The sequence below is a fragment of the Schistocerca serialis genome, chromosome 4, assembly GCF_023864345.2.
Source record: "Schistocerca serialis cubense isolate TAMUIC-IGC-003099 chromosome 4, iqSchSeri2.2, whole genome shotgun sequence".
Taxonomy (NCBI): Eukaryota; Metazoa; Arthropoda; class Insecta; order Orthoptera; family Acrididae; genus Schistocerca; species Schistocerca serialis.
The window spans coordinates 897,080,195-897,368,552 of NC_064641.1; the positions used below are offsets into that span (position 1 = coordinate 897,080,195).

A 288,358-nucleotide genomic window follows, 5' to 3' on the forward strand; every position below is an offset into this window, starting at 1 on the left:
AAAAACAAAGATGATGTAACTTACCAAGCGAAAGCGTTGGCATGTTGATAGACACACAAACAAATATAAACACACACACAAAATTCAAGCTTTCGCAACCAACGGTTGCTTCGTCAGGAAAGAGGGAAGGAGAGGGAAAGACGAAAGGATGTGGGTTTTAAGGGAGAGGGTAAGGAGTCATTCCAATCCCGGGAGTGGAAAGACTTACCTTAGGGGGAAAAAAGGACAGGTATACACTCGCACACACACATATCCATCTGCACATGTACAGACACAAGCAGACATTTGTAAAGGCAAAGAGTTTGGGCAGAGATGTCAGTCGAGGTGGAAGTACAGAGGCAAAGATATTGTTGAATGACAGGTGAGGTATGAACGGCAGCAACTTGAAATTAGCGGAGGTAGAGGCCTGGTGGGTAACACGAAGAGAGGAGATACTGAAGGGCAAGTTCCCATCTCCGTAGTCAGCAGTAAACAAAACACACACACACACACACACCACACACACACACACACACACACACACACACACACACACACACACACACACAGAGAGAGAGAGAGAGAGAGAGAGAGAGAGAGAGAGAGAGAGAGAGAGACTGCAGACGTTGCACTTGCATGAGTGTGTGTGTGCTTGTGTGTATGTGTGTCTACTGCTGACAAACGCCTTAATGGCCGAAAGCCATGATTGTGTGAATCTTTTTATTGTGTCTGTCGTGACTCAGCAACTCCGCTATATGGTGAGTAGCAGCTTTCCTTCTGTCAATTATTTCTCATCTTGCTATACCTCGTTCTCCATTCTCAGCTATGCCAGCTTAATAAATAAGACTATGGCTGTGAAATAATAATATTCAAGTGCCTAAACAATCTACATCACTGTCTGTGAAACAAGGTTACATTGTATCAGTTTTCATTCATGTCAGTGTGCAGTTTGTATCAGAGAAGAAGCTGATAATGGGGAGGACAATGCTATTTCTTTTTTTACTAATGTCACCATCAGCACTGGGTTATGTGGCAGAACTATATTTGTGACTAAGACTGTTCTTGCTGCTCATCATCTCTGAATTAACATAAGATTCACTACAGCTTAATACTATAGTCACATATGCTGGTAAGTATAAACTGTATATTTATTGTAGATCACTTGTGAATAATTTTATTTACCAACAGACAAAATACATGTTGTAGCCATATGGAAAAAAAACAGTTTAAGGCTCAAGTAACAAACATCATAAAATCAGAATTGATATAATAAATTATATAAACTCAGTTCTTACAACATTGTTATTACTGACAATTAAAAAAAATCAGTTTTCATTCTTTCTGTTTTAAATGTTACATTGTACTGTTAGTGTTCTGATTGTACTCCTAAACATATAAATTACATACATTCTAATATAAATATACAACCAAAGGAAATTTACTTGTGTTGCATGTATATATGCAGGAGTAGTAGTCATTAACTGCGACTGTTTCAGTGTCTTGCTCTCTTTTGAAGAGATCACATTTGATGATAAAGTTGCTCATGCTGGAACTGAAACAGAATTTGATTTTATGTACATTTCTGTATTTTTAACTTGTGGATAAATAAAACTTTAAAAGTGAAAACACTACAGCAAATGAAAGTAACAGTATCAGTAACAAATATGATAAGAGACTCTTATTAGAAGATAAAACCTGTGATAAACCAACAGACATATGAAATGGATGTTAATTATTGCAGTAATGTTTGAAACCATGAATTCCTTGTCATATACTAAGTACAAATTTTGAAAGTGGAAACAAAAAAATATGAGACACTAAGGAAATTATGCACTCTTACTGAACCAACAGACATATAAAATGACTATTAAGTATCACAGTAATGTTTGACACTTAATTTTTTGTGAACTGCAAAGTACAATAGATTAGGAAGTAAGGAAATAAAACATTGTTAATGATGAGTGCTGACAGGAGACGTTTCTCAATGATTCTGATCAATTAGCCTGCAAGCTAACTTGTCAGCTAATTTAACACTTTCAAATAGAGCACAGAGTAAACATAATGGGGACAGATATGTTTCTGCTGTACACTCATAGAATGTTGTAATAAATCATAGTTTGTCTTACACTGAGTAGTGTGTTTGCAGATCCTCAAGCTGATAATTTGATAAATTAATTCATTTTTGCAATTAGTTGAGCAGATTAATTCTTAGTGAGACATTTCATGTACAGGGTAAGTCAAAAAGTACTGTACAACTTTCGAATTAAACAGAAATTTATTGAGATACCTTACAGAATTGGTAGATGAGTAATTTTGTAACAAACAACCTAAAGCTCCACTTAAAAGGGTCAAGTGTCGTATTGGTTGAATGCGGCTACCATTTGGGATGTGGCAAGCATCCCACTGGTAATCAATTTCTTCCCATTCTCACTGCAGCAAATAGGACATAACTTGTGCAGCGGCATTGTAGATTTGATTTTTCAGGTTGAACCTTAAAGAGCAAACCTAACAGGTTTACTGGCTATGTGAATTTTGAATTTAATTTGAAAGCTTAACATACACATTTTGTCTTCCATCTATCATCCAGTGACAAGTACTGTTGCTTTGAGAAGTGTGTGCATACATCCACGTAACAATATTTTATCATTCATTATGGGTAGTACAGAGCTCCATATCTGTATAGCACACAGATGTTAGCATGTGTATGTGTACAAGCTAAAGTTCTTAGCTTGTTTTGTAGTGAATAATTCATGTCTCACTCATTATGAGTAGTACGGAGCTCTTTATAGCACATGGGTATTAGCGGGTGTAGTGAGTAACTCATGTCTCAGTAAAAAGGGTGAAATTTTACCTACCACTCCTAGAAAGCTTTTTGTTGCCCTCCCAATCTCTGCAATATTCTTTTCAGACCCTATGCTCCTTCTGCACCCATCTCCCTACCCTATGGCTCCTACCCCTGAGACCATCCCCGCTTCAAGACTTGCCCCCCGGTGCACCCTCCTACCATGACCTATACCAGCCCTGTACCTGGCAAAACATATACTGTCAAAGGGAGAGCCACCTGTGATGTGACACATTATATACCAACTGTTATGTGAACACTGCTTAACATCGGCATGACTACCACCAAATTATCAATTACAATGAATGGGTTAGACAGAGGGCGTATACTGGAAACATGCAATATCCTGTTGTAGTGCATGCTCTAAAACACGAGAATTGTGAGCTCAGTGCCTGTTTCATCACATATGTCATCTGGATTCTTATCCCAGAAAGCAGTTGCTCAGAACTCCACAGGTGGTAACTAGTACGACAACATGTCCTGGCCCTAATTTACATTCATTTCTTCTGTCTCAGCATTTATTCATGGTAACTATCTTTTCCTCACTCCATTTCAGTGTTCCCCATCTTTCATTGTCTTACTCGTCTATTTTTCATGCCCTCCTCCCATCTCTGTTAGATACAGTGCACTTAGCTTTTCACTCTTATTAACTCCTGCACTGTGTTTAAGCGCAGTGATCCCTGTGTTGCATATTACCCTGTCTTCCACCTTCAAGCTCTCAGGTTTTCAAATCTCATCTGATGCAGTCCCCAACAATCAGCCTTACCCTCCCATCCCGTTTGGTAAATCTCCCCTGACTCTCGGTTCCGGGTAAGTTTGCCGAAATCTACCCCTATTCCTAGACCTCTCCAGTCCTTTTTCTTCATCCTTCTTCCTTCCTCTTCTACCCTTCTGTCTGAAGAAGAAGCCGGAGGCTCCAAAAACTTGTCTAACTTTCTTTTATGAGTGTGTTCTGCCACCACTTGGTGTGTAGATTTTTTATCTAGTGTATATTTTTTGGAATATATTTTGCAACACCATGTTTTACAACATTTTAACTAATATTATGTCAACAAAAATTCTAGGACTGAACTAAAAACAATATCAGTAAAAGTAACTACTTGCCTGCAGCTGATAGATGGATCACACATAGATACACATAACATCTCAGGAAATTGCACTGGTTTATGGTCGGGCTGTCAATTGATACCAAAAACAGGCAATAACATTCAAAGAGAATTGTTGAGACCATTTATGTCTCTTGGTATCCATGACTTTGCTTTGAAAGATATGCATTTTGTTACTGATCAAGGTGCCAACATAACTGCTACACTGCATGATTATTCATGACTAAATTGTTCCTGCCATATGATAAATACAGTGGGACAAAATGCTTTTAATGCAGAGTATATATGGATCAGTTGTCCACAAGTTTGTGGTCTCCTGACTGCAGTGGAAAAACTCATTACTTATGCAAAGAAAAGTGTTCTTCTTAATGCTCTCAATACATCACTGGAACAATCTGACTACTTGCTGGAATATGCAGCCAACAGTGATAGAATTGGTAGAAAGCTTTATATTCTACTTTGTGTGAAAAGCTCTCTGAGAAGATAGAAATGCTCGAATTGAAGAAATTGACACCACGCTGCTGAAAGAATTAATTTCTCTTCTCACACTATGTATGTTATTCTGTTACTGTAATTCTTATAAGTTATCATTTATTTTATAGCTTTTAAAATGTGAAGGTTTTTGTAGCCCTTCAAAGAAGCTTCCAAGAAATTAGAACTGGAGAAGTCACCTACACGGCACCTTCTGTTTCCATGGAAGGTGACACTATTACAGCATTTGAGTCAGCACCTCTGAAATAGGTCTTTACATAAATGCCCCCAGTTACATTTGAGGAAACGTTAATTGTCCAGAGGTTCCCTGAGGTAGCAATTTTCTCTGGCCACCATTTCATCATTTAAAAATGATAGCTGATGATAGTAGGCATGAAGTCATAGCAAAGGTAAGATGTAGAATCCACTTATTGCTATGTTAATAGCTCCACAGTGGCCAGCTCAAAAGGGAATTATGCCTCTCAGTCGAAACTGAGGTTTGTCAAAGAATCAAGTATAAGCCTCATAGGTCCGGAGTTGACATTCATTTGCTTAAAGAATAGCTGGATATATGAGAACATTTTACCAGCTCGGCTCATCAAATATGTGAAAAACCTTGACAGATCCCTGAAACTGAATGAAATGGTTCAAATACCATCAACAACAATACATTTGGTTTTACTTTCAATCAACTTTCATATTCAGAATAGAGCTCATATTGATGTGGATTTGAAAAGTGATGTACTAAAGAGCTTTTGTACTTTTCCAATCGGAAAAAAAAGGGGGGCCGGGGGGGGGGGGGGGGGGTGGCCCGGGGAGGGGGGGGGTCGCATATATGACAATCAGATAAAGAATTTAACATAGACATGTGGGGCCCCAAATGTTGGGAAATACCAAAAAGTTGATAACAAATGTTGAACATGTGATGTCAGTAAATAATGTACCAGGGCCAATGAGCTATATGGGCTCTGCAACGAATTTGTGATGTCACACTAGTCTGCTTGTCTGTCGCACTCTGTGAATGCTCAGCTCCATGCAGGACCCACAGGAAACCAATATTTAATTGTAAAGGTACCCACTAAAGGTCTTAATTTTGCTGTTTCAGTATCAAGAACTTGCAAGCTTTTAAACATGCAGTCAAGTATTGTGGTTGCTGGCACTTTTAAGACTGGCAGTATCACATTCTGTGATTTATGCACTATGGCCTACCTTTCTCATGGGCCTCGATGTCATACCTCGTCACATGTGCAGCGGTTGTGCTTGTTGATCCTACCCTCACCATAGGGGGCAGTGCTGCACATTGCTCCAAATTAAGTATTCTCATCAGTGTGGCTCCAGGCCTACGTGCACAACTAAGGCCCCTGAGGCTCTGGGTTCGAATCTTTGCATGTGGCAGGAAGTACTTATTTATTTGGTTAGACAGTTATTTGTTTATTTTAAAGTAATATTTATTATTTCATTTACCATCTCTTGGCCCCCACTGGTTTATTGCAAAGTACTGTACGACAAAAAATTAGCATATTGCATGACGAGTGAGTGAGTACAAGCTTATGAATTGTTCTGAAACAACACCTTCGTATGAAGGCTTACAAGTTGCAATCACTGCAGCAGTTGCATCTGGGGGACCACAAAAGAAGGTATGAAGTTTGAATTTCAGTTCTCCAGGATATGGCACAGGGCACAGTTTATGAATGGCTCATCTTTTCAGATGAATTGACATTTCATGTATCACATAAAGTAAACCTCCATAGCGTAAGAATTTGGGTGTCACAACATTACGGCATCATCATTGAACATAAATGAGACTTGCTGAAACTAAATGTGTTCTGTACCATTTTTGTTCACAAAGTTTATGGACCTTTCTTTTTCACAGGGAAACTGTGATAGGAATGTCATACATGGACATGCTGCAAAGCTGATTGCTTTCTTGACTTCTTGAAGATTGCAATGATATTGTTTATATGCATGATGGCACCCTGCCTCATTTTCACCTTGAGGTGTGGAGTTATTTTAACAATACCATCACACAACATTGGATTGGAAGAGGTGAACAACAAGACCATGTTCATTGCTTTTGGTCTCCCAGGTCATCAGGCCTCACACCTTCTAATTTTTTTCTGTGGGGACATGCAAAAGACAGAGTCTTTGTCCCACTTATGGCAGCTACTCTTCAAGAGCTGAGAAATCAAATTGTTGAAACTGTCAGTTCAATAAACCGGTACCTTTTGAGTCATCTGTGGAATGAAATGGACTACTGCTTCAATGTTTCTCAAGCAATGCATGGTGCTCATGGTATAGTGTCTGTGTGAATATAAAACTTCGAACCTTCCTCTATTCAGTGACACATGCAAAGTGTTTCTGCAGTGTGTCCACCTTGTGTTCCTCACACCACGATGTAGTTCACCCACTGTGGTGGGCTACAGCAGGTTGAGACATCCAAGCTGCCAAGGGATAAATGGGGGCTGTGTTTAATGCGATGGAACGGCTGGAGAACTCCGCTGGCTCAGATTGCGGTGCGCCAGGTCTTTCTGCACTACTCTGATATGGCGCAAACCAAGAAAAAATGTCCAGTAAATATGGACTCTAAATGCATGCCTTAAGAGCAATGAGCACTTGTTCACCTTTACTACTGTGAAACACATCTCTTCTACTGAAAAGGTGATGATAGCTCTTAACAGAAGCATTTCGGAGACAATGTTTACTAGACAATTTTTTGTTTTGTTTTGGTCCATAGCACCTCCTCCCAAAATATGGAAAACAAAGAACTTGCAAACAGAAGAAATTTGCTTCACAGTATCAAAGATAAAGGTATACATATTAGAGCACATGTTTACTGAACTTTATTACTTCAAATGATCATTTCTGTCTTACTGTTGAATTTGACCATTCCTCCTGGGACACTGTGCATAAAACGTCCTATTTGTTGTGATTGGCTCTTGTTTTCTGGTAATTATCTTAGCCACAGCTGCCTAACATTCACTGATACAAGTTTCAATGAGCAAATATTCATTATTTGTTAACATTAGATCTAATATATTTTTGCCAAGAGTGGGCTTCCGATATACCCATTCCAAGTGGTTTTCAGAGGAGTCTATTGCATTTCCTCACTTGTTACAGGTGTATCTATGCACAAACATGTATCAACTACAGGAAAGTGGTTGCTATTCTCTAATAGTTCTTTGCAGATACCTTAATTAATAATTATAATGTTGTTTATACAGGTAAGTTGAAGCAGAGGACAGCTGTCATACTACCTCACTGACTCACCAGGATCTACATACAAATCACATTCACAGTAATTGTGTACCTAAGAGTTACAATCCTTAGCACACTGGAAGAGATGCAACATTCATAAAAGTATAGATTCTGTGATCTACTCTGATGCTCCGTATTATGCCAAGGCGATATATCTGGCTAAAGGAGATGCAAGAAATTCAGCTCAGCTTCTTGTTTTAAAATAGCAGGGGGATGAGATATGAGGGGTTTTTGAGATGGTAAGTAACTGAGTGATTGATAAGAGCGCCTGTAGGGTGATACTAAGATACAGAATGTCCTTCCAGTCATTCAATTAGAAAGCTAAGATACAGAATGTCCTTCTAGTTATTCAATTAGAAAGTGGTCACCCATATGTTATTGAGAATGGCACAATGTGTTCTAACATACAATGGCCTCATTCAGTATTAGATTTCACCAACGTTTGATGATTGTGAAGATATGTTGCAGTACGTGACTTTTTAACAGATTCAGTTTCGTTATTCACTTGGAGAAAATGCCTGTGTTCAACTGGGTTTTGGTCACTGTCTTTGATTGTAATTGTGGAACTGAAGACAGATTTTAAGACTTAATATCTTCATAAGTTTGTTGCCTTGACATGGAGGGAGGGCGGGTGGGGCAGAGAATGGGGGCTCAGTGTTACTGTTCAACATAAACTTTCTGTTTGTTTCATGTAGATGTGTAAGATGAGGGATAAAAAAAGTAATTTAAATAAAATGTTACTTGCTTTTCATTTTAACCACACTCCTTGCAGTTACAGATGACCAACATGCATGATTCAAGCACTTATCATCATTACTATCTTTGTTAACACTGCTCTCAGTGGCATCTGTAATTCCAATTTCTCCAAACTGGAACAAAAGGTTCTTGAACCCTGCAGTAGTTTGTGTTTGACAGCGAAGGTGCTTATTTATACCATTCCCACAACAATTTCATTTTGGTTGACTGCTGAATGACTGAATAATGAGAGTAAACCAAAGCTTTCATCAATCAGTTTTTTAACAGGCTTCCATGGCTTAGCAATTATCATCTTCAATAACATAAAAACAGCACACTTAATTAAGATTAACAGTTCACAACATTACAAAAAAGGACATTTAAAATATTTCCTTCATGCAGCTTCATGCATTCACAGATTTTACAAGATGCATAAATAAGGATGCACTGTGTTGTTAGTGTTAAAACGTGTAGTATCACAAATATGGCTCTGCGAACTATGGGACTTAACATCTGAAGTCATCAGTCCCCTAGAACTTAGAACTACTTAAACCTGACTAATCTAAGGACATCACACGCATGCATGCTAAAGGCAGGATTCGAACCTCTGTCCATAGTAGTCGTGCGGTTCTGGACTGAAGTGCCTAGAACCGCTTGGCCACTGCGGCCAGCAAAACATGTAGTACCAGATGTACCACTTTGGCTACAGTAAAGTGATAATAAAAAATTCGGGGAAATTGACATCATGTTGCACAAAGCTTGGTAAAGGTAAGTGCACTACAAGAAAATAGGTGGTAACTTATAGTCAGCCTAGAAAAGTATCATTAAGATATTAAAGAAGACTATATATGTTGTTTACATTGTTGTATGTTCATTAGTGTCCATGAAGAATTGTGTATGTGTTGCAGTTGAGGAAAAGCAACTTTCTCATGAGAACACTGTCAGTTTACATTATAGTACAGAGCTATATCGTAGATAAAGCATGAGGGATGTGCTGCTGGCTATATTTACTAGTGGTGGAAATTACCACCAATTAGATTTACACCAGAAAGAGAGACAAAAACTGCTTTTGGTAAGCAAAGTCCCCACTTATAACATATGTTGCTGGACACAGAAGTTATGGTGGCATGGAGGAACCACCTGGTGAGCTGTAAATTGAGGTAGATTGACTATTAAGCAAGTTAAGTTTCAGACCAGCTGTGACTTCCACAGTTTTAGCCTTGCTTACTCACTATGGCACCTTGTGTTGTGGGGCAACATACTCAGTTTGCACTTTGGGGAGTACTCTTGGTGTACACAATTCATGAATTATTCATCTATACCTCCCAACTCACAACTTCCTAAATAGATCTCAATTGTGAAATGCTTTTATGTTGATGTCAATGCACTTAAAGCAATATGAAAATAGGGAACTCATTTTTGAAGTGGACAATAGCTGGTCATACAGACTGAGGCTTGCGCTGGACTTCAGTGTAGATAGTTTAATTTATTGGTGAATTGATAGATTATGTTTCATATAGTCTTTATTTATAACCCAATGACAGAAACCTGAGGAAATGATAGCCCACATGTTTAATTTATTTTTAGACTATGTTTCTTTATTTTAAAGACAGTGTTATGTTTATGGATAAAAAGTGCTAATTACTGAATGTAGCCAGACTTGCTAGTTACTGAAGTAAATCAGTCTTTCTAAAACTATTCCTCAGCTGTGCCTGTTTCCATTGCTACTAAAGTATTTACAGATGATTGTTTCATTTGAATGTAAGCTTTCCCAGATGGTGGAGAGATGCAATATGCCTACAACACCAATTCCAATTAAAAATATGGTGGAATGTTTAAGATACTGGACTCAATTATGGGGATTGGGGTTCAAATAATCATCAGTATTTAGATTTCCCTCTATTGCCTGTAGTAAATAACAGGACAATACTTTGTGATTGGCCATGGTCTTCTCCAGCCTTGTCCAGTCAGAACTTGTGCCCCCAGTTATGATGCCTTATTATAGAGGAATAAATTGAACAAAGAATAAGATGTCCAGCATGCTGAAGGCCAACAGTTCGATAGACACATAAAACAATGAGAGAGAATGAGTTACTACAGACTTCAGAATTCAATGCACTGTTGCTCCATTGTGGTTGTTGTTGTGGTCTTCAGTCCTGAGACTGGTTTGATGCAGCTCTCCACGCTACTCTATCCTGCGCAAGCTTCTTCATCTCCCAGTACCTACTGCAACCTACATCCTTCTGAATCTGCTTAGTGTATTCATCTCTTGGTCTCTCTATATGATTTTTACCCTCTACCCTGCCCTCCAATAGTAAATTTGCGATCCCTTGATGCCTCAGAACATGTCCTAGCAACCGATCACTTCTTATAGTCAAGTTGTGCCACAAACTCCTCTTCTCCCCAATCCTATTCAGTACCTCCTCATTCGTTACGTGATCTACCCATCTAATCTTCAGCATTCTTCTGTAGCACCAAATTTCAAAAGCTTCTATTCTCTTCTTGTCCAAACTATTTATCATCCATGTTTCACTTCCATACATGGCTACATTCCATACATATACTTTCAGAAACGACTTCCTGACACTTAAATCTATACTCGATGTTAACAAATTTCTCTTCTTCAGAAGCAGTTTCCTTGCCATTGCCAGTCTACATTTATATCCTCTCTACTTCGACCATCATCAGTTATTTTGCTCCCCAAATAGCAAAACTCCTTTACTGCTTTAAGTGTCTCATTTTCTAATCTAATTCCCTCAGCATCACCCGACTTAATTTGACTACATTCCATTACTCTCGTTTTGCTTTTGTTGATGTTCATCTTATATCCTCCTTTCAAGACACTGTCCATTCTGTTCAACTGCTCTTCCAAATCCTTTGCTGTCTCTGACAGAATTATGTCATTGGTGAACCTCAGAGTTTTTATTTCTTCTCCATGGATTTTAAGACCTACTCCGAACTTTTCTTTTGTTTCCTTTACTGCTTGCTCAATATACAGATTGAATAACATCGGGGAGAGGCTACAACCCTGTCTCACTCCCTTCCCAACCACTGCTTCCCTTTCATGCCTCTCGACTCTTATAGCTGCCATCTGGTTTCTGTACAAATTGTAAATAGCCTTTCGCTCCCTGTATTTTAACCCTGCCAACTTCAGAATTTGAAAGAGAGTATTCCAGTCAACCTTGTCAAAAGCTTTCTCTAAGTCTACAAATGCTAGAAATGTAGGTTTGCCTTTTCTTAATCTAGTTTCTAAAATAAGTCGTAGGGTCAGTACTGCCTCACGTGTCCCCATATTTCTACGGAATCCAAACTGATCTTCCACAAGGTCAGCTTCTACCAGTTTTTCCATTCGTCTGTAAAGAATTCGCGTTAGTATTTTGCAGCCGTGACTTATTAAACTGATTGTTCGGTAATTTTCATATCTGTCAATGCCTGCTTTCTTTGCAATTAGAATTATTATATTCTTCTTGAAGTCTGAGGGTATTTCGCCTGTCTCATACATTTTGTTCACCAGATGGTAGAGTTTTGTCAGGACTGGCTCTCCCAAGGCCGTCAGTAGTTCTAATGGAATGTTGTCTACTCCTGGGGCCTTGTTTCGACTCAGGTTTTCAGTGCTCTGTCAAACTCTTCACACAGTATCATATTTCCCATGTCGTCTTCATCTACATCCTCTTCCATTTCCATAATATTGTCCTCAAGTACATCGCCCTTGTATAGACCCTCTATATACTCTTTCCACCTTTCTGCTTTCCCTTCTTTGCTTAGAACTGGGTTTCCATCTGAGCTCTTGATATTCATACAAGTGGTTCTCTTTTCTCCAAAGGTCTCTTTAATTTTCCTGTTGGCAGTATCTATCTTACCTCTAGTGAGATATGCCTCTATATCCTTACATTTGTCCTCTAGCCATTTTGCACTTCCTGTCGATCTCATTTTTGAGACTTTTGTATTCCTTTTTGCCTGCTTCATTTACTGCATTTTTATATTTTCTCCTTTCGTCAATTAAATTCAGTATTTCTTCTGTCACCCAAGGATTTCTATTAGCCCTCGTCTTTTTACCTACTTGATCCTCTGCTGCCTTCACTACTTCATCCCTCAAAGCTACCCATTCTTCTTCTACTGTATTTCTTTCCCCCATTCTTGTCAGTTGTTCCCTTATGTTCTCCCTGAAACTCTGTACAACCTCTGGTTTATTCAGTTTATCCAGGTCCCATCTCCTTAAATTCCCATCTTTCTGCAGTTTCTTCAGTTTTAATCTACAGTTCATAACCAATTTTACCATTGTGGTAGAGACAGAGAATTACCACTTATCCTTCCTTGACATTCTCATTATGAAGAAATATACAATGTTAAACATTATGATTACCATTTACAAGTGTCAGTATTTTTATTTATTTTGATTGCAGCTTTGATCATTTGTCATTTTCAAACTGGTGTAACTACCAATTTTGTGTGTACACTACTTCGTAATTTTTGTGTGAATTTTGTGATTTATTCGGCCACTAGAGGCCATCAGGCCTGCTAATATGACAGCAGCTGTGTGCACAGCCTGCCGGCTGCACCCCTATGGGAACTAATGTCTATTCAGACATGTTGCTTTGCTGCCCACTTGTGTGTTGCTGATTGTATTTTACTTTGTCTTCCATGTGTATGTACTGTTTGAGCAGTAAATTAACAGTGTTCTTGGGGTGGAATGGATACCATATATAGGTTACATATAAAGATTTTGGAAAGGACAATGTGTTCTATGGAGTTACAGTATACATCCAGTTGCATGAAAATGATGACTAATAAAAACTGAAATTACAACAAATATTATTCTGACTTAAAAATGTGATAGTTATAATGTTGAACAATAACATGAAGCCTGTGGTCTTGTCCATCATCAAATCACTATGTCTACCCACACAGAAATGAGGAACCAAAAACACTTGTAGCAATACCTGCACAAGCATTTAAGTCACCATATTAGCCCAGCTTACATGAGCTGGAAAAAGCATGGAAGCAAGATGCAGCATACCAGCTGTATTCTCTAAGTGAGTCATTACTAAGATGCTAGAGCACTAATGACAGATAGGGTAGATGAAGAGTTCTGATGTGGACAAACAAACTTCAACTATGATTCATCCATTCAGGTAACAAGTGAATTCTCACAGAAGTTGAAATTTACTTTGCTTATTTACTCAAGGGGATTGCAGAAGTATGTGGCCATAATACCAGCTTCAACAGTAATTATGGAATAAGCTGCAGCAACACCACTGGCCTATTTGTGGGCAGAATGCAGATGAACACTGAATACATTTTAGCAATAGTTACTACTTGCATCACTGAAAAGTATATTGTGCAGACTCCAGCCCAAATCACTGGTTAGGTTGTTTTAATATGTTTGAGAGTGGCTGGCTCATCCTTTTATATTCAGTGATCAAACCAGCTATGATTATCTGAGGAAGTTTTAAAATTTTGACAGTTTGTCCATGTAGACAGTCAAACAATGGAAACTTCAGGTAGGAATACCAACACTGTAGGAAAAAGACAGATTTCCACTTACCATAAAGAGGGCACATTAAGTTACAGACAGACACAATTAAAAGACACTTACACAAAGCATTTGGCCACAGCCTTCATCAGCAAAAGAGAGACATACACCATTCATACACACACAAGCAAGCACACCTCGCACATGACCGCCAACTCCGGCAGCTTGGACCAGAATGATTCCACCCTGAGCTGCCAGAGTTGGCAGGCATGTGTATATGAGGTGTGCTTGCTTGTGTGTATGAATGGTGTGTGCTCCTCATTTGTTGACGAATGCTGTGGCCAAATGCTTTGTGTAAGCATCTTTAAATTGTGCCTGTCGGCAACTTGATGTGTCTTGTTTATGGTAAGTGGAATGTGTCTTTTCCTACATAATACACACACACACACACACACACACACACACACACACTGACAGAAAAAATGCAACACCAAAAAATAATTAATGTAGAGTAGTGCCTTTTCAGGAATACATTGGTCTAGGTAATGTGTTTAAGTGATTAACATTTATAAGATCACAGGTTAATGTAAATGTGAGATAAGTCATTATTTTAAATGCTGGTATATTAATAACCAGTGTAACTGCCAGAATGTTGAATGCATGTATGCAGAGGTGCATGCATTGTGTTGTACAGGTGCTGGATGCCAGTTTGTGAGATGAAGTTCCATGACTATTGCACTTGGTCAGTTAAAACAGGGAAGGGTTATGCTGGTTGTGGATGACACTGGAATTGTTGTCGGATGATGTCTCATACATGCTCATTTGGAGACGGACCTTGTGGTCGAGCAGGCAAAAGCAACATAATGACACTGTAGAGCATGTTGGGTTACAACAGCAGTATGTGGGTGAGTATTATACAGTTGGAAAACACCCCCTGGTATACTGCTCACGAATGGTGGCACCGTCAGGTCAACCTACCAGACTGACATACAAATTTGCAGTTGAGGTGTGTGGGATAGCCAAGAGAGTGCTCCTGCTGTCGTACAAAATCACACCCCATTCAGGTTTAGGTTCAGTGGATCTAGTACACAAAAACCAAGATTTCATCAGAAAACATAATAGACCACCTCCTCGGTCTCCAGTGAACTCTCACTTGACAACGTTGAAGTCGCAAATGGTGGTCGTGTGGGGTCAGTGGAATGCAAGCTACAGGGAGTTTTGTTGGCAGCTGTCCTTGAAGTAACTGATTTGTAACAATTTGTTGCGTGACAGTGGTAATAATAATGGCATGCGAGGAGGGCCTCCCGTCGGGTAGACCGCTCGCCTGGTACAAGTCTCTAGATTTGACGCCACTTTGGCGATTTGCGCGTTGATGGGGATGAAGTGATGATATTTGGACAACACAACACCCAGTTCCTGAGCGGAGAAAATCTCCGACCCAGCCGGGAATCGAACCCGGGCCCTTAGAATTGACAGTCCGTCGTGCTGACCACTCAGCTACCGGGGGCGGACCGTGACAGTGGTGCCAACTGCAGCTGCAGTACAGTATGCCAGAGCCATGTGCCAGACACAGTGGTCTTCCATCTCCGCAGAACTGTGTTTCTGAAGCACAGTCTTCTTGCGACTGTACATTCCTGTGACCACCACTGTCAGCTATTATGTACAGTGGCTACGTTACTGACAGGTTTTTCTGCAGCACTGCAGAAGGAATGTCCGGCTTCTCGCAGTCCTATTACATGACCTTGTTCATACACAGTGAGATGCAGATATTGGGGTGTTTGTCATCTTGAAGGCATTCTTGACTAACATCAACTCACCATCTCCAATCTCAAAGGTAAGTAATGCTCATGACCACTACAGTGTGTATTTAAACCAAACTTGATTTTCATCCTAATAGTGGTGCTACTAGCTCCACTCTTATGCATCTGGTGCAAAATTTGAGTAGATATCATCTTTCAGACGTAGAAGCACACCTACAATTATTGAATTATATGAAATAAAATTGTCATAACTTCTGAATGGTTCAAATTGCACCATTGGCCATGGGGCATGGTGGGAATTATATGCACTGTAGGTTTGGTTTAGCAGCAAAGCCCACTTTCATTTGGATGGGTTTATCGATAAGCAAAATTGGTGCATCTGTGGGACTGAGAATCTGCATTTCATGATTGAGAAGTCTCTTCACCCTCAACAGGTGTGCGGTGTGAAATGTCCAGTCCTGGAATAATCGGTGCAATATTCCTTGGTGACATGGTGACTACCCAGTGGTAGGTGAAGGTTCTGGAAGATGATTTCATACCTGTTATCCAAAGTGACCCTGATTTTGACAAGATGTGTTATTGCAAGATGGAGCTCGTCCCCATCGAAGCATGAGAGTGTTTAATGCCCTGGAAGAGCACTTTGGGGACGATATTCTGGCTCTGGAGTACACAGAGGCCACTGGCATGAGTTGCCATATTCTCCGCATCTGAAATCGTGAGACTCCTTTTTGTGGGTTATATTAAAGACAAGTTGTAAAGCAATAGTGCCAAAACCATTGCTAGCTGAAACCAGCCATTCAGGAGGTTATCGACAGCATTGATGTTCCAACATTTCAGCGGGTCATGCAGAATTTAGCTATTCATCTGCACCACATCATCACCAATGATGGCAGACATACTGAACATGCCATAACCTAAATCCAAACATCTGTAATGATGTTTAGATGTTGAATAAAGTGTGAGCACGCTGTAGTTTGTAAGTAATTTACATTTTTTTTCATATAGTTCAATAATTGTCACCCTGTATTTTCATTTATGTCACTCAATTCCTTCTTGGTTTTGTGATTTTTTTCCATGTATGTTTGTAATTTTCATGTTTTATGAGGGATCAGCTAGCCACATCTACCAGGAAATAACATTCAGTACTTTTTTCCCAGCTAACTGTCTTTTTATAATGGCACTTTATGTGATGACTGTTTATGTAAGTGTGAGGAAAGGACAGGAATCTGCATGCTTCTATGCATGATTTTTTACTATCTATTTTCATATATTGATAAGCAAATACTGTATGTGCTGTCATTGTTGGACTGTCTTTTAAGTCTCTAGCATGTGTTCATGGGTCATTTTCCCAGGCATTATGACGCAAGTTTTTAATGTTGTGATGTCTCTATATGGAACTGCATCATCTGTGGTTGACGATTGAGTGGGAAGTTATGCTACAGTTATCAATGTATTGAGGGGTTCGGAGAGTATGTTTTGAATTTGTTCAGTGAAAATAGTGGTTCACTCTGTGATTGTAAATTGTACTAACCACTGCAAAGAATGGAAATAGATGGGAGTTAAGTTTCTTACAATTCCTAAGAACAATGAAGTGGAACAAATGGCTTACAAATGTGCTGATTCATTTCAGTTACTAGTGCTTATTTGGGCACAATATTTGTTGCTTCAGATTTTGAAAAAAGGATTTCAGAAATCAGGGTGCACCTGCCCCAGGAAATCCAGGACAAACCCCAGAGCTTTTTAGAATATGGGAATCTTCATTGTTTTAGTTTTCAGTTAAATTATTATAATGTTGACTGGTAAGAACTGATACTCTAACAAAGAATATTACTATTTCCCACTATTACAGAATAATACTGCAGCAATAAAACAAACAAGAGAAAAAAATAAATAAAACTTAAAGCTGCAAAGGAAATGTGTCAGTTACAACAACAAAACACATTGTCAACAGCAAAATGTGTCAAAGGCTTTAGTACAAAGAGTATGTAATACTCCGTAACAATAAACTGCTTCCATTGAGCATGATCTCACAAGTACTTACATTAGGCTCATTTGAGCAGTTGCCAGTGGGTTCATGCGCATGTGCAGTTGAGCTGCATATGAGCTGTACCTTCTCCAGCTTCTGTCTACTTGAAGCGTGGTAGTTAGATGCAATGGCAGTAGCAACAAGTAGCCAGATGCTACCCGCAAAAATTTTTCTGGTGCGCCCAAGCTACCAGATTTCTACTTGTGCAGAGCAGTCTGGGTTGTAGAGGGAAGGCAATAGTCTCTACGTGACCCATGTTTACGTTTAGTGATTTTGATGTTTTCTTTTTGTTTACAGCTCTCACACCAAATGAAAACAAATGTATTTGTGTGGCCAGGAGCTATCATATGAATTAAAACACATTCAGATAATTACAGGCAGCTAATATATGTTATGAGTTTCAGTTTTGTGATCTTATTTTATTTCCACATTTTAGGCAGTCAAGCATTAATCACTTTGCAGAACAATGAAGTCATTTTTGTCAGTTTGCTAAAGAAATTTGGCTTTTATTAATCTCTTCTGCTGAGGCAGTCAATTTATTTGAAACAAAGTGTTTCATTCCACACTATTGGCTAGTTTCAATTGTTTTCTGAATTTCATGTGCACATTTTCATCATCTGGCACATGTGGCATTATGCCATAATAAAGAACCAAATATAAGTTAATACAGTACTGGTACCCCAAGAAAGTTTACTCTGCGAAAGTCACACTGAAAAGCTTAGTATTAGGTTGTGGCCTACTTCATTATGAATCTGGACATATGAGTGTCCAGTTTAAACCAAATTATGCATTGTAGTATGGTTTTCGAAATTCCGTCTCTCTCAGAGTATCCTCTGTTACCCTGTTCCCTTTATGACATATGTAAGATATCTTAATGCTTCATACGTATGAATATACAGGCTTCCCATGTCAACCTAGATGCACACGTGCAGAATGTTTGTTTTCTGTCACTCTAGCAATTGCTGAAACAAACCTATTGCTAACAGGTTGTGGGAAAATATTGCTAACAGCTGTTTTGAAAAGCATTGCTTTCTAAGTAAATTTCTTCTTATGCAAGATGAATTACATTATGAATTATACAAAACCTTTATCATTCAAGGGATTGATAAGTTTTACAGTTCTGAGAGAAAGTATACTGCCATTTAACATGGTTTTTCTGTGTATTTTTAACCAAGAAATATGGGATTTTTTGTTGTCTGTGTATACACCCTGAGAAAAAACTGTTGAATCTCCTTCTGAAACACAAGCTGAAGCCTGATGATGTTCCAGCTCTATGTTCCTCATCCTCCAGAATTGATTTTGAGGACTTATTATGAGCCTGTGGTGTCTCTGGCACAGAGTGCCTTATCTTCATCTCTGATCTCTTTGAACTGCTTTGTTCTATGTCTCACTTGGCACACAACCTGTGTACTGCCATGTTTTGTTCTTCTTGCTTCATGTCTAATAAATGAATTTACGATATTTAAAGTGTGTTGTTACTGATCAGCATCACGTGATAACCACAAGTGCAATAATCATAGAAAAATTTGGGCACAAAAATGAAATTACCTTAAAGAGATAGAAGAGGTTTATTTGTAAATATATTATCAACTAATGACGAAACTACTAGCAGAGAAAACGTTAAGTATAAAAATAAGCAATGCTGTAAATGCAACCATGTGCAATTGTGGCAAAAATTAGAAATTCTGGAAATATGAATAAAACAACTTAGGCAGAAGTATACAGATTTAGAGAATCTACTCACCCAATTTAACACTGAATTTCTTAAAATAAAACATTTTAAAAAATGTTTGAGGGTTCATTTTATGACTGTCAACAACAAGTGGTGAGGATAGTTTAATAAACTATCAGCTGGAGGCTGTGGCTTTAAAACTGTTATTTGTCTGAATAAAGGTAAATTTGTTTACATAACTAATAAATAAGTTTAAGTAATAATACAGTATAACATGAATCATCTTACTTGTGTTTACAGTTATGTATGACTTAAATATATGTGTGAGGTGTGCCCATAAGCTTCTATGCGGTAAGGTGAAGTGAGAGGGTCTGTGGCAACATCGCCATTCAAGTACATCTACATGTGATATCTATTATGTATTCTGGTAAATGTGAAGTGAATAGTAGATCATTTGATAATCTTGAAAATCTGAACAGCTTAATCTTTCCTTTATATGTATGCTTATTTATTTTATAATTTTTTTTATTTTTCACTGAATTTATTATGTGTTCTGCAGTTCATTGAATGTGTTTTTCATTAAAGCTTCAGTTATTAAATTTCACTTTCATCCCATTACTAACCAATAGTAGTTGCTGTATCTTTCCTTTTCTCATCTTGCGATGTTATTTCCTACCTAAAGTTTTATTTACCAGAATCCTTTAGAATATTGTCTTTTTCGTTGCTGAAATTTGCTAAGTTAATCTGTCCCTGTCTGTCATTCTTATTTTTCATGTTATGACAAGAAACTGTATCTGATACCATCTTAAAAAGGGGAATTCAGAATTTAAGTCACATGGAAATCTGGTGATCTTCATGAGTGCAATACTTGGATGGATAGTGGCCTTGGTACATAAATTACACTAAAGTTATTAACTGAGAGGTTTATATAAGTTAATCTAAGAGGTATGGTGTTATAGAATTGCAAACTCATGATAGGAATAACTGTACAGCAGAGTTCTTTTCTCCAGAATAAAGATCAATCATATTAGACAACAGCCCGCGACTCCCATCTAATTGAAAAGTAAGGAGTACGAAAAAAGGAGAGTTTCAGATAAAAAGCACTGATTAAAAATAGGTTTGTGGTATTGGTCTGAAAATGTACAAAATTGCAATTCTGTATAAAAACTCAAAGATTAAAAAAATCTATTACTATAACACAAAAAGACAAAAAACAAAAACAGTTAAAAACAGATCATAATCACTTTCCTTGTATTGATTTAATGACAATATAAGTGATTCCTGACTGATAATAATAAAAAAGCAGCCACTGTTAATTACTCTATGGGTTCAAAACCAGTCATTAGCAGTTCTGAAGAGACAGGACCATCTTCAGGCAACAGAAGATATTTTACGTGATGTCTTTTACATTGTGCTGACAGTGGAACATCAGCAGTTTTCTAGTGTCAAAGTGTCATTTAAAGGCTGTACCATAGAAAATTATGGGTCATCTCTGAAGGACTGATGTCCTGATCAAAATCAGATGAAATAAAAATGAAAATGAACATTATTTCATTGAAATTGGGAAAAATGCTTGACATACAGCACTGGACGTGCCTCGAGTTGTCGAGGCCTGTGTAATGCTCAGCTCTTGAGTGTATTTCTAAAAGTGCTGTGAAAAGTGCTTGCTTTTCTTTATCTTTCTGAGCAATATCGAAAATTTTGATACCATACTTTTCAAATTCATGTGATGAGTCCCCACTGCAAGTTACTGTGGCTGTGTCACAAGTCACAGTGCTGAAGTTAGGCTTTGAACACAATAAGAAACATGTCAACCAAAACATATGCTTTATTTGAAGAAGAACTTGTCAGTTTGAAAACAGTAAGGGGTCTATTTTGAATACATAAGAGTAATTAATAGTGACTAGTTGTTATTTTTATTTTTAATAAGTAGTCAGTTGTCTTTTCATTCACCCAAAATCTCATGACATAAAAAAACAAAAACAGAAGAAAAGACTAAGGTCAGAATTCTTTCACAGACAAAAATCAAATGCTTTTAAAAACCAGTTAAAACAAAACAGAACGGCACTGTGGTTGAACTACTGTGCAAAAAAATCTTGAAAGTGCAAAAATGAAAAAAGGGTGACTGTCACCCATTTTGCCTAACCTTCTGGAGCCGGAGCTGGAGCTGGAACTTCTGCAGTTGGAGCTGGAGCAGCTTCAGGAACAGGGGTATCTGTAGCAGGAGCAGGGGTATCTGCAGCAGGCGCAGGGGTATCTGCAGCAGGCGCAGGGGTATCCGCAGCAGGCGCAGGGGTATCCGCAGCAGGAGCAGGGGTATCTGCGGCAGGCGCCGGTGCACCCTCCGCAGGAGGAGGAGCCGGAGGTGCAACACCCTCTGCACCAGCAGGCGCAGCAGCAGGGGCTTCGGCACCTTCTGCGGTGGCAGGCACAGCTGCGGGAGCTGGGGTATCCCCGGCAGGGGCATCTGCGGCAGGAGCTGGGGTATCGGCGGCAGGGGCGGGGGTATCAGTGGCGGGAGCGGGGGTATCTGCGGGAGGTGCGGGGGTATCCACAGTGGGAGCCTGTTCGCCCTCTGTGGGAGCGGTGCCTGCAGGTGGCTGCTCGCCGGCAGCAGCTGTACTTTCGGCTGGAGGCTGACCTTCGGCTGGAGCTGGTGGTGCAGCAGCCTCTGCTGGAGGAGCTCCGCCCTCAGCAGGAGGAGCCTGTCCCTCTGCTGGAGGTGCCTGTCCCTCTGCTGGAGGTGCTCCTTCTCCTGCCGCCACGTCTGGAAGTGGCGGTGCCTCTGTGGACACTGGAGTCTGTGGTACAGTCTCACCCTGAAAAACAAAAAATTAAAAACTGACAATGGAGAAAACGGAAAATATATTTTACAGGTTGCAGAACTGTGTTGGGAAATTGGACTGTTAAGTCAGTAGCGACAGTTATGTTGGTCAGTTTATAGCTCATTTCACAGCTCACCATTATAGGCAACTGAAAGATATGGACTATGGTGAAAAATGTAGATTGGGTTCATAATATGTACTTTTCATTCCAATTGATCCATAGTGGGGAGATCCTCTGGGATGTGGAACATGTCAGAAATTAAGGAAGCACAATGGATATTTACAAGCTAAGAACAGATATGCTAATGTATCTTCCACAGATCGATCCCAAATGAAATTACTCTTGCGGATGTGGAACCAGTCAAAAAAATTCTTAAGCACATTTACATTCAAAAGGGTATAGGTGCAAATGATAATTGGAAATAGGTGCATATGAAAATTCTTATGTTATTGTACCACTGCATCATTAAACAAAAAATATAAAAAAACCATTTTACGATCCTTGTTTACAATGACCACTTTACTGCACAAAATTTGTATAGATGTCAGATTGTACGCAATATTCACATTATGTGGTATTATTAATAACATACATGCATTGATAGATTCTGCTCAGAAATTCATCTATGTAATAGAAGGAGTTGGCTACCAATAAACACTTTAGATTCTCCTCAAACTGAACTTTATCGTTAGTTAAACTTTTTATGGCTGCTGGCATGTTATTGAAAATGTGTGTTGCTGAATAGTGGATACTTTTCTGAACCAAAGTATGTGATCTTAAACCTTTGTGGACGTTATTATTTCTAGTATTGATTCCATGAATTGACCTGTTGGTTTAAAAAACAAAAAGATGTAGTTTTAATGACAAATTGCGTTAAGGAATAGGCAATAGTTAGCATCTCCAGTTTCTTAAACAGCCCTCTGCATGACATTCTTGAGCTCACACTGTGAGTAATTCCTATTGCACATTTTAGGGCTTGAGAAACCTTATCTTGGCTTGATGATTTACCCCAGAAAGTAATCCTGTATGATATTATTGAATGAAACCAAAGTCAAAGGGAACACCTGCGAGGCAGCCTGTCCCTTGGTGGAATGACGACTGTCGTACCGCCATCAGAGACAGGCGGGCGGCTTTGAGGAGATTCCGTCGGTGCCCCACTGCTGCGCATCTGACAACTTTCCGGATAGCACGGGCGCGGGCGAGGAAAATCGTTCAGGAGAGTAAACGGAGGTCTTGGCGTGAGTTCCTGAACTCCATCAATAGGTCCACATCTTCAAGCAAAGTATGGGAAGCCATTAGGAGGATCTCAAGGCGATACTCTCGACCGCCACTAGCCGCTATACGTGAGCGGGGGTGTCTCCTAACATCTCCGAGAGACATCGCCCGGGCGTTGGCAGAATCTTTTCAAACTATTACGGCCGATTCTAGCCAGGACCCCGAATTTCTGCGCTATCGGGGTACACAGGAGAGGGCTGGTTTTGATTTCCGTTCACAGAACACTGAGGAATACAACCAGCCTTTCTCTTTGTGGGAGTTGGACTCTGCACTGTCCATATCTCGGGATACCGCACCTGGTCCAGACCTGATATCGTATAGCATGCTGCAGCAGTTGGATCTGCGGTCAAAGGAAGTCCTCCTTCAACTTTTTAATGAAATTTGGAAGACAGGCGACTTTCCTAGCTCGTGGAAAGAATCGATTTTAATTCCGCTTTTAAAACCAGGGAAGGATCGGACCGAACCCAGTAGCTACCGTAGCATTAGTCTCACGAGCTGCGTCGGAAAGACATTTGAGCGTATGGTCAATAGGCGCCTGGTGTGGGTTCTCGAATCTAGATCCTTACTTACCCGCTGCCAGTGTGGATTCAGGAGGTATCATTCCACCCTAGATAACCTGATCCTACTCGAAACAGCGATACAAGCTGCTTTCCTACGTAAGCAACACCTTATCGGGGTTTTCTTCGACCTGGAGAAGGCGTACGATACTACCTGGAGGCATACCATTTTGCGGCAGCTTTATGAGTGGGGTTTCCGTGGGCGTTTACCCACACTCATCCGATCCTTTCTGTCGGACAGGTATTTTAAGTATAAGGTTGGGAATGTCCTGTCTGACCGTTTTAAGCAGGAGAACGGTGTCCCTCAAGGAAGTGTCCTCAGTGTGACAGCTTTCGCAATTGCCATCAATAGTATTGCGTCCACAGTACGACGGCCCGTGCAGTGCTCCTTGTTTGTGGACGATTTCTCCATTTTCTGTGCGTCTTCCTCCGTCACAGCTGCTACACGCCAATTACAGCTGACACTCGTGCGATTGGAGGAATGGTCTAAGACCACGGGCTTTAAATTCTCTTTGGAGAAGACCATTTGTGTAGATTTTAACCGTTCCCGTTCTCTTTTTAATCTCCCTGTTTTAAAACTAGGAGACACTGTTCTCCCCTTTATGGAGAAAGTGAAATATCTCGGGCTTATTTTTGATGAGAAGCTCACATGGTTGCCACACTTAAAGGATCTAAAGGTCCGCTGTTTCAAGGCTTTAAACGTCCTTAAATGCGTCAGTCATAGATCCTGGGGCGCTGACAGGGCACGTCTGCTCCAACTTTATAAGGCCTTTGTGCGACCTCGACTGGAATACGGATGTCAAGCTTATGGCTCTGCAAGACCTTCCTACCTCAAAATGTTGGATGTGATTCACCATGAGGGTATTAGGCTTTCAACGGGGGCTTATCGCACGAGTCCGGTTGCTAGTCTGTGTGTCGAGGCGGGAGAGCCTCCGCTGTCCATTCGGCGTCTTCTCCTCGTGGTACGGCACGCGTACAGGACCAAGTCCACTCCTCTTTCATTGGCGTCCGACACTTTTTCCCAGCCGGCACTGGGACGTCTCTTCCGCCACCGTCCGGCGGCAACAAAGCCGTTTGGCATCCGTGCAAAGGAGAGTCTCGAGTCGGTACACCTGGAGGGCATTAAGGTCCTCCACCAGGAATAGAGTAGGGGATCTCCCTGGCGACTACAAAGGCCAAGATTACTTCTTGATCTGGCTGCTTACAGGAAGTATTGTACCCCGGACCACCTTTTTAAAATTAAACTTACTGAGATTTTAGAACGCCATTCCGATTTTACTACTGTTTACACGGATGGTTCTAAACAGGGGGATTTTATGGGCTGCTCTGCTGTGTTTCCCGATACTGTCCATCGGATAGGGCTCCCAGAGCAGTTTTCAGTTTACTATGCAGAACTGTTTGCCATTCTGCAAGCATTAGAGCATATGCGCCGACATCGTGGCACGAAATTCATCATCTGCTCCGATTCCCAAAGTGCTCTACACGCTCTTGAACAGATGTACCCAGCAGATCGGATGGTGCAAGAGGTGCAGGACGCACTCCTGCTCTTGCAACAGCAGGGTAAGGATGTGATTTTCTGCTGGGTTCCAGGGCACATAGGGATTCCTGGAAATGAACTTGCAGATGCGGCTGCCAAGGAGGCTTGCTCCATCACACCTCCTGCTCGCTGTTCCGTCCCCCTGCAGGCCATTACGTCTTTCGTGACTCGGAAGGTCATGCGTTGGTGGGAGGCTCAGTGGCTGGACGTGAGGGATAATAAGTTGCGAGCGGTGAAGGATTCTGTCCGACCGTGGCTTACCTCCTTCCGACAACGACGAGCTGAGGAAGTAGCCCTTACACGGCTTAGAATAGGACATTGTCCATTGACACATGGTTTTCTGTTACGTCGTGAGGAGCCACCAACGTGTCAGACATGTGGGACACAGCTGTCGACACGACATATTTTAACTGAGTGTGTTTTATATGCGGGTTTGAGGGAAGATTTAAGTTTCCCACCAGACCTGCCCTCTATTTTAACTAATAATGAGGCGAGTGTGGCTAGAGTTTTACGTTTTTGTGTGATGTCTGGACTTCTTCCCAAAATATTGGGATTGAAGTCTTAATGTGCTGTCCAGTGGTTTGGTCACCCATTATTTTTAAGTGGTCACTCAGCCACCGTTACTTCCTTTTCCCTGTTTGTACTGCTCTTTTATTTTTAGTTTTATCTCCCTGTTTTGATGTGCTGTGTCCAATCTTGCAATTTGAACAATACCACTTCTCTCACGATTCGGCTCTGAATTGAACTTTTGGGAACGGGCGCTGATAACCTCGCTGTTGTGCGCCCTAAAAACACTAATCATCATCATCATCATCACTTGAATGAAAGTAAGCATAGTACAACAGCTTTTTTATTTTTATACCACCTATGTCTGATGACATTCGCACGGCAAATAGAGATTTGTTTAGCCACTTCAGCAGTTCTGTGGTAAGCTCCTCCCAGTTAAGTATATTATTGAATTGTAATCCCAAAATTTAACACTATAATCTTCTTTATGTGCTTGTCATCATATTTTAGACATATACTGGCATGAAACCATCCACAAGTTCTGAACTGCATATAGTATATCTTTTCAAGATTTAGTGTAGCTGTACAGCATGTTCTGACACAACTACATCTGAATTTATTGTTGCTGCAATTTAAGTATGAAGCCTGCACATAATGACTAGTTTGTTAGATGAATAAAATTTTGTGAAGTTTTATGAATGTTATCAAAACTCCACAGATTGAAATTGTCCAAGGCATTGGAACCAGATCTCAAGAGGGTCTTAGCCAAATTTGGAAGCAAGCCAGACCTCACTTGCTTCATGAAACTACATACACAAAGAAACGGATGATGGTGATACATGTAGCTAAGGGTTAGTCCCTAAGAAACCAAAAACTGTTATGTGAGATACACAGAGCTAAACTGGCTGTGGCACAATCATTGGTAGGGCTCCATGGCAGACAGGTCCCAGCAGATGAACCAAAGTTTGTCCCACAACTCTCATGTCTCATTCTGCCCACCTTTATCAGTCATATGTGACTCTGACCCAAGAAGATTTACGTTTGGTCAATAGACACAAAAAGGAAGCACTCCAAACTGCATCACAAACAGTGTGGGGAGCAGAGCCGCAAATTTTCACACAAATTGCATTACACTCTGCAGCAGAAAACTGACTGACATTGACTAACTATAACTGGATGACCCTTTGCTGTCACATGCTCAGCATGCAAATAGTTCATGTGGCTGCCATTCCTTGAGATTCAAAACAGTTGGAGATTGGTAAAACTTGTGTAAGCAGTGCTGTTCTGAGTTTTAGTGCTTGATGTATCTCATCCAAATCTTCAGTCCTTCATCCAAATCTTCAGACCTGGCAGGCTGGTGGCCCTGTTGCTACATCCTGTGATGTCTATGTCTTGACCTGGGTTGAAGCATAAAAGTGCACTAGAAGGAGCAGACTGAGCAATTCAGACAGTGTGCACACTCACACCAGAAAACATGACCCCTCAACAAAAAATGGTCCACCATGACATACCACAACCAGCTCACACACAAAATTAGTAACATCTTCAAAAACTATAAGGAAAACAGCACACTACAAAATAAAATAAAAAGTACTGTGACAGATGAGAAAGAGAAATACAGAAACTCAAGAATAGATGAACTAACATGTATTAGCTGCAGCTCTAAATAAATTGGAATGACTGCAAAAATTTCAACACAAGGTATAAAGAACATATAAGGGCATTGAAGAGTGATTGTACCCTCTCCACATATGCTGAACATCTAATAAAGGAAAACTACCATCACACTGGAGTGAAAAAAGACATGGCAATCTTTTGCCATAATAACAAAATAAATGGAATGCTTACACTACACAAAGAGTATCTTATACAGAAGGCCAAAAATAAAAATGAAAATATTCTCAATGTCCAAAAGAGCAACAATAGAAGACCAGTATTTAAATTAAGTTTCCCATAAAAATGTACTTTAAAAAATTTACTCATGCGCACACAGTGACTCATCACCCGCCATTCCTCCATCCCCAAGATCCAACTCCACTCTCCCATGATCTGTTAGCCAGTTCCCATGAGCTGTAACTCAGTTCTGGAACAGTGCAAGCATGTGCAGTTTTCTGGATTGTAGGTTAGGGCAAATAAATATTTACTGGAAGAAAGCTGTACCATTTAGATTTATCATTTATAGAACAGTAAATGGGTGCATGAACGGGACACAAAAATGAATGTAAGTAAAAAACACAAACATATAATTGTAAATAGAATATGTAGATCCAAACAAACTATCAAAGAGTCACTACAAATCTCATATCAAAATATGTATAATTAAGTAATTTTATAACAGTATTATGAAAAGGATGGTTGCTGCTCACGATATAGTGGAGATGCTGAGTCACAGATAGGCACAACAAAAAGACTGTCACAAAATAAACTTTCAGCCAACAAGGCCTTTGTCAAAAAGAGACAAAACACACACACACACACACACACACGGCCTTGTTGGCTAAAAGTTTATTTGGTGATAGCCTTTTTGTTGGGCCTATCTGTGACTCAGCATCTCTGCTATATGGTGAGTAGCAACTATCCTTTTCATAATATTGTTACATTCTATGCTGGAGTTTGATTTGAGTAATTTTACTTGTATTACAGAGCACTGAAAATGCATAATATGAATAAGTGAAACATGTCTGGCACTCCACAATTAATTTCAAGTGCAAAAGATGGAATTTTCCTTATCAATAAAACATAATTGGAAGTTATTATTAGCAACTGTGGAAAACGGCTGCAAACATTAACAATAAAATTAGTTGTGCCAACGCTTGAAAACCAAGGAATAAAATGTACCTGCATGAATTTGTTGATGCTTCCATATGATTACAGCTAGTGAGTGGAAAGTTCAGGATTGAGAAGCTAGTTAGGCAAGGGGAATACCATTTTGTTGTTTTCTGTAGAATTGAGTGAATATTGATCTTACCTGAACCACCTTCAACTTAAAGATGATATTGTTTTGTTTTCTTCAGATCCAAGAAAACATCAGCAAAGAATGGTAAAACTGAACAGAGCAAGTACAGCAGCAGGCCTGAAGATTAATTACAGTAAGACAAAATAATGTACTACATAATCAGTATTCCACTACGAAAATAGTAAAGATAAATTATGAAATTATAGAAACAGTTGATGAATGTATGAACTTAGGACAACTGAAAACAAGTGGATAAACACTTGAAGAAATAATTAGGAGGGTAAAAGTTGCTAGCAGTCCATTTGGGAAACTAAATGCTGTACTCAGAAGTAAATTTCCAACTTCTCATAAAAAGGAAGTCTGTAACTAGTATATATTATGAATGCTAACATTTATTATACAAACATTTCCAGAACTGAGAATTGCTTAGTGAGCAGTGGAAAGATGTGAGTCGAGCATAACAAGAAGGGACAGAAAAACAAACAAAACGATCACAGAAAAGACAGGAGTTCATTTTTTTGATAGTGACTTTTACAAGTATGAAATGAAGATGGATTGGGCATACGGAGAGGCAAAATGATGGAAAACTGGACTAGGGATATTCTGCACTGGATTCTCCAAGACAAGAAAAGACCTAGAGGATGATCCAATTGAAGATCAAAGAAACAGTCTGGACAAATATGGATCCAAAAACCTGAAGATCATTGTTACGAAGAAGACTGTAAGAGGTGTATAACCAGGAGTGGATAGTAAATGGCTGCTACTGCTGCTACTGATGATGATGATGATGATGATGATGATGATGACAGATAAAAATCAAGACAACCACTTGGATGTTTTTTGGGCATGTAGATTCAGCATCAAGATGATAGACTGACATTAAGAAATCAACAGATGTATGCAGCTAGAACAAAATACAAAGGGAAACGAAATTAAAATTTTATCCCTGTCTCCACAATGAGGAATGAACTATTGGTTCTGAGAATGAGGAAAGTGTCATATATTTTTATATGTGCCTCTTGGCAGTACTGTTATTTTACCTCCTGAAGGTAAGTATTGGCCAGAAATTCTGCCTCATAATTTTATGGTTTCTCAAGTGTATTTTCCGTATATCATATATCCTTGCTGACCAGGTACTCGAGACAGCTCAGTCAGTAGGGCACTTGCCCATGAAGGCAAAGGTCCTGGGTTCATCCCAGACTGGCAAACAGTTTTAATTTACATTTGTGATCCAGAATGAATTTTCACTTTGGAGTATGTATTGAAATGAAACTTCGTGGCAGATTAAAACTGTGTGCTGGACCAGGATTTGAACCTGGGACCTCGACCTTTTTTGAGTCCTGGTCTAGCATACAGTTTTAATATGCTGCTGAGTTATATCTGTGCTCTTTAGAAACATTTGGCACAAGTATCCTCATTCAAAGCAGTCATTTCTCCCTAATTTCATTCTATATTTACTTGATGAAAGTTACATTTTTGACAATACTTGTGCACTTTTGAGCATTGTGTGTATTGTGTAAATCTCTCAGTGACTTCTTTTCAGGAATACATTTCCCCTTTATTACAGTGTAGGTACTTGAGATTTGTACACATTGTAACTGTCATATTGTGTTCTGTATAGTTCTCGATTTCAACAGTAGTGCATACCATTGACATTTCTCGTACATTTTCACTGTTTATGACATTGTTTCACTAGTCTGTCAGTGAACATAACTCAACAAACATTCAAGATATGATGTAAGTTTTATGTCCAGTTTTTCTTTTGTTATTTACATGACAATATTCTTGGGTGTCACAACCTGAAATCATTCTTATGTAATAGATCCTGAGTTAAAGCAATAGCACTGAGGCTAAATTAAAGTTATCTGTTTAGTATTGAGATAAATGTTGCACTGGGCTGCCACACTGTGAATGCTGTTCTCAATGTGAAATGAGTTAGTTGCTCTTTGTAAGCTGCTGCAAATTGCTCTGATTGCTGTCAAGCAATTTGAAGCAGCTCCAAATGGGTGTGTCAGGCAATCTGTCGAGAGTTGTGTCATAGAGGTATCCTAGGTGCTTCAAGTACTATCATCTCTGATGGATACAGTCTCTTCTGCAGGAAGTACAGGATCTGTCACTGCTCTCAGCTGTGAGTGGCATGTGAATGGTAGGTCTAGACTCACCTACAGGGAAGGCAGTCACAAGGGCGAGCTTTGGATATTACATTACTCTCACTAACCGACAAATTTTAATTGCTGTCTTTCATTGTAACTGACCCAGTGAGAGACACTTCAGGTGTTGAGAAGCCTGATGTGTCTCTTGCCAGGGTTCATCAGCAGTTCAAATGAATGGTGAATTGTGGTACCTATTAGGAAATGACATTGAGGCATGTGAAGGGTCACCTGGTTCACACTGTTGCCAGCATATTGAAGAGACTATTTCAGCTGCCATTATGGTTCAATGTACAACCAACTCCACATTGTGGTACACTCACAATGTGCAAATTGTTCTCAGAACTTATTGGGGTGCTCTGGTTATGTGAACCAGACACTTCGTAGTTTCTGTAACAAGCTAGACTGCAGCATCCTGGTCGTATCCCATCTCTTAGGGTTGAGATTTGTCATGACGACCTAATCAGGCCAGAGGCGCATGTCACATGCTGCTACCTAGATGGTGGACTCCATGTGGGATGGACAATAGTGTTTAGGTGACTGTTCATCAAGTCCAGTTATAATGAGAGCTGCAGAAGACCCCAAAGTATTAGTGGAAGACTCAATGAAATGACCTCAACAGATGCAATGATTAAAATTCTAGTGCCCAAATTCTGAGGCATTTGCAACAAAGTCCAGATTTTGAAGCAGCTGTAAAAAGCAGTGTAGCTCATATAATGCTAGGTATGGAAATCTGGCTAAAGCCCAAAATAGACAGCAGTGATTTTTTGGGGTAAATTTGAGGGTGTTTTGAAAGGACAGGTTAATGGGAAATGGTGTTGGTATGTTTAGTTCTTACAACAAGAAATTCAAATCCACTGAGATACTACAAAACAGGGCTAAGGGCATATTACACTATCATATTTCTTTGACAAAGAAATATGATCAAATATTCATCAAATTTCTTTGAAAAAGATCTCTGATGCGATGCTAGAGAAGGGATATTACACTGTCATCATATTTTTCATCAGATTTCAAGATGGCAGACAACTACTTGTTATTATGCACTGCAGTCGCTAATACCACAATCGCACTATGTGTATCTGGAAGAACAGTGGGGGAAAAAGAGGAAACTGCATTCAGAAAAATTTGTTGCAGTAGCTGCTAGTGGAGGACATCGAGTCTTATATATAAATTACTTATGAATGGATGAGAGTGTATTTCAGTATTTGCTCAGTAAAGTGGATTCTCATATTACAAAATAGAATAGTCTCTTGAGAAATGCTATATGTGCAGAAGACAGGCAAAATATGACACTGGGATTTCTTGATACAGGAGAGAGCTACTCTAATTTACAACATAGCACTGGAATATCACATTGCACATTAACCAAAATAATTCCAGAAATGTGTGAAGCTATTTATAAAGCACTGAAGGTAAATAAATGTTTAGTACACTATAAGGGCAATAAGAACTATTCTTATTTTTGAATAATTTAATAAATGGATTTAGTGTTCCAATAACTACAAAAATGATAAAAAGTATGAAACAGATAAACTTGTGGCGTCCAGAGCTCAAAAATAAACAAAATAGACTGGAAAGAAAAGAAAGATTTTTTTTTATTTTATTGTATGACCATATCATCTATTCCAGCTTATTGAAAAGATGCCTGGGTGTTTCCAGATGTAGAGGTGGATGGCTGTAGCTGGGATTTTGGACATGAAATTGCCTCAGCATATTCCACTTGCCCATCAGCACACAATCAATAGCTTCCTAGTCACAGCAAGTTTATATATAAAGCACCAACTTTGAAACAATGTTACAAACATGCTACAGAGACATCAAATACCTGTAGTGACACCAGTAGTCCAAGCAGTTACATTTCACATTGCAGCGAACAGAAAATGAACAACTTTTATGATCAAATCTATGGTGAGGCCCTAGATTTGATCATATTTATTTGACAACAGGTGAGATTTGACGAAGTTCCCTATTACACCATCAAATATTTGACATATCAACTTTGACAAAGAAATATTATAGAGTAATACAGGCCTAACCAGGCACAATGAAATTATACAAAGAAATGGAGCATTAAGGATCACAGATTTGTTTGCCACTTGGGACTGCATCATACTCATGCTGGATAAATTGAACTGGTACATGCCTGTAAATAGATACAAGCTATCCCATTAAGCTTCCGTAGGAAGTTTCAAGAACTAGCTTTAAGTGAAGCTAGGAATATACTACAACCCCCTACATATTGTTCCTGTAGGGATTGTAAGGATAAGCTTAGACTAATAACAGCACACACAGAGGCATTAATAATTTATTCTTCCCACATTCTGTACACAGATGGAATGAGAAGAAGTCCAAATGACTGGTGCAGTGCAAAGTACCCTCTGCCATGCACTTCAAAGTGGTTTGAAGAGTATAGCAGTAAATGTAGGGTCACAGAAATAATCCACAATAATTTCATCCAATCTAATTGACATCCATTGTTCCAGAATGCTAGCACAGCTTCTGAGGTCAACCATAATGAGGTAGCTCAAACATAAAGACTTTTCACAGATGATTCCATTATCTATAATGAAGTACTATCTGATAAAAGGTGCAGAATTATCCAGTCAGATCTTGAAAAAATCTGAAGGGTGGTGGAAAGATTGGCAGCTTGCCTTAGAGAAACATAAAACTGTGCACTTCACAAAATGCAGGAAAGTAGTTTTCTATGACTACAACATCAATGAGTCACAACTGGAATCGGTCAACTCACGGAAATAACTTGGTGCAACAGTTTCTGTTGACATTAATTGGAATGATTGCATTGGTTCAGTCATAGATAAGGCAGATGCTAGACTTTGGTTCATGGACAGGAGGAGGAGGAGATCAGTGTTTAACATCCCATCGACAACGAGGTCATTAGAGACGGAGCACCAGCTCAGATTAGGGAAGGATTGGGAAGGAAACCAGCCATGCCCTTTCAACAGATCCAGCCTGGCATTTGCCTGAAATCATTTAGGGAAATCATGGACAACCTAAATCAAATGGCCGGAGACAGGTTTGGACCATCATCCTCCCAAATGTGAGTCCAGTGTGCTATCCACCGCTCCACCTTGCTCAGTATATGAACAGGATACAAGGAGGATGCAGATAATTTACAAATGACTTGTGTGTTCCATCTCAGAATGTTGCTGAAGTGTGTGGGGTCCCTTGCCAAGTAGAACTAAGAACAGCAGTATGCATGATCACATGTATGTCTGACTCTTGAGAGAGCAGTTCAGAAATGCTGAAAAATCATAAACTGCTTCAAGATGTATATCAATTATCCCACGAAAATCTGCTTACAGAGTTTTAAGAACCAGCTTTAAAAGAATAGAGATATTTTTATGCACTCTTCGTAATGCTTTTAGAAGATGCACAAAGATAATATTATACTAACTGCATCATACAAAGAAGCATTTTGTAGTCATTTTTCCTGTCCTCAATACATTATTGGAATGAGAAACTCTAAAATGGGGTAAAATGCTAAGCATTCTCTGCCATGCAGTTTACAGTGGTTTGTAGAGAATGTATGTAGATGGAGATGTATTTACATTTAACCTAAGACACTGCAAGGACATAACTAGTAGCTGTGCCAAAAGTGTACAGAGAAAGGTGCAAACTTCAGAATATAATTTTCCAAAGTTGATAATTTGGATTACTCTCTCTTACAAAGTAATTTGTAAATGTTCATTTTCTGTCAATAAAATGTTTTTTAAATATTTTTTAGTTTTGCATGTTTATCAAAATATCCGCCTCCCCTTCCCCTTGCCACCCACATCTGTCTTTTGGTTGCCCCACATAAAGTGATGGGTTGACTGAACTGTTACAGTTTTTTTACCTTTATATCCAAGTAGAAAGTTTTGTTGAATGAAGCTGGTGGAACACACAGTGGGTACCCCCACTATTGCAATTGTGCCTTCACCATTAAATATGCTATTTTTATTGTTTGCTGAACACGAACTTGTGATGCCAGTCATTTGTCTAAGCATCTGTAACATGTATGTATATGTGGATAGATTAAATAGAAGTGAACCACCCAGCTGCATAGAAAGGAAAATAAACTGCGCACTCTCGGACAAAAGACCATATTTACAATTAAATCTCTCTCTCTCTCTCTCTCTCTCTCTCTCTCCCTCCCTCTCTCCCTCCCTCCCTCCCTCTCTCTCTCTCTCTCTCTCTCCCTCTCTCTCTGCATTGTGTGTGTGTATGTGTGTGAGAGTGTGTGTATGTGTGTGTTCATTCATTCATTCATTCTTAAGCTGCATAAGTTCTCACTCCTTCTACACCCTTGGTCACTGCTTGGCACCTCTTCTGTTTGGTGATTAGTGATGCATCCTCATTACATTCTATCCGGAATTTTCCATTAGTCTTCTACATCGTTATTGAAAATCAAAGAAATGCCAAAGTATGTCCCTGAAAGCAGTCTTTATCCCTCAGCTAGTTTTTGTCAGGAATAAATAAATCACAATTATTTGTGTGTTCTATTAATAATTATTACCTGTCACTATGATGTGGAACAAGTTAATTTTACAGTTGTAATACACTTTCTCAATGAAAAAAATGAGACAAGATGCAAATTTATTCATTTTTCAAATTACTGTTTGGATGACGTGCACAAACTTCTGTTTCCATAAGGCTGCCAGATCCCTGTATTTGAGCATTTTCTCATTAAAAATGGTGATTATTATTACTATTATTTTAATTTACAGTAACTCCCACCCCCGATTTTTTAAAGAATTTAACTCTCATGTATAAAATGTCACATCTTCTGAACTGTGTGTCCTGCAATTATATAATTTTGCAGGTACATTTTGTGGTGTACAGGGTGTTCAGAAATTTCTGTTACAAAATTATTGGACTTGTAGAGGGGAGTGATCTACGATGGTTTCGGTTCAGATGTTTAACTCCTCCACTTCTGCTTGAGGAACTAAATTAAGCATGACACAGTACAATTATTTGGTATCAGTTCGAAAGGAACCATAATGAAACATCCGTTTACCTATGAAGCACATTTCTACATCTACCTCTACATCTACATCTATACCCTGCAAACCACCATAAGGTGCATGGCAGAAGGTACATCCCTTTGTACTATTTATTAGGGTTTCTTCCTGTTCCATTCATGTATGGAGTGCAGGAAAAATGGTTGTTTTGAATGCAGTAACTATTCTAATGTTATCTAATCTGATCCTCAAAATCCTGTGTGAGCGATACATAGGGGGTTGTGGACACTAGCTGCTTCTTAGGACTCGTCTTTGATGCCCGGCTCACATGGGTTCCCATATTACTCAGCTGAAGCAAAAGTGCTGGCAGCACCTCAACGCCATCCGCTGCCTGAGCCACACGCCTTGGGGTGCAGATCGCTGCACGCTGTTGAGATTGTACAGAGCCCTTGTGCAGTCCAGGCTTGATTATGGGAGCCTGGCCTATGGGTCTGCATCCCCCTCAGTGTTGACATTGTTGGACCCCATACACCACTGTGGGGTTTGGCTTGCAACTGGCACCTTTCGTACGAGCTCCGTGGATAGTCTACTGGTGGAGGCCGGGGTTCCCCCGCTGCGGATTCGCCGCCATCGACTGCTCGCCAACTATGCTGTCCACGTGCATTGCTCGCCGGGCCATCCCAATCATTGCCTGCTTTTCCCTGCCATGGTCCTCCATCTGCCCGAATGGCGACCTAGGCCTGGGCTTTCCATTGCTGTCCGCATCCAGTCCCTGTTGTCGGAACTGGGATCTTTCCCTCTTCTGCCTCCCTTCCGGGTCCGTGCACCTACGCCTCCCTGGTGTCTGCCCCGGCCGTCCATCCGTCTGGACTTGGCATGGGGACCCAAGGACTCGGTTCCGCCTGTGGCCCTCCGTCGCCGTTTTCTTGCGCTCCTCACCTCATTTTTGGGCTGTGAGATTGTCTACATTGATGGTTCCCTGGTTGATGGTCGTAATGCCTACGCTTTTGCTCACGCTGCCCATGTTGAACAGTGCTCCTTGCCGGCTGGCTGCAGTACTTTTACTGCAGAGCTGGTGGCCATCTTGCGCGCTCTTAGACATATGCGTTCCTGCTCAGGTACGTCCATCGTCATCTGCAGTGACTCCCTGAGCAGCCTCCAGGCTATCGACCGCTGCTATACCTCTTTTCCTCTGGTATAATCTATTCAGGAGTCTGTTTCTGCCATTACCTGCTCTGGTCATTCGGTGGTCTTTGTTTGGATGCCAGGTCACGTTGGCATCCCGGGGAACGAACGTGTCGACAGGCTGGCCAAAGGGGCGATCGCCGCCCCAGCTTTGGAGATCGGCCTCCCGGCTCGTGATCTGCAGTTGGTGTTGCGCCGTAAGGAGCTTGGGATGTGGAATGGTGAGTGGCGTGGCTTGACATCCCTGAATAAACTGTGAGCTGTTAAGGAGTTGACTGATGTATGGCGGTCCTCCCTGCGGGCTTCTCGCAGGGACTCTGTCGTCCTGTGTTGGCTCTGCATCGGCCATATCTACCTGATGCACAGCCATCTTTTGCGTCAGGAGGATCCCCCCCTGTGTCGGTGTGGGCCCCAGCTGATGGTCACCCACATTTTGTTGGATTGTCCCCAACTGTACATCCTCCGGCAGTCTTTTAATCTCCTGGGCACTTTGCCTTTGGTTTTATGCGACGATGCCTCCATGGCTGACGACGTTTTAAATTTTATCCGTGGTAGTCCTTTTTATGGTTCCATTTAGGGAGGTCCTGCACCTTTCCCTTTCTGTGTCTCTTGTCCTCAAGTCTCTCATAATTGGTTGCAGATTTTGGTGTGTAGTCGGATGGTTGGCTCTTTCCCTTTTTTTTTGTTCTCGTGGTCAGTCAACCAGTCTCTGGCCATCTTCTTTTCTTCTGTTTCTTTCTGACTGGTGTTCATCTGTACTCTTCTTGTCTGTAGTGTTCGTTGCCGCCTTTGTGTTCTTTCAGTGCCTGGGGGGGAGTCTCCTTCCCCCTGGGGTTTTACCTGCTCTGCAAATTTTCGTCTCGCATGTTTTTGGAATGGGGGACTGATGACCTTAGTTGTTTAGTCCCCCTTAAACATCCCAACAACCACCACCACATAGGGGGTTGTCGTATATTCCTAGAATAATAATTTAAAGCTGGTTCTTGAAACTTTGTTAATAGACTTTCTCAGTATAGTATATGTCTGTCTTCAAGAGTCTTCCAGTTCAGTTCTTCAATATCTCTGTGACACTATTCCAGAAATTAACAAAAAAACCACTCATGCTGCCTTCTGTGTATACGTTCAATACCCCTGTTAGTCCTATCTGGTATAGATCTCACACCCTTGAGCAATATTCTAAGATGGGTTGCATGAGTGATTTGTAAGCAATCTCCTTTGTATACTGATTGCACTTCCCCCATATTCTACAAATAAGTGGAAGTCTACCACTTGCTTTACCCATGACTGAACTTATGTGATCATTCTATTTCATATCCTTACGAAGTGTTACACCCAGCTGTTTGTATGAGTTGGCTGATTTCAGCAGTGACTCATTGATATTATAGTCATAGGATAGTACATTTTTTCATTTTGTGAAGTGCAAAATTTTACGTTTCTGAACACTTACAGCAAGTTGCCAATCTCTGCAGCACGTTGAAATCTTATCAAGACCTGACTGAATATTTATGCAGCATCTTTCAGATAGTACTTCATTATAGTTAACTACATCATCTGCAAGAAGCCTGATTTTACTATTAATATTGTCTGCAAGGTCCTTAATATGCAACATGAACAGAAAGGGTCACAACACACTTCCCTGGAGCACACCTGAAGTTACTTCTACACCTGACTATGATTCTCCATCCAAGATAATGTGCTGTCCCTTCCCTACCAAAAGGCCCTCAATCCAATCTCAAATTTCACTTGATATCCCATATGATCGTACTTTTGATAATAAGTGTAGGTGTGACACAGAGTCAAATACTTTTTGGAAATTAGAAACACTACCTCTACCTGACTGCATTGATCCAGAGCTTTCAATATATCATGTGAGAAAAGTGCAAGTTGGGTTTTACATGATTGATGTTTTTAGAATCCATGCTGATTGGCACTGAGGAGGTCATGCTGTTCAAGATACCTCATTATGTTTGATGCCAGAATATGTTCTAAGATTCTACAACAAATTGATGTCAGTGATTTTGGATGGTACTGTAGACGGATGTGACATGTATCTTTTTCTAAGAACTGGGCATGGTTTTTTTGTTCAAGGGATCTAAGATAGATTATAGTTAGAAGAGGGGCTAACCCAACCATAAATTCAGTATAGAATCTGACAGATTCCATCAGGTCCTGGAGCTTTGTTCAGTTTTAATGATTTCAGCTGCTTACTAACACGAATAACACATGTTCTTATTTCGTTCATTTTTTCAATGGTATGAGGATTAAATTGGGGCAATTCTCCTAGGTTTTCCTTTGTAAAGGAAAATGGAGTTAAGCATTTTAGCTTTTGCTTTGCTACCCTCAATTTCAGTTCCTGTCTCATTAGCTAGGGACTGGACACTAATTTTGATGCCACCAATGATCTTCTCATATGAACAGAATTTCTTTGAATTCTGTGGAAGATCACTTGACAATATTCTGCTACAGTAGTCACTAAAGGCATCACACATTGCTCTCTTGACTGCCAAATGTAGTTCATTCAGCATCTACCTGTGCTTTGTTTTGCACCTATTATGCAGTAATCACTGTTTCCTTAGAAGTTTGTTTACAGTGACTGTATACCATGGAGGTTCCCTCCCATTATAAATTGTTCTACTGGGTACATATCTACTCTATGCACAGTCTAATATTCTTCTAAACTTGAGCCAGAGTTCCTCTACATGCCCCTGCCCTGTGCTGAAAGTTTCATGTTCTTCATGGAAATATAATATTACTTATTTTTTATCTAGTTTACTGAACACAAATATCCTTCTGCTTGTTTTAATTGTCCTTTGTACTTTGGTAATCGTTGTTGCCACAACTGCGTTGTGGTCACCAATACCAGTTTTGATGTGGAAATCCTCAAAGAAGTCAAGTCTATTTGTTTGTATTGACACTTAAACATTATGTATTTACATTATTCCAAAACAATAAAGAACCCAGCATACTGTATGTACAGAATGGTAATGATGCACTACAACAGCAGTTTGATGTGATGACCACCAATGTTGTTATAGATATTGTGCACCTCATCCTCTCTACCATATTGCATACCGGTACAAGCAACTGTGAGACTTTTCTCTTTCCCACAGCAGATGTGGATGCATTACACATCTGAAATGAAACTCTTGTAGAATAGAAATGGTACATTTCTGGACATGGGTTCCTATTCAAAATATTATGTACTCACTCCCCTTCACAAGTCCTAGAACTTTGAAAGGGAATTTCTGAACATCCTTTGTGTGAATACAGTCTGCAAAATGTGTTGTAAATTCAGTTAGTAGTAAAGAAGTAATAAATAGAGAAGTAATAAATTAATAAAACATCATTCCCAGTGTTGCAGTTCCATTGCATGAACAGTGAAAATATGGTAAGTGATAAACCTTTTCCTTTCATCATTTTGTGGAAAGTGTCAATGAGAAAAGGTTTTGTAAAGCTTTGAAGTTAGTCATAAAGTTTGCTGGAATTTGCTAAGTGCTTTCATTTTCAAGGACTGGATGAATATACTTGTGGCCTCTCTAATTTGTGCACCATGATTTAACAATATGAATTAGGATATATTGACACTCACCACATAGAAGAGGCACTGAGTATCATACAGGCACATTTAAAAGTAGCCTGTTGAATACCCAAGAGCTTACTTTTAGATTTGCTTATCACCCTCTCATGACATCCTCTATGTGGTGTGTGGCATCCTATCCTAATTGATATTGATGTTGCAAAATTATATTACATATTAAAAGTTTGTGAAACTTGAAGTATTCTAGTGCCTTATTCGCTTGCTTTAAATACAGAGAACTATAAAACTGTGCACTTCACAAAATGCAGAAAAGTAGTTTTCTGACTAGAACATCAATGAGTCATAATTGGAATCGGTCAAACCACAGAAATAACTTGGTGCAACGGTTTCTGTTGCCTTGAATTGAAATGGTTGCATTGGTTCAGTCATAGATAAGGCAGATGGGAGACTTTGGTTCATGGAGAGGATACTGGGGAGATGAAGGGAATTTACAAATGACTTGTGTGTCCCATCTTAGAACGTTGCTCAAGTGTGTGAGGTCCCTTACCAGATAGGACTATGAAGAGTAGTATGAATGCTCACAAGTATGTTATACTCTTGAGAGAGCAGTTCAGAAATGCTGAAAAATCATAGTTGGAAGCTGCTTCGAGATGTATGTTAATTATCCTGTGAAGGTCTGCTTACAGTTTCAAGAACCAGCTTTAAAAGAATAGAGATATTTTATGCACTCTTCGTAATGCTTTTAGAAGATGCACAAAAATTATATTATACTAGCTGCATCATACAAAGAAGCATTTTGGAGACATTTTTCCTGTCCTCAATACATTAATGGAATGAGAAGAAACTCTCAAATATGGTAAAATGCCAAGTACCCTCTGCCATGCACTTCACAGTGGTTTACAAAGAATGTATGTAGATGTAGATGTATTTATATGTGACCTAAGACACTGCATGGATGTAACTGGTGGCTGTGCCAAAAGTATGTACAGAGAAAGGTGCAAACTTCAGAATACAATTTTCCAAAGTTGATAATTTGGGTTACTCTCTCTTACAAGGTAAAAAAGCAGCATATAGGTTCCTTGTAGGTATGAGAATTACTGTACAAGCCAGATCATTCAAGAATGATGCAGTAAGCATAGTTATCACACAAGATTCAATAAGCCATAAAAATCTGCTGTTGCCAACTAATGTCTAGTTATGGGAATGGCATGAGCTACTGCTGTGTCAGCCTCTTGAGACTCCTTCTGTAAAGAAGTATTCAGAATACATACAGAGGAAGAACTAGTCAGCAGGAGACGACACCTGTGGAGCATGAGGGAGTCAACACTTACCTTAGTAAGGCTGATTGGTCACAGAGCAATGAATCCAGTGAGAACAAAGGGGGTAGGAAGGATGGTTAGGTTGGACACTAACAACTTGCCTGGGCACATATTCTGGGATATGTGACTTTAAGTCAGGTTTCCTGTGCTGCACAGCATATGGTTCCTAGTTCATTTCTCTATTGGGGGTTCTGGATGCCAACGCCTCTTGCGATGTTATGCCATAGGGCTGGTCAGTATTCCCAGTTAATGGGACAGTACTGTGAACGTACAAGTAGTGCACTCCATGTAGCTACATCCAGGACCACTGTAGGAGTTGATGAGCAACTAAATCCTGGCCAGATAGTATAGGGAGGCTCGTTATTTGATTGGAGTGTATAGCTGATAAGTGGGTCCTGTTAACTAATGAGTAAATTTCAGCTCCCAACTAATACGGTCCACCAGGTTATCTACAGTTCTATCATAGTAGGTGATGAAGAAATGGCTGAGGTGTCATTTGATGAAATGCAGCAGATGAAGCATGACACTGTCTACTATAATATACACTGACAGGAAAAAAATTGCAACACCAAGAAGGATTTGTGCAACATAAACAAAAGTTGGCAGGCATGTTTCTACATCTGACAAATAATTCCCATTCAGATTTCAAGTCAGTCACAGAAGAGTGGCACTAGTAGTACCACTATGAGGATGCAAATTAGGTTTACTTCAAATACATGGTGCAATGTTTGTGATCATTATTTACCTTTGATATTGTGCTTTGGAAGTGTACCAGGGGTGGCAATCCATAAAAGACATTCAGCACAATATGGGGACATAGTTTGTCACAACAAAGTGTTTTCCAGTGGACTGAAGAGTTAAAAAGGGGTTGAATGAGCATAAAGTATGAAGAAACAGTGAGGCATCCAGCTGTAGCCACAACTGATGCCAATATTGAACAAGTTCATCCCTTAATGCTGAAAGCAGGGGAGTGATTGTTGATGGTTGTCAAATGTCAGGCAGAGTAGTCACAGTTCAGCATATAAAATCATGCATAATTGGCTCAACTTTCACAAAGTCAGTGTGAGATGGGTTTCGAAACAACCTGATGAAGAGCACAAGCATAACTGCATGAAAATCTGTCAGCACCTACCAGTCCATCAAGCTAATGAAAGTGAAATGTTCCTGAAATGAATCATCACTGGAGATGGTCCACTTAAAGATGCTTTAAGAGGCTATTGATTCAAATCTGATCAGCAGCTGAAGGAAGTGGCTTGCTGTGGAACCAAAACCATTTCTTTCAGAGGCTATTGGAAAGCTTGTGCAGTGGTGGGCCAAGTGTAGTGAAAAGCTGGGTGATTGTGTTGAAAAATGATATCAATAATACTCTGTACTGTTCACTTACCCTTGTGTGTTAGGTTTCCCTACATATGCATCTACATCCATACTCTGCAAACACCAGTGAAGTGCAAGTATAGGGTACTTCCCAGTGTGCCAGTTATTAGAGCTGCTTTTTGTACTATTCATGTATGGAGCCCTAGGAGGATGACTACTTGAATCCATCTGGGCCCATGTAATTAATCTAATCTTGTCCTCATGATCCTTATTGGAACAATAGATAAGCAGTTGTAGTATATTCCTATATTCATCATACCAAAAACTGGCCTTTGAAACATCACAAGGAGTTACTGTGAGATAATGTTTTCTGTCTTCAAATATCTGTCAGGTAAGTTTCTTCAGTATCTCCGTGACACTCTCCAGGAGTCAAACAAAAATGTAAGAAATGATGCTATCCATTTTTGTATGCAATATCCCCTGTTAGTTCTATTTGGTATGGGTCATACACACTTGAACAATGTTCTAGGTTGAATCAACAAATGTCTTGTGAGAAATCTCTTTTGTAGACTGATTGTATTTCCTTGTTTCCCTAGTAATCTGCCAATAAACTGAAGTTTGCCACCTATTTTATTACAGCTGAGCATGTATAATCATTCCATTTCACATCCCTACATTTGCTACACCAAGGTATTTGTGTGAGTTGATGGATTCCTGTATTGTGAAATGTTGATATTGTAGTCATTTTTTAAGGCCACAATTTTACGTTCCTGAATGGCACCTCTCTGAAATTTTGTCAAGATCCTAGCAATGTAATTGTGGAGCTCTTTTAGATAGTGCTTTGTTATGAATAAGGGGTGCATCATTTGCAAAATGTCTGAGGCTACTGCTAACATTGTCTGCAAGATCAGTAATATACAACATGAACAGCAAGGATCTACATCTACATCTACATCTACATCTACATGGTTACATGGTTACTCTGCAATTCACACTTAACTGCATGGCAGAGTGTTCATCGAACCATTTTCATACTACTTCTCTACCATTCCACTCTTGAAAGACACGTGGGAAAAAGGAACTCCTAAATCTTTCTGTTCGAGCTCTGATTTCTCTAACTTTATTATGATGATTATTTCTCCCTATGTAGGTGGGCGTCAACAAAATATTTACACATTTGGAAGAGAAAGTTGGTGATTTGAAATTTCGTAAATAGAATTTGCCGCATAGAAAACTGCCATTGTTTCAGTGACTACCACTCCAACTCACGTATCATATCAGTGACACTCTCACCCCTATTGTGAGATAACACAAAATGAGCTGCCCTTCTTTGCACTTTTTCAATGTCCTCTGTCAATCCCCCCTGGTGGGGATCCCATACCATGCAGCAGTATTCCATCAGAGGATGGACAAGTCTAATGTAGGCTGTCTCTTTAGTGGGTTTGTCGCATCTTCTAAGTGTTCTGCCAACAAAGCGCAGTCCTTGTTTTGCCTTCCTTACAATATTATCTACGTTGTCTTTCCAATTTAAGTTGCTCGTAATTGTAATTCCTAGGTATTTACTCAAATTGACTACCTTTAGATTTGTGCAATTTATCGTATACCCAAAATTTATCGGATTTCTTTTAGTACCCATGTGGATGACCTTGCACTTTTCCTTGTTTAGTGCTAATTGCCATTTTTTTGCACCATACAGAAATTTGCTCTAGACCATTTTGTAATTGGAATTGGAATTGACCATCTGATGATTTTACTAGATGGTAAATTACAGCATCATCTGCAAACAATCTAAGGGGGCTGCTCAGATTATCACCTAGATCATTTATATAAATCAGGAACAGCAGAGGGCCTATGACACTACCTTGCAGAATGACAGATATCACTTCTGTTCTACTTGATGATTTACCATCCATCACTACGAACTGTGACCTCTCTGAGAGGAAATCATGAATCCAGTCACACAACTGAGACGATACTCCATATGCATGCAATTTGATTAATAATCACTTGTGAGGAATGGTATCAAAAGCCTTCTGGAAATTTAGGAATATGGAATCAATCTGAGATCCCTTGTCTATAGCACTCATTACTTCATGGGAATAAAGAGCTAGCTGCCTTGCACAAGAACAATATTTTCTGAATCCATGTTGGTTATGTATCAATAAGTCATTTTCTTCAAGGTGATTCATAATGTTCGAGTACAGTATATGCTCCAAAATCCTACTGCAAATTGAGGTCAGTGATATGGGTCTGTAATTCAATGGTTACTCCTATTTCCTTTCTTGAATATTGGTGTGACCTGTGCTATTTTCCAGTCTTTAGGAACAGACCTTTCATCAAGTGAGCGGTTGTATATAATTACTAAGAAAGGCACTATTATGTCTGCATACTCCAAGAGGAATCTGATTGGTATACCATCTGGACAGGAAGACTTGCCTTTCTTAAGTGATCTGAGTTGTTTTGCAACACCTAAGATATCTACTTTTATGTCACTCATGCTAACAGATGCTCTGGTTTTGAATTCTGGAATATTTACTTCATCTTCTTTCATGAAGGAATTATGGAAAACTGTATTTAGTAACTTCGCTTTAGTGTCACCATCATTGGTAACATTTCCATCACTATCACGCAGTGATGGTATTGACTGTTTTTTGCCACTTGTGTACCTTACATACGACCAGAATCTCTTTGGGTTTTCTACCATATTTTGAGACAATATTTCATTGTGGAAACTATTAAAAGCATCTCACATTGATGTCCACACTAAATTCTGAGCTTCCATGAAACTTAGTCAGTCTTGGGGATTTTGCATTCTTCTGAATTTGGCACGTTTTTTTTTGTTGCATCTGCAACAGTGTTCTGATGTGTTTTGTGTACCATGGTGGATCAGTCCCTTCTCTTATTAACATAGGCAGTATGAATCTACCTATTGCTGTCAATACTGTATCTTTGAATTTGAGTCATATCTGGTCTACACTTACATAATTAGCTTGGGAGGAATGGAGACTCTCTATTCGGAAGGCATAAAGCAAATTTTTATGTTCTGTTTTAAATAGATATATTTTGTATTTATTTTTATTGGTTTTGGTTGATATGGTTTTGAGCCTCGCTACAATGACCTTGTGTTCACTAATACCTGTATCTGTCATGACGCTCTCTATTAGATCAGGATTATTTGTGGCTAAGAAGTCAAGTGTGTTTTCGCAACCATTTACAATTTGTGTGGGCTCATGAACTAACTGTTCAAAGTAATTCTCAGAGAAAGCATTTAGTACAATTTCAGAAGATGTTTTCTGTCTACCACTGGCTTTGAACATGTATTTTCGCCAACAAATCAAGGGTAGATTGAAGTCCTCACCAATTATAACTGTATGAGTGGGGTACGTATTTGTAATGAGATTCAAGTTTTTCTTGAAGCGTTCAGCTATTATAGCATCTGAGTCGGGGGGTCGGTAGAAGGAGCCAATTATTATTTTGCTTCAGCTGTTGTGTATAACCTCTACCCATAGTAATTCACAGGAACTATCTATTTCAACTTCACTACAAGATAAATTACTACCAGCAGACACAAACACACCACCACCTACTTTATTTAATCTATCCTTTCTGAACATGGTTTGCATCTCTGTAAAAATTTTGGCAGAATTTATCTCTGGCTTTAGCCAGCTTTCTGTTCCTGTAACAATTTCAGCTACAGTGCTTTCTATCAGTGCTTGAAGCTCTGATACTTTTCCAGCACAGCTACGACAATTTACAACTACAGCACTTCCCTGGGGCACATCCAAAGTTACTTCTGCATTTGTCTGTGACTCTTCAGTGAAAGTAACATGCTGTTTCTACCCTACTAAGAAACCATTAATCTATCCAAAAATTTCAGCTGATACGTCACATGATTGTACTTTCATTAGTAAGTGGAAGTGTGGTACTGAGCCCGACGTTTTTTGGAAATCAAGAAATGCTACATCTACTCGATCCATAACTTCCTGGATGTGATGTGTGAATAATGTGAACTGGTTTTCACATGATTCATGATTTTGGAATCCATGCTGGTTGGCTTGGAGGAAATGGTTCTGTTCAAGATACATGATTATCTTTGAGCTCAGATTATGTTATAAGATCCTACAAAAAATGGATGTGTGGGGTATTGGATGGTAGGTTTGTGGGTCACTCCAGCTGTCCTTCTTGTAAATGGATGTGACTGCGCTTTTTTCCAACTGCTGGACATGGTATTTTGTCTGAGGGATTATGGCAGTTTATGATTAAGAGATGGGCTAACTTAGCTTTGAATTTGGTACAGACTCTAGCAGGAATTTCACTGGGCCCTAGAACTTTTTTCACATTTAGCTATTTAACCTGTTTCTCATCAGTGCCACTAATAATTATACAACTCTTCTTTGCTGTGGTGCAGTACCCCTGTATTTTCTTTAGGAAAAGGGCATTTAAAAATGGAGGTAAGCATTTCTCCTTTTGTTTTGCTAATCTCAGTTTCTGTTCCTGTCTTGTCCATGAGTGACTGGACACTCACTAGCTTTGGTGTTGTGTGTTTTATGAGAGATCCTTTGATAATATTCTTCCAAGGCAGTCATTGAAGACTTCATGCCTTGTCATCTTGACACCCAAATGTATTTTATTTAACATTTGCCTATTGATAGCCCTATGATTTGTTTTACTCTTATCATGCAGTAGTATCTGTTTCTTTAGATATTTCTTCATATTGGTTGTATACGAAGGAGGGCCCCTCTCACTGTTCTTCTATATGCTCCTTTCCTGAGCTACAGGTTTTGAGATTTTTACTTGAGATACAATATTACAGCCTCTTTATCTAGTTAACTGAGCAAATAAATCTTGTGAAAATACACACTTCAAAATAAGTTTTGCATCACCCTGGTTCCCAGAGCTCCTGAAGATAGCCGTTGACTGTGGATATTGTATGACAGACACAGTACATTTGACTGTTCACAGATGTCACTAAACCCACCCAAAGATGAGCAGCACCTATTAGACAGAGGGGGTCTGACAGCCGATTAGTTCCAGTCATTCCACCAGGAGGTACACGGCTTGTGCTGTCTGACTAGATGGTCAATACCATGGTTCGATAGTGTTCGCATTGTTACTTTGTTCCAGGAAGGGCTCTCAAGAAGGGAAGTGTCCAGGCATCTCGGAATGAACCAAAGTGATGTTGTTCAGACATGGAGGAGATATAGAGAGATAGGAACTGTCAATGACATTCCTCGCTTTGGCCACCCAGGGGCTACTACTGGAGTGAATGACTGCTACCTACGGATTATGGCTCAGAGGAACCCTGACAGCAATGCCACCATGTCGAATAATACTTTTTGTGCAGCCACAGGATGTCATGTTACGACTCAAACTGTGTGAATAGGCTGCATGATGTTAATGATTCTTTTATGATACTGGCACTGAGGTAAAAAGCACTTGACTCACATTTGGGAGGAGTGGGATTCACAGCCCTCTCTGGCGCTGTAGATTAGGTTTTTCATGGCTTCTCCAAATATAATTTGCTTTGAAAAGTGATATGGGCACCTTTCTTCCTCATCTGTGTTGAACTGGAGACTCCACAGTATATTTAATGACCTTATTATTAATGAGATATTGAACTTTAATACTCCATACTTCATTTCCCTTTATATTCTCTTTCCGTAGCTTACATCGTTAGCTGTCATCAGCATTTTTAAGTAGGCTCCTATTTTATTACTTATACTCTTAATCTTTACATTCCAGATTCAAAGGCATCTTTTCAAAATTATCTTCTTCTATTACCTGATACACTGCATCTTCAGTCATGCAGTTGATTGATGTTTCACGCCCCACCTTTTCACCAGTTTGTGATGAATAGCTTAATTCAGCTAAAATGGAGTGATGGATCTTTCTTGCCAATGGGATACAGTTCAGACTCTGCGTGGTATCCTCATATGGACAATGAAACATATGGGATGGAATGGTACTCACAGAAAGTACTCTACAGTTTCTTGCAAGCATATTCTTCTAGTAGTTATTGTTCACAGAGGCCAACTGTAAATTCAACTAGACAACACAACTCCCTATCACCCCTAAAATGTGTCACAGTGGTTGAATAAGTACTCAGGCATGAGGGTTGTTGGATGAATCTAGACCTTAGTTCTGCTGACAAGGGAGGGGTCGAGCATACAATATCAAAACTTATTATAATTTTTTATCACTCATAATTAATATCACATAAAATCTACATGGCAGATTTGAAATGTAGAAATTCATGAGAATTGTTGTTTATTGGTGGAGTGCATTTAAGGAAGAGATGGATACCTGTAGCTTCCAGTGTGAGCATCATGCATGTGATGGAGGAAATGCATCAGTTATGCTATCCTAGTTGGTTTACTTATGTCAAGAAAATGCATCAAAAATGTCAAATTGAAGAGCTGGAAGCTTTTATTAGAAACACAAGGAATAAAATCTTTATGTGTGAAAGTAATATAGAATTATTTCAGGTAAATAACAGTGCAATTATTTAGCTCTAGCATAATTGGATGTCAGTGCATTTTACAGAACTTGCATGTGATAGCTGCTTGTACCCACTAATGTATAACTTGATTCATTCCACAGACCTGAAGCTTCTCATTTATGGTGGAATATAGAGGGAAAATGTGTGGATGAATGAACAAAGATGCAAAATAATTTGTCAGTGGAGGTGTCTAATATGGAATGGTGAATCAAATTACTCACTGACTCAGTTTCATGGACACCTGTGGACTTGACAAATACCAGATGAGTGTTGTTCAGTTGAGAACATCATTATTAGTGTGTAATTTATGACAGGAGATGGTGGTTTATGTGTGGTTTGTCATTAGCCAGAAGTTTAGTGACAAAGCTTATCTGTATATTCAATAAGTGTGCTATTCGTACCTTGACAACAACTTAGAACTATATTTTAAGAGAACATGAAATATGGGTAATAATGGAATGAGCTGATGAAATTGGAAAATATGAATTCAAATGACACATCAGGAGTGCTAATCTCACCCCTCTTGAGTATCTTTGATATGGCTCATGAAGCCAGTCAAATATCACGCTATATATAGTTATATAAATTTTTCCTTTATTGGGGGAAACCTACAGACTTCTATTGCTTCTAAAAAAACATTTTCATAGAAGGAAAGCTGCATTATAACAGCAAATAACCCATCTGTGTCATACTGAAGCCATAACAGCTTTAACTAAAGAATTTCCTACACCTGTTTGACATTAATGGCGATGTGGTGTCAATTTATTTATGACTAAAATTCAGAGCTAATTATACATACATAGTTGCAGTTCATCTACTGGTTTACTCAGTTCATTCAATTTTTGAGGAGCATACAAATTCTTAATTCATACACGCAAAAACAGAAATGAATGGCATTGCATTTCTGTTTTTGTTGGAGGTACACTTACATATGTGTAATTCAACATTTTCAAAATAAACTAAACAAAATGGAATTTTGCTGGAACAAAAAACAAGATCCACTGCAAAATCCTTACATGCAGATGATAATTGTGTTATTGTTGACAATTGACTAGAGGGAGACAATGGAACAAAAATTCATAAAACTGTTAAACAATACAAATTTCAACATTCATTAAGCTGTTTTTTGTAAAGTGCTTGTTCACTGTCTCTGAAAATGTTGGTCAAAGTCAAATGTGTGAACGATCCATGGCAATGTCTGTCGTTACTAATTTCAAGGAGACATGCTTTTGGAAATAATGTTGTGGGGAACAAATTATTAAGCTACTCATTGCTTGCCATCGAAGTGTGACTGCATTTGAAAGTATAATGACCTATTACTGGTAAAGAACTTACACTTGAACCAGCAATCTTTCCTTTCATAGTAAGTGGAATACTGCATATAATATTTTTCATTCCCTCTTTGTCATTTTGTCTATTTACCTCTTGATATAGAGAATTTTTTTCCCTTGGGCCACTGTTGTGGATGTCAAATCTCGATGTCTACAATGAAGAAGTCAGCATTGGTCATTGCCACAACCAGTAAGGAATGCATTTGAAGAATGTACACACTCATACACATAGTGGAACTCAAAATGTGACCTCTGTTTGTCAACAACTCTTCTTAAACTGACCTATACTAACAAAGCCAGTGCAAAGAAATTTTGTCTGGCAAAATCTATCATTAATATCGACATGTGAAGCTGCACATATGGTAGTGAGTCTCAAAGGGAAGCACCAAACTGTCAAACTGACTATTGGAAATTCTTGTCTCTTTAGTACAATGAAGGAATCCTATCATCCTTTCTGTACAAGTAAAAGGTGTAAGAAATAAAATTGTTTGTTAACAATGATTGGGTAGTACTAAGCACCTTTTTACTGGCTTGACAATATATTAACCCATGCATGGAATATCTGTTTGAAGAGTTATGTAATTCAACTAGTGAAGGTAATGACTCATCAAATAGTTGAAGTGCTGAGTCATTGAAAGGCACATAGGCTGGACTGAGAACTTCACTAACTTTCAGATAAACCTCTTTTTGGGATAGAGCACACATGTATACACACAAACACATACAAACACCTGTATGACTACATTGTTGTGCCAGCTAAAACCACTGCAGAAAATGCAGTTCTACAGTGAGAGGTCATGTTGAATGGAGTGCACAAGGGAACAAAGGATGTAGGGAGTGGGAAGGAGGACTGTGGACGAGTGTCTGAGGGAAAGGCAGCAGGTGCATGGTGTAGGAATATTGCATGGCCGCTAGTACTATTGAGTTCATAGAGTGAAGTTAGGGTCCCAAGTCAGGGATAGAGGGGGGTGTGGGGCAGGGTGCTAACAGATCCTGTAGTCCTTGCGGCCTTGATCTCCACTAGGCCCCGGCACCACAACCATCTCCACCGTTGCCCTAGGACACTAACTTCCCTAATACAGCATGATGCGCAAACTCAGAGGGTCCCTTGCCTTGTTACATTCCTACTCCACACACCCTGTGCCTCTCCATCATGCTTTCAGATCCTATGCACTTGCTACCTCTTCCTCCCAGTTGTCAGACATTCTTCTACAATCCTCCTTCCTGCTTCCTGCTTCCCACTGCTCATTGCACCTGACTCAGCCTCTCACCCCAGTAGAGCTGTTGAACAGGACTTCTGGTACAGTGTATTCAGCCACCACAAAGTAGCTGTGTGTATCTGTGTGCACTTATAGGTTTGTTTGAAAACTAAGAAAATTCTCAGTCTCATTGATGGGCCTTTCAACAGCTCAGTGCCTCTACTATTTGCTGAGTTCTCATCCTTACTCCTTAAATTATTCCTTTACCATATTTACTTGATAAAATGTAAATGTCATGTGACTAGGGCCTCCCATTGGGTAGACCGTTTGCTGGGTGCAAGTCTTTCTATTTGATGCCACTTCAGTGAATTGGGCGTTGAATTTACTTGATGATTTATATTGATTTTACAGAGCATTGAAGAACAGTATCCTGATTTGATGCAAACTTTTCAGTTTAAGTAAATGGATAGTATTTTTATTTGTGCCATAGTTTATCATACTGTTCTCATAGACTGGATGTAAGAAATCAGTACAGTTACAAAGTGTAAGTATAGTTACACTTTTTCAGTGCTGTCACCCTATCATATGCATTCAATCTTACAGTTATTAACTGTAGCGTGTACACAAGGTTTTTTTTCAGATTGAGAAACTCTCCATCCATTCTAGATAACAAAAGCTACAGGACCTGGGAATGCCAGTATAAGATGTGAGGAAATGTCCTCTACAGGTGAGGGTATAAAAATCCTAGTGATTAACTGCGGATGCATAACAAAGTTCCAGAATTAGAAGTGCTCCAAAACAACAGTGGACCTCATGTAATACTAGATTCAGAAATCTGGTTAAAACACAAAATACATTTTTGTTAAAATTTAAATGTACATCAAAAGGACAGGCTAATGTTGTTGTATTTGTCCGAAAAGAGAAGAAAATCAAATGAACCTAAATAAAAATTGAAACTTCTTGTAAGATTGTTTGGGCAAGAGTCAGTATCAGTGGTGGCTGTAAACTTATGATCGTATCATTCTATTGACAAACAGACTTGCCTCCAGATGTAACTGAAAATTTTAGAGGAAAACCTAACCTCTTTGAGGATGTCCGCTCTGAAACTCATATCAGTGATTAAGAGGCAGTTGTAACAATAATGAGTACCAAAATACAAAGACCAACTAAAACACAGAGAAGGATTTATATGTTCAGAAACTAAATGAAGAGGCAGTAGTGTCCTATATCTAAAAGGAATTCAAAACATTTGGCCCTGGAGAGGAACATGTAGTACAACTGTGGCTCAGACTTAAAAGAACAGCTGACCATGCTTTTGCTAGATATGTACCTTTTCGAACAGATCATGATAGGAAGGGCTGTCCATTTCATGCAGTCACTGCAAAGAAACTTCTAAAAATAGAGACTACTACACAGCAGGTGAAAAGCAAAGTATAGGGCTATAGATAGAGTAATGCTGAATGAAATGCATGCAAGAGGGCAACTTGTAAGTCTTCAATACAATTTATTGAGAGATCTCTCTTGAAACACAAAGAAATTCTGATCACATGGGGCAGTCGTTAGTGGTACCAAAGTAAGTGCCCACATACTAGTGAACAAAACAGGAACCAAAATAGAGGGTAGCAAAGCAAAAGCAGAAATGTTGAATTCCATTTTCATGCATTTCTTTACTAAGAAAAAGCCAGGAGTAGTGCCTCATTGTAATTCTCGCACCTCTGCAATGATGAATGATATAGCTATAAGTGTCAGTGATGTTGGGAAACATGTGAATTTGCTAAAATTGAGCAAAGCTCTAGGACCTTATCTATATCAGATTCTGTATAGAACTTCCAGCTGAGTTAGCCCCTCCTTTAACCATTATATGCCATATGTCATTCAAACAAGAAACTTTGCCCAGTTGTTGGAAGAAAGCATATTTCACACTCATCTAAGGGAAGTGTGGCAGTAGTGACCCACAACTCTACTGTCCAGTATGCTTGACATCCTTTTGTTGTAGAATTCTGAAACACATTCAGTGCTTAAACACTATGAGGTATCTTGAACTGAGTGAATATGTCTAAGGCAATCGACATGGATTCTGTAAATATTGATCATCCACAACCAACTGACACTTTTCTTAATTGACATTCTGAGAGCCATGGATCAAGACAATCACTCAGATGAAGTATTAGTTTTGAAAAGTATTTGACTCAGTACCACATCAATACTTATTAACAAAAATACAACCATAAATGTTCAGAAATGAAAAATTGTGCAGTTCACAAAACAGAAAAACATTGTATTCTATGACTACAATATCAACAATTCACAATTCAAACTGATCAACTAACACAAATGCCTGGGTGTAACAATTTGTTGGATATGAAATGGAATGACCACACAGGCTCAGTTGTAGGTAAAGCAGGTTCGTGGTAGAAGACTAGAGAAATTCATTAGTACAGGCTCAGTTGTAGCTGAAACAGGTTTGTGGTAGAAGACTAGATAAATTCAATCAGTCTACAAAAGAGATTGGTCACAAAACACTCATGTGACCTATCATAGAATGTGTAAAAAGAAGGGCAGCATGAATAGTCATGGTTTTGATGAACCTGGAGAGAATATCACGAAGCTGATGAATAAACTGAACTGGCATATGCTTCAAGATAGACATGTACTATCCCAAGATAGCCTACTTACAAAGTTTCATGGACCAGCTTTAAATGATAAACCTAGGAGTATACTACAGCTCCCTAGTACCACGTCCATAGTGATCATGAGGACAGAATTAAAATAATTACAGCTCATACAGAGCCACTTAAGTAATTGTTCTTCCCAAGTTCAATTCATGAATGGAGCAGGCAGAAGCCCCAGTAACAAGTATTTGGGAAGCACCTACCTTAACATGTACTTTGCAGTGGTTTGAAGAGAATGAATGTAGTGTGGATATAGATGAGACCTTTTGGTGGCTCTATATTTATAGCTTTAGTGCTGGTTAAATAGTTTTTGTATACATGTTGTGATTTTCTCTTTGCATAATATTTCAACATCCTCGGTAGTCATCTTCATCAGGTGTCCAGTGCAGGTCCATTGCTTGCTGTGCAGATTTCATTGCTTGCTGTGCAGACTCCTTTGTGGCACACCACTTCAGCATTGTTTTCCAGCACTATTAAGCAATAAAACAGCCAACAGATAAATTCAAATTCAAATGATGGTTTCTGTTGTATTTGAATTTATGTCGACTGTTTCTCTTATTTAATGGTGTTGGAGAAGACCATTCACAGTTTAATTGGGGTGCAACAGCAAGCAACAAAATCTGCACTTGACACCTGAGGAAGACAAGGGAAGTTGTCAAAATAACACATAACCCCAAAACCTTGTAAACTATCAGTTTGATTGAGAAAGCATGAAGAATCACACTTTAGTGTTGTCATGTTTAGAAAATGGTCAAGTTTAATAATCAGCATATATTTTAGTATTCACAATTAGATTTATGTATTCAAATTCATGTTGTGTTCATTTCTTGTAATTACTTGCTAGCTCCTAATGTTTATCGACTGTTACAAGACAACTAGAAATCTTACTAAATGTCACAATAATGGGTAAGTCAACTTAGTTTCATTTCTGGTTAACACGTATATAATTTGTGTCCAGTTTGAGAGGGTGCGAAGAAATAGATGCATTTTATTTTGTGTGATGATATATGCAATTTGTGTGATTCTTTTTAATGAAGTGAAACAAATTATTATAAAATTCTTATGGACAAGAATGTATTGATTTGAAGATTATTAGAGACAGACATAAACTGGAAGTGAGTTTCTGGGTAGGGCATGCAATGAAAGCTAAAACTGATTGTCTCATAGGAGTTAAATTACAAAATAAGTAGTAGAAGATGGTCATTGATGAATATAATTCATGTGTCTGTGTCCTGCAGAAATGAAACTTTCAGTGATGCATGAATGAATACATATGAACCCACGTACACGCACACATGTTGTGTGTGTGTGTGTGTGTGTGTGTGTGTGTGTGTGTGTGTGTGTGTGTGTGTGTGTGTGTGTGTGTGCAGTGACAAAATATTTTCAAAGTAAGTAAAGGTATGCTATGTTTTGTTATATTTGTAATGTATTATTATTACGACTTTTTGTGTAAAGTTGAATACTATTACAATATTTAAATTAACTATATGTAGACTATGGGATTCTTGGAATTTCTGTAGGAAGTTTCCAGGTCCTTGATCTGGGAGAAAGAAGGATGAATATATTTTAATGCAATGGTACCCAATCTTTTTTAGATGACTACCCCTGAGTGAAATCAGGTGTTATCCAATACCCTAAACATTGTTTATGGCCTACTTAAGCATTAGAATGTAACAAAAGTATCCTATTTTTAAAGTGACAAGTTAATTCAAACAACTGAAACCTACATGTTTTCTACATTTTTCAGTAAACCAAAAAATAATGAATCAATGGGATGTCTACTGCATCTGATTATTTGTTACAATACTTTTTTATATTTGGTTTGGTGTCTACCACTGCACTTCGAAAGTCATGTACCAAATTTGTTCAGTTCTTCACATTTTTCTTGCTGCTGCAGTAAAAAGTCTACTTTAAAATTTGCAAATTACAGTGAATGGAATCAGTAATCATAAGAGCTCTTCAGTAATAACAGCTACTAACAACAAAACATCAGTTTTGTTGTTTGAAAAATCTGTTAAAAAATTTGCTGCCTTTATAAAGTTTAAGAAACTATAATTTCACTGAAAATACACTCCTGGAAATGGAAAAAAGAACACATTGACACCGGTGTGTCAGACCCACCATACTTGCTCCGGACACTGCGAGAGGGCTGTACAAGCAATGATCACACGCACGGCACAGCGGACACACCAGGAACCGCGGTGTTGGCCGTCGAATGGCGCTAGCTGCGCAGCATTTGTGCACCGCCGCCGTCAGTGTCAGCCAGTTTGCCGTGGCATACGGAGCTCCATCGCAGTCTTTAACACTGGTAGCATGCCGCGACAGCGTGGACGTGAACCGTATGTGCAGTTGACGGACTTTGATCGAGGGCGTATAGTGGGCGTGCGGGAGGCCGGGTGGACGTACCGCCGAATGGCTCAACACGTGGGGCGTGAGGTCTCCACAGTACATCAATGTTGTCGCCAGTGGTCGGCGGAAGGTGCACGTGCCCGTTGACCTGGAACCGGACCGCAGCGACGCACGGATGCACGCCAAGACCGTAGGATCCTACGCAGTGCCGTAGGGGACCGCACTGCCACTTCCCAGCAAATTAGGGACACTGTTGCTCCTGGGGTATCGGCGAGGACCATTCGCAACCGTCTCCATGAAGCTGGGCTACGGTCCCGCACACCGTTAGGCCGTCTTCCGCTCACGCCCCAACATCGTGCAGCCCGCCTCCAGTGGTGTCGCGACAGGCGTGAATGGAGGGACGAATGGAGACGTGTCGTCTTCAGCGATGAGAGTCGCTTCTGCCTTGGTGCCAATCATGGTCGTATGCGTGTTTGGCGCCGTGCATGTGAGTGCCACAATCAGGACTGCATACGACTGAGGCACACGGGGCCAACACCCGGCATCATGGTGTGGAGAGCGATCTCCTACACTGGCCGTACACCACTGGTGATCGTCGAGGGGACACTGAATAGTGCACGGTACATCCAAACCGTCATCGAACCCATCGTTCTACCATTCCTAGACCGGCAAGGGAACTTGCTGTTCCAACAGGACAATGCACGTCCGCATGTATCCCGTGCCACCCAACGTGCTCTAGAAGGTGTAAGTCAACTACCCTGGCCAGCAAGATCTTCGGATCTGTCCCCCATTGAGCATGTTTGGGACTGGATGAAGTGTCGTCTCACGCGGTCTGCACATCCAGCACGAACGCTGGTCCAACTGAGGCGCCAGGTGGAAATGGCATGGCAAGCCGTTCCACAGGACTACATCCAGCATCTCTACGATCGTCTCCATGGGAGAATAGCAGCCTGCATTGCTGCGAAAGGTGGATATACACTGTACTAGTGCCGACATTGTGCATGCTCTGTTGCCAGTGTCTATGTGCCTGTGGTTCTGTCAGTGTGATCATGTGATGTATCTGACCTCAGGAATGTGTCAATAAAGTTTCCCCTTCCTGGGACAATGAATTCACGGTGTTCTTATTTCAATTTCCAGGAGTGTACTTTATCCACTGAAAATGGCCTTACAATGCACATCAGTTTTCAAAATCTTAAAAAAAACTTACTGTTAGAAGCTATTGCTGTGACAGGTCATTACTTCCACTGAGTGCTGTTGGTAAACTAAATGAAGTTTCAAAATGAACTTTTTAAAAGTGTATGACATTGAATGTTAAAAGTCAGATCATTTTGTCTCATGACAGTGAGGCATGATATTTTAACACGGAGGCCATTCAAAATATAAGGATGGCTCATTGAATAATGGAGAGATGCATGTTGCAAGTTAGTGGGAGAGACAGGAAATGGATTAGGGCACATCTACAATGAGATATAACTGTGATAGTCACTTAAAAAAATGGAAATTGGTTGGACAATATTCAGGAAGATGGATAGTAGATGGCCAAAGGAAGTTCTTTTCTGAATTCCAGGAAATACAAAATGACTGAGAGTAGAAGGTAGGTTGACATCATTGGAAAATGTGCCAGAGCAACACTAATTTGTATTGGTTATCACTGTTAGCATTCAACCACAATTCTTAAACATATATTTTAACAACGCGTTTCAAGAGACAATGAAACACGTTGTTAAAATATATGTTTAAGAATCGCGGTTGAATTCTAACAGTGATAACCAGTATAACGACAAATGCTACCTCGACTCCATAATGGATTATACTAATTTGTATTGCTGTAGACAGCAGTGGATGGAGGTATTTAGAGGAGACTTTTATCCAGAAATGCATGTCAGATAGCTGATGCTGCTGTTGGTGATGTGATATGTCATATATTAATCTACCAAAATTTTGATAATAGAGATTATTTTTAACAAATTAATTTAGAGTGGCCACTAAATCTTTATTGAACCCATTTTATTTTTAACCCTCACAAATTTTCATTTTACGCCTCATGGGGTAATCAATACCAAATTGTGAACCACTGTTTTACTGGAACATATATGAACCCCTTGTGTTTTACTATGCCACTGAATTGTTTGCCTCTAATGCAGACAAACTTTAAGAAACTTAATGCAGCAAGTTTGAAAGTAGGCTTGAAAATAAGCTCTGATAAGATTACAATCATGTACATTGATCACACACACACAAAAATATTGTTAACAGCAAAGTTGTAAAATCAATTTGGTATTTAGGGCAGTTGAAGACAATGACTGGATGAACAACAAATGAAATAAACCGAAGAATAAACAGAAGAATAAAAGTGGCCCAGAGTGCTATTAATAACCTAAGTAGTGTTTTGAAAATTAAGCTTCGGTTGTGTGTGAGAGAGAAAGCTTATAGTCAGAGCATAATATCAATTATCACTTCCTGTAGTCGTATACAGACTTTTAAGGTAAAAACCATTTGAAAACCAAGTGATACTCCAGCAAGGAATGAGAAGATGCATGTTAGAAATTACTACGGGAGGAGAAGAAATTGTACAGGAAACGGACTGGAGTAGGTAACAGGCAGTACTGTCATGTCTCAAAGAGGAACATGAAAAGTTTAACTCTGTGCAGGAGCATCTAGAAATGCTGTGACTAGCATTTAGAAGAGTAGTTGGCCATGTACTGGATTAATTGGTTCACCAAACAAGATGTTAGTCATGCCTTTAAAAGAGCACACTGATCACTTTGAAGTATTTAATAACTGTTGTAGCAGATAGTCAAATGTCCCTTCAAGACTGATGTAACTTATGGCAGTGAAATGGTGTTTATGTGGCAGTCAGCAGTTTAGAACCAGCGTAGCAAGGTCAGTCAACATGACAGGCTGGCAGAAAGGAGCTATCATATTTGGATGTGCCCATTTCCACTTTGCAAATGCATCTGCCAATGCATCGGTTATCAACATGAACTGTCGAAGTCTCAAAAAATGATGCATCACTTGCAGCAATGTAATACAGTTTAAGAACAGTGGACTTAAAAAGATCCTAACTGAATGGGACAGTTGTCAGGGAATGGCATGCCACTGCCATTTGATGTCAGCTCACAATGGCACATAAAGCTGCATGTCTCAGTTGGCAAAAAAATGCAAGAACTGCACAGTAACTGACTATGAGGCAACCCCATTCTGTTGTCTCATTTCAAATGATCCAAAGTACTGAGTGCACTGAAGGCTCAGTGAAATGTGTAACTCACAATGTGTGTGTATGTTTGTGCATGGGGGGAGGGGTGGGGGTTCTTTAGGCTGGATGTAGTTGTGTGATGTTGTTCATGCTGTGACTAGGCTGCACTCCTACACATCACTGTGAACTTGAATCATGATGTTTATTTCAACATCCTTGATGATCTGTTATTGCACCTTCTTCTAACTCTTCATGGTGAGTATGTTGTGGATACTTGCATTTTCCAAGATGACATCAGACATGTTCACACAGTTGCACATGTACATTCCAGGTTGGATGAACACTCAGATACTCTATTGCAGTTCAACTGGCCTGCTAAATTATTCAGTCTTGTCTTGGACTGTTTGGAGCAGTGGGTGAAACTTAGCAACCAACATCACTGTAATTTGGAAACTTTATGGGATCTAATCATCACTGAGTGGCTTCAGCCAGATATGGCATACCAGAAAAACTTGTGCACATTCTTTTTTTTCCTTGCAAACTGAGGCTTTTATAAGTGCTAGAAGTAAAAAGTTCCTTTACAAAGAAAAATGTAGGATACTACCCTAGTTTAACCTCAGACCACAAGAAAAATGAATGATGTAGATATTAGCTTCAACTGTGTAGAGAAACAGCGGAAATTATTAAAAATTGAATAAAAACCCAGGGAATCCTTATTAGAGTCTATACAGAATTTATGGCTGAGTTTGCCTCTCTTTTAACCATACTATGCTGTCTGTCTTTCAGACAGACAACTCTGCACAGTTTTGGAGGAAAGCTCATTTCACACCTGTCTACAAGAAGGGTGGCAGAAGTGACACTGCCAACCAATATCTTTGACATTAATTCATTTTAGTATCTTAGAACTTATTCAGAGCTTAAACATTACAAGCTATGTTGGACAAAATGAATTGTCCATGCCAACCAACATGAATTCTTCAAACATCCGGCATTCAATAACTAATTTGTGCTTTTCTCACATGGCGTCTTGAGGCCAGGGATCCAAAGTCAGTAAGCTACAGCATTCACTGACTCAGTACCACACCAACACTTATTAACAAAAGTACAATCATGTAGATTATGAAACAAAATTTGCGACAAGATTCAGGATTTCTTGGTAGAGAGCACACAGAATGTTATCTTGGAGAGCCATTCACAGAACCTGATGCAACTTCAGATAAGCAGGGGGGGGGGGGGGTACTGGTGGAACCCTTGATGCTCATTTTGTATATTAATATCCCCGCAGATTATATTTATAGGGACTACCATAGACTTTTTGCATGTGATGCAGTTATCTGTATTGAAATATTGCATGAAAAAAAACTGCACAGATATTAAAGTAGCTGTTGATAAAATTTCAAAGAGATGTGAAGATAGGCAACATGTTTTAAACATTCAGAATTTTTTCACATAACAGTGGGGATATGAAATGGAATGATCACATATATCCAGTCATAGGAAAAGCAGGTAGCAGACTTTGGATCATTGCTATTAATCTGGGCAAATGTAATGAGTCTACAAAGAACAGTGTTTACAGTCATACAACCCATCACAGAATTATGCTCAAGTGAGTGGGACACCCACTGAACATAAACAAAGAAGGGGAGCACAAATGGACACAGGTTTTTTTGCTCCATGGGAGAGTGTCACAGAGGTATTAAAAAGACCTAATCTGGCAGAGCCTTGTATAAGACACCAACTGCCCGGTGAAAACCAACTAACAAAGTTTCAAACAACAGTATTAAGTGAGTAGTCCAGGAATATACTGCAATATACTATTTGTACCACCCCCTGTATCAACCACCCTAAGACTAACCATGTTGTGCAAACAAGCATTCAGGAATTCTTCCTGGACTTTGGCTGTGACTAGAACGTGAAGAAACTTTAATACATAGCACAATGGGAAATACCTTCCATCATGCACTTTACGGTGATTTTCAGTGCATAGATGTAGAGTGGAAGATGAAATTACGACTTTGAAGAAATTGTGCTGAGTTCTGAGAAACAATAGAAGAGCAAGACCACTACATAATGGAAGATGAGTTGATTACAATAGAAAACTTGCAGGAGCAGCTTGGACATTTATAGCTGAACTGTAATGCATGGTAAAGGATATCTGTTATCTCTGTCCAGTAGTAGATATCAAATGGCTGATGGTGGCAGTGCTGGTGGTGATGAGATGCACAGAGCAACTTGAACAAGCCACTGTAAGAAACAAAGAAACTCCAAGAAATGCTCATGAACATAAAAAATAGTAGCATTACATTTCCTGTTTAAATGAATTTGTTGTGTGTATATAAATGGGCAGCCTCTGTTTTATGTTTTTCTTTTTTATATCTTGTCCAAAGCAAAAAAATATAATTACATGCAATATTTAAAATTCCCCATGTAATCATATTGTTCAATGTTGAATATGAAAGTAGCTGAAAATGGCCATCATGTGACCAATTTTAAGAAAAAACTGATATCCAACAAACAGAAAGATTTTGGACTGCTATGACAGTCTTTTCAAACATTACTATTGTGGATTGTAATGTTAGTGGATTGCAGTGTTAGTGGATTGTAATGTTAGTACATAATGATTGTAACAACACCTACCTGGATAGCTGAGAGCATTAAAAGGCCCACTTTTGGGACATAAGGAGGTGCTTGGTCCACAGATTGAATTTGCCATGTAGATTAATGGTGGGGCCAGGTGTGCCAGCCAGCCTGGATGTGGTTTTTATGATTTTCCACATACCATATCCCTCCTTGGAATGGGACAGGGGAAGTGTGGCTACTAGCTTTACAATACCTTTGGGAGCAGCAAACCAGTTGTAAGGCTATATATCGGTATGGTTGGTTCTCACAACACTGGAGAAGTACCATACTAGTTCTGACCCATTCTTGGCTGGACAAGGGGCACATAAAGGAAAGGTAGTATTGTAACAGCTTATATATAGTGATCCACAAACCTAGTGTTGCAATAAATCAGCAATTTTTTTACTGTTGTAAAAATTAGCACATATGCATTTCATTCAGTAAAATGTGGAATTGTTAGAAAAGAAGAACTGTTAAGACATAACAGACATGGTGACAGCAGACTGCTCTTGTAGCAGTTATTTTTGTCTAGTTATCTGAGGTTCCCATTGACACATTCAGATTACAAAGTTAAGTTGTATACATATTGGATATGAAAAAGATAACTAATTGGGGTGCAACAACCAAGTGATGTAAATACAGGAACTGATTGTACACATATACATATAGAATATGAAATTCGTAACTGACTGAGTGTAACAACCAAGCAGTTGAAATGCAGGAAGTGTTTGGTAACTAAATATATTAATTCCATTCTATATTCACAGTAGCTACCATTTATTTTATCTTTAACATTTTTGGATCATGTCCTATAAAAATAATAGTTTCTGCATGAGTGCAAGTGTGATTTCCACAGTGAGTCATAAATATGCTTTAAAACAAAGGCATCACCAGAGAATCACACAGACAGACATATGCTCAAATGGGATAGTTGGATCAGTTTTCACAGTAGTGTGCATATGTGTGCATGCGTTTGAAAGGAAGGGGGTGCACATACATGAATATGTACATATTGCATTTCTCTATTTCTAATCATTATCAAATGAACAACATTACATATACTATTTTCTGGAAAGGAGTTATCCACAAGAAGGAAATAAATGGGAAGGTAAACAGTTCTTGTTTAATTACACTTATTATGGATTGTACATCAATCTATAATCACATATGGTACACAGTATTGTTACATAACACAAAGGAATACGTGGTACATATACATAAATTTTCACTGATGTTTACACACATATGTAGTTCTCTTGCTATGTAATCTGGAAGGTTGTCTAATTGGACAACAGGGAGACACACAAGATGCTATGAACACTCTTGCAGTCTTTCTTGTTACATCACAAATATTGTAGAAACCCTCCCTTTGTCTACAATATCTATTATGGACGATTTTACACTCATGCACAATCAATTTTGAATTTTCAATGGATTCCTTATGAAAATCAATATTGTCTTCTCTGTTATGAAAATTACACCATCAAAGCACTTCACTATGACATAACAAATAAATTCATGCTGAGCAATGTATATTACATTTGGTATGATGAACTGGTGTACCTTTTTAACACAAGATACTTCATACAAAATTAATAGAAGTTGAAATGCTTAAGATCTTTCAGCTATTAAACCCTTTTTAGGAAGTATGAAGTAACTGTGCCATATGTGGGGACACACAACTTGAAGCATGAGTAAGAAACGTAAGTTTAAGCTTCCACCTCTTCTTCCTTTACCTTGTCTCCCTTTTTGGACCAATCTGGTTTTTTCTGCAAAAAATGAAAGAAAATAAATATTACAATATGCATCTCAACTTTGAGGATCAGATAGTATGACATATGACATTTACTTAATCTTACTGACTTACAGACCATTACATTGCAACACAGTAAGAATCTTTCAGCGTCACTGAAAATGTCTAATATTATCATCACAAGCACCTTCAAATAAAAATATACATTTTCTGGTAAAAAAAAGAGTAATAAAAGTCTTAATATGCAGGATATTTTCTGAGTTTAAAAAACAAATTTGTAGATGACTTTAAAGGGTTATTCACATGTATACAGAAAACTGGACAGCAGTATACAGAAGCACATTGTATGATTATAAAGAGTTAGACAACCATCTTTTCCCATGCTGTTAGGCGCTCAGACAGTTACCTATGGGGTCCTTGTATGTGTTTATATCCTCCCCTCTGTAATTCCGCTATAATAGGCACACATAAAAACAAAGGATGAGCTTGTTTTTTGCTACTGGAAGAGGGAAAATAATTTTTAAAACTGGTTATTAACTGGCACTTTTTGATTCTAGTTAATGTGAAACAGCATATAACCTGATCATACTATGAATCAACTCACACAACAAGTTAATATCTGGGTTGTTTATAAAGAAAATATACATGCACGTTTAAGGTAAACATTGAGTGTAACAACAATTGACAACTAGCTATTTGCAATTCTCATACTCCTTTGTTGCATGAAAAACAATTTGATGGCAGGTTTTCAGGGTAAAGTAACCACCATAAAATAGTTCAAACCAAATGCAGTATTTACTGTTCTTCTGATTCAAGGACTACAAAAATTTTGTGACATTATTGTATGAGTATTGTGTGTTTCTACAAATTAATTTATTATCTGAAGCTCTTAAATGTAAAACAGAAATGTTCTAGAGTTAACTTGGACCTTCGAGTCACAGTAATCATAGACAGTGCAAAGTGAATGAGTTGAAACTGGCTTCATAGAAATGTTTTTAGGGGGAAGTGATATTAACAACCATTTAAAATATTCTGATTAAGAATCGAGAGATGATATAATTTTTTGTGGACTAAGTTGTTGATGATTCAACAGCTGTTTGTAGGGGCTCATAGAGGGAAATTAAGAGATAGAAAGATATATTTTATAGGTTATCAATACTCTGGAGAGTTTCTGCATAAATGCTACATTTTATTTACCAGCAAGTAGCATGTTAAGATTTTTATTTTTGCTTTACTCTCTGGCAGTAAGCTTCCACTAAAGATTTAACTGTTGTTAATAAAAGTTTCTCCAATCTGTTAAAGAAGCAGTTAAATAATTAATAATGCTGTTCTTAAAGTAATAACAAACTCACACTTAATAATAAGTTGTGTAACCCTCAATAAAATCACACTTTGAAAATATTTATTTTCTCAAGATTAATGTATGAGAGAGACACTGTCGCATGCCAAGCCATTTTCTCACCTCCTTTAATGGTTATAACTGCAGGTCCTTTTGTGAATTGGTAGAAAATCAGAAGTGTTCCTAAGTATTGTAATGAATAAAAGGCTGTATGCTGGGGAGTTATTTCCTATTGTACTGAGAGGAGCATGTGCAATATGGAAGTATATGTTAGGACCAAAATAAAAGTGAATTTGATCCCACAAAAATTGAAAATCAAAATTTAGTGCTCAAAAATACGTATTAAAATGCATTCAGTATGTTAAAACTACGAACTACTGAACATTTTTTCACTAAGATGGATGAGCTACAACACAAAATTTGGAAAAAAGAGATACAGGCAGACGTTTCACCAGAAAAAACTCACAGGACATCACAAGTACAGAAAAAAATTAACACAAAAATGTTTTGAAAATCTTCTTCACAATAATAAAAGGACAAAATATCAAAACTTGTGATGATGGCAAAAACCACAGTTGACAGTTAAGTACACCATTCCTGGAAACATGTCATCAACTACACAAAGGAAAAAAATATTACCAAAAAACATTGCAAAGCGTAAAAAAGAATTTATCATGGCATATGTGTAAAAAGTCCACTATTTTAAAATTCAGGGTAGTAGTTATTTTGAAGCAGAAATGCTTAAAATTTCTATAACAATTTATTGCATTTAAAAATCTTTAGATAACATAGGTCCCAATGTTCTGAGCTTAAAGTGAACTTATGTACAAAACTTCAAAAAGAATCAGCTTTAGAGTTTATCTCAGATACAGTTGTTCATATTTGGGAACATCACAAAACATAAATTACATTTACTGGATGTCACTGAATGAGGATATGAAATGTGTTATTTGTATATATCCCTAAACTTATTTCTTCGTCTGCCACTCTGCCTTCTCGGATTTCTTGGGCTGTGAATGCAAGAAAATAATTGAAATGTGAGGTTATCAAGTAACCTGCTATTTTTAATAATTACTTTTACTTTTGTGACTTTGAGAAAGCTTAAATTCTCTATCAGTATCTTATGTATGATGCAGTTTCATTTAAAGAGAAATAGAAGAGATTGAAACTGTTGAAAAAAATTCAGAGGAATAAGAAAGAATCAGATATCCTGGAAAATAATGTATATGTATAAAATGTCATTACATAATGAATTGCGATATCTTTGTTACCTCCTTGTCCTCTTCCTCAAGGGTGAATTCTTTCTTTTTGACAACTTTGAGCTGGTTTCTGAAGTTGAATTCTGCAGCCTTCTTCTGCAGCTTGGCAAACTTGTTTTCATATTTGGACACCTTCTTGAGTGTTGGCTTCATGCTGCGTTGTAAGAGATTAGTAATCAGTAATGACTTACATTATTTCTGTGTAAATCATATACAAAAAACTACAGGGTTACAGAGAAGTCAGACTAAGCTAGCAATTGTCTAAGATTTTCATATCACTGACAGTTACTTTTCAGAATATAAGTTACTTATATAGTGATATATTCATTCATTTTTATCTGTGCTGTGGATCCAACTGTGAATTTGAACCTTTAGGAAAGTGGACCAAGTCATGGTCTAGAGCAGTCGTCCATAACCTTTTCTTTATTTATGGCACTTTATGTAATGTAGTAAGTCCCGTGGTACAATGACATGCAAGTTGCCAACACTGTGAGGGGATTACTATATAAATCAGTGGCATACAAGAGCCTCTGTCTAGCATGTGCACAGATTGTCTTCTCCATTCAGACTCGCAGACGCAACACAGTCCAGTTGTGGCGTAGTTTGAGCCTGATTTTTTAGTTATGTAAATGCAATCATTGTCCAGGTAATGTGATAATTTTTCAGTATGGATAAGTTTTTGATTAAAACAACCACTGGTATAGAGTAACAAAGGAACTATTTCTACAGAATGTATTAATTGTTGACTATACATTAACTTACTACAATTAGTTAAAAAGCCATTCATTTGAAGAAAGAACGTCTTTTCCATTTCTGATATTCATCTACTGTTGTTAGACTAATATTTATGAGAGTACAGTGGTAATGGATGCCAGACAAACTGTTACAATAGAGGCCAAACCTATTTACAATGACTATTGTTGTATATCATGCTATTAACACAGGCATTTTTTCGTTTTTGAATCTAGGATAAGATAGTAAGATATCTGATTACTGTTATTTTATGATGAAATAGTAAGATATAGATTACTGTTCTTTAAAATTTCTGATCCACAATTACTTGTCTTTAAAAAGCTGCTAGACACAAAAGATCTTTTGACTACAGTATAAAGACCACACTGAACCCTACATTCAGCATTAAAACAGATTTCTTTAAAATGTATTTATGTGATCATAATAAACAGGGTAACTGCTTAACATGACCTTAAAGCACCAGTACTGTTAAGAGGCATACTGATTGGATTCACTGAAAGGAAGTACTAAAGTGGCAGGAAAAATGTAATAGCAAAATGATAAATTAATATTTATTGCTATGGTTCTGGCAACATTGCACTGAGAACATAACATCTCTGAAGTGAGATGTATATTTTCTGAGAGATAGCTTGGAATGAGGAAAGTGTGAAAAATGTGTAACAAAGAAGGTACTGACAGATTTTTAGCTTGTGCCAGGCTTAAATCTGAGTACTAAGAAAAATGAATGCAATGAGAACTATTTCTTTCATTTAAAAAAATCTGTAGGTGACTGAATAACAAAAAATTTGTTTTTTCTCCAAAAATTATGTTATTGATTCTGATATTAATGCTCCAGGTGGAGAAAAGCATTATGTCTAGTTAGGATTAGACAAAATACTCTGTTTTAACTAATGTCAGGCTAATTCCAGTAAACAACCAATAAAAAATAGTAAGTGACAGGCAAGTTTGTTGCTCAAAGTCGTATGTTACTGCAATGGTACCATGGTGATCCTAGAGGAAAAATCATTAGAGGGACAAATAAAGTGAGAATCAGAACAGGCAAGGAAGATATTTGATGTATGTCTTTCAGAAATCATTGAAAATGCAGTGATGCTTTCACTCTGATAATAATTCTGTTTTGATAAAAAGAGGAACATAATGCTTTCACTACTAAGGGATAAATGGTCTACGGAATGTTGCCTTTTTTTGCCAATCCTGTCTAACCATCAGAGAATGTTATAGTAGAACACATTAGTAATGTTAAAGCTCCAAATTTCACATCTTATGGCTGTGTTCTAAATCATGAACAAAATTTTTTCATTAGGTATGGGTGACAGTCTCTCACCAGCTCTAAGAGAACAATAATGATATTGGAAGGTATTTCCATGAGTGTAGTCTAAGAGAAATACATGACAGATATACTACAATAGATGTACTCTGTATCAATTCAAAGATGTTAAGTAAGTACTAAAATTTAAGCAAAAATGTAATAAATGAATAAAATTCAATAAGAAAGAGGAATGTGAAGGAGAATGGTTAATGATGATGATATATAGCCACAAATAACTGAATTTTAAGTGCAGTGACAAATCTAATTATTTCTTTCTCAAAAGCTTTGGCACTAATGTGTAAAACATACAGATTTTAATGACAAATATTAATACTATGTACCATTTATTACTACCATGTACTATCAAGTCTATGTCATTCACCAATTACCACTGGATAGACAGTGTCAAAAATTGCAAAACTGATATTTTACAATATGAATAATGTGTAACAATCTCTCAGTCACTGTACTGATCTGGGAATCTTGAAAACCAGAATCTTACTGTGACATAAGCTTAAATTCTCCAGCTAGTAATGTCTCTACATCATGCTACGATGACTTTGTGTAAGGATTTATTTGAAACAAATTACCAAATTATTAGTATTGCATGTCAGTATTCAATACTATAAATATTAATAAATAAGGTCTTTGTAATACATCTTCAGTTATACTTACAATTTTCCTCGGAGATCATTTACTTGGCTGTTCAGATCGGAAATCTGTCAAAAAGTGCATAAAACTTATTATTAAACAAATAATTTGGTAAATGTATATTTTTATTGTGTCTAAATGTTGATACTGAATGTTGAGCAATTCTAATTTAATCCATCTGTAGTTACTGTATTTTTGTAATTTTGATAAATATGACTCTACATATTTTTCATAATCTGAGAAAAAATATATATATTTTAATAAAATTTCCAAAGAATTATTGTTTTTGATTTATCTGATTTCATAAGTACAAACAAAATTTACAAGAAATACATTTATAAAATCATCATGCAGAAGAAGCTGTGCATGCAAGCATATGTGTAGTTATACATACTCATGCAAGTTGTATGTAACATAAACAATAAGAATGGAAACAAATATTAATAGTCTGTATAAGAGATTGTGAGACACAGATTCATGGAAAGAATATAAGCAGATAAGACATTTGACTTTTAAAAAATAATTGTGCACTTGTTTATAGTCAACTAAAGCATATTGCAGGTGTTAATAATTGTACAAGAAAGCAAGCTACATGTTGCAGATTGCGTTATTTTGAAATGCGCAGCAACATTAACATTTCTATTCTGTTATATTTTTATATTTCATTTCCTTTCCAGTATCTCACTTTATAATATATTCTGTGGTATCTTAACTGAAAATTTCACTGCTATGTAAAATAAAACAAAGTATGTTCTTACAGTAGATTTCGAAATTCAATCAAAAATTTCACTAATAGCCACTGAGGTCAGAAAACATCAGGAATGATCATAAATGCAAATATAAACTTCAAATGCCTAGCAATGTAGAGTATTAAACAAGTTTAATATAAAAATTCAAGTAAGATAAAAATAGACAAAAATCCAAATATTGTTTGCAAAGTTTCATGTCTCTGCATTTACCATGACATCTTTCGGCTAACAGAATCATTTACATAAGAGGACTGAGTGTAAATAACTGAGTATGGTAAAATAATGAATACTTAGCCCTTTCCTTCATTGGTGAAGTGACAATTGATTCATCATGCCCACTGAGTATAATGCACAATGTGTGTTGAATATTCATTATTTCATCTGCTGCTAAAGTTCAGAAGCTGACACCTCATAACAGTAACACTATCTATATCTCTGTAATTATCAGCAGTTAAAGTTAGAGATAAAACCATTAGGACCTTGTTAACAGTTCTATATTATAGCTAAAATACATTTCTTTCAGTTACTGTGATTTTCAACGACATCTTATAATATACTTTGACAGGTTTGTAGCTGTTTTCTCACCATGTTTGTGGCTATGTTGTCCTATTACAGGTAGGTTTGTTTATATTGAGCAACACACTTTCAGTCCTGCTAGATCTATGACATCATCTACCAATTATTGATGCATGATGCAGGTTCCGCTTCTTAAGGGAAAGTTGATGGCTGGCCAAGATGTAACTGGGAATTTTTTATGCAATAAATATGGACCTCTATTTCAATCTAGGCCATAACAAGAATTTTGTAATTCCATGTTTGTTATCCTTTTCTGGTAAACTTCACTTTAAGATTTGTGTAGGTCTTTGGCAGAGAGCACAACCCCATATTTTCTACCCAAATACTTGTTGAAGAAGGTTGAAAATCACACTAACCTGTACAGATTAGAACTGCAGCTTGTATAATATGTATTTGCATTTTACAGGTCACATTGTAAAAGTAAATCACACTTTCTACGCAGATTAGGTCTGTAGCCTTTCTAACGTGGAACCAAAATCATTTTTTCTGGTCATGTTCAGCTTTCACCATATGTTGCATACCTTTCAGAAAACATAAAACTTGTTACTGCTGTTCAAAGATTTTCTGCAAGTCTACAATGTGCATAGTTTCCTAGACTTGACATGTGTGTTTATACGTGAAAAAATTCAAGTAGTTGTGAAACCTCTGCTTGATGTTAACATCTGAAATTTATATTAACTAATATGATGTTTTACAATACCAAACTGCACTCAAAATTGGTTGAAATACTGGTAATTTTTGAAAACTGAGCTAAATACTTTACTTATGTTCCACTGCAGGCAATTTCTGTTTTTGTCTGCCTGGAGTTTTCGACTGACAAATGCCAGTAAAAAAATCTAAGAAGTGAAGCACACTGATAGCTATCATGGAAAGCCATTCTCATAAAATGCTGATTGTCTAACAATTGCAACTGAAGAACTGAGAAGCAGGGAGGAGGAGGGTACTGTGACCAAGATTTTATACTCTTAAACAGAGTGAAAAGATTAACTACTGAAATAAAAAATTATGATGTTGAGCCTATATATTTGGTTATTTACATCAGATCCTTCATTAAGACAAAGAGATAGACAGAGAGAAGAAAAATTAAAAACAATATCTCATATAGTCATCTAACTCTTCTTTTGAATCACATATATCTGTTGGAAAAAAGTTTGGAGCGATATTTGCACTATCTGAACAACCTTCTTTTACTTTTCATATTGTTGCATCATATATACATCACTTTCTGTTTTGGCTTAAACTGTACATTTTTGAATACATTTCTGAGCAGTGCAACAACCATTCATACACACATAAAAAAAAAAAAAAAAACCTTTTGCATCACCTCTGTTCTGAGAGATCCAAAACCTGTACAGAAAACAGGAATAAAGATCAACATAAACATCATTTTTGCCCTTTTTATTGCTCATGAAGTCAACACATTGCATGTTGTAACACCATACAGCAAGACCTTCAGTCGTGGTGGTCCAGATTGCTGTGCACAACAGTACGTCTAACACCCAGTAGCACAACCTCTTGCATTGATGCATGCCAGTATTCGTCATGGCATATTGTCGACAAGATGAATGCCTTGCCAATATACTGCCGATATGGTTGCACTATTGGTCGGAGGATGGCGTTCACATATCGTACAGCCATTACATTGCCTTCCATGGCCACCAGCAGCGTACATTGGTCCCACATACTGCCACCCTAAAACATCAGGAAACTCTACCTTGCTGCACTCGCTGGACAGTGTGTCTAAAGTGTTCAGCCTGACTGGGTTGCCTCCAAACATGTCTCCAACAATTGTCTGGTTGAAGGCATATCACTCATCAGTGAAGATATCACGATGCCAATCCTGAGCGGTCCATTTGGCATGTTGTTGGGCCCATCTGTACCGCACTGCATGGTATTGTGGTTGCAAAGATGGATCTCGCCATGGACATTGGGAGTGAAGGTGTGCATCATGCAGCCTATTGCACACAGTTTGAGTCTTAACATGATGTCTTGTGGCTGCATGAAAAGCATTATCCAACATGGTGGCATTACTGTCAGGGTTCATCCAAGCCATAACTGTAGGTAGCGGTCATCCACTGCAGTAGTAGCCCTTGGGCAGCCTGAGCGAGGCATGTCATCAACAGCTCCTGTCTCTCTGTATCTCCTCCATGGCCAATACACTGCTGTGGTTCACTCTGAGATGCCTGGATATTTCCCTTGTTGAGAGCCCTTCCTGACACAAAGCAACAATGACGACATGGTTGAAATGCAGTATTGACCGTCTAGGCATGGTTGAACTACAGACAACATGAGCCATGTACCTCCTTCCTGGTGGAATGAGTGGAACTGATCGGCTGTCAGACCCCCTCCATCTAATGGGCGCTGCTCATGCATAGTTGTTTACGTCTTTGGGTGGGTTTAGTGATGTCTGTGAACAGTCAAAGGGACTGTGTCTGTGATACAATATCCACAGTAAATGTCTATCTTCAGGAGTTCCGGGAACCAGGGTGATGCAAAACCTTTTTTTGATATATGTATATCCACAGAGTGCATACTATGAACACATGTTTAGAACAGAAAAATCAGAAGGGTATCTGTAATTTATATACACTGCTGGTTGTAAGCAAAATACAGCATAATGAAAAGGGGGTATATGATTTTTGTTGACAGTAAATCAACAAAATATATGCTGTTCTGACAGGTAGTTTTACGATACAAGTGATATGCATTTGATTGCTTTCCATGATTCTATTTAGTACTTTAATCTCCTCTTGTGTGAAAAATAACATACATGAAAAATAAACTATGCACATTGCAAACTTTCTTAATAATAAAAAAAAAAATCTAGAAAGAGTAAGAAATTAAAAATGACTATCATGCTGAGGTGCAAAATCCTGCATCTCTTTGCTATTAACACCTTGTTCATCAGTGTATACTTGCCAGTTGTCAACTAATCACTAAAAGCCTCTAACTACTCAAAAATCTGAGGGTGTGTCATGTACTTTTGTCCTGTAACTGATGGAGATGTATGTGATGAAGAGTTGAGCACTTTACGTAGTACATTCCAGTTGATGATAAATCACCATTGTAAACCAATTGAAAAATCAGGTTACAAAGCATATTTTCAGAGAAATGTGAAGACCTTGTTTGGACATAATGACGCTTGAAGCAGGTAATAGAAACACAAGATGAGAAAAAAAGAGATCTGTTAATCTGTATGCAGTATTTTTATGAAAACTTGTCACTCAGAAAGAGAGATAGCGACCAGCATGCCAGAATAGCAACCTGTATGGAATAGAATATGTAGAGTATGGCTGTTTTGGGATGAAAAATCAACCTGATTTACTGACACATTAACCAGTAATCTATCCTATAAAGCAGTGAAGCATGCTCTGTCCTTAAGTAGTCTCAACCTTCCTCCTATATAATCTATGCAATTAATCACATGAACCTCGCTATGCATCACTAGAACAAGCCTCTTTCCTTTGGTTTGCCTTGTGTGATTGCATTCTGTTGGGAAACAACATAACCTATTTGGGAAAAAGTCACCATTGTCACTGTTGCCATGAAATACTGGAAAAGACCAAGTGCCAATTTCACCATGCTTGATTTTCAGTTTGGCATCATGAATCCACGCGCTACAATATGTTACTGCAAAGGAACTCACATGGAGATCAAAATCTTACATAAATAGTGCTGATACTTAAAATGTTGTTGGAAAATCACATTAGAAAGGATTACTTTACTCTATGTTCTCACAGGGAAAAGCTTTTTTACCAGTGATAGTAATTTTGGAGACATAGAGTGTGCACTGAAGCTACAACAATGGTTGCATAGTGTCAATGATATTATGAATGTCATGAAAGTAAGTCATGAAAAGAATGTTTTGGTTGTCCACAGAGTCAAAGAGAGAGAATTTGTTAGAACACAAATGCTGAAAAAAAACCTGCAAATCTGACACAGAGCAATGCATTATAAACTGGCTGAAAACTTGAGAAATTGGAATGAGGAAGCACAAACCTCTAAGCAATTTTATAAAAAGAGGCTTTGACCAGGAAACTGCTGCTCAAATAAGCATTCAAGAAAAGGAAAACCTTCTTCTTACCCATTGAAACTGGGTGAACACATAATTCTACTGTGGTCAGAGGAAAATAGATTTGTAAAGAAAAACTTCAAGACTTGAAGTCCCTTGTGCCTTTGATCCCGAAAGATGCAAGACAGATGTGTTGGTCTTTTCGAAGTGCTACTAATGTGGAAGGTGACATGCACAATTTCAATGGACAAGATGACTTCAAAACAGGATGAAAATATTGACAAAAAATTGTAATTTTTTGTTTGTATAAGTTTCATTATCTTTCATTTTACTGTGTTTATACAGTAGACCCTATTGTGATGTACAGTTAGTAACAATTACTTCCATTTTGAATGTAAGGGATGCTATCTTTTGGCTTTTGCAGAATTTCCATGACATGTCTTTAATGTTACTTGCGGTGTTGCAAATTGTTTTTTGTTTCATAACAATCAATAAAAGTTAAATACATGCTACAGTAACTGCAGTTTTGTTACCTTCAGCAAATTTGTCAACAATGGTGAGCTTACAAGACATAATTTGCTGTTTATTTATGCTTCACTTGCTATAAACTGGCCTCATCGAGTTGTTTCAGGCTATGAAAGGCACATAGGTTACTAATGCTTCATTGTTATAATAACCCCATTGTATTGTTCAGTTAAGCATATGAGACCAAATGACTGCGAACTCTTTTAGTCTACTGAAGCATAACAAAATCTCATTATCAGCAATGAATGTCAGTAGGCTAATGACAATTTTTTATTTTTTTCATGTTGTTTATAATTTAATTACATTGATGTTCCACTACTAAGTGAAACAATAATAACCTTTCTTTGGTACTAAAAATTGGGGAAATTCAACAATTCATTTTTAAGGGAATCGAAACTTTGGGCTCCATTATATCACTCATCACATTTTGGTACTTGGTCTAGTGGTGCATAACACAGTCCATAGTATGCTCATAAACTCTTCAACACTCTCCATATTATACTAAGTATGCTCTGAACAGTCACTCAGTAATTCTAAGATTGATTCTACTGGTATGGATTTTTACTTTTATTTGCATAGCATATTCACTTTTGTTGTGAGCTTATTAGAGCCGGTTTTGTTTATGTTAGTGAGTAGGGGGAAGGGGAATGAGTGTTAACAACAGAAATTTTTGGCTTCACAATACCGTTTCATCCCTTGTGTGAGTAGTAAACCTAGGAAGGTTATAGAGTAACTGCATGTAATTAATTAAGGGCCACTAATTATGGCACTGTATGGAGATGGAAGTGTTTCAAGTAAGTCAGCCACGACAGAAGCTCTTCAGATTAGCCTGTGCACCTTACGCACTGTACATCTATATCAAAACTGGTATACAACACTGTTACTCTGTTTAGCCACTTCATAGTTACTAGTTAATAAAGATCTACCACCATTTTACAGTTGCCTCTGTAAGTAATATTCACCAAATCACACCTTTTTATTGTTATACAGTAAATTATGAATGATACAGAAGCAACAACAAAGGTATTGGAATGGTCAATGTAATTTAAAAACTTAAAGGACATATATATGTTCTGGCTTTGACATCAAATAATTAGTATTATCTCATTTTGACAGGACTTTGCACCACAGATAGATGTAAACACTATCACTACAGCTGGATGAATAATAATGTAAGGGGAATTGAAAAAAAAAGCGATGATCTGCAGAAAACAATACGACATGGGAGACTGTATCAATGTAGTAACTTTTCATTCAGTAATATAGGTGATATAATAAGGTTCATAGTATTATTTGCTTCTCTGAAAGTGTTAAGACAAGTCTGATGTTATTTTTATGGTCAGACATTATTTTTAAGATGTAAAAGTAAATATAAATTCTAATAACAATATGAATTATTGTCTACATAAATATTGTTACTCACCACGTAGAAGATATATTGAGTGGCAGACAGGCACATTTAAAAGTTGGATGTTGCTAAGCTGTTGGTCAAAGTCCTTTGTCAGATGTAGAAACACATGTCTGACGAAGGACTTTGATAGCATAATAATATACAATAGTATACTTTTAAATGGACCTTTCTGCCACTCAGTCCCTCCTTTATGTGGTGCATAGCAATCTATCCAAATTCAAATTTTTTAAAATTCCATCCTCAGTTTTCCGTTGTTATACAGAATTTCTGTATTTTATATAAATTAGAAGCTCTGGAATTTAGTAAATAATGCATTGGAAATTTATAACATTTTCTTATGAAGCCAATTTTAATGATTCATATAATCTGAATGATATATTATGGAAATTTTAATGAGTTCCATTTATTAAAATTGATGGTGCTTTTTTTTGTCCAAAACAAAGTATCATAGAAGTGTGAGCCGACGGCTAGTGTCAAAATATATATAAAGTTTTCTTAGATAAAGCACAAAATAAAAACATTTTCAGTGTTTTGGCTATTATTACAGCAATCTCCTTCAGTTAACTAATGACATTAAGGTGAAATAACTAAAGAAGAAGACAGCAGTCACTCCACTGGAGAAGTGTTACTATTCACTGTGTCATTATGCCAAAGAAAACTTTATACAAACACTAATAGCATAATTTGAGTGCTACATTCATATGATTTTTAATAAAGAGAATAAGCTTATGTCCAGACTGCAGTTGATTATTTTCTCTGTTTTATATTTTATTGGAAAGAGACTAATGTATGATTTTGTATTCGTAGTGTCAGTAAACTTTATCTTTAGTGCAGAAAATATTGATTTCTAGCCGAGCTACTCATTTCCTGTTTTAATTGTGCATTTAGAGGAAATTAAGTTACAGTAGTATTTGCACTAAAATTCTTCATGTGAATTAGTTATTAGCAAAAGAATATTGTTCAGTCCTTTTATGTGTGGCAGCCAAATGCAGCATCACATTACATAAATACTATCTGGCATGGCATTAAGTGTGACAGCTAAATACAGCATCTCACTACACAGATATTTTTGGACACTGGCGTAGCCAATTTCTGATGACGAGATACTATTCCATATTTTTATAGAGGCTTGAAAAGAAGTCATTCACTATTGAAACAGGTCTTGAAATGTGTTTGAATAAACAGGAAATGGCATAGACACATAAGAAACTGGACTGAATGCAGCAGTACATTTACCAGGTGTCTGGAAATCAAATGGATATTAAATCACATTATAGTTCATCTAACATTTCTGAAATCTGAATAAATTTTTGTGTGTATATAGACTATCAAACAGGATTTTAAAAATTTGTCAATTCGCCACCAATGAGGAATGCATGGGGATGTGTCCATATGTTGACATTATGGTCCAAAGAAAACAAAGTTTGTTGTCCCCCTGCCCTCCATTCCCCATAACCTGATACATTATGCTATATATGAGAGAGGACACCATAATGCACAGGAACTTACACACACGAATTGAACTCACAGCATGGAGTTCATGTATTTGATGTTGAACTAGTATGAGAATGGGCAACATGTGTTTGGAAACAGTCTGTGGTCCAATGGGGCTCTATTTCGTTGGTTTTATAAAGAGATACATCAGCCACTGCAGGTCCAAACAGACTCCTAAGATAATGGTAAAAAAGGAACAAACCATTCCAAAATGAGCATCTTGTGTGAAATGACAGCCTTTATAGCAATCTGCCAACATCTGGTACATGACATCATGAATGCTAGTTGTTGTCTTCAGAAGGAAAATGGTTTGCGTAATCCCTCTTATTTAACTGGGAAAACTTTAATGAAGAACCACACTGTGCTGCAAGACCACATGCCTCCCAAATGTGTCTCATTGGATGCAAAGTTCATAGGATGTTTGTTGGTGCAATGATTACATTAAGAGGACAGGGGTTGGGTAAAAGTAAATGTGTACTGGAAAAATTGTGCAAACTGCATGGAGGAGTGGATGCGAGATGTTTTTTGAATTGTTCTAAATGAATTCTTGCAAGAAGCTGTGGATTGCATCTTGGGTATTTGAAAAAGTTGGTGGACACTGCTGCCTACATTGAATTCCATGTAACACAACCTATTTTCATATTTCTATTAACATCACTGTGGTAAGTTTTAATACTAGTTAATTTCCAGACAAACAGTGTCATTTATTGACATATTAGTTTGCAGAAGACAAAAGTGTGTAAAAGATATGAGGTAGCCAACTACAAATATACTGTGTGTTTCATTCTTGTAATTTCTACTATTTTGTGAAAGCTAGACTGAAATTTTCTTCAAAATTATTCTGTATTTCTTAAGTTTCATTATCTGAGACTAAATAAAAAAACTTCAATCCTGTGGTCCCTACATATCAGCAATACTTTCACACTGCTCTGTCACATGAGTTCCAAACCCTTTGGAAAACTTCTCCTTTCTGCTGTCACCAGTATGGGATACATATTTTCTCACATTCTTTTACTTTAAAAAAATATCCATTCTACTCTATTCTTAATCTCACTTTATTATCATCATAATGGATGTTTTTTAAATTCCTAAAAATGACATTTGATACATGTACAAAATTCTATATTAATTTGAATATATTTCTAATTGCACCTCAAATTCACTGATAAACAAAAGAAAGAATTAGCCTACATGATTCGTCAGCTATTCATGTAGTCTTAACTATTTATCCTGCCTTTCTTATGCAAGAACTCTTCAAAACCATATCAGATGCCTTCTTTTTCAAATAATACCAGAACAAGTTTCATTATATAAAGTGTGAACATGATTAATAAACATTAATTTTTGTTTTTCATTGGGTGTTTATTTAAGCCTGTTAGTTGTCTTTAGTATTAATGTGCAGTCTATAAGGAATCTCCTAACTGCTCTTCATCTGTTGGCATAATTTGACACTGCATTCAGCTGCAATTTAACAATGATTACACTATGTGCTCTAGTGAATAACTAATGTAATTTTAATTAATCCTACCCTTTTTATGTTTGACTTATTTAATTAATTCTGCTTTATAAAGTGATTTTGGCTTCACTGATCAGTCCAATTATTTGCATGAATCTGTAGAATGTGAAAATTCATGCATTATGGTCAAACGGCTTCTGTGATTGGAACAACAGTAACAACAGTAGCAATAAATATAACAACAACAACAAATGAAAAAGGAAACTGTTTCTAAGGCTTTGTTTCACTTCACTCTTCAAGAAGTATTCAACATCCCAATTTTCTAAGGGGATTTCTTTTTATTCCTTTTCTAAAAATACATGTACAAGCTTTGCCATCATACCTCATAATCTTTACTTCGAATTTCACGTTCCAAATCCCATTTCTGACCTTCGCACAGATAAACACGATCATAATACTCCTTCACGATAGCCTTGAGTTGTGCTAGAAAATCAAATTAGCAATTACAGTTTAACAGGTGTTACTTCTGTGTGACGCTTATAGTGGGAGGGCTAAGAGGCTACAGGATGAAAAGTACATTTCATATATCCTAGAATACTCTTCAGACTCTGTAAATAATTTTGGAAACAGGAAACAGACACTCATTGGTGTGCATGGCCAGAAGCCTCTCATGTATGTCCAAAAACTCCAGACTTCATATTTTTGTATAATATAGTGTTTTGTAATAATGTAATTGTAGAATGTGTATACTGTGCTAAAAATTTTACACTTTGATAACGACACTGGTCTACACAGTATGACCGAAACATATGCTCCAGTGAATAAAATAAATTTTAGAAAATAAAAATGACAAATAAATAATAATTAAAAGCTGCCCATGTATTGTGGCAGTCAACATAAACTTGAAACACGACCTTGTTAAAGTGTATTGCATAAGGAACGATCACATAAAAATGAGGTATGCCTCATCATGTTTTATATGATCTTTCCTCATGATGACCACTTAAACAAAAGCTTATTATGATTAAGCAAACAAATCATATTAAAAAAACAGACTTACCAATTTCATGTTTGTTATGTATTGTTATTTTCAAATTATCAGAATTCTGTAACTGAAATACAGCTTGAACATCTGGGAGATAAAGCTCTGAACATTAAAAGAAAACAATGGAAATTCCACTTAACCTTCATGTAAAGAACTCTGAATGAGAGTAACAATTACTGTGATGTATTAAACTCCACAGCATGGAAGCATCAGTAATTTCCTTGCACATGTTCAAAGCTTTACCTCTTATCCACACAGTGCAATTAGGTTCTGTAACATATTCATATGCTACAGGAAAACCCATTTTGTTATCAAATTAATTGCAGTTGTGACTAAATTTAAAAAAAAAAACTTCTTATTTTAGATTTGCAAACGTAAAATAAATCGTGCAGTATTGAAAATCAATTAAAAGTTATGAATATATAAACAGAAATAGAGGAAATTCGTTAACTTGTCAGAAGAATATAAAATAAAATATGAGTCTGGAAGAAGAAATAAGCTGAAAACTAATTTTGAATAAAAACTTTGGGCTTGAATTACCTCCTTATCTTTGAAATTTAATAATATTTCAAGATCGTACGCATCACTTGCAAGTTTCATTAGTCTGTCGTAGTACATTTTGCAAACGCTCACGAGTTCAGCTAAAAGCAAACAAAAACACACACAGATTTATAAGGTGTCTACAAAGCGAAGGGCCACTGTTACTGGACTATCGCATATGGAACCAGAATTGCATAATGTTTTGTAATGTAACTGATTTCAGTGAGAACTTTTACTTACAGCAAAGACAAGAGTATACAACTCCTAGAGATCTGAGAATCATCTTTCATGATTCTTTTTCTGTTTGTCTAGAAATTATAAATGTCTTCTTAACATTGTAATTCTGCAAATTTTATCTCCACCACTCTCAACATACAAATGAATGTTTAATGAAAATGTTCAATATTTCTGCACCAATGTTACTCACAAAAGAGTGCCCAGGTGTTCTCGAGTGTTTGACATGGTTATGCTGGAGCTGCTACTGGCAGTACATGACCACACAAAACTGATTGCCCTTGAAGTGAACGACACGTCATTGCAAGATCCATTCCTTAAAAAGACATCCTGAATGTGACTATGCTTTCAGTATGTTTAGATAGCTCATCCAAGTCCTCATGGCAAAGAGCAGGCCCATAATTACTGCTCTGATCTAGTGCATGGGGGTAGGGGTGCCGTATGGCTTATGCATCCACAGAATGTGTACAGTAGGGTCATCTGGCAAGTAGCCTGTACTACCTGTGCCTGCCTAAGGGAAGACATTATTTTAAATTTTAAACCATGAATTTCTTTTGCCATTTAACTTTTCTTCTATAGCCAGAACATGCAATAACAGATAATGTATCTTGACCAAAAAAATTTCCATCAGGAGGAACACAATCTACAATTCTCTTTTCCATAAGCAATAGTCTCAGATTCTCATACACATTAGGTCAATTCTATAGATGGGACACACAGAACATTGCACTAATCTACAAGGATAATTTAACAAATAGAAGAATAAAAATAGATCTCTCTTTTACACTCATTTATCTTTTGCCTTCCTGTTGTTGCTGCTGTATTGCCTTGAGTTTTTTTATCTTTATTGCCAGACTTGAATAGTTGCATGTCTCCTGTGTAATGGCATTTGTTAAGTTATAAATCACAGGTGCATGGGTACATCATCCAGTGCCAAACAGCAATGCTCAATTTTCAGGTTCTTTTGTTATGTTAGTTTTTGAAAAGTATGACATACATTAAAAGTGTGTATCAATGGACATTGTTACATCTGAACATCTAGCAAATGGCATACAAGATTTATTTAAAGAAATGCTGACATTTTCAGTGTATTACACATACGTTAAGCCAATAAATGATGCTAATCAGTGACTACAATCTGAAACATGGTACCATGTGTTGTAATAACATTTCATATGACTTATCAGTTTTGAGGAAAAGCTGCTGACAAAAAATGTGTAAAAATATGCAAATAACTACATGTTTATGTTAATTTGTGCCCCAACTCAGTACAACTGAGATGATCTGAAATTGTCTTTTACATTACTAAATGATAAAAACATTAATGTCATTCACATTAAACTGAAGAACAGAAAAAGTTGAGCAAGTGAGCATTGCTAAAATTTTATGAAACATGATCTCAACAAAAAACCTCAAATTGGATGTTGCACTACAATAAGTATCATCTTTTGACCATATTTATAAAAATATTTATTTCATGTAAGAAAGAGAACAGAGTTGAATAGATATGCCAGATATTGTCAACAATAAAATGAATGCTAGCACAGGCATTCTTGCAGGGGAGCAGTGGCTGTTAGAAATTAAAATTGTAGCTAATGCACACGTCATATATAACTTTTCATTAGAAGTGACATGTGACTGCTCTACTGTTTTAATAAAATGAGTGTTTGAGAGCTTCACTATGTATAAACGTGAATGTTGTTTGTTATTTGTAAATGAAGGCAACAGCATCAACAACATTTGAATGGTTTTATTGAGTCATTAGATACTTCACAGAGTTTCCAAATGTGTCAAGTTTGTAACTCTTACATGACATGTAAAAGAGAGAGAGAGAGAGCAGGTTCTCTTTGCAGTGGAGTATACATAGCAGGACATTTACTACTATGGAATACATACAAAATGTATATCTACAGGTGGTATTACACCATTAAATAGCTGAATTACACAGGTAACATATATTACACAAAATATGGGAAAGTTCACTGGAACATGGATAAATCTGCACAAATCCAAAGCATGTAATTTAAAGGCACTTGTATGATCACATATATCTGAAATAAATAAAATTCCAGTTCACTACATTAGAAAAGCATTATTCACAATAGGTACAGGTAAACATGTCAGGGCTAGGATGATGTCACATAGATGACTAAGGGGATTTTTGTTTCTGAATCAAACTGCATATCATGGGGGCAATCACTACTTTGGTTAAACAGATGATCTAGAATTCTACATATTTGCTCAAACAACATGGAAATTGTAATTAATTAATATACAAGCAACCCAAAGGGTCATAAACAACAGTAAAATAAGGAGAAACACAGCATTTGGATATTAACTACCATTTCTAATCTCCAGGGTCTTTTACAGGATGGTTATCACTATACTCACCAGTTGCAGTAATGCACTTATGAAGTAAACAAGCACACAGTATATGGGTCAACAATCCATTATGAAACCAAACTACAGGTAAAGCAGTTACAACAGAATAATGTCACTTAAAATTTTCAAATGCCTCAATGACTGATTATAATCCTTAGTTTAGACTTTGAAACATTATGTTACTGCAACTTATTCATACTTCCACCAGACATAGCCACTTATACAAAATCTGAAGGAAACTAATGTTTTCACAGTGCATGTTTTTTCAGTCTTTGATGCTCAGAATTTAAATGGTATAATTTTTTATCTAGTCCATAACTTTTTACTGAATTCATAACTACACAGGTAAGTACAGTAGACTTTCTGTACCTAAGAAGGCCCAATGTTTCACTTTCATGTTGTTTACATTAATAACTCTACAAAAAAGCTTTTCTAATGCCGTGGAATACCAAAAAGAGTGTACACACTTTGAATGAAACTTTTTTTACTTCTACAAGTAAATATGGTCTTCGTTATTAATAATAGTTTATAGTCAGACAATGAAACAGAACTTAGGTAGAAGTTTCTATAGTGCATAATAACATTTCACCAACAATGAAACATACTTTTCAATGCAGTAAAGAGACACAAAATTGTAGTTCAAGACCAGATTTGTTTTATATGTGTTTGTCAGAATACTTATTTTCACTTTTGCAAATGAACTATAATGAAATTGAGAACTGCTTTACCAAATTTCATACTTAGAAAGCATGTGAGCAGGAGTGAATAGAGAAAGAAACCATAGCCTAGTGATATTGAAATGGAAATAGAGCACTCAGAAATATCGTTTATGAATGCATAATTTATGCATGAAAGTAAAACCAGACCATTCTTTTACTTCCATGGAACATGAACTACATTAACAGGTGAAATAGTAAACTATGCATGGATACTGGACAATTATAAAAGAGTAGACACTACTGGAAAGTGAATTAACATGCATTGTTCCTTTAGAGTATGTTCAGAATACAAAATCTTATATTTCTTCCTAAATCTTCACTGATATGTAACACCGCATGTAAATATTGAACATTTAACAACTGGTAATTTTTTTAGTGTGCTAACACATTATAGTTTTTATGTACACCTCTATTCCAAACAGGTCTGAGGGACAGTTAAGTAAAAATGTCTCAAAAGTGATATTAGAGTAAAAGAAAAATGATATATGTTTTGGTATGTGTGACATGTCAGTCACTCATAAAAAAATAACTATTCTAAAGGCTGACTCTATTTGAATAGTGAATAATTCAAAATATTTAAAAGCCTGGAACATGTAGTGATAATATCAACAAAAAATTAAAATAATGAATAATACACTATAAATGTGAAACTACACATTACTGATCAAAACAAAGTGTGTAACTAGCAGCCATTACTATGTTAAAACTTAAGAATAATCTGCAATAAATAAGCATTTATAAAATAGTTTATTTAACATTAGCTGCAACTATGTCATTAAGCAAATCTGTCAGTAATGCTCACTAATGCCTAAGCATTTTAACAGCTGTACTGATACTATAAATCTTGCCTACAGCTGAATACTGTGGGACCAAAAGACAAAATTTTTTGAAGTGTCTCACTTTTAATATCTGCTTCTCCTAGTAGTTTGTAATAATCACATATTATATTGCAACCAGATTACTACAACCAATGCAGACTGTAGATAGGACTAACTCTGTTTGTTGCTAACGTCAGAGAGAAGCAGAAATCAGGCAATATGACTTGATGAAGACTCAAAAACAAGGCATTTCATGAATAATGAGGAAAACACTTGTTATCAAAACTGTAAAAGATGAGTTAAGATTGGGAAAAATGTGATATAGTACGTGACACTAACCCAGAGATCCTGGAATAAATGTCGCCACCACCACTATGACTTTGAGTTCAAATGTCTGGAGAAGTAATGGAACTAGAACAGGAAATATGAGTAAAAGGGTCAAAGAGAGATCCATAATTTTGTATGTTTGTGTGGCTCAATGCCATTGTCGGTAAGTGTCAGACACAAATCTGAAGGTCCGCGATTGAACACTCAGTGAGTTCTAGGATTCTTTTCTGTCACTTATCACTCCTCTCCCCTATGGCAATAATTAAAGAATGGAAAGTCCAGGATGGACTATTTTGCTATGGCAATAATTTGTATATGTGAAAAATGCCAAGGTGCATCATGATTTTGAGTCCATGTGTATGTCCACATGTAACTGGCTGTCAGTTCAAGGCCTAATCAAAGCAAGTATGTTCCACATTCCATAAGACAATGCTTAATAAAGCACTGTTATGTTCAAACCAACCTTTGCACTGAGGGTAGCTTATACTTCTTATGTATGTCAACAATATCTCATGTGTTCTTCATTCAGCATTATGTATTTTTGTCTTTGTTCTTCACTAATATAATCTGCAATTTTAAGTCTTAAATTATGTGTTTAATTAAAAAAAAGTAACTGAATGTTAAAAATGGCATATGCTCTACTTAGCGCCAAATAGAGCAAATGTTTTTCATGAAAAATTTTATGCATTAAATTTGAAAAGTGCAAATGTTTTGGAAAAATATTAATTCCATAAAATATTTATGAAGAATTTAATTTAGCTTTGGTGTATTAGTATTTTAATAACCAATTTTTGCTTCTATGCCTCTGTATATTTTATAGCCTATATTTTACTGGTGTGGATACTCCTTACTGACTTCAGTGCTGTCAGTTGTTTTTGCATTAACTCTGATTCAACAAGAGTCTGCTACCCAGCATTAAACTGTGTTGAAAATCCCTTAGACATATTATTACTTTCCCGTTTCACTGTAAATATGAAATTGTTTAAGACAAGCAACTGTCACACATTACTTATGTATGGAAGGTTGTTTTTCTTGGGTAATTTGAAAAACTATAGGTGCTGTTTATAATGATACTTAGTGGACTCTGACTAACTATACAATTAAAAAATGTTGAATGTCTAAAATATAAAGTGACAGGAAACAGCAGTTTCTTGGCATGCACTATGACAATCCATTGGTTGATCTGAGATCAGTTCTGAGATGATATAGGAAAGAAAACAGTTAACTGTATTTTCTTCTTCAAATCTTAGAAAGTTGATGAATTATAAAAGAAAGAAACAGAGTGCTACCATAGGCACAATGAGATCTAGTACACACATCTTAATGGTACAAAGAGATGTTACAGAGCAATACATTCCACCTGGCCAGAAAAAGGCTTCCTAACATTGTTAATAAATACCCAAAGAGAATTTCTGATGTTTTGTGTGGAATCACAGCCCTAAATGAACTCATACAATGGATTAATAGACTGATTCATGCTTTCTGTCATCAGAAGGCTGTCACTAGAATAAAAACAGCTTAGTACATAATTTAGTAGCAGAATGTGAATATGAATTTCCTTGGTGTCAAAATTTGTTAAAAAGTGGTATGATTTTGCCTTTTGATCCTCCAAATCTTTACTACTGAAAGTGCTGCATACACAATTTGAAGCAATGGATTCCATTTTAACCTAATGATATCCATGCTCAGCTCTTATGCATAAAATCTGTATAATCCAGGAGAAAAATATGTTACTGTTGTTTAATGCACCATGTACTGTTCTGTTGGGTGAAAGAAAGGCATACCTAAAAGCAATTAAGATGATAATGTCAGCAAGCAAGCTGCAATAGAATATTAAATCTCTTCACCTTATGTACAGTTTACCTGAGTATTTTTTTGGTCTTCAGTTAAATAATGTACATCTAATATCCTATTTTTGTGTATTCCTGCCTTTAAATTTCAAAACTGACATTATCATCTACTGCACAACATTCTTCTCCTGGATCTCACTCATGCTTTCATAAGAGCTGTACACACCTCTAAGTCCTTTTTTGCCACTTCGTACTCGAGGTCTAATTTATCTTCTTCTAAGTTCACGATGCGTTTGTGGTAAGTGTTGATGATGGATTTCAGGGTTGCTATGACACAAAATATCTGATATAACTGGCAAAGATTTACAGTTTTATGTGCAAGCCTTTACAACAGTTGCATCACATACATGGGACATTAATGCATTCATTATGATATTTAACTGGCATATGACGACAATGTGAAGTAGTAATTTATGGCTCTCATGAAATTTAAGTTATGGCTGTTGTTAAATAAATCTAGATTGTGTTCTAATTGCGAGGTCTGTATACATGTTACCCAAAATTGCATTCAAGTGTTTTTGAAACACAAGTACCTCATATTATAATTATACATACTCTTCTTTTCACGTGCTGTAGACATGATTTGTTCCACTCTATTACAACCATTCCTTCCAAGGTATCCAATACTGTTATCATGACAAAATCACATATTAAACTATAACCACACAAATAATTGTTGTTGGCAAATTGTGGCATCTGATTGTTGAGATATATATGTATATAACAGAATAGTTCATTAGATCTTCTCTGTTAGTATGCAAATAAAAAAAGCAGTTGTGACACAGGGTTAATGATGAACATTTACATTGCAAATGGTAAGCCGTTTCTACTAAGATAGATTCTTGCTACAAGGAAGTGCACATTTTAGATTTTAAGTCTTCATACCGAATATGTGGAGACTTACAGATTTCTATTTTTTCCCCTTTTGTGACAGTGAGATGTGGCTACATTAGAGCAATACTGATTTTTAAAGGTCAGTTAAGTTGCTGCCAACTATTATGATTGTACGCTCTACAGAATTATGATTACACGCTCTACAGAATGGATCTCCTTTGTGAATGAAGGGAATACGTGATAAAATGAAACAATAAACACATTATAGCACATTATTTTGAATGTGTTGCAGGTTCAGGCTAAAAATAAAAATAGTAATAACACAAAATAAAAGGAAAAAAGGGTGCACAGCAGAAAAAGCAAAATCAAATACAGAAGAAGAAATGCACTTACAGAATCTGCAGAAAAATGAATTTACAAAATTAGTTTTAACTTCTGAGTTCCACACTGAGAACTGATGCTGAAAACTACACATATAGCATAAATGTTAGGATGCAGCTTTAGCATCAAAACCTTGCTGTGTTAAGAATCAAAACACCAAAGCATTTAATTTGTATAAAACTAGCTTACACTGCCATTTTACACCATTCTTGTATTAATAAGTTGTATAGTTACAGAAGTATTTACATTAATGTAAGCACTCCTATGAGATGAAAATTCTGTGAAATACTAGAAAAGAGCAGGATGTAAAATGGAGCAATATTTTTTGGGGGACATGAAGAAAAAAGTTTTGTTAAAACACATTAAATGAAAGTATTAACACAAAGACTAATATTAAGGAAGTCAGTGTTGGAAGATGAATAACTGAATGATGGAAACTGAATAACTTTTGCCTGTGTTTTTGTTATTTTTCACTACCTCAAAGTCTTTCTTTTTAACTGCATACTCCAGATCAAACTTTTCATCTTCCAGCTTCTGGATTCTAGCGTGATAATCCTTGAGCACACGCTTAACTGTATCTGTAGGAACATGAAGAAACAAATGAGTTGTATGGTGCTAAGATACTGATGTTACCTCTAGAGACATTGGTCTTTGTGGTGAGAAAGACTTACATGATCACTTTGATCACTGAAAATTGTAAACAAACAGTAAAAAGGTGGAGTGTTCCATGCAAAATCTGAAAACAAATGTCTTGTGGGGGATAATGAAATATTCAATTAATGGTCTAGACCCTCAAAGTTGAGTAACAAATGGAGTACCAAATGTTTAAATTGACTAGGAGAAAGAAAGGTGTTGTAGAGATATATATGCATATAGCACGAGTGCCGTACTCCTCCCAGTGAGGAAAGTAAATCATAATTGAAACAGAAGAGATGTTACCTAAGGGAATGAGAGCCATTTACAATCTTTATTCATATATATAAATGTTTAATGTAGGTGTGAATACCTGAAGAACACTCAACCACACTTGTGCCTGAATAGTTAAAAAATACATGCTAAAATGAATTTTTTAAATGATCTTTTTCTCTTAATAATTTTGCTACACTGATTTAACTGTGAACATGAATACTGAGAAACATTCACCTTCTTTGAGACCCAGCACCACTAGTGTACTGGACCCAGTACAAGTATACATTCAAATGTACTGCTGGGAAACTGAAATGTGTATACAGAAAGAAACTTCCAAAATATCTACTGGTTTCATTGATGACTGGATGACTTCTTAGTTTAATTTAAATACTGGAAAGAAAACTTTTCAACACATTACAAATCAATATGTGTAAAAATATGATTATTAACTTAATTTTATGGGCATTTTCACAAAGTTCATATCCAGAAAAAAATTTGATATTATATAAAAATTCTGTGCATATGAACATAAGATCTTGTAACATAGTGATCTTTTCCATGTAGTTAAATTATTGACATATTGTCCTGTAAATTTGTATGGACTCAATTTTCCTCTCGAGCAATAAATCAAAGAACTCTGAATACTGCAGATTTAGATGCCATGTTTGACACCAACATAGAGTTTAAACAACACATCAGCAACAAGAATATTTTAATGTATGTTGAATGGAATCTTGACATATAAGAATTTTCACATCATGATGTCTGTGCTGACTGAATCTATACGTTAATTAGAAATTTGAACCAGGATCTTTTTATTTAGTTTGTTATGCCTTACTATTTCAAACTTCTTGTACAGAATACAGATATGGACTCAAAGGTTTAAAAAAGTTAAAGATCCAGTTTCAAATGCAGGCAGTATACACAGTTTTTAACAGCTGTGAAGATTCATTCAGCACACAATCTTCTGCAGAATAACTCACTGACGTCTGACTAACAAAAGTTTTTCAAGTGATGGCTGTGCTCTCATTTTTGGCTATATGAGTGCATAAATTCATGTAACATATATGCTAAAGAAGCCATGTCACTGGAGATTTCAGAATTGTTTAATTATGCCAATAATGGGAAAATACTGGCAACACAAATGACCTATTGACTCTAATGTGCACCAGAGAAATGCGTATTGACATTATGACAGTATACTTTCATACCTTCATTGGCTTCATCAACGTTCTTTGGTTTGCCACACCGCTCCTCAATGATTCTCCTCCTCTCAGCTGCTTTCCTTTCTTGTTCTTTCTTCAGTTCTTCAGCTGCTTTCTTTCTCAGCAGTAACTGTTGTCAACAGTAAAACAAGCCATTGAAAGCACAATTTACATGATTGAGATGTGTACATCATGTCTTGAGGTGGACAATTTCTCTTGATTTATATTTTAAACAGATGTTAATGTAAATATATATATATAATAGAGGGAAACATTCCACGTGGGAAAAATATATCTAAAAAGAAAGATGATGAAACTTACCAAACAAAAGCGCTGGCAGGTCGATAGACACACAAACACACACAAACATACACACAAAATTCTAGCTTTCGCAACCAATGGTTGCCTCGTCAGGAAAGAGGGAAGGAGAAGGAAAGACAAAAGGATATGGGTTTTAAGGGAGAGGGTAAGGAGTCATTCCAATCCCGGGAGCGGAAAGACTTACCTTAGGGGGAAAAAAGGACAGGTATACACTCGCACACACACACATATCCATCCACACATACACAGACACAAGCAGACATTTGTAAAGGCCAATGTCTGCTTGTGTCTGTGTATGTGTGGATGGATATGTGTGTGTGTGCGAGTGTATACCTGTCCTTTTTTCCCCCTAAGGTAAGTCTTTCCGCTCCCGGGATTGGAATGACTCCTTACCCTCTCCCTTAAAACCCATATCCTTTTGTCTTTCCTTCTCCTTCCCTCTTTCCTGACGAGGCAACCATTGGTTGCGAAAGCTAGAATTTTGTGTGTATGTTTGTGTGTGTTTGTGTGTCTATCGACCTGCCAGCGCTTTTGTTTGGTAAGTTTCATCATCTTTCTTTTTAGATATATATATATATATATATATATATATATATATATATATATATATCTTTACAAAAAAAAGATAGGAAAACAAAAACTACCTACTCTGAAACTCAAATGTGAACATGCTCTAATTTCATAAGAAAAGACGTGTGTGTGTGTGTGTGTGTGTGTGTGTGTGTGTGTGTGTGTGTGTGTGTGTGTGTGTGTGTGTGTGTAGAACATAAAACTGGTACTTACCCTCAGTTTCTTCTTCCTCTCTGGAGTCATGAAACCTTTCTTAGCCTTCTTGGCTTTAGATGCCTCCTCGAGCCGCTTGCGCACTTCTGCGCGCTTGCGGTCGATTTCAGCCTGTTTGGCTTTCTTTGCCTATTGGGAAATAAAAATTACTCAGTTATGGTACACATAACAAATATTCTAGTTTGGATTACAGAAAGAACATAAGACTATTTGTAATGATTGTTGACTGATTACATCTTGCTTATTAAAGATATTGCTCTGTGATGTACTTATCACTAAATTAATTATTCATCAACCTTGGATGAATAATTTTGTCTTTTTGGTACAAACAAATTTGATCAGTAACACAGATGATGTTAATTGGAAAATATAACATTAGTTGAAGTTGGTGAAATATAAGCTTATATACATTGCATTGGAAGGTTTGTATGGGCTAGTTACTGCTTAATATAGAACCGATGGAAAATGTAAATGGTGGTAGGTACTCAAGGACATGTTTTTTAAGGCACACAGAATTGTTTTGTAAACCTAGCTGTCAATTTAAGTGTTCAAGATGGCAAATGGGACTTAGATACTTAGTTTCAGCCAATTATTTCCATGCCTTAGATAAGGCAGCCAATAGGCCTATCTGTTTGTTGGTATGTTTCATTATGATTATGAGTTCTGTAGGAATGTTACAAATTTTCTCAGTGAACATGATGGCCATTTAATTTGTAAAAAATGGAGGCCATCTTCTTCCTTTGGATTATATTTGTGCATGCAGCTGTTATTTTCCAGTTGTGACCAGTTCTTAACAACAATCTTTATGATTTATACTCAGATGGGAATGGTGACTAACAGATTACCTTGTGCAAATTTCTAATATTTTAGAAGTGGTTAGAGGTGATAATGATAATGAACACTGTGTCAAGTGAGATGGCAGTAGACATACCCAATGTCACATGAAATGTACTTCCTTAAATACAAGGCAAGAGAAACTGTGTTGTGTGCTATAGACATGTTATATTGACACTGGTCAATGAGTAGTAGGTATACCAAAGGGGCAACAGAAGGATGTTTACACAGTACAGAGGTAACAAGAAAACATGAGTTAAGAGCTGTACACATTTGAATGTTACAGCTACAATTACATTATGCTAGTCTTAAGGGAGATGTGTTTCAAAATGGCTGGAGCATGCATCAATTTTCAGCAATTTATTCTGACATTTTGCTCTTACTTTTGTGCAACAGTGTTCCTGAGCATTCTGTAAACATTTACATGAGTGTTATACTTCTGAATTTTCTTCACTTAATTTTTTTTATGTTCATTTCTTTATGATCAGATAACTTTAGTCAAGAATCAAAAATTTTTTGTCATTTACTATTTTCAGGACTGTATAACAATGGCTGGTCAATTTACATTAAGCATAGTTCTGGCTGAAATAATATATCAAAATCCAGCATTCAGAAATTAAAATTAAAGTTGATACAGTTCTAAGTTTTTTTAGAACTAAGAATTTGAGAAAAACGCATTTCCATTTGTATAAAAAAAGATCCGTTCAGGTACACTTCCTCAGCACAGAAAGAGAATAAAACTTGTTGTTAAACTAATGGCTGTAATACTAAAGTTCCTGGCTTTTGATGCTCATTAAAAGTTTTGTTTTTGTTTTTAAGTATCTTTTTTTGGAATTGCATTCACACAAGCTATATGGTTGTATATATTTCATCCTTAGTGGCTGTAATAAAAGTCTTTTTTATACCATACATGTTTCACTTTATTTCAAATTATCTTCAGTGATCAGATGTTTTGCTTATTAGTGTATGGAAGAACGAACATTAAGAATGTAGCAGGAAGCAAAAAATCTGACCACTGAAGATGCTTTGGAATACAGTGAAGCACTTATGGTCTAAAAAAGTCTTAGTACAGCTGCAAAAGATGGAATATAACCTATATTACTTCTTTATAAGCAATTTTCCACAGATGCATTACTCACAGCAGTGGATATACTTTTAAATAATTTGGTCACATTCACTTCATACTTATTTTCAGGAATATAATTGCTTCTGCAGTTACATTATGGGATATGTTACCACAATGGCAGAAGATAAAGAATCCATGAAAAGTATATGCACTACCGGCACATAAGGAAAATTATTAATATGAAGGATCTAACATAAAATTTATTTATTTGTTCCATCTTTGAGCATTCTGCATGCTATTGATATGTTGTAGAGTAATTTTTAGTTGCAGGACTAATAGTGCTGGAGTTTCTAAAAGTACTTAGGCTAGGAAACTTTTGTTTGACTTATCAAATGGGTTATTCATATTTTGTTCTGGTATTTCGTTTGTTAGTAATGATAGTAAGATCCAAAGGAAAAGCTTCATCCTCATGGTCCCAAATTCTGTACATGCCTCCTCAAGACGCTTTCTCTGAAAGGAAAAAGAAAAGCTAGTCAGTAAAGGTGATTTGCATTATAAAATACAAAGACAACACAACTGAAATTTCTGAAATGAGTTCTGTTCTCCAATCATTTCAACATATACAAAAAATTAGAAGATTTGAAGTTTGATTCCAATGATAATTATCTGATAGTAATTCGAAAATATTGCTTTTCAGTTAACAAGTCTTCGTGCATACAAAAGATTAACTGATGCAGTTAGGTATTACCAACAAATGCAAACATATTTCAGTTACTGTATTTAAGAGGCCTTTTCCATTACCAAAGAATTTAAAATATCACATGAGAAAATAGTTAGTTAAATTATCAGTTCATGACAGAGCATAATAAATAAAGAAGAACTATTTACAAAAGTTCTTAGATTGAAACGGATGTCAGGAAAGATAAAAAGAAGGAGTGAGACACATATATTTTAATGTACAGTAATTTAGCTTATATTGTGTTTATAATACATCACTGCAAGCCTTGTCTTATTTAAAGACTAGACTGGCAGATGAGCCAATTTATATGCAAGATATAAATTTAATTTAATATTTCTTTACTGTTTTAGCAAAATTAGCAATGCAAAATTGGAGAGCATACTTAAGAGAAGTGAGTGTACTTAAATGAATCAAAATAAACATTTCAAAAGAAAAATTAACCCTGAGTCACATGATGCATGCCTGTATTTTCTTATTAACAGAAAATTCACTGGATGAACAATGTTATGATGAAAGTCTTCACAAACTTACAAAAAAAGCTCTCACATTTTTCTTCAAAAATGGCAGAACCTCTAGTGGCATTATAACACATTACCCTACAATTTCTTTGTATACCAAACTAAATTGAAATATGTGACCTGAAATTTACTTAAAGCTGCATCATGTGTCTCTACACATTGTCTTTAATAAATGAACAGTTACATTTTGCATGTCTGAAAGACAAAAACAGTTACATGGCAAACATGTAGTGTGTTATTTTGTTACGTATATGTTTCATAATGTGGCTTACTGTCTTTCTTGAAAGTTCACCAGTTCTTCATGTGGTTCTGTAGGACCTATAAGATTGCTATCAGTAGCATGAATATATTTTACACATACTTGACAAAAATTTCTGATCTGTGAAAATCCATTATTGTTGTCTGATTTTATGGGAAAAACATATTGAGAAATAGTAAATCATTTCAGATTTACAAGAATGTTGTGAAAAACATTATGTTTCAAACAACAGGAATTATGCTCATAGAGAAATAATCATTGAAGAGCTATGTAACATGATGTTACATCTACCATTTTTCGGCTCTGATATGCCACACATAATAATTTATGTTGTTAATATATGATTTTGTTGTTGAAAGGTGAAATCTGAAGGAAGGTATTTCTTTGAAATGCTTCATTGTGTATTGCTGACAATAACTGAAATTTATGAAAAGAAGTAGGCCTAAGGGTGAAATAACAGTAAATTCTTTGCTTTCACCAATACTGGTAGTCGTCATAAGTGTAGTTTAGTAAAGGCAACATGCAAAGGGCACACAAATACTGTACCTTTGTTTCATTTTGTATCTTGTTTCACTGCACAAATGAATGCACCAATGAGACGATGTCCATCAGTAATTTTGTTGTACACAGCAGATGATACCATGAAAAAAAAAAAGATTAGAAAACCAATTTATTTTTGTTTGATGAAAACATGTAATTATTGGAAAATAGAAGCTCCCATATTTCATTATATAAAACTTAATGAAGTTGAATTATACGGATCTGTACATATGCACAACTATCGTTAACACACATAAGACACAAATATGTATGCCTCATAGAAGAAATTAGCAAGAAAGGTTTAAATTTGTAAAGTAGGGCCCATTGGTGTTTGTACTTGCTAACAAAAATAAACAAAAACTGATTTTATTACCCGTGTCCTGAAAGTCCTTTGGGAATACAAAAATTGTTTGTAACTCACCTCACCTCATCGTCCGCCATGTTTGATCACGTGACTTTTCTTCCTAAACCTAAAACAATTGGAACACCATTGATTAAAGAAGAGAAATTTACATTATAAATTAACATGCTGAATGAAATCAACAATTATCTTCTAGCATAGTGGTCAATAGAAAGTACTTCTTTGGTTAAAAAAGTTAATATGTCTGAAAGAATTGAGAGATCTAATGCTGAATTATTGTGGCTGGTATACACTGGTGTCCAAAATTAAAGCAACAAACTGCTATTTCCCCATCCTGTGTCCAATTCATGATATAATCATTCAAAATGTCAATAGATATCATTACATTAGTGTTCTGCATGGAAGATGGCATTCCAATCAATGGATAACCATTCCAGCAATGATGTCAGAGCACGTACCAAGTGGGATGGTGTTTGCAGTGTAGTCCCGCATCCACAATCACTTTGCACATGGGCACAGGTTGTGCAGTATGGCACAGGCAAGATGCCTACAGACACTCTGCTCTGGAGGGCTGCAGGAAGAATAGAAGCAGGAGAGTTGTAAACTGATGTGGCCCGATGACTTAATGTGAATTGTTCTGTTGTTCCTCAGATAAGGAGACAGTTAATAGAGACTGAATCTGTATCTTGGAGACCAGGAGTGATATCAGAAGGAGTGGACCATTATTTGGCTGTAAGGGCATGAGGGTACTGGCTTAGTACTGCACTGCAACTGGCATCTGTCCTCACAGCATCCCATGGAGATGATGTATTGAGGCAAATGGTATACAGAAGGCTTCAGCAGGGTGGCCTTTATTGTTGAAGACCTGCTGTATGTTTACCTCTGGCATGTCTTCACAGAAGGAAGTGTCTACAGATTGGAGCAGTCAACACGCAACCTCGACAGTTGAACAGCAGGCCAATGTTCTTTTCGCAGATGAGTCCCAATTTGGTCCGGAGAATGATTCTTCATGGATTCACATCTGGAGTGATGTGAAACATGGTTCTGGGACCTAAACATTGTAGAAAGAGACTGATATCAAGGAGGATCTCTAATGGTGTAGGCAGGGATTATGTAGACCACTTGTATGGGTGAATCAGCAAAATTTAACTGCTGTCAGGTACCATGAGATCTTGCGATCTCACGCATGGTGGTTGCAATATGCTGTGGGCCCAGACTTTGTATTGATGGACAATAATGCTTGACCTCATAGAACACAGGTGGTCGATGTTTTTTTGAAAACAGAAGACACTGCACACATAGTGTTGCCTGCTCGCTCTCCCAATTTGAATCCCATAGAGCATGTCTGGTATGCACTAGGGAGATGGGTTGCATCATGTCAGCATCCACCAACCACTCACCAAGACTTGTGAGCAGCTATGTAGGATGAATGGGTGTTATTACCTCAACATGAGATTGAGGACATCATTTACAGCATGTGCCATTGTTTGAGGCCTGTATTGGGGCCAGAGGTAGTCACATCCCATACTGAGCACATTAACCAGTTGTCAGAATGTGTGGGCAAATCTGTTAAGTTGGAAAAATTTTAAGAGCATTTTTATCTACCATTATGCATCCTGCAGTTGATTATGTTCTGTATTCTTTTCATTTTTTCTGCTTTACTATCACCTGTTTATATTTTTTGTGTCAAAAATAAACACAAACTTGCAAAATTTCTGTTTGATGCTTTAATTTTCATCACCAGTATAATAAATGACAAAAATCACAATTTCTACCACAGAATTTCTGTTACAGTGGTTTCAGATGATGCTCATTTGTACCATGTTCTAATAATAAGATAACTGTGACATTATGATGACTGTTCTTTCTAGTTTTTCTGTGTGCATACTAAATCAGTGTTGAAGTTTGGAAATCATGTACTATGTGCACTAACTGATTAACATTACCTTTTCAAAAGATAATAATTTGTCATTGATTACTATTAAGATATCATTTATTTATACGAAAATTAAGTACATTTAACATCTGTAGATTCAGGCATAGTCAAAAACTCTTTTTTTTTTTTTTTTTTTTCTTCTAATATGAAGATGGAAACTTCGTATTGACTCATCAGTGACAGTATGCTATGTGTGGTCTTTGTATAGTGTCAATCCTATTCCTGAAAATACAATCCACAAGTACATTAATGAACAAATCAAATTGCTGTGCATTAGATATAAGAATTTGCTGAATTTCAGCAACATTACAGAATTTAGTGCATTGTCTTTCATAAACAGGAAGACAGAAGATTAGGCTTTAATGCCCTGTTGACAAAAGTGTTAGTAGTGAGCACAAGCTGTATGAGGAAGGAAATCAAAGGAAGCATCCCAACATTCACCTCAAGAGATTCAGAAAAAAAATTAAATCTGGACAGCTGGATGCGGTTTCGAATCACCATCCTCCTGAATGCAAGTTAAGTGCCGTACTAGTATGCTACCTTGATTGGCCCTTTCTTGAATATGATGTGTGAGAAAATACTTGTGGAGTTATCAACAGTTGTACATAACTATAATTGTGCCAATGCACAACTTGTTTATGTGGTCTATGTTCAGGAAGACTATTATGACAGTAACCTGTGTTTTACATTTGGTTGTATCACATTTGATGAAAATGTATTTTTGATCTCTTAATGTATACAATGTTTTTAACCTGTGGAGATGGTTGTAGTAACTAAAACCTGTGGAGAACACCCATACAATAGTACAGTTGATGTCATGAATATACTTTTTTCAACATATTTGTTACACTGCAGGTTCAGCATACATGAACAGTTTGCACTGATATCATTACCTTTGGTGGATTTCATCCACAGTGATCAGATTATGGTATTTCACTGCATATAAATCATTTTATATGATTTCTTTTCTTTCCATTCGTCCCAGCATTATATCGGTCAAGGCTTTGGCAGTAAGAGAGGCCTGTGTTCTGCATCTTGCATTCCTTTACATTTGTGTTCTTTGGTATGGGACCATGACTGTCATAAGAAAGTCTGCTGGTCAATCTTTAAGTTATTGAGGACAATAATAACTATTGTAACGCAACAATTTCCAACAAGCTTTAAGAACGGAGTGAAATTTACATATATCAATGTTTCCTAATAATATACAGCTGGTTTCACTCTTTTTTAAGTGATATGGATCAGAATGTGGATTTACACTGCAAGATATCAGGAAATGAGTTTGCATCTGATTTATGTACTGTAACTAGTGGCAGCCCTCACCTCTCCCTCATATATACTCATAAGCAAATGAATTACAGACAGCTGCAGTGCTGTAGAGAGAGCTCTCACATCACAATGGAATGTGAAGTAATTGTGTATCATGTGAGTGAGCTGTTGTCAAGCCTCATACATACCAACATTACAGTTAACAACAGGATGGGCAAGATATGTGATACCCATTTCGTGAACATGATTGCAATCAGAGTGTAGGTTCTTGATGCGTGGGCAAGCAATCTCAAGGGTTGTGCAGGCTAAGCGCTTTTTCTGTATCTCTGTGCAATAGTGTACTGCGGTTATCTCAATTCACTGCCAAGTCAACAGTGTGTTGATGAAAGGCTGCATTATGACAGCTGATAGACAACCACTGTGGAGCAGATCACTTAGCAAATTAATGCTGCACAGCAACAGTTGGTGACAACCAAGCATCCAGAACCACTTCCTCACTGTGCAGACACCACTGCCCATACATGTAGCTCTGCTTATCATACATCATATGGCAGAGACAGCAGCATGGACACAGGAAAACTGCCACTGGGTACATGGATCAAGGGAACAAGCGCCATGCACTAATGAGTTACAGTAGACACTGATGACAGAGTCCAAGTACTCTATGAACCATAAAATTCAGCGCTCAGAATCTGGAACACAGTAACTATGGTAAACTTATCTAACTTTGTGGTACCAGTATTAACGCTTGTGAATGAGTAATCCAAACAAAATGGCACTCTATCGAAAACATAACATGCATGTAAGAAATCTATACATTGTTCAACTAACCAATGATGAAGAGTGTCTAAGAATTGCAAAAAGGTTGAAGTTAAAATTCTGCGAACAATGTGGTCGAGCTACCAAATTTGGTTATAGCATACCTAATTCTGTGACCTGTGTGCTTAACTTCGCGATAATGTGCTTTATACCGTTATATCTACGGTATAGTTACACTTCAACTAGCCCACGTTTCAGCATTTGTGTCATTGTCACCAACATATGCTTAAATATTGCACATAAATACGATATCATCAGCTGAATCGATGGACTGCCAAGTTTCGTGTAACAGTCACATACAAGCACAGTGCTAAATCCAGGCACTTTTATTCCTTCCACAGCTGTAACTGTCGTTATAAGTGGTGGGTATGTCATCATTTTCCTTGTTCTTTGACTTGTGTTTTCTCTTTTCTGTTTACTGCTTGGTGGGGGCATTATCTTCTCAGGTAAAATTAAGTCTGGCGCCCTTAAAAGCTTATCAAAAGGTGGTTAATGAATTGTGTCTCATTCCAATTACCGACATAGGACTACTCATATCTGCACAGAGGGTTGGAACTTTTTGGAACTTCACCGGAAACTTATTCAATATTCAAAGGGAATGTTTCTGTTTTACTGAATGCAGATCATAGTTGAGTGGTCTATGAAAAAAATAACGACCAGATGTAACAACTGCGTTATGAGATGTCACGTTTAAATGAATTTATTGGAATATGGCGATTTGCACTCCTTGTTAATAACATATGTTTTCATTTGGTGCGCACTTTTCTGCCAACCTGCCATTAAAATGTTATCCAGTTGCCTCCTTTGATTCAAATTGAGGAACACTCTCTCAAACATATACTACGAAGCCTGTGAACACAGAATTTAGTGACAATGAAATATGTTGTAGGATAGACAACCCCCAGCTTCTTCCCCAAGTTAGACATTTTTTGCAATTGTTTGCATTTCTAATGGGGATGATATTATCAAGAACATCTTAAATACCAAAGTTTTAATTTACACTATTGCCAGCAAATCGACCATGGCTCTGGCAAAGGACAGATTTAATTACTAGCTGTCATTGGTTTGAAACTGTCTACCAACAATAATTTTCTTAGTTGTCTTAACTACACTGCCAGGTGATTAGTACACTTGGAAAGACTACATCAATTTTGATTCCGTGGCAGCACTTGCCACCTGGGGGATAGCTGATGTACTTATCTAGGTTTCAACGTTGCCCTCCGATGGATAGCGTAGCGGCATAGTCACCAGAGCTCCATCTGTGTCTATCCTTTACCAAGGAATGCTCACAGAAGGCTTTGTGTGGTGCAAACGTGTGAAGCAACCAGGCAATCATGCTCTAATGCGGGATGGTGCCTTCAGAGAATTACCACACAGGTTGGACGTGCTGTACTAGTTGTGCAACGATGCTGTTATCAGTGGTCCCGAGGGCATACTCAGGCCCATAGACGAGATTCTGGACGTCCACGCAGCATAGACGCCTGCCAGGATCGTTGTAATGTAGGGACGGCAGTCGCAGATCGTACAGCTAGCACAGCACAGGTGAGCCCAAACATGTCAACATGAGCTGTTGCGAACCAGTGATTAGCAGCGGGACTACGGTTAAACACACCTCTAGCCCGTTTCCCACTCACGCCACATCATTACGTTTGTGGTTCGACTGATGCCGCCAGAGGATCACTTGAAAGATGGAATGACGCGCCAGTGAGAAGCAGATTCTGTCTGCACGCAAATGACGGTCGTTTCCGGGGTGGCCGAGCCGTTCTAGGCGCTACAGTCCGGAACCGCGCGACTGCTACGGTGGCAGGTTCGAATCCTGCCTCGGGCAGTCTAGGGGAATGATGACCTCAGATGTTAAGTGCCACAGTGCTTAGAGCCATTTGAATTTTTGAACCCACCCCCGACCTAGGGGTGCGATAACTACAACTCTCGTTCACCTTTGTTGTTTTTGGAGGGGACGCTAGCCGGCGCTCGGTGCGCCCGTAATGTTGTTAGACCCGTTCTTTTTCTGCCCTTACAACAGGAAGGTGATGCATTATTCTAACAGGACAATGCTAGCCCAAGTACTGCTCGTGAAAGTCGACGTGCTCTGCAAGTTGTGCAGCGACTTTCATGACCAGCACGATCTCGAGACTCGTTTCCAATCGAGCACTTGTGAGACGTGATGGGATGATAAGTGACTCGTGCGACTCGTCAACCAAGTTTTACAGAACTACGTGAACAGGTCGAGCAGGCGTGGCATAACGTATCTCAGGACAGTATTCGCCATCTGTACAATCGACTGGATGCGGCGTGGATCGATACCCGGTACCTCAGAACCGCTTGTGCTATTGAACTGAAAATGTAATCTTTTATGTACTCTATATTACCTGTTGCAACAATAAATCTTGAGTGGACTGGAAACCTCTAAAAGGATGTACTATTTTTTTCTGGCGTTGTATTTCATCTAGTCTCTCGTTTTTTCAGTGACTATTATTAGATTTTTAAGAAATTTAATTTCTCTGAAAATTTTGTAAAGCATTGTTACTTTGTGAAAAGTGGAGTGAGCGAATATCTACACTTTCATATTAAGTTTAGCGCTAAATAAAGGTCCTCGGGAGAAGTTTACTTCCCGGCAGCAGGCCTATAAAGTTTGATATCATAAGAGGTGGCAGTACATATACTTGCAAGTCCTCCGAGGGGGTTTGACATCTCATGTTTTTTCCATATTGTTACGCACTCAAATATTTACTGTCACTCCTTAAAAGCTCTTCAAAACAAGAGAAATAAATGGTGGAGAGAAGTGCGTTATTGGTAAATATACAGATGGACATTGCAGTGCCATGTTGGCTGTTTCAACTGTAAATCATTGTATTCAGGATACCGGTAGTTCCAGTTCATTATCTCATCGAGAACTAAATCATGAGCGACGAAGTGCAATGGCATGAGTCTGCTGCGGTCGGTTTAACGGAACCATCGCGGCTTTCGCCTGGACTGATTTGCAGAAACCACGGGAAACCTAAACGAGGACGGCAACACAGGAATTTAAAATTTCTGGTCCGCAGCTCGCGGTCGTGCGGTAGCGTTCTCGCTTCCCGCGCCCGGGTTCCCGGGTTCGATTACCGGCGGGGTCAGGGATTTTCTCTGCCTCGTGATGACTGGGTGTTATGTGATGTCCTTAGGTTAGTTAGGTTTAAGTAGGTCTAAGTTCTAGGGGACTGATGTCCATAGAAGTTAAGTCCCATAGTGCTCAGAGCCATTTGCACCATTTTTTGAAATTTCTGTCTACCCGAATATAAGTCGGATCCCTCAACTACTGGGAACTGATGACCTCAGATGTTAAGTCCCATAGTGCTTAGAGCCCTCAACTACTACGCCACCTCTTTCGGTTATCACAGCAACTTAAAAACGTATAAATCAGGGTAGTGAAATATATACAAGTGGAACTTTACTAGGAGATAAACATGAATGCCTCGAAAGCTCGCAAATTATCAGTTGAGTTGTTTTCATGGTTATTTCAGTGGTAGCTGTAATGCATTAGTCGAGAAAGCCGGTGTTGTCATTCTTACTGGGTGCTACGCAGTCAGCTAGCTGACGAGGGTAGTTCCCCGATGCTGTCGTTCAACAGGGTGTAATAAAAAGGTACGGCCAAACTGTAAGAAAACATTCCGCAGGCGCAGTTGAAGAAAATACGTTGTATGGCCATGGGTCGAGAAATGCTCAATTTCCATGTTAGAGCTCAGTTTCTACAACTCTTCAAGACATTTATGATGGAAAACTCACAGGGAAAGAACGTATCAGCACAGTATGAAACTCATTCGCAAATGAAATGTTCAAAATGCCATCCATTAGCAAGCATACTAGCTTCAACACGCCTTCGCACTCAGTGCTCCCTAAGACTACAATCAATTACTTGAAACCATCTCCTTTCGGGACACCATCATTCTGGAAATCTCTCCCGATACCAACGTTGACACCATGCCATTACCATCTACTAATCCGTACAGCAAATGGGCATATGCCATCTTTGCATTCGAGTACACTTCCATTCTACTCTACCGGAAATCAAGTCCGTGATGAACACTAAACAGCCGCTGCTACGTGGTTGATACTACAAGAGCAAGGAAGTTATTAGTTGACCACAATATTCTTATACCTGGCAGTAAGGGCGCCTCGGTCGGTTAATCGTGAGTTTTCATCGTGGTATTTAACGAGTACACGCTGAACCACTTGGTAGTATATGCACAAGTGTCCTGAAAGCACTCACAGTGCGACGCAGTTTTCTTAATCACCGCTGTACTTGTTTACTGTAGCAACTCCGCGTGATTCAGATAACGGCCATGGTAGGCCAAGTACAATAATATTGTGGTGGTTAGCAGTAGCATGTAAACACAAACAATGAAGTGAGTCACATGTCAGCACTTCCTGCGTTCGGCTGGAACAGCAAACACTGGCGGTGAGCCTAAGAACTATAACTTACTGTGCACTCTAACCAAATGTAACCAATAGCGTGTTTTGAATATTTTACATTAGGAAACGTTTAATGTACTGCTGGTAACTCTGTTTCTATGTGTTTCCTGAAATTTTGGCTGCAACTTTTCGTTAACCCTGTACAGGGCATTCTGCTGAGGTGTCCCACATCCACGAGGATCTCCTCAATGTGGGTGTGCAGAACAAAGAATTCATTTAATCTAATCTAATGTAACCTGACCAATGGTTTCCTTCACCCCCTTCCAAGGGAAGCGTCATTCGAAAGTGGGGAAAGGGGGGAGCATGTTTTTATCACATCTCTCCCCCGGCCATTAATATTTCATTTCGAAATAAGAGACGCTACTTGTGTTCCCATGTGTCTGAATGGACCCTTTAACTGCCCTCTCGCCAAGAAAATGCCATGATGTGATTTGAAGAAAGACATCGTCCCATCGGGCTGTATTGTAAAATAGTATTCTAGTAAGCACTACTAGTAATGCTCGAAACTAATAGTGCTTAATAAAGTACTGTTTTATAAGACAGCACGATGGAACGGTGTCTTTCTTCAAATTTTTCGAGACTGTGATGCCCACCCAGAAGACGGTGACTCTTGATGGGACCTCACGTCGAAAATTCATACATGTCACAAGGCTGTTATACATGTTCACTGCTCTGCCACAGAGTTTGATGTAGCCTAATCTTAAATGACAGCGGGAGTATGGGAGTATTTCACTCCTTCTCGTTACTAAACTAAAGCAGAAGTGCGAACTGTAGGAACAGCAACAAACGAAGATTTGGCAGAAAAAATGTCACTCGCAAAAAACTGGCAATGCCATTTAGTAAAACTTTTCCGTCAATGCGATCCAGTTATCCTATTGCCTTACGGAACAACGTTTCGGCCACTGATTCAAGTGTACTCAATCGGGGTGAAGTATTTATTACCTGTCCAGTGCCACGATCTCCTCTCATACAATGTAAAGTCATGTAAGCGTAGGCTTCCGCGGCCGTTGTCTTCTTCAATAAAATTCTTCAGGGTATCAGACCGCATCGTCATAATTTTAAAATGCGCCAACGTTTCGGCCAGCGTTGCAGCTAGCCTTCATCAAGGCCCTGATGAAGGCTAGCTGCAACGCTGGCCGAAACGTTGGCGCATTTTAAAATTATGACGATGCGGTCTGATACCCTGAAGAATTTTATTGAAGAATGTAAAGTCAGTTTGTCAAGAAGGGCGTTGGGTCGGATTGTAGAAGTACGGAGGCGAGACGTTTTGTATTGCTTGCAGTTTTTGACAAACTGGCTGTGCAAGTGGCACGAAATTACACCATATAATATCTGAACGCGGCACTGGCCTAATAGTAAATTCAGCAACCTGCTGAAGGACACTTGCGACAATAGCCAAAACGTTCGTCCGGGAAACAAGATGTCAACGAGGTCACACAGCGGGGAAAGTTACACTGTAGATGATAACGGCTGCGGAAACTCGCGCTCGCACCCCTAGCGTTGGAGTGTGGTTGGGATAAAAGGGAAGGAGGAGAAGGAGAGGAGGACGAAGAAGGAGAAATGTAAGAAGTAACAGGGGAAGAAGGAGGAGGAATATGAGAAATAAATCTAAGAGCAAGATGAATTCTGAGGACTAGAACTGTCAGTCTGAGCGAGAACAAGCGACTGTAGAGGTAGAAGGAGGAGGTTGATGAAAGTGCAGATGAAGGTTTATAAGAAGCAATAAAAGTGAGAGGAGAAGCAAGCAAGAGTAATGAGGAGAAAGGAGACACTTAGGATCTAATAGTATGATTCATTAATAGATCAACACGTTCCGAATTGAATGGAAAAGAACTGTAGTGACTACATATCTCAGCAACGCAGACATTTTACAAACCGTTTGATGCGAAGACGACCTTTGATTTCTGCCAATAGAATTATATGTAAAAGCAGGGTGGCGATTGCGAGATGACAAAAGGAACCGCGGCGAGGTGTGCTGTGGCTAGGCAGGGCTGGGAAGCGCCGCTGGGGACGGAAATAGACGCGGCCAAATTTGGGGCGCTGGCCGCCAGCCGCGCCGGTCTACAGTGTCGGGTGCTGGCTGCTGGGTCCTGGGACTGCGCCTACAGCATTCTACGTCTGCACTCCGCAAACCACGGTGTGTGGCGGGCGGTATTATTCGCCCCTTCCCTGTTTCACGAAGCGCGAGCAACAAGCTTCCGCATGAGCAACAATCTCTCTGTAAAGGTGCAATGCCACTGTGTTCAACTTTGCGCATGCGCATAAATTCCCAGCAGCGCAACGGAACATGCGCATTTACATTTGCGTAACTCCCTGGAAATCGAAGCCGTGCGTAAAGTGGGAATCTTCGCGCTTTTTCGCAGACGATAGTAAGAAGGGGCCCGTGTACGATTTACAGTGTGTTGAGATTAATCTGTGAAGCGATTTGTGAGCAAATATGTCTGTTGAGTCCTAATGAAGCTCACTTAAATTTATAGATGATTATCGACAAAGAAAAGTCGTATGGGGATGGCACTTTTAAAGATTATTGGAGTAAAAATTTGAGGCGCGATGTCCTGAGTGTCAAATATCAGACAAAAAGTCTCCGATTATCTTACTATACAGAAAGAGATATCATAAGATTCGAAGTAGGAAAACGGAGAAAAATAAACCAGAAATTTTTGAAAACTGTATATGAAAACTGTAGACGAATATTCATGGTATGGGACTTAATTGTGCAACAACTGAGAAGCGTGACATTTATGCAATAGAAATGATGAGATATGTATAACTTGTCAACAAACTACTATAAACAGAAACGAAGGACATTGATGATACAAAAACACAACCTTTGTTCTACTAGATTCTAGGGTCCATGAATTTCCAAAATTTGTCGAGTCTGAAGATTTGAACCTACATGTAGCCTAATCTTTCATGATTAAAATTGTATAACGCACTGGACGTTAATTAACCCTCATATAAAGATTAAGAAAATCGCCTATGAATTTCTCAGTTTCAGGAATAATAACAGAAATGCTATATTTTTAAATGTGAAATAAATAGTTGAAACTGGTACATAAATAGGCGGTTATCAGCTAATGAAATGTTATTTCCTGCCTTATCGCTGCAGTTTCCCAAGTAGAAAATCTAAATTCTTGGACTGACCTCCATCTGAAATTTGCAAACAAAACGTTGTAGTCACTTTCTATTTCTCGTACCTCTGTTATTTAGATACTTCTTTACCTATAGTCGCTTTTGCGTTTTCTTTTTCTGTCGCCATCTCATCGTAATAAACGCACCGCAAGCTCCATAGCAAAGAAGGAGACCCATAGCAGACTACTTGCGCAATGAGGAAACATGTGGACACGAGGCCTCGTACAAGAGTTCTTTCTACAAATTTTTGTGCATGCCCTTTTATTCTCGTACGTCTGCGATTGGGCGTGAGGAGAGAGTCGCACCCTAGGAAAGTAGATTCTCGCGGCTGTAACATCGACTGAATGTTCCCGATCTTCCAGACGCGTCAAGTGATTAAAACACAACGATCTTTCAACCAAGCACTCCTTGGCTATTTTTAGTGAAGTAGTCTTAAGTAAAGATGAGAGTAAGACCAACGACGAGAAACAGGAACAGAAATTTCCCTTTTTGCCGTTCTGTTTATCCGTGTCGCACAAGATAAGCCGTCTGTTGCAACGACACAAAATCCTATCGATCTTCAGACCACACAAAGAGTGTACACTGTGGAACAACTGAAGAAGGACCACGAGAGATTTTATCTTCTACGCTACTCCGAAAAATCCACTTTAGCTGAGCACGCTCTAGAAAACGGCAACCGGCTCCAATTTGACGAAATCTCAGGGTTTCCGGGACTACCTAATTAAAGAAGATATCGAAATAAAAATCACTGACAACAGCCTTAATGGAGATGGCGGTCTGCAGCTTATCGCAGCATGGGATCCATGGATCGCGATCTTGAAGTGGTCACGTCAAACGCAGAGTGTACATTTTCCCATATATGACGATGCTGCGAACACCAGTGACGTCACAGCGGGCAGCGAGACTATTCAAGGACTTACCAACGGCCCATCAGCAGTCATTCCACTTGACAACGGCCAAGGAATACTGGCTCGAAAGCTCGTGGCATATTAACCACTTGACGCGGCTGGAAGCCCGTAAATTTAAAAGGTGTCCTTTGTAATATGTTGGTCTACTCTTCTCATAACGTATGCTCTCGGAATTTCAATCTTCTTCCTGATGCACAATACCTCTTTCGTAGCGTCCGTCTCTGGAGATTCTGAGTATCTTAGCAACTGCCGCATTTACTAAATGAGGCCGTGATGAAACACGCCGCTATTCGTTGGATATTTCTTCTCTATATCTTATACCGGAAAAACCTGACAAGTCTTGCAAACTGATGAGCAATACTCAAGAATCGGTCGATCAAATTTTCTGTAAACTACTACTTCCACTGATAACTTACATTTACATATTTTTCTCCCTATGAGCCTTAGCCTGACATGTACTTTTTCTACATCGTACTTCACTCGTAGTTTGGTGGTATATGCGGTGCATTATTGTCATCTAGAGCCAGCACATGGGTGTCGTTTATAGAACTGATACTTCACATTGTCACAACATTGTTATGAATGTCATTATTAATATTATTATTATTATTCATACTACTACTATTATTATTTATTGTTGTTGTTATTTGAATCCGCTGTAGATTACCAAGCGGTAATAACTGTGCTGCTGAGATATGTAGTGGAGGTCTTCAAAAATGGTTCAAATGGCTCTAAGCACTATAGGACTTAACATATGAGGTCATGAGTCCCCTAGACTTAGAACTACTTAAACCCACCTAACCTAAGGACATCACACACATCCATGCCTGAGGCAGGAGTCGAACCTGCGACTGCAGCAGCCGCATGGTCCCGGACTGAAACGCCTAGAACCGCTCGACCACAGCGGCCGGCCTTCCTCACACATTTCTTTCTCTTCCTAGATTTAGGTTTTAGCGTAGTTCCTCACTTATTCGAGTGATCTTGGGACATAACAGACATTCTGTGGCATGGAGTTTAATCAAGAGCTGTCATGAATGATTACGGAAAGAAACGGAATAGGGCACAAAGTCTACTCCAGTCCACAGACTCAAGACGGCGTAATATAACGTCCCCTCCGACAGACGGATAGTAGTTGCAAACACACAGTGGTGAGCAAAACTGAAGGACGAAAGTAACTTTCACGTGATGTGTCATTGCTATGTAACATAGGTCGGTGAAACTTGGACCGTAGATACATATAACAGCTACAGTACAATACAGAAGGTAACTGAACGAAATCGCAACCAGACGAACAGAAGTGACAGTCACCGCAGTTTATGCTGGTCCCCTGCAGATTACAAAAGGCGAGCCGTGGTTCTTAATAACGTGTGTGATTACCACGGACTGCAATGCACGCTCTGCAACGTGCTCACCTGCTGGGCTACAAGATTGCTAAGGAGTTCTTGAGGTAGGGCGTGTCTGCAGCTCGTGGTCTAGTGGCTAGCGTTCGATTCCCGGCCGGTTGGGCTGGGTGTTTGTGTTGTCCTCATTTCATCATCATCATCATCACATCATCATCATCATTCGTGACAGTGGCTGGATTGGACTGTGTAAAAATTGGGACTCTGTACGGGCGCTGATGAACGCGCAGTTGAGCGCCCCACAAACCAAACATCATCATCATCATCATCATCAGGTAGGGCGTTCCAGTCCTCCACCAGGGCGGTTGACAACTGCTGGATGGTCGTTCGCGCACGTGGACGAGTTGCAATACGTCTGCCCAACGCATCCCATGCGTAGCACATGGGAAACGAAGAGGCCAGTCCATTCGCCGAATATCCTCTCGTTCCAAGAACTCCCGCAGTTAGATGCAGTCGTGCATCGTCATCCATAAAAAATGAAGTCAGGCACGACTGCACCGCCGAAACAGTCCTCACGGGGAAGCAGTACAGTGGCATAATAACGTTGACTGCTGAGTGTACCGTGATCGAAGATTCAGTACGCCCAAATAACATTATGCCTCCCCACACAACAACACCTGGATCAGGAAAATGGATATACACTCATATGAGTTGATGTGAGAACGCGTGATGCATCCAGGAACATTGTCGACATGGCCGTTTTGGTGGTTAGATGTTATGGTGTGGGGAGGCGTACTGACATCCCGATCTTCATACACGGTACATTCTGTAGTCAGTGTTTATGTGACACTGTAGTCCTTCCCCATCAGGGCCTTTTCAGGAGTGCACTCGGCCATGACTTCATTTCTTGTGGATCACTGTGCGCGACTGCATCGAACTGCGCAAGTGGAGGAGCTGTCGTAGTGAGAGATATGGACTGGCCCACCAGTTCATCCAATTTAAATCCCAGCGACCACGCGTGGGATGTATTGGGAAGACGTTTTGAAACACGTCCGTATGCACCAGCGACCATCCAGCTGAATTGTGGAGGAATGGAACACCCTACTATAACAACTCATTACCAATCTTGCGGTCAGCATAGGAGCACGTTGCAGAGCCTGCGCTGCCGTCTTTGGTCATCATAACCCTATTAAGAACCATGCCACCCCATCCCCCCCTCCCCCTTTGTAATGTCCAGGAAAACACCGTGATCGGCAGCGACTTCAGAGTCAATTGTCTTTCAATAAAAGTGTCATTTCTGTTCGTCTAATTGCGAATTTTTCACTTACCTTCTTTACTATAAGCCTATTGTAGGTGTTCTTTCTAGGTCCAAGTTTCATCGAGCTATGTTTACTTGGCAGTGAGGTATCACGCGAAAGTTACTTTTGTCCTTAAGTTTCACGCTCCAGTGTACTATGTTAGCCACTGTGCAGTGCATACTGGCAGGTACTTCACTTCAATAGTAACTGTTCTGTGTTCTACTCCATTCGCGTATTGGGCGAGGGAAGAATGCTTGTCTCTTTGCCTCTGCACACGCCCTAATCTTTCTTCATTTGTTCTAGTGACTCGTACGCAAGTTATACCATAGTGGAAGCAGAATGGATTCCTCATTTAAATTCCCCGAGCATTTCTATAACACTATCGTACGGGCTATGCCGTTCTGTTACTGTCCTAACAGCGCGTGTCTAAATTCGTTCGATGCACGTTGTCATGCCTACACAGAGACACTGAGAAGAGTTTTGGCGGATGGAAACTGACTCAGATGCCAGCGGACGGAAAAGTGATCAGGAACTGTATGTCGCGACACCTCTTCCCGTTGCTGGCTGAATACTGCTGTTCCAAATTCATCATTCGCTGGGTTTCGAGTCAGTTACCCCTGAGTTGAGCGCCACAGCACTAGCAAGCGTCAGCGACCTTGGCTATGGAGATACTGCCTCAGACATAGTGAGGAATATCGTAAAAATAATAAGTGTAATTTTAAAGAAGTTGAGAAAGATGCAAATATCTAACAGCTTCTATAGCCTCAAGAAATATATATATTACTCACATTGGCACAGGTCAATCATTTTGTGAAAAGGTATGTGTGGTGTATACGCCTTTCGTATAAAGAAAATGTCTGTTGCTGCTTCCGTTCAAATGGTTCAAATGGCTCTGAGCACTATGGGACTTAACTTCTGAGGTCATCAGTCCCCTAGAACTTAGAACTACTTAAACCTAACTAACCTATGGACATCACACACATCCACGCCCGAGGCAGGATTCGAACCTGCGACCGTAGTAGTCGCGCGGTTCCGGACTGAGCACCTGAACCGCTAGCTGCTTCCGTGTTTTCACTGTTTCAGTGCAGTCGATTACCTAACTGCTGTTCAAGTGAAGTCAGCGAAAAGTAATAATGATTTTCCATTTGAAGCTAAGTGTGTGAATTGCGGTGAGTGGAATAATGTCGTGTGTGTGTGACAGAGAGAGAGAGAGAGAGAGAGAGAGAGAGAGAGAGAGAGTCTAGAAATGATGAAATATGTGGAAGAATTTGAATCTAACTAACTAACTATAACTAAGACACAAATTTGCTTCCATGTAGTACTTCCACATTGTATTAAATAAATAGCTAAGACACAAATTTGCTTCCATGTAATTCTTCTACATTGTGCGTACTGTACACCTCTTTAGAAGTGACTTCACTACATAACTGTGTAAAGAGTAGTGTTGTTATTAGGGGGACTAGGAAGGGCATGATACGTACAAAGAGAGAAAACTGCGAAATTTTTGTCGTCGAATCCATTTGCGACATACTCGACTGATGGCTTTTCAGTAAAAGATTATTCGAATAGAGCTTCGTAGACAGATGGGACCTTTCAGAAACGAAAACAAAATAATTAGATGTTTGCGCACGAACCAAGAAGACCGCCATTTTGTCAATATTGGCAATTGATTCAGATTTTCAATTCTCCCAAAAGAAGCTGTTTTAAAATTTGTCGGGGGGTGTACAGCAGGCAAAAGATTTCAAAGCTTTTGTCCCGCAACACTGACGACACGGTCTTTAATAGTAGACAATCTGAAGGTTGCACAGGGAAACACACGTATATTATTCAACCTCTTGCGTCCATCATCAACTGCCTCTGCCTTTCTTGTATGTTCACTTTCCTCTCACTTCTTCTCCCACATATTCTTTCCATACCTCATTTTCTTACTTGTGGCAATAGTGTCTTAGTATACCCTTCTTATCGTCTTTAAATTTTATAGAGACGCGATAGAACTGACCGATAATTGGATTTCAATAAACCTCTAAGTTGCCTCCTAATTTTACTTCTTATGTACTGTCGATCCCATTGTGAATGTTTATGAAACAACAATAAATACGTACATTTGTGTTTCGCGCTGCGAGACCCAGAAAGGAGACAGAATAAAAATCTCATTCAATATTTAACAACCTTTTAATTTAGTAGCATCGTCCATAACGTCAAAAAATTGGCTGATACAGCTAACACAAAAGTCCCCTCTTTTACGATTTTCGAGCACATCTAAGATTCGTTTATAGTTTCGGCAAAACACTAGTTCGCCTACGTTAGTTATGTAATGCCCTCTGGTCTACACTGTACCAGTTGCGAGTCTAAGAAGTTAACATACTGCCCTCTTTCTGATGATTGCTACGGGGAAACAAATTGAGTTAATATTTTGTCTCCTAACAAGATGTTGTCTTTGCGTCTTCTGCCATATGAGTTCTTATACTTGGCAATAAAAAGCAGTTTGTATATAGTACAGAGGCTGCAGAGATTAACAAATTGAAGGTTTTACAGAAAGTTCCAAATAGTCTTAACTAGAAGAATGATGCTACTTTCCTTCAACCGGACATACAGTTTAATGTAGAATATGAACCATGCTGCATCTTGGTCTTCCCGCATACGGAAAGTATTACCAGAAGCAAGAACCGTGCTATCTGCCAAAAACAGACCTTCCTACAGATTAGAAGTCGAACCCAGAACGTTTGGATATGTAGTCTGATTTTGCCCATCGAAATATCTAAACCACAAGGCTTATACTGTGTTCCTAGTAAGTGCTATAAATAAATCATACTGAAGTGAATATACACGTTTTAGACACAGCAGTATATGTAGATGGATCCCTAGTTGCTTGATTGAAAATAAAGGTATTTTGTGAGTGAAGAAGTCCTACAGTTTTGCTTTGGCTCTGTATTGGCTGACTTCTACACTAGTGCAATGTGTCTCGAGAATCATATTGCATCTCATGCTTCTTAATACGGCATTTTCCAGAAAAATTTCAGCACTCCGCCAGATCAACAATTTCAATAACCACATTAACCAGATCACATGCCAACATTCACGGACCGTGTTCCATAAACCCCACTCGAAGGAACGTCTCCTGGGAAGTGAACGAGGCAAATTACATTATAGCTGGCAGAACCAAAGGACCTACTTTGGAATTTTAGCACTCATAATTCATAAAATTACGAGGACTATTTCTTTTCAACTTCTGATCAATCGCGAAATTAAAACCACATTGAAAATCTGATGAGGGTTGGCGCAGATGAGTTGAACAGTATCTCTAGTAAGCCCATCAGTCGCGTCACGTCGCACTTTTCAGTCCTGAGAGCACAACGAGACGTAAAGATGGTGGCAATAACAGAGTCTCCCGGTAAGTATACTGTGCCTGCTGAGGGGTTCAATCTGATTTCATGCGGTCCACACTACGTAATTGTCATGCGTTTCCTTCTTCAGGACAATGCTCGGCAGCACTTCGCAGGGGCAACGAAGACGCTCCTGCAGCGTTTTCGATGAGGTTTGATCACCCACCATACAGCCCGGACTTGGCCCCTTCTGATTTTCACCTGTTCGCTCACATGAACCGCTGGCTATGAGCACAATATTTTGGCACAGACAACGAGCTGCAGACCAGCGTAGGGAATTGGCGGAAGTCACAGGCAGATACCTTTTGTCAGAGGGTATTGGAAAGTTGGTACCACGCTACGACAAATGTCTAAGTTGAAGCGGTGACTATGTGGAGGATTTGCTGGAAGGCGTAGCTAAATGTTGCAAATAAACCAACTAATACAGCCCTCGTATATGAATCGAGGTATTGGTCTGATTCCCACAATAGCTTTAATAAAATAAGTGTTATGTATTGGTTGCATTTCGATGACAAGCACGGTTTGAGTGAAACGAATACTAGTTCGCTATGGGACAGATGTCAGAAGTATGAAGTCGTGTTGCAACAATCTATCACTTCAAAATTATATTTACCTGATCAAATTCTACAGTAGTCTGTTTCCTTAAAATTATTTTCCTGTGAAATTTCTTGTACTCTAGATATGTTACTCGTTTGTTTTTGTACACCGTTCATCTTAAGTGAGGTGACTCTGATGATTTCTTAAATTTGTGTGAGAGCTATCTCATTTACGAACAGATAACGACAGTAGATAAAGCTATAAACCGTGCCAAACATTCTTATGGGAAGACGGTGGATTTAGCTGGTCATAGTAAATGTTCGTCTTTTCCTGAGAGCTGGACAGCAACGTCACCTCGTTTTAGACTGATAGTCTGATGAGGCACTCGTGCTGCCGAAACTCGAATCATACTATTGTCTATCGCACCATCTTGTCATTAAATGCCTCTAAATCAATATAACAGGATTTGGGAGAATGGTATTTGTAATCCCCGTTAGGCTGTCCTGATTTCGGTTTTTCGTGGTTTCCCTAAATCGCTTAAGGCGAATGACGGCGTGGTTCCTTTGGAAAGGTATGGCCACTTTCTTTCTTCATCCTGCTTCTCTCCGAGCTTGGGCAACATTTCTGGTGACGTGGTCTCCGACGAGACATTAAACCGCAAGTTTCCTTCCTTTCTTTAACAAGACGGTCGTCCCTGTAGTATAGTGACTACATGTCGTTTGTAGAGCAGCACTTCATTCCAGTTATGAACAATGATAAGCTGTTAACATACTAAGTAAAGCAAACAAAAATATAAAAGAAAAAAAAAGTTATGTGGTATTTGATGGAAGACTCAAGAGGGATTGTTGAACTGTCTCAGTAGAAACGATTTCTCCGTCACTCACATTGGCATATTTTCTTCACTGTGCGTATGTGTTGTGTCTCTAGCGGACCTATGTAGAAGTCTGTGAAGAGCTCGCTGAAGTGTGGTGTGTGTGATGTCGAAGGGGAAGGGCGCCAACACATTGCACTTCGACAGCACCAGCGGCATCTCTGCGCTAAACGTCTCCATCCGACTAACGGACAAACTTCAGTTGTATAAAATGACGTTACTACATGAGACACTGATGAGAGGTCCAGGGTTTAATACACGACATTGAAGAATAGTGTGGCACTCAGAAATCGTTCTTTCTCTCTTCTGTTCAGTAGAACTTGAACCGGTTTCATCAGGCCATAGTAACAGTGCACACCAGCTACTTCGGCTACGGAGACAGGTATACAGACAGTAAATAAAGTAAGTATACATAATATAAAAATCACGTCCCTTATATTCTATACTTAGATTATGTACAGCCTGAACAGAAATCAGAAACCAGTTATATCAGTTGAGGGCATGATAGGCAGGCAGTAGTTCAGAAGAGAGCGAGAGAAGACTGTAGTTCATACTCCACGTTTTTTAACCTTTATATAGAACTATGTAGAACAAGCAGCAAAGGAATCCAAAGAGAAATTCTGAAAAGGAATTAACGTCAGTGGAGAAGAAATGAAACACTTTGTTTGCAATTCTGTCAGAGACGGAAAAGAAATGGGGAGCTTACTTGAACACTACGGATACAACCCTAAAACATGTTGTACGATGAGTATAAACAAAAGCAAGGCAGGGAAAATGGAACGATATCTAATTAACTAGGAGGATCGTAAGGAAATTCGATTAGCAAATGAGACACTGAAAGTGACGGATGAGTTTTGCTACTTGGACAGCAGAATCCCGCCTATGACCGAAGTCGAGTTATTTGTTTGGAGTGTAGCCTTGTAAGGAAGTGAAACGTGGACGATAAACAGTTCAGAGAAACAGAGAACAGAAGCCTTCTGAGATAAGGTGTTATGAAGAATATTGAAAGTTTGACGGCTAGATCGGATAATCAATAAAGAGGTGCTGAGTCGAATATGGGGAGAAAAGGCGTAAGGTCGGTAAAAGAAGGGATAGGATTATAGGACACGTCCAGAGTCATCGAGGATTGGTATATTTGACAATGCAGGGAGGGGGAGCAGTTAATACATGTAGAGGGAGACCAACTCTTGCGCAGGATAGACCAGTGTGGAGTGTTGCATTAGAGAAATCTCGGGACTGAACGCCACAGCAACATCACGCCTTTTTAGGCGGAATCAAGGGACATGCCTTAAAATTTTAAGAACGATTTCACTGCGTTTATAGCGAGTTTTGGTAAGTATATTCGTATATTCACGAGTCTGTTAAGCTAATTCTTTCTTGGAGGATATTGGCCTGGCATGTGGTCTTTGAGTGGTACCGGATAGACCAAATGTGCGACATTCTTGCATGAATAACGTTGAGTCACGGATCCTTCAAAAAGTATTACACTGAAAAAAAAAGTGAAATATTGGTGCTTCACCATGTCTGCATATCTCAGCGCACGGCAATGCGCTGCTTGGACCATTTTCTGTCATCGTCTGAGTAAGGTCGAATACATTAAACGCTTTCACACGATGTCAGCGCCTCATAGGCGAATGGTCGTCATTCTCTCGATTAGTTATAGAATGCAGTCGCCATGCAGAGGCTGGCATGACACGGACACAATATCGGGGAATCGTGTGTGTGGAGACAGTTTTTTAATTGAACGCAATGGAATGTAGTAATAAGGGTCAGAAGGAATTGGCAGAATGGTCTTCCCGTGCTCTGAAGGTACGTCAGATCAGTCATGAAAAAGAAGACTGCGTTTTCGTTGGCAAGCTTTGCGCTGAGTAGTAGCCAGATTAATCCTGCGGTACTTTTATTAATCATGACCTAGGCGTGTTCTCCCGAACAGGTGGATGCGGAACAGTATTTGACATTATCTGAGATTTCTCTGACGGAAAGTAGAACAAGAAATTTACTAAGTTTTCCCAAACTGAAACAGAACTCCATAGTACGTTCTTCGTTCCACATAGAAAGACAACACGCATGCCTAAACCGATAATCACAACAGCACTTTTGAAACGCTTTATCAAACTTTGGTGTGTCATATATTATTAGAGTCAGTTCAAGTGTGCACCAATTTTCAGGTCCAGAAGTGCAAGATGTGAAGATTAACTTCTGTGATAGGTTTCTTAGAATTTGTTAAATGCACTGAAGGACACAACTATCGCTGCATGTATGCAAGTGCCCTGTTTTCTGTAGCAAGTATCTGAACCGTGGACCGTAATATATCAATAAATTTCATTTCCGCTGTCTTAAAACTCACAAAAATTGTCTTATGTTTCATCTGTAAAGATCTCATTGTAGAACCTGCTTAAGAAAAGTTGATAATATTGTCTGGGAAATATTGGATACGTTAGATGTTTCTTGAATTGCAAGCAGAATTAGAACCATAATTATGTCGTAATTTACAAGATTCAAAGGAAACATCGCTCTGAGGAGACATATGAGAATGATAACAGAGGCACTAGATCGAGAGATCCTAGAAAATATAACAGAACCTACATGATATTTCTACTGTTCCAAATATTTATTGTGGTATCTTTGGGGTGTTATTATGAAGTGATATGAAATGAAACGAGAGCAAAAAACTAATAGCAGGAATAGCTAATGTAAGACGGATTGTTGGGAGAATTCTGGCGAAGTGTAGCGCTTCCGTTAGGGTAACAGCACGGAAGAAGTTCGTGCGATTTATTCTGAGGCGCTGTCCCAGTATTTGGAGTCAGTAGACGTTGAATGAACTCATAATGCCCTACTCGGATCGTAACAGCTCGGCGAAAGACACAGAACGTCTATCAGAGGCACCTAGGAAATTTAGATCAGCATCTCTAGAAGAAACGCGACGTTGTTCTCGTTATACAATGTTGCCTAATTTAGAGAATCGGTGCGCGAGGAAGAATGTTCAATAATTTTTCTGGTTCTGTCGTATTTCAGGATCATGACATAAGAGAGATTATGGCATTTAATGATTCTATCACATGTTGGGATCATGATACAAGAGAGACTGGCGCAGTTGCCGAGGCTTGTATACGGTTTTTTTTTACCCTCCCTCTTTTCGCGAATGTTACGTGAAGTGGCTAATACTAGTGGAAAGTAGCCTTCACCATGCACTGTAGACTGGAATATATACATAGCTGTACAAAACTATACGGAAGGAAGGAAGATCAGAGTTTAACGCCACGTTAGACAGGGAGCACTAGCTCTGCTTGATGAATAATGGTGAAGGAAATTGGCTGTGCTGTTGTCAAGAATCATCCTGGCATTCACCATAAGCGGTTTAGGGAAACCACAGGAAACCTAAATCAGGATGAACAACCGTCCCGACAAGTCCAATGTTTTACCACAGGAGTGCCTCTCTTGGCAAACTATAAAAACGAGGTGGAAACATGATAATGTCATTTTGGAAGCACATGTATTGGGGAATATCCACTGTCGAAACTTCAAGCAACTCAGGTACAGTAAACTATTATACCAGTGTTGTTTGAGGGGTGATGATGGCGACATGTATGATCGCCGAAAATATTGTGCCCGTTGGACACTGCAGACCGGCAGTACACCATTGGATATTTTTAATACAAATTTAGTTTCCCATGAGTTTTGGTAAGTTACTGGACGATCATTTATAATATTCGTGGTTATATATTCTTATTCGCTGGAAAGAAAGCATTTATCAACCTGCAGTTGTGGTACGAGACTAGCTAACACGGATCAGCAAGCGCACAGTACTGACGTATACCTTGGAGTATGCAACAGTAGGTATATCTTGGTGTATACCTTGTATTGGAGAAGTTACGCGAAAAGCCATCAGAGTAAGTGCTGTTACGTGGCACAGTTCTTCGAGAGATAAAAAGATCTTGATAAGGCTTTAAATGCCCAGAAAACTTCACAAAACGAAAAAAACTAGAATCTTATGAGTACAATATGATGATGCTGCTGCTAATGCAAGACTTTCTCTTGCTCACTTGATCTGCAGTTTCTCCTTTTCAGTCACTACTATATGCGATCCACTTGTGGGTATCATCTCGCGCTAATATGCTTTCTCGAGGAAGCTCTGTTACTCTTACGCCGTGCAGGTTATAACTGTTGCACGCTTCTTCAGAATGAAGAAACTAGAGGAGGAAACGATAAGAACGGTGGAAGGAATAACAGAATCTGGCTTCCAGATGATTTCGACGTCCCCTGGACAAGAATAGACACGGGAATGGATTGTGGTCTTATTTTCACGAACTATCCCTGTATTCACGCTGAACGGCTTATGAAAACTGTATAAACATAAACTCGGGTGACCTGGAGGGAATTTCAGTCCCGAAGAGAAGGCAACCAAATTTCGGTCGCAGACGTAATATTCCTTCTAGGGCGCATCTACTGACAATGACTCATCGCAACCTCGAGGAATGATAGTTAGTTCCGTTCATGGCCCCTAAAGTCGGTACCGTGTCTTAGTATCGTGAAGATGTGGCTTTTATTGTCAATAGGTCCATCCTGGTCTGTACGATTCTCTACATTATTCAATACGCAAATATTTTCGACCAGAATGCTGTGATAACATCAGTTATAAGCAAAGAAAATAAACCTTAGTATAGATATCCAAAAAGATCTTCATAACTAACATATATACAATAGAAATAGATGGATATTTGGAAAAAATGGAAACGTATTTTTAGCACAATAAACAACAATGACAAAAATGGAAGAAGAGTTTGAAATATACCGAAACATGTTTTGGATGGATAACACGTGGAAAAACTAAAGGTGCCAAGCTGCCGGCGAGACGGAAAAGTTTTAGTTTGCGTGGCGTGATGGAACGTATCCTCCCAGTGAGATCTTACAGCAATAAAGATGACTATTGAAGGGAAAATAAAAGTAGCGAACTGGGTGAGACGTTGTGGGGAGAGGGTGTCAAACCATCCGCCTTCCAGCTGTCCTAATCTAGGTTTCTTGTAAGTTTTACAGAAACAGCTGGAGGAAATTGCTTGAGGATCACCACCGCTGGCGCCTGAAGCGTCTCTGTCCAACTTAACTTGCGCCTTAGCTCGAATGAGCCCCTTCTCAATGAGACGCTAAATTCTAGTATTACATTCTTCCCTCCCTTTGAGCATATAGTGTAAAAACTGTAGACGTACCTAGAAACGTAAATATAACTGAAATTACGACGAAAGATTTATGTAGTTATGGGTAGGTGTGGTGTAACACAAAACCCTACGCCATAGCCAGAAAAAGTTTGCACGCGTATCGCAAAACGAGACTGGGCTGAAAATCCTAGCAACTACAGCGGAAAAAATGCGATGTGGAGACCTGGGGCGAGACGAGAAACACCGGTAGTTCACAAAAGTGGTGGCACGGTACCGAGCTAATTGCGGGACGGCAGGAGTACTATCTTTCAAGGATGAGAAACAGACAGAATATATGGCCGATGCTTAAGTTCGTCCTACTATTATACCTCTGCCGTTTATAATAACTTATCCGTTAGTTTCTCAGCAGAAATATCCTCTTCTAACAAGAGTCTCATCTGTGTCCGCATCGAAAAAGGATGAAGACAATTTGGTATGGAGATGATCAAGCAGTATTGGCTGAATCAGAGGCAGAGGTACAATTTATCAATTTATGATGGAGAGGTTTGTAATTGTGGGAAGAATGATCAGAATCATCAGGCATGAAGGTCCCGTCAAAATGTCATTCGTAGGAACGACCCCAAAAACAAGTAGAGTGTTTTAGAAACTTAGAAAGTTTGGCGGTAGAAAATGGAAGCTATGTGGAGGAAATAAGAAATTGAATGTCTATGAGTAAAACAGCATTTGAAAAGGTGATAGGCATGTTGACAGCAACAATAGTTCCGATGAAAATAAGGAAGAGATTCGCGAAATGTTCTGTCTGGAGTGCAATATCGTACGGCAGCGAATCATGGACAGTCAAAACGCAAGAAATGGTTCAAATGGCTCTGAGCGCTATGGGACTTAACATCTGAGGTCATCAGTCCCATAGAACTTAGAGCTACTTAAACGTAAGTAACCTAAGGACATCACACACATCCATGCCCGAGGCAGGATTCGAACCTGCGACCATAGCGGTCGATTCGTTCCAGACTGAAGCGCCTAGAACCGATCGGACACACCGGCCGGCAAAACACAAGAGGGACGATATTTGACAGTAAAAATGACAAAAATTTCTGTATCTGACTGTTGTTTGGTCTCCTCTTGGAGAGTATCGTAATTCTGGGTCTGCAGCCGTTTTCAAGTGATTCATTATTGTCATAGGGTACGGAGGAGTCACATTGTACATCGTAGTAGAGTTCAAGAAGATCATATGCAATGCTCGTGGCATTTGCTGTGGCATGCAGTGTGGCCAAGGGCGCCTATAAGATAGTTTGTAGGGAGGGGGGGGGGGGCGAGGAGGAGAGTTCCTAGACATGGGGCTGTGGTGTATTTCTAATACACAGCAAAACGCATGGGGACTTGTAAGTAGCCACAAAAAAGTTCGAGTTCCGACACAGTTGAAAGCGTGTGCAATACTTACTACACAATATTTCCAATTGAAAGAGAAACAGCCCTCGGTCACTACATTTTTAACAAATTAACCTGGTTTCAACACTGCTAGGAGTGTCTTCTCCAGAATTTAAAACAAAGAATGATCTATATTCTATAACATGGTCCCAGAATAATGAGTAAAAACGTATGATAGGGGATAAGTACGGAATCATCGTAAAAGACTGACAATACTTATATGTCATTTATAAAATAATAAATATGCCAAAAGGGCATGAGGCCGTTTTGCAACCTGCACCACGCAATTAACGAGCAGCCCTTAGTGGCTCGCCATCACAGCTTTCTTTTTCTTAAATAGCTTTGTGACTAATGCCCTTCTGGCATATTTATTATTTTGTAAATGAAATATAAGTACTGTCAGTCTTTTATGATGATTCCGTACTTATACCCTATCATACGTTTTTAGTCATTATTCTGTGACCATGTTATAGAATTCTGAAGAAGACACTCCTAGAAGTGTTGAAACCAAGTTAATTTGTTAAAAATATAGTGACCGAGGGCTGTTTCTCTTTCAATTGTAACTATTCACGGTCTCTGAACGTGCAGCCATGTAAAGAAAAAGAAAAAAAAGTTACACTATATTTCTTCCCTTCCTCGGGTATGGGCGCCCTCGAATGTGAGTTAAGTGCCATAGGACAATAATGAATCACTTGAGAATGGCTTTACAGCCTAAATAAAAGAATGGTTAAATATAGGAGGTTTTATGGTTTAGACATTTCTACATGACTGACTTCCAAAATTAGGAAAAACTATGACAGGCTTGGATCGTTTTGAAATGTGTTTGTGAAGAAACGTGCTGAAACTGGAGCTGGCTCACAGAATAGCAGATGAGGAGTACTTCTGAGAATATGAGAGGAAACGAAACTATTGGAGTGGTTATAGGCCGGCCGGTGTGGCCGAGCGGTTCTAGGCGCTTCAGTCTGGAACCGCGCGACGGCTACGGTCGCAGGTTCGAATCGTGCCTCGGGCATGAATGTGTGTGATGTCCTTAGGTTAGTTAGGTTTAAGTAGTTCTAAGTTCTAGGGGACTGATGACCTCAGATGTTAAGTCCCATAGTGCTCAGAGCCATTTGAACCATTTTTTTTTTTTTTTTTGCAGTGGTTATAATGAGGAAATCGTCATGGCTGGCATACACATTGCGAAGGAAGAGTCGTTAATGGAAAGATTGCGAAGAAGAGAATGCAGGGGGAAGAAGAAAGCTAGTAATGTTAAATATTGCTCTAAATGGACCAAGTTATCGGCAGGTTAGGGAACAGGCACAGGGCAGACGAAAATGGAGAGCATGCAGCCGATACCTGTCGTAAGATATGAATACGAAAGAAGAATAAGAGGAAGAAGAAACTAATCTCACCAACTGCGACATGGTCGCGTATACAAACAGTGATCCAATACTGTCAAATGTTTTTTATTCCAGTCTTTGATCACAATATGAATTCTTTAGACGATGACCGGTTTCAGTCCGTAATGACCATCCTCAGATCTTTTTTACACCATGTCCTAAAGTGATAAGGCCATAATGACACCGTCAAAACATATAACTATAAGAAACTAATCTTCAAACGAGAGAGAAGTCCGCGTGACGAAGTGTCTCTGGACTCAAAGTCAACGGCGCTTCCGCAGCGGCCACGTGCTGTGGCCAGAAGTTTGGTTCCCCGCAGTCGGCCTGGAGCCGGCTTGTTACGCGGGGCGGCGGCGGGGGTGTCTCCAGCGGTTGTGCGTGGGCGGTGGGCGGCGGGCGACGATCGTCACCGCCTCCCTTCCCCCGTTCTCCAGCCGCAGGCGCGGGCGGCCGCCATTTTTGACTCGCGGCCGCGATATATTTCTGTTGGCGCTAACTTTAGCAATCGGCACGGCGCGCCGTCCAGGCTGCGCGTCGGACAGCCAGCGGGCGCCGGAGGTGGCCAACCCAACCCGCGATAGCCGACCTCGGGCGGGGAGTCATCGACAGATGTGGAAGCCGTTCGAGGAGCGCCCGCGGCCCGCGGGAAGCGTGTCGGCACCCCTGCTGCTCGCGCCGCGCACCACCGACATGGCAGACAATACTAATACCTCACCGTTCATGCAGGTGGTGCAGTTATCTATAATGAAGTATTATCTGGACGAATCTGCTCAAAATCCATTCAGATCTTACTAAGATTTCCAAGTTGGCACGGGGACTGCAATTTCAGTGAGTCGTCATTCGAACCAGTCATCCCATACAAATACCTCGATCTATCAATCTGTGGCGAACTGGTCACATAGCCTCATTCGTAGGTGAAGCAGGCTCATAGCTTGACAGGATAAAGCGAAAACGCAGTCAGTCCACAATGGAGATTACTTACAAAACACTCGTGCGATGCATGCTGGAATTTTGTCCGCCTGTGTGGGACCCGTAAGAAACAGATCCGACAGGGGTTATTGGGATTATACAAAAGAGGGCAGCACGAATGGTGACACGTCACTTTGAACAGCGGCAGCATGCCCCACGGATTCGCCAAAAACGTGAACTGGCAGACGCTACGTATACCGCGACAACCGTCGTGAGCTTCATACATGTGACATCTACATCTACATCCATACTCCGCAATCCACTATACGGTGCGTGGCGGAGGGTACTTCGTACCCCAACTAGCATCTTCTCTCCCTGTTCCACTCCCAAACAGAACGAGGGAAAAATGACTGCCTATATGCCTCTGTACATCTACATCTAAATCTATACTCCGCAAGCCACCTGACGGTGTGTGGCGGAGGGTATCTTGAGTACCTCTATCGGTTCTCCCTTCTATTCCAGTCTCGTATTGTTCGTGGACAGAAGGATTGTCGGTATGCTTCTGTGTGGGCTCTAATCTCTCTGATTTTATCCTCTTGGTCTTTTCGCGAGATATACGTAGGAGGGAGCAATATACTGCTTGACTCCTCGGTGAACGTATGTTCTCGAAACTTCAACAAAAGCTCGTACCGAGCTACTGAGCGTCTCTCCTGCAGAGTCTTCCACTGGAGTTTATCTGTCATCTCCGTAACGCTTTCGCGATTACTAAATGATCCTGTAACGAAGCGCGCTGCTCTCCGTTGGATCTTCTCTATCTCTTCTATCAACCCTATCTGGTACGGATCCCACACTGCTGAGCAGTATTCAAGCAGTGGGCGAACAAGCGTACTGTAACCTACTTCTTTGTTTTCGGATTGCATTTCCTTAGAATTCTTCCAATGAATCTCAGTCTGGCATCTGCTTTACCGACGATCAACATTATATGATCATTCCATTTTAAATCACTCCTAATGCGTACTCCCAGATAATTTATGGTATTAACTGTTTCCAGTTGCTGACCTGCTATTTTGTAGCTAAATGATAAAGGATCTATCTTTCTGTGTATTTGCAGCACATTACACTTGTCTACATTGAGATTCAATTGCCATTCCCTGCACCATGCGTCAATTCGCTGCAGATCCTCCTGCATTTCAGTACAATTTTCCATTGTTACAACCTCTCGATACACCACAGCATCATCCGCAAAAAGCCTCGGTGAACTTCCGATGTCATCCACAAGGTCATTTATGTATATTGTGAATAGCAACGGTCCAATGACACTCCCCTGCAGCACACCTGAAATCACTCTTACTTCGGAAGACTTCTCTCCATTGAGAATGACATGCTGCGTTCTGTTATCTAGGAACTCTTCAATCCAATCACACAATTGGTCTGATAGTCCATATGCTCTTACTTTGTTCATTAAACGATTGTGGGGAACTGTATCGAACGCCTTGCGGAAGTCTAGAAACACGGCATCTACCTGGGAACCCGTGTCTATGGCCTTCTATGTCTATGTACGAGCCCTAATCTCTCTTATCTTATCTTTGCGCTCTTTCCGCGAAATGTAAGTTGGTGGCAGTAAAACTGTACTGGAGTCAGCCTCAAATGCTGATTTTCTAAATTTCCTCAGTAGCGATTCACGAAAAGAACGCCTCCTTTCCTCCAGAAACTCCCACCCTAGTTCCTGAAGCATTTCCATAACACTCGCGTGATGATCGAACCTACCAGTAACAAATCTAGCGGCCCGCCTCTGAATTGCTTCTATGTCCTCCCTCAATCCGACCTGATAGGGATCCCAAACGCTCGAGCAGTACTCAAGAATAGGTCGCACCAGCGTTCTATAAGCGGTCTCCTTTTCAGATGAACCACATCTTCCCAGAATTCTACCAATGAACCGAAGACGACTATCCGCCTTCCCCACAACTGCCATTACATGCTTGTCCCACTTCATATCGCTCTGCAATGCTACGCCCAAATATTTAATCGACGTGGCTATGTCAAGCGCTACACTACTAATGGAGTATTCAAACGTTACGGGATTCTTTTTCCTATTCATCTGCGTGAATTTACATTTATCTATAATTAGAGTTAGCTGCCATTCTTTACACCAATCACAAATCCTGTCCACGTCATCTTGTATCCTCCCACAGTCACTCAACGACGACACCTTCCCGTACACCACAGCATCATCAGCAAACAGCCGCACATTGCTATCCACCCTATCCAAAAGATCATTTATGTAGATAGAAAACAACAGCGGACCTGCCACACTTCCCTGGGGCACTCCAGATGATACCCTCACCTCCGATGAACACTCACCATCGAGGACAACGTACTGGGGACAAAATGTGAGGTACCTTCTGCCACGTAATTCACAGTGGTGTACAGAGTATGGAAGAAGATGTGGATGTAGATCTTCTGTAATCAACAGCAGACATTTCGATGATGGAAGAAAGCCACTTTGTTTCTTTTTTCTTCAGCGAATTTTACCATGCTCATTTCCTTTGTACTGTAACGTATTGTTAGGAACAGTATAATGCTAGTGCTTGAGAACAGAAGACCGCATTTAAAATGTACGTTGCTTTTGTAACGAGTTCGTTAGAGAAGATGATTTAGCTGTCATCTCTCATGAGGTAATCGCCCAAATGGTTCGTCCCTCTTCATTGTCGGAGAATCTTTTTTCTACAAACATGAGTAATTAGCGAAAGCAACACAAGAGTGGACGTTTGAGAGGAGGTTGTTCGCTTCGGTGGAGCCTACCCTGATATGATTAAGCGCGTGCATCTGATCAGCATTTGATGCTGACTGTTGCCTTTATCAAGCAGCTCTGTACCACTCAGCCATCTGAGAACATATTACGGTCCATGTGAAAGAAAATAACGACCTAGAACGACGACGCTCTGATGAGATCTGAATTTTTGAAGCACGACTGCGGTATTCGGCGATGACTCTCTGCAGGTCGACCGAGCGAGGTGGCGCAGTGGTTAACACACTGGACTCGCATTCGGGAGGACGACGGTTCAATCCCGTCTCCGGCCATCCTGATTTAGGTTTTCCGTGATTTCCCTAAATCGCTTCAGGCAAATGCCGGGATGGTTCCTTTGAAAGGGCACGGTCTATTTCCGTCCCCATCCTTCCCTAACACGAGCTTGCGCTCCGTCTCTAATGACCTCGTTGTCGACGGGACGTTAAACACTAATATCCTCCTCCTCCTCTGCAGGTCGCTTTCTCTCTGCAGTGGACACAAGATCTTTGTTCTTTACGGCAAACTGAAAGCACAACAAAGCTGACGTTATCTCAATGACAACTCGTTATCTGTCTACTACCATCGGCATCTGAAGAGAAAAATCAGTAACAAATGCTGATTGTACAGAGAGAACCATAGGTTATAGGTAAAGGAGCAACAATGTGTACTGCTTGTTAGTACCTCGTCAAACGTCCACAAATATGTTTGAGACAGTCAAAGAAAAAGATCCGCATATACGTAAAAGTTTCAAAGAAAGACATATACGTATTGGACTTGCAGCAGGAAACGGTCAGTTACGAAATCCGTCGCAATTCACAGCGGTAAAGAAGTATACGGAAGTTATGTGCAAAGGTTTGCAATGTGTGACAAGCCTGTATCTAGAAATACTCGGCTGCCATCATCACTACCGCCTAATGGACTGCTACGGCGACCAACAGCTACGCTTATAAGGAAAAACCATAGCCCTCTATCTCTTTTCACACACATGTTGGCACAACACACCGGCACAGAATACACTCATAACTAATCTTAACCGTGGCGAGGCTGCAGAACCGATTGTTGCTTACTCGCAGCCCAGAAAGTAAATATTTTCGTTGGACCATATGACATTCATAGCAAGAAAACTCTTGTGTGAATTCGGTGCAAAATTAAGACCAAGTGTAGTAAAACTATATTTCCGCAGTGTTCTTTAGTTTCAGGCAACTGAGCTTACTATTGTAAGACGGGAAGTTGGATTTTGCGACATCAGCTCTTTAAACCTTCTCGTAATCACTATCCGGAAAGAAACTAGTATTTTAGTCCTTCCGTTGTGTTTTGCACGAGTCTTCGAGAAACCGTGTGAGGGAAATCGAGCAATAGAGACGTCTTCAGTGAACACTGTTTTCCACCACTGAAAATTCCTTCGAAAAATTTATAGTCGTACAACAGAATGAAATATTTGCTTGTCATACACGAAACAGAGAATGCGTTTTAAAGTTTTGGTGCATCATTAAGTAAAGTAACACATTTAACGCTTCGTATCGTTTTGAAAATAAAAGAAATGCGAAGATGAGCTAGAGGCTAATACTATGTGTATCAGGCTATAAGCTGGGAAGAAAACCCCATTTTTCGCACGTCGCTGAAACGATTCGTTGGCTTATTTCACTAGTAAATGTCATGGTTTTAGCTATATGCTGCCCTGAAATATTTCTTCCGGAATTTTTCAGTCAACAAGTATATCTCAAATGGTAGCATCGACAGTGGATTGTAGCGATTTTAATACTTTTAGTGATACAAAAATGTCGTGTCCAGCTCGCAACAAATTTTTGTTAACATATGTCTGGTTTCAATGCCTTATTAACAACCACCAGATATATAATGCGTGGTTGCGAAGAGCACGTCAGTATGAACTGCACTATTATAAGCGGCAGACTCAATTCGTATGCTTCTTATGACACTGACACGCGGTTTGTAGTCAAGTATTTTACATCTGATGATGGTAGTGTGTGAGTCATTGGAACTGCTCATATATAAACAAAAATACTTTTCGAGCAAGGCAGAAAAATTTTATATTACTAACAGTACCTGATGTCTTGGTGAGCATCTTACGACAGTATCAGGCACTAAGGAGAACGCCGGCCGGTGTGGCCGAGTGGTTCTAGGCGCTTCAGTCTGGAACCGCGCGACCGCTACGGTCGCAGGTTCGAATCCTGCCTCGGGCATGGATGTGTGTGATGTCCTTAGGTTAGTTAGGTTTGAGTAGTTCTAAGTTCTAGGGGACTGATGACCTCAGATGTTAAGTCCCATAGTGCTCAGAGCCATTTGAACCATTTGAACTAAGGAGAACAACGTCGTCTTTGAGAAGGAAATTTTACGGTGTGGGCCACTATTAGGATTTGAAGTCATTCAACACTGTGCTATGCGACGCCTTGGCTGAATAGAAGCGACTGCACAGTAGCGTAAGAAATACCTATCAACACCTGCTCATGCGTATAATTTGTGCGTTTTAACAGCACGATTCAGTTCTCATTCATGCAGTAGTTTCTAGGCGCGCGACTACGTACAGTGGATTTACAGGACGTACCTTTACTGCTAACGTTCAGGAAAACACACAGAGCCATCGTAAGATGGCTGATACGGCACAAATATGTTTCCTGATTGTCGTCAAATCAACGTTTCAAGGGACGAGATGAAAACACAGCTATAGTAGAGGGCCCATTCCCCTTAGTTGCAGGAGAATTTTTTTTTTTTTTCCAGCGACGAGGTGCAGAGTTTTAGCCAAGATTTCCTTTCACTCACTCGTCAGTGTGGTGGGATTAACTTGTCTTCACTGTCACAATAGACTGTAGTTGTTTGGGATGCGATCTTTCAGATGGTCGTCGACTGTCGAACTTTCATTGTTACTGTACTATGCGACGCCTTGGCTGAATAGAAGCGACTGCACAGTAGCGTACGAATACCTATCAACACCCGCTCGTGCGTATAATTTGTGAGCTTTAACAGCACGATTCAATTCTCATTCGACCATTTTTGCGCCTTGAACCGCTCGGCCACCATGGCCGGCCGTAGTTGTCTGGGATGCGTTCTTTCAGATGGTCGTCGACTGTCGAACTTTCATTGTTACTGGTGTTTTTACATACGATATCAGAAAGAACACTGCTACCTGGAGGTTCTCACGGGATATGTGCGATCAGCACCAGTCGAGAAACGGAGTCGGTGGTTGGCAGAATTCTACCGCCCCACAAGGAATATGTGTGAAGTGAAATGAATGGATCGATAAAGATGTAACGCAATTGAATGAGGAGTTGTCAGGTAGCCTAATGATTAAGACGACGGCTCGCAATGAGCAGGAAATATGAGCTCGCGTCCCACCTCAGAACAAATTTTTCATTGTCACTACATTTTCGTTAATTCGGTGTTGAGGTACCTCAACGGTTCGCAGTGATACGTTATCGCGTCCCCGCTGACTGTGTGGACTGTACGGGCGTGCTGGGCAGCGGCACTCACCTGCTCTTGAGGATGAGGGGAGTCGGCCGCAGACAGAGCACGAGTGACCTGCCAGGAGGTGGGTTGGAGCCCGACTGGCGGCGGCGGAGGCGCCGCGCGGCGACGCGAGCCCCGCGCCGGCTCCCCATTGGCCGGCCGAAATACCCGGCGCCGAAACGCGACCGGGGTGTAGGAGGACGCGGCAGCCCCCTGGATCTGGTTTCTCGGCGCGCTGCCCGTTGCACAAGGCGCCGCCCCAGCTGCGGCAAGTGCACCGGCCGCACCTCCGCGCGCGCTGCAACCACATCTACATGGATGCTCTGCAAATCACATCTAACGAGGAGACAGCACGACCGTGGGGTCGGGGATTTGTCCGCAATTTTGTGTGGTGAAAGAGGACCCCTGACACCGCACGTGGTTAAAATACGAGGGCTATCCACAAAGTACATTACGTTTTGGAATTAAAAATAAAGAAAGTATTGGAATTTTTTTTATTATATACAGAGGAACGCCACACTTAAATACTACTTTTCTACATAGTTGCCATTTAAATTAAGGCACTTATCGTAGCGATGGACGAGCTTGGAAATTCCTTCGTCGTAAAATTCGACCGCCTGCGCCTTCAACCACGTAATTTGTTAAAGATAATGTAGGTTTGGGAAACTTTCTGAATAATTGGTGGAATAACAAAAGAAAATGAAACAAAAGAAAAAGAAGGTGCCAGGGGAGGAATCGAACCCGAGACATCTGGCGTAAGAGTCCGAGCCCTAAACAACCTTTTTTCTTCACCTAATTTGTTCGTTATAGTTCGTTGCAATTGTTCGTGGCTGATGTCCCCTGACGCCCATTGAAGTTCATTATTGATCCATTAACTCAGTTTTTTTTATTACAGAGGGCAGCTAGCCCTCCGACCGAACACGCTGAGCTACCGTGCCGGCAAACAACTAGGCCAGACAGCCGGTCGGCAACGGGCTAACATTTTCTAGTTATACGGCATCTAAGAAACTTTGGATCGATTTTTCCCGGCATTTTTCGGGTAGTGCGTCCTAATATTTTAACCACGTGAGGTATTAGGGGTCCTCTTTCACCACACAAAATTTCGGACAAATCCCCGACAACACGGTCGTACCTTCTCCTTGTAAGTGTCTGGCAGAGTATTTATCGAACCACTTTCACAATTCTCTATTATTCCAATCGCGTATAGCGCGGAAAGAACGAGCATCTACAGGGTGCTCCATTGATAGTGACCGGGCCAAATATCTCACGAAATAAGCATCAAACGAAAAAACTACAAAGGACGAAACTCGTCTAGCTTCAAGGGGAAAACCAGATGGCGCTATTGTTGGCCCGCTAGATGGCGCTGCCGTAGGTCAAAAGGATATCAACTGCGCTTTTTAAAATAGGAACCCCCATTTTTATTACATATTCGTGTAGTACGTAAAGAAATATGAATGTTTTAGTTGGACCACTTTTTTCGCTTTGTGAGAGATGGCACTGTAATAGTCACAAACATATGGCTCACAATTTTATACGAACAGTCGATAACAGGTAGGTTTTTTAAATTAAAATACAGAACGTAGGTCTCTTTGAACATTTTACGTCGGTTGTTCCAATGTGATACATGTCCCTTATCATTTCTGGGAAGGCATCCTGTTACAGCGTGATTACCTGTAAATACCACATTAATGCAATAAATGCTCAAAATGATGTCAGTCAACCTCAATGCATTTGGCAGTACGTGTAACGACATTCCACTCAACACCGACGTTTTTGAGATTCTGTAATAGTCACAAACGTATAACTACGTGGTATCACGTAACAGTCCGCCAGTGCGGACGGTATTTGCTTCGTGAAACATTACCCCTGTTAAAATGGACCGTTTACCAATTGCGGAAAAGATCGATATCGTGTTGATGTAAGGCTATTGTGATCAAAATACCCAACGGGCGTGTGCTATGTATGCTGCTCGGCATCCTGGACGACATCATACAAGTGTCCGGACCGTTCGCCGGATAGTTACGTTATTTAAGGAAACAGAAAGTGTTCAGCCACATGTGAAACATCAACCACGACCTGCAACAAATGATGATGCCCAAGTACGTGTTTTAACTGCTGTCGCGGCTAATCCGCACATCAGTAGCAGACAAATTGCGACCGAATCGGGAATCTCAAAAACGTCGGTGTTGAGAACGCTACTTCAACATCGACTGCACCCGTACCATATTTCTATACACCTGGAATTGCATGTCGACGACTCTGAACGTCGTGTACACTTCCGCCACACGACACAAGAGAAATTACGGGACGATGACAGATTTTTTGCAAGCGTGCTATTTAGCGACGAAGCATCATTCACCAACAGCGGTAACGTAAACCGGCATTAATATGCGCTATTGGGCAACGGAAAATCTACGATGGCTGCGACAAGTGCAACATCAGCGACCTTGGCGGGTTAATATATGGTGCGGCATTATGGGATGAAGGATAACTGGCCCCCATTTTATCGATGGCAATCTAAATGGTGCAATGTATGCTGATTTCCTACGTAATATTCTACCGATGTTACTACAAGATGTTTCACTGCATGACAGAATGCCGATGTACTTCTAACGTGATGGACGTCCGTCACATAGCTCGCGTGCGGTTGAATCGGATTGAATAGCATATTTCATGACAGGTGGATTGGTCGTCGAAGCACCATACCATGGCCCGCACGTTCACCGGATCTGACGTCCCCGGATTTCTTTCTGTGGGGAAAGCTGAAGGATATTTGCTATCGTGATCCACCGACAACGCCTGAAAACATGTGTCAGCGCATTGTCAATGCATGTGCGTATATTGCGGAAGGCGAACTACTCGCTGTTGAGAGGAATGTCGTTACACGTATTGCCAAATGTATTGAGGTTGACGAACATCATTTTGAGCATTTATTGCATTAATGTCGTATTTACAGGTAATCACGCTGTAACAGCATGCGTTCTCAGAAATGATAAGTTCACAAAGGTACATGTATCACATTGGAACAACCGAAATAAAATGTTCAAACGTACCTACGTTCTGTATTTTAATTTAAAAAACCTACCTGTTATCAATTGTTCGTATAAAATTGTGAGTCATAGGTTTGTGACTATTACAGCCCCATCTATCACAAAGCGAAAAAGTGGTACCACTAAAACATTCATATTTTTTTACGTACTACACGAATATGTAGTAAAAAATGGGGGTTCCTATTTAAAAAAACGCAGTTGATATTCGTTTGATCTATGGCAGCGCCATATAGCGGTCCAACCATAGCGTCATCTGGTTTCCCCCTTCAAGCTAGATAAGTTTCGTTCGTTGTAGTTTTTTCGTTTGACGCTTATTTCGTGAAATATTTGGTCTGGTCATGATCAATGGACCACCCTGTATATCTTTCCGTACGAGCTCTGATTTCCCTTATTTCATCATGGTGATCGTTTCTTCCTATCCGGATCGACGTCAACAAAATATTTTCGCATTCGGAGGAGAAAGCTGGTGACTGGAATTTCGTGAGAAGATTCCGATGTTTTAATGATGTCCATTCCAAATCCTGTATCATTTCAGTGACGCTCTCTCCCCTATTCTGTGATAATACAAAACGTGCTGGCCTTCTTTGAACTTTTTCGATGTATTCCGTCAATCCTATTTGGTAAGTAGCCCGCACCGCGAGGCAGTATTCTAAAAGAGGACGGACAAGCGTAGTGTAGGCAGTCTCCTTAGTAGATCTGTTACATTTTCTAAGTGTCCTGCCAATAAAACGCAGTCTTCGGTTAGCCCTCTCCACAACATTTTCTATGTGTTCCTTCCAGTTTAAGTTGTTCGTGATTGTAATTCCGAGGTATTTAGTTGAATTTACGGCCTTTTGATTTGACTGATTTATCTTGTAACCGAAGTTTAACGGGTTCCTTTAAGCACTCACGTGGATGACCTCACACTTTTCGTTATTTATGGTCAACTGACAATTTTCACACTATACAGATATCTTTCCTACACTACTGGCCATTAAAATTGCTACATCGAGAAGAAATGTAGATGATAAACGGGCATTCATTTGACAAATATATTATACCAGAACTGACATGTGATTACATTTTCACGCAATTTGGGTGCATAGATCCTGAGAAATCAGTACCCAAAACAACCACTTCTGGCCGTAATAACGGCCTTGATACGCCTCAGCATTGAGTCAAACAGAGATTTGATGGCGTCTACAGGTACAGCTGCCCATGCAGCTTCAACACGATACCACAGTTTATCACGAGTAGTGACTGGCGTATTGTGACGAGCCAGTTGCTCGGCCACCATTGACCAGACGTTTTCAATTGGTGAGAGATCTGGAGAATGTGCTGGCCAGGGTAGCAGCCGAACATTTTCAGTATCGAGAAAGGCCCGTACAGGACCTGCAACATGCAGTCGTGCACTATCCTGCTGAAATGTAGAGCTTCGCAAGGATCGAATGAAGGGTAGAGCCAGGGGTCGTAACACATCTGAAATTTAACGTACACTGTTCAAAGTGCCGTCAGTGCGAACAAAAGGTGACCGCGACATGTAACCAATGGCACCCCATACCATCACGCCAGGTGATACGCCAGTATGGCGATGACGAATGCACGCTTCCAATGTGCGTTCTCCGCGATGTCGCCTAACGCTTATGCCACCATAATGATGCTGTCAACAGAACTTGGTTTCATCCGAAAAAATGACGTTTTGCCATTCGTGCACCCAGGACCGTCGTTGAGTACACCATCTCAGGCGGTCCTGTCTGTGATGCAGCGTCAAGGGTAACCGCAGCCATGGTCTCCGAGCTGAAAATCCATGCTGCTGCAAACGTCGTCGAACTGTTCGTGCAAATGGTTGTTGTCATGCAAACGTCCCCCATCTGTTGACTCAGGGATCGAGACGTGGCTGCACGATCCGTTACAGCCATGCCTGTCATCTTGACTGCTAGTGATACGAGGTCGTTGGGATCTAGCACGGCGTTTCGTATTACCCTCTGAACCCACCGATTCCATATTCTGCTAACAGTCATTGGATCTAGACCAAAGCGAGCAGCAATGTCGCGATGCGATAAACCGCAGTCGCGATAGGCTACAATCCGACCTTTATCAAAGTCGGAAACGTGATGGTACGCATTTCTCCTTCTTACACGAGGCATCACAACAACGTTTCACCAGGCAACGCCGGTCAACTGCTGTTTGTGTATGAGAAATCGGTTGGAAACTTTCCTCATGTCAGCACGTTGTAGGTGTCATCACCGGCGCCAACCTTGTGTGAATGCTCTGAAAACCTAATCATTTGCATCCCACAGCATCTTCTTCCTGTCGGTTAAATTTCGCATCTGTAGCATGTCATCTTCGTGGTGTAGAAATTTTAATGGCCAGTAGTGTCGTTTTGCAATTTGTTTTGATCTTCTGATGACTTTGTTAGTCGATAGACGACAGCGTTATATGCAAACTACCTAAGACGGCTGCTCAGATTGTCTCCCAAATCGTTTATATAGATAAGAAACAGCAAAGGGCTTTTAACACTACCTTGGGGAAAGCCAGAAATCACTTCTGTTTTACTCGATGACTTTCCGTCTATTACTACGAACTTTGACCTCTCTCACAGGAAATCACGAATCCAGACAGATAACGGAGACGATATTCCATAGCCGCTTGTGTGGTACAGTGTTATAAGCTTTCCGGAAATCCAGAAATACGGAATTTGAAGTCCCTTGTCAACACTTCATGCGAGTAGAGAGCTAGTTGTGTTTCACAAGAACGATGTTTTTAAATCCATGTTGAGTGTGTGTCACTAGACCGTTTTCTTCGTGGTAATTCAGAGTAATATGGCGAGGAACGATCATTAGAATGTAAATTGGCCGTTCCCTATAAAGATACAGGGTATTTATAAATGGTGGAAAAATCGAAATTTTTTATGACTTTATTAAATTCTATAGTCTTTCCTGATTACATTGATATATACATTGTGCTGTTGTTGTGGTATTCAGTCCGGAGACTGGTTTGATGCAGCTCTCCATGCTACTCTATCCTGTGCAAGCTTCTTCATCTCCCAGTACCTACTGCAACCTATATCCTTCTGAATCTGTTTAGTGTATTCATCTCTTGGTCTCCCTCTACGATTTTTACCCTCCGCACTGCCCTCCAATACTAAATTGGTGATCCCTTGATCCCTCAGAGTATGTCCTATCAACCGATCCCTTCTTCTAGTCGAGTTGTGCCACAAATTTCTCTCCTCCCCAATTCTATTCAATACCTCATCATTAGTTAAGTGATCCAACCATCTAATCTTCAGCATTCTTCTGTAGCACCACATTTCGAAAGCTTCTATTCATTTTTTGTGTAAACTATTTATCGTCCACGTTTCACTTCCATACATGGCTACACTCCATACAAATACTTTCAGAAACGACTTCCTGGCACTTAAATCTATACTCGATGTTAGCAAATTTCTCTTCGTCAAAAACACTTTCCTTGCCATTGCAAGTCTACATTTTATATTCTCTCTACTTCGACCATCATCAGTTATTTTGCTCCCCAAATAGCAAAACTCATGTACTACTTTAAACGTCTGATTTCCTAATCTAATACCATCAGCATCACCCGATTTCATTCGACTACATTGCATTATCCTCGTTTTGCTTTTGTTGATGTTCATCTTATATCCTCTTTACAAGAAACTGTCCATTCTGTCCATTCCGTTCAGCTGCTCTTCCAGGTCCTTTGCTGTCTCTGACAGAATTATGTCATTGGTGAACCACAAAGTTTTTATTTCTTGTCCATAGATTTTAATTCCTACTCCGAATTTTTCTTTTGTTTCCTGTACTGCTTGCTCAATATACAGATTGAATAACATCAGGGATAGGCTACAGCCCTGCCTCACTCTCGTCCCAACCACTGCTTCCCTTTCATCCCCCTCGACTCTTACAACTGCCATCTGGTTTCTGTACAAATTGTAAATAGCCTTTCGGTCACTGTATTTTACCCTTGCCACCTTCAGCATTTGAAAGAGAGTGTTCCAGTCAACATTGTCAAAAGCTTTCTCAAAGTCCACAAATGCTAAAAACGTAGGTTTGCCTTTTCTTAATCGATTTTCTAAGATAAGTCGTAGGGTCAGTATTGCCTCACGTGTTCCAACATTTCTATGGAATCCAGACTGATCTTCCCCGAGGTCGGCTTCTACCAGTTTTTACATTTGTCTGTAAAGAATTTCTGTTAGTATTTTGCAGCCATGGCTTATTAAACTGATAACTCGGTAATTTTCACATCTGTCAACACCTGCTGGTACTGGCAGAAGTAAGGCTGTGAGGACGGGGCGTTAGTCGTGCTTGGGTAGCTCAGTTGGTAGAGCACTTGTCCGCGATAGGCAAAGATCCCGAGTTCGAGTCTCGGTCCGGCGCACAGTTTTAATCTGCCAGGAATTTTTAACACTTGCTTTCTTTGGGATTGGAATTATTATATTCTTCTTGAAGTCTGAGGGTATTTCGCCTGTCTCATACATCTTGATCATCAGATGATAGAGTTTTATCAGGGCTGGCTCTCCCAAGGCTATCAGTAGTTCTAATGGAATGTTGTCTACTCCTTGGGCCTTGTTTCGACTTAGATCTTTCAGTACTCTGTCAAACTCTTCACGCAGTATTATATCTCCCATGTCATCTTCATCCTCTTCCATTTCCATAATATTGTCCGCAAGAACATCGCCCTTGTATAGACCCTCTGTATACTCCTTCTACCTTTTGCTTTCCCTTCTTTGCTTGGAACTGGGTCTCCATCTGAGCTCTTGATATTCATACAAGTGGTTCTCTTTTCCCCAAAGGTCTCTTTAATTTTCTTGTAGGCAGTATCTATCTTACGCCTAGTGATATACGCCTCTGCATCCTTTCATTTGTACTCTAGCCATCCCTGCTTAGCCATTTTGCACTTCCTGTCGATCTCAGTTTTGAGACGTTTGTATTCCTTTTTGCCTGCTTCATTTACTGCATTTCTGTATTTTTCTCCTTTCATCAATTAAATTCAATATCTCTTCTGTTACCCCAGGATTACTACTAGCCCTCGTCGTTTTACCTACTTGATCCTCTGCTGCCTTGACTATTTCATCTCTCAAAGCTTCCCATTCCTTATCTACTGTATTTCTTCCCCCATTCTCGTCAATCGTTCCCTAATGCTCTCCCTGAGACACTCTACAACCTCTGGTTCTGTCAGTTTATCCAGGTCCCATCTCCTTAAATTCACCCCTTTTTGCAGTTTCTACAGTTTTAATCCACAGTTCATAACCAATAGATTGTGGTCAGAGTCCACATCTGCCCCTGGAAATGTCTTACAATTTAAAACCTGGTTCCTAAATCTCTGTCTTACCATTATATAATCTATCTGAAACCTTTCAGTATCTCCAGGCTTCTTCCTTGTATACAACCTTTTTTACAAATCTTAACCAAGTGTTAGCTATGATTAAATTATGCTCTGTGCAAGATTCTACCAGGCGGCTTCCTCTTTCATTCCTTACCCCCATTCCATATTTACCTACTACGTTTCCATCTCTTCCTTTTCTTGCTATCGAATTCCAGTCACCCATGACTATTAAATTTTCGTCTCCCTTCACTATCTGAATAATTTATTTTATCTCATCATACATTTCATCAATCTCTTCGTCATCTGCGGAACGAGTCGGCATATAAACTTGCACTACTGTAGTAGGCGTGGTCTTCGTATCTATCTTGGCCACAATAATGCGTTCACTACGCTGTTTGTAGCAGCTTACCCGCATTCCTATTTTTTTTTATTCATTATTAAACCTACTTCTGCATTACCCCTATTTGACTTTGTATTTATAACCTTGTATTCACCTGACCAGAAGTCTTGTTCCTCCTGCCACCGAACTTCACTAATTCTCACTATATCTGACTTTAACCTATCCATTTCCCTTTTTAAATTTTCTAACCTACCTGCCCGATTAAGGGATCTGACATTCGATGCTCCAACCCGTAGAATGCCAATTTTCTGTCTACTGATAACAACGTGCTCCTGAGTAGTCCCCGTCCGGAGATCCGAATGGGGAACTATTTTACCTCCAGAATCTTTTACCCAAGAGGACGCCATCATCATTTAACCACACAGTAAAGCTGCATGCCCTGGGGAAAAATTACGGCTGTAGTTCCCCCTGGCTTTCAGCCGTTCGCAGTACCAGCACAGCAAGGCCGTTTTAGTTAGTGATACAAGGCCAGATCAGTCAATCATGCAGACCATTGCCCCTGCAACTACTGGAAAGGCTGCTGCCCCTCTTCAGGAACCACACGTTTGTCTGGCCTCTCAACAGATAGCCCTCCGATGTGGTTGCACCTACGGTACGGCTATCTGTATCGCGGAGGCACTCAAGCCTCCCCACCAACGGCAAGGTCCATTGTTCATGGGGGAGGGGGGATATACATTATATAATGTATATTATAATGTATATTATATAATGTAATATACATTATAGGCTTTCAAATGAAAAATGTCCTATATATACAAAATTTTAAAGTTACAGTCATGTATGCCGCCATGCCCCATTTATTTCTGTTACAGAAACCAGTATTATTTCGAAAAGAACTGTGAACTTTCTGTTTCCAGCGATTATACGTATGATACGTTGTATATGTTGGTAACAGTACAGGTTTTTAGTGTCTGTAAAAGATTATCTTTGCTAGTACTTACTTTTGTTTCGCTGAAGCAGTTCTTTCTCGTGTTACTGAATGTTTGTTGCCCAAGTTCTACATATATTTGTGGAAGTACATATCCTTTAGTGTGCAATGAATACGAACTATGCCACACATCAAGATATTCAATAAAAGGTAATTCGGTGGTGAAAGGGTTCACAAACAAAGCAAGCCACACTGTTGAAAGTAACCTATGTATCAGTTCTTCAGGGAAGAAACTCCCACATGGCACACCTCCCGGTGATCCAAATTTTTGTGTTAACAATGACGCTGTTTGTAGTGGATTTGTTGTTGTTGATGTGGGCATCATATCTTCTTTGATAAAGGAAGTGGCGATATGCAAACAATGTGATGGTGTAGGCTGATTGGAAATAACCGATCAACAAAGTAGCAGGATGGATTTATCGTCAAAGTTAGTTGTTCCATGTAGATCCTGCAATAAATCTACCTCGAAAATGACTTTGAAGATTGTGCATAATTCATGTGATGTGAATTTGAAGTTAGTGTATGCAATGCGGGCAATAGGAAAAGGAAAAAAGGCTGCTCAAACGTTTTGTGGTTTGATGGACCTTCCTCCTCCTCCCAGTAGGTTCAGCTAGTACATAAACATACTTTTAGGTACCTTGACGGTTGTGTCTAAAGCACCTATGAAAAGTTCAGTAGAAGAAACTGTAAATATTAGTGGAACCAAGGACACTGCTGTTGTGCTTGATGAGATATGGCAACGTCGAGGACATCGTTCCTTGAATGGTGTTGTAAGTGCTACTTCTCTGGAGAATGGAAAAGTTCTTGATGTTGAGTGCTTATCTAAGCACTGCCTCACCTGCCATGGTAACACTGAAGGACATATTGAACATCAGTGTTCTAAGAATTATGATGGTTACAGTGGAGGTATGGAGTGTGATGGAGCTCTAAAAATATTTCAGAGGTCGGTGCCCGTTTATAACGTTAGATATACGAAGTACCTAGGCGATGGGGCCTCTAAAGCTTTCAGTAAAATTAATGAGTTCAATGTTTATGGTGATACCTTGGTAACAAAACTGGAGTGTTGTGGACATGTGCAAAACAGGATGGGTGCTAGATTGAGAAAGCTACGAAGAGAAATGAAAGGAAAGTTGCTATCTGATGGAAAATCTCTGTCTGGCCGAGGCAGAATGACAGAAACTGAAATAGATCTTCTTCAGAGTTATTATGGACTGGCCATTAGACGAACTGCACTTCTGAATGATGTTACAGCAATGAGAAAAGCTGTATGGGCCACCTACTTTCGTAAGTTGTCCACAGATGACCACCCTGTTCACGGACTTTGCCCTAAAGGAGCAGATTCTTGGTGTGGTAACCGAAAAGCAAAAGAAAGTGGTCAAATATACCATAATAAGCATTCTCTACTTGAGCCTGTTATGAATGAAATAAAACCAATTTTCAGAGACCTGAGTGACCATGTTTTTCTTAGTAAATGTCTTCATGGGGGTGCTCAGAATACAAATGAAAGTTTCAACCATTGAATATGGGAAATATTACCCAAGTATGTTTTTGTAGGACTAAATACATTAGAAGTTGGTGTACTAGATGCAGTGATGTCTTTCAATGGTGGAGTGATAGGAAGGTTGGATGTTCTAAGAAATTTAGGCACAAAATGTGGCTCTGATACGGAAGACCAATTGCTTGCGTGTGACAGATAACGGGTACATGAAGCTGAAAGTTTCGCTCTTCAAGTTACCAAAGAAGCAAGAAGTGCTAAAAGGAATGCCAAGAGGAAGCTTGAAGATGAAGAAGTGCTGCTAGACGAAGACTACGTTTCAGGAATGTTCTGAGGCACAGTTTAATTGGACTCATATTTTCATTCGCAATTTCCCGCAAGTTGTATTTTTCAGAATTCAGGTACAAATATTTCATAAAGTTAATAAAGCATTGTTCTAAGTTTTGGTGACTAGCAATAGTCCATACATATGTAGTAGACCTAAGCTTTAGTACAGACTCAACTAAATTATAGAAAAAACAAAATTTTTATTACGAAAAAGTTATAAAAATTAAAATGTAAGATGTGATAATTGTTACCCTTGTAATATACATAATAGGTGGAATTAAATAGGTCTATTACCTCAGTCATCATGTCATGCATATCTGGTTAAAATTTTGTCTGATTCAAATGTGTAACATTGGATTAAATGCCACCTCAATTTGAGGAAGAATTTTGGAAAAAATGTATCAATATCTTTGTAATATTTTTAATAATCCAAAGCAGGTCCAAAAATATTCAAAATACTTTTCATTGCTTAGAAAGTGTGCTGCATTACCTGATACCAACAAAAAAATCTGTAAAACATATACGCCGGCCGGGGTGGCCGAGCGGTTCAGGGCGCTACAGTCTGGAACTGCGCGACCGCTACGGTCGAAGGTTCGAATCCTGCCTCGGGCATGAATGTGTGTGATGTCCTTAGGTTAGTTAGGTTTAAGTAGTTATTAGTTCTAGGGGACTGATGACCTCAGAAGTTAAGTTCCATAGTGCTCGAAGCCCTTTGAACCATTTTTTTGTAAAACATATACATTATAAACAGTGCCTGAAAGAAATAGGTGTTGATGTTTACGTAATATTGATCCGGAAAAGTACCCTGTATCCTTAAAGGAATCCTCCAGGAATTAACGTCGAGTGCCTAATCCTGTTTGAACGCACGAAAAATTGGCGATTTTTGTGATTTTTTCAAATAATATAAAAATGAATGCTAAATTTGATGAAATAATTTTATTTCTTACATTTTTGTCTTTAAAAAATCATTTTTGTGTCCGCATTGGAGGCCCCTGTAGCCGCTGCACCAGGAAGAAGGACTGCACGCAGCCGGAACATTGGTCATCGACGAAAATTCTGGAATCCCTCCTACTGGACCTGCAACACAATAATTTTGTATGCCAATATATTTTCTAGCAGTACACATAGAATAATTGAAAAATATTGAGTCCTAACAAAATGGTAACCTGTTGAAATGAGTGTCATGTTTCTCGCCCAAAAAATCAAGACAAAAGCATGGATCGAAAATAGAATTTTGAAGATATTGCAAGAACGGCTACGTATGCTGATAGAGAGTTCAATTTAGACTGCCAGCATCTAATTCAGATCAAAATCGTACGTTTCCAGCCAATCTGAAAAGTACTGTATCGAAAAAAACGCGTTTTAAGTTGTGGGTTACATTTTTCGAAGTTAAACATGCAGCGTGACAGTTATTTAACTATATGGAAAAAAAGTAATTAGTTACAAACTAGGGCGTGTAGCCACACTTTATTCAACATGTAAACATCACTACAGACATTCGGTTTACGTTATGACATGTTCGATATGCCTGCCATCATTGGCGATGATGTGGCGCAGACAAATGGCGAAATTCTGCGTGACCCGCTGGAGTGTCGGAACATCGGTGCTGTCGATGACCTCCTGAATGGCTACTTTCAGCTCAGCAATGGTTTTGAGGTTATTGCTGTACAGCTTGTCTTTAATATGGACCCACAAAAAGGAGTCGCGTGTGTTAATTTCCGGAGAATATGGCGGCCAGTCGAGGCCCATGCCAGTGGCCTCTCGGTACCCCAGAGCTAGAATGCGGTCCCCAAAGTGCTCCTCCAGGACATCAAACACTCTCCTGCTTCGATGGGGTCGAGCTCCGTCTTGCATGAACCACATCTTGTCGAAATCAGGGTCACTTTGGATAATGGGGACGAAATCATCTTCCAAAACCTAGACGTACCGTTCGGTAGTCACCGTGCCATCACTGAATATCGCACCGATTTTTTCCGTGACTGCACACTGCACACCACACAGGCAGACGTTGAGGGTGAAGCGACTTCTCGATCGCAAAATGCAGATTATCGGTTCCCAAAATATGCCAATTTCGCTTACTAACGGATCCGTCCAAATGAAAGTGGGCTTCGCCGTGCATGCGCATACAAATTGCCACCATGCCTCGCGGCCAACAGTGCCGTTTCAACGTCCTAACGCAAACCGTTCAGAAGTTATGACGATTTTTTTCATATAGTTCAATAATTGCTACACTGTACGTCTAGTCAGAAATTCCAGATAGAAAAGGAGGCCCTCCTCTGCCTTCTTCGTGGCCATGGCGATCCTGCGGGTCTTTTTCCGCAGCTTCTGTCATCTGCTGCTCAGCTCGCTCGATGCGTTTTACATCCAGCTTTCTGTAGAAGTTATAAGAAGCTGGTCCAGTCTCAAATTCTAGCACTTTCATAAGTTTCATGACGACGTATTTGATATTACATGCTGCCACATTAGCCGCGATATCGATATTTTTTTCCCGCTGTGAATCGGTTTCGGAAACACTTTTTCACAAATCGCCTTCTAACTCGATAACGGAGCTTGTGGCGAACTTGGTATGAACACTACAGTGCAGTAACCATCCCAAGGAACATTTGAAGCCAAACAAGCAAAAATCGATTTTTGGAGGTTTCACAGAGCGTACAGTGAAACCACGAGAAAGCTACACTACTGGCCATTCAAATTGCTACACCAAGAGGAACTGCAGATGATAAACGGGTATTCATTGGACAAATATATTATACTAGAACTGACATGTGATTACATTTTCAAGCAATTTGGGTGCATAGATCCTGAGAAATCAGTACCCTAAACAACCAACTCTGGCCGTAATAACGTTCTTGATACGCCTGGGCATTGAGTCAAACAGAGCTTGCATGGCGTATACAGGTACAGCTGCCAAGCAGCTTCAACACGATACCATAGTTCATCAAGAGTAGCGACTGGTGTATTGTGACGAGCCAGTTGCTCGGCCACCATTGACCAGACGTTTTCAATTGGTGAGAGATCTGGAGAATGTGCTGGCCAGGGCAGCAGTCGAACATTTTCAGTATCCACAAAGGCCCGTACACGACCTGCAACATGCGGTCGTGCATTATTATGCTGAAATGTAGGGTTTCACAGGATCGAATGAAGGGTAGAGCCACGGGTCGTAACACATCTGAAATGTAACGTCCACTGTTCAAAGTGCCATCAATGCGAACAAGAGGTGAGCGAGACGTGTAACCAATGGCACCCCATACCATCACGCCGGGTGATACGCCAGTATGGCGATGACGAATACACGCTTCCAACGTGCGTTCACTTCGATGTCGACAAACCCGGATGCGACCTTCATGATGCTGTAAACAGAACCTGGATTCCTCCGAAAAAATGACGTTTTGCCATTCATGCACCCAAGTTCGTCGTTGAGTACACCATCTCAGGCGGTCTTGTCTGTGATGCAGCGTCAAGGGTAACCGCAGCCACGATCTCCGAGCTGATAGTCCATGCTGCTTCAAACGTCGTCGAACTGTTGGTGCAGATGGTTGTTGTCTTGCAAACGTCCCCATCTGTTGACTCAGGGATCGAGACGTGGCTGCACGATCCGTTACAGCCATGCGGATAAGATGCCTGTCATCTCGACTGCTAGTGATACGAGGCCGTTGGGAACCAGCACGGCGTTCCGTATTAGCCTCCTGAACCCACCGATTCCACATTCTGCTAACAGTCATTGGATCTCGAACAACGCGAGCAGCAATGTCGCGATACGATAAAACGCTAACTCGATAGGCTACGATCCGACCTTTATCAAAGTCGGAAACGTGATGCTACGCATTTCTCCTCCTTACACGAGGCATCACAACAACGTTTCACCAGGCAACGCCGGTCAAGTGCTGTTTGTGTATGAGAAATCGGTTGGAAACTTTCTTCATGTCAGCACGTTGTAGGTGTCGCCACCGGCGCCAGCCTTGTGTGAATGCTCTGAAAAGCTAATAATTTGCATACCACAGCATCTTCTTCCTGTCGGTTAAATTTCGCGTCTGTAGCACGTCATCTTCGTGGTGTAGCATTTTTAATGGCCAGTAGTGTATATCTGGATGGGCGGACGGGGCTTTCAGGCGCCCTCCTCCAGAGTGCGAATCCACTGTGTTTTCGCAGAACCACCTCGTGATAGCAACGCACAAGAACTACGCAGAACAATGGCAACGTCCATTCCGTACCAGAACAGCCGAGATAAAAAATTAAAATCTATTTTCCGTTTAGATAGCAAAATAAATTTGTTACTTCTACAACGAATTTTCGCTCTGAAGCAGAGCGTGCAGCGAGTAGAATGACACAGTGTTTTGCACAGAGACTGGAACCTGGGACCTTTACCCTTCACGGGAAAGTGCTCCACCGACTGAACTATCCAAGTATGACTTACGCTCAGCCCTACCAGCGTCGCTCCGTCAGTGTCTCTTCTCCTACCTTCCGAACAGCACACAAGTTCACCTGCATAGCTTGCGGGGTTGTGGAGAAATGCCTAGGGGATTGTTTCCAGAGTGAATTTCCACTCTGTTGCAGAATGTGCGCTGAAGTCTGATGTTTGGAAGTAAGAGAAAGTAGTAGCACAATGGAAACTGAAAAACCATGTCGTGAGTGCTTGGTTAGGTCAGTCGGTAAAGCACTTGCCCGCAAAGACAAAGGTCTTCGTTTCTAGTCCCTCGCAAGGTTTAACCTGCTTGGAAGTTTCAAATTATATGTCTGAGTTCAAGCCAACATCTGATGCAAGACTTTGAACTGAAACACACAGAGCGTAAAATCAGCCTTAGTCGTAACTTCCAGCGGTCATCCACGGATTGCGCATACTGGAGTAGTCACACGGTAATGGGGTTAGCTGCGAAATAAGAAGGAAAACGTCTCTACTCTAGCCTGTCTTGTACGAGCCTCTCCATCTCCACGTAACGACTGCCACCTGCATTCACCTGCACCTGCTTACTGCGACACAGTTATCATACATCCTCAACGACAGAGAAAATGTTCAAATGTGTATGAAATCTTATGGTACTTAACTGACAAGGCCATCAGTCCCTAAGCTTACACACTACTTAACCTAAATTATCCTAAGGACAAACACACACACCCATGCCCGAGGGAGGACTCGAGCCTCCGCCGGGATCAGCCGCACAGTCCATGACTGCAGCGCCTAAGACCGCTCGGCTAATCTCACGCGGCTCAAGGAGACCAGTGTGTGCGGAGGAAGAACGTCCTTTCCGATAGGCGGCTGAACCCACCCCATGCGATATTCCAGCCGACAACGTCATTTGACTGTCATTTTTTACTGTATTCATCCCTCGTACTCGCACCACAAATCCGTGTCAATACTGTGATCGGCCACCGCAGATTTATTAGGTTGTAAGAGCTGGGTGTACCTGGGTGCTCTGTGCATCTCTGAAGGATAGTACGTGTCGTCTGTCCGATGTATGAAAGGCCGCACTCACGGGGGATCTTGTAAACCCCAGGCTTACGAAGCACCAAATCATCCTTAACGGAGCCCAGAAGTGCTGCTGTCTTTGGTGGAGGGCGAAAAACCACTTTCGCTTCATGCTTACTGAGGATCCGTCCTATTTTTGACCATAGGCTTCCCATGTATGGCAGAAAAGCCATCGATTTAAAACTTTCCTTGTCTTCTTCTAATTTTCTTAAACCAAAAGTTGGTTTCATTTGTATCTGCTGTTGTGAGTACCCGTTGGCTTGAAAAACTCTTCTCAGGTGTAAAAGCTCGTTCTCCAGACTGCTCTCGTCCGCAGTGACATGTGCTCTGTGTACTAGAGTTCTGAGTACACTCATCCTCTGTGAAGGATGGTGGCAGCTATTTGCGCGTAAATATAAATCTGTATGGGTCGGTTTTCGATAAAGCGCGTGTCCCGAGGTGCCATCATCTTTACACCGTACTAGCACATCCAAAAATGGAAGGCATCCATCTTTTTCGATTTCCATCGTGAACTGAATTTGTCTGTGGATGGAGTTCAGATGATCTAAAAATCCTTTTAACTTGTCTTCACCATGGGGCCACACTACAAACGTGTCGTCAACATACCTCCAAAACACTGTGGACTTCTAACTTGCAGATTCCAGCGCCTTCTTCTCGAAGTCCTCCACAAAAAAAAAGTTGGCCACCAAAGACGACAAAGGACTACCCATGGCGACACCGCCAGTCTGTCCATAAAATTCGTTATTGAATAAAAAATATATCGAGGTCAAAACATGTTCAAACAAAGCTGAAATCTTTTTATCGAAACTTTTTCCAATCAGAAACAATGATTCCGAAAGAGGAACCTTTGTGAACAACGACACTACATTGAAACTAACATATCAGAATTGCTCAGTCTGAGTGATTTCAGTTTGCCAATGAAGTCCACAGAGCTACGTATATGATGAGCGAATTTTCCCACCAGAGGCCTTAATAATGATGCTAAGTCCCACAAGCTGCGACATCGTCGCGAAAAAACACAGTGGCCCGTATATGTAATAAGTTTTCTTTAATTTACGTCTATGGTCACAATCTTTTCTGTTTAACAGATTACCGGTTTCGGTCTTTAATGACCATCATCAAGACCGTCATTAAAGACCGAAACCGGTAATCTGTTAAACAGAAAAGATTGTGACCATAGACATAAATTAAAGGAAACTTATTATAATGCTAAGTGTTTGGCACAATCATAGGTTCGAGAGCCGATGTTACTCACTATCGGACGCAGAGGAACACCATTCTTGTGGATCTTTGGAAGCCCATAAAGCCTTGGAGGCAGCGCACCACTTGGTTTCAATCTTCGCACAACTTCTGGTGGAAGGGGGGAGGCGTTCAGAAGCGAAACAGTCTTCCTAAACACCTGGTTGGTAGGGTCTTTACTGATTTTCCGGTATGTGCTGTAACTCAGTAAAGTGTACATTTTATGATGATAATCATCACGAGACATTAAAACAGTGGCATTACCCTTATCAGCTAGAAGAACCACCATCTCGGTATCCTGGCGAAGTTTACGTAGTGCAGCCCTCTCGGCCACAGATATGTTACTCCTTTGTGGCCGAGCCTTTATAACTGCTCGACAAGTTTCGCATCTTATTTCTTCTGCTGATTCTGTAGAAAGAGGACGAACAGCTTCTTCCACGGCGCTGATGAAAGCTGGTATTGGTAAAACCTACGGCGTGGGTGAAAAGTTCAATCCTTTAGCTAAAACCATCCTCTTAGCGTCGTCCAAATCTTTATCCGTCATATTAATGACGGAGCGTCGAATAACAGTTTCTTGCTGCGAAGACAAGCCAACTAAACTTTGCCATCTGTCTCGATGTGGTTGCTTCACGAATCCAGTCTGACTTGGCCCACGTTATACCTTCGATCCAGTTCCATGAATTGTAGGGTATCTCCACATATATCTTTAGATGTAGGCGATAGAGTTGTTCCGAAACCAGGTCCAATTTTATGGGGGTAAAATGGATCCTCTCCTTAACAATAGCAGCACCAACATTCCTTAAAATCTTATTCATGACAGTCGACTTTATAAAATGTACTAACCTGGCAAACTTTGGAACTATGCCATGGTCACGGCATCTTAATAATAAACTTAAAAAGCTCAGTAACCTCGCTCTCAAGTGTCTTAACTTATGCAAATCGGCGAACACTTAAAACCATTTCCTGCCCGGAGAGGTACTTGATGTGTATCTTCATAAAAGGATGGAGCAAGTGCTGGATCGTCAGTCACTTCGGCTCACTCTGAAGATGGCTGGTATTCAGCCGAAATATTAGAAGAAGAAGTCAAATTTATGCGGCTGCACGCCCGAAATTTTATGGATCAGTATTTGCGCCACGAAAATATGAAGATACACACCTTTATTCAAGCTTCCCATAAATTCCTTTTCTTTCCAAACACAGTTTGGTATCTCCCCGGATAATCTTCACCATTCATCTGTAGCATCCCATTTCGAAAGCTTCTATTCTGTTCTTATCTGAAATGCTAATCGTTAACGTTTCACTTCCGTACTAGGCTTCGCGCCAGATAAATACCTTTAGAAAAGACTCTGCAACATTTAAATTTATATTCGATGTCTACAAATGTCCCTTTTTCACAAACGCTTTTCTTGATATTCTTCTTCTTATTTTTACCATGGCATTGCAACCCTACGTGAGTTGTACAGCTGCTGAATAGTATGGGTAGTATTTGTACACGTAATTTGCTTCCAGTAATGATATGTGTACTGGTCTACCTTCAAAATTAATCACTGCAGCGATCAAAACTCTGGTTAGTGTCCGACAATGTAGTATTTATTTCACAGCATGTAGTACCTCTTCAGTACTTCCTGCCCACACAGTGCTGACACTCTACAGAGGATATTGACTTTAAAGCCAATGCATATACTGGATGTATTAGTGTCAACAAATATTTCGTAAGCAGTCACCGATTATGTACGTAAATTGTGATTAAATGCCCTGTATCTGTCTCATTTGAGTTTGCATAAGACGCCGAGTAACACCGTGTCGTAGTGGTTATGATACTGAGCTGTTGCGTGGAGTGTCGTGAGTTCAACACTCAGCTGGACTGCAAAATTTTAATTTCTATATTCGGCTAGAGTGCATTCTAGAAGTATCTACAAATGTCAGGAATCATTGTACTGGAATGTTCTGTAGCTGTATACAGGGTTATTACAAATGATTGAAGCGATTTCACAGCTCTGCAATAACTGTATTATTTGAGATATTTTCACAATGCTTTGCACACACATACAAAAACTCAAAAAGTTTTTTTAGGCATTGACAAATGTTCGATATGTGCCCCTTTAGTGATTCGGCAGACATCAAGCCGATAATCAAGTTCCTCCCACACTCGGCGCAGCATGTCCCCATCAATGAGTTCGAAAGGATCGTTGATGCGAGCTCGCAGTTCTGGCACGTTTCTTGGTAGAGGAGGTTTAAACACTGAATCTTTCACATAACACCACAGAAAGAAATCGCATGGGGTTATGTCGGGAGAGCGTGGAGGCCATGACATTTTGCTGATCATGATCTCCACCACGACCGATCCATCGGTTTTCCAATCTCCTGTTTAAGAAATGCCGAACAACATGATGGAAGTGCGGTGGAGCATCATCCTGTTGAAAGATGATGTCGGCGCTGTCGGTCTCCAGTTGTGGCATGAGCCAATTTTCCAGCATGTCCAGATACACGTGTCCTGTAACGTTTTTTTCGCAGAAGAAAAAGGGGCTGTAAACTTTAAACCTTGAAATTGCACAAAACACGTTAACTTTTGGCGAATTGCGAATTTGCCGCACGAATGCGTGAGGATTCTCTACCGCCCAGATTCGCACATTGTGTCTGTTCACTTCACCATTAAGAAAAAATGTTGCTTCATCACTGAAAACAAGTTTCGCACTGAACGCATCCTCTTCCATGAGCTGTTGCAACCGCACCGAAAATTCAAAGCGTTTGACTTTGTCATCGGGTGTCAGGGCTTGTAGCAATTGTAAACGGTAAGGCTTCTGCTTTAGCCCTTTCCGTAAGATTTTCCAAACCGTCGGCTGTGGTACGTTTAGCTCCCTGCTTGCTTTATTCGTCGACTTCCGCGGGCTACGTGTGAAACTTGCCCGCACGCATTCAACCGTTTCTTCGCTCACTGCAGGCCAACCCGTTGATTTACCCTTACAGAGGCATCCAGAAGCTTTAAACTGCGCATACCATCGCCGAATGGAGTTAGCAGTTGGTGGATCTTTGTTGAACTTCGTCCTGAAGTGTCGTTGCACTGTTATGACTAACTGATGTGAGTGCATTTCAAGCACGACATTCGCTTTCTCGGCTCCTATCGCCATTTTGTCTCACTGCGCTCTCGAGCGCTCTGGCGGCAGAAACCTGAAGTGCGGCTTCAGCCGAACAAAACTTTATGAGTTTTTCTACGTATCTGTAGTGTGTCGTGACCATATGTCAATGAATGGAACTACAGTGAATTTATGAAATCGCTTCAATCATTTGTAATAGCCCTGTATATAATGTATGTGTTCTGGCTGGAGGCGTTCGCTATGCGCTCTTGTATGTGCTGAATAAACCTTCATTAAGTGAAGTCAGTGTTCGTCATTCATCTAGTTACACCGTTTTCTACGTGACATTATTTTGGTGGAACGCTGGATATTGGAACTTGTGATAGCGCACATTAACGACGACACCGTGGCTCCCATCAGGCCACGACAGAACCGATGTTTACGTGGTGAGAAGCCCGAGTTCGAGCCATATTCAACAGATCGCCAACGATCGGAGACAGAAGAGGAGAAAGACGTTATGATGACAGAAGCGGTGTGCCACCACATGAGACATCCTTTCGGGTTCTCTGCTCACGATGGCCAAGATCCAAACAAATGGCTGGAGGTATATGAGCTTATAGCCAAATTTAACGAACGGCATGACACCGTGTGTTTGGCTAACGTATTTTTCTACTTGGAGGGCACTGCCAAGCAATGGTATGAGAGCAGCGAGGAGAAGTTCACAAGCTGGGAAGTATTCCAGGCGAAACTGCACAAGTATTTCGGCGACACACAACGACAGAAGCGCAAGGCTGAAGATAAATTAAAGTGCAGGGCACAGCATCCAGGAGAAACTACAGCATCCTACATTCAAGACGTCTTGGAGCTGTGTAAAATAGTGGCTCCTAGAATGAAGGAGGAAGATAAGGTTGCACATCTCAGGAAGGGTGTTGCTGAGGATATGTATCAAGCCCTACTACTGAAGGAGGTTTCGACAGCAGACAACTTCATAAAATGGTGCCAGTATATCGAGACAATGCATCAAAAAAGAATTACACGAAAGAATTTTGAACGGCTTCCAAACGTCGTATGGATGTCTGTGATGAAGGAAGAAACTGATTTCACAAGTGTTCTTCGTCAGATAGTGAAAGAGGAAGTTCAGAAGGCACTTCGATTGCACGGCGAGCAAAAAACCGAGACGCTCCAAGAGGTCATAAGGGAGGAAGTGGAACAGACATTGAACCATATCTCTCCGGTCTTTCATTTCCATTAAGAACGGTGAAAAAGTCGAGACCCAGGGGGAGTTACGTTCCTAGAATGCCACATGAGGGACCTGTTTAGGCACCAAGGAAGAATGATGTCTGGAGGACCCAGGATAACCAACCAGTATGTTTCCACTGCGGACGACCGGGACAGGTGGTGCGCTATTGTCAAGAAAGGCGGCGGATATTAGATGACGCCCGCGCCAGAAGACAGCAGGCCGATCTTAGCCGACGCCAACTCGGGGAGGACGAAGATGAACAAGAAGATGTGTGTGCAGGACGACGTAGGTCACCGTCGCCGCAAGCTAGCCGCTCAAGGTCTCCATCGCCGTTTAGAAGCTCCAGCCAGTCACCTAGCCGCCGCAACCTGGAAAACTAAAGGGTGCGATCTTCCTTGAAGATGAGGCCTCCGAAGAGAAAAATCCTCCACCGTCGATTACTACAGAAATTATAGGAAACTGAGTCGATATCCTCATGGATGGCCGACCAGCCCAAGCTCTTGTGGACTCTGGAGCATCATATTCAGTCATTTCGGAGAAGTACCGACGCCAGATGCAGAAAATCGTATTCGTCGACAGCAAAACATCTCTGCCGAAGGTAGCTAATGGGAAATATGTAAAACCTACAGGAAGATGTGTCATTCGTGTGGTATAAGTGGCCATACACAGCCCTTAGAATTCATCGTCTTACAAGAGTGTAGTCATGGCGTCATTCTGAGATGGGACGTTTTGAAAGCTTCTCAGGCAATTATAGATTGTAGTCGCTCGACGATTATGCTAGACGAGATGAGATTCTGTGGACAGCAGACTATGTGTGCTGGATGAAGTGATCATTCCTGCAGTCAGCGCTAGGAAGGTAACTATCATGTGTCACGCCATCCATCAGTCCATGGATCTTGTAGTGGAATGTAAGAGAAGCATACCACTGAAGAATAACTTGGTTATCCCAGCCTCTGTCGTCTCGTTTGAGAACGGATTCGGCGAATTGTGGATAGTTAACTATCGCTGAGAACCGCAGACCCTTCCAGGACGCATGTGCATAGCAAACGCTGAGTCGTTAAGTGCCGAACAGCTGAGCGTCATAAAAACATCCCATGCCGAGTCTGTGGGCGAAATTGGCGCTACCACTACAAGATTCTCTAGCTCGACTATCACCAGATCTCAGTAACGAACAACAGAAGAAGCTACTTGCCATTCTTCAAGTGTTCTCTGAATGCTTCAATCCACAGGTGAAGAGCAAATTAGACAAATTGACGGTGAAGCACCGGATTAGCACTGGAGACCATCAACCAATAAGCCAGAGAGCATACCTTGTGTCAGCAACGGAACGTCGAATAATTCACGACGAGGAAGAGAAAATGACGAAGAATGACATCATTCAGCCTTCGCAGAGCCCATGGTCGTCACCAGTGGTCCTCGTCAGGAAGAAGGATGGCAGTTGGCGCTTTTGTATTGATGACAGTGAGATAACTAAAAAGGACGTTTACCCTCTTCCACGAACTGACGATACACTAGATTTTCTGAAGGGGTTTAAGTTTTTCTCAGCCATGGACATGTACCCGGGATACTGGCAAATTGTAGTTTATGAGGCTGATTGTGAGAAAACTGCATTCATCGCCCCTGCGGGCCTGTATGAGTTTAAAGTAATGCCGTTTGGTTTGTGTAATGCACCACCAACTATTGAACGGATGATGGATAATCTTCTAAGTCAGCTGAAGTGGACGATGTGTCTTTGTTATTTAGATGACATTATAGTGTTCTCAGAGTCATTTGATGAACATATAAAAAGACTGAGGGCCGTTCTTAAGTGTCTCCAACAAGGCGGTCTGAAACATAATCCAAGAAAGAGTCTCTTTGGAGCAAAGTAAATCAAAATACTTAGACACGTTGTGTCAAACGAAGGTGTGCGGCCAGTCCCAGAAAAGGTGAGATCTGTAACAGAATTTCCTATTCCTAAAAGTATTAGAGATGTGAGAAGCTTCCTTGGATTATGTTCTTATTACCATTGTTTCATCAAAGACTTTTGTATCAAAGCCAGGCCACTCCAAGAATTGTTACAAGCTGATGCTAAATTTATCTGGGGTGGTACTCAACGAGATTCTTTAGATGCGCTGCGAAACGCTCTGACGACTGACTCTGTACTTGGTCTGTATGATGAGAGAGCACCTACAGAACTACACACAAATGCCAGTGCGAATGGGATCGATGCTGTTCTGGTGCAAATTTAGGATGGAAAAGAGAAGGTTATAGCCTATGCTTCTAGGACACTTACAAAAGCTGAGAGAAACTATCAACTATAGAAAGAGAAGGTCTTGCTATGATCTGGGCCATGTGCAAATTTCGACAGTATCTCTATGGAAGGCCATTCACAGTTATTACAGACCATCATTCGCATTGTTGGTTGACAGGTCTTAAGGATCGAACAGGACGACTCGCCAGGAGGGCACTACGTCTTCAAGAGTATGACATTACCATAATGTACAGAAGTGGAAGAAAACACCAAGATGCCGACTGTCTCTCTCAAGAAACGCTGTGCAAGACCATCAAGACTTTGATGAAGATAGTAACTTTCTCGCTGCACTCCAGGATCTCTCTGCTGAGCAGAAGAAGGACGTCAAGATATCTCAAATAATGCTTGTCTTATATCTGTCAGAGAATGTGAAAGGACAATTTAAGGTAGTTAATGGATTACTTTACAAGGAAAACTTTGATCCATTTGGAAAGAGGTGGCTTCCAGTGATTTCTAAACACATGCGCATAGATGTTCTACAGAAAATCCATGACACACCTGAGGCCGGACATTTAGAATTTATTAAGACATACGATAGGATCGGCAAGAGATTTTTCTGGCCGGGTTTATTCAGGAGTGTCCGTCACTATGTGTCGCACTGTCGAGAGTGCCAGAGGAGAAAGACAGTTCCTCAGAAACCACCTGGCCGACTCATATAAATTCCATCAGCCGTAACGCCTTTACAGCGTGTTGGGATTGATCTCTTCGGTCGATTTCCAACTTCTGTTAGTGGCAATAGATGGATTATTGTTTGCACTGATTATCTGACACGCTATGCCATTACAAATGCCATGGAAAACATTGTATTAAAACACGGTGCCCCAAGGTCGTTAATCACGGATGGAGGGAAGTTTTTCAATCGAATCTTGTGACAAAGATAAACCGTCGGTGCAACATTACTCATCACATGGCGACTGCCTACCATCCACAAACTAACGGGCTTACTGAACGCCTTAATAAGACCTTGGCCGACATGCTATCAATGTTCGTCAATGTTGAGCAGAGCAACTGAGATGAGGTGCTACCTTTCGTCACGTTTGCCCACAACGCCGCCAAACAAGACACCACAGGATTTACGCCATTTTTCCTGGTGCATGTGCATGAAGCGACTACTACGATGGATACTGTGTTTCTGTTACATCCTGAAGACGTGGACGACGACCACATCGGCCAGGTTTAACCAGAGCTGAGGAAGCTCGGCTGATAACTCGAGCCTGCCGGTGTGGCCGAGCGGTTCTAGGCGCTTCAGTCCGGAACCGTGCGACCGCTACGGTCGCAGGTTCGAATCCTGCCTCGGGCATGGATGTGTGTGATTTCCTTAGGTTAGTTAGGTTCAAGTAGTTCTTAGTTCTAGGGAACTGGTGACCTCAGATGTTAAGTCCCATAGTGCTCAGAGCCATTTCTTAGCTCGGCTCCTCACGCTGCACGCTCCAGAAAACGATCGCCGAAGGTATGACGCGGGCCACCGCCCTGTTGTCTACCAGCCTGGTGACCTCGTCTGGATCTTCACTCTTGTTCGGAAGGTTGGACTCTCCGAGAAGCTCCTCAGGCGCTACTTTGGACCTTATAAGGTTGTAAGACAGTTGCCTGATGTTACTTATGAAGTTGAAGATTTCGACCCCGACAGAAGACGACGAAAAATCAGAGATACGGTCCACGTCCTTCGAATGAAGCCCTATAAGGTTCCTGCAACCCAGGGTAAATTCGAAGCTCTAGCGACAGGCAACAAGTGGAAAGGTGACGAAGAGCATAGGGCCAAAAGAATTTCCAAGAAGATCACCGCCAGGGCAAGCATCACTCATCGAGAGTCGGAGTACACAGGACCGATGACTCGTTCCCATACTAGGACGACGTAACACGGAGACGCTGTTCTCTTAAGGAGAGGGCAGTGTCGCAGCAAATACTGAGTAACATTGTGGTGTAGTGGCTATGCTACTAAACTGTTGCGCGGAGTGTCGTGAGATCAAAACTCACCTGCCATGTACTGTTTTAACTTCTATATTCGATTCGGGTACATTCTAGAAGTATCCACAACTGTCAAGAATCATTGTACTGGGATGTTCAGTATCTGTACATATATACTGCATATGTTCTGGCCGGAGAATGTTCGCTCGGCGCTCTTGCATGTGCAAGTGCTGAATAAACCTTCATTAAGTGAAATTAGTGTTCGTCATTCATCTAGTTACACCTTCTTATGCGTGACAATATTACTCCTTTCCAGTACCAACATGCAACATTACGCAGTCTCTCATTTGAATAACCTATATATAATTTATGAAGAGGCAGGTATCGTTAAAGGGTTGCGTGAATATGTTGAAATTTCTAAAATAAAGTCTAGAATTTCATTCTGTGCAGACCAAAGTACTAAAACTAATACATCTCCTTTTTTATACTTACGGTAACACCTATACTGTATCCTTTCGTTAATACTCAAAAAACTTGTCAGCATTCTTGCAAAACAATGCTGAGCAGTTAATATGTCTTGGTGTCCTTCATAGCGTAAAAATACATAGCATATCATTAGCTAACGATATAATTCTTTATTACATCGTAATACACGTCTTACTAACGCTTAGAGTCTTTACAATATTATTAAGAGCGTTGATTCTTTCTTTATCAAGTATTCTTATTGTTGTTGTTGTTGATGTTGTGGACTTCAGTCCAAACACTGGTTTCATGCAGATCTCCGTGCTACTCCATCCTGTGCAAGCCTCTTAATCTCCGAGTAAAACCTACATCCCTCTGAATCTCCTTACTGTATTCATCTCTTGGTCTCCTTCAACGATTTCACCTCCCCCTCCCCATCCCCCTCCCGCTTGCCTACAGTACTAAATTGGTGAATCCTTGTTGCCTCATAATGTGTTCTACCAACCGATTCCCTCGTTTAGTCATGCTGTACCACAAATTTCTCTTCTCCCCAGTTCCATTCAGTATCTCCTCATTAGTTACGTGGTCTACCTATCTAATCTTCAGCATTCTTCTGTAGCATTACATTTCAAAATCTTCTATTCTCTTCTTGTCTAAACTACTTATCGTCCATGTTTCTCTCGCATACATGGCTACACTGCATACAAATGCTTTCAGAAAGGACTTCCTGACACTTAAATCTATACTCGACGTTAACAAATTTCTCTTCTTCAGAAACGTTTTTCTTGCCATTGCCAGTCTACATTTGATATCCTACCTACCTCAACCATCATCAGTTACTTTGCTTCCCAAATAGCAATATTCATTTACTACCTTAAGCGTCTAATTTCCTAATCTAATTCCTTCAGCATCACCATATTTAGTTCGACTACATTCCATTATCCTCGTCTTGCTTTTGTTGATGTTCATCTTACATCCTCCTTTCAAGATACTGCCCTTCCGTTAACTGCTCTTCTAAGTCCTTTGCTGTCTTTGGTAGAATTACGGTCATCGCACACGTCAAAGTTTTTATTTCTTCTCCATAGACTTTAATTCCTACTCCAAATTTTTCTTTCTTTCCCTTTACTGAATAAACACATTGAATAGGCTACAACCCTGCCTCACTCCCTTCTCAACCACCGCTTTCCTTTCGTGCCCGCCACGCTTATAACTGCCATCTAGTTTCGGTACACATTGTAAATAGTCTTTCGCTCCCTATATTTTACCCCTGCCATATTTCGAATTTGAAAGAGAGTATTGCAGTCAACATTGTTAAAAGTTTTCTCTAAGTCTACAAATGCAGTAAACATAGGTTTGCCTTTCCTTAACTTATCTTCTATGAGAAGTCACAGGGTCAGTAGTGCCACGAGTATTCCTACATGTCTCTGGAATCCAAACTGATCTTCCACGAGGTCCGCTTCTAATAGTTTTTCCATTCATCTGTATAGGATTCGTGTTAGTATTTTGCAGCCGTGACTTATTAAACTGATAGTTCGGTAATTTTCACACCTATCAGCACCTGCTTTCTTTGGAATTGGAATTATTACATTCTTCTTGCAGTCCGTGGCTATTTCGCCTGTCTCATACATCTTGCTCACCAGATGGAAGAGTTTTGTCATGGCTTGCTCTCTAAAGGCTATCAGCAGCTCTAAGCGAATGTTGTCTACTCACGAGGCCTTGTTTCGACTAAGTTTTTCAGTGCTTTGTCACAATCTTCACGCAGTATCATATCTTCCTCTATGTCCTCTTCTGCTTCCATATTACCCTCAAGTACATATCCCTTGTACAGACTCTCTATATATGACTTCCACCTTTCTGCTTTCCCTCCTTTTCTTAGGACTGGTTTTCCATCTGAGCTTTCACCAGAGGTCTCTTTGATTTTCCATCTTACTCATAGTGAAATATTCTTCTACATCCTTACATTTATCCTCTATCCATTCCTGTTTTGCCACTTTGCACTTCCTGTCGATTTCATTTTTAGACATTTGTACTCTCTTTCGCCTGCTTCATTTATTGCATTTTTATATTTTCTCCTTTCCTCGATTAAATTCAGTACCGGATTTCCACTAGCCCTCGTCTTTTTACCTACTGTATTTCTTTCCCTTGTTCTTGTCAATTGTTCCCTAAAGCTCCCTCTGAAACCCTCTACAACCACTGATTCTTTCAGTTTATACAGGTCCTATCTCCTTAAATTCCCGCCTTTTTGCAGTTTCTTCAGTTTTAATCTGCAGTTCATAAGTAAAAAATTGCGGTCAGAATCACGTCTGCCCCTGGAAATGTCTCACAATTTAAAAACTGGTTCCCAAATCTCCGTCTAACTATTATAGAATCAATCTGAAACCCTTCGGTATCTCCAGGTCTCTTCCACGTAAACAACCTTCTCTCATGATTCTTAAGCCAAGTACCAGCGATTATTAAATTACGCTCTGTTCAAAATTCTACCAGGCGGCTTCCTCTTTCATTTCTTTCCCCGAGTCCATATTCACCGACTACTTTTCCAGTCCCCCACGACTATTATATTTTCAGCTCCCTTAACGATCTGAATAATTTCTTTTATCTCATCACATATTTCCTCCATCTCCTCCTCGTCTGCAGAGCTAGTTGGCGTATAAACTTGTACTACTGTGGTGGGTGTGGGCTTCATGTGTATCTTGGCTACAATAATGCGTTCGCTATGTTGTTCGTAGTAGTTTAATCGCGTTGCTAATTTATTACTCATTGTTAAACCTACTCCTGCATTTCCCCTATTTGATTTTGTATTTATAACCCAGTTTTCGCCTGACCGGAAGTCCTGTTCCTCCTGCCACCGAACGTTACTAATTCTCACTGTATCCAAGTTTAACATATCCATCTCCCTTTTTAAATTTTCTAACCTACCTGCCCGATTAAGGGATCTGACATTCCACGCTCCGATTCGTAGGACGCCAGTTTCGTTTCTCCCGGTGAAGACCTCCTCCTGAGTAGTCCCCGCCCGGAGATCCGAATGGGGGACTATTTTATTTCCGGAATATTTTACCCAAATGGATGCCATCATCATTTAACCCCACAGTAGAGCTGCATGCCCTTGGGAAAAATTACGGCTGTAGTTTCCCCTTGCTTTCAGGCGTTCGCAGTACCAGTACAACATGGCCGTTTTGGTTGACATTACAAGGCCAGATCATTCAATCATCCAGACTGTTACCCCTTAAACTACTGAAAAGACTGCTGTTCCTCTTCAGGCCATTGCCTCTCAACAGATACCCCTCCGTTGTGGTTGCACCTAGGGTACGGCTATCTGTATCGCTGAGGCACGCAAGCCTCCCCACCAACGGGAAGGTCCGTGGTTCATGTGTATGTGTGTTTGTGTAAGGGGGGGCGGGGTTACTCTCATTATAACACAGGAAATGCAACAGTAATTGATGTAAGGTTGAAAGCGCAATTGGACATTTACTATATCCCTGAACTCCAAGGATAATGCAATTCATTTTCTTTACTACTTACGAAAGATTCGATGTCTCGCTTATCTACGGTCAAACAGCGCGGCAAACCTCGCGATAACAAATATTATTTTGCTTATAGTTTACCAAATATGCCTACGAACTTCATACATTCGTTCTTTTGTTGTTTAAGTTCTGCTAAGCAAAGATCAGATTACCTTCCAGGCCAGAGGTATAATATTAGCTAGTTCCTTTTTTGTTTGTTTATTATTGTCTTCTAGCACAATACTTTTTGGCCAACAAAGTTGATATAAAATGTAACAACTTAACATTAGCCCTTTATCATGCATACATTTTAGGACATGTATTCGTAAATTTATCTTTAGGCTGAAAATGTTATATATATTCACTTAAAATGCTAGTTACAGCTGACATCAAACCACTCGTTTGCGTTAAAGGTATTATCTCAGTTCGTGAACTGAGTTCAGTGGCCACCTTTCCTTCTTTCAGTTTTCGATGTTTATGGCATCATAAGCAATCCTGGTCGTATATCCAAGAACTGGGGTAGTGAAAAGTGGCTGGCAGTGTCCAGGTCTCGAGAGATCTCTTAGAAATTTGGCTCTGCCTTTCTTGTAGCTGTTGTACTGAGACAGAATGTGATTTACGCATCAAATTGACAGTAAGGTGTCTCCAACACGCCGATTCTATATAAGTGCGCGGTGAAAGATCTTCCCCATTATTTATCAGTTACGATCAGCTATTTTGCTTTATCTCTTTTCCTACAATGCAGATTACTGCTAAATATTTCTTTTATATACGTATAGCCTTTACAAATTAATCATTTCTTCTTTTACCTCAAATAATTCGCAAAAATCTTTATCGTCTAGACAGGCGCCAAGCATGTAAATTGTATATAAATCCTCTATGCCCCTGGTGCAGCAAGCGGGATACACACTGAGGCGACAAAAGTCGTGGGACAGCGATATGCACATGTACAGATGGCGGTAGTGTCGCGTACACAACACATAAAAGGGCAATTCGTTGGCGGGAACTGTCATTTGTATTCAGGCGATTCATGTGATAAGGTTCCCGACGCGATTATGGCCACACGACAGACGTCAAGAGACTTTGAACGCAGAATGGCAGTTGGAGCTAGACGCTTGAGACAGTCCATTTCGGAAATCGTTAGAGAATTCAGTATTCCGAGAGCCACAGCGTCAGGAGTGTGTCGAGACTACCAAATTTCACCCATTACCTCTCACCGCGGGCAACACAGTGGCCGACCGCACTCACTCAACGACCGAGAGCAGCAGCACTTGCAAAGAGTTGTTAGTGCTAACAGACAAGCAACAATGCGTGGAATAACCGCGGAAATAAAGGTGGCACGTCGACGAACGTATCTGTTTTACACGGAATGAATGAGGCATCTGACCCGATCAGTGACTGGAGACAATTTGCAGCCTTTCATGGACCTCATTTTTATGGATAACAATGTGTCATGTCAACGGGCCACAATTGTTCGCAATTGGTTTGAAGAACATTCTGGACAATTCGAGCGAATGACCTGGCCGTTCGACATGAATCCCATCGAACATTTATAGGACATAATCGTTACGTCAGTTCGTGTACAAAATCATGCACAGGCAACCCTTTCGCAATTACGGTCGTCTATAGAAGCAGCATTTCTCAATATTTCTGCAGGGGACTTCCAGCTATTTGTTGAGTCCATGCCTCGTCGAGCTGCTGCGCTACGCCGGACAAAAGGAGGTAAAAAATGGTTCAAATGGCTCTGAGCACTATGGGACTTACCATCTGAGGTCATCAGTCCCCTAGACTTACAACTACGTAAACCCGAGGCAGGATTCGAACCTGCGACCGTAGCAGCAGCGCGGTTCTGGACTCAAGCGCCTAGAACCGCCTGGTCACAGTGGCCGGCGGTCCGACACGATATTAGAAGTTATCCTGTCTCTTCTGTCACTTCAACGTATGATCTGTACTTGAGCCGGTGGGTTTCTGGCGCCAGGCGATATTGATTCTTACTCCCATCTTTGATCGTTGTCCCTGTGCCTTGTTCTCTTTGCGTGTTTCAGGCAGGCTATTTATGGCGGCGCGCGTGCGCCAAGTCGAGGAGAGTGGGTTCGCACATGAGCCGATTCAGTCTGTGACGTGACGTGCTTTCGATGTTGTCGTTGTGGGGAGTTGGCAACACCATGTCACGTGGCACGGCCGTATCCCGTGCGGACCAGTTGAGTTGGAGCAACGAAGAAGCATCGGCAGCTGCCGGAATGTATTAAAGTTGTATTGACACGGTTGACCAGTGGCGACCATGATTTGTTGATACCTCGAGAGCTGTGTGGATGGATGGCGTGTGAATTCCACATGAAGAAGAAAAAATTAATCGCCAAGCTTTCGTGGTAGGTTTCTCCTTCTATGTATAGTGAATATCAAATTTTATTTATTTATTTAGCGTATGGCAAGTACAAATCACGTACGAAAAATCTAAAAGTACATAACACACAAAACAGTTTCAATATGCACTGTTAGTCGCATCCATGAAGTCCCTTGTTGGCCCAGGGTAGGCCCTCAGAGGGCATTCTACCACGATATGGTGAATTGTCTGCCTGTCAGCAGTCCGCACAACGGCCGTGGCTCGTCCTGATCCTGTTAAGGGTAGACCAGATTTTGCGGGGCAAGTCAAAGCTCCGAGGTCTGTTAGATGTTCCCAATAAGGTGTTAACCTGAGGCGGTGTCTTTTCCTCCCATTCTTCTCTCCAGTGGTCCTCAAGAATAAAAGCGTTCTTTACCAGATCTTTGGCACTTGCGAGAGGGGGGTGTCTGGATTTCAATCTATTTTGCTCAATTCCATTACTCAGGGTGTGGATAGGGCTATTTTGGATTTTTCGACACTCCCTGACAAGTGCGTGTTCTCTGCGCAAATGTGGCGGCGGGATATGGCTCAATACAGGCAGCCATTGGACAGGAGTTGACCTGATCGTGAATATCAAAAATTTTTGTTCATGGACGCTCGTTCAGAGACCGTGAATAGTTACAATTAAAAGGAAACAGCCCTCGGTCACTAATTTTTGACAAATTAACCGGGTTTCGACATTGCTAGGAGTGTCTTCCCTAGAATTTAAACCAAAGAATAGACCATTCTTCGGTTTACATTCTGAGGGAGACATTCCTAGCAGTGTCGAAACCCGGCTAATTCGTTAAAAATTAGTGACCGAGGGCTGTTTTCTTTTAATTGTATAGCGAATATTATTGTGAACTTAAGGACTGTTGACTGTCGCAGTTGCTCGTGCTAGTGGCCAGCAAAAATTCACTGCAGCGGTGGCGAGGCGAGTTATGTTTTGGAACGGCCATGAAATTATGTTATTAAAGTGCCTAAAATAGCGCCTCGCATTTGTAAGTTTGGATTTGGTGCTTAGTGGCACGCCGAAGGTGGCTGGTTCACTTGAACGTCATTTCTTAATTTAGTTATAGATTTAGAATTTTCTGGTTTTACGAATTAGTGGTAGTTGTTGTTTCTTAATAATTTCTTGTGTGTATGGATTGTCACGTTAGGTACTTAGTATCCAGATTTTCTTTTCTCAAGAGAAACTAAGCTCCTGAATTCTGTTCATGGGTTAACTTGTAATATGTTCACATTAAGGTATTGCTTTTCTAGAAGCGTGTATAGTGGTCTACGTGAGGAAACCTCACCCTGCAAGCTTGCAGTGTGACAGAAAAGGATTTGAATCAGGGCCGTCCGGACCCCGTCAACGCGCGATTTATTTATTCCATTCAACGAGAGGCTTGTTTTAGGCAGAAGATTTTCTACTGTCCAAAGTTGAGTGTAAGTGCACCCTTTGGATTGTGTGTTTGTGAAATCGTACTAGATTAACGTTTGCTCGCGTCCATCACATGTTCATCAAATTGACTTTTTGCCTTACACTTGCATAAGTGTAAAACTGAGTGATAATAAAAAAGAAGTCAGTAAATTTATGAACATAAACACACACAAAGGGCAAATTGTACCCCGGTTGTGCCTATCGGTAAGTTGCATATTTAAAGTAATTTAAGGTTTGGTCATATTGCAGTATGGCTTTGGCAAGACTGAAATGTCTCCCGTTTGCAAGTTAATTGAAGTTACTGCTTCCATTACATCAAAAGTTTCATTCCTGTATAACATTTTTAAATGACTATATATTTGAAGCTGTTTCTGTGCTCTACAATTCTTTATACTCATTCTGTGCATTTTTAAATACCAATTGTGGATAGGGTCTTGTTATACAAATGATGTTATTTTATTATTACTTCAGATGAATGCATGTGTATGTGTGATCAATAAAGAAATGTTGCAACTACAAACTGGTGTGTTACTGGTATACAAGGTTTGAGTGAGCAATCGCCACACCAATCCAATGAGCACCCAAAGTCCAACTGAAACTGCTAATAAGACTCATTCTGAACATCTATGAAACCATTACAGCAAATATATTTACACTGCTACCACCACATTTGACAAGTAGTATATTATTAAGGATGGCTGCAGCATGCTGTAACGTCGTTGACGTTCGAGGTGCTCTCCAGTTGTAGGCAATCGATTTTCCAGCGGCCCTCGTTCCCTTTGTAGGTAGAGTATATATTTGAACAAAAACATATAAGCAAATATTTATAATGGCACATGAATGAACACCCTTTCTTATGACAGTATATATACAGTCCTGAATCGTCAAGTTAAGGTGATGCTATTACCCTGACATCAAATGCAATAAAATCCTTTGACACGTCACAGAATCTTAGCGCCTTGAACAAGTTTCCTCCATTATGTCCACCTACAGCGCTGTTCTCCGCTGTCTCTGAGATTTTATATCTTCTTCCACACGGCCCGCCGCGGTGGACGAGCGGTTCTAGGCGCGACCGCTACCGTCACAGGTTCGAATCCTGCCTCGGGCATGGACGTGTGTGATGTCCTTAGGTTGGTTAGGTTTAAGTAGTTAAGTTCTAGGGGACTGATGACCTCAGATGTTAAGTCCCTTAGTGCTCAGAGCCATTTGAACCATTTTTTCTTCCATACTATCTATCCACCGCTTTCGCTTTCCAAAATTAATTCCATGGACATGTCCAAACCAGGCTGTTCTCCTACATTGTATTAATCTTACAATGTCAGCTCCTTCTGTGAGGCAGCCCAACTCAGCGTCCGTTCTAGATCTCCAGAAACCACTTGTATCCTGAACTGCTCCAGAGATTTTGCGCGTAACCCTGCGTTACAACAGGCCTGATCATGATCGTATATATTTCTCTAACGTGCATATTAACCAGTTTTTGTAATGTCTTTAAAAGAGAGGAAGGAGGAAAGACGAATAGACTTCGTAACCTTAGCCTTGGTATCTTCCACCCAGGTTTGGAATGAAGACAACCTCCAGTGCGCTCCTAGCAATAGGGACGACTCCTGCTGCTAGACAGACTCCACACAGTCTGCACAGAAGTCTGAGGAATCTTTCCTGCTTGTTGCTGTAGAGTCGGAAAAATTTCATCTGGGCCTGTTGATCTGAACGTTTGATACAGTCCCACTGCCCTCTGAATTTTCTTGAAGTCAACACATTCTCCAGCAAGTTCCAGATTCGCACATTAGTTACATGTGAACCAATACCTCACTGCGACTGAATCTCGGTCTGCATCATCTGCCAGAGTGCATTGAGGGAAGTGAGTCTTGAGCAACACCTCCAGCATATCATTCGCTGTCCTTGTATACTCATCATCCTTCTTCGTTAGCGTTCCTCCAGGGTTGGTTGATATTCTTGTCGGAATTTTGTGAAGACTGACCCCGAAAACTGTACGTTTCACTTCCTCACAGAATACCTTCCTGCGTGACCGCTTCGCTTGCTTAATAGCAAGATTGTATTTGGGTATGGCCTCCCGATATCTTGCTCATTGTCCTTGCCTTCTTGAAAACTCAACAGTCTGCTGACATGCTCCCTTGTTAAATTCAAGATTATTGTTCTACCAAGGTACATTCCTGTTCTTCCAGTTCTTCCTTTTGGCCTAAATGTTGGTGTCAGAGTTTTTATTACAGCAATGGTCACAGTGTTAGGACCAGAATTGCTGGATAAGGTGACGCTCTATGTAGATAATTTTTTACTAGCCATATCTTCGTGCGAGGAGCAATTGCAGATAATAGAAAATGTACTGTATAAATTTTTGCACTCCGAAGTAACGGTTAACCTAGGGGAATCTTAGTTTGGAAGAGACCAGCTTAAATTTCTGCGTCATTTCACCAGAAGGCATTGTACCGGACCCGAATAAGATCAATGCAATCAAGAATTTTCCACCACCAACAACATAAAAACAACCGGAAGCTTTTCTGGCTCTCGCCTTGTTCTTTATAAGATTTGTGTCCTAACAGCTACTGAACGGCAATAATTTACTGACGTTATTAGGAAAGAATTCTGCCTGTTATTGGACGGAATGTCAGGTAGCATTCAATAAAATTAAGGATGCCTCTGACCACTCAAAAATATTACACTTCCGGACATGAGCAAGGACTTTTGCATTGCCACTGACGCTTAATTTTCAGGTCTTGCATTATGTCTATTTCAAATTGCACTAGCTTGTATTTTAAAACGTTTTGTCAGATGATTTGTTGAAAGTAGGCGTTCTTGAATCAGTTTTTATGCTGCTTGTAGAAACAGCATTCGTTTTTGCCTACCACGTCATGTTTTTACACGAAATAAGAAGTAATAGTTTGACGATTTTAACTCCGGAGGCCTAAATATGTTCAAATACCACTTCTCGGGTAAGTTTTTTTTATCAAAATACATTTAAAAAACAATATACGTTTAAAAATACTCTACAGAACTCCCTTAATCTATTTTGTGACTACCTTGTATAAAAGCAAGCAGTCAACAGGGCTCCATTAATTTTTAAAATTCCTTTGACTTCCTTGCAGATCTTTGTATATGATGACTGTCCCTCCTCAACCTCCAACTAAATAAATTTCGTGTGACTAGGGCCTCCCGTCGGGTAGACCGTTCGCCGGGTGCAAGTCTTTCGATTTGACGCCACTTCGGCGACTTGCGCGTGGATGGAGATGAAATGATGATGATTAGGACAACACAACACCCTGTCCCTGAAAGGAGAAAATCTCTTACCCATGCGGGAACCGAACCCGGGCCCTTACGACTGACATTCTATCGCGCTCACCTCTCAGCGACCGGGGGCGGACAACGTCCAACTGTAGTCGGCCATCACAGTTCCATTCCAGTTCCTCTGGCAGCTCCTCTAGATCTCCTTAATATCTCGGTGCAAACGTTGACCATTCCATTCACTATAATGTACCAAATTCTCTGGAACGTAGTCGATATGGGAGTGCAGTAAGTGGACTTTTACACTCATGTTAGGACCCATCTTCCTGAAATTTTTCCCTAAAAAGTTTTCAGTAACTGGCCGGAAGGCCGTCCATGCGTCCTTTTTTCTCTTGTTCATTATCTAAAAAATCCTCAAACTATCAATTTCTTTATTTCAAAACTAACAAAAATTCCAGCTTTCTGTTTATCTTGTATGACGAAGGGAAATTTCTTGGAAAGGTTCTTGGGTCAGGGTCCATCCTGTGGTAGAGCATTTACAAATTGCTCCATCAAGCCCAGTTTTATGTGTAGTGGTGGAGGCAAGATATTTTCTTTTTTATTCTAAGAGCGGTTTGTGCTGGATACTTTTAGTTAGTGGCACTAAATATCTCCGCTGTGACCAAACTCTCACAGCCCATTGCCTTTGCCATGCTCGGCAGTCCCATTCTCATAGAGAGCAAGGCATTTCTGTAAACCCAGCTTGTTGTCGTAATAATATTTCGATGACTTTGAGGTTACCGCAGATAAGCCTTTTGTTTTCCTCAGACTGGATACCTATTAAGAGTATTTTCATGTTCTCATGCGTCTCTTTCATTTGATTTGAATGCGCCACAGAAATTGACCCATACACGTTCCCTATTACGCAACAACAAGCCTTGCAGGCTCCTCTTTGATGAGTCTAGAAAAAGTCTCCACTGAGCATGATCTTGTTCAGTGACATGGAAGTGATTTAACTCGTTTATGCTATTGCAGCAAACCAAGGACTCGTTCAGTGAGAATATAGGAACCAGTTCTTTCTCTCTGTGTCATTAATACTGTGTTGCTGGTTCTGGAAGATCCTTACTTTTAAAACAGGAGCCAAGCAGTTCTGCAGATTCCTTACGCAACTTCAAATCTCGTACGAGATAATAAAGTTTACTCTGACACAACAGTCGCATTCAGGCTGGCGGACATCACTGTCTCTTCGGTAACTGCATTAAATTCATTTTCATCATCATCATCTTCTGCCACGTTTTCTACAACAGCTGAAGGAAGCGGAGGAGTCAGATCTTCTACATGGCCTAATGGTTGAATCAATGCTTGGATACCCAATTTGGTTCTTATTTTTCAGATTTCACCACTGAACATTAACTAAACAGAGGTAACAGCCCATAACGTGCTTTTTAGTCTCCTTCAAAACGCAAACGGCATGCATGTTTTCCTTATTTTTGTCAACAACCCTAACCACTCAACTCAGTAGTGGTATACTGTCTTTGACGCCAGTTCCTTGGCAGGGTCACCAAGTTACATTTTAAAATGAGGATGGTAGGCTTTTTCACAAAGTCTGTTACAACCAACCGTTCTCTCCTTAGGCACTGTTTAATTTCCACATATGCATCAGAAAACAACTGGGTTGCTCACACACCTGTGTGTTGACAAACAATAGGTGAACTATTTTATTAATCGGTGTGGCCGAGCGGTTCTAGGCGCTTCAGTCTGGAACCGCGCGACCGCTACGGTCGCAGGTTCGAATCCTGCCTCGGGCATGGATGTGTGTGATGTCCTTAGGTTAGTTAGGTCTAAGTAGTTCTAAGTTCTAGGGGACTGATGACCTCAGATGTTAAGTCCCATAGTGCTCAGAGCCATTTGAACCATATTTTATTAATACTTTCTTAAATAATAACAATATAGCGGTGGTAATGCAGGACTGTGAGATAAACAACACATTCATGGTCATACAACAACAACTAACATCCACAGGTATAACAACAAAAAGATTTACGGGATCATACTGAGAAATTCCCTCCAACAATACGCATAACCCACTGGCACATCAATATATCTTTGAAATCAGACTGCGGCAAAACTGTATGTGATACGAAAATAACTGAAAACAGATATGGAATCATGATAAAAAGTTGAGGCAGTATCACATATTAGTATTCGATCATCTGATACTAAGCAGACTAGTGTTATAGAAGATTGTGGAAGACCTGAAATACGCGTTGGTGCATAAGTGTAGACTCTCCAACGTGTCTAGAAGGAGCAGCGTACCGCTCGCAGCCCTGTAACATGGCGCACGAGCAGTGGTCGTAAAAAGATCCCAACTGACCGGGACAGGAGGCAAGTGTCACGGCTGTGAATGGCAGCCACTTCAAATCCCATCTGGAATGCAGGTTCATGACAGTTTCCAGGCGACTAATGCACTGGAAATTTGATCTAAGGCACATTGTTAAAGGGGACAATGGTAGACAAAGCAGTACATCTTCAGTGGATCAAGCATCTCATAAATTGGACAGTATATGGCTGTAGGTGTGTAGTGTGGCATATCCAACCGCAATTTTTTCTCTTTTCGTATTGCACAGACCACTCCGTAGTGGCACCTCTGTAGGGGATGGTGCCTGTGTGGCGATGCTGCTGGTGGTGGGGAGCCAGTGGAAATGCTGTGGACATTTTAACAGTATAACTTTATTATGTCTTCAATATTCTGCACAAGGCAGCCACACGTCTCCTCGTGAGCTCTGGACGATGCACCTGGCGTCTGCTGCTAGCACGGCGCCTGGCGGTGCTGCATCAGGACTCCGGCCTGGCGTCGAAGGCCAGACCACGGCCAGCTGCGACAGCGGCGCTTCCTGACGGAGCGACTCGCCGGGCAGCGCGGCCGAGGCAGCTGGGCGCGGGTCTCGACCCACGCCCCTCGGACGCCGAGTCCCTCCCTGGTCCCCTGCGCCAGCTGCAGAAGGCCCAGCCAGATAGCAGGCTAGCGGGGCTGTGGCACGAGGTGCCGTGAAGGACCCATTGCGGCAATAGACACAGCCTGGTTTCGAACTGGAGGCTGCTGCCAGCACTGCCCAGTCGTCCTGTGGTCCGGTGGTGCTCCGGCGTCGTGGTGCGGCTGCTCAGTGATGACTAAGTCCCTGAAACGAACGACATCCTGTCCCAAAATTGAGCCTCATTAATACTCCGTTACTGCCTATTTGTTTCTTTAAAACCTAGTGTCTAGTCACTTCGCCCATAACAAAGAGACTCGATTGAGTTTGGCGGCAATGACCATGAGCCGTGCACCGTTCTTGTTCATGCCATCTATTGTTTGTCATCTTCTATTACGGTACTGCTGCCTCGTTTTCTTATTCCATTTACCGGCGTCACTAAATTCCTGCCTTACTTGCACCTGATGATGGCAACGTGGTCGATTGTCGAAATATTGTGTCCTATGCAGGCTGTTCACCCGAGATTTATTTCGTCACCTCCGAAATTCTTACGTGAAAGCTCTTAAAGTTTCTTAAATCAAAGAAAAGTTACTAACATTCTGTACCTCTATTTTTCATGTCTACTCGTATTTGCAGTCTTTGTCACGGATCCTAAATGTAGAATGTAACATGGCAGTGTGTAGCGCAAGTATGTCGGTACTTGAGAAACAATGTATTGTAATCAAGTTCCCTCTCTTTCAGAATGACAACGCCAGACTATTATCACACGAACGCAACGACATCCTCCATACAGTCACGATTTGGCACTATCCGATTTTAATATGTTTACAAAACTTAAAGAACACTTGGAGGACTTCACTTTGATAGTGATGCGGCGGTGCAAGCAGAGGTGAGGTTGTGGCTCCGTCAACAAAGTCAAACGTTCTACACTGAATTTATCAAAAAACTGGTCTCTCGTTGAGAGCAATGTGTTCGTCGCCAGGGTGGCTATGTCGAGAAATAAATGTGTAGACATGAAGAATAAAGATGTAGAATGTTAATAAAGTCTGTTTTATTTAAAAAGCTTTAATAGTTTTCACATAAAAACACTCGGAGGCATTACTTTTCAGCGCCCCCTCGTAATTCCTCCATCTCAGACACTGTATATTTTGCTATGGATGCCAGCAACTCCAGTAAAGGACACTAGCTATTGCTCGCGGCTGCGCTCCGTATCAGTAAAACCAAATGAAGTGTGTGTACGGCTTCATTGGCCGGGAAGCCTTGTCCGGGAAAGTCGGGCGCTAGATGCACGTCTTCTATTTGAAGCCACTTTGGCGACTTGAGCGTCGATGATGCTAAAATTATAATAAGGACAACATACACTCCCAGACCTTAGCGGAATAGTTCGACCCGGCCGGAATCGACCGGAGGACCCCACGGACGAAAGGAAAAGCAAACGACAGGATCACCAACACACGCTTACATAAGTCTTCCTTTTTATTTTGTTCATTGCATATTCTTCAACGTAGATCCTTTCACTCAGTTTCTTTTATTACAGAGGACAGCGAGTCCTCTGACGGAATACGCCGACCTACCGTGGCGGCGTTTTGGAAGCTACGTAGGTTGGAACTAAAATAGTGGCAACACTGCTGTGGAGACACTATGCAATGGAATCTACTATTGCCGCTGATAGCACACGTTGTTGACATACCTACCTTACCTCCGAGCAAATGGACTCGCCGTGCCACGTCACTGGCGTGCGCACAATCGAGGGATACACAGTCACTTGTGAGCGAGCGGTCTAACGTAACGGTGTCACTATGTTTTCGAAACAGGAGCAACGGAGTTGGATCCAGATTGAATGTGCCAGAGGTCGTTCAGCACGACAGTGTCATCAAGGTCTTCAAGAGGCGTGCGGGGAATCGGAAATGCCGTACAGAACAGTGGCACGTTGGGTAAAAGCCTTCAACGAAGTTCGGCAAACTGTGGCAGACATGCATCCTAGCGTCTCTGAAGAAGAAGTGCATGCTGTTGTCGCGTTAGTGGACAGTGATCGACCCCATACGGTTCTTGAGCTCGCACACGAAACCGGATTAGCGAATACGACTGTGCTTCGCATCCTGAAGGAACGCCTGGGCATGCGAAAAATTGCATCACGATGGGTTCCGCTTGACTTGACGGAAATTCAGAAATAGATGCGTTACGACGCTGCTCAGACGCGAAGGAGAGGCTTTCTTACGCAGTAGCGTAACAATGGATGAGACGTGGGCCACATCGTACGAGCCAAAACTGAAACACCAATCCAACGAATGGCGTCATTATGGGTCACCGCGAAAGTCGAAAGTACGTCAAGGCCCCAGTATAGTACGACTGTGATGGTGTTATCCTAACGCATTCCGTTCCTCCACGGCATACCGTCAATGCACAGTATTACTGTTCATTTTTGGAGCATGAACTGCGACGAGCTTTGCGACACTTTCTGCGCAACCCACCAATCATTTTTCACGACAATGCGTGGGCGCATACAGCGCAAGCTGTGGCTGCTCTGTTCGGTCGATGGGACTGGGAAGTACTGCACCATCCACCATACTCCCCGGACTGAAGTCCTTGTGACTTTGGTTTGATTCCGAAGGTGAAGGAACGACTTCGTGGCATTCGCTTCAGAACTGTTCCAGAGATTCGACAGACAGTAGACAGCTCCATTCGCACCATCAACAGAACGGGCTGTGCTAACGTATACTACACCTTCCCCATCGTTGGCAACGGGTTCTACACAACGCTGGTGACTACTTTGAAGGACAGTAACAGGTGCAGACATGTAACTCTTTTGTATCGGTTGTGAATAAACAGTTGCAGGACAGTAACAGGTGCAAACATGTAACTCTTTTGTATCGGTTGTGAATAAACAGTTGCCACTATTTAAGTTCCAACCCTTGTATAAATGACGCGTTTGTTGATGCTCAGCGGCTAAAATGTAATCCGTTCGTGACTGATGTCCTATAGTACGGAAGTTCTGATTAAACGCGTAGAGGATTGTATTCATAAAGTTGAATCGCATTATACAACAGAAGCATTTTCACAAATATAATAAATATCAAAGGATACTGGCTCTGAGCACTATGGGACTTAACTTCTGAGGTCATCAGTCCCCTAGAAGTTAGAACTACTCAAACCTAACTAACCTAAGGACATCACACACATCCATGCCCGAGGCAGGATTAGAACCTGCGACCGTAGCAGCAGCGCGGTTCCAGACTGTAGCGCCTAGAACCGCTCGGCCACCCCCGCCGGCATCAAAGAATACAAAGCTTTTTCGAAGAGTGATTATTGTTCCATATTTCGCGTTATGTTGTGCCGTTGTGGCCGTGCGGTTCTAGGAGCTTCAGTCTGGATCCGCGTGACCGCTACGGTCGCAGGTTCGAATCTTGCCTCGGGCATGGATGTGTGTGATGTCCTTAGGTTAGTTAGGTTTAAGTAGTTCTAAGTTCTAGGGGACTGATGACCACAGACGTTAAGTCCCATAGTGCTCAGAGCCGTTTGAACCATACTACATACTTTCTAAAATAGGTCACGTTTTTCCTTAGCGTTCAGTCTATCTCCATACCAGATTTCATCAAAACTGATTCACCATTTAAGGCGTGAGAGCGTAACAGGCAGAGTTATTTTCGCGGATACAGGGTGTTTCGTAAGAGTGTGCAAAAATGTAACAGGACATAGACAATGTTCCGCTCAACAATTTGAGGTAGGCAACCTCGGGTCGGAGAAACCAGCTTGTGGAGATATGGAAGTAAACCCGTCTACCGCTTTGTCTAGCATTACTGTTTTCCAACTTCTTTACAACTAACATGCGTACAAGTTTACACGTACTGTGGTGTTTATTTATATGTAAATTCTTTATTTCCTGCAAGTAAACAAGGAGGACAAGCCTGATTACTAGGAAGCCAGTATTCCACAACAAACAAATACACCATATCGCCCACAACGAGTCCATGCAATGCCTGTGACTGACTTTGTACCAAGGACCGCATTGTGTTAGTGGTTGCTCCAGCAATGGATTGATCGACCACATTTCCTCCAGATCGTGCTGTTTACTGACAAGGCCTCATATGATCAAGATGGTATTTCGAACAGCAGGAATAGGTATGCGTGGGGTGAGGAAACACCTCACGCTGTAGTAAAGTGACACCATCAAGTACGTTTTGCTGTGAATATCTGGGCCGGCATTGACAGTTTCACTGAGCCATATCTTCTACCTGGCCGTCTGAATGGTCACCTGTACTTGTGGCTCGTGCAAAGAATTCTACCTGAGTTGTTGGAGAACTGAAACTTCTTTATTTAAATGTGTGGGTCTGTAATTAAACTGCAGAATGACTGAGAAGATGAAGCTTTCACGTTATTTGATTCTGAAACAGCTGAGTAAAACTGAGCGTACTGAGCCTGCTTCCTCTTTACTTTTTCTTATCATGTCAACACTGCCGGCCGCGGTGGCAAGGCAGTTCTAGGCGCTTCAGTCCGGAACCGCGGGACTGCTACGGTCGCAGGTTCGAATCCTGCCTCGGGCATGGATGTGTGTGATGTCCTTAGGTTAGTTAGGTTTAAGTAGTTCTAAGTTCTAGGAGAATGATGACCTAAGATGTTAAGTCCCATAGAGCTCAGTGCCATTTTTTTTGTCGACACTGACCCACAATATTCTAGAGCCACGCAATCTGACTGCTCAAAAAAATTACAACCTGTGATTCGAAACACACCAGGGCTACTTGTTAGGGTGCGTCACAATCGTGTTCGCCGATGTCATACTTGTGTTGAGGTTGATGGCCATCAGTTTCAGCACATTTTTTAAGACACAGTACAAGTGGTACATTCGTTATGTAAATGATGGTATTTACAGTTAACTGTAACTAATCTAAATAAAAAAGTACACAACAATGTAATTTTATTTCTATTATCACTTTAAGCTGGCTTCTCCGACACTAGGTTCCTTACCTCAAATTGTTCAGTGGAGCATTCTCTATGTCCTATCACATTTTTGCACGCTCTTACGGTAACACGCTGTAAAATATTAGTATGGATATGAAATCCTTTAATAGTGAAAATTTGCTTCTGTATAAAGTAAATACTTTTAATACGAGCACAAACGACTTTAATCTCTAATGTGGATACTACAGGGTGTTCAAATTAAAACTGTCCCGGAAAATATTTACAGTAAGACTGATACGGGAGTGACCCTGGTTTGTGATCACCAGAGAAGATTCTGAAAATGTCCATCGTTGACGTCGATGCATTCTGCGCTCCATTTGTCAAACTTTGAGACACGCGTAGCAGCTCTGCTGTAGAGACAGCAGCGGTGGCGTTTTCAGAGTTTTGTAGTACACTTCCAGTGTGTGAGGATTATTTCAGCACACTTAACCGCCACAGTTAAAAATCACAGATAGACAGATCACGTGATCGGAGTAACCAGGGGGTAGTACTGCCTCAGCTGATTGTCCTGTCCTTGCCGAATACCTCAGGCACCTGTCACAAGGTTGTCAAGGTGGCGTGTGCTGTTGCTCTGTCTTGCTAAAAATATCCATAGAGTATTTTCTGTGATGGTCCACTCTCCCGCTCATTAACAAGGGTCAGTTCCGCGACACTCTCATAAATATTTTGCGTACCATTGTTATCTAGCCCATCCTGTAGATGTCACGTGAGTCATAGTAGTTTGTACGACATGGTAGTTTGATTGGAACTCCCAGATAGAATCCCTATTAATAAATCTCTATACTCTTAGATGTGTGTTGAAGGTTCCTTGAGGCTTGGACATACCATAAATAGGATTTTATAGAACTGATAATACACTGGTGTCCAAAATAAAAGCAACAAACGGAAATTTTGCTAAGTTGCGTTTATTCCGCCTCGGAAAAGTATAAACAGATGATGGCAAACCAGGCACAATGTAAAGAATACAGAACTTAAGCAAACAACACGCATGACGGTAGACAAAAATGTTTTTCGTGTTTTCCAACTTAATGGATGTGCATCCACTTTCCGACAACTGGTTAATGTGCTCAATATGGGGTGTAAACACCACTGGCAGCAATAAAGGTTTGACAACGACGGGACATGCTGTAAATGATTCCATCAATCTCGTGTTGAGGCAATAACCCACATTCTTCCTGCAGAGCTGCTCACAAGTCTTGGAGAGTGGTTGGTGATGCCAACCGTCTCCCTAGAGCATCACAGATGTGCTCTATGGTATTCAGCTCCGGAGAGTGAGCAGGTCACGCCTTGTGTGCAGTATCTTCAGTTTCCAAGAAAACACCAACCACACGTGCTCTTATGAGGTCGAGAATCATCATCCACCAGTACGAAGTCTCGGCCCACAGCATCCCACAGCAACCGCACTTGAGGTCCCGAGATCCCGTCCCGATACCTGACAGCATTTAAAACTTGCCGATTCACCCAGACAGGTGTTCGAGTGTCAACATAATTCCTGCCCACACCCTTTGGAATTCTCCTCGATATCGATCTCTTTCCACAATGTTTGGGTCCCAAAATCTGGTTCCACGTTCCATCCAAATGCGAATAAGCGGAGAATCACTATCCAGACTAATTGGGGACTCATCTGTGAGAAGAAGGTTGGCCCACTGTTCCACCGTCCAGATGGCAAGCTGACGACTCTACTCTAGACGCTCCCTTCTGTGAAGACGCGTCAGAGCTACACATACAGCAGGTTTCCGACAATAAAGCCCACTCTGCCGAAGGCTTCTGTACACCGTTTGTCTCGTTACAACACGTTCAGTGGATGCTGCGAGGCCAGACGCCAGTTGCAGTGCAGCACCAAGGCCGCACCGTCCTGTCCTTACAGCCAAATAACGGTCCTCTCTTTCTGATGTCACACTTGGTCGGCCCTTCTCTCTTCTTCGGGATACAGTTTCGTTCTCTATAAATTGTCGCCACATTCGAGGAACAACAGAACGATTGACATTAAGTCATCGGACCACATGGGTTTGCAATTGTCCTGCTTCCATTCTTCCTATGATCTTACATCGCAGAGAGTCTAGTAGGCGTCTTCTGCGTGACATACTGCACCGTCTATGACTGTGTACACACCGATTGTGGAGTGAGTCCAGCAGGCAAACGCCAGCCCGTTTGATAGGTGCCCTGACGTCATCGATGGCGTGATTGTCCGTTGACTGGAATGCCATCTTCTGTTCAGAACACGATCGTACGGACATCTGTTGGCAGTCTGTATGATTATATTGTGAATTAGACACTGGGCGCGGCAATAGTTCATATGGTTCAAATGGCTCTGAGCACTATGCGTCTTAACTTCTGAGGTCATCAGTCGCCTAGAACTTAGAACTAATTAAACCTAACTAACCTAAGGACATCACACACATCCATGCTCAAGGCAGGATTCGAACTTGCGACCGTAGCGGTCGCGGCAATAGTGGTTTATTGCTTTAATTCTGGACACCAGTGTATTTTAAGCAAATCCCGCTGCTATTGTTATCGGTAAACTGTATTATTGGACTACTATGTCACGTTTACGTGTACTACTTGACTGATATCTGTAGTTGAGGAGCCGGCCGAAGTGGCCGTGCGGTTCTAGGCGCTGCAGTCTGGAACCGCGAGACCGCTACGGTCGCAGGTTCGAATCCTGCTTCGGGCATGGATGTGTGTGATGTCCTTAGGTTAGTTAGGTTTAACTAGTTCTAAGCTCTAGGGGACTAATGACCTCAGAAGTTGAGTCCCATAGTGCTCAGAGCCATTTGAACCATTTTGTAGTTGAGGACTGTGAAGTGGACTATCAGATGTATGCTTTATGTTGTGTAGGTACCTTAAATGAAACAATATTACCTCGAAATCGATTTACGTACATAAGGTAAACATCAAAATAAAATAAAAAATACAGATGCAAAAAAATTACTTTCAGTGGAATTGGTTTGTAATTAGCAGCGTTCAGCACGTAGTGCTTGATGATGAGATATCGTCAGGTGTTAAAGTAGCACAAATGAGGGTTATAGAGATATTATTCTTTAGCATATAGGTAAGCGATTTGGTAGGTGGCCGGCCGCGGTGGTCTAGCGGTTCTAGGCGCTCGGTCCGGAGCCGCGCGACCGCTACGGTCGCAGGTTCGAATCCTGCCTCGGGCATGGATGTGTGTGATGTCCTTAGGTTAGTTAGGTTTAAGTAGTTCTAAGTTATAGGGGACTGATGACCATAGATGTTAAGTCCCATAGTGCTCAGAGCCATTTGAACCATTTTTTGGTAGGTGGCTGCGAGAGTCCGAAACTGTGAGAGGGTTCTGAACAACAGGTGCAGACGAACAAGGACATGTACAATAATTCTGAAACACTGCACTGACAATTGTTAGTTACTAGCCGAAATCTGCATCTGCCCTAATAAAGCTTGAACGGAAACGTCGACTGATTGCTGAACTCTAACATTTTGAAATAACGTATTGTGGATAATATGGGGAAAGCACCCATACTATTCCACTGCACATTTGACGATCAAACACGGGAATCAATAACAGTCGTTGTGTGTTAAGGAGTATGCACCCAGGCCGACCTTTAGTGGAACGAGCACGAAAAATTAGTTCAGGGAAAGCAGATTCACTGAGCGAATACTAAGAAAAAATAACTCCCTCACGACAGGGATACTTTCCAAACCTTTGTTTGACCAGTTCTTTGTAAGATGAGTTAGCCAACATATTGTTTCCTCATGCATAGCTACATCTGGCGCTATGAAAATCATGGGAAAATCAAAGAAATGTGAGCGCTTACGGAGGTTGAACGACAGTCGTTTTTCCTGAATATCATGTTCACGGAAGACTCAGCTCAGGTGGTACGGGGATATATGCTGAAACGTTCGCGTCGTGTAAGCATACAGCGTGACTCAGCTGCCCCTAACGATGCCGTTTTATGCATACTGCAATGTTGTACCTGGTCTTGTTAAATCACAAAAGAGATTTTCATCTTCTCTCGCTCGCTACGCGCAAACTATTAGCCTACAGAAAAATGAACAAGACCTTTTGCATGAAATTTAAAGTAATTAAATTTAGCACCGTGATACGTTTTCCGTAGAGACAGTAGTTTTCGAGTTATTCAAGAAAACGCAGAAAAGTGATCTTTAAACGAACCTTCACCCTCACACTCAGCCCCCTTCGGTCAGGATGTTCACGGCACTCCCTCCTACCACTGTACAAAAATTTGCGACTGCACGAATTATTTCCCACATTAGACCCTATCACTGAACTGTTCACAGTAACACAATCTCTGCCCTACCTTCCTATTCATAACGAATACTACTCGGATTATACCATTTTCTGCTGCCATTCATATTACCCTACCCTCATCTGACTAGAAATCCGTGTCTTCTTCAGTTTCATTTCACTGACCCCCCTCTATACTGAGCCTTAGCATTTTCCTTTTCAGATATTCTAGCTTCCTTGCTACGTTCAAGCTTTTGAAATTCTACGCCCAGACTTGTAGAAAATTAACCTTCCGGTGGTGATTCAATCTTTTTCTCATATCGCCTCCCCCTTGGCAGACCCTCCCAGAGATCAGAATTGGGGACTATTCTGGAATCTTTTGCCAATGGAGAGATCATCATGACACTTTTCGATTACAGGTTACATCTCTTGTGGATACACATTACGTGTTTTCATTGCAGCGGTTTCGATTGCCTTTTGATTCTCATGCCGTTGATCGTTGCTGATTCTTACTCCTTTTGGGGCAGTTTTCCACCCCAAAGACAGGAGAGTTGCCTGAACCTCTGTCCGCTCCTCCACTCCTAAACCTTCTTTTTATTACGATGATCATTTCTTCCTGTGTAGGTGGCGCCGACAAAATATTTTCACACTGCAAGAAGGAAGTTGGTGACTGAAATTTCATGAGAAGACCCTGCCGCAACGAAAGACGCCATTGTTTTAATGATTGCCACCCCAATTCGGCACACTCTCTCCCCAATTTCGCGACGACACAAAACGAGCTGCCCTTATCTGACCTTTTTCGACGTCTTCTATCAGTACTATCGGATTCGGATCCCACGTCGCACAGCAGTGCTCCAGAATAGGGGGCACAAGAGTAGTGTAAGCAGTCTCTTTAGTAGGTCTGTTGCATTTTCTAAGTGTACTGTCAATAAACAGCAGTTTTTCGTTTGCTTTCCCCAGAACATTATCTACATGATCATTCCAATTTACGTTATTCGCAATTGTTGACCCAAAGTATTTTTTGAATTTACAGTCTTTAGTTTTGTGTGATTTATAGTGAAACCGAAATTTAGTGGATTGCTTTTAGTACTCATGTGGATGACTTCACGCTTTTCATTATTTGGTGTGTCCGCCCAAGTAGCTGAGTGGTCAGCGTGACGGATTGCCGTCCTCTGGGCTCGGGTTCGATTCCCGGCTGGGTCGGAGATTTTCTCCGCTCAGGGACTGGGTGTTGTGTTGTGTCCATCATCATTTCATCCCCATCCGGCGTGCAGGTCGCCCAATGTGGCGCCGAATGTAATAAGACCTGCGATATGGCGGCCGGACCTGCCCCGCGAGGGGCCTCCCGGCCAATGACGCCAAACGCTCATTTCCATTTCCATTATTTGGTGTCACTTTTCACTTTTCGTACAACACACTTATCTTATCTAAACTATTTTGCAATTGGATTTGATTATCTGATGACGATAAATGACAGCGTCATCTGAAAACAATCTAAGACGGCTGCTCAGATTGTCCCTTAAATCACTTATGTGGATCAGGAAGAGCAAAGGGTCTACAACACTCCCTTAGAGAACGCCAGATATTGCTTCTGGTTTAGTCTATGACTTCCCGAAAATTACTGTGTACTTTATCTTTCTGGCGGAAAGGTCAGGAGTCAAGTCACATAACTGAAACGATACATCATAGGCACGCAATTTGATTAGAAGTCGCTTATGAGGAATGGTGTGAAAATGTATCAGTTTGACATCCCCTGTCGATAGCACTCATTAATTGGTGAGAATAAAGAGCTAGTTGTGTTAAGAAGAACGATATTACCTGAGTCCGTGTTGACTTTTTTCTCAATAAATCGTTTTCTTCGAGGTAATTCATAATGTTCGAACATATAAGTTCCATAATTCTACTGCAAATCTATGTTAGTGGTATGCGTTAGTAATTCAGCGAATTACTCCTGTTCCTTTCTTGGGTATTGTTGTCACTTGCGCAACTGTCGATTCTTTAGGTACGGATCTTTGGACGAGCGAACGGTTGTGTACGATTGCTAAGTATGGAGCTATTCTACGTACTTTGAAAGAAACGTGACTGGTGTACAGCCTGGACCGGAGGCCTTGTCTTTAATAGGAGATTTAAGAAGCTGCTTCGCTACATTGAGGATATATACTTATTAAGTTACTCATGTTGGTGGTTTTCTTGATTGGAGTTCTGCAATAATCATTTCGTCTGCAACGTTCATTGGAGCGTCACTGATGGCTCTACTGGGAAAACAAAATTGCGCAATAATATTTGTGTTTCTGTGTTAGAGCCGACTGCGTTGCATCCAGCACATCGTGGTCGCCTGTGAGGTTGCACGCTCCGTACACTCGGGCCCGGAAGCCATTTTCTCTCGAGCACGGCCGTTGTATAAGAAAAGCAAAGAGAGTTTAATCATGAAACATGTTGATCGAGCTAAATTATGGATCAATAATGAATGACAGTTTCTATTCACCAAACTTCACAAGGGTGTCAAATCTTTTAGCGTGAAACAAAAATGGTAATCAACAGAGAAGGTAGAAAGACAAATGAGATAAAGCCAATCAAGAAGTGAGACGAGCGTGTTTCATCCACAGTTTTTAACATTTATATTGACAAAATTCTTAAAAACTGGAGATCTGGAATTAAGTGATTTACTGTTCGCAGATGATAACGTAATAATACAAGAAAGTGAAGACAACCACCAATTTGAAGAACACTGGCTACACAGAATATGTACAGGGTGGAGTACAAGAACGTCGTTACATACGACGAAAGGTATGGAGTGCCTGAGACGTGATTTATTTTCAAAGAATATTCTTAAGAATTTATTCTACTTACTAGCGATTCATCAAGAACATTAACACATTTAATCACACTATGTCAGCGTGGAAGTAGTTGCCAGGGAGTAACTGATGAAATCATAACCAAATTGCTTTTAACAAATGGTAATTTATTTACTTTAATGGTGTCTAAAGCATTTTTTTAAAAAAGAAACAGATTTGAAATTATTAGCAGAAAGCACCCTCTAAATATCAAGTTACAATTTATTCAGAGGCAGAAAGAAACAAATTTTTGACTGTATGAGCTTTCGGGCTGAGAACCTTGCCGCTCCCTTTTGACACGGCCGTAGTCACGACCGCTCACAACAACCTCTGAAAGACTACACTGGTGCAAATCTTCAACACATCAGATTACCTTAAAGTAAAAGTTTTAACAATTCACACAAGCACACAAACTATGCACCCCGTACGAGGGATGGAAATGGTACAAAACACTAAAATTAAGAGATTAACTTACCACCGAAGGTGCGACTTGATTTTAACTTCAAAGAGAAGTCTTACGGTGGAAGGGTGGCAACTTTATACACTAAAATGACCATTTAAATAAAAGCCCATGAAATGCAATCTTATATAAAATTGTACAAGGTTGGTCAAACGAGTTAACATGCTCTACAACACATATACCGCCTCTCAAGATAAGAGGCAAGATAAAAACATATTTCAGGAATTTGGCCGTTACACTCCAAGCAATAAATTCGTTAACACACCGAATCCGACAAACATGACAGAGGCAGCTCCGAACGACAGACATACTAGCACGCCGACTGACCATCTGACCGTTTTCCAACCGTCAGATCCAACTGTACAAACAACAGAGAATATCGGTCGATGTCGTGCAAACCAAGATACCTACGCCTTATAACTCGGCCACACCAAGATCAAGGCATCAAACACCACTCAAGACAAGTTTAAAATAATACAGAAAACAAGTCACAACTGTCAAATCACTACGGAAGAAGGCTGCGGGTTCTAGACAACAACACACACCACTTGTTATCACACGGGTGAACGGCTGAGGAAACAACAATCCACAAATAACGAACAAATCGTAACAGTAGAGATTTAAAAAGAAATCATTAATAACTTAACTTTAGGAGCCTGCTTCGGAGGAAAGTGAAACGTCGCTCTCGCAGCTAGGGCCTCCAAATGCAACAGCGCGTGCCCGCCGCGAAAAGTCCCGGCCTGGCTTCACGCTGTGGAGACTGCGTCGCTACTCAGTTCCAACGAACCAACAAGGTCCAACCACATCCCGACTCGGAAATGGTGTTCATCCTGAGGACCCAAGACGTCGTCGACTAAGAAGACCGGCCGAGCAAACGACCAACGGCAGCCCGCTTTCGCCGACAGCGGTCCCGACGAATACTAAAACCATACGGACCCGACTGTTGCTGGCTGCCAACTCTTCCCGAGTGATACTGGTGTCAGTGCGTAGCAGACCACATGTCGCCATCCGACGACCAGCCGACCGATCCACCAACGGCGTTCCGTTTGCGTCGACCACGGTCCCGTGCGGACCAGCCTACTGCTGACTGCCAACTCGTCCAACAGCGGAGTAACGACGAGCCAGACTCAGTGCACAACTCATCAGCGACTGAGACTTAGAGCCAACTGACTAACATGCGTCTCCCTTCCGACTGACTGTCGACTCACTGCATCGACTCCCAGACTGACCCCAGACTGACCGACTGGCGAGCTCATAGCGCCCCTTAAATGCACGTCAACAGGCAACTTTTTCACTTTCCCACCAGAGGGAGACACCAAAGCTGCGATTGCCACAGCGGCGCCACCGCTAGAAACGGAGGGCGACTGCTTCACACTACGCACTGTGGCGCGCTCTTCAAAACAACAATTTTTACCACGGCTCAGTGCCAATACTAATACCCAATTCTGCCGAAAGTAGTGGTTAACAACAAAATAACAGAACGGGGGTCGCATTTAAATACCGGGTTGTTATAATTAAACTTTCGCTACTTGAGGTAGTGTAGACGGAAAACTACTTACCGTATGAGTACCCAACTTTATAGCAATGATGTTCAGATGGTGAGCTGTAGGATTTGCATTACTAGTAGTATTGATGTCATGAGTTACCGTTAGGCGCCGGTACTGGTACGGCGACGTAGGAGGAACTCGGATCCCAAGGATCAAGGACACGCAGCGTGAACATCACACATTACAGTTACAGGTACTTCGGGCTCAACAGTTTTGACGCCCACTGCTCGTGAGCTCACTCGGTTACTACGTAACACATTTGGAGGAAACAGAATCATTGGACGATCGTTCCAAACTGCATGGCCACCAAGATCATCAGATTTGAACACGTGTGATATTTGTCTGTGGGGTTACCTGAAAGATAGGGTCTGACAACGGAACACTTCCGCACAGTGCAGTCTGGAAATAAACATAGCGATGGAAGTAGCCAACATCCCTCCTGACATGTAGAGGAATCTCTGGTTCGATTCCGGTCTATCTTCAATGCAGCTGGTCGTACATTGAGCAACATTTGTAACCTGGAACGTAAACATGGTACGCAATTAATAAGTTTTACCTTTTGACGTGGAAATTAAAATATGTTTCATGGTTTATTCCACCTATCCTCACAATTATTTCCACTAAATCTCATTCCCCTATGACCACCTGATTTTCATGGGGGCCCTCTCAAGTTGCGAAAGTTTAATTACAAACACTCCGTATTTCGGCGGCAGTGCGGGTTTTGATTATCATAATGCTGTAGAAGAAAAGCTAAACAGACCTCAAGCAGCATGTGGGACAATAAACACAACAGTTAACTGCAAAACCCGATATGATACAAAAAATTTATTTTATAAAATTATGGCGATACAATGACCATGTACGAAAGCGATAGTTAGATAAACAAAAAGAGAGACAGGAAAATTCAAGCAGCAGAGATGAGACTCTTGAAGAAGGGTTGTGTGACAAGAGATTTAATGAGAATGAAGATGTCCGAAATGAGTTGAATACAAAAGCCGTTAATGAGGAAATAACTGAATACAGAGAGAACTGGAAACAAAGATGAGAATATGAGGAAACATGACAGTCTACTCTAGAAAATGCTGAACTACAACACGAAATGAAGCAGCGACACAGGTCGACCAAGGGAGCGATGTACGTCAACGACTCTGTGAAGACGGAGCAGGCGTGTGCGTAATATCTCTGCCTAACGTGACGACGACGGCAGTCATGTTTCTCCCAACACACAGCCAAAAGATAAAAGTGATTCGTTCCAGTGAATAATGCGCTGCTTGTAGATAGTTTACTGTTGATGGTGTTTCCAGTGATTTACCGTCAACACCTTAATCGAACAGCAACTGATCGCTTCGCCTATTTATGCACATTGTTACACTTATTTATGTTCAGAATCAAATGCCAATACCTCTGGTCCTCTGAAGGTCTTTCTACATTTCGACACAGTGTTCTGGCGCTACAACCTTCCCCTAAACAACAGAATTATGTGCGAGCAGCCTCATGGGGTTTATACAATAAACAATGTAAAAGTTAGAAACGTTACTTTCTCCCGACGTTTTTATTCAAGACAATGAAACGGAACTTATTTTACAAAATATTTTGAAATCGTAGCTACTTTTCTACGTACTCGCCATTCAGATTTAGACCCCTTCTCCATCCTCAGTTCCCGGCGGAGTTGTTTAACCAGTCACTAGCTCCCTCTTTCAGTTCATTCTCAATTCTATAGTGTTTTCTGCCGCCTGAAAAATTATTAAGTAAGGGAACAAGATGGTAATCACTCTGCGCCAAATGCCGGTTAATAAAGCGGATGTACAAAAACTTTCCAGTTAAACAGCAGTAGCTAACCTTTTGTCAACGCAGGTGAGCGTTTTCGCGAAGATGTGCAATACCGCTGTACAACACGCTTTTTTCTTTCGAAAGGGGTGTAGGGTCTGACAGTAGGCCACTGCATTTATGGCCTAATAAGGCCACCGGCTTAGTCGAGCGCTTACAAGATCGGTAAATTTTACCTAATAATTTTGTGGATTTTAACAGTACAAAATAAACAATTACATCGTTTTATTCGTCAAGCCTTCTGACTACGAAACTACTGTGCTTATAACGGTTAAGTTTGGATCGAATTGTCAACGCAATTTGTTTTAGCGTAACGTTCACAAAAATCGTTTCATTCAGTACCCTTACGGGCATGTTTAAGTTAATAATGTCAACGAAATAGTCAATTGTGAAGGTGGCGTAACAGCCCCATGAATAGAGACCAAACTAGATCGAATGCCGGAAACAGTTCGTGAAGTCGGAAATTTTTGTACAGTGATAGGAGGGAGCGCCGCGAACATCATACTACAAATGTTGGCTGGTGAGGGACGAGTGTGGGAGGTGGAAGTGTGTGTGTGTGAAGGTAATTTTTTTTTGAATAGCTCGAAAACTACGGCCTCTAACGAAAATACAGGGTGAAAAGTATTTAAACCGACAAACTCTGGGAGGTTGTAGTGAACATAAAAACAAATATTTTTCCCTAATGTCATTTTTCCCTATGAGGAGTATTTAAACTGGTAGAGGAAAATTTCTATGGCGGCAAATTAATTAAACTAACAAACACTTTTCCATTTTTTTATGACCAAGAGACAACACATTAACATAACTCAATTTCAATTACAGTAGATTTTCAAAAATGCCTCCATTGACACAGTGTTACACCGGCGGATCATGTTCTGTCTGACACGGGCAAAAACCTCAGGAGTACCCTGAATTGTTCCTGCTGCTGCTGCTACTGTCCAGGCAACCAGATCCTCTTCTGATGCAACAGGAGTTGCGTAAACAAGGTTGGGCATCTCTCCCCACACAAAAAGTTCAGAGGGGACATGTCTGGGGATCGAACAGGCCATGGTACAGGACCACGTCTGCCAACCCACGTTTCTGGGAACCGTCGGCCCAGGAACCGACGCACACGACGACTGAAATGTGCCGGCGCACCGTCATGTTGGAACCACATGCGTTGTCTGTAGGGAGCGGGTCGTCTTCCAGCAATTCTGGCAATGTTCTGGCGAGAAAATTATTGCCTGCCATTTAATGGCCTAGATAGCAGATACGGCCCAATTAAACAGTCCCCAACAACACCGAACCACACATTAACGAAGAACCGCACTTGATGGGCGCTAGTAACTGTGGCATGTGGGTTATCGTCACTCCAAACATGAGAATTGTGCATGTTGAAGACTCTATGACGCCCGAACGTTGCTTCATCGGTAAACAACACAGAGGATGGAAATGTAGGATGCATTTCGCACTGTTCCAGGTACCACTGCGAAAACTGTGCTCCGGGTGGATAATCAACTGGTTCCAGGTTGTGAAGACGCTGTATGTGAAATGGACGTAACAATTGCTCTCGAAGGATTGTTCTTACATTCGTCTGATTCGTTCCCATGTTACGTGCAATTGCACAAGTGCTGATTGAAGGATCTCGCTCCACATGCTGCAAGACAGCTTCCTCAAATTGCAGCGTTCTTACCGTGCGACGGCGTCCCCGTCCAGGTAATCCGCTAAATGACCCGGTCTCACGCAGACGTTGGTACACAGCGGCAAAGGTCGTATGATGCAGAATACGGCGATTAGGATATGGTTGTTGATAAACCCGCTGTGCAGCTCGTCCGTTGTGATGCGCTACGTAGTACGCACCAACCATATCAGTGTACTCACTCCAGGTATATGGCTCCATTAGTAAACAGAGACAATGCACTACTACACTGGTGGACAGCAGTTGCCTACAACTGAAGAGCGTAATACACCCTCTAACAACTGAAGATCGTAATAGGCCTCTAACAGATGAAGAGCGTAATACGGCCTCTACCGGTTTAAATAATCCTCATAGGAAAAAATGACATTAGGGAAAAATATTTGTTTTGATGTCCCCTACAACCTCCCAGAGTTTGTCGGTTTAAATACTTTTCACCCTGTATAAAGCGGTACAAAAATGAACTAGATTGAATTTCCTAGAAAAAGCTTCCGTTCATTTTTTCTGAAGAACTAATAGTTAGCGCGTAGCGAGCGAGAGAAAAGGAAAATCTCGCACACAGTTTGTAAACGCCAGATGTAATATTGCGCGTTGCATAACTGGCATCGGTAGGGGCATCTGTATATTAAGTAAGTTTCGATTTTACAAAGAATTCATTCGACGCCTAATGCAGACATTCAGAATGCTTCTATTGCACCAGAATTTAACTCAACCGTTACTCGCGACAGTATACGGACCAACGAAGAGGGACCACAGAATTTGGAAACGAAAATGCTATAGTTCCTTCATTCTCGAAAGCCTCTTTTGTAGCCAATCTGGATGTCGTGATCTCTTGTAAAACGAAGTTCGCAAGCGACAGTTTAAGTTTAGAGACGCAGCGCTCTCTCTTCCGCTGTGGTGGGTGCCCTGGCTTGGTTCCACTATTAAAAGAACTGCGCAGTTGCCGTGCACACGTCTGGCGCGGTTATCTTTCGAAAGTGACTCTGGCTTCCTCTATAAAATGCGCAGGCGCTGTGGTATGGGCGCGCCAATTGACTGCCATACAATGGCGTGAGAGTCTATAAATACTCGTGCCTACTACCTAGAACTGTGCCGCATCCATCACGCTGTTATTCAGGCTCACATAGTGCGGCTGCGGATTAGACTGTTGGGGCCTGGCTGAGGGAACGGAAATTATGTCTCGGTGTCACCGAAGCACCAAAATTGTCTACGGCAGATCAAGATGGTGTACCTTTAGCGTTGTGGAAGCAAGTTAGTTGATGTTTCTCATCAAACCTACGTTTATAACATTTCCAGATTTAGAAACAGCATTTGACGATCTTGACTGGAACACTCTTAGAGAGTTAAAAACTTATCTACAACTTGTACAGAAAACAGATTGCTGTCATAAGAGTCGAATGACACGACGGGGAAGAAGTGGTTGAGAAGGGAGTGGGACAGGATTGTGGCCTTTCCCCCATACTATTCAGTCTGTACATTGAGCAAGGAGTAAAAGAACCAAGCAGAAATTTGGAAAGAGGATTAAATTTCAGTGAGAGGAAATAAAAACTTTGAGGTTTGCCGATGACACTGCAGTTCTTTCGGAGATGACAATGGTCTTGGAAGAACACTTGAATGCAATGGATAGTGTCTTGAAAAGAGGTTTCAAAATGAACATCAACAAAAGTAAAACGAAAATAGTGGAGTGTAGGCGAATTAAATCTGGTGTGATGATACAATTAAATCAGGAAATGAGACACTAAAACTATCTGAAAAGTTTAGCTATTTAGGCAGCAAGATAACTGACGAAAAGCAAAATAGAGAGGATGCAAAATGTGTAATGGCAATAACAAGAAAATCGCTTCTGAAAAAGAGAGATTTGTTAGTATCGAATATACACTACTGGCCTTTAAAATTGATACACCACGAAGATGACGTGCTACAGACGCGAAATTTAACCGACAGGAAGAAGATGCTGTGATATGCAAATGATTAGCTTTTCAGAGCATTCACACAAGGTTGGCGCCGGTGGCGACACCTACAACGTGCTGACATGAGGAAAGTTCCCAACCGATTTCTCATACACAAACAGCAGTTGACCGGCGCTGCCTGGTGAAACGTTGTTGTGATGCCTCGTGTAAGGAGGAGAAATCCACTCCACCACGTTTTCGGCTTTGATAAAGGTCGGATTGTAGCCTATCGCGTTTGCGGTTTATCGTATCGCGACTTTGCTGCTCGCGTTGTTCGAGATCCAATGACTTTTAGCATAATATGGAATTAGTGGGTTCAGGAGGGTAATACGGAACGCCGTGCTGGATCACAACGGCCTCGTATCACTAGCAGTCGAGATGACACGCATATTATCCGCATGGTTGTAACGGATCGGGCAGCCACGTCTCGATCCCTGAGTCAACAGATGGGGACGTTTGCAAGACGACTACCATCTGCACGAACAGTTCGACGACGTTTGCAGCATCATGGACTATCAGCTTGGAGACCATGGCTGTGGTTACCCTTGACGCTGCATCACAGACAGGAGCGCCTGCGATGGTGTACTCAACGACGAACCTGGGTGCACGAATGGCAAAATGCAATTTTTTCGGATGAACCCAGATTCTGTTTACAGCATCATGATGGTCGCATCCGTGTTTGGCGATATCGCGGTGAACGCACATTGGAAGCGTGTATTCGTCATCGCCATACTGGCGTGTCACCCGGCGTGATGGTATGGGGCGCCACTGGTTACACGTCTCGCTCACCTCTTGTTAGCATTGATGGCACTTTGAACACTGGTCGTTACATTTCAGATGTGTTACGACCCGTGGCTCTACCCTTCATTCGATCCCTGCGAAACCCTACATTTCAGCATGCTAATGCACGACTGCATGTTGCAGGTCCTGTACGGGCCTTTCTGGATACAGAAAATGTTCGGCTGCTGTCTCCAGATCTATCACCAATAGAAAACGTCTGGTCAATGGTGGCCGAGCAACTGGCTAGTCACAATACGCCAGTCACTACGCTTGATGAACTATGGTATCGTGTTGAAGCTGCATGGGCAGCTGTACCTGTACACGCCATCCAAGCCCTGTTTGACTCAATGCCCAGGCGTATCAAGGCCGTTATTATGGCCAGAGGTGGTTGTTCTGAGTACTGATTCTCAGGATCTATGGACCCAAATTGCGGAAAATGTAATCAAATGTCAGTTCTAGTATAATATATTTGTCCAATGAATACCCGTTTATCATCTGCATTTCTTCTTGGTGTAGCAATTTTAATGGCCAGTAGTGTAAAATAGGGATAATGCAGGAGTAGGTATAATAATGAATAAGAAAATAGGAATACGAGTAAGCTACTATGAACAGCATAGTGAACGCGCTATCGTAGCCAAGACAGATACTAAGCACACACTCACCACTGTAGTACAATTTTGTATGACGACTCGCTCCGTAGATGACGAAGAGATTGAAGAAACGTTGACGAGATAGAAGAAATTATTAAGATAGTTAAGGGAGACGAAAAGTTGATTGCCACCGGGGACGGTAATTCGACAGTAGGAAAAGAAAGAGAAGAAAATATCGTAGGCGAATATGGACAGGGGGAAAGGAATGAAGAGAAAGCCGCCTAGTGGAATTTTGCTCAGGACATAATTTAATTATCGCTAATAGTTAAAGAATCATGAAAGAAGGTTGTATACACTGAAGAGACGTTGAGACACCGGAAGGTTTCCAATTGATTACATAATGATAAGACAGAGATTTCGGAACCACATTTTAAATTATAAGGCATTTCCAGAGGCAGCTGTGCGCTCTGAGCACAATTTATTGGTTATGTACTATAGATTAAAACAGAAGAAATTGCAGAAAGAGTAGGAAATGAAGGTTATTGGACATGCACAAATTGGCTGAACGAAGGACTGTTGAGAATTTCAGAGGGAGCATTACACAACGATTGAGTAGCACAGTGGAAAGGAATACGGTAGAAGACGAATGAGTTGTTTCGACAGACGAAGAACTGAAGACTTAATTACACAAAAGTACAAGGCCTAGGAGAAACCTTTGGATATCACAGGAGATATTGAATTTAATTGATGAAAGGAGAAAATATAAAGATGCAGTAAACGAAACAATGAATTTACAGGAAGTACCAAGCTGCTAAACAGGAATCGCTAGACGACAAATGTAAGGTTTTAGAAGCATATTTCACCAGGGAAAGATAGATACTGCCTACAGGAAAATTAAAGAAGCAGTTGTATGAATATGAAGAGGTCAGATGAAAACCAGAAATAAGCAAAGAAGAGAAAACAAGGGTGGAAGGAGTATGTACGGGGCCTATACAAGGGATGTTTACTTGGAGGCAACATTATAGAAAGAGAAGAGGAAGTAGATGAAGATGAGATGGGCGATATGATACTGGGAGATGAATTTGACAGAGCACTTAAGACGTTAAGTCAAAACGAGGCCCCGGGAGTAGACGACGTTCCGTGGGAATCACTGACAGTCTTGGGGGAGCCACCATGAGAAACCTTTTCCATCTGGTGAGCGAGATGTATTAGAAAGACGAAATACCATCAGACTTCAAGAAGAATGTAATAGTGCCAATTCCAAAGAAAGCAGGTGCTGATAGATGGAAATATTTCTTAACTATCAGTTTTATAAGGTACTGGTACAAAATAACAACACGAATTCCATACAAAAGGGGCCGACCTTGAGGGAGATCGATTTGTATTCAGAAATAAAGGGAAAGGCGAGACAATATTGCGACTTCTCTTAGAAGATAGAATAAGGAAAGGCAAACCTACATTTATAGACCATATGTAGACCTAGAGAAAGCTTTTGAGTGTCGAGTTGAATACTGTCTTTGAAATTATGAAGGCAGCAGGCGTAAAATACTGAGAGCGAAAGACTACTTACAGCTGGTACAGAAACCAGACAGCAGTTACAAGAGTCGAGGGGCTGGAAAGGAAAGCAGTGTTTAGAAGGGAGTGAGACAAGGCTGTAGACAATGCCCGATCTTATTCAATTTGAATACTGAGCTAGTAGTAAAGGAAACAAAAAAAAATTGGCAGTAGGAATTAAAGTTCAGGGAAGAAAAATAAAAACTTTAAGTTTCGTCGATGACACTGTGACGCTGACAGAGACAGCAAAGGACTTGGAAGAGCAATTGAACGGAATAGACAACGTCTTGAAAGGAGGGTATAAGATGAACATCAACAAAAGCAGAACAGGGGTAATGGAATGTAGTCTAATGAAATGAGGTGATGCTGAGAGAATGAGATTAGGAAACTTAAAGTAGCAGACGAGTTTTGCTATCTGGGCAGAAAAATAACCGATGATGGCCGAAGGAGAGCAGATATAAAATGCAGACTGACAATGGTAAGAAGCACGTTTGTGAAGTGCAGTTTGGGTTTTGTGAATGTGTTAAACGTTCTGTGCATCGAGATACCGGGATCCTGCCGGTTGAGGCTGTGCCTAATGAATTCGATCTCGTCCATCTCTCCCCACATCAGGCCTCTCGGTTACAGGATTTACTACAGAGGTTCCCTGAGCTTCTTTGTGATAGGTTGGGGCTTACTAATGTTCTTAATTACCATATCCGTCTATCTGACGATATTCCTGTTAGGCTGTCCCTTAAGGTGAGAGTTAAAATATCCAAAATGCTTGAGCAAGGGGTTATTAGGCCTACGACGTCTGCCTATGCTTCTCCCGTATTCCTTGTCCTTAAGGATGAGGGGCGTGATTTCAGGCCTGTTACTGACTACCGACGCCTGAATGCTAAGGTTCTCTTCGAGTCTCTTTCTCTACCTGATCTTCATCGCTCCTTTACGTGATTTGCCGATGCTAATTGGTTTACTGTTCTTGATTTGAACCAGGCCTATTATCAGATTCCATTAGCCGAGGAATGTAAACATGTTACTGCATTTTGTACAGATTGGAATCTGTTTGAGTTTAACAGGGTTCCCTTTGGTTTGGCTACGGTGCAGCCGTTCTTACTCGTTTGCTGGATAATATCCTTGGGGAATGGAAATTAGTGTGTGCCTATAATTATCTGGACGACTTAGTTATTTATTGCCGTTCGTTTCAGGACCATTTGGAGCATATCCAATAAGTTTTTTTGAGATTACAGGGACCCGGGTTAACTGTTAAACCCAGTAAGGAGACGTTATCAAGACGGCAGGTATCCTTCTTAGGTCACCTGGTGTCAGATCAGAGTATTCGCATCGACCAGGAGCGAACTAAAGCATTACGAGCTCTGTCTCCGTCCACTGATAAACGTGGAACTGCTAGGTTCATAGCCATGGCCAACTATTTTAGGCGTTTTGTCCCTAATTTTGTTCAGTTGGCGGCCCCCTTAAATGAATTGCGCCGGAAAGGAGTGCGTTTTCAATGGGGACCCGCCCAGGAGGCCGCGTTTGAGCATATTAAGGCAGCTTTAGCCAACCCTCCCGTTTTCAGAGTACCGGACTGTAATAAAAAGTTTATTGTCTAAACTGACGCATCTAATGCCGGTATTTCAGCTTTGCTCCTCCAGGAGTTCGAGGGTCAGAGGCAGCCATTAGCTTACGCGTCTCATCGGTTAACTGGTGCCGAACTTAAATATTCCGTCTACGAGTGCGAGGCGTTGGATGTTTTGTTCTCACTGGAGAAGTACCGCTTCTACCTTGAGCATCGGGTTTTTCAGCTAGGAACCGACAGCGAGGCATTGAGCTGGGTGTTAGCCAGGCCACGTAAAACTGGCCATATTGCCAGGTGGGCAGTTCGCATTTCTGCTTTTCAGTTTGAAGTTAAACATGTGAAAAGCAGTGAAAACCTCCTTGTGGATGTCCTCAACCGCATGTTCACTGAGTCTACACCTAGTGAGCACATCCCAGAGGTGGAGGCAGGCAGTCTCAGTTGCAGTGCATTAGCTGAGATTCCACTTCTGTTTGATTATGTTGCTCAGCATCAGGATCAGGACCCTGCTTGTGCACCCGTTAAGCAACGCCTCTTGGCTGGGGAACAGTCGGATCAAGCAGGGCATTTTCTGTAAAAGAGTGGACGTGCTAAGCAATTTAAAATCTGTGTGCTAGTAGCTCTGGTGAGCCCAGTTTTCTGTTACTTTCATGATTCATTGGTATCTGGCCACATAGGAACTTACAAGACCGTGCAAAAAATTAAAGAGCATCTGACTTGGTCCTCCATGGACCGTGATGGAAGAGAGATGGTTTCTCGGTGTCGCATGTGTAATGTGGCCAAACCTAAGAATCCTCTTCAACAGGGTCTGTTGAGTTCCGAGCACGATTCCTGTCCTATGCACAAACTCTATATTGATTATGTAGGACCCTTACCTCGTACTAAGAGGGGTAATCGGTACGTATTCGTTGTTATCGATGCGTTTTCTAGATTTACCTCACTCCTTTAGAGCCGTAACGTGACTGCCACCACCAGTATTTCGGATTTAACTAATGTTTTCAGTGTTTTTGGACGCACCAAACAAATAGTTAGTGATAATGCGACCGCCTTCCTTATGGCTCCCTTTAAGGCCTGTTTTTGGAATAGTGTTAAGCACATCACTACTACGCCGTATTATCCGCAGGGATCCTTTGCAGAGATGGTCAATCGAAATCTTAAATCCGCTTTGATTATTTACCATCAGAAGACGCCTAGTAAGTGGGACTCTAGTTTTTGGCTTAGTTTTGCTTTCAATACCGCCAACCATCCAGGCTCCTTGATTTTTGTCTATCCTGTCAATTCCCCTCTTTCGAACTTGTGGGGAATTCAGGATTTGATTCCGGCCGATATTACCCCTCAAGTTGTCAGGCAAAACTGGAACCGTGCAAGGCGTAATATACTCAAGGCCCTTAATAAACAAGCTGAGTCTTATAATCGTAATTGGCGAGCTTTTAAGGGAAGGCCAGGAGATCAGGTCTATATCCGCAATTTTCCCAGGAGGCAGGGGCGCGTTGGAAATCTTAGTAAATTCACTCCCCGTTTTTTGGGGCCTTGCACCATTGTGCATGTTGTGGGCCTGGTGAACCTGCTGGTTAAGGATAACCCCACCAGTTAACAGTACCGGGTCCACCTTAGCCAAGTTAAATTTGGTTAGCCAGATTGTCGAGCTACCCCCTCCCCCCCCCCCCCCCCCCAGCAGCTGGCAGTGGTGGCCGAGCGGTTCTAGGCGCATCAGTCCGGAACCGCGCGACTACTACGGTCGCAGGTTCGAATCCTGCTTCAGGTATGGATGTGTGTGATGTCCTTAGCTTAATTAGGTTTAAGTAGTTCTAAGTTCTAGGGGACTGATGACCTCAGATGTTAAGTCCCATAATGCTCAGAGCCATTTGAACAACTTTTTTTGAGTTACCTCTCCACATCCCCCCCCCCCCCCCCTGTACCCCATAGGATGGTGTTTGAGGGGAGGAGGTTGAGCCATGGTCGGCTCGCGTTAATGCCGTTTTTCCTTTAAGGCATTTTGTCACCATCGAGTGGCGTCTTATTCCTCCCTCAGTTACTATCTGAACGAGTTGCTCACTTGCCTCCATCAGTGGCAGCAGCAGCGTTTATCGATACTGGTACTGCTGTAACTTCTTTGGTGTGGCAGTTATATTTCTGTGTCATGGTGTGTGGGCAGCTGGTCGGTTGCGGCGGAGTAGCGAGGAAGTCTCTGCGACGTATAATCAGGCTGGGATCGCTGGCGGCGTGCACGCGCGGCTGGAGTTGTGTGGCACTAGCTGCGAGAACTGCTAAGTTCATCGCCCACCGCACCTGCATACTGGAGTTGAGTAATCAGTGAACCTGTCATGAAAGCTCAACCGTTGTGACATCTCTTAGTTGATTGCTGGTTGTTGCATCCTGGGCTGTCCCCGCTGCAAGCAGCAAACGTGATGGTGTGTTTGAGTCGGCGTAATTTTGCAGCCATCTCCCTGTATGGTGTTTAACCTTTGGAATGGTTATAAATTATTAGTGAAGTTCACCAGCGGTATCTTCTACCTTGTGGCTGTTAACATTCCGTTTACCTGCCCTGGTCGTTAGCGTAGTTTTGTGGCGGAGTGTTTTCCTCGCCGTGTTGATGCTGTCCGGCACAGCGTGTAGTTCGACAACTTGGTGTTGTTCTCCTTTTCTCTTTGAGTGTTTATTGTGCTTTGACTGTGTTTATACATCAGTTGTTAAAACATATCCCGCTGCGATCCTCCTCTTCGCTGGTGCTTTGGTTGTCTTGCTGTTGGTCGGGTGGAACGGTATTGACTAGGCGGTTGGTTGGTTCCTCAGCCGTCCCTAGGCCGTGTTGGCACCCATTGTTCAGTGTTACGCTTAGCTGCCTGTCTCACCTAAACTGTGGTTAGAGGTTCCTCCCCAGGCCGACCCTTGGAACACTTCTGAGCACCACTGTTTGTTGTTTGTGTTTGTCATTTTATTTGGTCACAGGTACTATGCCAGGCTTTCATCTGTGTATTAATATTGTCTGCTTTATGTTTAGTATATGACCTTCAGCCGAACTTCATAACAACGTTAAGATTAGGCCTTCAACAGTGTTTCATTTCAAATTCCTGTTGCTCTGTATTTAGGCCTTCAGCCGCGTTTGTTTCAGAATCTGTGGCTTTAATATGTAAATCCTTGTCTACAAGGTTTCTCTTTAATTATTTTGAATTCTTGAAACGGCCTTCAGTCGTGTTCTGTAAATGTTTTTCTTAAGGTTGTCTTTAATTATTCTTGAGTAATTGCTTGGGCCTTCAGCTGACAAGATACTTCAAGTTTTCTTAATATGTTTTTCTCTTGTAGTGTGTAGAGGCTTATCTTTAGTCTCCGTTTTATCTTGTAAAGAAAATTTTTGTTAATTGGGCTTTCAGCTGAAGAATTAACTTGAATTTTCCTTAATATGGCCTTTAGCCAGAATTTGTAAATTCTTGCCTTTTAAAGAATTGCCTTAGCTGATCTGAGATATTATTTCGGCCTTAAGCCGAGATGTTGCAATTTTACTTAAGTAAGGCCTTCAGCCGTTACTCTAAATCCTGGTGTTTTAAAAGCAATCATTTAGACTTATTCTGGAGAAATGACTTGGGCCTTCAGCCGTGAATTGATCTTTATTTTTTTAAAGAGAAAACTGTGCATTGGTTTGGGGAATAAAGTTGTGTGTGTTCTTGAATAACTAACAGTAATTGATTTCACCCTGAGCAGAGAACATCGCCTGCCCCAGCGAGGAATGTAATCCGGGCCCCTTGGCATGGCATTCCTCCAGGCTGATCACAGACACCTTGCACACAAAATAGCGTAATTGGGATAGGAGTTTACAAAATATTTCAAATAAAACCAAATTTAGAGTGGGTGACCGGAAGATCGCGTTACTGCAAGTGCCACAATCTTGCATGTCTAGAGTATAAAAAGAGGCTTGACAGCTGCAACCGATCAGTCTTCTGTGGTAGATGAAAGTGTTAACAAGGATTCCTCCAAAGTGCTTAACACGTCTCAGCTATTATGGAGGAGAAGGGTTCAAATGGCTCTGAGCACTATGGGACTTAACATGTGAGGTCATCAGGCCTCTAGACTTAGAACTACTTAAACCTAATTAACCTAAGGACGTCACACACATCCATCCAGAGGCAAGATGCGAACCTGCAACCGTAGCAGCAGCGCGGTTCCGGACTGAAGCGCCTAGAGCCGCTCGGCAACAACGGCTGGCTGGGGCAGGATGAAACCAACTGACGAACGCTTTGGTTTATGGTTACTACTGGAGAACCTGGACAACCTTGTTTCTGACATTGGCAACATAAATTACACCGAAAATCGTACCGTCCTAATCAAGAATTTAAAAGTGCTTACTCCTATTACAGAACCGTTCTGTGGTAACATTATAGTAGTTAAGATCTGTGCTCAAATGGACTTTCAAGAGCAGTTAGAGAAGGGACGATCTGCAATGTTAAAGGAGATATGTGGGTTATTTAGCTATCTACGTAGCAATTTCTCCAAGTTCGTCACTGCAAGACGTGGTATCAAGGAGAAGTTACCATTTCCCCTATGCAGAAGCGACAATGTGACAGCAGCCTCTCCCCTGCAGTGTACTAAGCTGCTGGTGCGTCCCTTCCGCCAATCACAAGACTATCAGAGAAAAGTCTGGACAGTGGGGAATGATACGTTGTCTGCACGCCCACCCTGCCTGTCACTCGCCATCAGTAGGGCAAAGAGAGTTCTGGCATACTTTAGATATCAAATTGATGTGCTATTTAATTAAACTTATCAATTAAACGATCCCTCTCCTCTTAACGCATTGTTCTGCTAGGTGGTTTATGACTCCTGAGGGTTGATTTGTGACCCTCTGGTGATAATCAGCCCTTCTGAGAAACCTCCACCCTTCCACCTCCCCCTCCTACCCCCATCCCTCTGGGGATAGGGACACATTTTCATTTCTGAGTCACTTTTCCCCCTCCTGGGAAATCCCCCAGATCTCCCTTCCGCCGGCCGAAGTGGCCGTGCGGTTAAAGGCGCTGCAGTCTGGAACCGCAAGACCGCTACGCTCGCAGGTTCGAATCCTGCCTCGGGCATGGATGTTTGTGATGTCCTTAGGTTAGTTAGGTTTAACTAGTTCTAAGTTCTAGGGGACTAATGACCTCAGCAGTTGAGCCCCATAGTGCTCAGAGCCATTTGAACCCTTCCCCTCCTGCACACCCCCCACCCACACCTGGAAATTGGTTTGAAAGAGACTCAGTCTGTGCTGGAGAGGAATGATCTTGTGACACGAAATTCAAATCAATGTCAATAATATATTGCTGCATATTCTTTATTTAATCAGTTTGCGGGAGAGGAGGTTCCTCCCTAGTGGGGAATAACTCAGTTAGGGCACCTCCACTCTTATGCTGCTATCTCACATCCTAATGGTGGATAGTGATGCAGTTTGGTCAAAATCCTTACTGCATCAATCCCACAACCCCTCAGCTCCCCATAAATACTGAGGTACTTTTGACTGATTGCTTGCATATTTGGCAGGAAATATCTAATCACATTGATTGGCTGTGTGGAACATAGCAATATGAGGGAAAAACGCTTATCATACACACATCAAGAAAAGTTATGCATCACCCCAGTTCCCAGAACTCCTAAAGATATACGTTGGTTGCAGTGCATTAGGACTTTGTTTTTATGAGACAGATCTGATGATGGTCATTAAAGACCGAAACCGGTAATCTGTAAAACAGAAAAGATTGTGACCATAGACGTAAATTAAAGGAAACTTATCACAGTAGAGTGTGTTTGAAAAAGAACTCCCTAGTTTCGATGTGCCCTAGAATCTGTACAAAGTGACATACACTATTGTAGTTTGTGATGTTTGATTCATCAACTCTCCAAGTTTGGATCCACTGTAGTTGGCAGGTCTGCTTGACCGTGAGACGGCACCAGCACTGTTTCTTTCCTCTGTTCCCTCAATTCAGTCCAGGGGTGCATGAAGTGCAGTGCAGAGCAACTCAGCAACAATGTGTACTCCACAACAGAAAGTGCAGTGTGTTATTTCGCTTGTGAAAACTGAGTCAGTTACAACAGTGCAACGTAATTTTAGACGACAGCATGGTGGTGTGCAGGCTACAGGAAAAACTATCCGTCATTGACAAAAGTCTTTCAAGACAACCATTGTGTTTAAAAAGCAAAATCACCAGGTAGACTGAGAACTTCTGAAGATGTTGTTGAAGAGTAGTGTTACGTATGTTCAGAGCCCGAAGAAGATATTGGCCAGACGTAGTCTGCCTAAAGGTGCTGTGTATGACGTTGTGCATAAAAGACTTAAGTTGCGCCCCTACAAATGCAACGTTACATAAAATAAAACCTACTGATAAAATCGAAAGGTATGAGTCTGCTGTTGACTTTCTACACAGAATTGATGATGATGTCAATTTTTTAAAAAAGATTTTCTTTTCTGATGAGGCTACATTTCATGTCAGTGGAACAATTAATCGTCATTACTGCAGAATTTGGGGGTCAGAGCATCCACATGAAGTTATTCAGCATCAATGTGACTCTCCCAAAGTTAACGTCTGGTGCAGCTCGATGGAAGATTCTGTGATTGGCACTTTCATCTTTGTAGAAAAAACAATAAACGAGGACGGTTACTGTGACGTGTTGACAGAGTACGTATTTCCCCAAATGAACGATACTGACGCGGAAAAGGGGCTTGTGTTTTTCCAACAAGATGGCGCCCCACCTCATTGCAGTAACCATGTGCGTGCGGCTCTTGACACTCACTTTCCAGGAAGGTGAATAGACAGGGCTGGTGCAATACCTTGCCCACCACGAAGTCCAGACTTAGCTCCACTGGAAATTTTCTTTTGGGGCCACATAAAAAATGTTTTGTGCGGTGAAAAGATCAGAGACATCAATTATTGACGGGACAGAATCGTAGCGGCGGTTGGTACAGTTACATGTTGGTGAATACGTGGCGAGAAGTGGAATATCGTCTCAACGTGTACAGGGCAACAAATTGATCCCATGTTTAAGTCTACTAACATTAAACAAAACTTGAAGGAATTCTGTTTCATGATATGTACTCACTGATGTAATTTTTCATTAATTTCATCATTAAATTTATACTTAAAACTACGGAGTTCTTTTCAAACACTTTGTATTTTAGGTAGTTTTGAGACAGTCCAGCAAGAAGTTGGCACTGCGGAATGAGGAATGGAGAGGAGAGAACTGCTGGGGAGGAAGCGCCTATTGGCTGGCAGCGACATGTCTACAGCCAATTGTAAGATTGGACGGCAGGCAATTGTTAAGATTGGACGACAAAAGCTCAGTGTTCTGCAAGCACGAGAGGGGGGGAGATGTGGGTCAAAAGCCCCGAGCGGTAGGGTGGAAATGTAGTTCGTATCAATAATATTATCTTAGAACTCTTCCATTTGGTCCGTGTTTGCATAGAGAAACAGTAATATCAAAAATTGAGTCCGCCTTGATGCAAAAGACCTTGTTATTCGTTTATTTCTTTATTATCCCAAACTAGTTTCGGCGACAAATATCATCATCATCAGTAGTTTTTTAAAATCTTTTTTATTGTATGTTACAGCATGTTTTAAGCAATTATTGGCACTGTTTGCGACATATTTTCTGTGCTCTTTTTTTCTGTTCCCGTCTTTTTACTTAGCGAGCATCATGTCATTTGCAACCATGTGAGCGGGTTCGTTGGATGGTATGTGGCTGCTTTCATACACAGAAAAACAAAACTTTAGCACTTTGCACTTTGCATTTCTGATATTACGCAAGTTCGTATCATCTTCAAGACTTCGTGCTGCCCCTATCCGCTACTCACTTTAATCTATTCCGTTGCTGTACTTATTCCCATTTGAATACCCGCCTGCTTAGCTTCCGGCACGGTAGCTCAGCGTGTTCGGTCAGAGGTTTAGCTACCCTCTGTCATAAAAAAAAGCTGAATAAATGGATCAACGATGGACTTGAACGGGTGTTATGGGACGTCTGCTCTGAATAAATGCAACGAACAATAACGGAAAAAATGAGATATAAAAACGGTGTGGTAACGTGCTTGCGTACTAGGTAGCGAGCCCAGGTTCGATTGCCGGTAGATCTTTTGGAGATTTTCTCCGCCTGTGGACTGGGTGCTGTGTTGTCCTCCTCATCATCACCGGCGTGCAGGTCGCCCTGTGTGGCGACACCTGACATAAGACTTGCAGCCGGCGGCCGACCTTCCCCGGACAGGGCTTCCCGGTCAACAGTGCCACACGATCATATCCTATTCGAGTATATGTTGGACTTCATTCAAGTCTGATGCTCACTTTCACGAATACTGGACTTTGTTTCTGTCTCTGATGCCAGTTTTCCGACTCTGATGCCGATGCTGCTTTTGCAGTCTGATTCCAGTGCTGAGTCCGCCTGCTTAGCTGGGACTACCGGCACTGTAGCTCAGCGTGTTCGGTCAGAGGATTAGCTGCCCTCAGTAATAAAAAAAAACTGAGTTAATCGATCAACAACGAAGTTAAACGAGTGTCTTATGACGTCCGCCCCGAGCAGATGCAACGAACGAAAGCGAAAAAAAGGAGAATAAAAAAAAAGGTGGTAACGTGCTCGACTCCCGTGCAAGTGGGCCCGGGTTCGATTCCCGGCCGGGTTGGAGATTTTCTCAGCTCGGGGACTGTGTGTTTTGCTGTCCTCATCATCATTTCATTCTCATCCTCGGCGTGCAAGTCGCCCAATGTGGCGTCGAATGAAATAAGACTTGCACTTGGCGGCCGAACTTCCTCGAATAGGGGCCTCTCGGCCTACGATGCCATACGCTCATTTCCTTCTTTTTTTCTAGTACTGATTCATGGTTTGACAGTGCCGCCAACAAGTCATTCTCATTCGCACCGTCATTCTGTTCAAGTGCGATTACTTTGGTGCTGCTTGTGCAGTTCCGCTCCATGCATAATTCCACTCCATTCCATCCTCGACCTTTCTAGTCCGAGTTCTGTTTCCAAGACGACCTCACAACTCGTTCCTAAAACAGCATCTCAATGTCAAGAGTACGGGTTCATCAGGCGAGGAATGCCGGTCAAGAAGCCTCGCCCAACGGATGAGGTTCTCAATCCGCTTTACTCGCACAAAACGACAAAAGAGTTACGCTGACGACAGCTGAAGTCTTATTTCAGCGAAGAGGCGATTTTCGGTTTGACAGATAACGATCTAACCTGTCACACAGCAAAAATTTAATAATTTAGTATCACCATCATCAGTTTTCTGTTGTATTATCAGGTCCTTTGCGCCTCCATTTCATGCGATCCATTGCTTCCATGTTAATGCCGCTGTATATGCTGGCTTCCATTATATGGTCCACGATCTGAAGTCTCTTCTCTCTCGCGTCCTCTCCCCTTTATGTTTTTATGAGCCCCCCCCCCCACCTTCTTTCTTAATGTATGTCCAACCCAGTTTCGTTTCCTGCTTTTTATTCCGTCCAGTAGTTGTCTTTGCCCTCCCACTCTCCTAAGCACCTTTTCATTTTTCACTCTATCCATCCAGTTCATTCTTTCTATGCTCCACCATGTCCACATTTCAGAAGCCTCCAGCCTTGCTCTATCTTTCTCCTCAGTGTCCATCTTACGGCACCATACAAGAAACACACATTGCTGCATAAAATTCTCCTTTTCTTCAAAAATGCTTATTTCGCCATTACTGTTCTGGTTTTAATTTCTGTGCTACTCTTCCAATCCGTTTCTATCCAGCTTCTGAGGTATATAAAACTTTGCACATGTTCTCATACTTATCCATACAGCGTTACCTTTACCCTTTTATTTTCCTCCTAGTAGCATTATTTTTATTTTTTTATTCATTTTCATTCCATAAATCTTTCCTTTAGCTTCAGTGATATGCAGTATATTATGTAACTGCGTTTCATCTGTTGTTAGAAGGACCATATCGTCCGCAAATTTCGAACATCATATTCTTCTTCCTCCAATTTTTACTCCCTTGTCATCTAGAGGACAGTGGTCAATCATTTTGCCTAAGTACGAATTGAGAAGGGTAGGAAACAGAAAGCAGCCTTATCTTACTCCTTTTACAACTTACATCCAGTTCTACTTTTATAGGTCGTCTGGTTTACCAGTCTGCTCTTTTTTCCCTCATTATGACTGCGAGCTAGTCCCAAGCCACATTATGAAAGGCCTTTTTCAGGCGTACAAAACACTTTTCTCTCCTTTTCAGTTAACCTCTCTCCCAAAATTCTCAAGATCCCTGTTGCATCTCTTGTGGCTGTATTCAGTCTAAAACCAAATTTTTCTTCAGCCACATTCTTCTCCATTACCTTCTCCACTCTTTTATTACAGGTCCTTAACATAACTTTGGTTGCATGTGAAATGAGGATAACTGTCCTGTGCTCATTGCATTTCCTGGTTCCTTGTTTCTTTGGTATCGGAATCATTACTGTTGTCAGAAAGTCCTCGGGCCATTCGTCACTATCATATTTTCTTACATAACCTCAATATTTCTCTTTCTCCTTCTTGGTTCAAACATTTTAGTATTTCTCCTGGTATTGTATCTCACCTACTGCTTTCCGATGCTTCATTGCAGCTATTGTACTCTTTACGTCTTCCATTACGATTGTTAGTACTTTCTCGTCATCATTTACACTGTTCACGGGTTCAACTTCCAGAGTTGTTGGTCATTGATCTGTGTCATAGTTCAATATGCCTCAGCGCAATTTCAGTTTACCGCATTTTTGGCGCCCAGTAGAGCAGTACAGTAGTACCATGCTACAACATAATACTGTGGACGGAGTAGTTTTCCACGGTATATGAAGATACAAATTTTCTTTACTAGCTGGTGAACCCTGCGGGTTGTATGGCCGCGGTCCATGAAACTCTTTGTTCCTGACGTTCTAGTTCCGCTGAGTTGGCAAGACTCATCAGCAAATGAAACAACCAGTCGTTGGAAGCCTTCACTGTATGATCAATTTTTTTTGTCGATTCTAGATTCGTTGGCATTTTCTTCTCTTTCGCTGATTCTTTTTTCGACAAGTTACTTTACCGTTTAGAGAATAATAAGAACAATAGATAACAATAATATTTCACACACACACAAAAACAGAACTAACAAAAGTTAAAAGTTACCGGAAAATTATGTCTTTCCTTTAACTTACAGTTCTGGCTGATAAATTCACAAACCGTTCATTCGTTATATTGTACCTTAGTCGAGGAGCGTTAAGAAGTACAATGTCAAGTAAAATTTATGTTTAGACTCGAAGAAGAGAGACACTGACGGCAACTTAAGTCGGCGAGGAAGAGGTAAACCGACTATCCGTGAAACGTTAAAAATACGCCAAGTGCAGCTGCCAAATTCTTGGAAGCTAAGAATATCTGACGAGGGAGCTACACAAGTCACACTTTACCGCAGCGGAAAGTGTAGCTCTAATGTACGCACCCTTGGTACAGCTACTTTTCATCTCATCAGGGCAAATTCGGAGGTCTTACGTTAAGCGTTGCATATCATACTAAGAGGCAGAAAATCTATTAGGTCCTTTTCTAAAATAGTAGAAACGGAATTGAACGAAACGTAATATAAGAGAATAAGGAAGATATCGAAGCAATTTAGAGGCGGGCTGCTAGGTTTATTACTGGTAGATTCAGACAATGTGCAAGTGTTACGGATATGCTTCGGGAACTCAAATGGGAATCCCTGGAGGGAAGGCGACGTTCTTTACGAGAAACATTATTGAGAAAATGAGGAGAACTGGCATTTTAAGCTGACTGCCGAACGATTCTACTGCCGCCAACATACATTGCGCGTAAAGATCACGAAGACGTACGAGCAAATAGTGCTCATACGGAGGCGTATAGTCGTTTTTCCCTCCCTCTATTTGCGAGTGGAACAGAAAAGGAAACGACAAGTACTGGTACAGGGTACCCTCCGCCACGCAGCGCACGGTGGCTTGCGGAGTATTTATGTAGATGAAGATGTAATGCTTAAACATGAACTAGTACTGTCCATTAAGACAACTGCTGAAGACATACACATCACATGGAAGACTCATGAGCTGCTGTTAAAACTGGCCTCCAAATCTCTCGGACGTTCCAAACGAGTCGTTACTGCGGCCAGTAACGTAGTGTTAATGGCTACTGCCAGTCACCTTTTGGGGCATGTATTCAGTTTGGCTGTTAGTTGGTGAAGCCAAGATGCCAAGAATTGTGAAAAGAAAACACATTGATCTGTAGCTTAGCCCGAGGTATAAAATGGTTCAAATGGCTCTGAGCACTATGGGACTTAACATCTGTGGTCATCATCCCCTAGAACTTAGAACTACTTAAACCTAAGGACATCACACACACCCATGCCCGAGGCAGGATTCGAACCTGCGACCGTAGCGGTCACGCGGTTCCAGGCTGAGGCGCCTAGAACCGCACGGCCACACCGGTCGGCTAGCCCGAGTTATAAGTTAGGCTGAAAGGTAACAGTCTGTTTGTGAGTTGACGAAGCCAACGAATTTGAGAGTAAAAATACCTGGTTATGGTGACTGATCTGTACCTTCAATCTCCGTTGATCCATCATGGACAGGGAACATCAGCTGGTCAACTAATTGTCAATACAAATGAAATTCTCCAATAGCCGTGTAGCTAAGATGTTATTTCATTTCATTTTGACGACAACCAGTTTCGGAAATTCCACTATGCCATCTTCAGGCCCCGTATTCATCTCTCAAAATAAACGATAATGCCATACAGTGCCATATATCCCTGGGTTTCGTCAATTCAAACCGTTTCACAAGTACTTCAATCGAAGACTTGGTAGCAGCATCTTAGCTACAAGGCTGACGGAGAATTTCATTGATATTGACAAAGATCTGTACCTTTGTCCGGGGTCTTGGTTAGGTTCTAAGGTGAGAGTTTGTTTCTGAGTTTGCGAAACCAACGAATGTGATACTAAAATGAGATTTATTGTGATGACAGACTGATCTGTAGCTTATCGCATTTAAAAAATCCACCAATAACGACAGTTATCATCGTCATATCGATGTACGGCGTATGCCATATGTTTCCTATGTAACTGATCAAAGCCGACGACTCGGATCGTACATTTCTGTATATTCGACTTCAAGTACTCATGTGTAATTATCGGAAACTCTGGAAGTGACGGAGTAGTCTATAGAACCAACGCATAACAGTTGTGCAGAGCTTACGGTCGTATGGAATATCTTTAAAAAGAAATCTATTTTCATCAGAGCCAAACGTCGACACTGTTAGACAGTCGATCTCTCAGAATCTGTTATTACATCATCATTAACGGTCACTATCAGTGACATCGAGAAAAGGCAACGAAAATATTGCAGCGAACATTCAGACTCGACGTAAAAGACGATATTCGTCGAGTCCGAATGTTTGCTCCAATGTTTTCGTTGCCTTTTCTCGATGTCACTGATACTGAACATTACTGATGATGTAATAACAGATTCTGAGAGATTTAGTCACATTAACGGAGGAGAAGCGTGAAATTTTAATGCCATGTAGCACGAATGGACAACCCGCGATCGGCCAAGAAACTATCCTTTTGATTGACAAGTTATAACCCCTGGAGATAAACCCTCCTTTTGATTGACAGGTCCTTAAGCTATTCTTCCCAAACCCCGCCCCCCTCTCCTCCTCCCATCCACGTTCTCCTTCCCAATCCCTCTGGGAAATCCCACAAGCACACTTTTGATATCAATTTGATTGACTAATTAATTAAATCCCAACAACAAATTAAACCCTCCATCTGTGGTAAACCCCACAGCCCTCCCACTAACCTCGCCCTACTGGAAATTGGCGGAAAAAGGCTAAGTTGATAGGGCATTTGGAGGGAAATCGATTTCAATGTATGGAATATTGTTTAAACAATTTAAGCAATGTGTGGAGTATTGTAGAAAAAGAATCTCATGACATTATTTATAAAATTCAGTTTGCAGGGACTGGATCCCACTTTTATTAATTGAGAAAAGCTCACATCCAGCAACTACATGTCCCAATTACGTAATTACGATACATATGTTTTGGATAGGGTCCGCCTTTAGCAAAACAGTTTTGTTTTTTAACCCAAACATGTTTCACTGCGGTTACAGCATCTTCAGTGGGCTTTTATTTTATGGCTGTTAAAGATAAAGAATGTTGTTTACTGTTTGTATTCATGTAACTATTAGTTTTTAAATCTTAATTACAGATATTTGAAAAAACACATAAAATTATGAGTTCATACCTTTTTACCACATGGTGTGGTTTTTCTGGTGTATTGTGTATCTACAGTGACTGTTTTGTTTCCCAGTTTGTCATCTGCAACCACTTACACTACACCTTATAGTAGATAAACCTGCTCTCTCCCTCCCTCCCTCCCTCTCTCTCTCTCTCTCGCTCTCTCTCTCTCTCTCTCTCTCTCTCTCTCTCTCTCTCACACACACACACACACACACACACACACACACACACACACACATTCACACACACACAGACTAAATGCACAGATTCAGAGCAACCGCCAGCAACAGCTTCAACTGTTCCGCCATCAGTCATAATTGTTTTTACACCTTCAACTGTTCCACTGTCCGCCATGTTTGTTTTTACAGCTGGTAAGCAGTGAAACAGTGACAGTGACAAAGACAGCTCAATACATAGTGTTTGACAGTGATGAAGATGAGGAAAAAGAAAACGTGAGTGAAACATAATTTCAGGCATAGAAATAACAATTTTCAAATCGTAATTTTGGCCTAAACAATTTATCTACTTCAAGGTGTAAGTGGTTGCAAATGATAAACTGGGAAACAAAACTGTCACTGTAGAAACACAATACTTCATAAAAATCACACCATGTGGTAAAAAGGTATGAATTCATAATTTTATGTGTTTTTTCAAATATCTGTAATTACGATTTAAAAACTAATTGTTACATGTATACAAACAGTAAACAATATTCTTTATCTTTAACAACCATAAAATAAAAGCCCACTGAAGATGCTGCAACTGCAGTGAAACATGTTTGGGTTAAAAAACAAATGTGTTTTGCTAAAGGCGGACCCTATCCAAAAACATATCTATTAATAAAGTAAACACGGAAAAAAAGAGCTTGAGCCCCAAGATGATCACGTAATTACACTTTGGCAGATTGAAGGTGTCGTCTCATTGGAAATTTTTCCTGTGTGTGCTCACCTCGACATGCAGGGATCGACTGAGCTAGTGCACAATGCCGCCACCAGAGAACATCACCCCCTTCCCCTCAGCCCCTCCCTCCAACTGCTCACAGGAAAAATTGGTAGGGAAAAGACTCACTCTGTGCTGGAGAAGAAGGATCTCATGACACGAAAAACAAATCAGTCAATAACTATCTTTATTTAATCACTTTGCGGGAGACGGGGTTTCCTAACTTGGGGAGACATCGAGAGCACCCCCCCCCCCCTCAAACCCGTGCACCCCATGATGTAATAACTGTAATCGCAAGCGAATGGAATATAGTGCAGTACAGTAACCACGGTTTGGCCTCTCCCGCGTGTCTGCCTATCATCAGGGCGTCGCCACGAAAGTCAGAACAGCCCAATGTCCTAATTACAGTTCACGTTACTAAATACCACCGACCACGGACCGGATATCGGCCTACTTTGATTTCGCGGCTCCGAATGAAAGCAGCAAGTGGCAGCATTATGTTGATTGGCAAATTACAGACTCGCTTCCTGTCCCCGTCGCTTCCGAGACGCCACTCCATGCTTGTTTGTGTCAACCGAAGTCTGGAAATACGAAGATGGAGGATTTCATCTCTCCTCACAATACTGTATCCCTATTGGCTAATGCTGGAGACAAAGAGAAAGCTGACGCAATTTCGATATCAAAAATAGAGTGACATAATCCATTTGCACTACCTTGTCAGATTAATTGTTTAAAAATTTACTGGAGTCAAACAGACCGCTTAGAACAGTCAGTTCCACCTTATAGAGATGCTTCTTCGTAATAAAACATTTTCTAAATTTTCGAATTTTTTCGTAGCGCTAAATACATCCGAGGTCTTGTACGCGCGCTCCTATACATTTCCACTAAATATATCCTGACGGTCACACAAGCTAGCGATCGCGAATCGCGCTCGCTCCGCCAGCTGACTGCAGGGTAGCCACCGTCTGCACCGACTGGGAGAGACAGACTCACAGGTGTACCGGTCGTGCTCACCCGCACCAAACACCTGCGTGCACCCCATACAACTATGGGAAGCAATAAATTGATCAATCGGGAATTTGACGTCAAGATTGGATTTTTAAAAGTACTGTAGATCGCGTAAATTTATTCTCTCCACTACATTCGGAAGGAGGGAGCGAGGTTCTACTGTGGGATAGAATAGAGACAACCGGCCGGTGTGGTCGAGCGGTTCTAGGCGCTACAGTCTGGAACCGCGCGACCGCTACGGTCGCAGGTTCGAATCGTGCCTCGGGCATGGGAGTGCGTGATGTCCTTAGGTTAGTTAGGATTAAGTAGTTCTAAGTTCAAATGGCTCGGAGCACTATGGACCTAACATCTGAGGTCATCAGTCCCCTAGAACTTAGAACTACTTAAACCTAACTAACCTAAGGACAGCACACACATCCATGCCCGAGGCAGGATTCGACCTGCGACCGTAGCGGTCGCGCGGTTTCAGACTGTAGCGCCTAGAACCGCTCGGCTACCGCGGCTGGCTAGTTCTAAGTTCTAGGGGACTGATGACCTCAGATGTTAAGTCTCATAGTGCTCAGAGCCAGTCAGAATAGAGACAAAAGCAAATACCATTGCAAGACAGAGTCCACTGCGATGATTTGAGAAGCAATAAACAGTACACACTTAAACCACAATCTGGTCTGTAGCTGTCAGGGCTATATGTCGGAAACAACTGGAAACACTCGCACATCACCTCGTGCTCCTGTCCCAAGGTCCACACGCTGCGCCACCTGTCCCCATGTACACCGCCAGCGCTGATGTAAAGAGGTCAGTTAAAATTACTGCGACGGCCACAGTCGCAATCGTGGACGCTCATATATGCCAGAGTGCACCACCCCTTGCCTTGCAGGACATCTAGGGATGATTGGAGTGGTAGAATTTAGATGTTATCAATACGTCTAGCGCAAATGTCCATTATTTTGAATCTTCTCTCACATAACACGCACACGTCTGCTTCTGTTGCAATCACCCACTACACTGGTCACTTCGCCAGTCCTCGCTGCTGGTAGGCGCAGATATGCGCACTCTTTGTACACGTCAGAGGCTGAGCTAATCTGGTACTTCCGGTTGCAGAGTCCTCGTGACCGCCCTTGCAGACAGCTGCAGTGCACTGCGAAACAAGCAGCTTCAATTTAGACGTATACAGTAGTTCTAATCAACTCCATTCCCACATAGACCCAACAATTTAAAAAATCTAATTTACCCAATCCGAGGAAGCGATGCTGTTGACCATACACGTCGAGTCTCAGGCGAAATGTAGCTTCCTCCAGTGGAAAATGGAAATGAACGTTTCGCGTCATTGGCCGGGTGGCACCCTACGGGACAGGTCTTATTACATTCGACGCCGCATTGGCTGACCTGCGCGCCGGATGGAGATGAAATGATGATGAAGACAACACAGCACCCAGTCCCCGAGCGGAGAAAAATTCCCGACCCAGCAGGGAATCGATCCAGGGCCCATAGGACGGCAATCCGTCACGCTGACCACATTTTTTTTTTTAAATTTATTTTCAATAAAGATCACTCTGTTAAAAGGAACATGTAGATCATTTCATGATATAGTATGTGCATTGCATATTCAGTGGTGAGAGAAGCGTGAGGTTCATTATCAGCTGTCAAATGTGCACACTGACTGCACCCGGAACATCCCAACTGCGTGGGGGGTCGAGGAAGACTGCCTGAGGATAGTTGGCAAAGGTTTTCCGGTAGTGTGGCCATCTATGAACCTCATTGTGGGCCTGCTGCAAGAAATACCAAAAGTCATGTCGCGACTTGGCAGCATCCCCATAGAGAGGTACGCGATCGTCCAACCTTTGACCCAGATGATCGACTGTGATTTAGTCACCGGAAAGTAGTCACTCTCCGGATGTAAGAAGGAAGCAGGTGTAATATGACCACTCAACTAACGGGGCGGACGATTCCTCCAGTATATACGAGTTACTTTTGAAAATAAAAGAAATCAGACAATACACGCATTTTCACGTCACTAAAGTATCGTTACTTCTTGTGAAAGACCGGGTTGTGTGAGGCTTCCACGACACAGACATACAGAACACAGAGCAAACGCGATGTAATTGCATAATATGTGGTTGGAAGAGAATGGAAGCATTCGAATACAAGTGGGAGATCTGCTCTTCAACCGGCTCGTCACTGGGGATGAGACTTCAGTGCATCATTCGACATCTGAGGCAAAACGTCAGGGAATGGTCGCGCAGGGCCAAAATCACACATTTGGCTGGAAAATTTATGTCTTTGGAAACCCTCAGGGGGTTGTGCTCGTTCACTAACTGCCTCAAAACACCACAATGAATGCGGAGAGGTACTAGTGGTATTCTGTGCCGCCAGACCAGAAAAATAGTGCATTTGCGCTGGCTGTTGGCAACTGTACTACAAGCAATTTTAGAATACGGAATGAGAAGTGATGTCATGATAGCGTGGGTAGAAGTGACATAAAATCGATAAAATTACGAAAATTGACGGGAAATACTTATAAATTGAGAGAAAATACGTCGAAAGGCAGTGAAATTGAGGGAGTACTTCCATGTCTTCTGCTTGGTGCAGAACAATTCTTGCACATGGGAACGAGTATGCGACAGCAAGAGGAATACGAGAAAACGTTGACATGGAAGCACCGGGTAACCTCTGGCGTGCCACAGGGGAGTGTTATGGGACCATTGCTTTTCACAATATATGTAAATGACCCAGTAGATAGTGTCGGAATTTCCATGCGACTTTTCGCGGATGATGCTGTAGTATACAGAGAAGTTGCAGCACTAGAAAATTGCAGCGAAATGCAGGAAGATATGCAGCGGATAGGCACTTGGTGCAGGGAGTGGCAACTGAGCCATAACATAGACAAATGTAATGTATAGCGAATACATAGAAAGAAGGATCCTTTATTGTGTTATTATATGATAGCGGAACAAACACTGGTAGCAGTTACTTCTGTAAAATATCTGGCAGTATGCGTGCGGAACGATGTGAAGTGGAATGATCATATAAAATTAATTGTTGGTAAGGCGGGTACCAGGTTGAGATTCATTGGGAGAGTCCTTAGAAAATGTAGTTCATCAACAAAGGAGGTGGCTTACAAAACACTCGTTCGATCTATACTTGAGTATTGCTCATCAGTGTGGGATCCGTACCAGATCGGGTTGACGGAGGAGATAGAGAAGAGCGGCGCCTTTCGTCACAGGGTTATTTGGTAAGCGTGATAGCGTTACGGAGATGTTTAACAAACTCAAGTGGCAGACTCTGCAAGAGAGGCGCTCTGCATCGCGCTGTAGCTTGCTGTCCAGGTTTCGAGAGGGTGCGTTTTTGGATGAGGCATCGAATATATTGCTTCCCACTACTTATACCTCCCGAGGAGATCACGAATGTAAAATTAGAGAGATTCGAGCGCGCACGGAGGCTTTCCTGCAGTCGTTCTTCCCGCGAACCATACGCGACTGGAACAGAAAAGGGAGGTAATGACAGTGGCACGTAAAGTGCCCTCCGCCACACACAGTTGGGTGGCTTGCGAAGTATATATGTAGATGTAGGTGAACCAGGGAAACAGCCTCTTTTTTTCGTCGAGGCAGCATTCTACTGTATGTCCATTGAGGTAATAGTGACTGCTGTCTTTGACGCTTTCCTGGCAAAAAAGAGAACCATCTGCCTCTAAACTTACTTTGCGTTGAAGGCTGACCGAGAGCGGATGGAGTGTTCGATTAAATGGAGTTGTAACGATATATAACTTAATGGTAGACTGATGAAGCACTCTCTAGAGAGAGAGGGAGATGTTGCTACAGGTCGTATGACCAATTTTTCCGATGTTCTCTCAGAATGCATCAGTTGTGCGACATAACCTGCCTTCGAGTCGTATACAACTGCGTGTTCTGTGTATGATTTAGAGCACTGTCTACTTGCAATCGTTAACAGCAACACTCTCCGCCATTAGTGGACATCCATCTCATGTGTGATGAAACATGTCCATCCTGTTTCAACGTATTCCTCTACACGAACGAAGATTTATGCGACGTACTCCAATCCGCTGCCGCATCTTGAGCAAAAAATCTTCAGTTTCATAACTAGAGTGATTCTATGTTAGCGACAGGTGTTTGTGAGGTACTGCAAACAATGTGTATACATATGCTTCATAGATGTCCTGTTTATGCGTTTAGTGGTGGCATGACATGTAATTTCACACGTCAAACACGGCTGCAAAGCGCTTGTCTCGTTCTTTGTAAGAGGTATTCTCCGTTACTAACGATCATTATATGTAGCACTAATTCGAGCATAGTATAGTTTCTGAACTATGATCGGATATGAACAGTGGGCGCTATACACCTCTAGAAAGCTATATTGTGCATATGTTGTTGTTGTGGTCTTCAGTCCAGAGACTGGTTTGATGCAGCTCTCCATGTTACTCTATCCTGTGCAAGCTTCTTCAGCTCCCAGTACCTACTGCAACTTAATCCTTCTGGATCTAGTATATTCATCTCTTGGTCTCCCTCTACGACTTTTACCCTCCACGCTGCCCTCCAATACTAAATTGGTGATCCCTTGATGCCTCAGAATATGTCCTACCAAGCGATCCCTTCTTCTAGTCAAGCTGTGGCACAGATTTCTCTTAAATTCTATTCAATACCTCCTCATTAGTTATGTGTTCTACCCATCTAATCTTCAGCATTCTTCTATAGCGCCACATTTCGAAAGCTTCTATTCTCTTCTTGTCTAAACTATTTATCGTTCATGTTTCACTTCCATATCACACAGAATCGATGTTTTAACGAAGTAGTTTTTTCATTTTACAGTTTGTCACCATAGTTTATCGTAGAGAAACCTGCTCGGAGAACGCACATCATGCGCTGCAGATATAGTTCTTACATTGGAATATTAACAGCGTCGCATTCCACTTGGCTAATAGACAGGAAACCACAGGACTCTTACCTTAGAGCCTAAGTGCAGAACTGTGTATCCTTAGGAGTGCACGTATTGTGTTGTCTCTTACCAATACCTTCTTGGTACTGATCCCAGACACTACAACAATGCTTTAGAATTTATAGCGCAGTTGATTTATGTAAAATGCTTCAACTCTATCCGCCAGGAGGTCCATCATGCATAAAAACCATCGATTTCTTTTTTTTTTTTTTCTTAACTGTCTGCTACGACATCACAACACTTTCATATCTACTACTGTACCCCTATAAGGGGTGCTAACCTCGTCAACATGCGTGCATCTGGAAAAATCTTGTGCTCTTGCATGGGTGCAGAACAGCAGTTATGGACTCGCCTCATTCTATTCCTTCACGAGACATGGAATGTAGCGGTCTGCTTGCGGTCAGCAGCAGATGAAATCGATGACAGTGCTGCAGGGAGGGTTGGTCAAAGACATGCGAGAAAATCATGCAGTCTCCAACTTTATCCTAAGAATTCGAGAATGTCCTGTGACTCCCATCTGCATAGAGAAAGATCGGAAATACACACTATGCTCGAAGTGCTAGAAATATGTGGAGAATTAACTATGAATGTACTGTACAGTCATCTATCTACATTCTCAATGGTACTCGCAAAGTAGACAGCATGCTGCCGCGTCATTGGTTGGTGTTGACATTACGGTAAAATTGCTAAAATTGATCGCACTATCAACTGTGACGCTTATTACAGTACATCAACGGTGCCTTTTCCATCCCATCCTTTCACAGCTATGCTGTTGATTACCACATAATGACTGACTGATATCGCTTGTTTGAGATGGAGAAAAAGTCTTGGTAGAGGGGCAACACCTTCCAGGGATGGCTAGCACAGAAACAGTGATCACGTACATGACTGCAACACGAGGAGTCACCCGAAGTGGCACATTGAGTCATCGGCTACTCTGTCACTGTGAATTAAAATGTAGAGGCCGTCAGTCATCTTCAGACAGCAGTTTTGAAACGCTCCAGAACGCCGCAAAACTCTTCCAGTTTTCAGATGTTGTGCCTGTCATTTATTTAAAATCATCCATTGCGCGTGTTATGGTAGCAGCAACGTGGCTTGCACTGTGCGACGTCTAGTTTTCTGTGAGAGGCAATGGATCAAAATCTGTTAATTTCAGTTTAGAAACCGGCACAGACCTCAAAGTTGTGACAGAAAAAACAAAATGTATGCCAGTGTACAAAGCGTGTTACAGCGCAGAAAACAATGTACTAAATAACAAAGCAGCGACCCTCTCTTGCGACTGGTAGTGTGTGGGATATGGTCCTTCCGCGGCGCAGGCTATGAAACTTTACACTGGTCTGTGCAAGCGACTTCGCTCACTGGCCACATACAACAATGTATCAATATCTGTATATTTAATGGGGGTCGGCGCATATGTTCGATGCCAGCACAGAGACGGTATTTGTTTTCCATGTGTATACAGGGTGGTCCATTGATCGTGACCGGGCCAAATATCTCATGGAATAAGCGTCAAACGAAAAAACTACAAAGACGAAACTTGTCTAGCTTGAAGGGGGAACCGAGATGGCGCTATGGTTGGCCCGCTAGATGGCGCTGCCATAGGTCAAACGGATATCAACTGCGTTTTCTTTAAATAGGAACCCCCACTTTTTATTACATATTCGTGTAGTACGTAAAGAAATATATGAATGTCTTAGTTGGACCATTTTTTTCGCTTTGTGATATATGGCACTGTAATAGTCACAAACATATGGCTCACAATTTTAGACGAACAGTTGATAACAGGTAGGTTTTTTAAATTAAAATACAGAACGTCGGTCTCTTTGAACATTTTCGTCGGTTGTTCCAATGTGATACATGTCCCTTATCATTTCTGGAAAGGCATCCTGCTACAGCGTGATTACCTGTAAATACCACATTAATGCAATAAATGCTCAAAATGATGTCAGTCAACCTCAATGCATTTGGCAGTACGTGTAACGACATTCCACTCAACACCGACGTTTTTGAGATTCCCGATTCGGTCGCAATTTGTCTGCTACTGACGTGCGGATTAGCCGCGACAGCAGGTAAAACACCTACTTGGGCATCATCATTTGTTGCAGGTCGTGGTTGACGTTTCACATGTGGCTGAACACTTCTTGTTTCCTTAAATAACGTACCTATCCGGCGAATGGTCCGCACACTTGGATGATGTCGACCAGGATACCGAGCAGCATACATAGCACACTCCCGTTAGGCATTTTGATCACAATAGCCATACAGCAACACGATATCGACCTTTTCCGCAATTGGCAAACGGTCCGTTTTAAAACGGATATTGTATCACGAAGCAAATACCGTCCGCACTGGCGGAATGTAGAGTGATACCACGTACTTACACGTTTGTGGCTATTACAGTGACATCCATCACAAAGCGAAAAAAGTGGTCCAACTTAAACATTCATATTTCTTTACGTACTACACGAATATGTAATAAAAATGGGGGTTCCTATTTTAAAAAAACCGCAGTTGATATCCGTTTGACCTATGGCAGCGCCATCTGGCGGGCCAATCATAGCGCCATCTGGTTTCCACCTTCAAGCTAGACGAGATTTTTCGTTTGATGCTTATTTCGTGAAATATTTGGCCTGGTCACTATCAATGGATCACCCTATATACAGGGTGTTACAAAAAGATACGGCCAAACTTTCAGGAAACATTCCTCACACACAAAGATAGAAAATATGTTATGTGGACATGCGTCCGGAAACGCTTACTTTCCATGTTAGAGCTCATTTTATTACTTCTTTTCAAATCACATTAATCATGGAATGGAAACATACAGCAACAGAACGTTCCAGAGTGACTTCAAACACTTTGTTACAGGAAATGTTCAAAATGTCCTCCGTTAGCGAGGATACATGCATCCACCCTCCGCCGAATGGAATCCCCGATGCGCTGATGCAGCCCTGGAGAATGGCGTGTTGTATCACAGCCGTCCACAATACGAGCACGAAGAGTCTCTACATTTGGTACCGGGGTTGCGTAGACAAGAGCTTTCAAATGCCCCCATAAATGAAAGTCAAGAGGGTTGAGGTCAGGAGAGCGTGGAGGCCATGGAATTGGTCCGCCTCTACCAAACCATCGGTCACCGAATCTGTTGTTGAGAAGCGTACGAACACTTCGAAAGAAATGTGCAGGAAGTTCAAAATGGTTCAAATGGCTCTGAGCACTATGGGACTCAACTGCTGAGGTCATTAGTCCCCTAGAACTAGTTAAACCTAACTAACCTAAGGACATCACAAACATCCATGCCCGAGGCAGGATTCGAACCTGCGACCGTAGCGGTCTTGCGGTTCCAGACTGCAGCGCCTTTAACCGCACGGCCACATCGGCCGGCGTGCAGGAAGTCCATCGCGCATGAACCACATGTTGTGTCGTACTTGTAAAGGCACATGTTCTAGCAGCACAGGTAGAGTATCCCGTATGAAATCACGATAACGTGCTCCATTGAGCGTAGGTGGAAGAATATGGGGCCCAATCAAGACATCACCAACAATGCCTGCCCAAACGTTCATCTGTGTTGATGACGTGATTGTACAATTGTGTGCGGATTCTCGTCAGCCCACACATGTTGATTGTGAAAATTTACAATTTGATCACGTTGGAATGAAGCCTCATCCGTAAAGAGAACATTTGCACTGAAATGAGGATTGACATATTGTTGGATGAACCATTCGCAGAAGTGTACCCGTGGAGGCCAATCAGCTGCTGATAGTGCCTCCACACGCTGTATATGGTACGGAAACAACTGGTTCTCCCATAGCACTCTCCAGACAGTGACGTGGTCAACGTTACCTTGTACAGCAGCAACTTCTCTGACGCTGACATTAGGGTTATCGTCAACTGCACGAACAATTGCCTTGTCCATTGTAGGTGTCCTCGTCGTTCTAGGTCTTCCCCAGTCGCGAGTCATAGGCTGGAATGTTCCGTGCCCCCTAAGACGCCGATCAATTGCTTCGAACGTCTTCCTGTCGGGACACCTTCGTTCTGGAAATCTGTCTCGACACAAACGTACCGCGCCACGGCTATTGCCCCGTGCTAATCCATACATCAAATGGGCATCTGCCAACTCCGCATTTGTGAACATTGCACTGACTGCAAAACCACGTTCGCGATGAACACTAACCTGTTGATGCTACGTACTGATGTGCTTGATGCTAGTACTGTAGAGCAATGAGTCGCATGTCAACACAAGCACTGAAGTCAACGTTACCTTCCTTCAATTGGGCCAACTGGAGGTGAATCGAGGAAGTACATACTGACGAAGTTAAAATGAGCTCTAACAAGGAAATTAAGCGTTTCCGGACACATGTCCACATAACATCTTTTCTTTATTTGTGTGTGAGGAATGTTTCCTGAAAGTTTGGCCGTACCTTTTTGTAACACCCTGTATATCGAGTCCTCTGACGAAGTTAGCAGAGGTTTTATAGTTCTTAATTTTTCTCTGCTGAGTGATACATGATAAAGAGAAAGTTCGAGTGACAGACGTGCATGCACCCTGAGAGACGCCGACCTCTTTCGGGCTGCGGTACCTGTATGGTGTGGAGTCTTCCAATTTTTCCCGATAAGAAACACCAGGGTACCAGTGGTCTAGGGGTAGCGTCTTTGATTCATAAACAAAACATCTTCGGTCCCGGGTTCGATCCCCGCCACTGCCTAAATTTTGATAAATAATCAGCATTGGCAGGCGAAGACTTTCGGCGTAAGAAGTCAGCCTCATTCTGCCAACGGCCTTGTCAAAGAGGGCGGAGGAGCGGATAGAGGTTCAGGGCACTCTCTTGTCCTAGGAGTGGGAAATTGCCCCTAAAGGCGGAAGAATCAGCAATGATCAACGACATGAGGATGCAGAAGGCAATGGAAACCACTGCATTAAAGACACGTAACGTGTATCCACAGGACATGTGGCCTGTAATTGAGGAAGTGTCATGATGATCTCTCCATTGGCAAAAGATTCCGGAATAGTCTCCCATTCGGATCTCCGGGAGGGGACTGCCAAGGGGGAGGTTACCATGAGAAAAAGATTGAATAATCAACGAAAGGATAACGTTCTACGAGTCGGGGCGTGGAATGTCAGAAGCTTGAACGTGGTAGGGAAACTAGAAAATCTGAAAAGGGAAATGCAAAGGCTCAATCTAGATATACTAGGGGTCAGTGAAGTGAAAGGAAGACAACGATTTCTTGTCAGATGAGTATCGGGTAGTATCAACGCAGCAGAAAATGGTATAACAGGTGTAGGATTCGTTATGAATAGGAAGGTAGGGCAGAGGGTGTGTTGCTGTGAACAGTTCAGTGACTCGGTTGTTCTAATCAAAATCGACAGCAGACCAACACCGACAACGATAGTTCAGGTATACATGGCGACGTCGCAAGCTGAAGATGAACAGATAGAGAAAGTGTATGAGGATATTTAAAGGGTAATGCAGTATGTAAAGGGGGACGAAAATCTAATAGTCATGGGCGACTGGAATGCAGTTGTAGGGGAAGGAGTGGAAGAAAAGGTTACAGCAGAATATGGGCTTGGGACGAGGAATGAAAGAGGAGAAAGACTAATTGAGTTCTATAACAAGTTTCAGCTAGTAATAGCGAATACCCTGTTCAAGAATCACAAGCGGAGGAGGTATACTTGGAAAAGGCCGCGAGATACGGGAAGATTTCAATTAGATTACATCATGGTCAGACAGAGATTCCGAAATCAGATACTGGATTGCAAGGCGTACCCAGGAGGAGATGTAGACTCAGGTCACAATATAGTAGTGATGAAGAGTAGGCTGAAGTTCAAGACATTAGTCAGGAAGAATCAATACGCAAAGAAGTGGGATACGGAAGTACTAAGGAATGACGAGATACGTTTGAAGTTCTCTAACGCTATAGATACAGCAATAAGGAATAGCGCAGTAGGCAGTACAGTTGAAGAGGAATGGACATATCTAAAAAGGGCCATCACAGAAGTTGAGAAGGAAAACATAGGTACAAAGAAGGTACCTGCGAAGAAACCATGGGTAACAGAAGAAATACTTCAGTTGATTGATGAAAGGAGGAAGTACAAACACGTTCCGGGAAAATCAGGAATACAGAAATACAAGTCGCTGAGGAAATAAATAAATAGGAAGTGCAGGGAAGCTAAGACGAAATGGCTGCAGGAAAAATGTGAAGACATCGAAAAAGATATGATTGTCGGAAGGACAGACTCAGCAAACAGGAAAGTCAAAACAACCTTTGGTGACATTAAAAGCAACGGTGGTAACATTAAGAATGCAACGGGAATTCCACTGTTAAATGCAGAGGAGAGAACAGATAGGTGGAAAGAATACATTGAAAGCCTCTATGAGGGTGAAGATTTGTCTGATGTGATAGAAGAAGAAACAGGAGTCGATTTAGAAGAGATAGGGGATCCAGTATTAGAATCGGAATTTAAAAGAGGTTTGGAGGACTTACGGTCAAATAAGGCAGAAGGGATAGATAACATTCCATCAGAATTTCTAAAATCATTGGGGCAAGTGGCAACAAAACGACTATTCACGTTGGTGTGTAGAATATATGAGTCTGGCGACATACCATCTGACTTTCGGAAAAGCATCATCCACGCAATTCCGAAGGCGGCAAGAGCTGACAAGTGCGAGAATTATCGCACAATCAGCTTAACAGCTCATGCATCGATGCTGCTTACAAGAATAATATACAGAAGAATGGAAAAGAAAATTGAGAATGCTAGGTGACGATCAGTTTGGCTTTAGGAAAAGTAAAGGTACGAGAGAGGCAATTCTGACGTTACGGCTAATAATGGAAGCAAGGCTAAAGAAAAATCAAGACACTTTCATAGGGTTTGTCGACCTGGAAAAAGCGTTCGACAATATAAAATGGTGCAAGCTGTTTGAGATTCTGAAAAAAGTAGGGGTCATATACAATATGTACAACAACCAAGAGGGAATAATAAGAGTGGACGATCAAGAACGAAGTGCTCGTATTAAGAATGGTGTAAGACAAGGCTGTAGCCTTTCGCCCCTACTCTTCAATCTGCACATCGAGGAAGCAATGATGGAAATAAAAGAAAGGTTCAGGAGTGGAATTAAAATACAAGGTGAAACGATATCAATGATACGATTCGCTGATGACATTGCTATCCTGAGTGAAAGTGAAGAAGAATTAAATGATCTGCTGAACGGAATGAACAGTCTAATGAGTACACAGTATGGTTTGAGAGTAAATCAGTGAAAGACGAAGGTAATGAGAAGTAGTAGAAATGAGAACAGCGAGAAACTTAACATCTGGATTGATGGTCACGAAGTCAATGAAGTTAAGGAATTCTGCTACCTAGGCAGTAAAATAACCAATGACGGACGGAGCAAGGAGGACATCAAAAGCAGAGTCGCTATGGCAAAAAAGGCATTTCTGGCCAAGAGAAGTCTATTAATATCAAATACCGGCCTTAATTTGAGGAAGAAATTTCTGAGGATGTACGTCTGGAGTACAGCATTGTACGGTAGTGAAACATGGACTGTGGGAAAACCGGAACAGAAGAAAATCGAAGCATTTGAGATGTGGTGCTATAGACGAATGTTGAAAATTAGGTGGACTTATGGTAAGGAGTGAGGAGGCTCTACGCAGAATCGGAGAGGAAAGGAATATGTGGAAAACACTGTTAAGGAGAAGGGACGGGATGATAGGACATCTGCTAAGACATGAGGGAATGACTTCCATGGTACTAGAGGGAGCTGTAGAGGGCAAAAACTGTAGAGGAAGATAGAGATTGGAATACGACAAGCAAATAATAGAGGACGTAGGTTGCAAGTGCTATTCTGAGATGAAGAGGTTAGCACAGGAAAGGAATTCGTGGCGGGCCGCATCAAACCAGTCAGTAGACTTATGACCAAAAAAAAAAACGAAACACCACCATAACTGTTTGTACTGTCTTTCATACTACCTCGTGTTGCAGGAGCAGGCTTCGTTTGGCATTGACCTTATACATCGTACACGTTTGGCTTAGCTACGGTAACATTTACCCATTTCCTCCGAGTGGTCAAAACACGGTCCTGTCACATTAACTCAGCTCACTCTGTTCTGCTTGGGTTGTAGGAGGTGATAAATATAGTGCTCTCTGGCTACTGCTCAGTTCCGACTTAACTGGCACGATAAGTTATATGTGATTGTACCTAACGACAAACCACTTTAATGGTTTCTCTTTAGGCACAATTACACATAATTTCAGTTAGAAACTACCAGTTTCAAATGCACCGACATACTTCAGATCATAAGGAGAGCAATAATTCGGTCACAAGCATACTAAGAAACCAACATTGACAATATCACGGTTTCCGTAATGTATGTGTTGTTCCTATTAGTCACGGACCCCTCCAACTGCTCTTGTTTCTTAATAGTCATTTTCCTATCTTTCTTCTTCATTATCACGATTAGCATGCAGTTTCTTAATATGACAGAAAAAGCAGCAAGAACAAATTGTGCACGATGAACTAAAGTTGGTGCGTGTTTTCCTACGTATGGTAGACGACGTCTATTCAAATTTCGTGCCAGTCGCGTAAAAGTGGCACGAGTAGCGCCATATGAGGATTCGAAACAAATTTGGTTTAAATACCCTACTGGCCATAAAATTGCTACACCAAGAAAACATGCAGGTGATAATCGGGTATTCATTGGGCAAATACATTACACTAGAACTGACATGTGATTGCATTTTGACGCAATATGTGTGCATAGATCCTGAGAAATCAGTACCCAGAACAACCACCTCTGGCCGTAATAACGGCCTTGATACGCCAGGGCATTGAGTCAAACAGATCTCGGATGGCATGTACAGGTACAGCTGCCCATGCAGCTTCAACACGATACCACAGTTCATCAAGAGTACTGACTGGTATATTGTGTCGAGCCAGTTGTTCGGTCACCATTGACCAGACGTTTTCAATTGGTGAGAGATCTGGAGAATGTGCTGGCCAGGGCAGGAGTCGATCAATTTGTGTATACATAAAGGCCCGTACAGGACCTGCAACATGCGGTCGTGCATTATCCTGCTGAAATGTAGGGTTTCGCAGGGATCGAATGAAGGGTAGAACCACGGGTGGCAACACATCTGAAATGTAACGTCCACTGTTCAAAGAGCCGTCAATGCGAACAAGAGGTGACCGAGACGTGTAACCAATGGCACCCCATACCATCGCGCCGGGTGATACGACAGCATGGCGGTGACGAATACACGCTTCCAATGTGCGTTCACCGCGATGTCGCCAAAGACGGATGCGACCATCGTGATGCTGTAAACAAAACCTGGATTCATCCGAAAAAATGACGTTTTACCATTCGTGCACCCAGGTTCGTCGTTGAGTACACCATCGCAGGCGCTCCTGTCTCCTGTCTGTGATGCAGCGTCAAGGATAATCGCAGCCATGGTCTCCGAGCTGATAGTCCATGCTGTTACAAACGTCGTCGAACTGTTCGTGCAGATGGTTGTTGTCTTGCAAACGTCCTCATCTGTTGACTCAGGGATCCGTTACAGCCATGCGGATAAGATGCCTGTCATCTCGACTGCTAGTGATACGACACTGTGGGGATCCAGCACGGCGATCCGTATTACCCTCCTGAACCCAGCGATTCCATATTCTGCTAACAGTCATTGGATCTCGACCAACGCGAGCAGCGATGTCGCGATACCATAAACCGCAATCGCGATAGGTTACAATATAGCCTTTATCAAAGTCGGAAACGTGATGGTACGTATTTATCCCCCTTACACGAGGCATCACAACAACGTTTCATCAGGCATCGCCGGTCGACTGCTGTTTGTGCATGAGAAATCGGTCGGAAACTTTCCTCATCTCAGCACGTTGTAGGTGTCGCCACCGGCGTCAACCTTGTGTAAATGCTCTGAAAAGCTAGTTATTTGCATATCACAGCATTTTCTTCCAGTGGGTTAAATTTCGCGTCTGTAGCGCATCATCTTCGTGTTGTAGCAATTTTAATGGTCAGTAGTGTACGTTCTGCTTCGAGACTGGCCGTTTTAAGTTGTTGTTCATCAAAAATACCTTTAAGACGACTGAGAAGCCATTATCAGCAGCTCACTAAGTTTGAAAGAGGTCGTGTAATACGGATACGATAAGCCTGGATGTGACTTTTGTGATATTGCAGAAAGTTCTGGCAGGAAGGCAGCCACCGTACACGATTGCTGGCAGCGGTGGTCACCAAAATGTACGGTCGCAGGAAGAGCAGCCTCCAGAGGGCTACGTGGCACTACCGGCAGTAGTACGGCTATGGGTCTGGCGCATCGTACTTCATCTGCACCAGCTATGTGAGCACCGTAGGGACACAGCGATCTGTCACGCATTGGTTACTTTTGACAGCTGCGAGCCAGACGCCCTGTAACGTTCAACCCCCTGACGCCAAACCACCGCCCATTGCGACTTCATTGGTGTCAAGAGAGAGCTTATTGGATGATAGGGTAGAGATCTGGTTCTTCCTCGGTGCCTGTGACGGCTGTGTGTTGGTCAGAAGCGGTCCAATTGAGGGCCTGCAACCAACCTGTCTGCGTGCACAGAACCTACACCAGGAGTTGCGGTCTGGGGTGAGATTTCGTATGACAGCAGGATCACTCTCGTGGGCATCGTTACTGCAAATTTGTACATTAGCCTGGTGATTCGACATGTTGTCCTGCCATTCATGATTCAGAAGGTCTTTTCCAACAGGATAACGCTCACCCACACGCCGCTCTTGTAACCCAACAAATGGTTCAAATGGCTCTGAGCACTATGGGACTTAATATCTCAGGTCATCAGTCCCCTAGAACTTAGAACTACTGAAACCTAACTAACCTAAGGACATCACGCACATCCATACGCGAGGCAGGATTCGAACCTGGACCGTAGCAGTTGCGCGGTTTCGGACTGAAGCGCCTAGAACCGCTCGGCCACTGCGGCCGGCTGTAACCCAACATGTCCTAAAGAGTGTCGACATGTTGCCTTGGCTTGCTCGATCACCAGGTCTTGCTGCAATCGAGCACTTGTGAGACATCGTTGAACGACAATTCCGGAGTCATCCGCAAAACAGGATTAACCGTCCCTGTGTTGACTGAGCAAGTGCAACATTCCACGTACTGACATCAGACGCCGGCCGGTGTGGCCAAGCGGTTAAAGGCGCTACAGTCTGGAACCGCGTGACCGCTGCGGTCGCAGGTTCGAATCCTGCCTCGGGCATGGATGTGTGTGATGTCCTTAGGTTAGTTAGGTTTAAGTGTAGTTCTAAGTTCTAGGGGACTGATGACCTTAGAAGTTAAGTCCCATAGTGCTCAGAGCCATTTGATCCATTTTTTTTGACATCAGACACCTGCACAACACAATGCATGCACCTTTGCATGCTTGCATTGAACATTCTGGTTGTTACATAATTTATTAATACATCAGCATTTGACATTTGCAGTGACATATCTCGTGCTCACATTAACCTGTGATCTTGCAACGTTAATCGCTAAAACACGTTACCTAGCCAAATGTAGTCCTGAAATTTCGGTGCCCGACGTTAATTACTTTTTAGTGTTGCGATTTTTTTTGTCTATGTAGATGTGTAATATACACGCCAGGCGGCGTTACGATATTTCAGTGCAGATGCTCAAGAGATCCGAACGGTCGCGGGATTACAGCTAAGCTGCGGGCAAGTGGAATAATAGACAGCGGCCCTACTCTGCAGTGTGCTGCATACGGAGATTTGGGTCTGATGGGGGCACAAATTTTCATTTCTCGCCGTTGAGTTCGATCAGCGCCCCACTGCAGCTTAATGTCCGACATTTCTTTATTGAGTACGGTATTAGGTTTTATCCTCTCCCATCCCTCGTCACCATAACCACACTGACCCGTGGTAAAAATTGTTGTTTTGAAGCGCGCGCCGCATCGCGTAGTGTGAAGCAGTCGCCCACCGTTTCTGGCAAGACTCACCGGAGGAGAAACACCCCTCTGAAGATGTCCAGCGCAGCTCTGCACGAGACGTTAGGAGCTGAAGAGTTTCATGGACCACAACCTTACATCCCGGAAGGTTTACCAGAAGACTTGCGTAAATTGTTAAAACTCTTAGTTTAAAGTTATCTGGTGTGTTGCAGATTTGCACCAGTGTAGTCCTTCAGAGGCTGTTGTGAGCGGTCGTAACTACGGCCGTGTCAAAAGGGAGCGGTAAGGTTCTCTGTCCGAAAGCTCATACAGTCAAAACTTGTTCCTTTCTGCCTCTGAATAAATTGTGATATTTGGAGGGTGTTTTCCGATTATAATTTTAAATCTGTTTCCTTAAAAAATGCAGTTTCTTTTAAAAAATGCTTTTAGGCACTATTAAAGTGAATAAAATTCCCATTTGTTAAAAGGAAATTGGTTATGATTTCATCAGTTACTCCCTGGCAACTACTTCCACGCTTACATAGTGTGATTAAATGTGTTAATGTTCTTGATGAATCGCTACTAATTAAAATCAATTCTTGACGGTATTCTTTGAAAATAAACACACAAACATTAACCACTCTGTACAAGCACGCATTACAGTGAGCAACACTCAGCAGAGACACAGTTCTCATTCAAAGCGTGGAAAGCCGGCCGAAGTGACCAAGCGGTTCTAGGCGCTACAGTGTGGCTCCGCGCGACCGCTACGGTCGCAGGTTAGAAACCTACCTCGGGCGTGGATGTGTGTGATGTCCTTAGGTTAGTTAGGTTTAAGTAGTTCTAAGTTCTAGGGGACTGATGACCACAGATGTTAAGTCCCATAGTGCTCAGAGCCATTTTGAACCAAAGCGTGGAAAGCAAGCATTGTATGGGAAGGAAGAAAACCCTTACGCGGCTCGATAACACATCCCGTTTCTTTTTACTTGCTTGCAACTTTCTCTTAGTTTATAGCTCTAGAATGGAAATACAAGGTAGGCTACCTTTTTACTGTAACAACCACTTCCTTCAGTAGTCTCCGCTGTCACTTTACTGTCGAGTCTCCTTAGCCAGACTGTGAAAGACTCGAAAACGTGCCAGACTGCATGCGGAAGTTATTTCCGCTCTGCGGCTGTTTTTGTCAAGTGCGTGTCGAAAGAGCGGTGCATAGGCTTTCGAAAGGAGGAGCGTTGCCAGCGCCGCGGCGCGGCGGGATCAGATTTTTGTGCGATGTGCGCGCCGCGGGCACAAATTAACGGGCGAAGACCCCGGCCTGGGCAGGGCGGGGCGCTGCCGCCCGTAACTCTGGTCGCGGGGCTATTTTGGTTCGGACCGGGAGCCCGCCTGCCCGCCTGCCGGCCTGCGTCGCCGTGACGCGAGACCAGCCTCTGCCTCCGCGCGCCAAAGCCCGACTGCCCGCAATAGGGGCCCGGCAGCGGGCGAGGGGCTCAGTTCCGCTCCCAGGCCGTGCTCCTTTATTCACTGTTGAGGAATACGACATTTCACTAAGCGGGAAGGACAGGATGACGGTCGAAGACACTCGAAACTTTTTTATTACGGAATTCGAACGTATATACATTGAAGAATTATTCTCCAAAATATTACGATCGGACTCCAAAAAGTAACGATTGTTTGAGCGTTTGAAGCCGAGCGAGCACGGCACGCCTCGCCGTTAGAGAACCGGTTCCGTGCTCACGCTCCCTTCGCTGCGTCCGTGTGATGTTTGGGGCTGATTCTAATGATGAAAAATTTGACTAAACTTGATTTCCTGGAGCGTTGTTTGGGAGGTTCTACTCAAAATGTGAAAAAAAAGCTTCAATAGTCTCATTTGGAGATACGCTCCAAAAATTACGTACAGCCGAAGCGAAATTGTCAACGCTGATTCAAATTTGGCCGTCTGTCTATTCAGTGCAGGCCATACTGCATTAATGTACGTGGCCAATGCACTTCAAATCAAAATCGGCGATGAAACGCGCCGATTCTGCGAACATAGAGACGCCAGCGGCGATGGGCTCAGCGACGAAAAGGGCTTTGAGGAGGAAAATGAGGGCTCCTCAGGTGAAAGCAGCAGAAAGCGGCCATCCACTAGCAGGGGCGATAGTTATTATGAACCAGGCATCGATGGTATCCCGCAAGTTCAAGCTTTGCCTCTTTTTTATATGAAAAATACTTATCAAAATTTAAATGTGTTTTTCAAATGGTTCAAATGGCTCTGAGCACTATGGGACTCAACTGCTGTGGTCATAAGTCCCCTAGAACTTAGAACTACTTAAACCTAACTAACCTAAGGACATCACACACATCCATGCCCGAGGCAGGATTCGAACCTGCGACCGTAGCGGTCGGGCGGTTCCAGACTGTAGCGCCTTTAACCGCTCGGCCACTCAGGCCGGCAAATGAGTTTTTGTCAAAACCTTTTTTTTTTTCGGCATTTGCCGTTGCCCACGCTATATTTTCCACCCCGATTTTAATGATTTTTCGTCTCCCTTGAAGCAAATTGTAGCCGATTTTTTATGTTGATATTTAGTAATTTTTTCGGGCCAAAAAAAAAGAGGCGTCCAAAAATGGTTTTTTTCAAATATCTATAATTTCGCCTTTTTTCAAATCCCTGCGACGAACTAAAATTACATCTGTAAGAATCAAGGTGATACGTCAGTTTCACGTTTCCGATAACCACAACCGAAGTTAAGCGACTACCGTCGATCTACCTCCTTTCAGAGCTGCTTCGGGAAAATCAAATTACACAGTGAAGATATTATTATTTTTCAATAAGAAAATACCAATGAAAACTTCAGTGTATGGTTTTATTCGTTGCAGCAAAACCCCATTTATCTAGTACATTCCAGTATGGAGGAAAATATCCGGAATTTGGGCAGTATTTTCGTCCGTCACCCTGTCGTTCCTCCTTCGTTCTGTTCTTTCAATTATTTATGAACACACTACGTGTTTGGTCAAACAATTTTCAGACAGAACTCATACTGATAAGGCACGTCTCTCCTCTCGTGTACACAACACCGCTTGCAGTCAAGGAGGATTGCGGGAGGGTGGGGCGGGGGGGGGGGGGGGGGGGGAAGGGGGGTTAGGACGCCAGTCAGTTATCTCAGCAAGTAGCTGACGTATGTAGTATACGCGTGTCTGAACTGTCATACAGATACAGCAAAAATGAACGAAACTATTAATGTTTGCAACGTTTTAAATATTTTGTCATCTATGAATCCTCAACAGAAAAGAAATCTAATACCGTTAGCATATTGACAAAATTTTCGAGAGAACGTCTTCAACGTGTATGTGACGATTACCATACACCTCCACCTAAAGTTACGACCTACAACTCGTTATTGAATAGACATCTATTTACAAAAAGCCCGCCGAATATCAAAGTAATATTTGATTATGTAGAGAAAAAAACACGTAATTAACATCCATTTTGACCGAGAAGGCTCTCAAAGAACTGGAAATAAAACAACAGATCCTATACCAGCCTGACATAGTAAAGCAACGAAGAAAAATGTGTCCATTCCTGGCACCTGACACTAGGAAATGCTAAAAGCAAGAGAAGTTGGGCACACAAAGATTAAATCTTCTGCAGCTTTCATAGCATGTCTCCAGAAAGAATACAGAATGTACCGTAGACATATCATTGCTTTCACGACAGCCAGAGATGTACAGAAAGACCAAGACATTCTGGAGCCTGTTTTGTCGAAGAAATAAACCAGAAAACTGCAAATTTGCACATACAGCCACACTGCATTTCGAGCACTGATCAAAGTGGATTTAACTATGAACTAACTTTTAGTGTGACACTATCTAAAAGAGGGAAAAAATCAATAGCAGCTTTGGTCTAGTTTGCACACAGTATAACTCATAGTTATACAATAGATGCTGGACTTTCAATGAGATTATTGAAGACAAGCTTCCACCAGACATACATTTGGAAGTATCAGCCTACCGGTAGGCTTCAGTATTACTGGCAAGAAGCGGGTACAATACTCCCGCATATCTTGCTGAAATCAAGAACGTAATTCAACTGGCATTTGATTTTGCGGCTCAAAAACGTGATTCTGAGGATTGTCAAGATATTGCTTTCGCCAAATGTGCATATTGCGCTTCTGCATATTATTTCATGCATTTTGTCGAGGAATCTCGTGTTCATTTTTTAAGTCTGCTAGTGGGCAAACCAAGAGTAACACAATCGAATGGTTTTACCATCTTAATCACGGTGATACGTAAAACCTCTAAAGACAATTGAAATAGCGAATTCCTGTTCGAGAATAGAGACTTCGTTTGTGAGTGATGTAACATTAGAACTTCAAGGTTTATGGTCATACGAACGTTCAATAGGTCTAGCCACCTCCAAAATGACGCACTGACCAACTGACGGAAATGAAATGTTTGACACGGCGAACACCTTGATCGTATGCTACCACAGTGATACTCCAGTATTTCCATTTCTGTGGGTAGTGTTGATTAAAATGTCACCCTTATGCGAGCTTATTTTTGGTACAGGAAAGGTACCTACAGATGCAGAATAGTGTGAGTAGATTATGGCTACTGGGAGTGTCTAACGTTACCGAATCTTTTCAGGTGATCGCAACACAGCATACCCATAGGGCATACACGTGCAGCTTTGAACTCTGAGAGAGGTTGAATATGGGATCATCATATCATGCCGCTAGAAAGGTAGGCATGGGTCTCCCTGGAGAAATTTCTCAAAGCTGTGTTCAGACCTCGTTGTTTATCATGACACTATACCACAGACCACAGATACATCCATCATGGTAGAGCCATAGTGAACTGGGACACTGAGTAGCATTCTGTGGTGATCAGTGGTGAGTCTCGCTTCTGTTCGTGGTACCAACACCATCACCAACATGTTCGTAGACGACCTAGTGAAATGTCCCGAGAAGTAGCGATTCTGGAGATCTATACATCTCCAATTTGTGGACTCTAGATGTAGTCGAATTAAGTCGGGTGATGCTGAGGGAATTAGATTAGGAAATGAGACACTTAAAGTAGTAAAGGAGTTTTGCTATTTGGGGTGCAAAATAACTGATGATGGTCGAAGTAGAGAGGATATAAAATGTAGACTGGCAATGGCAAGGAAAGCGTTTCTGAAGAAGAGAAATTTGTTAACATCGAGTTTAGATTTAAGTGTCAGGAAGTCGTTTCTGAAAGTATTTGTATGGAGTGTAGCCATGTATGGAAGTGAAACATGGACGATAAATAGTTTGTACAAGAAGAGAATAGAAGCTTTCGAAATGTGGTGCTACGGAAGAATGCTGAAGATTAGATGGGTAGATCACATAACTAATGAGGAAGTATTGAATAGGATTGGGGAGAAGAGAAGTTTGTGGCACAAGTTGACCAGAAAAAGGGATCGGTTGGTAGGGCATGTTCTGAGGCATCAAGGGATCACCAATTTAGTATTGGAGGGCAGCGTGGAGGGTAAAAATCGTAGAGGGAGACCAAGAGATGAATACACTAAGCAGATTCAGAAGGTTGCAGTAGGTACTGGGGGATGAAGAAGCTTGCACAGGATAGAGTAGCATGGAGAGCTGCATCAAACCAGTCTCAGGACTGAAGACCACAACAACAACAACAGATGTGGAGAGCTATTGGCTACGACAATGCGACCGATTTGCTGGTTGAATGAAGCTAAATACTCCCTAGAATATGGCAAGAGGGGTAAAATCTCATGGCGTCATAACCTTGGTGACTACGGTACCGCCGGCCGTAGTGGCCGAACGGTTCTAGGCGCTTCAGTCTGGAACCGCGCGGCCGCTACGATCGCAGGTTCGAATACTACCTCGGGCATGGATGTGTGTGATGTCCTTAGCTGAGTTAGGTTTAAGTAGTTCTAGATTCTAGGGGACTGATGACCTCAGCTGTTAAGTCCCATAGTGCTCAGAGCCATTTGAACCATTTTTGAACTACGGTACCAAGTTGCGAATTCCTGCACGATAATGCAAGACCACAGTCTGCAATGAGAGTGAAACATGGAGTGCGTGTGAGAGGAATGTTAACTAAATATTACTTGTAGTAATAATTCACAGGTGGACGGCCAGATGTCAATTCCAGTGGGCACAAAATTTCAGCAAGCAATTACATTGCCATCATCAGGTGTGCTGACGAACTGATAGCCTAGGAGCCGTCGTAGGGCTTACATCTTCCTGCAGGGCTTATATCTCCCCTACAATAGGCCCTGTGCCAGCTCCTAGGCAATCAGTTTGTCAGCGTACTTGATGAAGTCAGTGTGACCGCTGGACACTGACATCTGACCGTTCACCTGTAAACTGTTTCGTCATGAATTATGCCGGAAGAAGTCGAAGAAATAATTATGACTGCATTATAAATTTACATTCGGCTCTGTAGCCGAATTCACTAAGGCACGCCTGGGTAGCAGTTCAGCTCAGATGTAGTTGGTTCGAACCCTGTTGGTGGAAGAGATTTTCGCCTCCACTTCTTGGCCGTTAGGTGGCAGTTTAAAGCTGCTGATCATCAGACTTGTCTTGAGTTAGATTCCAGACCTCTCTGCAGTATCTCACGAAGTGAAGCATGTGAAGCTGTGGATTCCGTTGTATTATTTAGAGGGATAGGCTATGTGCTAGGCGTAGATTTCACCCTACACCTTTTCTTATCATCATACGAGACAAACATGTCTCCTCACTATAAACACACCCACTACGGACACCTACACTCAACAGGTGCTCTTAAGACACAAATCTCATATACCGGGTGGAAATGGGCATTTCTACATGGAAGAAGAAAAGGCTTTCCGTCTGGGCAGCTGAACAGCGCCTCAGGGCCTCCCAGCCAACAATGCCATCTTTCTTTTTAATCAACTCACTTCCATTCTTCCATTGCATTCTTCTGTGACAATTTTAACAAGGAGGCTGCTAGAGTCAACGTTGACTATGCCAAATTTACAAACATTAACAACTAAAAAGGGCATTCAAAAAGTTTTGCACAGTAATCTCTATTTTTTTTTATTTTTTGCAGGAGGAGAATGAAATTTTTTGTGAGCATACTTGGAACATCTAGCTATAAGTTGGTGTATAAAAATATTTTCTTTTATTTACAAGTGAGCCATAATGGACCGTGAAGTAGATGTCAGTTTCCGACAACGGTCGGTGATGGGAGTTTCTCTTCAAGACCAGCTATGACTCTGCCACATCGTTTCACAGAAAGTTGCTCCCTGTTTATGGGGAGCATACAGTGGATCGCAGCAGTATCCATCGGTGGTTTCAGACGTTAAAACAAGGTGATTTCTCTCTACTGGACAATCCACGATGCGGTAGACCATCGACGGCAGTGACTGATGTGAGTAAGGAGACCATTGATCAAATCATTAAAAATGACGGATGTGTGACAACATGACAGCTTGCTGGAATGACTCGTTTGTCATTGGGTAGTGTAGTATCGCTGGTACAGTCACTAGGGTACAGAAAAAACTGTGCGCTTAGGGTTGACAAGAGAAATGAAAACGTTGAAGAGGAATGTATGCTAGGTCAAGAGTGGTGAAGAGTGGAAACAGTGTTTTGACGGCGTCGTTACCCAGGATGAAACATGGTTTTTTTTTGTCCGAACCTGGGAGCAAAACTCAATCCATGGAGTGGCGTCATCCGGGTTCCTCTCGGAAGAAGAATCCAAGACTTTCACGAACAGCAGGCCGAAAGGTGATGGCCTCCTTCTTCTGGGATCATTGTGGTGTCATTTTCATTTTGGAACCTGACTCCACAATTAACCTGGACCCTTACTGTTTGTCACTGGACAAGCTGCGGCGTGCCATCAAGACCCACAGACCACAGTTTCAGAGTCAGTTCATCAGACTACACCGTGACAACGCCAAACCCCACACAGCCCTTATGACGCAGGAGAAAATCAGGAAAATGGGTTGGAAAATTGTGCCTCATCCTCCCTACAGTCCGGACTTGGCTCCGTCTGATTTTTACCTCTTTGGTCGTCTGAAGGGCCACCTGCGTGGTAAAACATCTGATAGTGAGAAAGACCTTATTTCCTGTGTCAATCGATGATGTAAAAGTCAATCCCCAGAATTTTATCAAAGTGCATTTACATCACGGAAACAACGTCGGCCAAGATGCGTCACAGCTGATGGAGGCTACATTGAGTAGGCTCAATGTGTAGCTAAATGTTCCAAGTGTGTTCACAAAAAAACTTCATTCTCTTCCAGCAAAAAATAAAAAATTTAGAGATGACTGTGCAAAACTTTCTGAACGTCCTTTGTACATCAACTACAATTGCTACTGCTTCTGCAAGAAAAAAGTTTAACGAGCGTCATGAAGATGTACATAGATATGAAATACATTCATTTCCTTTATGTTTTCCGCCAAGACTTTGCATTCGCAAAGGACAAGGAGATTTGTGCGCCCATTTGTTTATCCACTAATTTGCACACTGCCCCGTCGGAAGGCATCCCACTCACGGGAGTTTGATGGATGGTAATGGTCTTGGAGTCTTGCCAAAATGAAACACGTTATCATTAAATCACCAGCTGAACGATGACTCACTAGTGAAGAGAGATCCTTTACAGATCTGCTGTTCAGCCTAACTGTAGTCATGACCACTGAAAACTGTGCGATATGCTGTGTGCAGCACACGTCGCTGAGTGACACAGCAAGCGCATCGCACTTGGGTTTTTCTTTGAGTCTGTAACAGAAAATATTTGTTACTGGTCCGCATCATTGACCTTTGATGTCTTCTGCAGATCCTTCTAGATACCGTAACTGTGGCTAGAAGTTTTTACTACTGTCTTAGGACGAACACCTACACTTCGTTCATCGTAGGAATAAACCTGATGTAAATAAACACAAACTCGATGATTGGTCACCAGCAGTAGCACACGTACACTGGTGTTGTTCCGCTCTTGAAAGTACGTCCAACTTATGTACTAGATAGCTTATAACTATGTCACTGTAAAAGGACCTCTACGAGATTCTGATGTATTAACAGCCACCAACGTTTTTCTTAATCATACTTTAGGTACGTAATTTTTATTTCAAAAATCGCGTACACTCAGTATCTGTAAACGTTGTTGTGCTCTGATTGGCTCGTTGTTCATATGCACCATGAAAATGGATGACACAGCTTTTTGCTTCGTCGTGAAACACGCGCGCGGAACACCGTTAATGTCAAGAAACAAGTTGTTCTTAATGTTTTCACAAGATTACAGAGCAAAACCAGCTTTGATGTTTTTTGAGAAACACTACTTAATAAAGTTACAGGATAGTGGCGTAAACGGTAGCGTTGTAGAAAGACACTCGTGTACGCTGGCGTGCGGTGGTTCGAAACACCTTGTAGTCTATGCTTTTCTTGTTCTGTTTGAATACCTAAATCATTTAAATATGAAATTCATGAAATATATGTTAATTAACGAGACCTGTCAGGGTAGCCGAGTGCGCGAACCCGCTGCTTCCTGGATACGGGTAGGCGCGCCGGCCCCGGATCGAATCCGCCCGGCGGATTAACGACGAGGGCCGGTATGCCGGTCAGCCTGGATGAGGTTTTTAGGCGGTTTTCCACATCCCGCTAAGTGAATACCGCGCTGGTCCCCACGTGCCGTATCAGTTACACTGCTCGCACACATCTGCACACATTCTCACTATTCCATGGATTACACTAGACACAGACAGTTGGGGTACACTGATTCCTTCCCGGCCCGGGAGAGGGGGGTGGCGGCATGAAGGGCATCCGCATCCGACCACCCCTTAACATTAACATGCCACATCCGATTAACCAGCAGACCCCGCAGGTCGGGATTAATGCTTGGAAAGAGAGATATGTTGATTAACGCATAACACATACTTAACCATCATTTATCAACGAAAAAGGAAAGTCTTCTAGTTTCTCGTTACATATTTCACGCAAAATTCTGGTTTTCATTGCTAATATACGTTCTTAATTTCCGATATTTTATGAAAGATTGTTAAAGACTGTTGAAGTTTTGTAAACATTACACAGTTAAATTTTTGGTTGAAAAGTGAAAAGTCAAATACTCTTAAATTGAATAAGCCCACTGTATTGTAGGACAGATGTGGTTTCACACGATGATGTTGATGGTGATGATGATGTTTGGTTTGTGGGGCGCTCAACTGCCCGGTTATCAGCGCCCGTACAAATTCCCAACCTTTGCTCAGTCCAGATTCGCCACTTTCATGAATGATGATGAAGTGATGAGGACAACACAGACACCCAGGCATCTCGAGGCGTCCCACACTAGCTAGAGTGATAAGCGTCGCAGAAACATGGAAAACAGTAGTTTTCACGGCGTCGAGCACACTGTACAAATGCTGCATTTTTACAGTTGTCACCGTACCACTGCAATCTGAACCCAATAGAATTGATTTGGAGCTAAGTTAAGGGATTTGTCACGAGAAATAACAAGTTATTTAAGCTGCCAAACGTATGGGAATTATTATAATGCACGAAGCTTTGTGACACGCCACTGCCGAACAACGAAATGCGGAACAGCCATCATAAAAGAGGAGGAGGAAATGTGGACTTTTTGGTGGCTTGGGATTCTGTTGCTGATCGCCTCGGTATCAGCGTAGCAGTACTGAAATTTACGGTATTGCTCGGAGTGCGATGTGGAAGGAGTTCAGAGATTATCAGACGACCGACTGTAATACCTTCACTGATTACAGTGTTTAACTACATGGGAAAGCAGCAGTGCGCTTTTACACCACACGTAGCTCATATAGAAAAATTACCCTTGTTACAATCAGGGATTTACATCACTCTTCTTTTTAATTACAACGCTACATCTGCACCTACATCTGTCTGGCAGAGGGTTCATCGAACCATTTTCATACTACTTCTCCACCATTCCACTCTCGAATGGCGCGTGGGAAAAAGGAACACCTAAATCTTTCCGTTCGAGCTCCGATTTCTCTTATTTTATTATGATGATCATTTGTCCCTACGTAGGTGGGTGTCAACAAAATATTTACGCATTCGAAAGAGAATGTTGGTGATTAAAATTTCTTAAGTAGATCTCGCCGCAAAGAAAATCGCCTTTGTTTCAGTGACTGACACCCCAACTCGCGTATCATATTAGTGACTCTCTCCCCCCTATTGCGCGATAACACGAAACGAGTTGCCATTCTTTGCACTTTTTCGTTGTCCTCCGTCAATCTTACCTGGTAAGGATCCTATACCGCTCAGCAATATTCAAACAGAGGACGGACAAGTGTAATTTAGGCTGTCTCTTTAGTGGGTTTGTCACATCTTCTGCCAAAAAAGCGCAGTCTTTGTTTCGCCTTCTCCACAATACTATCTGTGTGGTCTTTCCAATTTAAGTTGCTCGTAATTGTAATTTCTAGGTATTTAGTCGAATTGACAGCCCTTAGATTTGTGCGATTTATAGTATACCCAAAATTTATAGGATTTCTTTTCGTATCCATGTGGATGACCTCACACTTTTCTTTATTTAGTGCTAATTGCCACTTTTCGCACCATACAGAAATTCTCTCTAGATAATTTTGTAATTGGAATTGATCGTCTGATGATTTTACTAGACGGTAAATTACAGCGTCATGTGCAAACAATCTAAGGGGGCTGCTCAGATTATCACCTAGATCATTTATATAAATCAGGAACAGCAGAGGGCCTATGACACTACCTTGCGGAACGCCAGATATCACTTCTGTTCACTATGTTAGTTAAGACCGAGAGCATGTCGTGTTTTCCGCCCCGTCACCTAAGAAGCGTATCGCTTGTGTTTTGCCATACACTATTTGCTTCTTTTAAAAACTGAACGACATTCAAAGCTATTTCTTTCTCTGTTCGTCTCTTTTGACGTCTTTACTTCAGCTTTTCGCATCACTGCAAGTTAGTTGGATCACTTCCCTGGCGAGTGCTGTCCAAGTTAAATGCACCATATCATCACTGAGTCATTGTACGAGTAACGCACAGCATAAAACGCATCCTCATTATCGTACTTGACGGCTTCCGCTCCACGTGAAACGAAATCCATTGACGTTCCAGCAATAGCGGAAGAGCACATAGTGTAATGTTTACAAGAGGTAAGGAAACGAAACGATCGTGTAGCATTGGTGGCCGGGAGGCCCCTTCTGGGGAAGTTCGGATGCCGAGTTGCAAGTTTTATTTCGGGTGACGCCACATTGGGCGACTTGCTCGTCGGTGATGATGAGATGAATGTTGAGAACAACACAACAAAAGCGGAGAAAATTTCCAACCCAGTCGGAAATCAAACCCACGCCCGCTGCATCGTAGGCGAACACGTTACCACTTTCTCTTCACTTTTTGATTTAATTTTGTTCGTTATTGGTCGTTGTACTTGTTCAGGGCGGACGTCCCATGACGCTTGTTCGACGTCACCGTTGATCCATTAATTCGGTTTTTTATTACAGAGGGCAGCTAACCCTCTGACCGAACACGCTTAGCTACCGGGCAGCTCAGCTAAGCAAGCACACATCGTGATGAACAAGAGTATAGCGACCTACGTAACAAGTAAAGTAATAAAACGACGGCAAAGGGTACCCCTGGACTAATGTTGCCATTCGGAGAATGTTATGAAAACAAAACTTACTGCTACAGTATGGCTACAAGAGAGAGTGCATTGGTACTGGTACTGAAACGTCAATAGCGACACGTGCAGCGTTACGCGTGAGACCTGCTGTAACTTTAAGTGTGAGATCCTGGCGAAAGATTCTCCGAAAATCATAAAATGTTCTGGTCATACATAAAGTCAATGAAAGGGTCGAAACATTCCATTTAATCTCTCAGCGATCCGTCTTGTGTTAAAACTGAAGAAAGCAAACAGGAGAAATATTAAAATCCATATTCAAACATGCAGATAATACCGTGTCAACGTTTTACCACTGCACAAAGTTACAAATAAGATATATTGACGTTAGCACCCTAGGTGCTGAAAAACAGTTAAGGCTGCTGAACGCGAACAGGGCGGCAGCGTCTGGAGGAACCTCTGTTGGATACGCCATGGAATTCGCTCTCCTCCTCGCTCATATTTATAGACAAATAGTAGAGTAGTGAACAGTTGTGAGTGACACGAAAGTAGCTTACTCATGTTAACAAAAACATTAAAAGATCGGACGCACCGAATTATAGACCAAATCACTGATGTCCGTCTCTCGCTGGATTAGAATAATCTGAATTCAGAAATGAGCATACTCAGAATTCAGAAATCCTGAGGGAAACTAGCTCCTCTCAAACAATCAGCACAAACTCAGGAAAAACTACCTGTTGAAACACAGATTGCTTCATTCTTGCGCTGCAGTTTGCAAGGACTGGAGATAGCTGAACATGTAGTTTTCATCTCCCCAATATTTATCGTCCTCGGGGAAGACATTAAGCGTGGAGGATGCGGGTGGTCCTCAATAGTGTTCATATAATCCAAAACTGTCATCATGCCTTCGATTACTACCATAGGCCCCACGGAACCCTAGGTGAATGTCCCACTATACGTGGCACGTTTGGAACAGTCGTCCATCTGGATGACAGCGTGTCTGCGCATGATCATCATCCTAGTGTAACAGGAAACGTCATTCATCCAACGAGCGTGAGGTACCCATTGATCTGCAGTCCAGTCTCGATAATCCCATGGCCACTGCAATTGCAGTTGATGATGTTGTCAGGTCAACATGGGAAAATGTAGGGGTTGTCTGTTGCCCAGGCTCAAGTTCAGCATGAAGTGAAATTTTCTGAAACCAAAATTTTATCTACAATGAAGCAATATTATCCATGGGTATACAGCGTAATTTAGCTGCGCCTACCCATGAGTTTCATGCAATCCACAACACCGTCAAAAACCATGTTCAAGGTATTCAATCTGCAAAGACCCTAGTTATACAGAAAAAAATCAACATGACTTTTTTGTAGGAACTTTAAAGTAGTTAAATTTGGTACGGGAATACATTTTTGCTGAAGGACACAGTTTTCGAGTTATTAAAAAAACGCAGTTGAAGATCACTTTTGGACATTAAATTTGCAGAAAAAGATCCACCTTATTTTTTTCTGTAGGACTAATAGTTTGAGTGTAGTGAATAACAGAATATGAAAATCTTGCTCCTGGTTTTTTAAGACACTGCGGGTTGCATAAAACCCATAGGTAGGGGCATTTTAATCACCCTGTAAAGAAAAACCATCAAAATATATCGGTTGGTACATACTGTATCTACCAATTGTAGTTGCAACCTTGACCAAAAACGCTTTGAAAGCTGTGAATGCATATATAGCTAAATAGTACAGAAACAGGCAATTAGTAAACCATGCAGCGGTGGTCTGTGCAGACGCGAATTGCAGCTGTGGAAGCCTTTATCCCAGGGTCGGCCAAGCGTGCAAACTTCACATATACGTAATGTGCTGCACACGTGTGGTCCGGAACTCGGCCTGTCTCACTACTATTTGATACATCTCGTCTTCGATAGGTCCGTCTCGGCTATGATTGGTTCTTGTCAGAAGTACCCCGAGCAGCGCGACATTTTATTTGGCTGTGTGACGTGACACATTCTACTGGCGTTTCGTGCGCCAGTTTTCTCTCGGGGCCACTTTTCTAGTTCAGCACAATCGTAGCGACTTGCTGGTTGTCCCCAGATATTTGCTCAGGGTGTAAAGGAAGTTTAAAGGTCCAGCGGTCGTTGTGCAATAGGTAGTATAGCGATCTATCGAATCACGGAAATCACAGTACTTTTTTAAAGACGTGGTTGACTATTCTCAGTACCTATTACGCAATCGCAAAATCGACGGGCACTGCAAGTTTACTCTGGAATGGAATTACAATACCGTGCAAAAAGAATTTAAATTTTAGTTGATGATGGAAAAGAAAAAAATTGATATGCTTAACAGACAGTTTTACATGATTCATTGTTTTGCACGTCAAGAAGCACTTTGTGCTAAATCAGCAATCAGGGAATGACAACGATGATATTGGATACAACAGTTTTTAATGGAAGTAAACGATTAAAAGTATCCGGACACCCCCAAAAACATATGTTTTTCATATTAGATGCATTATGCTGCCACCTACTGCCAGGTATTCCATATCAGCGTCCTCAGTAGTTACTAGACATCGTGAGAGACCAGAATTGGGCGCTCCGCGGAACTCACAGACTTCGAAAGTGGTCAGGTGATTGGGTGTCACTTGTGTCATACGTCTGTACGCGAGATTTCCACACTCCTAAACATTCCTAGGTCCACTGTTTCCGATGTGACAGTGAAGTGGAAACGTGAAGGGACACGTACAGCACAAAAGCGTACAGCGTACTGACAGAGACCACCGGAAAAAAGAATCGTAATGTGTAATAGGCAGACATCTATCCAGACAATCACACAAGGAATTCCAAACTGCATCAGGATCCACTGCAAGTACTATGACAGTTAGGCGGGAGGTGCGAAAACTTGGATTTCATGGTCGAGCGGCTGCTCGTAAGCCTCACATCATGCCGGTAAATGCCAAACGACGCCTCGCTTGGTGTAAGGGGCGTAAACATGGGACGATTGAACAGAGGACAAACGTTGTGTGGAGTGCCGAATCACAGTACACAATGTGGCAATCCGATGGCAGAGTGTGGGTATGGCGAATGCCCTGTGGACGTCATCTGCCAGCGTGTGTAGTGCCAACAATTCGGAGGCGGTGGTGTTCGGGCGTGGTCTTGTTTTTCATGGAGGGCGCTTGCACCCCTTGTTGTTTTGGGTGGCACTATCACAACACAGACCTACACTGATGTTTTAAGCACCTTCTTGCTTCCCACCGTTGAAGATCAATTCGGGGATGGCGATTGCATCTTTCACCACAATAATTCACTGCCTGTGGCGGAGTGGTTACACGACAATAACATCCGTGTAACGGACTAGCCTGGAAAGAGTCATGACCTGAATCCTATAGAACACCTTTGGGATGTTTCAGAACGCCGACTTCGTGCCAGGCTTCACCGACCGATATCATTACCTCTCCTTAGCGCAGCACTCCGTGAAGAATGGGCTGCCATTTCCCAAGAAACCTTACAGCACCTATCTGAACGTAAGCCTGCGAGAGTCGAAGCCCATGAAGGCTAAGGGTGGGCCAATACCATATTGAATTCCATCATTACCGATGGAGGGCGCCACGAACTTATAAGTCATTTTCAGCCAGGTATCCGGATACTTTTATTCACATTGTGTAAATTGCTGTGAGATACATTGAGTAATTCAAGGGGCGTGCGTGGAACCATGTTTCGATGTAAGACCCACTATTATTGAGTTTATGAAGGAAAAGAAAGCAGAAACCAAAATTACAAGATCCGGTATTGGCTGCAGACCTCGCATTTTTAGTAGACTTTACTGCACTCTTTAACACCATCAGCAGGACGTTGCACGTTGAGAAGCAACTTATATCCGATTTGATGAAGAATGTAGATGCATTTAAAAAGAAAATTACATTCTGAAAGAGACTGGTTCTGACAGACAACACCATCCATTTCCCAAAGGTCTTTACTGTTAAAGAAAATGCTAATTCTGAGGATTTCATTGCGTGGTTGAAATAATTACACGAACGATTTTCTAGACGTTTCCGTTCACTGCTAAACCCACGACTCTTTTGAGCAGTTTCCAAGACCGTTTATTGTTTCATTTGAACGGGCCCGCAAGAATGTGCAGATGGAACTGATCGTTCCGTATTGTAAAACAAAATTCTTTTATCTTAACATTTTCCAAGAGTTCTACGTAGCTTTCCTGGGGAAGAGTTTCCATGTCTTCATAACGAGGCTGCAAACATGACATCGATGTTTCGATCAACGTGCTTGTGTGAAAGATCTTTTTTCCGATTGGGAACCTAAGTAAGCCACGCTTACACGTCAGCCTGAGTGACGAAAACACGCGAAAATTTTTGTGTCTGTATGCGTGCCGTTAGGTTTTACATAATATGAACTTTATTAAGTCTTCAGCAAACCAAGAATAATTAAATAATAATGAAAAAATTTTTGCGGTCTATGTCGTTGACAAATGCACTGAAGTGCCAAAGAAACTGGTATAGGCATGCGTATTCAAATACAGACATATGTAAACAGGCAGAAAACGGCGCTGCGGTCGGCAACGCCTATCTACGACAACAAGTGTCTGGCGCAGTTGTTATATCGGATACTGCTGCTACAATGACAAATTATCAAGATTTAAGTGACTTTGAACGTGGTGCTATAATCGGCGCATGAGCTATGGGACACAGCATCTCCTAGGTAGCGATGAAATGGCGATGCTCCCGTACGACCACTTCACGAATGTACCGTGAATATCAGTAATCCGGTAAAACATCAAATCTCCGACATCGCTGCAGCCGGAAAAAGATCCTGCAAGAACGGGACCAACGATGACTGAAGCGAATCGTTCAAACGTGACAAAAGTGCAACTCTTTCGAAAAATGCTGGGCCATCAACAGGTGTCAGCATGCGAATCATTCAACGAAATATCATCGATATGGACTTTCGGAGTACTCGTGTACCCTTGATGACTGCACGACATAATGCTTTACGCGTCGCCTGGACCTGTGAACTCCGACATTGGGCTGTTGATGATTGGAAACATGTTGACTGGTCGGACGAGTCTCGATTCAGATTGTGTCGAGCAGATGGACGTGTACGCATATAACCTTATCAATCCATGGAGCCTGTATGTTAGCAGGGGTCTGTTGAAGCTGGCGGAGGCTCTGTAATGGCGTGGGGCATGTGCAGTTGGAGTGATATGGGATCCCTGTACGTCTAGATATGACTCTGACAGGTGACACGTACGTAAGCATCCTGTCTGATCACCTGCACCCATTCATGCTCATTGTGCATTCCGAAGGATTTGGGCAATTCCAGCAGGACAATGCCTCACCCCACACGTCAAGAATTGCTTACTGCATTCATCCCTTGGTCTCCCTACACAATTGTTACCACTCACATTTATTACTAAAGTGACGATTCTTTAATGCCTCAGGATGAGTACTGTCAGCCGATTCCTTCTTTTAGTCAATTTCTGTCGTACATTTATTTGCCATTCAATGAACTCAGCACCCCCTCAATAGTTATTCGACTTACTCATCTAATCTTCAACATTCTTCTGAAGCATTACATTTCAAAAGCATCTTTTCACTTCATGTCTGAACAGTTTGTTGTTCATGTTTCACCTCCCGAAGAGATTACCTAAAATATAAATTTACGTTAGATGCTAACTAATTCCTCTTTTTCAGAAACGATTTTTATGATTTAGTTAGTCGGTTACTGTTGTTAAGAATCATCTCACAGTATCTTTTCAAGACACTTTCGTTTTCGTTCAACTTCTCTTCCTAGTCCTTCCATGTATCTTACGGAATGAGAATGACGCCGAGAAATCTCAAAGTTTTTAGTAAATATCTTTTATATTTAATTCCCTTTACAAATTTCCCTTTGGTGCCCTTTACTGCTTGTTCAATATATAGATAACTATCGGGAATGGGCTGTTGCAATCTTGTCTTACTTCCTTATCGACCACTGCTTCCCTTTCATGTCCTTAGACCATTATAACTGCAGTCAGGTTGCTGTACAAATTGTAAATAACGTGTCGATCCCTCTACTTTGCGCCTGCTACCTCCAGAATTTCAAAGAGTGTATTCCTGCCAACTCTGTAAAAATCTTTCTAAAATGTAAAATGTACATAGAGTTGCCCTTCTTTACCCTACCTTCTAAGATTTGTCGGTGGGTCAGCCGCTGTCAAAACTGATCTTCACCATTGTCGTCATCTACCAGTTTTTCCATTCTTGTTTCAAGAATTCGTGTCATTATTTTACAGTCACGGTTTATTAATCTGGCAGTTTGGTAACTTACACACTTGTCAGAATCTGCTTTCTTTAGAACTGTAATTATTACGTACCTCTTGAAGTTTGGCAGTATTTCGTCAGTTTCAGACCCTGGAGCGCCAAAGAAACTTGTATAGACACGCGTATTCAAATACAGACATATGTAAACAGGCAGAATACGGCGTTGTGGTCGGCAACATCTGGCCCAGTTGTTCGATCTGTTACTGCTGCTACAATGGCAGCTCATCAAGATTTAAGTGACTTTGAAAGTGGTGTTATAGCCGGCGCACGAGCGATGGGACACAGAATCTCCGAGGTAGCAATTAAATGGGGGTTTTCCCGTACGACCACTTCACGAGTGTTCCGTGAACATCAGGAATCCGGTAAAACATCAAATCTCCGACATCGCTGCGGAGGGAGAAAGATCCTGCAAGAACGGGACCAACGAAGACTGAATCGAATCGTTCAAACGTGACAGAAGTGCAACCCTTTCGCAAAATGCTGGGTCATCAACAAGTGTCAGCGTGCAAATCATTCAACGAAATATCATCGATATGGACTTTTGGAGTCGAAGGCCTTCTCGTGTAACCTTGATGACTGCACGACACAAAGCTTTACGCCTCGCCTGGGCCCGTGAACACCGACATTGGACTGTTGATGACTGGAAACATGTTGACTTATCGGACAAGTTTCGTTTCAAATTGTATGGAGCGAATGGACGTGTACGGGTATAGAGACAACGTCATGAAACCATGGAGCCTGTATATCAGCAGGGGACTGTTCAGGCCGACGGAGGCTCTGTAAAGGTGTGGGACGTGTACAGTTGGAGTGATATGGGACTCGTGATACGTCTAGATACGACTCTGACAGCTGACATGTACGTAAGCATCCTGTCTGATCACCTGTATCCATTCATGTCCATTGTACGTTCAGACGGACTTGGGCAATTCCAGCAGCATAATGCGACGCCTCACACGTCCACAATTGCGACAGAGTGGCTCCAGGAACACTCTCCCGAGTTTAACCACTTCCGGTGGCCACCAAACTCCCCAGACATGAACATTATTGAGTATATCTGGGATGCCTTGCAACGTACTTTTCAGAAAAGATCTCCTTCTCCTCGAACTCTTATGGATTTATGGATAGCCCTGCAGGATTCATGGTGTCAGTTCCCTCCAGCACTACTTTAGACATTAGTGGAGTCCATGCCACGTCGTGTTGTGGCACTTCTGCGTGCTTGCGGGGGCCCTACACGATATTAGGCACATGTTCCAGTTCCTTTGGCTCTTCAGTTTATATCTCGTACGCAAAATGAAAATTTTGTGTCGTGGCTGTCTCTCCTAAGGAGAGGAATCTGAAGGAATGCTGTCTACCGCAGTGACATTGTTCCGTCTTGGGTGTTTTAATGCCCTGCCAAATTCTTCTTGTAGTATCACATCCTTCATTTCATTTACTTCCTCCTCCCTTTCTGTAATAATGTCTTCGAATGCAGTTCTCTTGTGTACCTCTTCTACCTTTCAGCGTTTCCCCGTATTGTTGAGTACTGGCTTGACATTCGAGCTCTTGATATTCACATAACTGCTTTATTGTTCACCAATGATCTCTTTAAATTTCCTATAGGCGTTACCTATGTTCACCTTACTCATCTATTCATTTCTGCATAGCCAATTTGTTTTTTCTGCCATACTCGTTTTCTAGGCGTTTGTATTCGCTTTCGTCTACTCATTTGTTACATTTTTATGTTTTCTCCTCTCGTCAAGTAAATATGTATGTTATACAAGGAATTCTACCAGGTATTATCTTTTTACCTGTTTGAAGCTGCCGTCGCTACTTCGTCTCTCAAAGTTACCTATTCGTCTTATATTGCATTCCTTTCGTATTTTTCAAAAAATGGTCGCCCAATGCTCCCAATGAATCTGTAAACTACCTCTGATTCTTTTAGTTTATCCACGCCCCACCGTTATAATTTCCTACTACTGCACTTTATTTACTTTTAATCTGCAGTTCGTAACCAATATACTGCTGGCACAGTCCATATTCTCCCCTGGATATTTCTTACAAAAATCTGGTTTCAGAATTTCTGTATTACCATTTTACAGGGCATTAAGAGCGTAGATAGAGATACTGTGATCATTGGTACCTTAACATATATCCACATCAGTGTATTAGTAGTTGTTCCTCTGCACCTAACAGTCTTCCCTCAAATACATCACATAATTTACCACCTAATGTTTTTTTGCATGGTCGTAAGTGTGCTGGGAAGTAGACTACGCCTGTCAGTATAGAATGTTCGTTTAGCGTCGACACATCCACACTTCAGCAGCTGACTTGCTGTCCAGAGTAAAATAAATGTTAATGCTTGGCTTGCGCCGTTAGTTCGTGGAGGCACCAACCAACTTAAAAACATGTTGTGGGTAATAGCTGTAATTATTAATCTGCAAATGAAGTAAATACTGATGTAATGTTGTTCAGTACACTGTCCTCAGTCATCAACAGAAATATTTGCACTTATCCCCTTAACACCTTGTATTATCTATCTGAGACCTTCCAGCTTTTTCCACGTCCCATACATGTATAAAACCTTTTTACGTGATTCTTAAACGAAGTTTTCACGATTATTAAATTATGGAATGTGCAAAATTCTACCGTGTGGCTTTCTCTTTCATTCCTATCGTCCAGTCCACATTCTACCATTATTTTTTGTTATCTTTTTTTTCCAATACCGAATTCCAGCCACCTACCATAAATAAAATGTTGTCTCCATTAACTATCTGAATAATTTCTCATCAAACATTCTTTCAATATCTTTATCATCGCTAAGCTAGTTGGCATATAAACTCGTACTACTCGTTGGCTTTGAGTCTATCACAGCTGTGTTAATGTTTTCACTATGCTGTTCATAGTACCTTACCAAAAGTCCCAATGCCTCAGCCATGATTAGGCCTACTCCTGCATCACTTATTTGATTTTGTATTTATAACTCTATACGCACCTGACCAAAACTCCTGTTCTGCCGGCCGCCAACTTAATTAATTACTGCTATATCTAACTTCAACTTGTTCATTTCCTTTTTTTAATTCTCTAACCTGCACACCCGGTTACAGGACGTTGTATTCTAAACTCTGACCCATGTAACATAAGTTTTGCTTTTCCTGATGGCAACATCTTTCTGAGTAATCTCCATCCAGAATCCGAATGGGGGACTATTTTATCTCCAGTATAATTTACCCATGAGGACGCCATCATCATTTAGCTATACAGCAGTGTTGCACGCTCTCGGAAAAATCACTGCTGTCGTTTCTCCTTGGTTTTAGTCGATCACAGTACCAGCACACGAAGGCCATGTTGGTTAATGTTACAAGAACAGACTAGTCAGTCATGCAGACTGTTGACCCTGCAGTTACTGAAAAGACTGCTGCCCTCCTTAAAGAAACACGTGTCTGTCTGGCTTCTCGACTGATGTCCCTCCATTGTCGTTGGGCCTACAATACCGATACCTGTATCGTTAGTGCACGCAAGCGTCCGCCCCGATAGCTGAATGGTGCCGGCACGGTAACTCAGCGTGTTCGGTCAGAGGGTTAGCTGCCCTCTGAGAAAACCGAGTTAATGGATCAACGACGAACTGAAACGGGTGTCTTGCGACGTCCACCACGAGCAGATGCAACGAACGAAAACGAACAAAATGAGATTTAAAAAAAAAAAAAAAGGTCAGCGTGACGTACTGCCGTCCTAAGGGGCCCTGGTTCGATTCTCGGCGGGGTCGGGGATTTTCTCCGCTCAGGGACTGGATGTTGTGTTGTCTTCATCATCATTTCATCCCCATCTGGCGCGCAGGTCGCCCAATGTGGCGTCGAATGTAATAAGACCTGCACCAAAGTGGCTGGACCTGCCCCGTAAGGGGCCTTCCGGCCAATGACGCCAAACGCTCATTTCCATCTTCAGTGGACGCAAGCCACCCCCAACTGGGCAAGCTCTATTGTTCATGGGTGGGGGGATGTAGTACTCACAGAGTCATATTTACCAAAATATGAACTGTTTCATGGAACTCCAAATCTGGAGTTTCAATGAAGTGTTTAAAACACACGAGCATGGAACAGCTTAAGGCATAGGTCTGGCTGATTTGATCACTGTCGCTTTTGGTCTTGGTTCGCAGCAGTACAGATACACCGAAAATGATGGAGCGTGTCCATGTGTTGCCCTCGTCAAGTGAATATACTGTTCCATTGAACTGTGTGCTAATCACTTTAATGAAGCCTCAGTTTTGCACTTCGATGAAAATAAGTGAAGAATGTACGACAATACAGCTACTTACAGGGTGTTTCAAAAATGACCGGTATATTTGAAACGGCAATAAAAACTAAACGAGCAGCGATAGAAATACACCGTTTGTTGCAATATGCTTAGGACAACAGTACATTTTCAGGCAGACAAACTTTCGAAATTACAGTAGTTACAATTTTCAACAACAGATGGCGCTGAAAGTGATGTGAAAGATATAGAAGACAACGCAGTCTGTGGGTGCGCCATTCTGTACGTCGTCTTTCTGCTGTAAGCGTGTGCTGTTCACAATGTGCAAGTGTGCTGTAGACAACATGGTTTATTCCTTGGAACAGAGGATTTTTCTGGTGTTGGAATTCCACCGCCTAGAACACAGTGTTGTTGCAACAAGGCGAAGTTTTCAATAGAGGTTTAATGTAACCAAAGGACCGAAAAGCGATACAATAAAGGATCTGTTTGAAAAATTTCAACGGACTGGGAACGTGGCGGATGAACGTGCTGGAAAGGTAGGGCGACCGCGTACGGCAACCACAGAGGGCAACGCGCAGCTAGTGCAGCAGGTGATCCAACAGCGGCCTCGGGTTTCCGTTCGCCGTGTTGCAGCTGCGGTCCAAATGACGCCAACGTCCACGTATCGTCTCATGCGCCAGAGTTTACACCTCTATCCATACAAAATTCAAACGTGGCAACCCCTCAGCGCAGCTACCATTGCTGCACGAGACATTCGCTAACGATATAGTGCACAGGATTGATGATGGCGATATGCATGTGGGCAGCATTTGGTTTACTGACGAAGCTTATTTTTACCTGGATGGCTTCGTCAATAAACAGAACTGGCGCATATGGGGAACCGAAAAGCCCCATGTTGCAGTCCCATCGTCCCTGCATCCTCAAAAAGTACTGGTCTGGGCCGCCATTTCTTCCAAAGGAATCATTGGCCCATTTTTCAGATCCGAAACGATTACTGCATCACGCTATCTGGACATTCTTCGTGAATTTGTGGCGGTACAAACTGCCTTAGACGACACTGCGAACGCCTCGTGGTTTATGCAAGATGGTGCCCGGCCACATCGCACGGCCGACGTCTTTAATTTCCTGAATGAATATTTCGATGATCGTGTGATAGCTTTGGGCTATCCGAAACATACAGGAGGCGGCTTGGATTGGCCTCCCTATTCGCCAGACATGAACCCCTGTGACGTCTTTCTGTGGGGACACTCGAAAGACCAGGTGTACCGCCAGAATCCAGAAACAATTGAACAGCTGAAGCAGTACATCTCATCTGCATGTGAAGCCATTCCGCCAGACACGTTGTCAAAGGTTTCGGGTAATTTCATTCAGAGACTACGCCATATTATTGCTACGCATGGTGGATATGTGGAAAATATCGTACTATAGAGTTTTCCAGACCGCAGCGCCATCTGTTGTTGAAAATTGTAACTACTGTAATTTCGAAAGTTTGTCTGCCTGAAAATGTACTGTTGTCTCAAGCATATTGCAACAAACGGTGTATTTCTATCGCTGCTCGTTTAGTTTTTATTGCCGTTTCAAATATACCGGTCATTTTGGAAACACCCTGTATATAGGGTCTGTAGGTACTGCCTGTGTTAACATGTTTAGCTTTTCCTCCGATAGTTCCTCATTATTACTCTTTGAATCTGTCGGCCAAATGCGTCTATTACAGAGCGCCGTGTCTTGAGTGACTTTTACTTCAGTAGTACCGAGCGAGGTGGCGCAGTGGTTAGACACTGGACTCGCATTCGGAAGGACGACGGTTCAATCCCGCGTCCGGCCATCCTGATTTGGGTTTTCCGTGATTTCCCTAAATCAATCCAGGCAAATGCCGGGATGGTTCCTCTGAAAGGGCACGGCCGACTTCCTTCCCTAATCCGATGAGACCGATGACCACGCTGTCTGGTCTCCTTCCCCAAACCAACCAACCAACTTCAGTATGCGGTTAAAGGCGCTGCAGTCTGGAACCGCAAGACCGCTACGGTCGCAGGTTCGAATCCTGCCTCGGGCATGGATGTTTGTAATGTCCTTAGGTTAGTTAGGTTTAACTAGTTCTAAGTTCTAGGGGACTAATGACCTCAGAAGTTGAGTCCCATAGTGCTCAGAGCCATTTCATTTCAACTTCAGTAGTACTTACGTAAGTTAACGTAGACGGTTACACCGTCAGTGAGAGAGCACTTCGATTTCCTGCTGCTAATAAGGCGAGTACACCGTTCGCTTGTTACACATTTTTGCGAGCTTCAAACAGGTACAACTTATTTTCAGTTATCTGGGTAGTTACTATTTTTGTAATTTCTTGCGTGTTGGAGTGCCTACTAGACACAACCGTTTATTTTAATAACATTGTAGTGTACAGTATCGCCGTTGCTATCGACCCTCGTATCGTACAGGCTTTTGTTTGTTTGGTTAGAACAGCTCAGTGTCGGTTAGACCGTCAGTGAGAGAGCACTTCGATTTCCTGCTGCTAATAAGGCGAGTACACCGTTCGCTTGTAGGGTAAACATAGTCATGTGTAGGGACTGTGGTTGTTGTGAGCGGACGCAAGGAGAATTGGCCACTCTTCGCGGGCAGGTGGAGGCTTTGTCTGTTAGGCTCATCGAGCTCGAGGCGCAGGCGTCGGCTCGTAGTGGCGTTGGGGCAACTGTGGTGAGACCTATGCCTACTTCGGTGGCCTTGGAATCGCATGGAACCCCTGATGTCGCTGCGTCTTCCGGCAGTGAGCATCTTACCGGTCAGCCATCACTCCAGGGTGAATGGCGGACAGTGGTGGGCTCGCGCGTGCCTGGCCGAAAGGCGAAGGTGGGATCTGGCCGCGTGGCAGCTGCCTTACCCCTTTCCAACAGGTACGGGGTGCTTCCTAGTGGTGATGACATCGTTTCCGAGCCACCACAGGATGCCTGGCCTGTTGGGCCAGTGGCCGATTCTCCGGCAAGGTCCCGACAGTCACAGAGGGCGGGCCTATTAGTTATAGGGAGCTCCAACGTTAGGCGGGTTATGGAGCCCCTTAGGAAAATAGCGGGTAGGTCGGGGAAGAATGCCAGTGTGCACTCGGTGTGCTTGCCGGGGGGTCTCGTCCGTAATGTGGAGGAGGCCCTTCCGGCAGCTATTGAACGCACTGGGTGTGGCCGGCTGCAGATAGTAGCACATGTCGGAACGAATGACGCCTGCCACTTGGGTTCTGAGGCCATCCTTGGTTCCTTCCGGCGGCTGGCTGATTTGGTGAAGACAACCAGCATCGCACGCGGAGTGCAAGCTGAGCTTAATATCTGCAGCATAGTGCCCAGAGTCGATCGCGGTCCTCTGGTTTGGAGCCGTGTGGAGGGTCTAAACCAGAGGCTCAGACGACTCTGCGACTATAATGGTTGCAAATTCATCGACCTCCGTTATTGGGTGAACTGTAGGGTCCCCCTAGACAGGTCAGGCGTGCACTACACACCGGAAGCAGCTACTAGGGTAGCAGAGTACGTGTGGCGCGCACACGGGGGTTTTTTAGGTTAGAGGGACCCCCCCTTGGGCGAAACGATAAAATACCTGACGGCTTACCAGAGAGGACATTATCATCGTTGATAAAGAACGTCCGTCCTCAGAGACCAAAAACAGGAAAAGTCAACGTAATATTGGTAAACTGCAGGAGTATCCAGGGCAAGGTTCCTGAATTAGTATCTCTTATTGAAGGAAATAGTGCGCATATAGTATTAGGAACGGAAAGTTGGTTAAAACCGGAAGTGAACAGTAACAAAATCCTAGACACAGAATGGAATATATACCGCAAGGATAGGATAAACGCCAATGGTGGAGGAGTATTTATAGCAGTAAAGAATTCAATAATATCCAGTGAAGTTATTAGCGAATGCGAATGTGAAATAATCTGGGTTAAGTTAAGTATCAAAGGTGGGTCAGATATGATAGTCGGATGCTTCTATAGACCACCTGCATCAGCAACCGTAGTAGTTGAGCGCCTCAGAGAGAACCTGCAGAACGTCGTGAAGAAGTTTCGTGATCATACTATTGTAATAGGGGGAGACTTCAATCTACCAGGTATAGAATGGGATAGTCACACAATCAGAACTGGAGCCAGGGACAGAGACTCTTGTGACATTATCCTGACTGCCTTGTCCGAGAATTACTTCGAGCAGATAGTTAGAGAACCAACTCGTGAAGCTAACGTTTTAGACCTCATAGAAACAAATAGACCGGAACTTTTCGACTCCGTGAATGTAGAAGAGGGTATCAGTGATCATAAGTCAGTGGTTGCATCAATGACTACAAGTGTAATAAGAAATGCCAAGAAAGGAAGGAAAATATATTTGCTTAACAAGAGTGATAGGGCACAAATCGCAGAATATCTGAGTGACCACCATCAAACGTTCATTTCTGAGGAAGAGGATGTGGAACAAAAATGGAAAAAATTCAGAAACATCGTCCAGTACGCCTTAGATAAGTTCGTACCGACTAAGGTCCAAAGCGAGGGGAAAGATCCACCGTGGTATAACAATCATGTACGAAAGGTACTACGGAAACAAAGAAAGCTTCATCATAGGTTTAAGAGTAGTCGAATCATAGCTGATAAGGAAAAGCTGAACGAAGCGAAAAAGAGCGTAAAGAGAGCAATGAGAGAAGCATTCAACGAATTCGAACATAAAACATTGGCAAACAATCTAAACAAGAACCCTAAAAAGTTTTGGTCATATGTAAAATCGGTAAGCGGATCTAAATCCCCTATTCAGTCACTCGTTGACCACGATGGCACCGAAACAGAGGACGACCGAAGAAAGGCAGAAATACTGAATTCAGTGTTCCGAAACTGTTTCACTGCGGAAAATCGTAACACGGTCCCTGACTTCAGCCGTCGCACGGACGCCAAAATGGAAAATATTGAAATAAACGATATCGGAATTGAAAAACAACTGCTATCACTTAGTAGCGGAAAAGCATCCGGACCAGACGAGATACCCTTAAGATTCTACAGTGATTATGCTAAAGAACTTGCCCCCTTTCTATCAGCAATTTATCGTAGATCGCTGGAAGAACGTAAAGTACCTAGCGACTGGAAGAAAGCGCAGGTCGTTCCCATTTCCAAGAAGGGTCATAAATCAGATGCGAATAATTATAGGCCTATTTCGCTTACGTCAATCTGTTGTAGAATAATGGAACATGTTTTGTGTTCTCGTATTATGACGTTCTTAGATAATACAAATCTCCTTCATCATAACCAACATGGATTCCGCAAGCAGAGATCATGTGAAACTCAGCTCGCCCTATTTGTCCAAGAAATTCACAGTGCCGTAGACACTGGCGAGCAGATTGATGCCGTATTCCTGGACTTCAGGAAGGCATTTGATACGGTTCCGCACTTACGTTTAGTGAAAAAAATACGAGCTTACGGAATATCGGACCAGGTTTGTGATTGGATTCAGGATTTCCTAGAAGAAAGAACACAACATGTCATTCTTAACGGTTCAAAATCTGCAGATGTAGAGGTAATTTCGGGAGTACCGCAGGGAAGCGTGATAGGACCTTTATTGTTTACAATATACATAAATGACTTAGTTGACAACATCGGTAGCTCCGTGAGGCTATTTGCAGATGACACGGTTGTCTACAAGAAAGTAGCAACATCAGAAGACTCGTACGTACTGCAGGAGGACCTGCAGAGGATTAATGCATGGTGCGACAGCTGGCAGCTTTCCCTAAACGTAGATAAATGTAATATAATGCGCATACATAGGGGCAGAAATCCATTCCAGTACGATTATGCCATAGGTGGTAAATCATTGGAAGCGGTAACGACCGTAAAATACTTAGGAGTTACTATCCGGAGCGATCTGAAGTGGAATGATCACATAAAACAAATAGTGGGAAAAGCAGGCGCCAGGTTGAGATTCATAGGAAGAATTCTAAGAAAATGTGACTCATCGACGAAAGAAGTAGCTTACAAAACGCTTGTTCGTCCGATTCTTGAGTATTGCTCATCAGTATGGGACCCTTACCAGGTTGGATTAATAGAAGAGATAGACATGATCCAGCGAAAAGCAGCGCGATTCGTCATGGGGACATTTAGTCAGCGCGAGAGCGTTACGGAGATGCTGAACAAGCTCCAGTGGCGGACACTTCAAGAAAGGCGTTACGCAATACGGAGAGGTTTATTATCGAAATTACGAGAGAGCACATTCCGGGAAGAGATGGGCAACATATTACTACCGCCCACATATATCTCGCGTAATGATCACAACGAAAAGATCCGAGAAATTAGAGCAAATACGGAGACTTACAAGCAGTCGTTCTTCCCACGCACAATTCGTGAATGGAATAGGGAAGGGGGGATCAGATAGTGGTACAATAAGTACCCTCCGCCACACACCGTAAGGTGGCTCGCGGAGTATAGATGTAGATGTAGATGTAGAACATAAATTGTACATATATGTTAAGTTTTACAGATAAATGAACTCGTTGGGCAGTAGATCAAACTCAGCTCAATATTTTAAAATAATTTTTATTCGAGTCTAACTATTCGAGATGGGGCATTTCCTTTGTGAGACCGAACGTAAGTACTTGATTTACAGATGTGTATTCTAGCACTGTAACTGGCGCCCATATCATAGTTAGATATCAGGAATACTGTTGCAGACATCAAGAATCTGGTTTATTCAGTGTCAAAATTAGTCAGCTAGAACTTTTAGAGACTACATTGGTTTCATTGTTCAAGAGTGTGGGATTAAAGGATACCATCGAGTTCTGCATTACTACCGTTGCTTTACAAACTTCAAGGTCTATGTTCCATATCTGGTTCGACATAGGGCTTTAATCTGCCAGAAAGTTTCGAAATAGTGCAAACTCTACTGCGGAGCTATGGATTCATTGTGTAATGTAGTCTATTGAAGGTACTTCCACCAGCGACAGCGATTAATAATAAAGCATTTATCTAGGTATCTATTCGCCATCCATTGCAGAGTCTATTTTTGATGGCAGTAAGAGCCCTCGTTCACGTTCCACTTGCAAGGAACGATGGGCGCTTTCGTAACACACTTAACGCCGAGAGCCGGCATGTTGCTACCAAATTGTGGACTCGCTTTCAGATCGACATCCTCTCTAGTTGCTCTTGTTAAACATACATGTGAGACGGAATGAGACAACTGCGTTCTCAGAATGAACAGGCTGTGGCGAGGATTGCGACGAATAACGAGATGCTATGAAACTATGAATTCATTTCCACCGAACAAGACTTCTGTTCCCCCTGTTCCTACTGTAACATGCAGAAACAACCAGATGCCACGGAAATTTAATATAGAAACTATCTACAAATGAACACAGGTTCATGAAATCCATAGCAGGCAGCGGGATTTTATTACATCCCTTGGGATCACAATACGCTCTGTAAACAGCGGGGCCTTGGCTGGTGAAGGATAGTACACAGATGAACATAAAGAGAGACCATCTGAAATTGCCGAGTATACATGATGACCTCGTCCTGCGTTTAAGTAATTAGCATGTTGCGCTGTTTAAGACATTCCCCACGTAATAACTGTTTCAATGATTAACAGGCGTCGCGTCGGATAATGTTGTGGAAGCTGCACAGTATTTTGACGAGACAGTTGTCGTCATCTTCTGCAGCACCTGAAGATGACGAACATAGACAACCCACTCAAATGCTTGCAGTTTTCGAAGTCATGTAATTGCAAAGCGGGCTGGATGCTCCTTAGGTAAACAACACTACTGACCATTAAAATTGCTACAGCAAGAAGAAATGCAGATGATAAACGGGTATTCATCGGACAGATATATTATACTAGAACTGACATGTGATTACATTTTCACACAATTTGGGTGCTTAGATCCTGAGAAATCAGTACCCTGAACAACCATCTCTGGCCGTAATAACGGCCATGATACGCCTGGGCATTGAGTCAAACAGAACTTGGATTCCGTGTACAGGTACAGCTGCCAAAACATGGTTTAAATGGCTCTGAGCACTATGGGACTTAACATCTGAGGTCATCAGTCCCCTAGAACTTAGAACTACTTAAACCTAACTAACCTAAGGACATCACACACATCCATGCCCGAGGCAGGATTCGAACCGGCAACCGTAGCGGTCGCGCGGTTCCAGACTGAAGAGCCTAGAACCGCTTGGCCACTCCGGCCGGCGTACAGCTGGCCATGCAGCTCCAACACGATACCACAGTTCAACAAGAGTAGTGACTGGCGTATTGTGACGAGCCAGTTGCTCGGCCATCATTGACCAGACATTTTCAATTGGTGAGAGATCTGGAGAATGTGCTGGCCAGGGAAGCAGTCGAACATTTTCTGTATCCAGAAAGGCCCGTACAGGACCTGCAACATGCGGTCATGCGTTATCCTGCTGAAATGTAGGGTTTCGCAGGGATCGAATGTAGGGTAGAGCCACGGGTAGTAACACATCTGATATGTAACGTCCACTGTTCAAAGTGCCGTCAATGCGAATAAGAGGTGACCGAGACGTGTAACCAATGGCACCCCGTACCATCACGCCGGGTGATACGCCAGTATGGCGATGACGAATACACGCTTCCAATGTGCGTTCACCGAGATGTCACCAAACACGGATAAGACCATCATGATGCTGTAAACAGAACCTGGATTCATCCGAAAAAATGACGTTTTGCCATTCGTGCACCCAGGTTCGTCGTTGAGTACACCATCGCAGGCGCTCCTGTCTGTGATGCAGCGTCAAGTGTAACCGCAGCCATGATCTCCGAGCTGACAGTCCATGCTGCTGCAAACGTCGTCGACCAACACGAACAGCAATGCCGCAATACGATAAACCGCAATCGCGATAGACTACAATCCGACCTTTATCAAAGTTGGAAACGTGATGGTACGAATTTCTCCTCCTTACACGAGGCATCACAACAACGTTTCACCAGGCAACGCCGGTCAACAGCTGTTTGTGTATGAGGAATCGGTTGGGAACTTCCCTCATGTCAGCTCGTTGTAGGTGTCGCCAGCGGCGCCAACCTTGTGCGAATGCTCTGAAAAGCTAATCATTTACATACCACAGAATCTTCTTCCTGTCGGGTAAATTTCGCGTCTGTAGCACGTCATCTTCGTGGTGTAGCAATTTTAATGGCCAGTAGTGTATTCTCGTGGTATTCTAAATGAAGTCCCATGATTCTTGACAGAGCGTAGGGGAACGATGCGGGAGACCCGCACCGCCGTACTATGAAAGGTCCTAGTGGAGGCGGTTTGCCGTTGCCTTCCTCCGGCTGTAATGGGGATGAGTGATGATGATGAAGACGACACAACACCCTGTCAGCTCGGGATAGGTGAATATCCCTGACCCCACCGGGAATATTTCGACGAGACAGCTGCTAGTCATCTTCAGGTGCACCAGAAGATGACGAGCAGCTGTCTGGTCGAAATACTGTGCAGCTTCCACAACATTATCCGAAGCGACGTCCGTGAACCACTGAAGCAATAAGCATGTTCTGGATAAATGACTGTTACTAAACTGGTTTACATCGAGAGGGCTGTTGATACCAGAAACGTACCTACAGTTTTAACAGGAAGGAAGAACACCTAAAAATAAACTGTGCATGGTTGCTGGCGTTACGTCAGAGCTGCTCTGCGTCACAGAAAGTGAACGCAAGCACTGTGAAGACAAACTCTCTTCTCCTGCCACGCTCTATGGCGGTACCCATTCTGCACTGTATGTGGCTACCAAACACGACCGTTGTTCGATCTTGTACCCTCTTGGTACAAGGCACAATGTACCCTCAAATTAAATGTCACAACGTTATACTCACGTCCAAATTGTCTGTATTGTGGCACTGTAACGGTACAAAACACATGTCTCACTCTGTGGCACTGCTGATCCACCTCGCAGGTTAAAGTGCACCTGGCGTCGACTGTGGTTCGATCTTTGTACCCACATGATGCAAGCCGTAATGGACCCTCAAATAATTTTACTTCCACGTCTAAATCGTCTTACTTGGGCAAAGACCAATACACCACCTCTCAGAGAATAATGGTCAGAGCAGTGATTGGACCTGCGTCTGTGGCACTGGGATCTGCATGGTTCTTACTAGAAGACCATAGCCCACAAACTGTCCCATCCTTGTCAGACCAGACCTGTAAGTCTATAAATGCTCAAATAAAGGAATTATGTTCTTTTCTTATTTCAAACTAGTAATACCGAGATGTCCGCAGCTCCTGGTCTCGCGGTAGCGTTCTCCCTTCCCGAGCACGGGGTTCCGGGTTCGATTCCCGGCGGGTCAGGGATTTTCACCTGCCCCGAGATGACAGTGTTGTTGTGTCGTCTTCATCATCATCATTCATCCCCATTACGGTCGGAGGAAGGCAACAGGAAACCACCTCCACTAGGATCTTGCATAGTACGCCGCCGCATCATTCCCCTACGCTCTGTCAAGAACCATGGCCTTTAACATCAACCTTGCTGTGTTGCTATTGCAAACGGCTGAAAGCAGGGGAAACTACAGCCGTAATTTTTCCCGAGGGCATGCAAATTTACTGTATGGTTAAATGATGACGGTGTTCTCTTGGGTACAATATTCCGGAGGTAAGATACTCCGCCATTCGGATCTCCGGGCGGGGACTACTCAAGAGGATGTCCTCACCAGGAGAAACAAACCTGTCGTTCCACGGATCGGGCATGGAACGTTAGATCCCTTAATAGGACAAGTGGGTTAGAAAATTTAAAAATGGAAATGGATAAGATGAAGTTAGATACCGTGAGGATTAGCAAATTTCGGTGGCAGGAGGAACAGGACTTTTGGTAAGGTGAATACAGGGTTATAAATACAAAATCAAGTAGGGGTAATGCAGAAGTGGGTTTAATAGTGAATAAAAAATAGTAATGCGGTTAAGGTACTATGAACAGCATAGTGAACACATTATCGCAGCCAAATACATACTAAGCCCACGCCTACCAAAGTAGTATAAGTTTAAATGCCATCTACCTCTGTAGATGATGAAGATATTCAACAAAGGCATGATGAGATAAAAGAAATTATTCCGATGGTTAAAGGAGACGAAAATTTAATTGCGATGGGCTACTGGTACCCAACAGTAGGAAAAGAACGAGAAGGAAAAATAGCAGGTGAATATGGACTCGGGGAAAGGAATGATACAGGAGTCTCCTGGTACAATTTTGCACAGAGCATAATTTAATGATCGCTAACACTTCGTTTAAGAATCATAAAAGATGTTTGTATACGTGGTAGAGATTTGGCTCAAATGGCTCTGAAAACTATGGGACTTAACTTCTGACGTCATCAGTCCCCTAGAACTTAGAACTACTTAAAACTAACTAACCTAAGAACATCACACACATCCATGCCCGAGGCAGGGTTCGAACCTGCGACCGTAGTGGTCGCGCGGTTCCAGACTGCAGCGCCTAGAACCGCTCGGCCATCCCGGCCGGCTGGTAGAGATTTGGAGACAGCAGAAGGTTTCAGATTGATTATATAATGGTAAGACAGAGATGCAGGAACCAGATTTTAAATTGTAAGACATTTCCAGGGTAGATGTGGACTCTGACTACAGTTTATTGGTTATGAACTGTAGATTGAAACTGAAGAATAGGAAAAAGGTACGAATTTACGAACATGGACCTCGATAAGTGTAAAGAACTACAGGCTTCTGAGAGTTCGAGAAGAAGCATTAGGCAACGGTTGTCGAGAACAGAGCAAAGGAATACGGCAGAAGACAAATGGGTAGCTTTAAGAAATGAAATACTGAACGCAGCAGAGGATCAAATAGGTAAAAACGCAAAGTCTACTATAAATCTTTGGATAACACAAGAGATACTGAAATTAACTGATGAAAGGAGAGAATATAAGAAGGCGACAAATGAAGCAGATGAAAGGAAATACAAACGCTCAAAAAACGAAACTGACAGGAAGTGCAGTATGGCTAAGCATGAATGGGTAGAGAACAAATGTAAGGATTTAGAAGTACATTTAACTATGGGAGGTTAGATACCGCTACAGGAAAATTAAAGAGGCCTTTGGAAAAAAGAGAAGCAGCTGTACGAATATCAGGAGCTCAGATGGAAAACCAGTACTAAGCAAAGAAGGGAAAGTTGAAACGTGGAGTGAGTATATACAGTGTCTATACAAGGGAAATAACCTTGAAGGCAATATTATAGAAAGGGAAGTGGACGTAGTTCAAGATGAGGATATGATATTGCGAGAAGAAGTTGATAGGGATTCTTCTAATCCATATGTGGCACACAGCAAACCAGTGCTTAACAGTATTGGTTAAAAACAGTCTTGGTTGCAATTTTATTTTTTTTATTTTTCAACGACGTGTTTTGTTACTCGCTCCTGTGAACGGGAACGTGTTATGCAGATCTTGGTGCCTCTCGCGTCCATCTAGAAAAGATAACCTGAAGATGCCTAAATAAGACGAAACGCGTCGTTCAAAAATAAAAAAACTAAAATTGCAACCAAGATTGTTTTTAACCAGTACAATAAAGTTGATAGGGTTCTGAAAGATCTAACATCGCTCTGGCAGTAGACGATATTCCGTCAGAACTACTGATAGTCTTGGGAGAGCCACCCATGACAAAACTCTTCAATATGGTGTGCAAGATGTATGAGACAGACGAAATACTCTTAGACTTCAAGAAGAATGTAATAATTCCAATTCCAAAGAAAGCAGTTGCTGACATATGAAAATTACCGAACTATTCGTTTAATACGTTATAGTCGCTAAATGCTAACGCGAATTCTTTACAGAAAGAGAATGGAAAAACTGGTAGAAGCCGACCTCGGGATACTCAGTTTAGGAAAGGGCGTGAAAAATACTGTAAAATGGTATTCTCCCCAGGGGTGTAACTCAATTAGGAAAGCTTGTTCAGGAATTCTAAAAACTGCTGTTCCCTGTTTTCGGTCCCATTTCAAATTAATTTATAGCTCTGCAATTCAGAACCCAGTTGACATATTTCAGTAAAATTTCATATTTTTCTAAGTTATATCAACAGTAAACCTATGCCAAATTTCAAGGAACTCTGAGAGGGTGAATTAGAAAAGGGTCTTTTGCTGTGTTCATTTGACACGAATTTACCCAGGACCATTTCCTGCCGCCCACAGAGGCGTAAAATGTATCACTACATTGCATGACATTTTTACCAAATTTTTAAAACTATGTGCTGCTAAGTCAACTACAGCTGCTGTAATTATCAAAAGAATCTCAAGTAACTACATATTGACAATAGAAAAACCCAAGATGCTGTACCGCTGGGCCTTTCGAGGCACGTTAGGACAGAGAGAGAGAGAGAGAGAGAGAGAGAGAGAGAATGAGAATTAACCTGCACTGTTTCAGAAACGAAGTTCGACACTCAGTTAGCCATACAGCATAAAGTGACTTACCGAGCACGTTATGCACTCGACTTTTCAAAATTACGTTAACCCATGTGTATAACTTTGCGTTTCTCTCTAACAACGGTCTGGAGTAAAAGCAGATCACAACAACAATCAACAAGCACTGCTCGGATAACTTCAGTTAATGTTATTGAGGCTCTGATGGCAGATTTAATGTAGGCTGGTGTATCTGTGTATCTTCTCTCACATAGGCAGTACAGATGCACATAGCAATAGTTATTTTAGAAAAAAAACCTTCCTTCCAAAAGCGGAAGCGAATTGTAGTTTGGAGCATCTAGGTAACACGCGGATGGTATTTGCTTGGTCCACATAGGATGAATATCCACATACAGTAATCCCAGTCATTGTCTTTGTTGAATGCAGTTTCTTTGAATTAACTCAACAGTATTTCGAATCGAACATGCCGTCTTTCTTTCATATAGGTTATATGGGTATAATACAAACATAGTAGTGTCATAGTACTTCCAACAATAATAAACCACAGGATCATCTATTTGATGTAGCTATTAAACATGTCAGCCACAACCAATCATATAAGGGGATTTTATCAATAGTTCCGTTTTGCAAACCACTTCTTTTGTTGGTGGATCGCGTTCCATTAAGATTGCTGCAAATGAATCTGAGCCTGACATACGTTGTTGCTTTATACGTCCTCTCTATGCCGCGCAAGATGCCTACTCCCAGATATTTTAAAACAATTAAAGTTTCCGACGTAGTGAAATTATACAGCACTGGATTTCTATATCTATTTTTGTGCGAATGTTAAATTTATTTACGTTCGGGGAAACTGCTAATCACCCATCCTCCACAGGTATTCCTGCAATTCGCTACTGCATCCTTATAGACAACTGTAAACATCCTACGTGTACATCGAAACAAATGCCCCGCAAGCTGATGTACAGTGTATGGCGGAGGATACACTGTAGCAGTATTATCGCCATTCTTTTCTATCCAACTCTAACATACTGATCTAGGAAAAGAAATGATTGTCTATATGCCTCGGTACATACCCTAATCTCTTTTTACGTATTTTTATAATCACTAAGTCAAATAAAGAAAGGTGATGGAGTCTTAGCTGAATGTTCTTTAAATTTACCCAACTGCATTTCGTGAGAAACAGACCACCTTTCTTCGAAAAGGGTATGCCAACATTTTATGTCCAGGCAGTGTCATAGTGCTTCCGACACTGACTAATCCACTGGATCATTTACATTAATGTGGCTGCTTCGCCACATTTGGGGTTTGAAACTTCCTGGCGGATTAAAACTGTGTGCCGGACCGAGACTCGAACTCGGGACCTTTGCCTTTCGCGGGGAAGTGCTCTACCAAGCACGACTCACGCCCCGTCCTCACAGCTTTACTTCTGCCAGCATCTCGTCTCTGTGAGAACGGGGCGTGAGTCGTACTTCCGTAGCTCACTTGGTACAGCCGGCACGGTAGCTCAGCGTGTTCGGTCAGAGCGTTAGCAGCCCTCAGTAATAAAAAACTGAGTTAATCGATCAACAACGAACTTAAACGGATGTCTTACGACGTCAGCACCGAGCATATGCAACGAACGAAAGCGAACAAAATGAGATTTAATAATAATAAAAAAGCCACTTGAACTTTTTTTTTTTAAAAAAAAAAAAGTTGGTAGAGCACTTGCACGCGAAAGGCAAAGGTCCCGAGTTCGAGTCTCGGTCCGGCTTACAGTTTTAATCTGCCAGGAAGTTTCATATCAGTGCATACTCCGCTGCAGAGTGAAAATCTCATTCTGGATTTGGGGTTTGCTGGAAATGCATGTGACATATCAACTGAGCAGCATGATAAACTGATATATTTATGCTTCCATATGAGCTATCAAGTTCTTTCCACTAGCTATCGAGAAAATATTTTTGCTGGGGTCCTCAGCAGCATCTTTTGGCAACTCTTACTGCACCTGCTAACATCTCCACAGTCTGACAGTGCAGTTTTGCAAAAAGTGGGCAGCAGTTTTAACTTGTTTTAATAATCAGTTTCTTTTTGCGTTTTTCTCAAGTGGGCTGTTCAACTAGAACAATTGTCCCACCCCTCCCCATCTCACAGAGGCTTTGGACCTTGAGTTAAGACACCCACTCCAAGCAAGAGAATCCGAGCAAAGTGCCCCTCCAGTAACTGGACTTGCCTGGCTGTAGGGCATGGATCCTTGACTATCGGGATGTCAAGTTTCAAAACGTGGTATTGTCCAAAACCACCATGGACTAACGCCAGTTGATTTTCCACATAATTACTCTCGAAACCATTTTGACAGGCATCACTAATTGTTATTTAAAGACTACCCCAAAGCGCCTTCGCGAAAAAAAAATTACATATTACTTTTCCTTTGCCTACAAGGTTAGACCATACACGGTCAGATATGAATTCAGTAATATTGAGCTGTTCATAACATTGAGCTATTATCTAACAAAAGTAATAAAAAACATGTTTTCGTTTAATTGTGTTAATAAACACACTACAAACCCAAATAAAATATTGCGTGATGAAGGATGAAATTTGTCTCCTAGCGTGTTTGCAAAACTTTCCAGCTATGGAGACATTGAATTTAAGTAAACCGGTTGTGCACAGCTGATCCAGAGAATCAGGTAGGTTTCATAAAGTTGTATGAATCATTTAATTTACTTTTCTCGTTTGTAGTGCTCGAAAGGTTTTGATTTCAGCTGTAAATATCTCGTCATATGTGAGAGGTTTTAGCGAAGGAATTATGGAAAGAGAAGATTTGATATCTTCGTCCAAATCTTCCTTCAAGGCATACAACAAATGTGCTCAAAGGTGCACATTCCGAAATTTATTTGTTGGTTGTTTGTTCTCAATAACAGAGGATTCTTGCTCGATTATGTATTATCAGTGTATTAGTGTTACAAGGCCAGATCAGTCAATCATCCAGACTGTTGCCCCTGCAACTACTGAAAAGGCTGCTGCCCCTCTTCAGGAACCACACGTTTGTCTGGCCTCTCAACAGATATCCCTCCGTTGTGGTTGCACCTACGGTATGGCCATCTGTATCGCTGAGGCACGCAAGCCTCCCCACCAACGGCAAGGTCCATGGTTCATGGGGGGGTTTCATATTATATTTTTCATATTATAACAAATATAAATCCTCAGATGTTTAAGAACTTAATCCAGAGTCACTCAGTTCAGTAATTAAAAAATTTCCTTGACATCATATTTAAAGAATTTGAAAACATTTAAGAAAATGTAAATTTAAAAGTAAGTAGCACAAAACCAGAAGCATCTGTTCACAGTCCTTAAAAGACAATCACATGAACCTTTAATGCAAATGTTAAATAACCACCATCAAAATATAAAAAAACTTTTTAAATTACAAAAATAGTTTCACTAAAACAGCAATGCTATCAAGTTGCAATAATTTTAAATGATTAAATCACCACACAGCAAAAAACAAATACTATGATTTACAGATTCCCAGGCATTAACATGGGTGTTGAAATTTCATTCATCTAGAAAATGTTACCAGCTTGAACTCAGGCAGGTATCAACGACTTGCTTGGTTCCCCTCAGACTCTAAAACACACGCAAGATGCACATTAAAATTATGTAACAGATACTGATTACAAATTTGCCAATGCCATGAATTGTAGACGTTTTTCTTTTTCATACTGAAGTCTAATAACCTATTAATTCATAAATGTGGTAATACAAAAACCAAAGTTCTAACAGCACACAATTAATTGTGAAATGGCTTTGTCGCAAATTAATTTATTGACGCATTTGGATACAACATCATCAGACATAGCTTTATTAAGAACAAAGAAATATCATACAAAAGACGGCTGAGGAAAAATATATGCAACAGTGGACAACAGTCTCCATCAATACTTACAATGAAGTACAAAAACAAACCATGCCAAAGTGGGTGCATAAGGTACCGAAACTATAGCTCTCATACATGTGGAGCTAGGTGCCAAACCGTCCATACGTCGAGAAACGTAGTGGTAAGGAAAACAATTGCTGTCAACAGATAGTGTTAGTAAACATACAAACAATGGTTGGCTGTCTAAGAATAGAACCAATGGGAAACCTACAATGAATATATCAATCTCATCCTATATTGTCTTAAAGTCACAGAGGAAACCATGCATATATAGTGTATTAAAAGGCTGAATTACATGCTGTATAGATAGAAAGTAAATATAAAGAATATACGGACTTCATGCAGAATGTTAGCTGTAAAAATTCCAAAACGTAGAGGAATAGTAAAAGAAACGAAAATCAAAACAAACTGGAATAAATAAATGTAGAAACATTATGACATGGCTATAAATGGTTACAATACAGTCATAGAATATGACATGGTTACATAAACGTTTACAATGTAGGCACTGGTAACATAAGATAGGTTTTTACTTTTTTATTTATTTTTGTTGAACCCACGGATGTAACGCAACGAAAAGAAAATCAATATGTACACATCATAACAGATCATGTGGTGTATCATATATTAAAAAGCAAAATGACTGATAAATTTATAATACACCTTACTAAAGGCTTACAAACAAACTGTGATAGAAAGATAAACATGAAGCTATTCTGGACCAATGTACAAGGTGTATTGTGTATCAAGACTAAGTATAGTCAGTCAAAATCATTCTGCCATAAAATGACATGCACACCATGTCATCCACAAAATCAGGGAGAACATAAATAAATTTAACATCGATTGTATCCTTTATTATTTTTAATTTCAAACTATACAATACATAGCTCTCATTTTCAAAATATTATATCAGCGTAGTTTCCCCCACGGCTTCCAGACTTATATAGTAGGCTACGTGATCGATATATTCATGTATGCTTCCTATTGGGTACATTTTTTGGTGTCCAACTACTATCTGCATGGCTACTAACACAACTGTTGCTGGCAGTTGTTTTTGTTATCACTATGTTCCTCAGTGAATGGTCATTGAGCAGCTGGTTCCACATATACGAGAGCAATATTTTCAGTACCTTATGTGCCCAATTTGGTGCCATTTGTTTTTATATTTCATTGTAAGTACTGATGGACACTATTGTCCACTTTTTCATATATATTTCCTGAAACATCTTTTACATTGTATTTCTTTGTTCTTACTTCAGCTGTGTCTGATGATGATGATGATAATAATGTGTCGAAACATGTCAATAAATTAATATGCGATCTAAACCTTCTAGAATTCATTGTGTGCCAACTCTGAATGGTCACCTGCCTCGTAGATGGAAGCATTACTTTCTGAAATGAAGAAAAGTGAGTTCTAATAGAGATGTCGTGGGCATAAATATTATGCAATAGTATGCTGCCATTTTTCGCCTTGCACTTTTGCCTGATATATTTACGCAGTATTACTTTACAATTAATAGTGATTATGTGAGGGCCCATTTAGAGTGTGGAACAGCCAGCAAGCAAGACACAGAGAACAGTGGATTCAGTGTAAAATCCCTTCAAGCCACATCTCACCCACGCAGCCCACTCCCTAGATTCTCAGTCATGGTGCGGCAGCAATACAGGATCGTATACCACAACATTCACTTCCTTCTTTGTCAGCGCCACAGCCCCCTTCAACTGCTGTCGATATCAGCACATTACTCTCATCTCAGCGACTGTTTATCTCTGGTAATCGTCATCTACTAACTGCTCCCTTTTTTCCTTGTTACATTATGGATACTTCTGCTGTCTCAATACTTAAAACATTTTTCCCCTGCTATAACCATCACTGAGTGAAACACTTTCACCTTGTATGGCATTTTGGTTTCCAATTGATACCCTAGATATGCGCACTCCCTGTTAATTATGTCCACCTTATTGCATCCTTTCTATGTAACTGAACATCCTTTGTCACTACTAACAAAACCACCGCATGTGTGCCCCAAGCTCCTCCCTCTCTCCTTTTAGTTATCCCCTCTATGCTGCTGATATGCCCAGACCGTCTCCAGCAGTCCATCTCCTTCAGTATGCTGACGACACTGCTTTTCTTACCCCCCCCCCCCCCCCCACCCTACTTTCCAGTAAGCCCAACGATCCCTTAAAATCCAGATGTAATGGTTCACTTCCTGGTGTAGCCAGTGGCTCCTCAAGATCAGCACCTCCAAAACCAAGGCAATATTTACAGGACGAACTATCCACACTTTCCATCTCCATGACTTCTACTTTACCTTGGACTAACCATCGACCAGCAACTAATATGGAAGAACACACCTACTAACCGTCCAACAATGTCCCACGATAGACTAAAAGCACTAAAACCAATAATTGGCTGAACTTGGGATTACAACCTTCCACTATCCTCCACACCTACAAAATCTTGATGTGACTTATCCTCTCCCACGCTAGTGCTGCGTGGATATCTGTGCCACCAATGTTCCACAAGTCCCTAGAAAGCCTTGAACGTCATGCACTTCACCTCGCCTTTTTCTCCCATGTAGATCCTCTACCACCTCATCAAATTCCTACACCTTCTTGCCCACATTGGACACCTCCACATATCCTGCATTACCTGCAGACTAGATCCAGTAACCTTATTATTTCCCCTCTGATCGCTATGCTGCGGCGCCATTACAGACATATCTCACTTTCCCTACACCTACAGACAATCCATATCCTATCTCACCACTTCAAACAACACCCCCTTCCACCCTGATACTTGTCTGTACTACCAACTACAATTCCCCACCTATCACACTTCACATCAGATCTTCCACTCCCTCTTTCCTATCGACCTCTCCCTATCCTGTCCCTTCTCCATAACACAGCCCTGACCAATCATCAGACTCCCCTTCACTTTCTGTCTTCCCAATATTCACCCCAACACTCACTTTCATATCCATAGTTTTCTACCTTACAGTCCGCCATATTTTTCTACCCATAACCCTCATTCCAAGTACACATTTTCTCCTCCTCAAATTCTTTTCTCTCAGTGCAGGTCCTTCAACTAAGTGAAAGTACAGTGTTATTTCTTAAAGAAATGTCACCTTTTTATGATGTGTTTTCTGTGTATATATTTTCTGTTTTTTAACTTTTAGTCATTTGATTTTAATTTTAAAAAATGCAGCAGTATTACTGTTTTTATGCAAACGCCAAAAAATTCAATCTTTTCATGGTTTTTAAAAGCCATTGTAAATTTTCTGCCTTTTAATAATATTTGTTTCAATCTTTGTTATGGTTCTTAAAATGCTCTTGTCTGAGGAACGCAATGTTGTGTCGCTGATAGCACCCCCCCCCCCCCCCTCTCCCAACATAAGGCGAGAAGGGTGAAATTACACTAAAGAATAAAGTAGATTAAAGTCACAAAAAAAACGCAAGACTACCCCTTGGTTCGACCACATTGTCTATCCTCTCCCAATGCATTCACATACAGATGAAAAATCATCACCTCCTTCCTGTCAACCAAGTGGCTTCCATCCCAATTTCTCCTCTGACGGTGAACTCCTGTACCTCACTCGTCTCATATCCTTCTGCCTCAACAACCAAATATCTGCTATTTTTGTCTCCCTCGTTCCGGCGAAAGCCAATAACTACGTCTCCTTTTCAAATTCCAGGTCATTCACCCACCTTATTACATCCTTCCATAACATGACCAGATAATCACTCATCCTTTGTCTCTATTACTAATTCCCATACCTCAACTGTAGGTGTGCCCCAAGGCTATGTCCTCTTCTCCTCTCCTCTATCTCTTCTACACTTCCCTCCACTCTACATTCCAGAAATCCCAATGTTCCCCTCCATTCCACATCAAACAGTTCACCACATGGAGCAACCAATGGCTTCTCGAGGTCAACCCTCCAAAATCCATTAATAACTATAGGGTGACTCACATGCGGCTTCCATTGCTATGCTTCTACCCTACTATTTACAACGTCCTATCCAATTGACTAATACACTAAAATGTCTTGAGCTAACCCTGGACCAACATCCAACACTTCCACAGCTCTCAACACGTGCAAAACCTTGTATGCTAATATTGTATGGATATTTACTTCACCTTATTTCTATAAGACTCTGCAACTCCTTGAACATCTTGCACTTTGACTTGCCTTCCACATTCCTTTTCCTTCCATCACTTGAATCCCCTACCATCTCATCCACATTGAAGACATCTATCCACAGATTCTGATAACCCTACTGTCTCTCATCTAATCACAAATCCTTGTATGGTGCTATGCCTTTACCACCACATCCCGTTTCAACGTCTACACACATGCCATGTAACTTCAACCGACTCCCTCTTCCAGACAATGAAATCCACTTTGATGTTTGTCGAGTCTACAAACCATAGCCTCTCCCCAAGTATCCCACTCTCACATCAGGGCCTCTTCTCCCTCCAGCTCTCTCTAATTACCACGGCCCTTCCCACACAGCAGTCTCATTTCCACTTTCTGTTTTCCCACTGTTCACTCCAACAGGTACTCTTATCTCCATTGTTACTACCAAATGGCCAACTATATTTTTTAACCAAACTCTTCAAAAACGGGGAGGGGGGGGGTGTAGAATATTCGTCAGCATATCGCTGTGCTGTTAGGTTGCCACAGGTGACAACTCAAGAGCTCCTGTCGCGAAAAGAAATGGCATTCCAGCCCAGTCGCTCCAGGTTCTGGGGCCGTATGGTGAGCGACAGTCAGGTTGGCACCTCCAGATGACAAAACGACAATATGTATACTCAGATAGCAACAGTGAACTACAAATAATAAATGACAGTCGATAAATAAACCCACAGCAAGTGGAATACCAATATACAAAACAAAAACGATGCGAGCTTCTGCACTAACCTAATATTTTGTTCAAAATGACATTGACCGTGGAAGCCTACCAACTTACGTAAATAAGATCTGTTTGTGAAATGCAAATCCAGCTCCACTCAGTCAGCACAACTAGGTCGGCACACGACTTTGCTTCCACTGTGTGGTGAAACGTCGAGTCAAACCGGATGAATCTTAAACAGATGTGGAATTAAGACCGTCTTTCGGTCGTCTAACAAAATCAAAGAGACATTGTGTCCTGAGATGGAGAGTTGTTGCCTCAGAGTCGACAGCCGTTTACAGGAATTCATGTGAATGGAAAAGTAACTACGCTGGGAATAGACTTGTTTTTACCATGAATGGTCGGTCTCTTTGCCAGTGCCAGATTTTTTTAATGTCGTGCCTGCTTCGGCCGTCGTGGGTTATTTTGCTTCCAAGGTAGCAGAATGCGTTAACTTCGTCTACTTCGAGGCCACGAATTTTGATATTAAGTTCGTCGCTGTTCCCATTTCTGCTACTTCTGTTTATTTTCGTCTTTCTTCAATTTCTGTCTCCAAAAGCTGCACTCATTAGAATGTTCATTCCTTTCAACACGTTCTGTAAGTCTTCTTCACTTTCACTGAAGATAACAATGCCATCACCGAAACCTAACGTTGATCTCCTTTCATCCTGAAATTAAGCCCCACTCCTGAATTCTTTTTTATTTCCATCATTGCTTTTCGGATGTATACCTTGAACAGCGTAGGGGAAAATACTACATCTCGTGTTACGCCCTTTTTAATCCGAGCACTTTTTTCTTAGTCTTCCATTTTTATTGTTCACTCTTGGTTTTTGTACAGATTAATATCCATTTTTCTCTGTAGCTTACTCCTATTTTTCTCAAAATTTCTAATATCTTGCACGATTTTACATTGTCGAATGTTTTTCCCAGGACGTCAAATCCTATGAACGTGTCTTGATTTTTTCTTAATTCCTATTTCCGTTATCAGTCGCAATGGCAGAGCGATCGCCACGTAACAGATCCTCAATTAACTTTTTCATTCTTTTTTATACTGTTGTCGTCAGCAACTTGGTAATAAGCTGAAGATCGTTAAAGATACCATTTTTGTTTAAGTTGTGATATGAAACAATAATAATGTAGAAGACAGACACTGTCTGTTTCCTAAGATGGTATGCCTGGCCTGCGTATTACAGGCATTTAGAAAAAACTGCTACTATCGAACATAGCCTTACGAATATAAAAGAATAAGATGTTGTTTGAGGAGGCACGAATTCTAGCCTACACTTCGAATTACTAGGCCTCCATCACCAAAGCGGCTGAGGGAATTCGGATTTGTGTTAACAGCTTTAATACAGATACGTGCTACAGATTCAGCAATCAGTGGGGTAGAGATGGATGTTTGAGGAACTCAGCTCCTTCCAGTCAAGTACCAGGGAATGGGCTAGCCATTTCAGATATTTTACAGCCAATGTAATCCTTGCGAAAACCTTGATGGGATGCCGGTGGATTGGCGCTATTTTCATTTGGAGCTGGGACAATGTTATCGATTGCTGCAGTCAAAAATTGAAATTTATTGCCTCTGCTGTCCCATGTTACACATAATGATGTAAACACACACGCAGCTACTGATGTTTAAACGGTAGTGCCAAATGTAATATCTGCCACTGTGGACACTACTACGAGTATATTATACCGACGGAAAAAAAACGCAAGTACCAAAAAATAATTAATGTAGAGTAATGAAATTTCGGAACTACATATGTCATCGGCCGCGGTGGCCGAGCGGTTCTAGGCGCTACAGTCCGGAACCGCGTGACTGCTACTGTCGCAGGTTCGAATCCTGTCTCGGGTATGGATGTGTGTGATGTCCTTAGGTTAGTTAGGTTTAAGTAGTTCTAAGTTCTAGGGGACTGATGACTTCAGATGTTAAGTCCCATAGTGCTCAGAGCCATTTGGCCCATTTGTACTACATTTGTCTAGGTAACAAATTTAACTGATTAATGTTGCAAGATCACAGGCTAATGTAAGCGCGATATAAGCTATAGCAGGTGTGAACTGTTGGTACATTAATAATCGATGTAACCACCAGTATGTTGAACGCAAGCATGAGCTTCTTTTACAGGTGTCGGATGTTAGTTTGTTGGATGGCATTCCATGTCTCTTGCATTTGGTTGGTCAGTACAGGGCCAGTTAATGCTCTGGCCGCTGTGACCGAGCGGTTCTAGGCGCTTCAGTCTGGCACCGCGCTGCTGTTACTGTCGCAGGTCCGAATCCTGCCTCGGCCATGGATATGTGTGATGTCCTTAGGTTAGTTACGTTTAGGTAGTTCCAAGTTCTATGGGACTGATGACCTCATCTAAGTCCCGTAGTGCTTAGAGCCATTTTGAACCGGTTAATGATGTTTGTAGATGACGCTGGAGCTGTCGTCCCATGATATCTCGTATGTACTCGACTGGCGACAGGTCTCTTGATCGAGCATGCTATCCATTAGGAAAACAACCCCTAGAACGCTTTTCATGAATGGCAGCACAACAGGTCGAATCATCAGACTGACGTACAAATTTGCAGTCAGGATGCGTGGGATAAGCACAAGAGCGCTCCTGCTGTTATACGAAATCACACCTCAGACGATAACTCCAGGTGTAGGTCCACAGTGTCTGGACCTCAACCGGCCTCCTAACCAACACACGGTCGTGAATGGCACAGAGGCAGAACCAGCTTTCACCAAACACCACAACAGACTTCTACCCTGCCCTCCAGTGAGCTCTCGCTTGACACAACTGAAGTCGCAAATGGCGGTGGTTTGGGGTCCGTGCAATGCACGCAACAGGGCGTCTGGCTCGGAGCTGTCCTTGAAGTAACCGATCTGTAACAGTTCGTTGCGTCACTGTGGTGCCAACAACCGCTCATATTGCTGCTGCAGATGCGGTACGATGCGGCAGGGCCTTACGCCGAACACGAGGGTCTTTTCTCCCGGTACTGCCACGTGGTCTTCCGGAGTCTGGTCTTCTTGTAGCCGTACATTCTCGTGACCACAGCTGCCAGCAATCGTGCACAGTGGGTGCATTCCTGCCACGTGTTTCTGCAATATCGCTGAAGGAACAATCAGCTTCTCGTAGGCCTACTACATGGCCTTGTTCAGACTCAGGAACTGATAACGGCGTCTTTCTTGCCTCAAAGGAGTTCTTGATCAGCCACCACTCACCACGTCCAGTATCAAACTGTAACTAACGATCACGTCCGTTACAGCGTGTATTTAACCAGACCTGATTTGCATCGTGGTAGTGGCGCTAGCAGCGCCAGTCTTACGCAACTGGAGCGAAATTTGAATAGACCTCATCTTTCAGATGCAGGCCAAATTTCGTTTACGTCGCACAACTAATTTTTGGTGTTGCGATGTTTTTCCGTTAGCGTATTTACATCTGCGTGATCCCGTTGCTTCTTGGGTAGTCAGTTGTTTTTCTGATGACGGCTACAATCCATATTATCAAAGGCTGGGATTTTCATTGAGTACTGACGCGACAAGTAAACAGAGAACATTTAATACAATAAATCTGTCGCAAAATACTTCTTTGTGATATGTGACCTCTCGCTCGTCTGGGAAGTGCGGTATCTTTCCTACTGCACCACGTCTGGCGGTATCAGTATGTAGCCATATTGTTTTACAAGCCAACATTTTAGGTTAGGCTTTACCGTGACTGTTATTGACATCAAATGAAACAACAAGTTTACTATTACCATCTCCAGGACGCGTTTCGAAAGTTTAAATCTCCATCATCACGTGGATTTACATTTGTTAGAATGCTTTTCCAAAGCCGTTTCACAGAGGAACACCGCACTGCAGTTCCTTCTCTAAATCCTCGCACGAACGAAAAAATGGCTGACATCGAAATAAGTGTCCAAGGAAAAGAAAAGCAACTGAAATCAATCAACAGAGGAAAGTCCACTGGACCTGACGGGATACCAATTCGATTCTACACAGAGTACGCGAGAGAACTTGCCCGCCTTCTAACAGCCATGTACCGCAAGTCTCTAGAGGAACGGAATGTTCCAAATGATTGGAAAAGAGCACAGGTAGTTCTAGTTTTCAAGAAGGGTCGTCGAGCAGATGCGCAAAACTATAGGCCTATATCTCTGACGACGATCTCTTGTAGAATTTTAGAACATGTTTTTTGCTCGCGTATCATGTCATTTCTGGAAACCCAGAATCTACACTGTAGGAATCAACATGGATTCCGGAAACAGCGATCCTGTGAGACCCAACTCGCTTTATTTGTTCATGAGACCCAGAAAATATTACATGCAGGCTCCCAGGGAAACGCCATTTTCCTTGTCTTTCGGAAGGCGTTCCATACAGTTCAGCACTGTCGCCTGTTAAACAAAGTAAGAGCCTACGGAGTATCAGAAGAGCTGTGTGGCTGGATTGAAGAGTTTTTAGCAAGCAGAACACAGCATGTTATCAATGGAGAGACGTCTACAGACGTTAAAGGAACCTCTGGAGTGCCACTGGGGAGTGTTGTGGGACCATTTGCTTTTCACAATATATATATAAATGACCTAGTAGATAGTGTCGGAATATCCATGCGACTTATCGCGGATGATGCTGTAGTATACAGAGAAGTTGCAGCATTAGAAAATTGCACCGAAATGTAGGAAGATCTGCAGCGGATAGGCACTTGGTGCAGGGTGTGGCAACTGACACTTAACATAGAGAAATGTAATGTATTGCGAATACATAGAAAGAAGGATCCTTTATTGTATGATTATATGATAGCGGAACGAACGCTGGTAGCAGTTACTTCTGTAAAATATCTGGGAGTATGCGTACAGAACGGTTTGAAGTGGAATGATCGTATAAAATTAATTGTTGGTAAGGCGGGTTCCCGGTTTAGATTGATTGGGAGAGTCCTTAGAAAATATAGTCTATCAACAAAGGAGGTGGCTTACAAAACACCCGTTCGACCTATACTTGAGTATTGCTCATCAGTGTGGGATCTGTACCAGGTCGGGTTGACAGAGGAGATAGAGAAGATCCGAAGAAGAGCGGCGTGTTTCGTCACAGGGTTATTTGGTAAGCGTGATAGCGTTACGGAGATGTTTAGCAAACTCAAGTGGCAAACTCTGCAAGAGAGGCGCTCTGCATCGCGGTGTAGCTTGCTGTCCAGGTTTCGAGAGGGTGCTTTTCTGAATGAGGTATCGAATATATTGCTTCCCCCTACTTATACCTCCCGAGGAGATCACGAATGTAAAATAAGAGAGATTCGAGCGGGCACGAAGTCTTTGGATTATATTGGATTGTTTGGGGGAAGAGACCAAACAGCGAGGTCATCGGTCTCATCGGATTAAGGAACGATGGGGAAGGAAGTCGGCCATGCCCTTTCAAATGAACCATCCCAGCATTTACCTGGAGCGATTTAGGGAAATCACAGAAAACCTAAATCAGGACAGCCGGACGCGGGATTGAACCGTCGTCCTCCCGAATGCAACTCCAGTGTGCTAGCCACTGCGCCACCGAGCTCGGTCGGAGACTTTCCGGCAGTCGTTCTTCACGCGAACCACACGCGACTGGAACAGGAAAGGGAGGTAATGAGAGTGGCACGTAAAAGTGCCCTCCACCACATACACATTTGGGTGGCTTCCGGAGTATAAATGTAGATGTAGATGTAGACATGTGTGTGTGTGTTGTGTTACGATTTTTTGGTGGAACGTATGGCACTGTCTGGTGGAGAAACAAAACACTATTTCGGAACATGGTTTTTGGGGTTTTTGACAAAAAAAACTGAACTTATATCTAACGGTTTTTACTGTGTTCCGAAATAGTGTTTTGTTTCTCCACCAAACAGTGCCATAAGTTCCTCCAAAAAATCAGAACACAAAACACACACACGTCATACTAACAAATGTAAATCAACCTAATGATGGAGGTTAAAACCTTTGAAACCCGTCGTGGAGATAAATAACCGGCGATTGGTAACAATGAAGTTGTTGTTTCATTGAAGCCGTATTGTTGTCGATTGCTGCATCTGTGTTTGGAGAGCAAGGGAGGCGCGAATCGGGCCTATGGATTTGGGCGGGCCGTGGTGGCGCGGTGTCGTGTGGCGCCTATTTCAGGAGCGGCTGCCGCTGTAAACAGGAGCCGGGCCCAAGGCCGCCCTGCGATCCCGCTCCACGCATCGCCCACGCCAAGCCGGGCCCACTCACCGCCCTGGGAGCCGGGGGCCTGCAGAAGTCTGCGGCCGTTGTGAAGTCAGGCCAGGTCCCTCTCCGGCTGGAGGGGTGTGCCGTGTGACACGCCCCAGTGTTCCGCATAGCCCGAATGAAGACGTGATACCTGACCAGTCTCTTACAGACAGGTGTGCACTCAGCATGAAAGCACGTCGCGACTTTGAACTTAGGATGATAGTTTACATACAGGGAGACATTGAACTATAGAGTAGATCGGGGGAAGATGCTATACTTAAGGTTTGGAGGATCAAAAGGCGAGTTAGAGTTGGAGATTTAGGATCAGCACTGAAATATTGTTCAGCGATGAGATTTTATATGTAAAGGCCAGTTGGCGTTACGAAACCATTAGTAATTATATGCGTATTTAATTTTTTTATGAAGTGTGTGTTGTTTAGGCATCTCACCCCAGACATCAGGGTGAGATGACAGTTATATTGCAAGGAAATTTCAGCACAAGTAATTCAGAAAGCAAAATTTATTACGTTTGTAAGGAACAGAATACAAAACAAATATATAAATACATTTAAGAATAAGCAACTGACAAGAAAGCATCCAAATGAAATCAGAATTCATTTGCACAGTTATTGCACATGTTTTCTTCCTCTGTACAGGTTTCATGCAACCATTTATTGCAAATGACACACTGAATCCAATCCACCTGTGGTCCATTTTTATCTTAGAAATTCTCGGCACACGCAGCACAATAATCACTGTCATTTGCTGAGTTACTTGGTTTGCTAAACTTAGACATACCAGGAGTTGATTTTTTGCTTTTAATTCCTTGTGACCTAGCTCTTGCTGCTTCCTTTCGACTTCCTTCTGTGAGAACTTCAGCGGTTTTCTTTCTGCGCTTGGATGGTAATGGATCCAAGATAGGCATAGGAGTAATTTCTTCGAACGATGTTCCTGGCATCGGCTCATTATCAACCTGTGCTTCAAATCTTCTATTGCCTTTCTGTGGGAGAACAACCTGAGCACATCCTCTACAGTCAGTGTTATATCCTTCATTCTTGTTCGCCACACCAGTAGCAACCAGATCAGAAATTTGAAATGCCTCCTCTGGAATTCTTTCCAGGTTGTAGGGGTACAAACTTCAAATCCAGATTGAGCATTGGATGGAACTGCAGCTTTCTTTCAGGCTTCGCTGAGGAAGACTGGGAACTGTGCTCTTGAGACTTTACGTCCAGGATGACACGAATTTCGCATTGTCCTGTAAAAAGCTTGTTTCAGTGATTTGAAAACACACCTGTCAAGAGGCTGAAGGTAGTGTATTGAATGAGGAGGTAAACAAATCATGATCACATCATTTTCTGTTGCAAGATTAAGCATATCTGGATCAGTAGACTGTAGGTGTGCCCATCGAGAAGTGGAACTATTTTTCCTTGTTGTTTTCTGGGAATAAAGTGGTCTTTCATCCAACTCATGAATATATCAGGGTTGACATACCCTGATCTCTCATTCATAAATACAATCGAACCATTCGAAAGTCCATCCTGCCATTCAGACTTCTTTCTTTTACCCTTTAAAATGCTCGCTGGAGGAATGAAGTTGCCTTCAGCGTTGCACCAAGGGATTACCGTTATGGTTTCCCCTTTTTCTTGGGAAGTTACTTGATACTTTGTCTGGCCTAGGATTCATCTGAAACCCAGTTTCGTCCATGTTGTACAGACGGCCAGGCTTATCCAGTAAAGAATTTGCTGTTTAAACATGCAGAACTAAGGAAAAATATGCTGCAATAGCTTCTCTATACATTCCCATAGCCCTATCAATAGAGAGACCTTGTAGCTTCATAGCCAGCTGCAGGTTACGTTTCAGAAAGGACTGTAGCCAGTCCGAACCTGCCATCTGATTTTCTTTAGAAAATCTATGAGGAATTCCATTACTTTCCGCAAACTGGGATACCAGCCTACGAAGAGTTTCTCCAGTTGGTGGAAATCCACACATTTGCAACTGTCTTATGTAAGTGAGCAATTGTTTCTCATTCTCTTCACCAAGGCTACCTATAAATAATAACAATAATTATAATGTGGTGGTTATTTATCACTGAGAAAAGTTTGAAGAATTAAAAGAGTGTAATTCAACCATTAATTTTTAGGTGAATTAATATTTCAGTTTGAAATATTCTCATTTTGCTCGATAATCAAAGAAAATATTGTAATTAATAGAATACTGCTTACTTCATGGGCCCATGCCAGGCTTCCTTCATCTTTCTTCACCAGACGTCGATCCAGAGTTCTATATGGGAACCCATATTCATTGGAAGCTCTACAACGATTCATTCCACCAAGCCTTACATGTTCCATAGTCTTTTGTGCGGATTCTTCAGACCACTGACCCCGGTTTGATGTTCTAACATACGTTCGAGGCATTTCCTACGAAAAGAAAGTCTGTGAACCTGAGGGATACTATTCCGAATGTTACCCCGAGAAAACAGTGGCGTCTCTCCCGAGAATCGGTGTGAGATGCCACTTACCGTGACTGGCACAACATGGCCGTTGTGTGGCAACGGCCGATGGCAACTTAAACTACAAAGTATATTCTATGCTCAACATGTGCAGCATTTGGCTCTAGTACGTTATGCAGATGCTCGTACGCTCTTGAAAATAGCTGTGCACTATTAAGAAGGCGTCAGTTTTAGGTCTTGCCTTGTATTTGTTGCTTCCAAAGCGGAGAAACAATTACCACAGCGATACGCGGAGCTGCCTTCGCCCCCATACTACAGCTAGCGATTGCCGTGCAGGTTGGTGTCGCGAATTGTTGAGAGCCGGCGGAAATGCCAGCTTTAGGCATCTCACCCCGATAGGCATCTCCCCCGGATCTACTCTATGAAATAAAATCGTCGTAATTTCTGAAAGGTTTCCGTTAAGACGTCAAACTGCACGGTTGGCTGCGCGGTAAGATGGGAATCAGCATGCGCATGCGTGGTTTGGTTTAGCGACGAAGCCCACTTTCATTTCGATCGGTTCCTCAAGAAGCAAAATTGGCGCATTTGGGGGACAGAATCCGCATTTCGAGATAGAGAAGTCTCTTCGCCCTCAACGGCTAACTGCGTAGTGTGCAATGTACAATCACGGAATAATCAGTGCGATATTCCTCGAGGGCACGGTGACTACCGAAAGGTACACGGTTTTGGAGGATGGTTTCGTTCCCATTATCCAAAGTGACCTTGATTTCGACAAAATGTGGTTCACGCAAGGCGGAGCTCGATCCCATCGAAGCAGGAGAGTGTTTGATGTCCTGGACCACATTCCGGGTCTGAGGTGCCCAGAGGCCAATGGCATGATCCTCCATTGGGCGCCATATTCTCCTGATCTGAACACTTGCGAATTCTTTTCTTGGGGCTATATTAAAGACAAGGTGTACGGTAATAAAACCAAAACCATTGCCGAGCTGAAAACAGCCATTCACGATGTCATCGACAGCATCGATGTCCCGACACTTCAGCGGGTCATACAGAATCCCGCTATTCGTCTGCGCCACATTATCGCCAATGATGGCAGGCCTATCGAACATGTCATAACCCACATCCGAATATCTGTAGTGACGTTTGCATGTTGAAGGAAGTGTGTGCACGCCGTAGTTTGTAACTAATTTACGTTTTTCTCAATATTTCAATAATTGTCAACCTGTGTGTACTAGACAGGCCACTGCGACGAGCATGATACCACATGTTAAGACTGCTTCACTTTCTAATCGCATACGGAGCGCAGAAGGAATTATCAGTAGATTTTTTGCTGGCACATCCCCATACTATACAGGATAATTTTGTTTAATGCAGACAAATCCGCGCTTCCTGCGGAGGAACGTGCCTTTCCTACTGGAAGACGTGCCTTTGGTGGTACGCAGTGTAGTGTGGTTTCTGCACGATTGTGCTCTACCTCACTCCCACATCGTCGTGCGGAGGGATCTCGACAACATCTGCGCCGACCACCGGATCGGACAAAATCGTCCAGTCGCATGGCCCACCTGAGCAGCAGACGTCGAGACCCTTTAGATTTCTACCTTTCGGGGGCACCTGAAAGAAATCGTGCGTGCTGAGTCCATCCAGGGCGTGCGGAAACTGGAACAATGAATTTATCCTGCCTATGACGTCATTCTGTTGTACGATGGCACACTTCAAAGCGTGCGTCAGTCGCTGGTGCGTCATGGTCGCCCATATTACATGGCGGTGGGGCCACTCCGAACATCTTGACTGATGGTGTTCTCATCACAGCGCATCATGCACTGCGTTGTACTGTACAGGCCTGATGGATAAATAAAGACCTCGTAGCACGGAATCCGTGCACTTTCGGTTACATGTCAATCAGACCTGTTTGCTCCTTAGTGTTTGCTGCTTACTGTAGCTGGAGAAAAATTTCGTTGATAATAGCCATATCACAGAGGTGCGGTTGTCGCATTTCCTATTACAGCACTGGCATAAGCGCCTTTAAATATGGCACAAATTGCTAACGCAAATTTTATGTCGAGAAACTTATGTTCATGTTTATGAAAGGCGATGCCGGCCCGGTAGCTCACAAGGGAACCTCCCCATCGCACCCCCCTCAGATTTAGTTATAAGTTGGCACAGTGGATAGGCCTTGAATAACTGAACACAGATCAATCGAGAAAACAGGAAGAAGTTGTGTGGAACTATGAAAAAAATTAGTAAAATATATAAACGGAGTAGTCCATACGAAGATAGGCAACATCAAGGAGAGTAGAAGCGAAGGAGCGCCGTGGTCTCCTGGTTAGCGAGAGCAGCTACGAAACGAGAGGTTGTAGATTCAAGTCTTCCCTCGAGTGAAAATTTTAATTTCTTATTTTCAGTTTATGTGACAAACTCTTATGTTTTCATCACTTTTTTGGGAGTTATTATCAGATCCAGAAGAAAACCTAAATCGGGTAAGGTAGAAGAATATATTCACCCATTCGCTAAGTGTACGAGTTTAGTGGGTCGACAACATATTCCTGTCATGTGACGCACATGCCGTCACCAGTGTTGTATAGAATATATCAGACGTGTTTTGCTGTGGAGGAATCGGTTGACCTATGACCTTGTGATCAAATGTTTTCGGTTCCCATTGGAGAGGCACGTCCTTTCGTCTACTAATCGCACGGTTTTGCGGTGCGGTCGCAAAACACAGACACTAAACTTATTACAGTGAACAGAGGCGTCAATGAACTAACGGACAGATCATAACTTTGCGAAAATAAAGAAAGTAAAGTTTTCAGTCGAGGGAAGACTTGAACCAAGGACCTCTCGCTCCGCAGCCACTCACGCTAACCACGTGACCACGGCGCTCCAGAGTTCAGGTGCTCCTTGATGTTGCATATCTAGCGCATCGACTACTCAGTTTGTATATTTTACAAATTTTTTTCATAGTTCCACACAACTTCTTCCTGTTTTCTCTATTAATCTGTGTTCGGTTTTTCAAGCCCTATCCAATGTGCCAACTTACAACTAAATCTGAGGGGATGCGATGGGGAGGTTCCCTTGTCAGCGTGTACAGTTCGCCGGCGGACGTCGTGGAGGTAGGACGTAGTGTGGTGTGCGCTGCGCCGTCTGTGCTTCCGCGTGGTAAGTCTCGCGCTTGCTGCAGCTTAAAGCTCTGTTTATCGAACACTTCGAGAAGTATTGAGTAGTATGCAGTGATGGCTCAACCAAGTCGGAAAGATACGTTGAAACTTACCTTTGATTCTCGATATGCCAGACCTAAATCGTTTGAAATAGAGAATTGGTTAGAAGAAGATGTGAAGCTCTCCTTTAATGATATAATCGGGATCCACCTGTCGATTGTAGCTTGTGTCGTGTTTGTTAAACTGCGTAGTTCAGAGTTGTGCGAGAAAATAGTTGAGTCTTCCGGAGGTGTCATGAAATTTAAGCGCCGGCCGGAGTGGCCGTGCGGTTCTAGGCGCTACAGTCCGGAACCGCGAGACCGCTACGGTCGCAGGTTCGAATCCTGCCTCGGGCATGGATGTGTGTCATGTCCTTAGGTTAGTTAGGTTTAAGTAGTTCTAAGTTCTAGGGGGCCGATGATCTCAGAAGTTGAGTCCCATAGTGCTCAGAGCCATTTGAATCATTTTTTTTTAAATTTAAGCACTCAGATGGAAACGTTGGTGAAGTCACCGTTGCACATGCTGGTTTTGGCATTCACACAGTTCGAATCTTCGAGTTGCCTTTTGAGATTACAACAGACCAAATTAATGCCGTAATTTCAACCTTCCGGAAAGTGCTCAGCAATTTTGCCGAGAAATGGTCAAGCGCGCATAAATTCCCAGTACTAAATGGAGTACGGCAGCTTCGAGTAGAGTTACAAAAGCACATCCCGTCGTACGTCAATGTCTGCGGATATAGAGGGATTGTAATTTATGACGACCAACCGCGAACCTGTGCCGCCTGTAACAAGCCTGGGCACGTTCGCGCAGATTGTATACAGCGGCGCGTGGCGCAGCTGCCTGCCGGCCGGCGAGGCCGCCAGGCCACCGGCGATGACAACACTGCCTGCAACTTACGCCGCCGTGGCACGCGAACGGCTGACTGCCTCCTCAGCCCCTGAATCGTGCGCAAATACAAATTCTCCAGACCCTGAAATTCCGATGGATGTCAGTGCCGTCATAGCTGACGACCTAGAAGAGTCCCACCAACCTATGAGAAGTTCCGCCTAAAAAAAAACGCCGGCTGGCGCGCAAAGGTGCAAAGGAGACAGCTCCTACACTCCGACAAAAAGCAAAGGAAATAGGTAGTAGCTTAAGCCAACAGATGGCTGGCAACACGAAAACGACACCAGTTTCTGAGGAGCGTTCCCATTCTGCGCTGGTAAAACGGGACGTCCAAGGAAAGCTAACGAAGAAAGCACCCACCCACCCTCAAGAAGCGAATCACTCTCCTGAAGATTCACTCGTCCCACCCACGACGACAACGTCAACCAGCTGGGCGGACGAAAGCGATCATAACAACGCGGATGAAGA

The 288,358-nt window shown here is 41.6% G+C and overlaps 1 protein-coding gene and 1 non-coding gene across 5 annotated transcripts; both read right to left on the reverse strand.

The window, feature by feature from the left end:
• Window positions 1-1,126: 1,126 nt before the first annotated feature.
• On the reverse strand, window positions 1,127-132,481 carry LOC126473570 (troponin I 3-like). Of its 4 annotated transcripts, none has more exons than XM_050100709.1 (11): window positions 132,353-132,481; window positions 97,330-97,373; window positions 95,340-95,357; window positions 92,948-93,076; window positions 91,850-91,973; window positions 88,681-88,781; window positions 70,401-70,444; window positions 67,676-67,817; window positions 65,049-65,081; window positions 21,466-22,138; window positions 1,127-1,531 (listed from the first exon to the last, which is right to left on the reverse strand). In XM_050100709.1, exons 2-11 carry the CDS (start codon window positions 97,342-97,344, stop codon window positions 1,521-1,523), a joined length of 1,290 nt encoding a protein of 429 aa, XP_049956666.1. In that variant the 5' UTR covers window positions 97,345-97,373; window positions 132,353-132,481; the 3' UTR covers window positions 1,127-1,520. The 4 variants fall into 4 exon arrangements, with proteins under 4 accessions (XP_049956666.1, XP_049956665.1, XP_049956664.1 ...); XM_050100708.1 differs by lacking the exon at window positions 88,681-88,781 and adding an exon at window positions 80,982-81,082 and having other exon boundaries at window positions 132,353-132,479; XM_050100707.1 differs by lacking the exon at window positions 88,681-88,781 and adding an exon at window positions 90,207-90,307 and having other exon boundaries at window positions 132,353-132,467.
• A 99,808-nt stretch (window positions 132,482-232,289) lies between these two features.
• Trnas-gga (transfer RNA serine (anticodon GGA)) lies at window positions 232,290-232,373 on the reverse strand. The gene is given in 2 exon segments: window positions 232,290-232,324; window positions 232,334-232,373. It is a non-coding gene; the product is annotated as a tRNA-Ser (tRNA).
• Window positions 232,374-288,358: the final 55,985 nt, after the last annotated feature.

What these genes read in the sequence shown, in the direction of transcription:
- LOC126473570 (XM_050100709.1), bottom strand. An exon ending in AGAGGAAGAAGAAACTGAGG is followed by an intron (nt 91,974 to 92,947) that starts GTAAGTACCAGT and finishes TGTTGACAACAG; the next exon opens with TTACTGCTGAGAAAGAAAGC. An exon ending in TGGCAAAAAAGGACTTAGAG is followed by an intron (nt 70,445 to 88,680) that starts GTGTGTACAGCT and finishes ACTTTTTGACAG; the next exon opens with ATTTCCGATCTGAACAGCCA.